Source organism: Bemisia tabaci, chromosome 7 (assembly GCF_918797505.1).
Source record: "Bemisia tabaci chromosome 7, PGI_BMITA_v3".
Classification (NCBI taxonomy): Eukaryota; Metazoa; Arthropoda; class Insecta; order Hemiptera; family Aleyrodidae; genus Bemisia; species Bemisia tabaci.
The window spans coordinates 10,400,988-10,689,345 of record NC_092799.1 but is presented as its reverse complement, the minus strand read 5'-3'; the positions used below and the strand labels follow the sequence as shown (position 1 = coordinate 10,689,345).

General features: G+C 39.2%; 10 protein-coding genes across 18 annotated transcripts in view; 4 read left to right on the top strand and 6 right to left on the bottom strand.

The window, feature by feature from the left end:
* Positions 1-5,581, top strand: part of LOC109035308 (uncharacterized) — a 13,596-nt gene extending 8,015 nt beyond the window's left edge. Inside the window, exons 4-5 of the mRNA XM_019048889.2 lie at positions 1,532-1,654; positions 3,599-5,581. Of these exons, the coding sequence (XP_018904434.1) occupies positions 1,532-1,637 (106 nt within the window). The 3' untranslated portion in view covers positions 1,638-1,654; positions 3,599-5,581. The remainder of the gene's footprint in view (positions 1-1,531; positions 1,655-3,598) is intronic.
* A 1,463-nt stretch (positions 5,582-7,044) lies between these two features.
* Positions 7,045-10,946, bottom strand: LOC109035307 (N-alpha-acetyltransferase 30). The gene is made up of 4 exons (XM_019048888.2): positions 10,112-10,946; positions 8,888-9,011; positions 8,241-8,296; positions 7,045-7,589 (listed from the first exon to the last, which is right to left on the bottom strand). Exons 1-4 carry the CDS (start codon positions 10,718-10,720, stop codon positions 7,452-7,454), a joined length of 927 nt encoding a protein of 308 aa, XP_018904433.2. The 5' UTR covers positions 10,721-10,946; the 3' UTR covers positions 7,045-7,451.
* A 135-nt stretch (positions 10,947-11,081) lies between these two features.
* Positions 11,082-26,619, top strand: lark (RNA-binding protein lark). 3 transcript variants are annotated; one of them, XM_019048904.2, is made up of 7 exons: positions 11,082-11,223; positions 13,094-13,267; positions 14,750-14,986; positions 16,475-16,789; positions 18,933-19,225; positions 20,550-20,600; positions 25,210-26,619. In XM_019048904.2, exons 2-7 carry the CDS (start codon positions 13,121-13,123, stop codon positions 25,256-25,258), a joined length of 1,092 nt encoding a protein of 363 aa, XP_018904449.1. In that variant the 5' UTR covers positions 11,082-11,223; positions 13,094-13,120; the 3' UTR covers positions 25,259-26,619. The 3 variants fall into 3 exon arrangements, with proteins under 3 accessions (XP_018904449.1, XP_018904447.1, XP_018904453.1); XM_019048902.2 differs by having other exon boundaries at positions 11,083-11,223; positions 20,547-20,600; XM_019048908.2 differs by lacking the exon at positions 20,550-20,600 and having other exon boundaries at positions 11,083-11,223.
* A 139-nt stretch (positions 26,620-26,758) lies between these two features.
* LOC109035318 (synaptotagmin-15) lies at positions 26,759-45,862 on the top strand. Of its 2 annotated transcripts, none has more exons than XM_019048901.2 (11): positions 26,759-27,927; positions 30,229-30,412; positions 33,662-33,807; positions 34,229-34,341; positions 35,301-35,482; positions 36,080-36,208; positions 36,607-36,845; positions 37,883-38,083; positions 38,801-38,930; positions 44,162-44,273; positions 45,503-45,862. In XM_019048901.2, exons 3-11 carry the CDS (start codon positions 33,668-33,670, stop codon positions 45,820-45,822), a joined length of 1,566 nt encoding a protein of 521 aa, XP_018904446.2. In that variant the 5' UTR covers positions 26,759-27,927; positions 30,229-30,412; positions 33,662-33,667; the 3' UTR covers positions 45,823-45,862. The 2 variants fall into 2 exon arrangements, with proteins under 2 accessions (XP_018904446.2, XP_018904445.2); XM_019048900.2 differs by lacking the exons at positions 26,759-27,927; positions 30,229-30,412 and adding exons at positions 31,677-32,071; positions 32,843-33,098.
* A 2,834-nt stretch (positions 45,863-48,696) lies between these two features.
* On the bottom strand, positions 48,697-62,309 carry RpL3 (ribosomal protein L3). The gene is made up of 8 exons (XM_019048949.2): positions 62,153-62,309; positions 60,155-60,350; positions 57,835-58,003; positions 56,946-57,081; positions 52,028-52,217; positions 50,922-51,124; positions 49,738-49,893; positions 48,697-48,938 (listed from the first exon to the last, which is right to left on the bottom strand). Exons 1-8 carry the CDS (start codon positions 62,153-62,155, stop codon positions 48,747-48,749), a joined length of 1,245 nt encoding a protein of 414 aa, XP_018904494.1. The 5' UTR covers positions 62,156-62,309; the 3' UTR covers positions 48,697-48,746.
* A 4,347-nt stretch (positions 62,310-66,656) lies between these two features.
* Positions 66,657-265,380, bottom strand: Marcal1 (SWI/SNF-related matrix-associated actin-dependent regulator of chromatin subfamily A-like protein 1). Its single transcript, XM_019048946.2, has 14 exons — positions 265,368-265,380; positions 82,586-82,647; positions 81,889-82,381; positions 81,048-81,163; positions 80,034-80,140; positions 79,308-79,442; positions 77,410-77,587; positions 76,645-76,811; positions 75,470-75,631; positions 74,674-74,835; positions 73,206-73,313; positions 72,296-72,470; positions 70,168-70,365; positions 66,657-69,015 (listed from the first exon to the last, which is right to left on the bottom strand). The coding sequence occupies exons 3-14, from the start codon at positions 82,373-82,375 to the stop codon at positions 68,881-68,883; spliced, it is 2,130 nt and encodes a 709-aa protein (XP_018904491.2). The 5' UTR covers positions 82,376-82,381; positions 82,586-82,647; positions 265,368-265,380; the 3' UTR covers positions 66,657-68,880.
* bonsai (28S ribosomal protein S15, mitochondrial) lies at positions 82,787-88,746 on the top strand. Its single transcript, XM_019048945.2, has 4 exons — positions 82,787-83,234; positions 84,938-85,071; positions 87,058-87,253; positions 88,329-88,746. Exons 1-4 carry the CDS (start codon positions 82,969-82,971, stop codon positions 88,648-88,650), a joined length of 918 nt encoding a protein of 305 aa, XP_018904490.1. The 5' UTR covers positions 82,787-82,968; the 3' UTR covers positions 88,651-88,746.
* LOC109035346 (tryptophan--tRNA ligase, mitochondrial) lies at positions 91,141-99,604 on the bottom strand. Its single transcript, XM_019048944.2, has 7 exons — positions 99,322-99,604; positions 98,180-98,341; positions 97,589-97,687; positions 95,980-96,143; positions 95,248-95,372; positions 93,449-93,716; positions 91,141-92,560 (listed from the first exon to the last, which is right to left on the bottom strand). The coding sequence occupies exons 1-7, from the start codon at positions 99,415-99,417 to the stop codon at positions 92,380-92,382; spliced, it is 1,095 nt and encodes a 364-aa protein (XP_018904489.2). The 5' UTR covers positions 99,418-99,604; the 3' UTR covers positions 91,141-92,379.
* LOC109035372 (prostatic acid phosphatase) lies at positions 135,240-146,892 on the bottom strand. 3 transcript variants are annotated; one of them, XM_072302862.1, is made up of 10 exons: positions 146,425-146,892; positions 145,662-145,760; positions 143,645-143,884; positions 143,048-143,224; positions 142,274-142,377; positions 142,116-142,132; positions 141,479-141,693; positions 136,891-139,059; positions 135,990-136,169; positions 135,240-135,486 (listed from the first exon to the last, which is right to left on the bottom strand). In XM_072302862.1, exons 1-8 carry the CDS (start codon positions 146,557-146,559, stop codon positions 138,886-138,888), a joined length of 1,161 nt encoding a protein of 386 aa, XP_072158963.1. In that variant the 5' UTR covers positions 146,560-146,892; the 3' UTR covers positions 135,240-135,486; positions 135,990-136,169; positions 136,891-138,885. The 3 variants fall into 3 exon arrangements, with proteins under 3 accessions (XP_072158963.1, XP_018904524.2, XP_072158964.1); XM_019048979.2 differs by having other exon boundaries at positions 136,895-139,059; XM_072302863.1 differs by lacking the exons at positions 142,116-142,132; positions 142,274-142,377 and having other exon boundaries at positions 143,089-143,224; positions 146,425-146,884.
* On the bottom strand, positions 149,535-160,093 carry LOC109035371 (testicular acid phosphatase homolog). Of its 4 annotated transcripts, none has more exons than XM_019048976.2 (7): positions 159,700-160,088; positions 157,675-157,773; positions 155,500-155,739; positions 154,490-154,669; positions 153,702-153,813; positions 151,732-151,946; positions 149,535-149,903 (listed from the first exon to the last, which is right to left on the bottom strand). In XM_019048976.2, exons 1-7 carry the CDS (start codon positions 159,832-159,834, stop codon positions 149,724-149,726), a joined length of 1,161 nt encoding a protein of 386 aa, XP_018904521.2. In that variant the 5' UTR covers positions 159,835-160,088; the 3' UTR covers positions 149,535-149,723. The 4 variants fall into 4 exon arrangements, with proteins under 4 accessions (XP_018904521.2, XP_018904520.2, XP_072158498.1 ...); XM_019048975.2 differs by having other exon boundaries at positions 153,702-153,816; positions 159,700-160,083; XM_072302397.1 differs by lacking the exon at positions 155,500-155,739 and having other exon boundaries at positions 153,702-153,816; positions 159,700-160,093.
* Positions 265,381-288,358: the final 22,978 nt, after the last annotated feature.

Here is a 288,358-nt window from a genome sequence, read left to right as displayed (position 1 = left end):
CACAGATTTACGATTGATCTATTTCTTATAGAAGACTCATTCCAAGAATTCCTTGAGCCAATTAAAATCTGCTCCGGATTGCAAAACAACATGGAGATTTTATGCCCTTTAAATTAGACTTGGATGCAGTAGGGTCTACAAGTGTAAAACAGTTTTCAGCCGTCAAAGTTATATGCATGTGCAGAAGGCTCCTAGTACTTAACCACTAGTGGCACACGCGCTGATCATGGACTGAACCTCTCAACAAAATTCTTGAACTGAGTCTATTCTTACCAGGCTTTAGTGAACGAGTGATTAAGAATGGAATACTTATAACAGTTGCAGATGGCACAGCTGCACAAAATTTTGCTGTGCTCCTACCAAGTTGCTCTCTGTAGAAGTATCAACGATTTACTCCGAATGAAGTAGAACATTATAAACTTCATCATTCCCAGATCGAGCAAGTATGGAAACTTTTCAGAGAATGCAATTATTTTAACTAATGCTGGTAAAGATTCTTCAGCAGAAAATATCCAAGACCATTTCTTTAAATAGTAGAAATCATCCTTTGTTTCTGCCAAACTTCATGAATGCAGCAGTCTTGGGAAATCAAACACAGAACAATGAAAGACTGCTTTGCAGAGGTATCATTCTTTCAAAATTCAAATTGATGAATGTTAAACTTTCGGAACACATTAGATCTGGATTAAAGCTCTCTGCTACCCTTTTCAGTGCAAGAGCTTTGGGAGCATGAAAGCATCCAGTTTGTGCACATGGAAATTCAACGACGCTGAAAGAATATCTTTTACTCCTTCTGTCGACCACTGTAATCATATGAGCCCTCAAATTTCCACCGACCAATCATTAATTGATAAGTTTTTATTCGACTACCCACTCCCTCAAAAAATTCTAAAATGACAACATAATAATGTTTTATTCTGTTCTCTTTAAATGCATCCCCTTAATCTGAAATTTTTGGCACCGATGTATGGATCTGTTATTGAGAAACTTGTATAATTCAGAATCTTCTCTCTATAATATCTTCGTTTCAGCCTTCAATTGATTAATATTATCTCAGGAATGGTTTTATCTTCTTCACTCATAATTCCTAATGAAAACCTTGATTCTTTGCATGATAACACTTAAAACCATTTTACTGTGAAGCACGGATGATGATAATTAAGGATTACAACATTATACAACTTCATTACTATTCAAACTTCGAATTTATACAAACGTCGTACGTCGATAAATTTTACGTCGCTGCGTTGATATATCTGCGTTCTGCGATTAATTTAAATCAAGTTTTCTTCGTTATTGCGTTCATTTCTGTTAGTAAATTTCTGCCACGTCTAATTACTTCGAAGTATAACTCGCCATTTTTTCATGAACAGACTTGTTCATTCTTCGTCTTTTTGCAAAAAAAATGCATCGTTGATTTTGCACTCCGTGTTTCACCGCAATGGTTTTCACCTAGTTTGGCTCATTATCCTAGTGAAACTTTTCTGCGTTATCGTAAATTGAAAATACGACGATTGAACAATGATTACAGCTCCGGGCGTGACTCCTACGGCGGAAACAGTTATGGAGGCGACGGTGGTTTTGGCCGATCAAGTTCTTACTCACGCAGCGGCTACGGCGGTGGTGCCCCATATTAAAAGACACCAGTTTACAGGTACTTGCGAGTTCTAATCTACGTTCATTTGAGTGGTGTATGACCACCGATTATCTGACTGGGTATCAAGGTGATGAAAACAGGGTGTCTAGTGGAGAGGAAAAATACATTTTCTAACTTAAAGAAGACTTCGTATCTCAGCCACTACAAGCGCACTTTTTTTTCACATGTATACCTACCTATATTCTGTCGTTTTTTTCAAAATTAGGCTATTAATCAAGCTTCAGAATTCTACACATAATTTATTACATGCAATCTTCTAAAGTATTTACCAATTCAAATGCAAGAATTTCGTCAAGAGAAATAAATTGAAATTCCGTCAGTTGAAGTTGTGCAGATTGAATGCCATGAAGTACTAATGAATAGACACCATCAGCGAACAAATAAAATCAAACTAGACACCATGTGAACATCAAACTTAGTCACTAATTATCGACAAGCATGATGATCAATTGAGAATCATGGGAAGTCAAACCTGTGGAAGTTTTACAAAAGTTCCACGTGTAACTAATACTGCTCGTGTGCCTCAGTAAAGAGTGGTATCGGCCTTAGATTAACATGTTTAGTGGATGCATCGACAATTTTATTTTGGCTGTGTTCTCTGTGTGGTTTCACCTTGGTATTGCCTCTTCAGTAAGCTATTCCATTCTAATTGGACCATTTTTTCTGCAAAGGGGGGGGGGGGGGGTTATTTGAGCACTAATGCACCAATTCATGAATATTCAAGAGTTATTATTTCAAAGAATACTTGACTGCAGCCTCTTTCTCATAAATCAAGCACTGAAATATTCATCTTTATCAAGTATGACTAAGTTCCTTTCAGAATTCTGAATAGTCTCCTTTCTACGTAGAAAATTCAGCTCTGAAATATTCTTCAATGTTTCTCTTGTGAAGTTTTTTACAGAGGTTTCATATCTATATCTGACTCCAATTACTTCGGTTCACATCCTTGTAAAGGAATGGGAAATTCATTTCATTACAATCCAACCTTTTTTTATTTAAATTCTATCCACCCATTTCAGGCGCTATAAAAATCTCCTCGCCAGAAAAGCAAGGCATCCAGTTTCATATCATTTTCATCAAGCAATGATTTTCCATAAAAACTTTCGCTTTTACACTCATCTCCCCATCCATTTGCTTTCAAAGCACTGTTGATTGCAGAGTTTATCTACAGTTCGGAAACCACTTAACATTCCTCCTTCCGGCGCTTAAAAACTTGTGCATTAGTGTTTGGACTGAGCCTCGTCAATCCTGAACTATGCATAGTAAATCCCCTATCTATTGACAAACTCAGCTTTTGATTCATCATCTAACAGGCGTTCCCATTAATTTTCATGTCGTATGAATTTTTCACTTTTGGAAGTTCCTCTCAATTTAGATTTAAATTTCACCCAGCCAATCTTTTGCGACCAAAGTTATCCAATTTTGAAATTGCTCTGGTTTGCAAGCAAAGCCTTTGAAACTAAATGCCTGTGTACAGAAATATTTGAATTATTGCAGCTAGAGACATTTTCAAGTGTATGTCCAGATGCATTTAAGTACCTTAGCTTAATTACTCTAGTATGGTTTTACCTTAATATGTCTAATTGGTTTGTGTATATTATTCTTGATGGCCGTTGAAATTATATAGCTTTAAGTTCTGTAGCGCCTAAAACTTTTTTTATCGTCCAAGCAGAAGCTTCAAATGCAAATCAGACACTTGATGTTGAGGCGTTGAGTTTTTCCCCCTTTACAAGGAGAATCCACTCTCATCAAAATTTAAAATACTCCCCATTACATGGTATTTTGACGTTCAACGTAAAGAAGAACATTATTTCCAAAGAGAAAACGGTATGTCAACTTACTCATGTTTCCTGATCCAACTGTATAATAATTTTAATGTCATCTTCTTGCTGGAATCTTGCAAACTCATTTAGTTTTGTTTTCACCACGTTTGTTTTACAGTATTACGTAAGTCTTCGCCGCAATGACGCTGAGATGTTTCAGCCATGCTTCAGCCCTCACGAAAACTCATTAGGCAGTCGCCGTACATCGTATCAGAAAATCTCTCATTTCTTGTGGGGCTGGCTACAATATTTTTAAACTATTTTAAGCTTAACTTAGGTTCCTTTCTGAATCGCCCTCAATGATTTTATTTGCTAGTTTTCAACTGCTTCTCTCATTTTTATGACAAAATGTTCTTGCACTATTAACACTGGAAAGTCATTTTGCTAATGATTACCAACTTCTTTTGACTGACAAATCTCTCCTGATTAATGAAGAAGAGATTCATTTGCCGGAATGAATTAAAGAAAATATGTCTCCCAATTGCTCTGTGTCTTCCCCTACCTAGTTGTGATATCGTCAGTCTAAAGTTGTCGTTAATTATTCGTGAAGTGATCCTCCCATTTTTTGTGTATCTTAGCTGTACTTAACCTTCACCAAGGCTCAGAGTTAAAAGACTCACTCAGCACTGATGTAACCTCTGGTGACATATTCATGTTCACCATTTTCCTCTCCAGTGTACTCATGGAATTTATCTAAGAGAATTTCGAAGAAGAGACTGTTAGCACTGAAACATAGTTAGGATGTTCCCTCCTGGACCTCTTTTTTTTACTCAATATTTATACCTCATGTACTCTCTGAATGTTTTTGTTCCCTAGTATTCACGGTTTCCGAGTCCAGCTGACCTGGTTCATTATCTTCTACCATCCACATTTTGTACGTTCATCATTGGTTTAATTTCTTTTTATTTTCTTCTCAGTAGTTGATGTATTGTATCAAATTCTTTTTTTCCTTCGATCCCTGTAACAGATTAATGATAGCCCGAGGGAAACACAAGCCCAGCGGTATTAGCTTCTGTCTTAGTCATTACTCATTTGCAAGAAGCTTAAATGACTTGTGCCAACCGTGTGTTTAGTTTATTAAGGATATCGCATAATGACTGCAACATGGAATCTTCAGTTTTGTCATTGATAGTATTTAAAAGCATCTTCAAGCAAATTACTCAAACAGTTGCGGCCAATGAATGTTGGTAACTAAATCATTTTGCAATGTCCTAGATATCATGGTGCATACCTCATGCTTTAATTCTATCCTTCTTGGGTTGATTTTTGAGATGTTTTGTGATGACTCCTTCCTTAAATCTTGCCTTTGATTTTTGTCAAATTTTGACTCCAAGAGGTCTTCGGTAGCTGTCTGATAAGCCTCCTTAACAATCAAGTGACTTTTTGGCATGGTATCATTCTAGATATTTCCAGCAACTGTTAATTCTGCACTATCGTCCCGGTCCTGAAGTTTTGGACTCCGGTATGTTTCAAAAAAATTCAAAACTCTTTTCAGGAACTCTTAATCAGATGTTTTTCATTTTCTCATGCGTTTTTTGTTTCAAAATTTTGCCCTTCATTGTAACTTGAGTGTTACTGTTGGATCTTGGTGGTTGCTCATCTAGCTAGGAAAATGTAATATTCCATCGCAATTTGAATTTATCAAATGAAGTATCTAGAATGCTATCGATTTAGTTGTGGACAGATGCTAGGAGGTTTATTAATTTCTCAAAGATAAACTTTAATTCATGCAGCGCTGACTCAAGACCCAAGAAGTTTCATTTTTTAGTGGTTGTCACTTAATTTTTGCAATGAGATTATATTATTCATAAGTCAATAAGTTTTTTGTTGACAATAAGAATGTGAATATTTATCAATTCTGAGAGCCATCAAGAGAATGCAATGTTTCTATTTTCTCAAAATTTCGTCTCTCATGACGTTCAAACTTTTTTCACTGGCTAGACAAATACATGTAGACTCTTATACCTATTTATTTTTTCCTTATGTAGTCTTTGTTCTGTTTCCTAAGTTTTTTTTACCGTTTTTATAATTGAATTAAAACATTCTTTGATTGTAGAAAAATTTGACCTCTCTTCTCAATAATAAAACCATCCATTTACAATTTGTTTCGCTTTATTTAGATTTTTGATCAGCATAAATGAATCAGATCGATATCATCTAACACATCTTTCAGTATTTTACTTACAATAGAAAGACCAAATTCTTACTCAACAAAGAAGTGTAGAGGTGTCGTCAGCTAAGTTGACGGTTGTTTACTTTTGGTTTGCAGGCGTTTTTGAGTCACTACTATCCACATGAAAACTTCTGACTCTTAGAAGCAAGAACACAAGATTAGAAAAGTTTTCAAACCTTGTAATACTTTAATTTTTAGCCACACAGAAATCACAACCACAAAAAAGTCGCAAATCATAACTGATAAGTATTTTTTTCACGATACGATCATGAGACTGATGTTTTCAGTGTGGAAGCGTGTAGAAGCGTGTGTAGTAGCGAACGCCGCTTTGTTCAGAGGCCCAAATTCGTCGTTGGCGCTTGCAAACTGAAAGTAAACAACTGTCAACTTAGCTGATGACACCTCTAACCAAAATCAGTCCAAAAACACCAGCCTTTGCCTAATTTTATCATGTGTCTATGTTTTAATATGGAAACTCAGCAATACTGGGACTTGAAATTTTGTGCGTATTCACCTCATGATCGAAGGCAAATTCACAGGAAGTATTAGTAATTTAGTTTTCTGCTTTAATAAATAGATCAGTAGAGGAAATTAAGCAATGAGAATTGCCGTGGGCTGATTCTAATTCATTTTTCCATTTACTGCTCCCCACAGTGTGTAGACATTGTCATCTTCAATACTGACAATCTTTCTTAATTTGCATAAAATCTTGAACTCGTTAGATTCTTGCCTTGAGTGGCCCAAAAAGGTGATTTTCGCTTCGAAGAACGTCAAAATAGTTTTTTTCTAATCCTTACACACAACATGCGTTTTCCGTGTTAAAATTTGTTTGCAAATAGATCATTTCTCAAGTTTTGGACTTGTTGATCTCAGAATCGTCTAATTCCAATTACTTCCTTAACTTTGTTGAATAACCACATCACCCTCTAACGATCCTGTGTTACAGTGTTGCAATTTTTCGGGAAAGTTAAATTTCACGTGAATTACATTATAAATTTCAGAAAAATATGGAAGGCATCGAAAAATAATTTTTGAAATTAAATGCAAAATAATTAAATGAAAGGCAACTCATTTTTAGCTTATGGTGTTTTGTACTGTGCCTTGCAAACCTAGCCCCTGAAACTGTGTTTCATATTTTTCATAGCTTCGCAATATTTCATGAAATATTTTACTGAATTTACCAATTTTACATATTTTTCATTTTACTTGAGCAACCTTATTCTTATATCCTCCTTCGATTTTATTTCAAGTTGATCAGAGAGTGAGTTTACTCATTATTGCTCAAGTTCAATAATTTGCCAAAAGTAAAGTCAGTGTTGATGTCCTGACGAAATTAGCCCAGAGAGCACCGACAACTACTTATTGTTATTAAGAAATAAAAATGGCCAAAATCCAGGGTGACACAACGAACATTTATTTCCACACCCTCTCTTCTTGAAATCAATACTTATAATTAAATTAAGGTAAAATGACTTAGAGTTTTTACAACAGAATTTTTCCTCTCTTGCTAGAAATACAAGAGAGGAGTTCTCATTTAATTCCAACGTCAAGGAAATCAAGTTAATAATTTTCAGAGGATTAAAAACAACCTAAGATTGTAATTGAAAAATAGATTACAATAATGTACAGTTCGTTCTCCCCTCAGGGAGGTAAAAATAAAATTAAATAAAATTTTGGTAAAAAAAAATAGTTTTTAGGGGGTGTTAGCAAAAAAAGAGGATTTCCTACACAAAAAAGAAAAAAAAAACAGATGAAGAGGGAAAAAAATAAATAGAGAAAGCAGGTAAGTAAGCAACATTCATCTGAGCCAGAGTTTCAATCGAAGGGCGTCTACACCATTTAAATAATATCGAAATAACCGCTTGTCCCGGACAAATCCAAGATTTTCATACAACCTTAAGGCAGATTGATTGGTTATTTCCGTTTCTAGAACAACCTGGAAGAGCACAAAAAAAAACTGATGAGAACAACATAGTGCATAAATCCACCCTTCCTAAAAGTAAACAAAAGTACAAAGCCACCCTCCCAGCTTGCTGATCGGCTGAAGAGCATTAAGTTTGATTTACTAGAACACCAGCGAAGTAGATTTACAAGCAGTGTAAAAGACAAAAATCTTGAGAAGTATTCTTGAATGACTCATATTTTAAGAACAGGCTGCTCCAAGAAAAATTTTCAAAAGATCAACATCAATTTCTGACATTTTCAACACTAAAAAGTACATTTTTTTAAAGCTTCGTTTCAACCGTTCCTTAACAAAGGAATGTATCTCAATTGCGCTGTTCCAGTATTTCTTACGAACATTCTATAAAAAACCAAATTTTTTGTAGCAATACTGAAACAGCTTAATAGAGATCCGTTTCTTTGTGCAGGAGATGACGGTTTTCAAAACATGCTGTGCTTTTTTGATAACATGGCAGATGTTATTGAAGCCTTTCAAATGGAGTAGACGATTATAATGGCTGCTTCGATCAATTTTCTAACGGCTTGATTACTCCTCAGTAAGAGAGGTCCATGCAGATATCTTCTAGTTTCTGTGCTACTCTGAGTCACAAGTACTGTAGTTATTGTAAAGAAACAGGGACTTTACCTCATCCGCCATATCGGCAACCATTGCTTTGATAGCTTTCAATACCAAATTGGAACCTGAAAACAGGACAAGTTGAGCAAATCAATATATTTGTCTCCTGCAAATCATTACAAACTGAAGAATATTTCAAGCAATAATAACACTAAAATACTGCCAGGTTTCTGTATCTTTATCGGCATTCATTCTCCGAGGGAAAATCAGTAAATCAATAGCTAAAGAGGTGAAATACGTGTCCTGGAGTGGGATGCAAAAATCCGCTAATTATTTTTTTTTTTTTTTTTTTTTTTTTTAAAGGAAACCTAACAAGGAATTTTTACACAAATTTTCGGTGAATTTTCTTCTCTCATTTTTCAAAAAGAAAATATCAGCAGTTGTTTAGTTCAGACCTTGTCCAGTGTTCCATTCTGTAATTAGGGAGACTAACCAAAAATTCAATAAGTTCTGAATCTAAATTGTATGCACAATGGAAGGATATTCTACTTTCTAGGTTTCTACATCACCAATGAAATTCCAAGTTTTCTTTTTTTCTGTTCCATTCCTTGGTCCAAGTTTGAGACTAAAATGGTGAAAAAGTTCCAAATAATGTAAGTAATCCAGACTCATTAGAGCAATGGAAGAAAAGATTCTGTAAAATCAGCTGTACTTACCTATTTTTCTTTTTCTATATTTTTCATCAACAGCTAACATAGCAATATAGCCTCTTTTAACCACTTTCCGATGCATGTCTAATTTACAAACTATTGCTCCGACACATTCTGTTTTGTGCATTGCCTGCAAAAAAACAATGAAAAATTGAGGGTATGAAATAAAGAATTTTGAATCACATTCCTGGTATGATACTCCCTACACAGTGTCTATTAAAACAGGCAAGCCAAAAATCAGCTCTTTTACGGTCCTTTTTCAGTACATTTCCAAAAAATTCAGGGCTTACCTCCTAGACTGAAAAATTTAGGGCTTTTTCAGTAAGTATCTCCATTTGATGAAATTCGAAAAATTTCAAAAATTTGAATTTCTCGCTCGAATTGCGACGAAATTCCGGTCCTTCTTTAGGAATTTCTACACTTTTTCAGTACTTCCGGACCACCCTTAAAAAATCAGCTTTATTTTCGGACTTTCTGAAAATTCCGGAATAGTGGATACCCTGCCCTGAACACAAAGTTACCAAACCAAAATTCACAGGAAATGAATCTTTTAAGATTTCATGCAAACTCAAAATAAGCACTGCTCATCATATAAAATAAGTTTTGTCCATACTTATAGTTTACATAAACATAAGTTAGAACAAATACAGGGGAACTTGAGGCGAAAAAGTAGGCAATCACATAACTCGGTTTGCGACATCGCAGACTTCCTGCCATACTTTATTTTTTAAACGGAAAACTACTCAATGGCAATTCTTTAAAACTGTCATGATTTCTCTTCTCTATGCGAAAAAAATTCTGCAAAAACTTCAAGAAATAATGTCAATTTGTTATCCTTTAAAAAAATAACATTGAGGCGGAGATTTTCAGACACCGCAAACGAGTTATGTGATTGCCGACTTACACCATCGATATGATATTATTACCATGCCACTCAAATAATCTTCTTCCCCACTTAATGTACTTACTGAAAATTGAGTCATTGTTGAGCTGGAAGGAGCAATACTAAAAGACTGAGTTATTAGAAAATTGCTTACACCAGCTCAGAATTTCATACCTCCGAAACACTTTACTATTTAATAATAAATTAAAAATACCATCTCTGGTATTACTTTCAAGCATTCTTGTTTGAAGAGCCAAGCTACGACTACCTGAAAGCACTCTCTACTTTTCAAAAATGCAAGAGTTGTATACTCCTAAATAATAGGAATGCATTTCATGAGTACTCACCAGAAAGCAGAGGTTGGGCCAATTATGAATAAAATATCTATAGGTGTAGATAGAATAGGGTTCGGACAGGTCTTTTTGGATTAATCGCATGATGTCCGGCATTTGCAGCTCCGACTCATAGAGAACATATCTAATGTCTGAAGAGTCATCCGATACTTCTTTCACTTCAACTGGGCAGCCATCTGAAATGCCCCTAAGAACTTCCACACAGTTTTCTGATTCTACGTTATTGTGATTTTCTTCACAATTACAAACAGATGCATGCATGGTGTCTTCTGCATCTTCTGAACAAGATTGGTATTGACTAGATTTTTCTACATTAATATCATCCATTGGATGGCTTGAACTACTCCTGTGTTTTTCATCAGGTACACAATTAATTGCATGAGCTACACCGTTATGACTTGCATGCGCCTGCGATGTGTGCTTCTTACTTTTGACCGAATCATCCTGAACAGTCAAATTTCTTAGGTCCTCTGCCAAAGTGGGATTAGGGTGGATATTGTTAGGGAAATTTTCTGGCACCTGAGAAAGTTTTCCAGGTGTTATCCCTATTGAAATCACATTTTTACCTATCTCCTCATGATTTGAAACATGAACACTGTCCATTTTAACTTAGGAACAAACCGAACAGCACATTTAAGAGTACAAAAAACTAAGAATTAATACTTTGTACACACTTGAGCGAGCGCAACTTTTTAAAATGCATCCTAAGTAGTTGGTCGAATATTTTAATTAAAATATTGCAATGAAATTGGGCTCGACACAAAAATTATGTGAGAAAATTGGGATAAAAAAGAAAGAAATTGGAGAGAGATAACACATAACCTCCTAAAGCTTCCGAGTTCTAATTTCCGTAGTACTCCAATGCATCATGGGATTAAAAATCAGCTGATGACAATGTTGCCGCTAACTTTAAGAATACTATTATTTCTTTTATTAATTAATTATTTTGTCTTATAAATTTGGCAACGGTGCGAACTATAAAATTTCTTTCGCCGCCATATTCAGCCCCCGCGATCGCCGCCATTGTGACATTTTATTCGGCGTTTCTGCGCGTCTCTTTTGTTTGTCGCTCGTAGATCCTAGATATTACATCGATTTCATTTTTGGTAAGTGTTTTAAACCTTGTCTGAAGGCGGCCTTGACTTTTGCGACTATTATTAAGTTTGATTTTCATCATTATCAGCAAACTCTTGTCATTTTTTCTTCGGGGAAGCAACTCTAACCTAGCGTCCTAACAGGCCATTTTGCGGCATCCGAGTGGTCTTCCAGTGAACTTTGCCCTTACGACTGTCCCACGTTGCTGTTTATAGTTCAATTCTCGTCGTTTCTCTGAGTCTCTCGAAGCAAATCCTCGTTTTACCTCTCTACCGCTTCATTGTGTTTCTAGGTATCTATTTCCTCACGATGTGCAACAAACTTCATGAGGGTGCATGCATCTCCGTTGGCATCATTCCACTTGGCCCAGTCCTTTTCCTATCCTCATTTCTCTCCTGGCTCGTTGGAGTGGCAGAATCATTCTCCAGAGCTTTTGATTACTTTCAAGCAGTGTCAGCGAAGGATATCGCCTGTAGGCTGTCCTTAGCAGGTCACTGACCTTTGAGGGGATGTTGAAAGGTTTGCCCCATCTCATGAATTTTGAAGTTAAAGATTCATGCTTCCTAAGTAATACTCATATCCCAACAAATTTTCCAACTTCAGAGTGTAACCCCAAAACTGTTGGACGTCTTTACTTCCATCTTTCATCGATTTGAAACGGAAGTTAGTGCCTCTCATGTTATTTCTGATAGGAATCACATTGATGTTCATGTCATGGAAACAAGGCTCACAGAGACCTGTTTACTCACTTAGCATGGAAACCATGCTCTAGGTTACATGCTGACTCACTGTAGAAGCAGGGTTCCAAGTGGCTCATAAATTTCCGTCAATGACTCAATAACTAAGGGTATCCAGGGGAACCCTGAAAGCAAGAGATCTGTTCAGACATGTTATTGTTGATAATGTTAAACTTCTGTCTGCCTTAACAGCCAATTGCTAATCCATGGGTTTTCCCCGTGCTTGTGGAGAGGTTTCTCAAGTTTGGAAATACCCCAAACTAGGGGAGCTTCATGCATTTTCCACAGATCAGTGTTCATAGAAAGTGTCGCTTGTGTGATCCTGACCATTTTGACAGGTTACCTCTAACTGTTGTAAGTGAAGAGTAACACTTGTGCATTTCTTGTGTGGATTGAATTGTGAAAATTTCCATTTCTTCTGTTACAGCAAGCGCTTTCAGCCTTCCTCCTCTCCCGTGTTTTCATTGTGTTAATTTTCTCATTGAGTTTGGTGATCGTAATCACTGCGCCTAGACAGGGGTAGATTCATTTTTCCTAAAAACTGGACGTATTTCTGCCTAACGGAACCATAGACAGGTGGGAGAGAAGGTGTTTGATTGTCAGTCGAGGACCATAAGAATGTATGGGAATTATGAAGCGTCAGAGGCAATAAAACCAGCGCCGTGGTGGCCCCTTTGGATTATGAACTCGAGAGCCGTGTCCACAATGCTCTTGTCACATGCCCATGGTTTATGAGTGCTGCATTCAGTTGGCACTTACTTAGTTCTGTTTGAAAGAATGTAAAATCCCATTTTTCCATTTCTCCTAATGGAATCATGCCCACTTTTACATCGTTGCCTATTTAGCTTTCTAGAGCACACCCCACATTTCCCACTTGTCTACAGTTCCGCTCGGCAGAAACATGACCAGTACATTCTCTTGAAGTCATATCACTTTAATAACTTTACGTAGAACTGGGGTAAGAAAAGAATAGATGAAAGACTTATCAGTCTGAATGCATCAATCATCAGTTCGCCGATTGGTTAGCTTGAAATATCTGTTAAATGGTGCAATTTGTAGTTGTGACATTTGTCTTTTCTTCTCTTTCCCCTGTTCTACCAAAGTTTTTATCAGAAATTTAACTTATCTCCCTTGTTATTCTCAGGAAATTGGACAAAGTTAATCAACCAAAATGCCGGGATTTTCATCGCATGCTGGCACCTTCAAGATTTTTGTCGGAAATCTATCTGACAAAACAACTGGAGCCGACCTGAAGCCTCTGTTTGAAGAGTTTGGAAAAGTTGTAGAATGCGATGTCGTCAAGAACTTCGGATTTGTGGTAAGACTCAACTTCTCACCATTTGCTTAATTTACTCTCTCATCAATAATTTTGCAGCTGAATGAAGTTAGTACTGGGCTCATAACAGTCTTTCATCATCTTATTGAAAATTCAGTTATTGACAGCACAAGAAGTGCCAGCTAAAGCTCTGAACTGAAGCTTTTAAAAACTGTCACTTCGGTTACCAATCAGAATCCGGCCCTACATTAAAGTTTGCACTGTCATCCAAGTAATTTTCCAAATATCCTGAGTTCAGTGTTCTACTGAAAAAGTGAATTCAGCAACTGCAAACCCAAGCTATTAAGGCAGAGAATTTTATTAGTACCTGGAGACTTCCTGAAGTATGATTGAAGTTGTTTTCATTTCTGTTTACTTATTCACATACTTGTTTCTACTTTCAAACTTAGTTGTTCACTGAAAAGTTTTATATTCTTCTAGAAGCCCCAATTTCAATTTTTTTTATTTTTCTACCCTTCAGCCCCCCCCCCCCCCCCCCCCCCTTTCAGCTCAGACCCAGGAACTCGGTGTCTCTGGGTCAATATTTTAAAGAGTTTCCACTGTTCTTAATACAGGAAGAACTCAGGGAAAACTCAAAGAATTGAGGTTAACTGGAGACTCTACAGGAAAAAAGTTTCATTCCGAAAAGCTGAGTGAAAAGAGGTACTTATTTGGGAAAAGAGTTCAAAACAGGAAGCTGCCTGTTTTCTTGTGGGTCATTTCAGGGCAAATCAGACGAGTGATTTGACCTTACCCCTTCAGAATTATATGATTTTTGCTATCCACAGTTTTAAGTACTTGCTCATCCTGAAGATAATTAGCTTGTTCAAAATTGTTCCATGTCAGGTGTTTTTAGACATCAAAGAATTACTCTCTCTTTATCTGATTCCATGAAGCGGTCAATCATTTTCATGAAGTGACCTGTGAAGTAAGCTTTTGAAAAGTGTATCCATTTTAACAATAGTACTAAGTTAAGCCCAAAAATCTGTAGATTAATTGAGGCACTGGATGCGATAAGAGCACTTCTAGATTGCGGTGTTTCAGAATCTCAGTTGCTAATTAATCACTTGGAATAGAATTCAATGGGTGATTTTTCCAGAATTCTTTCCATAAGAAATTGTAGAATCATAAGAAATATTAAGTAAAATTTTTAGTGAAATGGATGCATTCACTTTACTCACAATGAATGAAATATTAGAGGAGACTCTGAAACATTGCCACCAAGAAGTGGCCTTTTTGCATCCATTGCCTCAATTTTGTGTGAAAGTAAAGTTGGACTAGATTTCTACGAGCCAATGTTAGCTTTTTAAGTCAACAGTAACTGTAGTTTGGGGTATTTTTTTAGTAGAGAGTTATTTTCTACAAAAATTGCAGGGAAAATGAGGGAAGAACACAGGGACTTAGAAAGTTGAAAATAGTAGAAACCCTGCTAGTCACAGAAACTATGAATCTTACCAGTTTTTAATATGAATTTTTCTATCGCAGCATATGGAAAAGAAAGAGGAAGGAGAGGACGCTATCAGAGGTATCAATGGCCGCATGCTCCATGGCTCAACAATCAAGGTCGAGGCTGCAACCTCTCGCAAGGGACCCAACACCCCAACAACAAAAATCTTTGTTGGTAATCTCTCTGACAACACGAAAGCCCCAGAAGTACGCGCTCTGTTTGAGCCTTATGGAACAGTAGTAGAATGTGATATTGTCCGAAACTTTGGCTTTGTTGTAAGTATAATACTACCAACCATTTTCTAGACTAGACTAGTGGCTTGAGGGGAGCTTTGACTGCTAAATCAAGATCAGATTAGATCTCTGATCAGAGATGCAGCTAAGTGAGTAGGTTATTTAGGTGGAAGAGCCTTAAAAATCATGACGGGCACATAGAAAGTCTTTAAAATCCTCTCCTTGGCATGCAAACTGCATAGTTCTTGACAAGCTTTTTTCAAAGTCCCATTTTAAGTAATGATGTTTGTTTCCAGCAATCAAGTTTGCCCAGATAGAGTTCAAGAAAACCGAACTTAATTAAATTAACAATCTTGCAAACTTTCCTTACCTTCATATGATTACAATTGATCTAAGCCTTACGTTTTTGCAAAATAAAGTCATGAAGAGGAATTGTGTACTTAAAAACGATTGAAATCACACAAGGAGAAAAAATCTGCTAGATTGTTTGTTTATGTTGGTAAGATTTTCCTTCAAGCCTTTATTTGCAAACTTCGTTGCCAGTAACAAAGAAAAACTGATTTAATGTCTGAATGTCAATATCGAGATTTTAGCACCACCACATACTGTAGCTAGTGCAAATAAGTTTACTGCAAATCAAGCAGGAAAGTCCTGAAAATTGACTGAGCAAGACAGAAACCGCTCCGAAGTCGAAATATGACAATCAACATTTTTTAACAAAATCTGCAGCATTATGTTCCTTACAAAATTTTACTTAAGGAACAGAACTTGAATCTCAGTGATCATCATCTGTTGGCTCAACATCATTTGAATTTTGCAAGTTGATGGTCCAAGTGAAAACATATGTTTTTACCTCTGCAGTGTTATGAGTCTTTGCTTGTGTTCTGTTTTCTTTTTTTTTTTACGAGAAAACTAACTGTCAGATTAAATTGAAATATCACTTGAATTTTTTTTGTTCTTTCTGTAACTATCACAGCAAATTGAAGGAAACATATTAACTAGTTTTCCTTGCGAAAGATGAAACTTAATTGGAGGTTTTTGAAAGTTGCAATTAAAGTAACACTTTTTTCTTATTTAGCCTCTGATGTGTTGTGCATGTCATTGCCTTTGGCAGCAATTATTGAAAATGAAAATAATTTGAATCACTAAATACAAAAAGGGCACATGTCCAGAAAACCAAATTGTTCAGGAGACACAAGAAACTGTTTATTTTGTGGTAGATATTTTTTGGAAAGTCGTTATGTTTAAGAAAACCGGCGCGGGGCGAAGCGGAGCGGCGGTTTTTTTAAACATGACGACTTTCCAAAAAATATCTACAACGAAATAAACAGTTTTTTGTGTCTCCTGAACAATTTGGTTTTCTGGACATGTGCCCTTTTTGTATTTAGTGATTCATTTGTGGCACTGGAAAGTCCTTGTATTTTCTGTTTAAAGTCCTTGAAAACTTCAGAAGTCTCAATTTTTTTTTAATTTGACTGCGTAAGCCCTGCTTCAGCTGATTATCTAACTTATTTTCCCATTAATTTGCAGCATATTGATGCCCACGATCTCGACAAAATGTTGAAAGAATTAAACGATCTAGAAGTGGATGGCTCGCAAATTAAAGTCCAAGTATCAACAAGTCGAGTTCGCCAGCGACCAGGCATGGGAGACCCAGAACGCTGTTACAGATGCGGTCGTGACGGACACTGGTCCAAGGAGTGCCCCAAGGGAGTCCGTGGAGGACCGATGGACCGCTACAGCGGCAGGTTGAGCGACCCCCGAGGAATGTTCGGGCGTGACCCATACCCACCTCCACCACCTCCGCAGTTCTTAAGAGACCGCATGATTTCTCTTGGACCCAAAGTAAGTTCATCTCTGAGCAAACTTAACTTATTAATCAAGTTTGATTCGAACAACACCATTTTAATATTAGTTTTGAAGTATAACCAAGGTGATGTAATAATCGTTTTTTATTAATTTACTTAGGACCTTTCAGCATTTCGCCATCTTCAGAGTACAGTCATTAATACATAAATATATCACAGTTATTACACTTTCGTCCTAAACTTATTAACACACATCAAGGCACATTATACAAATCAATAATCATTGATCATAAATCAATAATCATTTGATTTGTATAATGTGCCTTGATGTGTGTTATTAAGTTTAAGACGAAAGTGTAATAACTGTGATATATTTATGTATTAATGACTGTACTCTGAAGATGGCGAAATGCTGAAAGGTCCTAAGTAAATTAATAAAAAACGAACATTACATCACCTCGGTTATACTTCAAAACTAATATAAACTTAACTCAGCGATTCAAGTTTGAGTCTTGAGTTTCCGATAAGTCCTGAAATAGTACAGATTTTTTAAGGGCTGTCGGGAAGTACTGAAAAACCGTGGAAATTCCGCAAGAAGGTTCAGAATTGTTTTAAATTTTTTGTCATTTTTGTCACGATTTCAAATTTCTGAAATTTTTAGAATTTTGTCAAATGGAGGTACTGAAAAAGTACAGAATTTTTCTGTTGGAGGAGGTACTGAATTTCCTGAGAATGAACTGAAAAAGTACTGTGCAAGTACTTATTTTTGACCAGCCTGTTTTAGTAGACACCCTGATGAGTCTCCTTCAAATCTTAAGTTTTTCCTGTTTCATTTAATCCTTATTTTTGTCTCTGAACCATCACTACCTCTATGGAATTCAAAAAGTTTCTCCGACGAAGAGCAATATTACTGCTTTGGAAATTCTTAGTCTCCATTAGTTGGGCAACAACCGAGTTGAATTTTTTTCCCCTCTCTTTTTTAGGCAAACTCTAACAGAAGTTGGACAGGTCGATTGGGGAGGAGGGGGGAATTTAACCTGTAAAATCTTGACAATTTGAAGTTTAAGACCAACAATAATACCAAGATTTTTCTTCAGCTCTCGTTTGTTCAGAAAGTTCCTGGGTGCAGTTATGAAACAAAGCTTTTTCCAAATTTCAGTCTCTATGTTGAGACTGGAAAAAATTTAAGTATGATATCCGGCCTAGTGGCCTCGCAGTTCTTTTGAAAAATTCATCTTGGCTCAACTCTATCCCTAACCTGACATTTTTGCATTTGTCTGCAACTTCTCTTTTGAACAGGAGGACTTCATTATCCTGAGTCGCCAAGCAACAGACCCTATTTTACGACCCTAGTTTTAGCACACCAAGTGCAGGGTTGCCAGTCAGGGAACACCGGGAAATGAAAGGGAAGCTTAAAAAGTCTGAGAAAACCTGGAAATGTCATGGAAAAATTGTCGAGTCATTGTAATTTCTGTTCTAGAATGGGGTTCTCAACAACAAATTTTGCCTGAAAACTATATTATTAGGCATGTTTTTTTAAGCATCTGACATATCCTCAATTGTCAGGACATTTACTAAAATGTGACCGAGAAATCCGGGAAATGTCAGGGAATTTCATACTCTAAATTCTGTGGCAACCCTACAAATGTGCTAGCACTGCCCTGCTGAGAGAGAACAAATTTCAAAGGAAAACAGACGTAAATTATCTGTAGTTTTATTTTAAAAATTTTTTATGCTCAACCAAATTAAGCAGAAATAAAAACGGATTGGTTCATGGGTGGGAAACACAATTGAAAGTTGGACCTGTCCTTGAAATACTATGTATTTAAGTCAATGCCATACCTAGTGGATTTTCTCTATAAGCTTCTTCTTCGTACGCATTCTCTCTATCCACAACAGGCCGGCATGAGCAAAATCAAAGAAAAATTTCAGGGCCTCAAGTTTTTAAGTAGAGAGACCGTTATGTTGAACTGGGGAGCATAAAGACTGATCAACCTGAAAAGCATTAATCAACAGTTAGTCCATTGGTTTGCACATTGATTTCTGAATGGTGCTGTTTTTTGTTGTGACTTTTTTCCAGTCTTTTTTTCTCTCCAGCTCCACCATTTCTTATCACTGTGCAAACCCTTGTGTGCTTCAATTAATACGTGTTTTTCTAATTCTTAAATTTGATCTTTCAGGACATCTATGACCGTTACTACGACAGACTCGACCGCGACAGGCTAGACCGTGATCGCTATGAACGTCCAATCAGCCAAAGCCCGTACGACGACTTCGAGAGGAGACTTCCCCCTCTGCGAGACCTTGGTCCCATCAGAGGCCGTGACTTCCCTCCCCCACCTCCCCTACCATCGCGCAGCCGAGAGTCCTTCTCATCTCTGGTCAGCTCTCGCTCGTCATCATTGCGTGACTCGTACGGTGACATCTTCAGCCGCAGATCTCCTCCATCCTCAAGCATGTCTTCCAGATACAGGTTAGTTCATTTCACTCCTTGATCAAACTTAAATTCTTGTCTTACGTTTGTTTTTTACTGTGTAAATATAGGTTGCGCAGCTGAAGCGTTTTCAGTATTAAACTATTCTCCTGTGATACAGTAGAAGCCTTCTTCGGTCGAGTGCTCAGAAATTTGTTTAAACAGAAGCTCAGTATCCGGCACCACAATTTTTTTTTTCGTGTGAGTCTCAGCTTGATCTAGGGTTCAGTGCTCTTAGTTGCACTCAGAATTGCGAATAAAGAAGAATAATCTTCAATGCAAAATTGCTATTTCTGCAAATTAAATTATTGATTCTTGAAGAAAAGAGGTCCATATGTTTCTGTCATTTGCAGTGGAATAACGCAACAATTTTTCATTTTACGTCTTCAAATTTTTTTTGTAGCTAATCATCGGGAAATTTACATCATTTTGCTCGGGGAAAATCTGGTAAATTCAGTTAATCCCCATCATCATCCCCCCCCCCCCACCCAGGTCTGTACATACCTTGCAAAACTTTCGAAAGACACAATAAACTTGCCTTAATTGACTTGTTCTAACTCTGCTGGCCAAAAAGAGAGCTAATTAAGTCACATTGGCCATCAAAAATGAACTCGCAACTCTTATTATTCATTAGAATTACTGTATGAAGATTTTCTAACCGTCCCCCAAAAATCCGATTTAGCAGGATAGTATGTTTCTCGGATTATCGTCTCAGTTGGATGTGCCAGATTTTCCCCCACTTCAAGGCGGTCTGACGTGAAAGGCTTCTCCTGTATTTACTGTACTTAGAATTTATTTTGGGTGCACCGAGACGGAAAACATTCTGACGTGTTTCCATTGATATTTTTAAAAATGAATGAACCACATGTATGACATCAAGATCATAATTCTCTCAATCTTGAATAGGTACAACTTCAACTCCATTTTTCTATCTTAATTCTTCTAAAGTAATTAGGGAGCTGGAAATTTACAAATTTAACTGTGTATTTTCAGTGAAAAACTTAACACTTATTAGGGGTATGGAAGCCTCTTATGTGCCTTTCTGGAATATAAGTGGACAGTTTATCATCCGCGTGAACTATCAGTTTTGCTTATTGTCGTCGGGTTTCTGGAGGATGCTGTTCGATTTCGTCACCCAATATTTAGTCTGAAACTTAGGCCAGTATATTTTTAAATAAAGTCCAATCGCTAGGAAAGAGTTCTGGAATTTTTCTGAAGGATTATAGTAGATGCCCTGTATTTTCGACCTAAAACTAGATCTTCCCCCAGAACTTTTTTCTGTGTCTGTTGTTTCAATTCTGGATTGATGTTTTATTCCCAGCAGTTCCAGAGGAATGTATGATGACTATACCAGAGATACCTATGACAGTCACAGGTAAGACATTTGTCTGCCTTAATTTTTTGGCTTTGTTTTTTTCGCTTCCTCGGTTTTCTCTTCTCGTGCCTCTGAGGGTAGTGAAATATATGTTCGCAAAGCTATTGCAACTAGCAGTGCTGCAGGAAATGATATCGGAAGTAGAATTAGCAGCCTAATCCTCAATGAGCAGAATTGAACAGGGGATTTTCTGTGTATAAGCCTACTTATTCTCCTTCCGTGATGATGCACCAGACACCACCCCCTCCCCTTCAAAGACTCCTTGGAAAGGATGTTAAGTTCTTCAAGTGGATTAGGGCTGTTTTGAAAAATCGTGAAGCAGAGAAGTGCAACAGAGTAACAAGAAACTAAGTAGGAAATTTTGTAGTGAGAGCATCTAAAACTATAATACACGCGACAGTTCAAAGGCATTGTCACAGGAATTTATAAAGAAAATAAGAAAATTTAAGTAGGTCATAAGTGACACAAAATCATTTGCCTTTTTTCCTTAGTATTATATTGAGGCAGTTGCGGTGACACACTGATTCCTTCCTTGAGCTGCCTATTATTCAGCTCATTTAAGCATTAAATAGAATCCCCAGCACACTCCTCCTTTTTTTCCAATTTAAACGTCCAATGAATCAGTTTAGCTCATCAGGAGAATCATTCCTGAAAAATCGTCTCCCAGTTTAAAGGTTGAGAAAAGCATCAAACACCTCAATATTCCTGTCGAATTTGTTGATAAATCATACTCGGTTTATTGTTTAAAACCGCCAAATACGGGTTTGAATCGCGCGCTTGTGTCTTCGACCTGTTTTTGGAGAATGACGTGAATACGAACAGCATCAAATAGAACGAATTTATCCACAAAGGTAGTTTGGACAAAAAGCCCAGAGGTCCAAGTCTTTAAATGGACTGAATATTACTTTTCTAAAATCCCTTTGTAGAAGGATCCTCTTTGCAAACTGGCGTTCACACTAAGTTAATTTTAGCCAATTCCCAAATCGTAGTTCTTTTTCCCTTCATTCTCTTTCCCCTAATCGTTGTTATTTTGTTTTGGAGTTACAACCAGCCCCCTGTACGCACCCTACCATTGAAAAATCGTCTGTTAGTAAGACTTCTAAATCTGTCAGCTACAGCACCTAGTGAAAACCAATTTTTTTTTATCTCAGTTTTGAATGCCTTTTTTCTCAAAGAGGCAATGAAATAAAAAGTGAAGTAATTAATTGCTATCAGTGAAAGATCAGTTGTAAACTGATCTCCGATTTATTAATGACAAAGTATTATGAATGCTCAGCATGAATTCACATCATAGGCTATGTTTTTTGGTCAGATTAGAGCTATCAGAGATTGCCAGAATGATGTGGCCATCAAGTCAATCTTTTAAGAAAAAAAAAATTGGCTGAACTGACTCATTATGTTAAGTCGTAACAGCTTTTAGGTTTCACAGCTTTTCCAACTGCAACAAGTGGCCAGCTCCCTATTACTCCCTTGAAAATACATCCGGGTTGCTTGGGTTGTTCCTGTACTCGGTCGTAGTCAACTGGGAATGAGACGTGTTTTTTAAGTAGTTCTAAGGACCTCTCAGAATGTGGGTCTCAAAATAAGTGTACGCCTTCCCCTGAGCTCTCCATAATTGCCTTTAAAATCAGTACCACATATTCCATAACCATACATGGATTATTAAAAGGTGTCAAGATCTTCAGAATATCAAATTTTCAGTAAACTCCGAATTCCCAGTTGGCTATGGTATCAGTCAGATTGTTGTCATTCACACAAATGATCTTACTCTCTAAAAGCACTTGACATAGCCTATCAAGTCCTTGTGACAGAGGACACCCCACAATTTTTCTCTCCCTTTCTCTCTTTCTCTCTCTCTTTGAAATACAAAGATTGAAAGTCAATTCTAATCTCACCAGGGTAAAAGCTGTCAAATTATTTTCTTCTCCTCCCTTCGAGAAATTTCAGATAAAAAAATCAACCTTTCTAGTCTTTGTCCATAACTCATAAGAAACGCAAGCCTCTCTAGAATAAAGTTAACATTGGAGAGATCAAACTAAATTTTTAAAACTAGACATTGTATTAACTTTTCATGGAACTTCATCAATCACTCTTTTTACTCAATATGTGAACTAAGAACATAGTCTCTTCCTCTTCGCATTTTTTCCCCTCACCAAGACTTAAAATGTGTATTTCTAGTCATCTCCCAGCGCATTTTAAATCCTGATCAATTCATTGCTTTCATTTTTGGGAGATAATGAAACTATGTAATAGTTCTATTGTAATATTTTTGAGCATTGACCTTTTGAGAATAGTGTAACAAAATGGTTTTATTTCATTTAAGAGCATTTTGCTTCTTGAGCCTATTTTCATCTTGCGAAATAATTCATGAAATAAGTCTGTTAAAAAGGTGCTTTATGAATCTTCATCTCTTTTTCTTCAATTATATACTAGTTTAATTGGACTTATTTTTGCAAGTGGAAACTACTATTTCTGACTCAACCATAAAAGCACTTATCTGCATAAGGAAACTACTAGCATATATGTTGTTTCTTTAATTAGCCAGATAGTGTAGCTCCTTATTGCAAAATGAAGTCCAATTTCTCTTGCCATTAACTCATACTCGATCTAATCCCTGGGAAAAAGCGATAGCATGATGAGGAATACCCTCGTGTGTCCTGGTTTTATTAGTCGTGTCCTCTATGTTGTGTTGTGTGATGAAAGATTTCTCAATGTTTTTCGCATCAACGGATATGTAGTTTCATGGTTTTACCATTATCTTTGGCTGTTCTTCTCAAGTTTGGACAAATTCAGTGGGAGTATAGCGTATCCTCGAATTTCACTGCAAAACACAAGTATGGCCCCCTTCCATTTAAACAGTGAAATCCTCAATCAATAAGATAGTAAATTCCAGTAACCAGTGATGAAGCCCTGTATGTGTAGAAGTTTCCTCCTGTCGCCTAGAAGTCTAGCGGTCCATTGATTGCGCTTTGCGATTTCTAATTTTCGAGAAAATTTGATGTAGATTATAGATTTTTCTCAGGTGCTCCTGTATACAAAGTGGGATCTGCAGCCTGTAAAATAGAATGCGAAAACAATTTCAAAGTAGGACTATTGTTGAAAAACCACTTTCCCATTCTATTTCTCCCCTTAAGTAGCCTTTTTTTTTTTGTTTGAATTTTTTGAATGATTAATTTTTATTTCTTAGTGCTTTAATGGTTTTACTATCCAAAATCGTAAAAGGTTTTTTCATTTATTAATTTTTTTAAAATTAAAACTGCATGTTAGTGGAATAGACATCTACGTCCTGTGTACATCTGATAATTCTTAAATTTAGGTAATTGATTCTAATGAAAGTCATTGATTTACTTTGAAATATTACTCACAAGTGCACGCAAGAAGGAACCTCCATGTGGGAACCTTGAGTAGTTTTATAGTTAAATTTACGCGTAAATGAAGATCTCAAGATGTCTTCATTGTCTTTTGATATAATCCTCAAGAATCGTATTCTCATCCGAAATTTCCAAATGAACAGAGGAAATTAACAGAGGAGTCTCTCTTCAAGTTTAAAACACGCTCTCAGTGATCGGTATTAACGTTGTTCGTCCAGGGCGTTTCTCTGGCTTTTACGTACCGTACTCTCGACTTCGTTTGCCGTGATCGGACGCTCAGACTTATCCGTGTTTTCAAACCTCCGTAAACCTGAAATTATTTTTACGGTTATCATATTTTTGTCATTATACTGTGTCTGTCCAATGTGAGCCTTCTCACCGATTTACAAATCAGGGTTGCCATCTTGTCCAAGATAGAAGTTGTTTTTCCTCCAAGAAAAATGTAAAAAAACCGGTTTCGATGTCATTTTTAACCATTCAGGTCCAAGGGACTCTCTTGCACTGAGGCAAATTTCCTAGGAAAGCAATTTTTTTTTATAATAGGTTGATAAGTTAACCTGGAGTATAGGAAACATTTGAGTATCTCTATAAATGTGTTACAAGCTGTCCAATTCAATTTAGTGCTCACAGAGGGTATAAACTTGTATCATTTTAAATTTTTAACCTTCAATAGGGCAGATTGAAAATTCAAGTAAGCTCCAAATAACGTTTGTTTGAGCCTCAAACTCGAAAAGCTGCTATGAGCCAGTTTCATCTGACATTTCTGGGTCATTCCGATGCCCAACTTTTTGTTTACCTGTCCTCTGAGCCGCGGTACCAATGTCTCAGTTTTTAGGTTTTTAGCCTAGAGGTCCCTTTTCCTGTAGATGGTTATGTTTGGCCCATGGAGTCCTTTATTTCTCGGAGTAAATATTTATGGTTTAATTTTATAACTGGTTTTTTGTTCAAGGTCAGTTCGTAGTACGGTGAGACCCCGGTTTATCTGATCGCAGATCGACGGATTGATTTTCTGGTCCCTTCAAGGGCCTCAATCTAATTCGAATGAACAGATATCGCGATTTAACGAATCAATTTGTGAGTCCTGTGAAATCGGATAAATCGAGGTTGCACTGTAGGTTACTGCTGTTTGAAAAACCCTGCCCCCTTATGGTCGGTCGCAGGAGCAACCCTGATTTGTTCTTCGCGTCCTCTCTTCATTCTCTGATTTTAACTAATTGTTTTAAATTGTGTTTTTATAGAGTTGGTCTGCGTGGACCTTCGCCGCCGCGCCGATACGCTCCTTACTAAGCCGTTCGGTCGTGGTCGAGTCGTGTGCATCGTGCGCTAATTAACAGAACGGGACGCAACCTCTTCGTTTTCAGCCACAAGAAACTCGACTGCTTACCTACTCATCGTCCGGTTTCAAAGTTCAATCATGCAATCTATACAGAAAGTTACGCGCTTCCTGTATTTGAACTCTCTTCAATATATTTTCGATTTAACTCAGATTTCTTAATTTTTCAGTTTTATTTTATGTAATTTCTCATGTTAGTTAGAGAAGAGCGGAACGTTCATATAAGGTTTCAGCGTTGCAGTTCGCGATAGCTTTTTCCATTACTTAACCTCTTGATAAGTTACGAACAGTTTCGCCTTAGATTCTCACGCAGATTTATGCAAAACAGCATTGTTAGGCTGAAAGGTTTGGTTTTTTCTTCCTCAAAGATTCCTTGTAAATGTTCGTGTTGGAAATTATTTTATATTTGACAACCTAATTGACAACCTAATTTGTGCGTAAGTTAGTTTAAGTATCTCTCTCTTAACTTCCCCTTCCCCCCTTATCACTTCTCCTATCCTCCCTTCCCGTCAGATAATTAATTTATTATTCCTCCCTGTGGCATCTTTAACCTGAGATTGGTTTAAATTTGTTTTAAAAGACTCAACTTAAGTTATTTTCCTAAATCTTTATCACGATCACGAATCGTAAATTATCATAATCCTCATATTTTAAACAAGAAATTTGTGCATAAGAACCACGAAATGCCACGTCTGCTTTTTTGTTTTTCTTTTTTTATATTATTACTTAAGGTCAGTCGTGAGCCTTTGTAAGGCTGATCGTTATTTTCAAGGAAGTTTCAATTTTTCTTGTCAAACAGTACTGACTCAATCATTGGCTTTAACTGTCTTACATATTTTTGACCTCATCTTGTCTTATATCCTTGATCTGTCCTTCCTCTCCTTCCTCAAGAATTTCGTTTTCCTTCACAAAATTATTGGATCAGTCATGTAGATATGTAGAAAAGATAGATAGGCGTCATGGATGTAGGTTTCAGGTAGTTGAGTTCCTGTGATTTAATGAAAAGACAAGTTTGTAATTGAGAAAACGTTATGTAACCCTGTCATACTCCATTTTTCAAAGAAAGGGAAAGAAATTCGTACACTCTCCATTCAGACTTTTTTGTCAGTTACGAAATAACCATTTAAAATCCAGTTTTTATTTTGCTTTTTTTATTTTTCCAGTAGTGTATCCCTGTTTGTCTTTGTGTCTTTTTCTTGCTAACTGAGGGTTTAAGAGGATTCAAACAGAATTCTCCCCTTAGCTCTGTATGTTGTATTCGTGGTAACAAAGAATAAATAGAACAATATTTCCAAATAAATATTTGATAACAGGATCCCTTTTTTTCGTTTTTTTTTTTATTTTTATTGCTCCTCATCTCAGATCCATGCAGTTTTTCTCCTAAGACTTGAAAGGCGCATGTAATATCATATTCTTTATTTTTGTATTTATTCATTTATTGGTTTTGATCTTGAAGTATCTCTTGATGCGGTAATTTTTCAAAATATTGGACGGAGTAGTTAAAATAGACTGAGAAAAAAGTATGCATTATTTTCTCCTTCAATTTAATTAATGCAAAATAATCTTTTTAAAACTCATAAGGATTTGGAACAATGAAAGGTCATTTATCATGAAATTAAATTGCGGGTTTCACACCTCTAGTTCCATGTGAAATAACCTGCATCTAATTTGTTGTTGTCAGGTATGTCTCCAATAGCAGAATAGGGTTTTTAATTTTGGTAAAGATCGCTGAAAATAAAACCACTTAACTTTCGAAAAGGTCAGAGAGGTAAACCTCTGTCTTTATCCTAGCTGATCTTGCAATTAATTTAATTTTTATCAAAATTTGTTGGTCTTAAGTCAGTTGAAAAATGATAGGATAAATATCTGTGAATTTCCTTGGCACGAATTCCAGTGACTGATCTTCTTTCAACCCCTGACTTCATTGGTTTCCTGTCATAAACGCTGGTGCCTTCCATAAAAAAAGAAGTCTAAGGGTCTCTCTGATCGTCTGTTACTAAATTTTTCAGCTCTTAAGACCTATCACAATGTCTAATCACTGGAAAGCTACCCTTTGCAATCTCTAAATCTTTCCTCAAAGCTAATCGAGAGACATTGAGCGCTTAAATGAAGCTTAATTTGAGAATATCCCTCTTTGACCTTGGAATAAAATTCTTGAATCCGTAGCGTCCTGTCAAGATTCTTGGGTATTGTTCTGATCAGAAGTAGAATATTCGACCTCAGTTTCTCATTCACCTCCGATCAAGATCTTCCAATACTCGTTTTGCACGTTTCATTAACTTCGGACACGATAACAGCAATCAATCAGCAGAGAAGTTCAGTCAGCTCTGCTGATGTCAATCACGGTATGATGGGTTGTTTTTAGTTAGGCAACGAAGAATTGAAGTCCGGAACTCATCAGCAGTCGACCGAATTTTTTTAGCTCGTAGATCGCATACTGATTCGGTGCGCTAGCCGTTTCTAGAACCGTTCGATCGTGAGCCGAAAACACCGAAATCCGCCAACGTCTTAGCCGCCGCTTCTGAAAAAATCCGGATTATCATCGGAACTCAACCGGATTCATGTTAAGAAGTTACGTGTTGCCGACGGTCGTCGAAACGGAAAGCGTGAAAACGGAGATAAGGTAAATTTAGCCCATTATTTTTCATCCTCGTCTTACTCTGTAAGTCAACATCCAATGCGTTTGTTCGCCCTTTTTCTCTACCTCAGAGAATTTAGGGTGGATCAAGTTCGTGCATTGACTGTCAAGGGTAAGCATTTTTAAAGTAGCCATAATACCCTAAGATGGCTTTTTTTTTGTTGTCACTTCATCACAGGTAATTTCCCCGCAAGTATTCGATTTTTTTACCAATCAGGATTTGCATTTCAGCCATCCAAATTGTATCAATTTTTCCAACTTAGAAAGTTTCCATCTGTAACCGGGGTTTTTTCATGGTCACAAGACATTTACTTCTTTTGTTTTTTGACTTGTCTTGTATTTTGTTTCATAACTTTATCAGGTATCATGTTTATCGCTCTAACTTTTAGCTGTCTTTCATTTTAAAAATATTCCAGTCAACTCTCAAAATCCTGGTTTTCATTTTTAATTCATAGGGCTAAGTTTAAAAATAAATTTTTTATTGGTGTTCTGTTGGAGGCACAGTTTTTCCATGCAATTTTTGTCACTTGCTCTTCACTTTATCTTCACTGGTTCAAGCACTGTTTGATAATCAAAGTGGAACTTGCACATTCACTGAGCATTGAACAAACTGAATTAATTAACTGAGGTAGTTAGTTTGGTCATGGTATTTTATTTTTTAAAATGAAAACCTCGAAAAGGTCCTCGGATTCTAATTTCAATTTCTGTTTCCCCCACATATTCACCAATACAAAATCATGAAGGTGCATCCGATTGTTTGAATAATTGCCCAATATACATAATCGTATTTTTCTATACGCAGAAAGATTATTTCAAATTAGCTTTTTTGAATTTTTTCTTTATAATTTCTGGATCAGATTAATCATTTACATTTTTAAAGTGCTATTTTAGCTACTTGAATGGGTGGTTCTAAAGGCACTCTTTGACTCATTTAGTGCAATTTTTATTTTATGTTTGTAAACAGCTAAGTGTTCCACTTTGATTATCTTACTCCTCTGGAAATGTATCTTGCTTCATATCATCATAAAGCTGATGTGTTAGATGTTACTTACAGAGCTTATTGTTAGAGTGACATGGGTGTAAGTGTATTGGGATTTTGTGGCATTGTAATAATTAGTATTTTTTCATGTCAATATTTCACTCGAAGTTTCCTCAAATTACTCACTTTTTAATTTTTTACTATCACTTCCCAAGTTTATGGCAAATGTTTTGGTATTCCAGAAAGAAAAGGTTATCTTAAAGGTTTTCTGTTTGTTGAAAAAAGGACACTCTATTTTGCTGAGAATTGTCTGCAATCTGAGTTGCCAGGCAATTCCTGAAAATGCAAGATCTTTTTGAGATTTTAAGCAAAGAAAATGACTTTTCAAGCTGAATTCTGTGTTGTAAAACCAATGCAATTGTCTACTTTATGGTGAGAGTCTACCTCTATGTCCTGTCAAACTCTCCACGCACAGATACAGAGCAAACACATTAGCAATGTTGCCAATTAGTTTGAAGTGAGAGTAGAGGCGGAGAGTTAGACTGGATTTATAGGTGACTCTCACCCTTAAGTAGGGGATCCCCTCTTAGAGAGCTGTTTTAAGCTCTGGATTTTTTTTTTTTTTTTTTTTTTTTTTCCCCCTCCAGAGAAGATATGGGAATTATCATGTTTCTTGCAAAATTTTACATGATAAAAATCTTGTTTTATGCACACTCCTGCAGCATGCAAGAGCTCCATTATCTAAAACAAAATGCTGGATAGTCTGAAATTTGAAAGACTTAAAAATTTTCACTATACTGATCATTTTACCTTGCATTTATTGATGATAGAACCACTACCATTGTGCATAACTCGTGGTAACGGAGAAAGGAGGATGAGATGCTATCTGTTGATGATCCCCTTTTGGAGCATGTTATCTTCATGTCCTCTCAATCGGTCAGACCTAGATAACTTCTGATTGAGAGCCCCCATTGTCCTCCATATGTTGCCTGATTTGTCCTAGTCTCAAATGCATCGGGTCTGTAGATAATTTTGTTGCCTCTCACTGAGAAATAAGTACTTAATTGCGATTAATTAAACCCAATCAAACCCTTTTCAGTACCGTATTGTTTATCATCATAATCGAAATAAGCATGTAAAATGAAATTTAAAATTTTGCTTGCAGCTGTGCCAACTTCACTGTACCTACAATATACCATAGGTGGAAAAATGTAATATACGGAATCGAATTTCAAAGAGTAGAATAAAAATTCTGCAACTGATTGGCTGTGGGCACGTAAATTATTGGCTTATTGAAATTTTTTCAGGCTGATCTGTGCTGCCGAGTACTGGATCTCTTTGCTATTGTCATTGGATTCGTTTTTATCGACGTACATGTTGAAATCGTGAGCATCATCTCGTCTTTACAAGCCTTCTGCACCCAGATAACCGGTTTATCAAAAGAACTGTGGGGGAAGAACAAGGACTAATGCTGTGGATGTCAAACATACGGTAAGTGTATCATAATTATCTAATTTCCTATGACTGAGTTATCTTAAGGACACTAGGATACAAGTATCTGGGCCCCTTTTTCTAAAGTTTCTTTCCATCAGCCCCATTAAAGGATTTCCTGGGTGGTATTTTCCAGAGAATTTGCAGCTTGAATTAGTTACCCCAGAAAAACTTAATCGGACAATGTAGTTGCACCTAGCAAGTACACTTTTGCAATCTAAGGAACAACTGGGATTGTTTCAGCTCCCATCTCCATGTTCTTCTGATGTATGTGTCTAACTTTATTTTGGGATGTACCATATTGCTTTGAAAACACCATGCTTTTCACAGTTGGAAATTGAGTTACACCCCTTCATCAAGGGGGCAACTTTTTCTAGCACCTTACGTAAATTTCCAGTCTTATTGTCAGACCTTTTCCCTCCCTAAGAACTCACGGTAATTCCCTGTCTGACAAGTTCTTGAAAAGTCAGAGGAAACTTGAGGAAGACAGGTAGTAATGTCCAACTCTGGAAAGACAAAACTTTGCTGTGGAACCTTAACATTTTTCTCTCAAGGCATTGCTTGTTTTTTTTTTTTATTTTCAAAAGACATGGCACCTACATTTTTTTGTAAAAAATATGTTAATTAGAGATCGAGAGAAAAAAAAATTAGGTAAATGGACCTAGAAAATTTTTGTTCAAAAACTGGCAGGTCAGAGAATTTTAAAATCCAGTAAAAATGGTTTCACTGTCAATAAATGACTCCTCAGTATGTCTCCCAAGAGCTCAAATACGTCAAAAATCGTACAGAAATCAAATTTAATATATCTGTGTTAAGTGACTCTTCAGTTTTTTATTTGCCATCTTTCCAAATTACCATCAGTCAGATAGCTCAAGCTCATCTTCATTTTAGGAGCTCTGTATGTAGCAAAATATCACTCCGTACTCAGGAAATATCTCAAGGTGTAGTTTCTCTTTTTCTAATGATTGTGCTTAGAAGTTTGTCTTTTTTCTAGTGGGGAGGGGGAAGAGTGTCTCATCCCTGAGAACTGAATAGAAGCCACGAACTTTGAAAGTTAGTCCAGATTTTTGCACACAGCTTTTAAATTGTATCCTTTGTAGATATAAAATCCCCCCCCCCCTCTTCCTTTACATTTTGCCCAATGTTTGTATTTAAATCTTCAACTTTGAAAACCGTTTGCTGACAATAATGGTCGGATACCCTCCACCACACCCTCCCCCCCCCCCTCCTCTGCAAGATTTTGATCCTCCCACCAATTAAATGTCATTGACAGACTCGCACATCAATTTTCTGATCTCCCGGCACAGGTTTGGTGTATCAATATTTGTCTGTAGTCCGTGTTTGCACAAGGTGTTCCGAGGTTTTTCATGGTCGACCCAGTAACTCTGCTTTTCCACGCAAATCCAGTACCGCTTTTCATATAGATCAAATTTGAGTTTTTCATCACCGTAAAAATCATTGATTATGAAGCATCTGCCTATTCAGTTTCATGTCCTTGAAGTTTCTGATACAGTCACCCTCCTGAACATCTTGAAGTGTAGTTTATGATGTCAGATGAATTGACATCCCTGTGTTTCTTTGTGAAAGTTTTCTCGACAATTATACCTCATATCGTTGAGTTTGCCTGTATATTTCCTTAGCATTGCTGTCTTCAAGAAGGTCTCATTGTTTCTTACCGCCTTGACTGTTTTCCTAACAGGGTCTATCATGGCAAGGATTTGCATTGCCCTAACTTTCTTAATAATTTTTTTTTCCTAACCTGAAGAAATATCTAAAACTGTATATCTGCAATCAGAGAATTTGCTAATGAAGTTCAGATAGGGTAAAGGCAAAACGTTACAAGTTGGCCCAAACTTGCTGGCTTTGAAATGTCAATTCAGAGTTTTTTTAAAAAAAAAAAAAAAAAAAAAAAAAAAAACAGGAAATGTAATCAAGGTGAAAAGATCATGGAAAACTTTGAAAATCAGGGGGAAAATTCATGAAACTTGGTGGTATTTTAGAAACTTACAGAAGTAATTAGGCACCGACTCTAAGTGCCAGCTACCTAACTGATTTAAGTTCTGTATTTTGTGTTTTCCATTCCTGAAAATATAAGAAAAAAACACAAGGAATTCTGAAAGTGAACCCTTGTAATTATCAGAATTTTAAGAGAAAGAAAGAAAGAAAAAACCTCTATATTGATCAGTATTTTAAATCGGCATATTAAAGTTCGAAACCCTTTTTGTAGCTACGAAATCTGTTTCATATTAGTTACTTAATTCTACTCACTTAAAATTTAGAAATTTCTTTGTGTTTGATATATGGTACTCTTTACAATGCACTCATAGTAGTTTGTACTACTGCAGCATCAAATGCCCTGTTCAGAAAAAAAAGAACAAAAAAGAAAAAAAAGCAACATTTTTGTAATTACCCTCAGAAAATATCCTACAGGTGGAAAATGATTTGTTCCCATGTGACTAAGTGAATGAGATAGAAGAACAAAGCTCAAACTACTCCCCACATTTGACCAGTGCACGATTGTGAGGGAGAGAGGTGAAAGGAAGCCTGGGTCTAATTATCTGGTGATAAAACAAAGTTTACTGTTGACACAAGTGAGTGGAACACCTGTTCTGCTGGCTGAAAATTGTCATTGACTTGCCTCTTCCTCTCTCCACTGGAAAACATGTTGGATTTCGCGGCACCTTTCGTAAGTTTCTCCTTTGTGCCCTTGTTTTTTGTTTTTGTTTGTTGCGCACTTCTGGCAGTGAAGTTCTCGGCCATGAAAAACTTTTTTTTTTTAGAATGTCGAGTCTTTCCCTGAAGCGGCTCAAGTATCAACCTGATGCATTTTGAATTCACAATGAATGAGCCAATTGCATGATTTATCAGGAAAATTTACATATATTAGCATTTAAAACACCTAATGGTATTTTTATGAGGTACGCTTGGTGGATGTTACTTTTTTCCAGGTAACTCCCCCCCCCCCTCCCCAACCACCTTTCTCTTGAAGATCATAGGAAAATTCAATAAGTTTAACCATAACAGGGTTGCCAATTGGCTTAATTTCAGAATTAAGTGAAATTTAAGGTTAAACTTTAAAATATTCTTAATTTGTGATTTTTGTTAAAATTCTGTTATCTTCGTGCAGTTTCTACTTTTAAAAATGCGAGCATGGTAAGTTACAGGATAAGTTCATTGGTCTTGTACAAAACTGTTTACTCATTAAAGTTTTGATTCTCCACATAATGAGTATTTTATCTCTCATTTCAGGTAATAATGTGGCGATGCTTCGAGTATTGCTGCCCGTGTTTTGCCTCAAAACCTTACGATGAGCAAAATGTGAAGTCAGGCCTTTTACCAAACATCACCGCTGCCTCACATGATTCAGATCTGTACACAGTTCACAAAATTTCAAGGTAAACAATGCATGATAATTCGTTCAATAATCATTAGAAACAAAGTAATAGTTTAGAAACACTTTCCTGAAAAGACTGCCTGAGAAAAATTAACTTTAAACTTGAAGATTTCTCAGACACATTTGCTTATTAATTTACCCTCATGCACACTAACATGTGAAACATAGAATGGGTTTGACGATGGAACAACAAATTTGCCTCAGAACTATTTCAAATATGTATTTTTTAACCATCTGGTATATCTTTAATTGTCAGGGAATTTTACCATAATTTTACCTTAAGAGAAATCAGGGAATTCAATTTTCTAAATTTTGTCGCAACCCAATTGTAGCACTTCTGCTAATCTTTGTTGTAGTTAATGTTTCTTTTAATTTTTTTCTGCTCAGGATCAAATTTCTGTATGAATTCTGTTTCTTTACAGTTTTGGAAGAGACACATCTCAAGATGCCCATTCAGCCACAAGCTCAGTATGCGATGAAACAGAGTTGCAGTCAGCGCAGATTGCTTCTTTAGGCATCAGCAAACTTAAATCAGGTATGAACGGAAGGCTACTGTTTTACAGTTACGTTGTATGAACTAAGATTGCTGACTTTGAAATGTAAACATCGGGAGGTTTTTTTTGTTATCCTGAAAATTTAACTTTCGAGGTACTGAAAGATGCCAGATATATGCACGTGCACACATACATGTACTCATACATGTGAGCTTATGCTCAAATGGCTAGTTTTCAGCAATGAAGAACCATGCGTTTCGGGAACGGAGGATTCCACTTGCTAATTGGTCGGCTTTACTTTCTTTGGGGAGCCGTGTAGATTTGTTGCACTTAGTTCCTGTCTGTGATTCAGTTGAGCTCTTTTTCCACTTTGGCAGTCACAAGGTCTTTTACAGGAATGTAACTCGGCCTTTCTTTAGTAAAGTTATCTGATAAAACCAGTAAGTTCCTAAGATCGTTTCGGAGGAGAGGAAAAACTAACCAAAATTTGACCAATTGCAAGCCAGCAGTCTTAGAAAGATGATGCTTAAAGATTAATTCAGCTGATCGCCAAATGCAATTTCCCCTACCTGGCTGCATCATCAGAGCTTGCCTCTAATATTGTTTCAAACAGGTCCCATTTTTAGCATTTTTAAGATGGTTTCTTCGCCATTTAGAGCTGAAAAAAGGGTTTCACTGACCCTTTAATAGGAAGGTACCACCCGTTAAAATATACAAAATAAAGTACTATTTTGTGATCAAATACCTCCTCCCCAAATACTAGAATGAGTTGAAATGAAAACCAAATTTTCATGCATGGTTGCCATCTCCTCATTGTGGCGCTCACATCAAGATAACAATTTCTCAGCTCTAGACAAAAGGGTAGCATCACCAATGGTTGTAGACACTGCTAAACACCACTGAAAGGACAAGACAAGTTCAATGCAATATGTCTGCTCACTAATGTGCTGAAATCAATTTTCCTCCCTTTTTTCACATGATTTTTTCCTGTTCCTGAAAGGTGGCGGAGAAGGGGACACGGACGGCGATACCCCTCCAGCCAAACAGAAAGGAAAATGGGGCAAGGCTGTCACTAAACTCCATGGACGGGTCAATCGTAAACCGAATAAGAATCAACCTGCTTCCTTGGCCAACATCAGTATGATGATGGTCCCACCCATGATAGCTTCCACACCAGACCTTGTAAGTTTTATTTTATTTATTTATTATTCATTTTTTTTTTCCAAAAAACAACTCGCCACCTCAGTACATTTCTAAGCTGACCTGGTTTACAATAGACTACCAAAAAAGATGAATCTTTCAGCAGCATGCGACTTGCTGCCTGGTTGTTAAAATTTCCTCTCCAAACACATTGAACTTGAAAGGGTTTACAGCAGTCTGGAAAACCAGATAAATCAGGGAGTGTCAGGGAAATGGCGATGATCAGGAAAATTTCAGAGAATTTCTGACACATCTAATTATCGAAGTCAAGCGAAAGGCAGCTTATTTTTAAGATAAAAAGATCAATGGAAATTTGTTTCCAAGGTCAGGGAAAGTCAGGAAATTAGAAAATTTTGGAATCAGGGAATTTAAAGATGAAGAAATTATGGCAATCCTGATTTAAAAAGAAGAAGAAAAATGCAAAATCCACTTGCAAGTGAAAAATTATAGTTCGAAGATAAAATTAGAACTCAATTTCTGTAGATCTCTTTTGATAAATTTCACACCCACAATATCATTGATAATTACCCCCTCTCTCATTTCACTACATGTGGATTAAAATATAATTTCTTTCTTCAGGCAATAACCTGCGAAAAAGATGACCTGAACTCTCCAAATGGACAGCCAAATCCTCAAAACTGTGTTGATGACCTAGGCTTACTGCTTTCCCCTGTAACGACAGCATGGTTCCGGTCTCAAAGCTTTCAGGTAAGTCAAATTTTTTCATTGTAATCGATGCTAACCGGGCTTTTGTGGAAGTAAAAGGAAAGAAGTCTCTCAGTTCATGGATGTTCTGTTTTTGATGTTGAGTCCTAAGATAGATGGTGAGCCCAAGCTTTTTCAGATCGATTCATTTTTATAGATTTCAAGGGGGAGATATTCACTCATCGTATGTTATGAAAGAATAAAATAAACGTATGATCCTGAGAAAGGAGCACCTCTATAAAAATGAGGCCAAGACTGAGAAGAAATATTAGCTTTATGTGATCCTAACAATAGAAATTGAGCATTTTTTATACCTCTACTAATATTGACTTTTAAATTTCTGAAGTAAAATCAAGAGTGTGGATATTTTAAATAATTTCCCTTTGAACTAATTTTTTTAGAGCGTTTGCAACCCTTCAGAAGAAAACGCTGAATCTGATGACAACGTCGATAAAGAAAAGAGTCAAATAGCCAAGCAATACGGGCTGGACGCATCTTTGTATAACTGCTCTCAGTTGTCCAAGTCCAGTGAAGCTATCAATCGAGCATGGAAGTCTATGGGTGATATTCCAACACACGAGCGGTTCATCGAGTTAGCATATGGAACAGTGTGCTTCACAGCCCAGTTTAGAGACAAGAAGTAAGCACTTTTTTTCTAGATCAAAAATCTTGCACCCATTAATAAATTGCATGGTCCTTATCTGGCATCGAATTCAGGCTTTTCAATCCTCCATAGTTAATTTTGCCGCATTTTCTGTCTTGAATTTGAATAGAATTTTCCTCTACAAATTGGAGAAAAGTGAAAGACTTACTGAATCTTTCACCTGGGGATTCAGGACTACTATTCCTCAACTTGCAGATGGTACTCTTATCTTATCCTAGCAAACGTAAGCTCTTTCTAAGGGAACTTACGCTTCACAAAATGCATATTGACTGAGGACCAGGCACTACTCCTTATCTTGCCTTTCCCTCCAATTTGCGGAAGTGCCCCTTATGTATGTAAATTGAAAATACTGCATTTATTTCTCTTATTCTATTTTTCTCAATGAATGTATCTAGGGACAGGAAACATGGTTCCACGAAAACAAATATTCCTCTCCCTGATACAGCAACAATGTTTCTCTGTTTTTTTGTGAAACCTAAAACTTATGGTAGGAGGAAATTTATGGGATGAATACAATTTTTTTATTTTTGAAGTGTTCCTACAAATATGTGAACATGAATTGTCAGTAATGGTAAAAAGTGATGGAAGAAACATCAGTATTTAGCATGTGAGACAGGTGACTCAGCAGAAGGACGCAGGAGTGCTGAAAAACTCCACATTTTTATCACAGTTATTCTGCCGATTGCTGTAGTGTATGAAGAATTTGCAAATCTAACCTCAAAATTACAAACATGGCAAAGTTTTCTCTTTGTCCTGTAAAACAGTCAGTTTGCAAATAGGCAGTATTGTTATGGAGCCATCGATATCCTCTATACATCCCCCCAGAATGGTGTGGACCTTTCTGCTGCCAGCGAGTTTTTAAACTGCAGTTTCTCCTGGGTTTAACATAAAATTTGTGTAGAAGTCTGATTTGCTCTGTAATCCTGTATTGTTTTTCAATGCAAGAATTTTTGGCTTTGTTTTCACCTTCTGTTTTTTTTTTTTTTTTTTTTTTTTTTTTTTTTTTTTTTCAGATTTGTCATTCATATCATTAAATTAGTGGGTCTAGCGCCGAAAGGGAAAGCTCTCCTGGAGTATCCAACTGTCATCAAATTAACAATTCTTCCTCTAGAAAAACAGGCAAAGCAGAGTAAAACACTTCCTTCAAGTTCTAATCCTGAAGTGAACCAAGATTTCAGCTTTCATGCCCGGGACATCAGCAACAAAATTTTGAGGTATGTTTTTACCGCCTCTCTTTTTGATCTCTTTGATTGCCCATCACAGATGTGTCAGCCTTATTAGAGTTTTCCTAACATACTTTGGCAAGGATAAGAATTTACTAAGTACATAGTAAATCCGTAAAAGTAGAGCCGTGCACGGTTAAAAATGAGCACTCAGAGGAATTGGATTCTTTTCGTCAATCCTATCTTCCCAGCCTGGAAGGAAAAAAAAGCTCTCCTCATCATCAATCAGATGTTCCATCATTTCTGCCAGATATTGCGTGTAATATGCTGATAAATTGGACTGCATTTTGCAAATTGACACTAAAATCTTTGGCTCAGTTTAAACTCAAAACGACGTATTTGTACCATTAGTTCCCAATTGCGAAATCTAGTCCAATCCATCTTCGGGCTTTAGGCCCTGTCTTTCTGAGATTGGCTCCCCGAAAGTCTTATTTTTAAAAGCTCATAGCGCTCAGGAGGCCACAAGAAACATCGTATCCAATAATATGAAAATTCAACTCGTTCCACATTTCCAGGTACTCCACGTGCACCTAGTCCTTTCATGAACTACAAGCTGTCAAAAAATCGAGAGTTACCTGAAAAATTCTATTTTCTGATTTCTGTTTCATGCAATAGTTTTATCGCCAAAGCAAAGAGATTCTTTAAAAACAACTTCTGCATATTAAATTTTGCATCTGTCGCTTAATTTTGATTGTAATCTGTCAACAGGATATCAGTGTTTGATGTGGAGAGGCAAGGAAAGTACAGTGCAGTAGGCCATGCTTTATTCTACTTAGAGGATGTCAAGTCGGTGAAGAAAATTCAATCATACGAGATGAAACTTTTTCGACAATCTCTTGTAAGTTAATTTCTGTAGTTCAATGTCATTGTATCTGAATAGAAGGACGTGAATGGTTGTGTCCTGAGGGATGACTTTCAGATATGCCTGACATATGAATGAGGCAGTTCGGCTGGTGAGGGATTGGCTTAAAAGCTATTGCACTATAGGTAAAATTTCACCAGAAAAACGATGAGCACAATAAAAAGTTTTGAAAAAAATTGCTAAGGGGAGAAAATGCGATTTTAAAATCGTGCCCCTCAAAAACGTTATTTGAATCCGGGCCGTGGCGCGAACGCCGATTTTTGACGTCACACCTCAGGTGACCACCCTTGGTTTATTCCGAGTTGGTCCGAACAATATGGCTGCTGCCCGGTTTGCTTATTTAGCGAAAGTTTCTATCTGTATATTGTGATTTAGTGGTAAAATTTGACGAGAAATTTGTTGAAACATTTGGTTTCGTCCAAAATTAACTCTTTCTTGATGAAAAAAGGCGTTAAAGTTCGCGAAATTTATTCACCGGGCGACCGCGAGTGAGCATCGGCTATCGGAAACGACGGGCTCGTAAACAAACGAAGATTGATAACAGGAAGGATCCAAACAACTCGGAATCTTTTGATTTTCTTTACCTTTAAACCATTTCTGACTTCTACAAAGCATCTGAAAATCAGTTTTATCGTATTTTACAATCTGGAGCTAGAGTCTATCGGCTCATTGTGATGTGTATTCAGAGTATTCTGAAACAGAAAGTCAGTTGTCATAAGTTCACACCCAGACATTCTTTTCTTGGATCATTCGCTTTTCATTTTCGCCTCAAATCAAGTGTTTTGTAGTTTCCTTATCTGAAGTATGTGGTTTTGAATTCATACAAGAGTTTGAAGTTCATCTGTTTTAGCATTAAAGCCTATTGAGCCCTCAAACTTTACCGATATGATTACAGTTCAAGGTTCCTCTGGTCCGTACCAAGTGATTAGGTACACATCAAAGATGTGTCCTATGGTTCTTCAAATTAACAGTTCAGAAGTAAATTAGAGACTACAGTAACTTAATCCACTCCTGCCCTTTCCTTCAGTGTTTGTTCGTGTCTGTTCTTTATGCGTTACCACTCTAGTGCATACACCGGTAATGTAGGTTAGATAGGTATTATCGCATATTTTCTACTAGCAGTACCTTCTCTTAAGCGTTCTAATTTAGCAAAGAAATTCCACCAGTTGCAGAAAATTGTGTGCGTAATGAATAAGTGAATATGAATACCTCCTTTTGGTGACTCAAAGTTTCTCAGATCCGTCCTAAGGAGGTTTCGCATGTAGGTGCATGATCAGTTTTGCCAGATGAAATTACTGCTCTAGCAGCTTCAAATTTATACTTTGATCTCTGATTCACTAATAAATGACACTTTATGGTGTCATTTATATTTAATCAGTTCAAAGCTAATGCGACAATAAATCATCAAAGGTCCGATTGAGGAAGAAATTTTCCGGTGAGTGCCACGGCTGAATCAACATTCCAACTAGACTTGCGAAGGTATCAACCAGGAAATGATCATCTGTCTGGAAGTGAAATTTTTTTCATTGCATCATACAGTTTAACAGGTAAGATAATTATAATTACTGAGGTACTATCAGGTTAAATACACAAGTTTAGTGTAACATTTAGATTTAAGTATGTTTAACTTTGTGGATAATGATTAATGAAAAAGCGTGGAAAAGTAGTGGCATGGCTAATCTGAGAAAGTACTTACCTAGATTCACTAAGTTTTAGTCTGATTGCTTCTCTTGATGTCCTAATGGAAAAATTATTCGACAAAATTTCTGAAATGTGTGCGATATTTATATCTTCTATATGCCGAAAATTTTGTGAGTATGTAGAGCGTTAAGTCAACTTGTTTTCCATTTAAAATCTAAACTGAAAGTAGAAGTTTAGAACACCGTAGTCAATACGTAATTGAGGCACTGGATGCAAAAAGGCCCTTTCTCGGTTGCAGTGTTTGAGAGTCACCTCTAATATTTCATTCTTTGAAAGGAAAGTGAATGCATCAAGTGAACTAGTTGACTCTCAATCAGAAATACCATGAATAGTAGGATAATCATCTCATAATTGTCTCTTATATATGAAAATAAAAACTCTGAAAGTTATCTGAGAAAGCACTTGAGATCGATTTCCATATTCTTAGATGAAGCCTGCGTTTAAAATCACAATATTTCAAATTTTCCATAGTGCTTAAGGCCTGCAGCACAACCTTATCTTTCAAGGCAGGAAAAACACCATGGAACCTCCATCATTGCCAACTTCCAGCTTAAGACTTTCAGATTACTTCATCCGTGTCTCAGTGGAGAGAAGCTGTAGGATTAACTCATTCCCTAAGAAAGGGGAAATCTAAGAAATGAAAGAGCCTTAATAGAATTATCACTTACCATATAGGTATCACTTCCTCATGAGTCTGTTTGGGTTGATACCTTCGCAAGTCTAGTTGGAATGTTGATTCAGCCGTGGCACTCACCGGAAAATTTCTTCCTCAATCGGACCTTTGATGATTTATTGTCGCATTAGCTTTGAACTGATTAAATATAAATGACACCATAAAGTGTCATTTATTAGTGAATCAGAGATCAAAGTATAAATTTGAAGCTGCTAGAGCAGTAATTTCATCTGGCAAAACTGATCATGCACCTACATGCGAAACCTCCTTAAGACGGATCTGAGAAACTTTGAGTCACCAAAAGGAGGTATTCATATTCACTTATTCATTACGCACACAATTTTCTGCAACTGGTGGAATTTCTTTGCTAAATTAGAACGCTTAAGAGAAGGTACTGCTAGTAGAAAATATGCGATAATACCTATCTAACCTACATTACCGGTGTATGCACTAGAGTGGTAACGCATAAAGAACAGACACGAACAAACACTGAAGGAAAGGGCAGGAGTGGATTAAGTTACTGTAGTCTCTAATTTACTTCTGAACTGTTAATTTGAAGAACCATAGGACACATCTTTGATGTGTACCTAATCACTTGGTACGGACCAGAGGAACCTTGAACTGTAATCATATCGGTAAAGTTTGAGGGCTCAATAGGCTTTAATGCTAAAACAGATGAACTTCAAACTCTTGTATGAATTCAAAACCACATACTTCAGATAAGGAAACTACAAAACACTTGATTTGAGGCGAAAATGAAAAGCGAATGATCCAAGAAAAGAATGTCTGGGTGTGAACTTATGACAACTGACTTTCTGTTTCAGAATACTCTGAATACACATCACAATGAGCCGATAGACTCTAGCTCCAGATTGTAAAATACGATAAAACTGATTTTCAGATGCTTTGTAGAAGTCAGAAATGGTTTAAAGGTAAAGAAAATCAAAAGATTCCGAGTTGTTTGGATCCTTCCTGTTATCAATCTTCGTTTGTTTACGAGCCCGTCGTTTCCGATAGCCGATGCTCACTCGCGGTCGCCCGGTGAATAAATTTCGCGAACTTTAACGCCTTTTTTCATCAAGAAAGAGTTAATTTTGGACGAAACCAAATGTTTCAACAAATTTCTCGTCAAATTTTACCACTAAATCACAATATACAGCTAGAAACTTTCGCTAAATAGACGCTATTAGTGCAACGTCACAGGAAAGCGATATCTATCGATTTTTTCACATTGGTAGCATTGAAAGAGGTTATGCCAATGTTATTGTTTGGATCCAATTCGATATAATGGAGAATCCCTATGATGACGTCGCCACTAATAGCGTCTATAAACAAACCGGGCAGCAGCCATATTGTTCGGACTAACTCGGAATAAACCAAGGGTCGTCACCACCTGAGGTGTGACGTCAGTTCTCAGCCCGCGCGATTCAAACAGCGTTTCAGAGACCTTCAATTTTTGGCATTTTTGAAGTAAGATTTCTCAGGCCAGAGGGCTCAAAAAAAATCTGAAAAAAATTCTGTATACTCATTTCACCAAGGACTTTCATAATATGTAATAAAAAAATTCAGCCGAACTGGCTCATTGCCCTATGAATTCTTTTAGTGTCTGCATCACTGTGAAAACTTGCTTCTAAGCATGGCTACCAAAAACTACAGCAAAGTTCTTACTGGTAATCGTGGCTCTGCTTGCTGTGGGTGCGCATATACGAAATCAGTGGTAGTTCCTGCACCTTATCTCTATGGGACGTTCCACAGGATTTTTCCCAAGTTCAAATTGCAGGAATACAACTTCTGGGCCTTTTTCCCGTTAACAACAAAATTTTTTCTTCTTTTTAAGTCCTTCCTGGGACTCCACAATGACTCGCAGTTGGCACTGTGATTAGTATTGACTAACTCAATAATTGGACCGCGTTAAGCAGAAAGGAACCAAGCCACATCAGCTATTGCCAAATTTAACCAGACGATTTAATTTTTTCCATGAAAACAGTTGTGCGGATTTTCGTGCAAATTTCAGTGAATTTTCTGCACAGTACAAAGCAAATTCCCTGAAATTTTCAAAGGAATCCGCACAAACCTTCTTTTGTAAAAAATTAAATTGCCTCGTTAAATTTGGCAATAGCTGATGTGGCTTGGTTCCTTTCTGTTAAACTCGGTCCAATTTTCCCAACTTTGCAAGTGAGATTTTTCCCTGGGACAAATCCCATGAAACATCCTGTGGAGACAAGGCCTATGGTTAGTGTTACCCGAGTGCCTACAAGGCTGGGCAAAGTAGATGAGGTAAGGGTAGAAATCTTAGCCACCAAGTGCTGGGCACCTGCAGGATTTTTTTTCAGCTTTTCTCATAATTCCGCATGTTGAGAATTCTTTTGATTGTTTGAGAAAAGTCATGGAAAATGATCTCTCTAATCAAAGAAGAGAGCTTTAAGGTCAACTTGAAACTCGGATCGCAAAATTTTTCTTTTTTCATCCTTCTTGGTACTTAGATTGATGGAAAAAGGTACACAGTTTTTTCCAGAGATGCAAAATATGCTCAAAAATGTGAAAAGGAAATTTAAAATATTGAAGGAGAGGCTATGTTAAAGGGTCAGAGGTAAAATATTAAAGGAAACAAGACAAAAAAGCTCCTCTTTTTTGAAATTCCAGGGAAGTTTTGTTGAAGGTCAACAAAAAAGATATGGAAAGCCTGCGGGCAGGCACTTAAAAACATGGATGCCTTAAAGATTCTGCACCCCTAATTTTTTTCAACTGATAGAACACCCCTCACATTTTTGATCATCGTTTCCATCCCTCAATCAAGTCTTTAAATCAGTCAATGTTTTTGTTATTTTTACAGCCAAACGTCATTCCTGGATGTCTATTTGTAAGCTTGGAGTACAGCAGCAGCTCCAAATCGTTGAACGTCTTTGTAGAGCAAGCAAGCAAACTGGAAGCAACTTTGGCCGCTGGTAAGTCCGCCTTCTAGCTATATCTTAGTCATAGTGAAGGACTTCAGCTGAAAGGGTGAATGAGTATTTCAACAGCCTGATAGTTGAAAATTTATCCGGCTTTGCCAGCAATATTAGGCAATACATAGTCCTATCTAACTCATTGATTTCCATAGTTTTTTTTATCCTGACATAAATATTAACTATCAGGCCACAGTCAGAGGTGTCATCAGCTAAGTTGACGGTTGTTTACTTTCAGTTTGCAAGCGCCAACGACGAATTTGGGCCTCTAAACAAAGCGGCGTTCGCTACTATCTACACTGAAAACATCAGTCTCATGATCGTATCGTAAAAAAACTACTTATTAGTTATGATTTGCGACTTTTTTGTGGTTGTGATTTCTGTGTGGCTAAAAATTAAAGTGTTGTAAGGTTTGAAAGTATAAAAAAACTTATCTAAGCTTGTGTTCTTGCTTCTGAGAGAGTCAGATGTTTTCATGTGGATAGTAGTGACGCGAAAACGCCTGCAAACCGAAAGTAAACAACCGTCAACTTAGCTGATGACACTTTTAAGAAATGTAGAAATGAGGAGACCAATTTGTAGGGAATACAAAGTAGATCGTGTCAACAGGTCTGAAATGAAGACTTGTCAAAGAATTTTATCAGATCAGGAAATCTGATGAAAAATTGAAATCTGAAGAAACATCAATGCTGTCCAGATGATCAAACTGAGTCTCAGTCCAGTTTTTTGTCTTTTTACTGGAGTGAGCTGTAAGTGCATTTTTGTATGAGCCATGATTAGCACATGCTCTTATTGTGTTTCAAGGCTCCTCCTAGACCACACTTACGGCTCTCTTGCATAAAACAGCAGTCCGAGGTTTATCGCTCTAAGTAACACTCTGATTAGTGAATAGAGGAATAATTATCAATGATGAATTGTATTTCTAGCGCATATGGAATGATCAACCCTTGAAATAGAAGGTCCGCATGTCTCTGTCATTTCCAGTGAAACAAGCGCATAAAATTTACAGCCTAGGAGCTATGCATGCAAATTGCCAATGCCCTCAGTCAAGGGATTTTGGTGAAGTAGGTCAGGGAAAAGTTGGAGAATTTTCTCTCACAGAGTCTGTTAACACCCTGGTTTAGCTTCCTTCAGTCTAAAATACCGATGTTTCAATCAACCTTCTCTCTATTTAAGATTGTTTTTCTCCTGCAGTTTCACTTATTTTTCATTCGCTTATTTTTTTCCAGGGAAGTGCCGCCTGTACGTCAAACTGTTATTTTTGCAAGGAAACAAGAGAATGAAGGAGTTGGAGTCACCTCCTGTACTGATGCAAAATTTGGAAGCCAAACTGAATTATACGGACTCGATTAAAATTGATGAAAATCACATCAAAGATAGCTCTTTAGTAATCGCTCTCAAGTACAAAGGAATGTTCCACGACAAAAATGTTGGAAGAGTTATTTTTGGCCCTTACTTTTACTCAGAATTCGGCCACAAGTTGACGCCTTGGGGCAGGCTTTTTCTTAAAAATGAACAAATTAAATATTCTTTTCGTATGTATCTATAAAAAGTTATTTATCAAATATATATTTTAAATTTTTTAAAAATATTTGTTGCTTCTTTCTCCAGGAAAGAAAAGAAATTCCTTCTAAGATTAAGTGAGCCTCAAAGTGAAAAGAGCAACTGGATTGCATTTTGCAAAAAGGAAGTAAGAACATTCCAATGTTGCTAAGATCCTGCAATTTTTTTTACATTGCAAATATGTACTGATCAGCTAGTAAAGTTTTATCCATACGCCCAATAAACTGTAAATTCAAGATGGAAGCTCCCGTCATATCTTTTTGCATGATTTCAGTAATTTTATTGCAACCATGTAAGTTGCACAATCCTAGCAACAATGGAATGTTCTTGATTCCTTTTTGCAAAATGCAATCCATATCACTCTCTTCTACTGTTTGCCCCACCCCACTCACTACCATCTCTGGTATAATTAACTCTTTAATTATCTCCTAAACTGTTTGTCATAAAGCAAAATGAACAAATTTCTCAGCTCCTCAGTGCTTCTGGGACAACTCTAGAACCCCCTTCTCCCATAGAAATTGCATTCAGCAAAAAGGAACCAGCGCAATTATAGTGTTTTCAAAATTGTGCAACTTCTTTTCTTTTAAAACTACGTAATACATGTACGCTATTAAAGTTTACGCATTAATTTTAATTTAAAATTGATAACTTTATGGTGGGACGCAAAAGCTATCCACTATTCTGGGACATTTTTTAGATAAACATGAAGAAGCTACATAACAATATTGTAATCGCGCTGGCTCCTTTTTGCTAAATGCGATCTTTAGGGTTGGGGGCCTTCTAGGCCCAATTTAAATTTTCAAGATTTTGCTGCTGGTCAATTTTCCATCATGATGAAAATGGATGGGTTTTCAAAACAGAAAAATGTCATTATCTCCTAAACAGTCAGTCGTAGAGAAAAAAGAACATATTTTACCAGCCCTCCTGACAATCTGGAGCTACTTTTGAGTTCTCTTCAGGCCTATGGGGTTGGGGGCTTAGTAGGCTCGATTTAAATTTTGAAAATTTTGGCTCAGCCAGATTTTTCATTATGATGAAAATGGACGGATTTTTTAACAGAAAAATGTGAATATCTCCTGAACCGTTGGTCACAGAGAAAAATGCAAGATGGATAGAAAATGATGGCTGCATTTTGTACCCTCTGATCGTCACACGGCATTGGGTACATCCTGATTGCATGGCAAAGCCATGTACCCCAGCCTTTTAAAAGGCGGCTCAACTCGAAATGCAACCACCTTTCTTTATCCACCTTGAGCAAAATGGACAGGATGTTCCAGATTTGGAATTCTTTTGCAGGTCCATGGGGTTGGGGGCCCTCAGGCCCAGTTTTATTTTCAAGATTTAGGCGCTGGTCGGTTTTTCATTGTAATGAAAATGGACAGACTTCCAACATAAAAAAATGAGAATATCTCGGCCTTCAATGCACCACCAGGCAATGCTTCAACTGAATCATCATACGAATTGCAATTCCCATGAAAGGAACCAACTGGACCAAGAAACCAAAATTGAATTTCTATGTGTCTATGATTCTGCAACTTCATAACCTTACGAATTTAATCCACCAAAGCAAGTTCTATCTTTTCCACTAATAATCTTGTAAATTCAAGGCAACAGTTGCCATTTTCAAATTTCAATTGTTTTTTTACGCATGATTTCATGGTGAAAGAATGTGAGTTATGAAGCCTAGCAAAACTGGTATGCTCTTGTTTCCTTTTAGAGCAAAATGCTAACCGCATAACTTACTTTTTCACCAAAATGAAGTAAGTTAGCTCATGCACTTACAATCAGTTATTAGTGAGGACAAAAATCTACCGCCCTCAAGTAGCACACTTGTCCAATTTTTCATTCTTACAGATGAATTTTCTAAAATGAAGCCTGAATGTGCAATTTGTACAGGCGCATCAATCCTCTTTTTCAAAATCTCTCTTTTGTCAGATTTGAACTCCAGAGGGGAGGGGCAAGTGTCTCTAACACTGTTAAAGGACAAATAAAATCTTAAAATTTCATGCAAAATATTCGATGTTGCGGAAAGTTGTGAAAGATAATGATGCAGGGTACAAAGTTATTTTTCATTTGGTAACTCCCGATTTATAAAAACTACGACACCCTGATTTCATAATTTCTTTAGATCCTAATGTTAGTCCTGAATTTTGACGGATGTATCTTAGCAAAAATAGCTCAATTAAAGAATCCTATCAGTCAGCTGACTTTTCTCAGATCCCGATTTTGAGATCGCTTCACACTCAAATCCTGATGGCAGACACCCCTGTGATAAATACTCATCGGAGATACAATGAATAAAGTTAAATGAAATGCAAATGGTAAATGCTTTGTGATGTTACATATCAAGCCCCTGAAAATAAGTCTCATGTTCCTCACAGCTTCAAGAATCATGGAATGTTTGGTGGAAAGAACCTCACACAGGCTTAATGGCTCCCAGTAAATTTTGATAAAACTGATATAGGTTGATATGAATCCATTAATAGCACAGAGCTAAAATATTGGCTCATTCTAATGAGTAAAAGCAAGAAAATATTTCTTAACCTCATTAAAATTCTCTGAAAAACCAGGCGGCAATACTAAGGGCCTTCCTCTTTGACCAAATAAGTTTACTGGCAAGATGATAAAAAGTAAGAAAACTCTCAGACATCAATGGTGAGAATCAACTGTAAAAGTGAATTTTGGTCAGTGAGTGTATCTTGGTTCAGTAGCACGAGAAAAGTAAGATTAGAAAGTTAAAATTATTTTCGTGCCTCAAGGGAAACTTGTTCCGCTTTGACAAATGCTTTCTTCCTTGAACACTCAATCACAAAAATTCACAGTAGGTACAAAGAGATGTTGAAAGGAACAAGAGAGAATGTAAAAAAAGAAAAAGTCAATTTATTATACAAAAGTATAACCAATAATAGTCTAGGGTTTCTTGGCCGCAGCGGCAGCAGCAGCCATTTCTTCTTCGCGAAGACGGTCTTTCTTGAGAGGTCCAATGAAGGCCTTCTTGTCGGCAGTTGTCTGGAAGCGACCGAAACCAATCTTTGATGAGGTATCGATGAACTTGAGGGTGATCTTCTCCATCGGTTCGCTCCTGTGCTTGCGAGACAATGACTGGAAAACAAAGACGATACCATCAAAGATGATGTTGATGACAAGAAGAATCGCTTAGATCTAATGAATTCTGTGAAGGGTAGCGTGCATTTAAAATGAGAATTTACAGTGAAAGGGAGTTGTTAACTCAGATAATCACATTTATAATCAGTGGTCATTGGCCTGGACACCGAAAAATGAGATATCATCATTGCAAACGTCCGTTTGAAATTGACTCGGCAGATTACATAGAATAAGAAAAGTTCAATAATTTCTCCAACAAAGGATTTTAATTCCTTCCTTTTGTATGGAAAACACGAGTAATTAAAGTGTGTAGAACAATGCAAGGTCGCCATATTTCATGATCTTTGAATTCCAAAAGTTCTCTAACTCTCTTTCCTTTCTCAAGACTCCAAAACTTTCTATTCCCCTGACTTGCCCCAATTTTTGAACAAAAGAAGGTTTTTTTCGATAATTCCTTAGCGTTGGCTGATAATCCATGATTTGAGATAAATCTTTCAACATCTTCCACACATTTCTAAAACTTCTGACAATATTGTACAAGAAATTGCACGGTTTCATTCTTTAAGGAATTTGACTTCCCTGCTTCGATAAAGATTTTCATAGATCTGATAAATTCCGAATAATTGCAAGTCCGATGGGAGTTGAGCCTCAGGCCTATCATAGTGAAAACATCATAGAGATCAAATTCGCTCAAAAAGTTCATCCTTGGCTCAAACTCTCATGGACAAATACAAATTGTGTCTGTTGAAAAGAGGAAGAAAGGTAAGAATAGGGAAACAGAAATTCCGTGGCTTACCTTACGAAGAGCTAGAGGTCGTTTGATGGCTCCAGGAACTCCACCTTTCACCATTACGAAATCTTGGTTGACCTCACCGTAGTGGGGGAAACCTCCCATTGGAGTGATGGTCTTCTCCGTCAGATCGTAGTCAGTTGAGGCATTGTTCTTAACGACCTGCGAAAAAAAAGTAAAGTAAGTTAAATCCTGAAAAATGAATTTCCCAAAGACATATGAGCCATATGCATTCTAATAAGTATCACTGTATCAGTCACAATGAAACTGCAGTACAATCTATCAATACGGCAGAAACGAGGTGAAGAATTGATTTAACAGCAAAAAAACGCTTTACAAGACAAATAGATCAATGTAAAGAGCTGGGTGCTGTATTAGTTGCAATATTTATTGAATTATAATACAACCAACACAATGTACCCCTTAGACTTCAAAGAAAGTATCATATTTATTGAATTATAATACTACCAACACAATGTACCCCTTCGACTTCAAAGGAAGGAACACTGAAGGGAAAAATGGCGAAGGATTGGAGGGCGAGTGTGAAAAAAGCTTTTCACTCAGATCATGAATCAGTAGTCTCATTCATGTAGGTAGACTACAAATCGGCATGCATTGCCATTCTTTCAAAACATGAATCTGTGCTAAATTTCCTGGAGTTCCAGACATGACAGTTTAATTCTATCAGTCAGCCAATTCTTGGTCACGAATTCAAATTTTTAATTCTCTAGCATTTCCTGATGTTGTATTATAATGTCCAGATTGTGATAGCTTCTCTTTTAATCTGATGATCCTAAGATTCAATTGCGTCAATAGGTCATTCAAAATGTGATACACAATGGCGGCTCAATTGCAGTGACACTAAACTCTAGAGGAAGAAATTCCCAGGTTTTGGAGTAGATCCCTGGAGGCTTTTCATTCTTTGATGAGACACACCATTTAATTTCCAGCTCTAGACACCAGTGGCATCCCGTGCTTTACAATATATCGATTGATCTGCCACTTAAAAACCTGTAGAATAGGATCCATAAACAGGATGTTCCTAACGAATACCTAATAATCGATTCTTCACCGTGGCTTCTAATGAGGAAATATCGAAAATCAATCATTCACACCTTACCACTGCATGAGACCATATTTGAGAATTCATATCATAGTAATAAACATTGGAGGGTTAGGGATAATCTCACCTTTCCGTCAACTGTGTGGACACCCTTGCCCAATCGGTAGATCTTCCTGTTGATTTGGGTACGATGATGGTAACCCTTTTGACCAGCACGGGCAACAGTGAACTGGACACGACTCGGATGCCATGCTCCAATACAAGCAACTTTACGCAGACCCTTGTGCGTCTTCCTGGGGAGTTTCTTTGTATGCCAACGGGATGTCACACCTGAAAAGGAGGAGAAAATGATTTGAAATATAAAAACCTCGATTGCTAGAAAGTCACCGATTCGGCAAACAATTGATGGCTGCTTCAGTAAGAACTTATTACTGAGAAATATTTATCATCGACAGAATGTCATTTAAAGAATGATTGACATGATCATCAGAAGGAAGGCAGCAACGATGAATTCTGCATTTGCATATCAGATTGCACACATCGCATGTTTTCATCATAAGAACAAGTCAATCACTGAGAAACTATTTGTGGCTAAAGCCACTGAAAAAGTCTGCTTTGCACTCATTCAGACTTCTTAAGCTGATAGAATCTTTTAAAGTTTCATGTTGCATTTCAGCCCGCCCTAGTCATATCATCACGAAGTCGATAAAGACTGTCAGTAACAGTTGTACACTTAACTAAATCATCATGAATGCAACATTCAGTTACTGATAAAAAAAAAAAAAAGCTCAATATACATTACATGGTTACTTCAGTCAAACCAATGACTAAGGAAGCAGTCTCCTCAAGTACTAAATTCATGACTACAATTCAGCTTCTGATCAACCAGGAAATAATAAGAAATGAGAAGCAGGAGAAATAGGCGAGGGAGCAACTCTTAACTTAATCAATTATTTTGAACCAAGAGGATTATAAAGAAAATAAATACTTAAAAATCATCATAAAAGCAAAAAAAATGTGTGAGAACATAATCAGACATCTCAGTCCGCCCTAGTTTGACTTCAAAACAACAGTTCAGATTCAACCGTAAACTTATGATCAACTAGAATCATCATAGATGTCATACACTACATTACTCACATCAAGAGCTAAGTTAGGTAAGTTTCCTAAATGATGGAATTCATAGTAGATAATATATGAAATTTCAAAGAAGACATCCGGAGTATCTCTTACCTTTGAATCCTTTACCCTTGGTTACACCAATAACGTCAATCACTTCATCTTGCCCGAAAACCTGGGCAACAGGGTAAGGCTTCTCAAGAAGATCGTAAGCCCATTCAACTTTCTCATGGATTGAGTTTCCTCCGTTGACCTGGATCTCCATGATGTGACCCTTCTTCTGCCTCTTTTTCAAGAGCTTCATCTGTGGATTAGAAAACGAATTAAGTGAGGATAAGAGGATAAAAGGATCAAATCAAGGGATAAAGCAGACAAATATGGTTTAAATTGCACAAAAGGCTAACTGTAACCGACGTGGTATTTCCCCCATGTCACCGTTCAATGAACTACAGAGCGAAATGGGATACGCCTTTCCTCTGCACACAACCCGAAGGCAGGGCTGAGTTGATATACGATGTTATGGCCAACACTGCTTTGGAGAAGCAATGCTATCACCATTAAGAGCCTTGGCAGCCATCCCGAAGGACAGCCACGGACTCAATCATCGAAATGAGATAACTCAAATTGTCAGCAGTTTTTCCGTTCGACATTACTAACAAGAGATCTCTGATGAGAGTGAGAACACAACAAGCCAGATCAATGGCTGCAAAATAGGAGCGTTCAAAATGAATTATAACTTTAAAAAAACTGATGTGATACATAGTATCAACGATAGGTTCACAGCTTTCACAGGTTCTGGTTGGTGCAACTGCTAGCTATTAAAAAAAACCTATTAGCCCAGGCAATAGAGGATAGAATAGGGGTTTACCTTGCAAAATTTAGGTGAAATCAGGTTATGATTGATTCCTATGTAATTTTTTACGCTGAATCCGAATTTTTGGTTTCCCAACAAATTTTCCTTGTGCTAACTCCGGAAAATCGGAAAAACCGCGAAAAATCACGTTTTTCCGCGGTTTTCCCGAGATATCTCTGTTCCAGTGCGATATATCGAGAAAATAGTTATTTCCAAAAATAAAGCTGATAAAATTTCCTATAAAAATGATCTGAACGTTTTTTTCATACGTCCATTAGGTAGAGTGCTGGAGCCGTGGAAAGCTCTAAACATTCGTAAAATCGCGATTTTCCACGGCTTTTCGCTATTTGAGTGCAATAAATTTGTTCTTTCGCAAAATTTCAGGATAGTCTAACCTTAAAAATTAATGCTGCTTACTTTTAAGACAAAAATGATGCCAATTTTTTCATTATAGGTCCATTGGGAGCGGTTTTTAAAGCCGTGAAAAGCTCGAAAATCGCGATTTTCCAGCATATTTTCGTAACAAATCCGTTCCTGTACAAAAAACTCATTTAAAGTGACTTCAAAATTCAATCTTATAAAATTGTCAACGTACATACGTAGAATTTGCTCCCATGGCGCGCCCTGGTGCTCTGCGACATCCAAACGCCAGGTGTGTTTATCTACGTAAAGGTTAGTAGACAACGAACGACGTAATAAAATAGTGCAATTTTCAACCTACTGAAATGATGTTGGAATTTCCTTGTATATCTAAAGAAACAACGGATATGGATGGATGGAATGATGTTGTAATAGTGCAATCCTGCATTACTTACGCTTTCGACGAATCCATATTGTAAATAATGCAAAAAGTTAAAATTTAACGAATGTACTACTACAATTACTGGAATGATAGATTTGACTCTAGATAGACTTTAGATTTGCGGCATATTTTCGTTACACATCCGTTCTTGGGCCAAAAACTCAGCTAATGGAGACTTCAAGATTTAATCCTATAAAATTTTCAACACATAATATGACGTGAAAAGCTTTTAGCATGGGTCAAAAAGTGCCATATAGAGAATTATGGGTAGCTGGGAGAATTATGCGAAAAATTGTGATTTTCCACTTTTAAGCCGCGAATTAATCATCTTGTGTAAAAATATGGGGCTAAAAATATACCTCAAAAATTTAAAATTCAATGTGATGATGTTTTCGGTGGATTAAATTGCACAATTATGTGTCGAAATTTTAATGGTACATGTGAGAATGCACTCGATGAGGACTTATCCGTGGAACTTGTCGTAGATGATCCTGATGATTTATGGAATATACTCCTGAATCTTTCACAGAAAGAACAGCGGACGACCGAAGAGATGAAAGAAGTTCGGAGACGTTTGCAGGTATTAATTTCACTCAATTTTTTATTTTTATTTGAATTGATAGAAATGGCCAGTGATGCTAAAAAAAATGTACTCATTGACTTCATATACCGCAGAAATTCAAATCACGGTTTCTTCCACTTCGGTTTTATCAGTGATGTAAATGAAGCGACTCTAAGTAATTGAGAAAACGAGAATGAGAGTAATCACGCACGCGCCCGTGAACTACTCATAATTTTGGGAGGCTTGTACTATGGATGTAGAATTTTAAATCATCATTTTAAATTAATATCCTTGATTTCAGCAATCATGACATTACTCTATTAATTGCATAAGTGTCACATTATTTCCAAATAATTGTAGCGTCATTATGAACCAACCATCAATGGATAAATACTCATCGACAACAAAAATAAGATCCTGAAATGCCAAGGAAGCGAAAAATCGCGATTGTATGTGCGAACCGTATCAATGCAGGTTGCTTTTATCATTGTTCTCCACTCAGATTAATACCAAAAGATTTTCCTAGGCATACGTTTATCTTATTCTAGTAAACGATGTTGCAAAAGCTCATACGAGCAATTCAAATTCAGATAAATCCATACCAGAAGTTCCTGTTCTCCGATTTAGACGATGTCGTGCTGAAGTCGTAAAATACTGCAAAAATGGCAATGACGACAACGCAGGTGAGAATTTTCCCATCAATTTTACAATAGATTTTCCATGAGTTGATTAAGCAGAGAAAATTTACATTATAGTAGGCAAAAATTAACATTCTCAAATAGCAGAAAAGAAAGAAAAAAACACCGATAACACCTATAACAATTCAACAATTACGTTCCTCTTGCCATTTTAAACCATGACCCAATTTTATAACTTAGTAGCTCTTTCACCGATAGAAAATATGTTAGGTTATGCCATTATACCCGTGCTTCTCAGTTCTCATTATGATTTCAGATCCTCAGGACATTCAGTCAGCAGAGTGCCTGACCATGCATCTGAATTATACTTCTTGACATTGAACATATTTACTATCATAGTTCTTATCTAATTATTACGATACTATTATAGTTGTTTTCGCATAATTGAAAACTTGTATCAATACATTCTTTAAATTTCAACTTTTTGCATTATTTAGGCTTTCGACAAATCCATATCCGTTGTTTCTTCAGATATACAAGGAAATTTCAACATCATTTCAGTAGGTTGAAAATTGCACTATTTTATTACGTCGTTCGTTGTCTACTAACCTTTACGTAGATAAGCACACCTGGCGTTTGGATGTCGCAGAGCACCAGGGCGCGCCATGGGAGCAAATTCTACGTATGTACGTTGACAATTTTATAAGATTGAATTTTGAAGTCACTTTAAATGAGTTTTTTGTACAGGAACGGATTTGTTACGAAAATATGCTGGAAAATCGCGATTTTCGAGCTTTTCACGGCTTTAAAACCGCTCCCAATGGACCTATAATGAAAAAATTGGCATCATTTTTGTCTTAAAAGTAAGCAGCATTAATTTTTAAGGTTAGACTATCCTGAAATTTTGCGAAAGAACAAATTTATTGCACTCAAATAGCGAAAAGCCGTGGAAAATCGCGATTTTACGAATGTTTAGAGCTTTCCACGGCTCCAGCACTCTACCTAATGGACGTATGAAAAAAACGTTCAGATCATTTTTATAGGAAATTTTATCAGCTTTATTTTTGGAAATAACTATTTTCTCGATATATCGCACTGGAACAGAGATATCTCAGGAAAACCGCGGAAAAACGTGATTTTTCGCGGTTTTTCCGATTTTCCGGAGTTAGCACAAGGAAAATTTGTTGGGAAACCAAAAATTCGGATTCAGCGTAAAAAATTACATAGGAATCAATCATAACCTGATTTCACCTAAATTTTGCAAGGTAAAATCCTTTATTGCCTGGACTATATAGCCGACAGAAACAAGACAGGCAGCAACTACAAATCCTCGCAAGTCTTTGAAACACAAGGATTGGAAGGTAGTGAAGGTGACAAGCCACATTCCAGAAAAATGCTGTTCCAAGTCTGATGGAAAATAATCCTTCAGTCATGCATTTAAAATACAACGTAGCATGAAGAATGAATAACACATATTTTGGAACTATCATCATTCCATCACTACAAATGAAAGGTATAAAACATTAATTCAATTGAGGGCTAGGGTGAACTGTAACCGACGTGGTATTTCCCTCTTGTCACTGCTCAATGAGCTAAAGAGCGAAATGGGATACGCCTTTCCTCTGCACACTACTCGAGAGTAGGGCTGAGTTGCTATACAACATTTTGGCCGACACTGCTACAAAAAAACAATGCCATCACCAATAAGAGCCTCGCAGCCGTCCCGAAGGACAGCCGCTAGCTCAATTGTCGATTTGCTATTGAAACAAATGTTCAGTGGTAAAATTAATGCGACACTGTAAAATATCATTGTATTTGGTGAAAGAAACTCATTTAAAATCAAAGATAATGGAGCGCTGAGACTGAAAAGGTTGAAGACTGTAACTGACGTGGTATTTCCCTCTTGTCACTGTTCAATGAACTAAAGAGCGAAATGGGATACGCCTGTCCTCTGCACACAACCCGAAGGTAGGGCTGAGTTATTCTTTGATGTTATGGCCAACACTATTATGGAACAGTAGTGTTATCACCATTAAGAGAACTTGCAGCTATCCCGAGGGACGGCCGCAGTCTCAAACCATCAATGAATTTTTCAACCTGCAGCATCGTAGAATGACACTTCTGAGTTATTTCACTGAAACTGAAAAACGAGGGTTCACAATTAACAAGATAGTTACCTGTGTGTGAGCAATGACTCGGACGACCTGGCATCTGCTCCCGATCCTCCACAAGTCTTTGCGGATTTCTTCACGACCTTGCTTGCTCAACCACTTCTTGGGCGCTTTGGTGAAGGCCTTCTTCTTGGAGCGACACCTGGATTAACAAGCAACAAAATAGGGAGGGTCTCATCTTAGAAAGAGCGGAGACACGCTGCCCTACGTTCATTCTGCACACAGAGTATCGCCATTAAGCAACACTATGAGCATGCTTCATAAACTCAAAAGTTACTCTCTTCATAATGAGCGGAGAGTGACACACATGAGAAAACATCAGCAAGGAAGAATTAGTCCATGAAATGTTAAATCAGTGGATACAAAAGAAAAAGAAAACAATTTAGGCGTTGATAATAGCATTCGTCAGCAGCCAAAACATCTAAAGCAACTCAGGGCTGAGCAGGAGTAACAGAGGAATAAAGATAAATACGAACTGAGTTGTAGTTGAAATTTCTTTGCATTTGCTATCAGGTTTTGACAAAATGTAGTCAAATTTAAAATGAAAGAGACTCTAATGTCATCATATTACAAATAATTAGGAACTGAAAGGAACTACACATAGGTAACCAATGGGAATTACAGTGCTATTGACTGATATTATTTCCACATTGGGACAAGAGTTTCAGTAAGGATCCTATGTTCTTCATCAGAGAGATTTAAGCTTTGGACAGCAATGTGCAAGTTAAGACCTTGAGGAAAATCGTCAAGACAAAATTTACTACTCTTTGCTAGAGCTCCATAATAAGATCTGGCAACTTTTAGAGAGCGTACATGCTTGACCACATGTGACCATTTTCTGTGTAACGATACTGAGAAATCGATGGGGATCCAAGACGATGTAATAACAACTTACCAGTTCTTGTACAGACGACGCTTGAAGTCTTCAGCAAGATGTTCAGCCCACACAGTCTTGTACGCCCTCAAACCACTTGGAGTCATGATGTAACCTATGATACCAACGATGAACATTGGGGGAGTTTCTATGATGGTCACAGCTTCTAAAATTTCTTTCTTGTGTAATTCTGAAAAGAGAACAGTAAAGTTACTAAAATATCTACCTCAAACTGCACTACAATAGTCACTGAGAGGGTTAAAATAGATCTGTTCACCCAAGTTTGAATTCTGGGGATAAATTCCGAGTAAAAATTAAAAAGTTAAGCACCTTGCAAGAGATACTTAACATGAGACAAGAGAATTTCTAGTTAAGTGATGTTCAATGGTCATTCTTAAAAATCAGCATCAATTGTTGGTGCAGTTGGCACATACTGATCACTGACAAACGCTATTAAATAGTGGCAATGTCATTACAGAGATTCGCTATTATATCAAATTGGATCCATACGATAACATTGGCATAATCTCTATTAATGCTACCAATGCGAAAACATTAGTGTATATTGCTTTTCTGTGACATGGCGCTAATAGTGTCTTCGACTCTCTTGTTGAAAGTGTCAACACAAAAGATGAGCGCATGAAGCATTTCATTTAATTTCGGTGTCGTAGAACTTGGCGTGACTTTAAGGCTACGGATGCCATGAAGCCAAAGCAGATTTCTACTTTGCTGTAACAGTCTGGAAACGGTACGCAGAATAAAAAGCATCAGCGAACAGCTGTAGACTGTAGACTCAGAGTTTTACTTCATGAAGACCTATGTTTAGCATTACAACATACGAACTTATTTAAATTAAGGCTAAGATGCAACTTCAGAAACTTCAATTCCTACACATGATAAATAGTGATAGTGTTCAAAGTTAAATTTAGCCGTCTTTTATTTCGTCTACAGGATTCTTCGCGGACCGCGGACGATCGGTGATTTTCGTAGATACTTCAGAGAGCCAATCACAGCGAGGTAGGTGTTAACAGCGCGGACCGCTGGAGGGCGCCACTGCATTTTGTTTATGTGTACCTGATTCTGATAATACTGGGTGGGAAGCTTGCCATAGCCATAGTGAAGCATCTAATAATAAAAACTTTCTTAGGAGTGCTCGATAAAAATTTTCGAAAACGAAATATGATGAGAAATTTGGGCATAAATGCCAACACATTTCAAATGACAACCAATAAATGAATAAAACCGTAATTATTGTATAGTTATAAAATCCTGAATTGTTTCAACAGATATGAAAGTTCGACGATCATGGGTCAAAATTGGTCAAAATACAAATAGAGACTAAATAGGATTGACAAATGACAAAATAGAAGGGCACGTGAAGAAGACAGAAGAAGATGATATTGTCGAGAGGTTAGGGTTTCGTCCGCGGTCTACGGTCTGCGAACTCCAGACCTCGCAGACGGCCGCGGACCGCAAACGTCTGCAGGTGTCCGCATCCAGGCGAATTCTTGTGTCCGCTTCGCATCCTCGAAATTAAGCCCCGCCCACTCCAAGTCATCCGCAAAATAATAAAAGACGATTGCAGACGCCTGCGGACCGCGAAGTGTCCGCTGCAGACGAAATAAAAGACGGCTTTTATAAGCTTCACCAGAGCAAAATAAACAAGTTCTCACAATGGTTCCTGTTCCTACTATCTTAACAGATTAAGGTGGGTACTGAGGAGTGATTGCCTTAAAGTTAAATTTATGAGGTTTCACAAGAACATAATAAACAAGTTCTCACAATGGTTCCTGTTCCTACAGTCACAACAAATTAAGTTGGGTACTGAGATTTGAGAGAACTAAGGGCTGTATCATACACGGCGTGACTTAAAAAGCATGATAGAGCTGAAAAGCCATAGCGAAGTGCTGAATTATTGTTGCAGCTAGGAAACGGCAGACTGATAAGAATTCATCAGAATGCAGCTGATGCTGCAATGTACAAATTGCAAAATAAGATCTCATGAGTTGTGAAGGGGCGTGACTACTTGAGGTAGAAATGAGATAAAATTTGCAATGAGAAACCACTACTTCCTTCAGTTTAGGAAGCGACATATGTACACTTATTCCTGATAAATGATTTATGGAATGCACCGAAGATGTTGGTTTGTTGCCACTTGCCACAATCCTAAGTACAAATTTAATGAAACATTTAGTCTCCAGTGAATGACTTGGACGATCTACTTCCGAAACTGAGAGGAAAATGAGAACAATAATGCAAAAATTCAAGTGAATAATGGGGTGATTATGAGAAATGGTTCATTAATTAAGATAGGGTGACATTTCATGGTATGGATACTTACTTGAACCAGGTCTGTCTGCTTCTCGTACGATGTGAGTCATACCGGCTTTGTATCCTAAGAAAGCTGTAAGATGGCATGGCCTTTCTTTCAAGAAATCCTTGGGGAAAGCCTTTACCTTACCACGATGACGCTTGCACCTCTTGCGGGGGTAGAACGACATGGACCCATGCCGGGGTGCATGGTATTTTCTGTGAGACTGGAACAATCACACAAGACAAAGCCATTACTAATTTACACTGATATATACTGGGCAGAGCGAAAGAAAATGCTTCACAACATGTATTAGAGTACACGTCGTGACGGGTAAAGTATTGTGGTCACATTTCATACCCTCTTAACATCACACGGCAGCGGGTACATCCTGATTGCATGGCAACGCATGTACCCTCTACACATCACAGCCTTTAGAATGACGGCTCAACTCGAACTGCGACCACCTTCCTATATCCGCCTTAAGTCGCGTCTAACAAGTCACATTGACACTATCACAGAGGATCACCAAATATTGGTCTAACGTAAGAGTACACGCAAGAATCAAGATGGCGGGTCTTTAGTCATAGTCAGTGCAGGCATAAACTTACAGAGCACCAACTCAAGGTAAGTAAAAGTGGAGTCATTTTAGAATGCTTCACTAGGGTGGGAAAATTTCAAACTTAAGGGAATCTGTAGTGGGTGCAGGGATCATTGGCGTATAATACAATCTAGTCCGCGCATTGGGAAATTTTGGCGCAACAATAGGCAAACCAGCAAGTGTACCGGCAATATGTACCGAGACAATGGAAATGCCAGAGCCGTTGCCTGATAACGGTACACTTAGTTCGTGCATCCAGATGTATCAACTAAGCTGAAGGCGCATCTTCACCCTGATTTACCCTGCTAGCTGTCTTAATTCCCCTGCCTAAAGTCAGGCCTAGTGCACGGTCTAAATGATATTATACATCAATGGTTGGGATCCAAGAACTCTCTTACAAATGGACTACCGTTTACAATTTGAAACTATAATTTCAAGCCTGATTTAAAAACAATGTATATGCCAATAGTTCCCCTAAGCACAAAAGTGTTTTCCCAGAAGAGCCAGAAATTATAGTTCCAAATTGCAAAATGCAGTCCAAATGTGATTGTCCCATGTGCGTGAAACCCAGCGTGCGAAAGTAAGATCTCTAGAAGACTAGCAGCACATGGCTGGCTTAGGAATTGAAACTGCGATTGGCCTTCGTTCTGGCAATTAGAGTGGCTGCTGACAATTATTGGTGATACAAATGACGTCAAAGATTGAATGGAGCCAACAACAGGAGTGGTCACCAGCGTTGGCGGAACTTCCTAAGGGCCTATTTCCCTCGCTAGAAAGTAAGCCACGGAACAGGTAGCTAATGCTCAATTGCCTCACAAAAAATTCAGCCTTGGCTTGCTTAATGGAATACTGAGTAGGAGAGAAAGATGCGATGCTTAACAAACCGGCACTGCCACCCACAGGACAGACCGCATGGTTCACGCCAGGCACGAGCCAACAGCTCTTCAGCCTGTGCAGTGATGTAAAAGAGAGACGATTAACTATTTAGCAGAATGAAGCGCGTGCACAAGCAGGGGAGCCTCATTGAAGATATTTAGTACGAGAACGAGTTGGGTTTGACCATAGATAGGATATGGAGTAGGCCACTTCCTAAGAAGCCTAATGGGTGCCATGAGAGTTGAAGGCCACAGTGAATTGCTGAGGACAATTTTGAAAGTAAATCGAGAGCGAGAACTGCCGAGTGGCTATAAAGTGAACGAGGCCAAAGTGATGGAAACTATAATACCAGATTAAAAAGTAACAAGACGGAGAATTGAAAGTTTTGAACGAGTTAAAGATAGACACGTGGAAGGCCTAAGCCTAGGCTAAAGCATCGACGGCATGTGAGCTGCGGTGAAAAAATGTACGTAAAAACGAATGTGAGATTGGAATGAGAGAAAGCACAGATGATTAGACTAACGCAAAGGTTGATTTCCGTAAAAACTCACCATTATGCACTAAAAGATGATTAACTTCACTCAATTCGCGAACATCCAGTGCCGCATGGACGTTCCTGCACGGGCGACACGAGAAGAATGCAAAATGGCGGCGATGAAAGCGGAGCCATGCGGAGCGCCAACAGCGAGCGCGGCGCGGACCAATCAGAGGTCTCCGCGCAGTGAGTGGGGGTTCCAAATTTCATTCGCCAATGAGAGGCTTGCTTCATCGCGGGCAAATTTAAAATAGCGCTCCTGCAAATCCTGTGCCACCTGTGCGCATTTTTTCCACCGAGCCACGTGGTTTTAGTTTTACTAAAAATTGCATAGTTTAAACCTCTACAAATTCGCGGTCATTATTCGATCCTAATTCATGAGTTAATATTGGATTGGTTGTGACTGGGGGGGGGGGGGGGGATTTTTAAACGTTGTTTAATTAAAACCGTGATCTCTCATAGTTATTCTTTAAAATGAGGTCTAAATTGAGCCTTACAAAGACGACGAAAAAATCTAAGCAAAGCCAATTTCGAGAATTTGACTCACTCTCTCTATTTCTCGATGAAAGAATTATAGATGAATTATAGGGTATCGTCATCTGTACTGCAATTTAGTCAAGCTATGATTTTCCAGACTGGTTGAATATTGCTTTATCTTGTCCATCAGAAAATACCTACAATATAAGGCGAAAACATTTTTCTCTGCTTCCTAAATCGGGGAAAATTACCTTTCAGCAGTTTCTGGCTAAGAACGTAGTAAGTACAGTTCAAATCACCCGAATTTTAGAACCTACTCGAGTATGTGGCATGAGATTGAATTAAAATCGTATCTTTGTCCATCATGCATGTTCGAGTATGAAGTACAGGAGAAGTTCCTACACACAGTCTGCTTCTTCTTCTGCATGTCTCTATCCCATTGAGTGTAGAAACTCGCAAGCCCTAATTTTCTGAATTGAGGGGGTTTGGAAGACAAGGCGCATAAGTGCAGTTTCTGAAAAAATTGAGATATTAGGTAATGATGCTAAGTTTAGTGAAACTAGTCTTAATGCATGTGCTGTGAAAAATTCGCTCCCAAATTCCAAAAAGTCAGTTTGAACTTTCTTTTCGCCATAAGGATCCATGTAATTTCGTAACTTCAAACATGTATACCTACTTATTTCTCGAAATAGCAAAAACTGCACTTATGCACCTTGTCCTCCAAGCCCCTCAATTACAATCTAACCCTCCTCCTGAGGTAAAATTGATTTTCTTTTGACGATCGGTTTTCGTCTAATTTTCTATACATCTCTTTTTACTTCTTTTTGTCGAGGAGGCAAGGTAATTTTCAATTCACGTGATTAAGAATGGAAGACATCGGACTTCATAGAACATGTATCAATAGTATTGCTAAAACATATATTTTCTTACTTTAATTCCTCGAATCCAAACTATATGTGTGATAACTTTATTGAATTTTTTCAGGACTCATCAAAAAAGTTGAGGAAAAATCGTACATATAACTACACACCCAACAAATCGAAAATGTATCATTTTAATGTATAATTTTGTATCATTGCTGGGAAACGAACCAAAATTTGTAAGAACCACAAACGCGCGTATGCCAATAATTGGCCCACATTAATCTGATAAAAAATACTTGAGAAGGTTAATTACAATTAGCATGAACAAGTATGAATTTAATTTTGTAGCCTAAAAATCCCAGTTTCGTAAAGTTTCAACCGACTCTAGTACGTGGATCACATTTTGCAATTAAGGACCACTATTTATCTGGCTCACTTTAGAAAAAAACATACCTAAATGACATTTGGTTTCCCTATACAGAAAGGTGCTTTTACAGAGGAGCCAGAGAATGTGGTTACTTACTGCAAAATGTAATCCAAATTTCATAAAACCTCTGGAAATAAAATCGGTTAATAAACATTTTTTCAAAAATTCATAATACTCCTTTAATTTCATAAAGTGGAACAAAATCCAAAAACAGCGCACGGGAATTTTTTTTTTAAAAAAAGAAATCATTCAATTTCACGGGACTTCTCATCCAATTATTTATCTCTACCAGGTATTGCCTAGTTTCATTAGACCGACTCTTGTAGCAGAACCATAGAAGGAAAAGATAAAGATTATGTACGAAAGTTAATTTTTTTTATATAATGCATGCATACAAAAGTGTTAAAAGTGAACATTTTTAAGTAACCATTATATAAAAAAAAGTCATAATTTTCGTGAACCTTTCGAAAACGTACTAAAAAATCTTCTAATTCGCAAAAAGCTCACGAAAATTATGACCTTTTTTTATAATAGTTACATAAAAATTTTCACCTTTAACACTTTCTATGCATGCGATATATAAAAAAATTGTTTAAAAAAAATTACCGTATACAGCTTTTATCATTTTTCATATATTATGGTCAGGTCTGAACTTTGATTTTTTTTATTTTTATAAAAGCGTTACACGTTCTTTATAAAAAAGTACCATTTGGATGACAGATATGTTTTTTTTTATACTTTTTTTAGAAAAACAAAAATTTGTTCTGCTACTAGGGGAGGTTTTTAGCGGAAATTTGACAACCTCCGTCGGTATAAACTGCATTTCTTCGCGAGCGGAGCATGCACCGCGCGGTTTCCCCGTAGATCTCGTGCAGGTAATTCCCGTTCAACGTGGAGATGAATGGGAATAGTTGGCGGCAACCCAACAATAGCGAGTCGCATTGAGGAGGAAGGGAAAACCGTGGAAGATCGCTTTCAAATACTCCGATACTCGGAATTTCGGCGGGATGGACCGGGCGTGAAAGATTCCAATTCAAAGGTCGATGAGATACTGGCACCAGACTTTCGTTTCGTACCTGCTTAAGATGGCTTAAGTGGATCGCATTTAGCAAGGAAAAACCACCGCAATATTACAATGTTTTCAAAATTTTGCAACTTCTCATTTTCTTTTAAAATTACTCATTATATCGTCACCTTCGGCCAAAGTATCACAAGCGCAATGCGACGTTTAAAAATTTCCGCCGCCGTTATACTCTTTTACAGAGAAAGTGTTCACCGAAACTGTCCGAAAATTTTACTGAAAACTCTATGTGCTGCCGATAAAATTCAGTAAAACTTTTGAACAGATATTCAACCAACAATACTTCTCTGTAAAAAAATTAAAACGGCGGAAATTTGTAAACGTTGCATGGCGCTTGTGATACTTTGGCCGGAAGGGTCTAGGAATGATATCCTGCGAGGAGATGGACGAACGTTGATTCTATTTTGAAAACTATCATTCCAATGCCTTGCGATTGACATGAAAGGCCAACAAATCAGAGCTTCGGGGACACCACTACGGATGGACGAATATCGAATTCGATTGTGATTATTCGAATATTCGAAACTGATTATTGCGATTATTTGATGTAAGATGCTCAGGATTGGATAGGTACCAATGCCATAGCAGGTACTCCGTTCAGGGGGCGTGGCGAGCTTTGCGATGTATCGATTGATTTAACCTATGGAAAAAGATCGATAAATAGAGAGCTCGCAACAAACACCTTGATAATCGATTCTTTACCATAGCTTGTAACGGAAAAATATCGATATTCGTTCATCACGCGATCACGCCTCGGCACCCAAGTAGCATTTTCCAATGTAAAAGTTGCAACAAGTTGAAACGATGTTGGTATGAGTTGCAAAAAAATTGCAACTTTCGGTCAACTTTTGGTCGATGAGTACCGATTTTCGGCGATCTAATCGGAAGACAAAGTTGGAACCTGCTGAGATTGCAAAATTGCTGAACCAAAGTTGTTTGAAATCTAAAGATAGGCGACCAGCAATACTTTGGAGTTGAGACAAGTTTCAACTTAATTGCAACAATGATAGCTCCTTCCGGGGAGAGAGTAGGCAATCTGCACATCAATCTGTTAGTTGCAAGAATCAAACGATTTTGTTGCAAGTTGTTGCAACCTCTGCTACTTGGGCACTGATCCGTTTTCGCACCGGCTACTGGCTCATGGTGCAGCGAAGCCAAGAGCCTTGCAAGAGCCGGTCATCGCCATGCAGTGATTTTTCTTCTCTATGCGAAGAAAATTCTGAAAAAACTTCAAGGAATGATGTCAATTTGTTCTCCTTTATAAAAATAACAAAAAGGCGGAGATTTTCAGACACTGCAAACGAGTTATGTGATTGCCGACCTACACTGTCGATATACGATTTTAATTTTGTCCCATTGCACAATTTTAGGGTCGTTATTAGAAATATGAATGGTAGCGGTTTTCCTGTGACGCGATTCAATTTTTGTATTGATGTTTCTGCTACACTGCTACTCAATAAACTGTTAGCACTTCTGAGTTCAGAATTTTGGGACAATTCATTGATTGCTTACTAATAGTGAAAAAGAAAAAAATTTTCAAATAAACCAACATTGAAAAGAAAAGGTGTATAGTGTTTTTTTTTAAAAACAGCTCACGAAGACTCATAAAATCGTTAGTTGACACTAAATAATTAAGGCTATTTCAGACAGTCATTTGAAAGGAGTAAACAGATGAAATTTGAAGAAAAATAATTTATGAAACATGAACAACAGATTATGCAATTTTATAGAGGTATACTGGTATTATAAGATTTGTAATAGTCGAGCATGAACAAAGAGATTGAAAGTATTCAACAGTACAAAATAAATAGGAGAAAACAAAAATATTTCGTAATAAAACGTTCTGAGCACAAAATTGGCAAATATAACTAGCAGTCAAGAAGAATCAGACTGAGTTCAGCAGAAGGACCCAACCGACATCAACTTGGGTCAGCGAAAGGTCAAATTTCATTTTTCCATACAAATGTTTGTGAAAGCTAGACACATTTCAACCTTCATTTTCAAACTTCAGTTTTAGATGTACATGGATTATTTGGAAAAAGAGACGAAATAAAGAGTAAAAAGAGAACGAGAGAGAAAAAAGAAAATAAATGGGGGAGAAGGAAAAAAGAGAAGAAAAAAAGGAAAAGAAGGGACGTAAAAATAGGTGAGGAGAGCAGAAAAAAAATAAAGGAAATGCACAGCTACTTAAGTTTAAAAACGAAACTCTGCTCAATTTTTTCCTAAGTACGGTTGTTTCTTTCTGCTGAGCTATGCCCAAACATACATTTAATAATTTAAGGTTGTTTGCTAACACTATACTAAAACTAAGTACAAAAAGTATGGTTAACTAAGGCGTGTATACTATATTAAGGGCACAAATACCTGCAGACTGAAATTTTCTAACTGAGGAGGAGCGTCATTATTGAAACATTTATACCAATTGTTGATTGCTGTGGTTCAGCCTGTGGATTACTGAGACAGGAGCATTACAGTGAAAGAATAATTTGACTCGGTTTGAAGAAGTTAACAGACCAACTCACTCAACTTTGAAAAAAATGATATTTCTTGTGTCCTATTTGTCATGGTTTTCAGCACTCGCTTCCCCAATCACGGGTGACTTTATATTTGAGGGTGGCTCCATCCATAAACCACTCTTAAATTTGACAAAATCGGAAAAAAAGCCAGTTTAAGGTAAGAAGTAGGTCCCATTTGAATCCATGCAAAATGTGTTTAACTTCTGGTGAAGAAACTTAAAAACCTAAAAGCTTGAAATTTTGCAGGTATGCAAGTATGACCATTGGATACAGCTGAAACTAGAAATATGAAAATATGTTTGCAAGGGAGTTCTTTCTTGAAAATTGAAAACTTGAAATTTTTCTGAGCCATATTTCGCATAAAAAAGTTTTATGTCTACACTTACAACTCTAGTTCCACTTATAGCCCTAATTTCAAGGCAAAATTAAAAAAAAAAGTTTAATAAGATAGAACTTTTAGTTCTAAAAAGACATGCAGAAGATGGTAAAAAACACTTTTTTTCAAATTCGACGAAAAGGCGAGAGAGAAAAAAAAAGGCGAGAGAAAAAAAACAAAAGAAAACCAAAAACAAAAACATACCCAAATCAACTTTGCACGGAAGCTCGTCATTTTTGAAGAAGAATAATTAGAAGAGTGATTTACTGAAGTATAAAATGTTATGGATAATTTTGAAGCTGGGAGCCTCCTCTATAAACACAGTTAAAAAAAGAAAAAATAAATTTTATTATTTGGGACCTACTTCTTACTTCAACACTTCCCGTCTTCTCATAGAAATTGATTCCATCCAAAAATTAGAGTAAAGTTGATAAATATCTTCCAAGAACCAATTTGTAAGTTATAAGTATAAGGCCCTCATACAAACTAGGCATCAAAAAGTATAGTTTTCCAGACAGAATTTAGTAGTCTAGAACTCCTCTCAACATACCTTCAAACGTCATTATTGTTACTATCTCCTCTTGATGACGTGAACGAATGATTATAAAATTAAGGTAGATTCACAAGAGAAAGAAAGCTTCCAGACCCCCTCCTCGACAATATTTAAATTATTCAACCTTTTTGTTTCTTTTTCATAAAGGTACGTACATTTCATTGATCAAAAAAGTTAGCTTAAAATTCTTTTTAGAGAGATCTCTCGTCTACTGAGTTTCATACTGATTCAGTTCAAGAAGAGTGATTATCAAGCGTGCAGCAATGACCATCCTATCCATTTTTTACAGCCTTACTGAACAAACAATGAGAATTCAGAAACTTTAAGGAGTTTGGATGATTCAATTATTCAAAGTGGACCTGAGAACGTTGATTGTGAGTCAAAGACAAGAATTTTCGAGGAGCCTTCCCGAGTTAAAGCAAAATTTAAATTTATCACAGAAACAGAGAGTTCATTCCCACTTAGGGCGTTTCTCAGGAATAATAGCGTTTTCTACATTATCCAGGGTACTTGCAAGCAGCGCATCCTCATCATTTTCCCCGTTCAGATCTTCAAAATAATCGTCGATAGTTGGCTGAAGATTTGCCTGCAAATAAAAGAAGATTCTCAAAGTTTTTTTACTTTCACAGAAATTCACTAAAAATATACTTATCTAATTTCGATGTGTGTCTTTCCTGTAAATGTTTTTCAATAACAACTTAGAATGGTTTAATCACTGGCACTGAAGCAAGTTAAACATTTAAAATAAACATTTTGATGGCTAAAATGCGACAACGTACCTCCATTGCAGTGTTTCAAAATCTCCACTCATAGTTTATTTTTTCAGAGACGAACAAGTCGAATTTGTAGCTTGAAAGGTATACAGAATATTCTACTAACAGGGATGACAAATTCAGGAAGTTTTCAAGAAATTACGTTGACTAGTTTTCCAAAGAAAAAATAAAGTTACTGAAATTTCATTCTGTAAAAAAAAAAATGTTTACTTCTCTTTCCAATAAGTGATAAAAAAAGGAGAAATAATTTTGCAGCCCACCGCCTCTGTTTTCAATGGGCCTGTCGCAAACTTTTGCTAGAGCAAAAATAAGAGTCGTTACTCATAGAAAGTGTCTTAAAAATCACGATGAGCGCATTGGCAAAGTCTGAAATGCACTCCTTACTTCACTATTTGCATAAGAAATTTGCGTTTATTCGAGCTATCCGCCTCAAAACGATACCACGGCACAGGTGAACATTTTGCTAGAGGAGTCATTCCATCCATCCCCTGCTCACGAGGATACTACGCAATATTCAACATAGCCGACACTAGTCCGCCAAAACACATGTGACGGGATGATGATTCTAACCACCTGATAACAATTGGCATGTTTACATTAAAATTTTTCTTGCATTGTTAGATATCCGCCTTGATTGACCTCGTGCTCTCATCAACTTATGCGCAGAAGCGTCAGCCATGTTGAGCAGGGATTGAATGGGACGACTCCTTAAACGAAATATTCACCTGTGCCACCAAGTATCCTTTTTGAAGCAGGAATCATAAAAAAAAGCAAATTTCTTACGCAGACAGTGAAGGTAGGAGTGCATTTCAGAGTTTGCAGATGTGCTCAAATTGATTTTTGAGACATTATCTGTAAGGAACATCTCTCATTTTGGTTCTGGCAAAAGTTTGCAACAGGCCCATTAATTTCTTAACCTCAATGGATAAACCTACTCAATGAATAAGATGAACTAAGAGGCTTACCGATGATGCATTGACCGCCGTTGTATCTGCCGTGGAGAATGTGTCTTTGCTCAATCCTGCTTGATTGAGAATATTTAATTTTTTTTCCACCAGCGGCCACAGATAATCGTCCGCTGTGCCTTTAGCAATGAGATACTGCACGACAACACTGCTTTCTTGGCCAATACGATGGGCTCGATCTTCAGCTTGGCACAAAATCTGTGGGTTAAAATTTTGAATAAATTATGATAACTTGTTCAATTGGATAGAGGACTTAAACAGTCCGGTCCCCCTGTTGAAAATTTTTCAAGAGAGATAAATAAGGTGAAAATAGTCAAAAATGGTAAAATGAAGAATTTGCTGAAAAATAAAAATGAGAGATGAGTTTTATTTGTGAATGAAAACCACTGAGTAAGCTTAGCACTATAACATCCCCCATTCCTAAATTGAACAACTATTGGAAGAGTTAAGACAGGATTTATGATCTGATCTGATCTGTTAAACTGCTCTGTTAAAATAAGCAATTATGGTTTAAGACATCACACAGAAGTAAATTTCTGTCTTCTTGAATCTATGTTTCTCCAAATTTTAAATTCAGAAAAATTGTAAAAAATACTCTCGCCTCAGCTTATTGAGGCAGCATATAAATTCTCTTGCGAAAATTTGCCATTAAGTTGTAACAGTGCAAGCAGGCAAAACATGTCAAATCAAAAAATCTAGATTTTGTGATAAAGTTGACAATTAAATTATATTTTTTTTCTTTTAATAATTTATCTATTCAAATTTTTGATCTCATTCTGTAAGTTCAAAACAAACAGCAACCTTCCACATTGTGTTAATTTTAAGACAGTTGCTATTTGTCACTTTTTGGCAAAGATCCCTAAAAAAAACTGGGAACTTTTCTTCAGATTCTTTCAGAGGGAAATTAGTCTCTGCATCCTTGCAACAATAATAACTTTCTAGCAGTTTTGCAATCAAGTCATGTCCATGCTGTGTTAGTGCATTTTTATCACCAAAAAAGGATTTCATCCATATCTAAAAGGTTCTCATCGGGAACTTCAAACTTCCTTCTTTCCTGAAAACTTAATTGGGTTTTTCTCATATCAATATTTTCCAGCTCTGGGCCTTCCATCCCTATTACCTCATTTAACCTCAAAGTTCTTACAATTAATTTTGCGCCCAAATTTTTGCACTTTTTTCATGCAAGGAGTGAAGAAAGCTTCCTTGCTGTAAGCAGCACAGAGGCGATATCCTGTAAGAAATTTTTCTTTGAAGGACTTTGGTTAGCATTTTGGACTTTGACCTGGATTTTAATGCTTAAAATCTGACTCACTGGAATGAAAAGTAGGTATGAAAAAGACAATAAAACACCTTGGGAAATACTTTGGCACTCAACTTGTTAAATGGTTGAATCGCAAATCCCCCTTTCTTGCAGGAACTGTATCTCTACACAGCAGCTTGTTGCGAATCATAACAATGGGCCTGTCGCATACTTTTGCTAGAGCAAAAATAAGAGTTGTTTCTTATAGATAATGCCTCAAAAATCACGATGAGCGCATCGGCAAAGTCTGAAATGCACTCATAACTTCACAATCTGCGTAAGAAATTTGCGTTTTTTTAAGCTTCCCGCTTCAAAAACGATACTACGGCACAGGTGAACATTTTGTTAGAGGAGTCGCTCCATCGTCGGCGATATTCATCATGGCCGACGCTTGCGCGCAGTTCCGCGCGTAATTCGAGGAGAGTTCAAGGTCAATCAATTCGGGCGTGGAAAACATGAACGTTAAAACACGCCGATTGTTATCTGGTCTAATCCAGTTCAGGTATTATCTCGTCCCATCACACGTGTTTTGGCGGATTGGCGTCGGCCATGATAAGTATTGCCGACGATGGAACGACTCCTCTTACAAAATGTTCACCTGTGCCGTAGTATCGCTTTTGAAGCGGGAAGCTCAAAAAACCGCAAATTTCTTACGCAGACTGTGAAGTTATGAGTGCATTTCAGACTTTGCCGATGCGCTCATCGTGATTTTTGAGGCATTATCTATAAGAAACAACTCTTATTTTTGCTCTAGCAAAAGTTTGCAACAGGCCCATTAGCATTTTACCGTCATTTGCAAAAAACATATAAAATAATTTGGAAACTTACACCTGGATTCCAAAAAAGTTCTGCAAATACAACTAGGTTTGCAGCTGTCAGCGTCAAACCTGTGCTAGCAGCTGTAATTGAGAGAACTGCGACCCGGAATTTATCGTCAAATTGGAACTGGTCACACACATCTTTCCTTTCGTCTGAGGACACACCGCCATCAATTCGGATGTAGCTGCAAAGGAAAAAATAGGAAGATTTTTCACTGGTCTTCAAGAGTTCCACAAAGAAAAAGGAGTAGTAACTGCGCTAAAGTTGAAGCAGTATGCACTGTGCGATAAAATTAAAATCAATATTTATCTATTTGCCTTGAAATTAGTAAAAATTTCACTATTTTAAATGCAGATTTACAAATATTGAAGGTTCCAAAAAATTAATGAAAACTGAAAGATTTCACTTTGATACAACGTCCAGTTTTCCTTTTTTCAGATTTCTACACTGATCCATTTCAGCCGTTACCTAGCAGTATTTTCTAGTAGTTTTATGTGGCCATGCAGTAAGCATATTACATTCTCTTTTTGCCTTTTAGCTCTGAGAAGTAGCTGAAATTTCCCAGAGAAAGGGTAAAGTTAATAATATGTCTTGAAGATAGCACTGAGTAACTTTTGGTCATCTGAAACAGTGCTCCTCAGAAATTTACATCTCTTTGAGGAATGATAAATCTCCTCTAAAATTTTTTATTGCTTCATTCATGTGACAGGAAATTAAATTGAGGAAAACTGTACTCTCTGTTTTTTATGAATACATTACATCGAAGTGATTATTTTGAAATTCTTGACGTAAAGAGCAGTTTTCAGTGTTGTGAAAAAAATAAGGGTAAATATGTGCTTCAGAAAAGCAAAAGACGGTTTATCTTTCATTTTTTTTATTTTCTGCGTGTATGTGGAAGTTTTGAAAGTAAGTAACTCACTAAGTTTTCTTCTCTTCTAACAGTTCGCTGATTGCATCCAGCACATCTGTGTGATGGGCAAAAATCAGAAATTTGCTCCCTATCTCCAAAAGATCAGAAACATAATTCCTGAAATTACGAAACAAAATATTTAGCCAGTGGTTTCTGAAAAGGGGTTCTGAAAAGCCAATGGTTTCTGTTTGAGGTGTTATCCCAAACAAAAATAAATAGGGAAGAGGTACCACAAAGTTATAATAAATACAAATTTTGCAGCTTTTTTCTTGCTTGAAAAATTTCAGCAATTATTTACATATTTGTGATTTTTTATTTTCTTTTATGTACTTGTGTACTAGGACTGTCCCAAAAGGTCTGAGACTGGTACTGTAGCTTCTGATCAGGGAGCAAAAAAGCTGGTTTTCATTGCGTTTGATGAAAAAACCAATTTTTGTCAAAGTTGCAAAGTTAAATTAAGAGGAATAGGTTAATAAGAGGAAATTGACCCCTCACAGTTTTAAACAAAAGTTTTTTCCCCGGAAAAAGCTCTTCAAACACAATTTTCTGAACTTTACAGACTGAATAAACTTGGCATCACTGTTCATGTGTTGTCAAACTTTTTACATAACAATAGCAACAAGCTTTGCATTGTCGCACAACATACTGACTTGCACACAAAGTTCTGCCACTTGGATATTCGCAAGCGAAAGCTTTCGGTTTGGTGCGGTCAGTGCTTTTAACTTGAATTTGATTGAGTGTTTTGGTCACCATGAAAAACTGTTTCTTCCCTAGTTCTTCATCCTTTCCTACACAAAAACACAGAATCTTTGGGTGAAAAGCACTGAGCAAACCAAAATCACACCAAGTTACAACACCAGTCTCTGTTATGAGAGAAACTTTGAATAAAAGGTTAATTATCTTTATTCAAAGCCCCATTTAATAAATTTCTTAAAATTGGTTACGATGAGAAATTCTCCTCTTAAACTTGTATTAGCCTCCTAGATGAGTGATAATTCGTATAAAGAAAATTGCATTCTTCCTAGATATTTTCAGGGACACTCGATTTAGCCAAAAAAAAAAAATTGTCTTAAAATTCCCAGAAAAAAAATACCGATTGTTCGGAAAATACCTGTAGTATTAGATGATATTTGGCAATTTTCAAATGTTCATGCGGTGTTCTTACTTAGCACAGCAGTACCTTAACTGAATCGTATTAGCAGGAGGAAATCAACACAATTAAAATGTTGTAAAAATCATGCATCTTTGTCTTTGTCTAAAAAATGCGTAGTATGGCAAATACTTTTAGTTTTCCTATTGAAAAATTGTTAATTTTAGGGGGGAAGCAATCAAGGAAATTTTATTACTGTACATATATTTATTGTCTTCTAAAACAAAGAAGTTGCACGATTTTGGAAACAATGTAGTTATGTTGATTCTCTTCTGCTAAATGTAATCCGATTATTCACGAGCTGATTGTATCAAGATGAGTACATACTTAATTGCCGTTAGTTTACATTTTCCAGTCTCCGAGAAATAGGTGAGTAGGCAGCTCCTTTTCTCACACCCTTTCAGATCTTCCGAACTCAACCTTTGAGAGAGGGCGTTCATTGCTGATGTGTCTTTCTTTACCATTTCTGAGGGGAGAAGCACTACTTTTCTGGAAATGGAGAATGAGAATAATTTTAGGACAAGATAGGAGACATTGCTTAGCAGTACTATGACATTACTTCGCTTACACGGTGACATATGGGCAAGGAAACTACAAGAACACATTTCTTGATTGCTTAATTTCAACATTTTCTCTCTCACTACATTTGTTTTTGGCTGAGTGTTACTGGAAATTCTTGTAAGAAATTTGCCAAGCATATTCTTGGGAGCGCAACGAATGATTACACAAAATTTGGTGTGTTAACGATGGTCGGTGATTTTTCTAAAAAGTAAAATGAGACAGGAAAATGGCAACTTTATAAGTTGAGATCCATGGATGGTAACGTGATTTCACACTCCAATATAACCTCAAGGGAGGAAAGAAAGTAAACTAAGGAAATTGCCACCCCTTGCTTGTCCTCCTTCTATCTGTGAAAGTAAACATTTTTCATGTTTGATAAACAATATCATAAGATGCTACTGTTGTTCAAGATGCTTAATATTGCAAAAAAAAAAAGAAAAAAAAAATTGATGCACGAATAATTTTTTATTACTGTCACAATTCTTGCTTGAGCAAGCAGACTGCTTTGTAGATCTCGATGTAACCATTTTAGATACATCTCGCTTTGGAGGTAAATACATACCGAATCTTAGCTGGGAGTTGAGTAAGAACATCGGACTTCAATCGTCTAATTAGGAATTTTTCTCGTAAAACAAGATTTAACTCCTCCATATTCGAGCAGCCGCTGAAATCCCAACCAAATCTGCCTTGATGTCCATTGCAATATCTGACTCCAAAGTCTTTCCTAGAATCAAAGAAACATTTTAATAAAATCATTTGCTTTCAAGTATTTACATTAAATGAAATTTTACAGTTTCTTACCTCAGTTCAATCAACTTTTGGATGAAAATCACTAAATTTAACGTGACACGCTCAAACACATAGCAAACAAATTTTAAGAGAAGGGGGATCAAATGGTAAGCATCATTGAAAATCGTAGATAATGATACTTTTTGAGGGGAAAAATTGTAGCTTGAGGAAGAGCAATCCAAACCTCCTGAACTTCATGACTTTTGAAGGATGAGAAAACTCGGTGTTTGAATAGATCTAATTTTTTTTATTTGCTGATCAATGATCTGAAATCATCAAAACATGATTCTATAACTAGCACAACTGACATATTCTTTAAATACTGCAGGAAATTCTACCGTCTCATTTAATAACCAATAATATTTTTTGTTGATTCATTCTTTTCTGTTGTGAGGAGGGCATTTGTATCCTTGATTGCTCCTACGGACACAAATAGTGTGGACACACACAATACCAGGGGGCTGATTATTAAAATTGATGGATAAAGCAATAGACAAAGAAGATAAATGGAAAAATGAATGATCCTATAGGTTAAACTGGGTGGTCGTTGTGGACCAAAAAAATGATGGACTAACTATAGGGTCTCTCCTGGGTTGTCGTAGTCTATCACTTAGGTACCTTCTTTGCCCATTGCAAACATCCGTTTCCACAGATAGGATCTCTCCATTTTCTCTGTTTTCTTTGCCTATCAATTCCAATGCTCAGCCCGTAGAAATGGAAAGGTGAATTTCCGCAAAACAAGTATTTAAGAAAACTATTTTAATCCTGGAGGCATTGGCTTATGATCTTCTTTTTTCAATAGAAATTCATTCAGTTTTTTTTTGTTTTTTTTTTTCTTTCTTCTTTTTTTCTTTGTTTTTTTTGCACCTAAATACTTTTTCCTCATCTAGAGCCTGAGATACTGTACCAAAAAATGGAAATAAAAATAAATACAACAAAATAACTCACATGCCGACCCATTTGGGCGATATCGCCCGCAACTGGTTGTACAACTCCATCGGCCTGGATAATGCAGGTGTCCCACTCAGTAAAATACATCTTTTAGCATTTTCTATTAACTTAGAACCAGATTTGGCCCTGGCACTCTTGGCGTTTTTCAGTAAATGACTCTCATCCTAGAAGCAAATCAGAAGGTTTAAAGTAAAAAAAAAAAGCTGGATAAACAAGAGGATTAGCTTTAGAACAGGACAGAAACAGGCATGTTTTCAGTTTTCAGAGAAGCTAATATTGTAATTCTAGATAAGTTAGGAGCGAAAACTATTTTTACACTATTGTACCAAACTACAAAGGAACTAACTTTGCACAAAAACTATCTAAACGCTCGTTACCTATTCTTTAGGATGTTAGAGATGGCTTTAGGTCAAAAATTCAATCCAAGATGTTTTGATCTCACTTGACTAAGATTGTATTTCTGAGGGTCTTTTTTCCTGGGACATTTAAAATACTTACAGATGACTAAAAACCAAAACCACACATCTCCAGGGTGGTGTTTTAAAATTTCCGCTCCAATTTCATTGGAACAGGCCGACTTTATGGTCTGAAATTTAGATAGAATATTCTACTGACAGAAAGAAAAAATTGAGGCAATTTTCAATGAATTACATTGAATAGTTTTGCAAAGAAAAAGTAGAGAATGACATAAAGTCTGCAACGTTACCAACAGAGGTGCATGGTTTCGCATTTTGGCCATTGATGTGCAAATAAAAAATTTACCATTATAATGACTCCAAATTTATAAGACAAGAGTAGAGCTTCCATTCTGCTCATGAGATCGTAGGAAATAATGACAACTAGAGGGTTTATAACTTCATCCTTACTACTAGTGAATACATGAATTCTGACGGTTGGGACTTTGGGTAGATGAGTGATTATTTCTTGCTCCCACTGGTACCTGAAAGAGTAATTTAAAAAGAAAATAAGAGAAAAATGTTTAAGAAAAATTTTAGGGGCACGATATTTGCAGAAACAAGTTTAACCCATTGACTTACAATGACGGCTCCCAGCCGTCATCGCAGCGCTGGGCCAGCTCTGAGATGACGGCTCAGAGCCGTCCGCTGATTGTTTGCGTTATTTCGGCAATTCTCCGGTAGATTGCGTTCTCATCAATGTTTATATGAGTAGTGTGGCCACCCTATGACTTATTTTGTACGGTAATTTCTTGTTTTGTTACGGTATTTTCATATTACTGTGCGTTTGCACATGAAATAACCTCAAAATTTTCTGATTTTCGCTGATCTTGCGATTTTTGCGATTTTGACAGCTTTAAACCACATAAAAAAATCATTGTGTTCAAAGTTTTCACCATTTTTCTCAAACGTTGTATTGTGAATGCTTATTTTGTCAATTTTCACCCTTTGAGAAATAATTTCTGGATTATTTTGAAGTGTTCAAAGTTGCATTGATCTTGCGAACATTAAGTCAAATTCTAGGGGCACGATATTTCATAAGTCAATGGTTTAAACAATGCAATACTTAAATCTATTTATACTTGTTCAAAGCTCAAGAATATTCTTTTAGAAGAATTTAAAGGGAGAGAACTTATTTAGTCACTCTGTCATTAGAGATATCTCTGATCAAAGGCTGAACTCGGTTCCCTCGACATTTAAGAATAGTTCTTCCCCCTGATTTTCCTTTTGTTCTCAACTTTCCAGAATATTGATTTTTAAAATAAATTGTTTGTAATTTATAAAATAATTAATTAATTCTAGATCAATTAGGATTTTTACTGTCCGTTTATTAGGTCGAAATTCTTCTGTTTGACTGTGATCTCTGGAAGGAGGTCTTGCCTGGCAGCCTTTTCTAAATTTAATCGGCAGGGAAAGAGGAACAATTACTCCCTGTCACTAACTGAAAAAACTACCAAGTTTTGAAAAATCATATTGCTTTTTAAGTCCCTTTTCTTCATTACAAGTAAGCTTGAAATTCTAAGTTTCAATTTATCATAGAAAAGGAACTGTCACAGGCAGCAGGCGTTTTTTACTTACCTGTCTGCACTTTCACAAAATTTTGCAAGAACAACAATAACCTTTACTAAAACTACAAAGCTCAAAAAAAGCTCTTAAATTTGAGGCGATACTGATTGAGATAAACTGACACCTATGAGAGAGTTCACGTCTAAATTCAGTTAATCTTTGATGATGATACTCAAGATGCTGCGAAGCAGACATTAGTTAATATAATGATTATATGTAGTCTCTATATATTAATTTTAATCCATGAGTTAGAGTCCAACGACCCATCTATTCAAGTTACCTTAAGTCCTGGAAATACTATTAACTATGTACCACTATCGTAAAAACACTTGATACTTAGTAGTTGTGTTCTGACTAAAAGTTAAAAAAAAAGAAGAAATAGGGCTAAATACATTGACAAGGTTGCCACTTTGGGTGGTAACTTCCAAATTTCAAGGTTATTTTCACTCCTCTGGTCATAGTAACTTTCCTGTGGTAGTATCAGACTTCATCTGTGCATGAAACTACAAAATTTCACATGGGAATAGATGGCTTCAACAAAAATCCCTGCTGCAGGCAACGATTCCATTAGTAGGCAAAATATGCTAAAAACTTGGGCATGCTTTCAGTTACAAGAAGTGTGAATTTAAGTTTCTCTACCTCATACTAGATGGACAGACAATGAGGAGAGGCCAATCAGAATGGTAATAATCGGCAATACCCAGAGCTTGAATGGTCTTACCGAGACCCATATCATCAGCAATTATACATCTTCCTTGCTTGGAAATTCCAAACCTGTAATTAGATTAGATTGTCACAAGAATATTACAGTCAAAAACAACGAAATTGAAATCTTGATGAAAATAAAATTGACTTTAAAAATATTAAACTTTTTTATACCCAGCACCAGTTTTCATGGCAGCTCACAAGGAAAAGTCAGGAGGAAATAAATATGTTGGTAGTATTGCTTTCAGAAGTGTTTTACTAACATTGTGAGAAACACACACACACCTATACTTGCACTCTAACACAGAAAACCTTCCAAAAGTGTCATGCCATGCTTAATGGATGATCTTTTTATGTTTGTGGTATCAAAACATAGTTTTGAATAAAATCTAGCCAAAGATTGAATCTAGTTTGTTAGACAATAAAAATTATCGGATTAACAATTGTCACAACCTCTTTTGACAAAATAATTAAAGTAATGGACCACTAGACAAGGTATAAATTTAAGCATTCTGATATATTTTCTCTTCAAAATTTCACTGAGAACATATTCGAATACGAAAATTACAAAAACTAACTCCTAATCAAGATATTATTATTTTTAAATGGCACCGATATAAAAAAAAAGTGATAATAAATAAAAAATGAAAGTTTACTTACTTCACACCATCTCGCTGGAAAGCATACAATGAGTCAAGAAGTTTTGGTTCGATACGAGACAGATCTATGTTCATTTCTGAGTATTTCTTTTCTGGATTGCGAAATATCTGGACCAAAAATGGAATTTTGAGAAATTAGAGGCAGTGCGTAAACTCATTTTGAAACTAAAAGGGATCTCTTCAAAATCAAAGAATGCCAATAAGTGCGAGCCGATATAATAAAAATTTAACACCGTAGAGACTTGTAGCTACAAGAATATTTTGGAAGCATCAGTTTTTCAAAGATTCCATCTGATAATAAAGAAATAAAAAATATTGCAAACGTTAAAATTTTGCTACAAATTTCTGAGAGTAATGTTAAGTGCTCAGCAATTTTGTCAGTAAATGATCTTCCGTCAAAAATAAAGTGACTCTTCAAATATGTGGACCCTGTATTATTCTTCAGAGAAGCAAGAAAGCTCCTACTCAGAGAGGCCTTCTGTAGTGATGATGAATTCCTGGGGGAAAATTATATAAACCATAATTACTAACAATATAAACTATTAATAATTAAAATGCTTTAATGGGTCATTATCACCCACTACTTTTAATTCATTTTCTGAAAATACGGAGTGAATTAAGCTCCTGGAAATAATGTTTCCAGTTTATTTTAAACTCAAAATGGCGAAAAATCCGTGTTTTACAAGTGCTGAAAATGGGACATGTTTGAAATAATATTTTTGGCAGGCACTGATGACGTAGCCAGGTAGGGGAAACGGCGTTTGCTGATTGGCTCAACTCATATTCAAACATGGCCTTGCTGCGTCAACTCAACTAAGTATCAGCTTTTGATTCTCCGTTTATCCTTTTACTTAGAGATAATTTCTTGGATTTTTCAAAGAACTTTTTGGGTTTTTTACAAAATTTTACACAAGAGAAACTGTACTACAACGCTACTAAAGTTCCTTGCCACTGATTAATAATAGCTTAGATTGCTTAAGTAGGAAAATATTATTAGAGGCATTGAATTTATTACCCGTAGGACATAATTCGGTATTGCACCAATGGTAACATCAGGTTTAAATTTGTCAAGACCTTTTCGGAAACATTCATATTGTGACAAGGGAAAACTCCATACGGTATTTTTGACATCTGAAAATTAGATGGAAACAAATGTTATACTAAGTGGTGCACTGACAGGTTAAATGCAAGATAGTGCATTGAACCTCGTTTAGCAGTTGCTGCTGACTAATGTATTTGCTAAAAATCAGTTCTCCGGCTTCTCCGACTGATTAACAGATAAGTTCTTTGAGAATTAGCTATTTGACATTGTTTGTCCAATGATGAGCTACTTTATCTAACTTTACAGACTAGGATAGGAATTAATCACTCAAGTCACTATATTTAGGTTTGATTTTCTGGTTCTGTTCTACTATTATTTCTTCTTTGTTCCTCTAATATGCTAAAATGTCTTCTTAGAATATTGATAGTTTTCAGAGCTATTCTAACAGGGGATCATCTCCGCTAAAAATAAGAGATAATAGTCAGTCAATTAAAGCTTTCAATGTTTTTCCGAGTGAATTTCATAGCTCTGAAGCTCTTCCACCTAGCTTTGATATCACATTATTTGTCGGCCTCCTATGGTGTAGTGGTTGTAGCGCCAGCTCTGTGATCAGGAGGTCCCGGGTTCGATTCCCGGCCAGGCAACCCGAGTTTGATGGTCTCAAACAATGGTTGCCTGGGACTGGTTGTAGGGATGGAGGATGGACAGGACTAAACGCAAGGATTAGCCCTCATGGGCTATTGGAAGTACCTAGTAAAAAAAAATTATTAAGTGTAACATTTAAATCATACCTAAAAATGATGAAAATACTTGCCATAATTTTTCCCAGGGATAGATTTAAAATAATCGATAAGGTCGGATTTGTACCCGACCTTCACACTGAATCGGTCTGGTGCTGATAACCAGCAAGTGCCAGTGATCGCTCTGGGGGAGCTCACTGCAGAGGGCCAATTTGTCTGACTTTTATCACTATTGGTTCTTTCGTTGGAGAAAGCATTTTTACTTGAAGTAGCGTTGGTCTGAGAGCTCTGAGATGAGGTAAACCAAGTCTTTGGATTCTTGTAGTCTCTGGAATTGTTTGCCGATGATACTGGAGACTTGACGTCAGGCCTGGTAGGGTTGTTATTGACACTGTGATTCAGGGGAGAGAATATACCCTTGCTTGGGCCTCCACTGGCTGGGCTGGGTCTGACTGGAGTGCTGCTATGAGGGATATTAACACCTGCTGCTTTCAATCTATTCAGAGCTTTCAGACGATTCTCTTCAATTCGTTTCTTCTGCTCCTCTGTTAAAGATGACATGTCTGCCTATAGGACAAAACAAACAAAGGTTGCAATTAAAAGCACGACTAGTTAAAGCGCTACAAGTTCTGAATATGCGCAAGTATGGATGTGCTCTCTTCCCATGCGCATGCAGGATGGACCAAGATTCAAGCGGAGTGTCAAAGAGTTTATTCCAACTCCAAGCTACGTTAAAAATTACGGATGATCCACGAAAAAATTGCTACTTACTTATTCATAAAAGTTGGGGATATAAAGGAACATATCATGTAATTCATTGACGGAGCACTTTTCCACCTTTCTATGGATGAATACCTTTCCCAATTTTCAAATTGCGCGTCAAAACAAAAACAATGTGGAGGTCCAATCCGGAGTCTCAACAGTCACCGTTTTATTTTGAGGTTATGGCCCAAGTCCATTCCAAGATTTTTAACTAATTTTATTTTCCTGTAATTTCACTACTTTTACTTTAATCAGCCGGGAATCGTTTTAGTCGTGTATTGTGAACTGCAAAAAGTTTCAGAATGAATTGTGACAATCAAGAATCGTTTTCACCCCAGTTATAGATTTACCTCACTCGAGCCTCACTTTGTCAATATCGTCGCACTAATAAAATGTCTTGCACAGTTAAACTGAAAAATATGAATCGACTCACACCACTGTTACTTTCTAAGAAAAGCCCATCAATTTGGTTTGATCGTGGCCTAAAAATTTCTGCAGTATTCGGCAGTCAATTGAGTGATGAATTTCCAATCAAATGGACGCGTCCAGAGAAGTTAAAATTCTACGATCCAAGGGTGACCGGTGATTTAAAACCTCTGCCTCCACTACCTTTGGACAAATTGCCCAAAGCTTATGAAGATCTCGAAGAAATGAAAGAGTAAGTTACCATTTAAGTCGTGAAAGAAGGCCATAGCATGTGGTAAATAGCCCTGTGAGTACGAAATGTGACTCCCTGTGCTATATTGACCCTCTCTGTTTACGAGTATTATTACGAAACTTCAAAGTTTTCACAAAATTGCTTATTACACCTCAGGATTAGGTTCAGAGTGAAGTTTTTAACATGAATTTATTGTAACCAGATTTAAATCAAATTTTGATTTTTTTAAATTTTTTTTTGTAATTAAAGCATTTTAAATGAATTTTCTCCCAGTCAGAAACACTCAGAGCTGGTAAGTACAGCAATCCAAATTCGTAAAATTAATTGATTTTGGTATTTTTTTTATTAGAAAATCTTTACTGCCTATCAAAAGGAACAAATGTAGTGGCCTCTCTGTTTCCTCTGCCGATGCTTAGGGGTGTTAAAACACCGCAGAATTTGTCAGGTATCCAGAGTTGCTCTAAAATGGATCGGAGTAAAGGGCTTTATTTATCTAAACCACTGAGGTTTGCCATGAACTGCCTTACTTTTTTATCCTGTGCCTGGATTGTTGACTTTTTATTAAACAGCTTTGATCGATAGGTAGCATTGATAAGATATGGATTTAACGACCAGGATCATTGGATAACGATTCAACAATTGAGCCGCTGGTCCAGTGCAATCAATATGTTCCTGGAATGTGTGGATTCCTCATCTGAGGTGATCGTCGAGTGGTTATGTGCAATCCACTGTCGATAATCCAATCCATCTTGCTCCATTGATCATAAGGAAAATCCCAGGGAACATGTCTTGCTCATGATCTCTCAGCCATGCTGAGGTTGACAAGTAAGCTAAATAGATCCGCAGTAGGTCACAGTACATGTGTCTGCGCACAGACTGGATGGTATCAAGTGATCATTTGCCTGATAAAGAACTGCTAGCATAAAGTTGCCATTCATTCGATACTCAAAGGAAGGTTCTTTTTTTTAACCAATTTCAATTAGCCTATCGGCTAATCCCACGCTTATAACCCCAGCCCCAGGTGACCATTGCCTGAGACCATCAAACTCAGATCACCTGGCCGGGAATCGAACCTGGGACCTCTTGGTCATAAGGCCAGCGCTACATCGATTCGATCTGTCTGGTACCTGGGTTTAATAAATACAATCCAACATTCCTATCAAGAAAGAAATTGGGCGGATTAAGTTGTTTCCTCTATCATTCCCATCAACCTTTTGAGGCTATTAGGTAGAATTGTTACAAATTCATTTTGAGGGCTAAAGTGCTAAACGAAGCATCTCCATCGCAATGTTTCAAAATTTCTGCTCCTATTTTATTTTTTCAAGGAGAAACAAGCCAACTTTCTAGCTTGAGATCTATGAAGAATACTTGCCACCAGAGAAGAAAAATTAAGGAACTTTTCAAGAAAATACGTGACAAAATTTCCTAAGAAAAAATGAACTGTGACAGAAAGTCTGCTACTTACGTCCCAAACAAAATACAAGGTTTTGCACTTTAGCCATTGACATGGCATAAGCTGGAAATATCCTTGTAAAATGTAGCCCAAAAGCTAGAAAGATCCTCTAAAACTTAATGCTGAAACAGCCGTTAGTTTTCTCTCCAAGAAATGAAGTGAAAGCGAGGTAAGAAAACACTACTGCTGCTTTGAGGTCGATTTCCTGTATCCTAAGATATTAACATGTCTTTTTATTCTCTCCTTCCAGTGCTCATCCTTTGGTGAAACTAGTATTTTCTTGTGGGCATCAAGGTAGAAGAGTTGCTGCAGCAGAAGTGAAAGAAGAGATGCTGAACTCAGTCAAAGCTCATGAATTTGACACAACATCAATGGAGGCTAAAAGTAAGTTTCAATTTATGTTTGATATCCAAGTGAAAGCATATTGACCCTGAAACTGCGGAAACGCATATTGAGTGCTCAGGAACATTACTTTTTTACTGACAATGGAAATGTTGCATGTGTGAGAAAGCGATTTGACAATTGATTCTTATGCAAAAGTTCGCAAGAAACACGATGGTGCCACTGGTTTTCTCGGAAATCAACTTCCAAGCTCAAAAGAAGCTCTCAAGTCGAGGCCAAAATGGAGGGGATATCCCACGCTATCCTGAGAGTCCACCTCTACATCAAGACAAACTCTCCATGCAAAGATAAGGGGCAAATACGTTAGCAGGGTTACAGTGTTTTCAGTTCTAGAGTCCCCAAATAAAGTGGCAGCTCTGTCAATGTATTTGCTCCCTATCTTTGCATGGAGAGTTTGTCTTGATGTAGACATGGACTCTCAGGATAGCATGGGTTATTCCCTCCATTACAGCCTCGACTTTGAGAGCGTTTTTTGTGCTTGGGAGTTAATTGCAGAGAAAATCAGTCGGACCGTCGTGTTTCTTGTGAACTTTTAAAAAAGAATCAATAGTCAAATCGCAAATTCCTCGCACATGCAACATCTCCATTTTGACGAAAATGAGTTAGCGACTTTTCCGCATTCTTCAGTAAGATATATGCAACCTGATGTTCTTAGTTTTTTCCAACTCCTCATGAGAGTGCTGTAAAGAAGCTGAAATGGATGAAAAAATTGGAAATCTAACCATAAAATTACAAAAATGGGGAAGTATCCTCTTTGTCCTGCAAAATCGTCAGGTTGCAGGTAAGCGGTATTGTTCCTCAGCCATCAATATCTCGTTCGCAGTGTTTCAAAATTTCTGATCCTAGGTATTTTCTCTAGCAGAGGAAACTGAGCCAACACTGTTGCTTGAAATGCTCAGTGAATATTTATCATTCAGAAAAGAAATCAGGGAAGTTTTTGAAAAATGGCACAAAGTATTTTTCATTTAAAAAATACATCATGACAGGAAGTGTGCATCATCGCAAACCAAGATATCGACGGTGAAACTACCAAACCACGTATCTCGTTTGCGGTGTTTAAAAATCTACGCTCGCATTTTATTTTTTTGAAGTAGACCAAATTAATATCATTCCTTGAAATTTTCACAGAATTTTCTTCGCACGATGAGGAAAAATCACAAAAATTTTCAAGACTGGACGTTACGTAGTTTTTCATTTAAAAAATAAAGTATGACAGGAAGTCTACGACGTCGCAAACCGAGATACGTGGTTTGGTAGTTTCACCGTCGATATGTGCTTTTGCTGTTTCATTGTCGATAAAGAAAGCTAAAGTAGAAGAATCAAGATATCTCCAGTCCCAGTCCTAGAGCATTATGCATATCGATGGCTTAAACGCAAAACCATGCATCTCCATTGCTCTGTTTCTAGATTTCTGCTCCCTTTTTAGTTTTTTGAAGAGAAGCAAGCCAATTTAGTAGCTTGAAATTTTTACAGGATCTTCTGTTAACAGAGAAGAAAAGTCAAGGAAGTTTTCAAGAAATTATGTCATCCAGTTTTCCATAGAAAAAAATGAAAAAATAAAGTATGACAGGAAGTCTGGAATTGTACAAATGGAGATATGTGGTTTCGCACTTTGGCCATTGATATTTCAAATCATATCAGTTTCCAAAATAACCACCTCCTAGTGTTTAAAACAAGATCGAGACCAACATGTCAATACAAAATTTGTGTTAGTTTTCTTTAAATAAATAAAACACAATTGGAAATTTTAAAACATTGCAATGAAGGTACACATTTTCCAACTTTAGCCATCGATATATCATATGGCCCTCCTGTTGTGATTGAAAATTGTGGTATCTCCTTTCATTCTGCAGTCATTAAAATTTCACGCACTTACTATTTCCCAAACCAATCCCATTCTGAAGAAGATTTCCTCAAAGCATCACCTGAGCATTTACTAATCTTCAGCAATTCCTGTTCTCTTTTCAGTTGCTCGATTGACGTTCGCTATTCGCAACATTCAAGATCACTTGTACAAATATGGCAACAACCCTATAGTGAGAAAAGTTGGTAATCATGCCATTAACAAAAGGAAAGAATACCTTTGCAAGCTAAGGGAATATGATTATAAAAAGTTTGAGTGGCTGTTAGAAAAATTAGATCTCGAATTCAAACCTCATCCCTTGTAAGTATTTGCCACTATAGTTGTTATCATCTTTAGTTGCATTAGTAATTAGTGGGTGAGCGGTGTAACAATTCTGCAGAGTATCTGACAGTTGATCTCCATATATAACGTCATGAAAGAACCAAAAAGCTCCCTGTAAAGTTTAAAGAGGACTTTTAAAGGAAAAAAAAACCTGATCAAAATCTGAGCAACCCGAGACCTGCTGCTATGATGACATAACTAAGCCATGTTTTCGGCTGGGCTTCAGCCAATCAGCGAATCCGGATTCTCTGGCTTACCTACGTCATAATAGACTGCCAAATATATCGTTCTAAATGGGTCCGTATTTTGGCGTTGTCAAAATCTATATTCTCCATTATTGTAGGTAAGTTAAAAAATCCAACAAAATTACCAAGAGCTCAACTTATTCAGCACTTTAAGAATTAAAGTCTACCGAAAGTCAACTGACAAAATGAAGACCTGCTTTTTAGGCAAGATTTGAACACATAAGTACATGGTTTTTTGTGGGTTTTTTTTTTTTTTTTTTTTTTTTTTTTTTTGTCAATTTACAGTTTGGCTAGAAAATTGACCAAGTTAATGCCTTTTATTTACAAACAGAGCCTGAGATGACATTTTTTCAGTCCGTTTCGGTAGTTTCGACTATCCGACCTTTTCATTATCCATTGCCAAATGGACCGCATTTAACAGAAAGGAACCAAGCCACATCAGCTATTGCCAATTTTATCTGGGCAATTTAATTCTTATGAGGAAACGTTTGTGCAGATACCTTTGAAGATGTTAAGGAATTTGCTTTGTACTATGGAGAAAATTCACTGAAATTTGCATGAAAATCCGCACAACTGTTTTCATGTAAAAAATTAAATTTGGCAACAGCTGATGTGGCTTGGTTCCATTCTGTTTAACGCGGTCCAAATGACTGTATTTTTCAAAATTGATCCTCAAGTGGGTGGAAATGGTCCTCGATGGGATAGGTTTTTTGTTTGATTTTTCTTTGTTTGTTAATGCTTTGCATGAATGATCTGATGTTCAGTGCCAATTCTAATGATTTTCTAACTAATACTTATATTTCTTGCAGGGATGAATTGAGGGAAGGAGGGACAGGATACATCAGGATTGAAAGGAAAGAATCAATTAGAAAGTTGACAACTTTGCATTGCGAAGATATCCTGAAGAAAAAGTGGCTCGACTACGAAGAGCAATTGGAAAATGAAAAGCGAGACTTCCTTAAGAGGAAAGTGGACACACTGAAATGGGCCCGGCAGGAGCAGATAGATTGTAAAATGGAGCCAACCATCAGTGAAGAAGATATAAAGAATGCCGAGATTCAACTGGAGGAGTTCCTGAAGGAATGGTATGCAAAAGAAGCGCTAAAACCTGTTCCCAAAGTTCGAAAGTAGGCTATTGTAAATCATTGGCACCAAGCTGCACGTTTTTGTTACTTATTTTCTAAGTTTTTATTGAAAGAATTAAACATGTATCTTTTGAATTTACAATACTATCTTTTTATTTTAGCCTCCAATTAAATTGAGGAAAAAGTATTGGGAACAACTTACACTGAGCGACTTTTTATGAAGTACAAGGATTAAAAAAGAATCAATATGATGTATATACATTTTAACCATGATTATTTAAGGTATTAATTCATGCCAAAGTTTTTCAAACCGCTAGGGTTCATCTTCAGGGCAAAAATTTACGAACAAAAAACCAAACAAACACAAAACAAATGCTTTGGCATGAATTAATACCTTAAATAAAAATTGTTAAAATGTCTAACATATTGGTTCTTTTTTAATCCTTGCATTTAGTTATGCTACTCGAACCATTATGTTTTTTCTTATGAAGTAGGCTGTGCTAAAAATTAGGGTTTAAGTTCCTTTCTCCTTGTTTCTATCACATAGGTCTGAACTCCTATGTATGACATTATGCAGTCCTTAATTCCCTTCTAAAAATATAAAATCATCTAAAAAAAAACTACTATACCTTGCTAATTTGGATTGCATTTGACAGGAGAGAACCAGCTCGATTATCGTGTTTTCAAAATTTTACAACTTGTTCTCCCCTTTGAAAAGTACCGAATACGAGTAGGTACAGTATTAAAATGAACTCGATTATTTTCCTATAAAATTAAAAAATTTTCAGCAGGAAGACAAAAAACTATTTGCTATTCTGCAAAATGTTTTAGATGAAGATATCTCACAATTGTTACACCACTATAAACAGGCTTGTTCCCATATCCTAAAAGCAATCCATTTATCGTCGCGACCATAAGCTCACAAAAATGCCAAGAAATGAGAAACAAAAAAATAAAATCTACAAGTGAGGTGCTCTGAGTAATACCTTCTTTTTCAAAGGAAAAATAATGAAATGCATTGGCAAAACCTATTATATTGTTATGGTATTAATGGAATTTGAATTATGGTTTAAAATTAAAGTAGAGTGAGAAAAAACCTTCGGAAGCATGGCATAGGACAGAGGTAGATTTCCTGTTACCAGTCACATGAGTGATCCCCGTTCCTTTTGGAGACTGATGTAATTTACGAATATGTAGTTTATGAATAAAAAGTTGCAGTAATTTGAATTTCAGTGAATTGAATGATTAATACTTGAAGAAAAAAGGTTCACTTGTTTTTCTCACTCGCGATGAAACCAATGCCAAAAATTGTTTATTTTTAGTTCTACACATACAAATAGTTGTTGAGAAAAGTCATGGGGTTTTTATCATTTTTGCTGGGGAAAACCTGGAAAATTTAAGGAATCCTCTTCCAATTGTGTTGACACTGACAAGGGGAGCTTCCCAAGTGTAACCGGAATTTCGAGTTGAAATTTCGCATGAAGATACTAGAGTGCATATTAGGATGCCGTATTTTTCGTTTTTCGAATGGGGTCGGGAAAGCCTCAAAAAAAGGGCTAAAGATGCGAAAAAACGCGCGCGCTAGCGGAACAGGTAAACATAATGATTAGAGGCTTGTATCCTTAGCAGTACAGCATGGCCCAAACGGTAGCTGCGCTCGCCTCGGCAGGCGGGAGAGGTCCGAGGCTCCGGTTCCTGATTACCGCTCGTAATTTTATTTTACTATATGCTTGTTTATTTTTCACTTACTTTATTTGACATTCGGCTCCGCAACCGACTGACGAGGTGGACTCACGTTAGTGACTGAAGATTTTTTACATATGCTGTGATTATAAAAACTCGTAGTTTCTTCTTGGGATTGATAAGTTATATATATTGAATGAACGAAAACACTCTAAAATCACCAAATTTCGTTGCAAGATGACTTTCCGGAGTATCAGTCGAATCAGTTATCTTTATCTGCCGGATATCCGGCAGTCAGCTTGGGCAACGAAATTTGGTGAGTTTTAGAGTGTTTTGTTCATTCACTTATATATAACGTTTCAATCCAAGAGAAACTTCGAGTTTTTATCAGCATATGTAAAAAAATCTTCAGTCACTACGTGATTCTACCTCCGTACGTCGGTTTCGCGGAGCGAATGGTGCAAAATAAAGTAAGTGAAAAAATAAACAAGCATATAGTAAAATAAAAATTACCGAGCGGTAATCAGGAACCGATCCTCGGACCTCCGCCTGCGAGGCTGAGCGCGTTACCGTTTGGCCATGCGGTACTGATAAGGATCATAGAGCCTCTATCACCTACGTTTTACCTTGTTCCGCTAAGCTGCGCGCGTTTTTTCGCGATCTTTAGCCCTTTTTTTGAGGGCTTTCCCGACCCCCATTCGAAAACGAAAAAAATACGGCATCCAAAAATATCTTAGTATTCTTCATGGAAATTTCAACTCGAAATTCCGGTTACACTTGGGAAGCTCCCCTTTGTGCTGAGTATAAAGTTATCTTGTTTTATCATCTGTTTTGTGACAAACAATACAATAAATTGCAAGAAAACATTAGCGAAGAGATTTTACTCATGAAGCAGATGTTGACAAAAATGAATCTAATTTCAGTATGTTTCTGGAATACATTAATTTTCTTGATAAAAATTCACTATTGAACCTTCCATCAGAAAAGTCACCCCTCATTTCTTTAATGATAGTTATTGGTTCCTTTGAGAGTTACAATTGAATTATTTTATCCTCCGCAAAATTTTATGACGAACTATCATACTTGAACTTTTTCCAAGCAAAAATTCTTACGACTAAATCTGCTGCAGTTTACTTGAGCAAAATGTCCTGAATTTATAGTTTCAACCAAGTTGGGTAAATAATTATCGGGGTATTGATGTTAGTTACTTTAAAATTTCATGTGCATACATAAAAGCCGTTTTCACAGCGCTCTTTGGTGCTCTGCGACACTCAGCTGCCAAAGTGCCCTATCATCCCAAAGGCGAAATTTCATGTACCAGTCTTAAAAAAGGAAGAAAAAAAATCGTGATACAAAGATGTTATGCCCTTGGTTCAGGGAATTTTGTTTCCCAGGATCTCTTTTACATAGTAAGTTGGTAGATTTTTTTTTTTTTTTTTAAAGCCATTATGTCTCTTGTGACTTTCAGACGTCAACTTTTCTTGCACCATCACTAAAATTAAATAGGAGTTACAGCCTTAAGTTTAGAGTAAGAAGTTCATGGATGATGCAAGGCACCACAAACTCATCAAACCAAAATTTTATTAGCATAGTGATCTGAGTCTGAATATGTACAAGAGTATGAAAAAGAATTTCCTAGACAGAAGAGGAAAAACAGTCCGAGAATTTTCGGTACTCGCTAATTTTGCGAGAACTTAATAATATCCTTAAAATGAGAGACATTTTCGGAATATCTCGGGCAAAATACTTTCATCTTTGACAGCACTTAAAAGTGATTGAAAAGAATCGACAATTGAGTCTAACAGTTCAATACCTTCAATACCTCTTCCAGAAACACCTTCCCTCACTCTCTCTTAAAACATTAAATGTTTCAAATTTTTTCCTTCTTTAGAATGTACATTTTAGATCTAAAAGGTTATTTTAGTGGATAAAATGAGGAGTATAATTATTTTTATCAAATGGCAAGGACAGAAAAAATATTTTAGAAAAAAAGGAGATGGCTGAATATGGAACAAACAAATTCATTTGTCCTCAAGTGTCTGTCTAACCTTCTGAGTGACTTAGGATTTTATATCCCTCTCTGAGAGCATGACTAACTAAATCCGACTTTTTTCTTGATTTCTAACCAATTCGGCTTAGCTATTGTCATTGCCTTTGTAGCACCTTCCGACAGAATTTTATGAATGTATTCAGGCGAGTTTTGCAACCTTTCTATTTCTTCTCGTATGGGACTTAATTTTTCTATTAGAACGTCCGCAAGCGAATCTTTTAGTCTGCAACAGATTTCGACAAATACTAAATTAAAAGACAAGATACAAGAACAAAAATAGGAAAAAACACACACACACATAAAAAGTGCCTTATTTCAGATAGGCAGAGGCATAGAAAAAAATGTGAAACTGAATCGAAAAAATATTGGAAAAGTTGGAAAACTTGTATGCAGAAACAACTCAACAAAGACAGAATTCTTCTTAAGGTGATTCGTCAAGCTGAAGTGACATGGTCGAACTGGCATGCAATGCATCGCGTCAATTAGGTCAAAAGTCTCAGCAGATTTTGAATTTTTAGCAAAAAAAGAAGGACAATAACCCCTGTGCATGAGCCTAAAGAATCACTCTAAACACAGAAATCGGCAAAATTAAGAAGAATGAAGGCAGAATAGTGTTTGGAAAAAAACCTCACATTCGATTCAGCTATCGATTTCTGTATCGAATGTGAGGTTTTTTTCCAAACACTATTCTGCAATCATTTCTTTGAATTTTGCCAATTTTTGGGTTTAGAATGATTCTTTAGGCTCATGTGCAGGGGCTGTTGTCCTTTTTTTGTTAAAAATTCAAAATATGCCAAGATTTTCTACCTAATCGGTGCAATATATATATCGCAGACCAGTTCTACCACGTCACTTGAGCTTGACGAATCACCTTAAAAATTACATCAATTTTGGAAAATTTAACATATAAATCAGATGCATAGTTTGGAATATCCTAATTTTGTGCATTATATGCTTTCAAACTCTTCAATAAATAAACAGATCCTTATACAGCCTCCTTCACAAACTTGTTGCTTTAGGTTTCATCAAGGCTCTATAATAAATCGTACAAAAAGATCCTTGCTAAAAATATTATGATAATAATAAGGAAGAAGAGAGAAAAAATTCTTACACCAAAGTGTCTTTGTTCGCAAAATTATCACAGGTTTCTTGAATTGAAAGGCCAGTGCAAGATGAGTGGATCTGAATCATATTTGACACTCCAGGTCTTGTGGCAGGCTCATAAAATATTTCAGAAGTGCAATCTGTGACAGCTTTGCGACACTTTTTTCGTATTTCATCAGGTGAATCTGTGATGTCTATTCTACTCTTTGGATCAGGACTAGATTTTGCCATTTTTTTGGCTGGATCGCGGAGGCTTTTTATGCTACTGCCTAGACCTGGAACATAGGATCAATCATGGAAATGAGTTGATATGTTGATGAGTTACATGGAAAATGAGATGATTACTTTGGCAACGAAAAGATTTCAGAATCATGGACGCAGAATCCAGCACACTTTTTCAATAGACTGAGTATCGACATTCAGGTATAGGCCAGGTATAGGGGAATAATGGTGCATTAAAGCCGTTGTATGCTTGTGGAGGATCCTCAACTCACAGTTGATCAAATTACTATTCGTTTGCTTCTCACACTCAAATTGTTCCGAGTACTTCACCAGATCAGGTAAACCATGGCTGAAGCTCTAAATTGTATGCCGAGACTTTGAACTCATTTTTTCTGGGAAGTTACCTAGCGCATGAAAAGTAGATAAGTTTGGAGGAATGGAGGGTGAAGGAGATCCATGATGTCTCTGCAAGGCGTGAAGCAAATTTATGAGACAATAGCTTGATAGAAAACTGGGAGTATGAGCGTTTTACAGCCAGATTCACACAGTTCAACTTTCGACAAAAGTGGACGAAGCGTCCAATGGAAAGTTGAATACAACAAAATTAGATTCAACTGCTGTTTCCGAGTGATATTGTCACACGGAATTCTGGTACCTCTGTCAGCTTCCAGTTTGCAAAGATACAGCGTCGACTAAAGTTGATTGTTTCAGTTTCAACTTTCTGTTCAAATTTTCATCCGCAAGTTGTGTTCTCATTTCAGGATAACTTGATCCAACTTTTTATTTGACAAAAGAGGCAGAAAAGTTGAATGAAAATTTGAACCATATGAATTAGGCTTAACACTGATTTGACTTCAGCTATGCTCTTGAGGAAAGAAAATAGGTAAAATTATTTTAAAATCCACCCTAGTTAATGCATAAGTTGTGAGCAGTTCTGTGAACTATAGTTATTGAAGAGCATATTTTTCTTGTTGTTTTTCTCAAATTTTCTCATTAATTAAGTAACATATCTAATTTTACACAGACAATGGATTTGTTGCGTGTGTAAGGAATTTGCGACTTGACCATTGGTTCTTATTTAAAAGTTCACAAGAAACACAATGGTCGTACTGATTTTCTCTGCAATTAACTCCCAAGCACAAAAAACGCTCTCAAAGTTGAGGCTGTAATGGAGGGGATATCCCATGCTATCCTGAGAGTCCATGTCTACATCAAGACAAACTCTCCATGCAAAGATAAGGAGCAAATACATTGACAGAGCGGTCACTTTATTTGGGGACTCTAAAACTGAAAACATGGCAACCCTGCTAATGTATTTGCTCCTTATCTTTGCATGGAGTTTGTCTTGATGTAGAGGTGGACTCTCAGGATAGCGTGGGATATCCCCTCCATTTTGGCCTCGACTTGAGGGCTTTTTCTGAGCTTGGGAGTTGATTTCAGAGAAAACCAGTGGCACCATCGTGTTTCTTGCGAACTTTTTACATAAGAATCAATAGTCAAATCGCAAATTCCTCATGCATGCAACATCTCCAATGGTCATCAAATTCCAATTATCTAAAGATTAGATATTAAAAATTACTTTACCTTCGATCATCAAGGCTTGGGGCCGAGGAAAAGTGTTCCCATATTTTTTGTTGAAGTGATTGACTAGGTGACAGGCTAAATTAATGTTTTGAAGTTGGTCGTTACCTACAGGCACATGTGTTGCTCTGAACAACAATAGAAAGAAATGAAAGACAATGAACTCGATGGATTATATCTCTAGTTGAGGGCCACAGAAACTTCTTTGCGTTTCCACTAATTGGAAAAATCAGGGGAAAATAAAGCAACAACTCAATTGCTTGTAGCTTAGTTTGCAAATTTAAAAACTTTCTATCTTGGGCCTGGTATTAATATCATAAACAATTTTCTTACACAATTAAACTCCTTGGGCGCTGAGTGTTTCGAGAATTCAAATAACTGGATTTTCCAAAATTGTTAGTCATATTTCTTGGGCTCTGCACTACTGATATTGAATGTAAATGTCGCAGGCAAATAGTCAAATTATTGGATACTGAGGCAGACCGTCAAATTCTGATAATTCATGAAGTTTAATACGTTTTTCTCGGAAAACTCTCGAATTGTCGACGTTTAGAAAGTAGAATTTATCAAAAGTGCAAAATTTCTTTGTATTTTTCTTGCCGAATGGCCTAAATATATTTTAACTACCTATCAAAATATGAAAAATTCTGTATTTTATGGCAAGCTATAGATTTTCAGATAAATGTTGGTTCAGAACTAAAGATTAACACAGACATGGTTACATTTCACACTCACTTGTACAAGAGAATGTCAGCAGCTTGAAGCGTAGGATAGGCGAACAGCCCTGCAGGAATTTCTTGGAGGGCCTCTGTTTTTTCCTTGAAGTGAGGTAGCTGAGCTAATCTAGACATAGTTGAATTGCAAATGAATATCCAACCAAGCATAGCATGATATGGTACCTAAAAAAAAATTTGGAGATTGATAGCAATGTGGGAAAATACATTATTACAAACAACATGACGAGCAGAAAGGGACAAAGATCATATGAAATTTTGTTTTTGTTGATAATTTTTCGCAAGGAATTCAACAGGTTTTATATTTATACAGTTTAAAACCAAAGAAAGACAACTGACGAATTTCAACTAAAGGTTGAATGAATCTTCAACGGAGATAAGAAAACTTGTGTTCTTCCTTTCTGTATCAATGGCCGAAGCACCAAAGAACGTACCTCCATTTGGGACCTTGCAGACTTTCTGTTATACTTTATTTTTTCTTTGGAAAACTAGACAGCGTATTTTCATCAAAAGTACCTTCATCTTTCTTTTCCGTTAAAGAAATATCCTGTATCAATTTAAACCTAGGAAGTTGGCTTGTTTCTCTGTGAAAAAATAAAAAACCAGCAGAAATTTTGAAACATGACAATGGAGATACTTGATTTCGAACTTAGGCTATCGAAGTGTTTTTCGAATTTTTTATTCTGTAACAAAGGAGAATTACCTTCTATGTTTAGAGTAGTGAGATTTAAATGACCGGGGCAAACCAATAATGTTTCAAATTTTCATTGCTAGCTAACTCAGAATAGGTATCTACTGAGACTGAGACATCATAATCTACAATTCTTGTTTTTTCATTAATTTTTCTTTACTTTTCTTTTATTCTCAAAAAAAGTTATCTTTTCAGAGGTTCCTAGAAATCCTTGCTTTCATTGCCTTTTTCTTACTTTTCCTAACTTGACACAAATTTTGAACTCTAACAAGAACAGATAATTACAAATGATAATGAAATTTGGATCAGGAAGAAGGACATGCATCTGAGGAAATAAATTGAGTCTAACTGAAAATATACAGAAATGTCATAAAATATGTGTAAAAATTGTATGACTCCAAGACTTTTTCTCCAAGTTTATTGCGAAAATATTTAATTTCTGTGCTTAAAAATAAAATATCCGTAAGCTTTCTGTACATCTATACTGACTTTTCCAAGTCTGCGCTTTTATAGTGTGGCCATGCATTCTTGATTTATGTGTATTTTTTCCGAGCAGTGGTGCAGTGAACACCCTGCAACTGTTTTTTTTTTTTCATTTAATACAGCAGCTCTCAATTGTCACAGCAGCTTTTGAAGTTTTGAAAAGACAGGTAACATTTGAGCAACTCAGAAATTTCCCAAGATAAGGGGTGAAAAGCTGCACAAGAATCTAAAATAAATATGTTGAAGAGGAAGAAAAACTTATGAGTGAAAAATTTCAAAATTTAAAATCGTTAATTATGAAATGATGCAAGTGAGTTCCTATTCGTTCTAGACATATTTAACGAAAATATTTTGTTATGTTTGGTGATGCAGAGTAAGAAATGCTTGAAAGATTTTAAAAATTATTTTGAACGGGTGAAAGGGAATACTTTCTGACCTGAGACTGCTGAAACAGAATGCTTTTTGATGGATCAATACCACATGCGATTAATGTGGATGCCATTTTGAGGATGCTTTCTTTCAGTTCTTCTGGTTTCTGGAAAATGAAAAATTAATTTTTGACCATTACAGACAATGTAGTCTCCACCAAATGGAGACACTAATGAAATTGGTGTTGAATGAAAACATGAAATATCCAACATAGTTCCTTACAAAGTGAAGAGAGCCAAGAAAAATAAAGTCTCAGAAATTAAAGGTACACATTTCTGGGAAAGCTCCTTACCGCCATCAAACAGATTTTAAGAGGTAGAAATTGTTCAAGAATCCTAAGTTTCTAATTTGTGAATGTAAGACTTTTAACAATTTGCATCAAATGTGTGTTTTTCAAACACAGAACAGATACCCAATTGAATTGATACGCAAAAGTTGCAACTGCACATTCTTTGGTTTTATCTTCATTCCTTAATTTTTCAAACATTTTCAAAAATCGACGCTGCTATATTAAGTACATTTTAGATATGAGGACCACTGTTCTTTGACAGATAAAAGGACTAAATTGATCTTGATTTCTTGCGCCGTGACATCTTACCTTAGGAACCGTTATTGCATGAAGATCGACGATACAGTAAATACCGTTTTTGCCTTCATTTTGAAATTCAACCCATTTCTTCACAGCTCCAAAATAGTTTCCAATGTGTAAAGTACCAGTTGGCTGGACTCCTGAGAAGATCAAGTCTTTCCACTTTTTACTCTGGGGAGAAAAAGATAACATTAGTGGGTGATTTCACGATGACAGGAATAATCATGTTACCATGGGTTATGAACAACATAGAGCAAGACGATACAGTATATATAATGTAGGATATATTGAAAAGAATGATGACCCTTTGTTCATACAAAAAACTTGACTGGTTACCGTTATATTTAGACCGAAAAACTCTGGTCAGTTACGCTTTGCCAACTGTGGGTTTGAAGAAGATGAGTGATTTTTTGTTCGAGTGTTGATGCTACTACACTTTTAGGAGCATTTCCTTGCGTAAATTTATAGAGATCACACCCATAGAGATTAAATAAGGCGTTTTTCAGCAATTTTCCAAGTTATGAGCGAAATCTGAAATCTCGTCTGTCCTCAGAGTTCAAAACAAATTTTGGCAGTCTCACAACTTAGTTAAAAACACCTTTGATAATGCTCATGAACGGGTGGAGCGAGCCCACCAAAATTTTTTATCGGGAGAAAGGAACTTACTTAAGTCTTAGCAAGATGATATTTACTTGATATTAGAGGTGTCGTCAGCTAAGTTGGCAGTTGTTTACTTTCGGTTTGCAAGCGCCAACAACAAATTAGGGACTCTAAACAAAGCCGACTATCCACATTGAAAACATCAGTCTCATGATCATATCGTAAAAAAACTACTTTTCAGTTATGATTTGCGACTTTTTTGTGGTTGTGATTTCTGTGTGGCTAAAAATTAAAGTGTTACAGGGTTTGAAAGTATTAAAAAACTTATCTAAGCTTGTGTTCTTGCTTCTGAGAGTCTGATGTTTTCATGGGGATAGTAGTGACGCAAAAACGCCTGCAAACCGAAAGTATACAACCGTCAACTTAGCTGTCGACACCTCTAATGGGATGTTTACAGGAATCTGACAAGCCCTATCCATTGAGAAAGAGCTCAAATGATTTATGGTAAGCTTTGCTGCACTCATAGTACCTTTTAAAAAAAGTGGACTTACTTCCTCCGATGAATAAGATCTCCATAGTTCTCTAAAATGAAACTCAGTTGAGCAGGAGGAAACCCAGCGAGGAGTCCTACGAAGGACTGACACCATGATTGGGAGCTGACTGTAGAGTACTCAGTGTGTAAATGACACCGAATGGCCACCTGAGATGATGGTAAACTGGTGCTGGAGACAAACTGGTACACGTTATCATAACTTCATACTGCTGATTGACAAAGATTTATTGACTGGAAACAGACAAAACAGTACATTTTATGACATAACCTCAAATCTTGCATGCTCTTGTAAACATTGGTGTTCGGTGCTTGGTGGCACGCCAACAACGGCGCGCTTTTTAATTTTTGGCGCGTACTTTTGAAATTGCGCGCACGTGGTAGAAGTTGCGACGCGACAATGAGGCACGTTTTATTTTTATAAAAAAAAAAAAAAAAGAACTCGCAATGCACAGTTCAATAATTTGGCACCTTGATATTTGGACGATAGTTCTAAAATCCCCAATAACAGCTACACGGAAAGAAATTAAATGTTGATTTAGCGTTTATACTGTTAAAAAGATATCCGACAAGTTTCAAATGCTGATTTTACATTTTGACAAATACTAACCTAACTACGCATACGCATACGCTACAAAACATACAAATTAAAATGTTATGTTGGCATTTTTGTATTGTAAAATCAGCATTTGAAACTTGTCGGACATCTTTTCAACAGTATAAATGCTAAATCAACATTTAATTTTTTTCCGTGTATGGATCCTGGAATAATTTTGTGAGAGCTGCTAAAGCTTGCTATGTCCACATGAGTACATTGTGCTCTCAGATTTACTTTGAAGTAGGTAAGTCGGCAATCACATATCTCGGTTTGCGACGTCGCAGACTTCCTGTCATACTTTATGTTTTAAACGGAAAACTACTCAACGGCAATTCTTCAAAACTGCCGTGATTTTTCTTCTCTGTGCGAAGAAAATTCTGCAAAAACTTCAAGAAATGATGGCAATTTGTTCTCCTTTAAAAAAATAACATGCTGGCGGAAATTTTCAGACACCGCAAACGATTTATATGATTGCCAACTTACACCGTCGATATGTATTTTTCGGATAATTAATATTCGTGCAGCCCTCCGGCAGGGTTGTTGCCTATGCAGTGAAATTGAAGGCGAACTTTAGATGGATGATGCCTATCAATAAGTTAGTTCATTGTTAATCGGTTCAATATAAGCTTATGGAGCGAATGAAACTGTTTGCAAACAGATACCGACGGCGTAAGTCCGCAATCACATATCTCGTTTGAGGTGTCTGAAAATCTCCGCCTCCATGTTATTTTTTTAAAGGAGAACAAATTGACATCGTTCCTTGAAGTCCATTAATATTGTTATCGATAGAGAGCTGCATTTTATGATATTTTTATGGGAGATTCTCGATAAGATTTTCACACCAAAGATCGCCTAAGTTGCACGGAAACCTTCCTGAGCAAGCTTATTTGTGTGTGTAATTCATTTTTTAATTGCTTTCCATTTTTTATTAATATCTCAATCGAACTACGGAAACGCAACGGTCGCAACACTTTGTTCGGTTAAAAAAAAGAATATGAAAAGAAAAAAGAGAGGAAGAATTCCTAAGCACAAACCAATTGCCCAGGAGAGAAAAAATTTCCTCTTGAGTAGTTGTTTCCGAGAGAAATGTTTTCTCTCCCGAGCAACTAGTTTATGACTGGGAGAGGAGTGTATCCGTTCCTGAGCACTAACTAGTTCCTCAAAAGAGAAAATGTTTCTCTCCTTTGCACCGACTAGTTGCGTAGGAGAGAAAAAATTTCTGTCCTTTGCACTAACTAGTTGCTCAGAAAAGAAACAATTTCTCTCCTTGCACCGATTAGTTGCTTAGGAGAGAATTAATTTCTCTCCTTTGCACTTACTAGTTGCTCAGGAGAGAAGACATTTCTCTAGGTTTCCTCTTCTAATCGTGGACTAGTTGCACCTCGTACCCAGGTTCCTACCAAGGAGCCATCCTTTTCCAAAGCACAAACTAGTTGCACGCACAACACATACTAATTTTGCTCGTGCTATCACTGTTACGTTTGTTGCATATGCAGAAAAATTGAAGGCAAATTTCCATGCGGCGAAATTGAAGAGGATATTCAAATGGACGATATCCACTAAGAAACAGAATCTAACATCATTCATTGGCTTAGTCGGCACATGTAGTGAAATAATTATGTTTTCGATTACCTTACTATTCGTGCAACCCGATAGATTCGATACTTATATTTTTTTCCACATTTTTTCTCTTCTCTTTTTCCCAATCTTTATTCTTTCTTCTCATTTACCGCCCTTTTAGTGATGGCGACTGGCGCAGCCGATCCTCACGCGCTACCCCTAATCTGTTGTGCTAAAGAAAAACGCCGTATGAACCGCTGGGCGTTGCTAAATTTCGATTGTTAAATCACGAATTCCCTGATAAACTTATGAATACTTTTCTTCCAATTTTGCAGATAATATTGTTCAGAATTTCACCGAAAGTTCCTGAAAATTTCAAGGAAAAATATCCGTAATTTTCCCCAAAAATAAACATTTTACTGAAGGAAACTTGGCAACTCTCGAATACTCATACGGCGTTCTTCCTTAGCACGGCTGTAATGCGACCCTGCATATCGATGGCTGACGTTCGAAACCACGCACCTCCATTGCGACGTTTCAAAATCTCTGCTCTGCAAAAATCAATGAAGTTTTCAAGAAATTAAGTTGACTATTTTCAAATGGAAAAATAAATTATGACAGGAGGTCTACAACTTTGCAAACGAATAGGCACATGGTTTCGCACTTAGGCTATCGATGTCACAGTTCTTTTTATCTTATAGCTTTTTCTGCATGGATCCATTATAAATGGATGTTTTAAAATCGAGAGGAAGTAAGTGCACGGGGTTTACGTGTTGTGGAATTCATTTCAGCATAAAAACGTCCAAATCATTGTTCGTAAAGTTCAGCCAAACCGTCGAAACTCGCGGAACTCGTTCGACGGATTTGCGCATATCGTCACCTTCCGGCCAAAGTATCACAAGTGTCATGCGACGTTTCAAAATTTCCGCCGCTATTTTATTTTATTACAGAGAAATTGTTGGTTGAATATGTTTGAAAATATCACTGAATTTTATCGGCAGCACAAAGAAAATTCAGTGAAATTTTCGGACAGCTTCGTTGAAAAATTTCTACGTAAAAAAATAAAAAGGTGGCGGAAATTTTGAAATGTCACATGCCGCTTGTGATACTTTTGGCCGGAAGGTTCTCTTTTTCACGCGTAATTTCTCGACTTTGAAAAGTTATCAAGATTAGGAACCCACTTAACCTGATGAACCCAAGCTTGAAAATAGCCTCGAGGTGTCGTTAACGTTTAATTTTTAATTGTCAGTCAATTAGTAAGTATTTTTGGTAAAATCTTTAACATTAAAGACAAAGATAATTAATTTAATCATTTTATCGGTATAATTGACATACTTTCGTTTAGTTATTTGTCTTTTACTCTACTTTTTCAGATAATCTTGTTCGCAGTGTCATCTGAAGCTCCTGAAACTTTCAAAGCAAAATTTTCATTTATAACTTTCCTACGAAATGAACACTTCATCGAAGGAAATTTGGCAACTCTGAAATTCTCATACGACGTTCTTCCTTGGCAAGGCAGTCGTTTCTCCATTCTCACTCATTTGAAGGTCCGTCTGGGTCGAGCCAGACGAGAAGAAATTGGCACGAAAGCGACCAGGGCCGGATTAAGGGGGTGGTCACATGGGCCGCGGCCCATGGCGGCAAATCTAGGGGGCGGCAAATTTTGCAATTTTTTTAAATGTAGGTATAAAAAAAATTGGATTTAGAAAAAAATTACAAACGAGAAAAGGCTACAAAATCTCTCATTTCCTGAGAGTATAGTAATTTCTAATTTTGTCGTCTTTCGGTGATACAAGAGACAGCACCTTTAATTAGTCGAGTTAAGAGAGAAATCAAACACATAATTTGTCCTGGAACGACGCGACTTAGGTAGAAATGATGACGAGGACTTGAGATGAAAAAGAGAAGCCCTAAGCGCGGCAGTCGGCATGTAACACATATTAGCGCCTACAAGACTACACGAATACTTCACGCATTGCATCAAACACAGTGCGGTTATTGTGGTCAGCGTGAAACGGATAGCGCCTACAAGACTGCACGAATACTTCACGCATTGCGCCAAACATAGTGCGGTCAGCGTGAGACGCAAAGCGCCTACAAGACTGCGTAAATACTTCACGCATTGCGCCAAACACGGTGCGGTCGGCGCGGCGGCAGAAGTTAAAATCATTAAACCAAATTTTGTGTTTGTTCTTTCATCATTTTTTCGTTCATTTCTTATGAATGGAAGGCCTTGTCCATTAGAGATAGGTTTACGAAACTTGACTTTCGCGCGAAGTTCCGTGACCTTTTGCTAGTAGTGTTGACAGGGCTTTCCCAAAAAATGTGTTCAACACGAGTAAAGGCGACTTATGCACCTCTCCCCGGCTGGCACGTTCACTTGATGGCTTTTATTGATGTTTCAAAACGAATGAGAAGGGGCGGCAAAATATAGGCGGCCCATGGGCGGCAAGTAGGTGAATCCGGCCCTGACGTTCTTCCTTGGCAAGTCAGTAGTTTCTCCACTCTTACTCATTTTATCACTGTTAAAGTTAGTCTCCGGAAACATGGCCCGTCTGGGTCGAGCTAGACGAGAAGGAATTGGCACAAAAGCGACAATACTGCCGCAAGTTTACCCTGCGAGGTGGGTGAAATGCGATTTTCTAGGTTTGAGCCGGGGCACAATGGATCGCGTCAATGGGAGAGGTCGGACAAAATTTGGAAACTTTAAACGCTTATAACTCCGTTTATACAAATCTTTGAGGTTCTAAAAGTGGTTCCATTGGTTTTCTCGTGATCTTCTCCGCAGTGGAGATGCTGCATGTGTGAGGAATTTGCGATTTGACTGTTGTTTCTTATGTAAAAGTTCGCGAGAAACACGATGGTGCCACTAGTTTTCTCTGAAATTAACTTCCAAGCTCAAAAAAGCTCTCAAGTTGAGGCCAAAATGGAGGGTGTATCCCACGCTATCCTGAGAGTCCACCTCTAGGTGCATCAAAACAAACTCTCCATGCAAAGATATAGGAAGCAAATACATTGACAGAGCTGCCACTTTATTTGGGGACTCTAGAACTGAAAACACGACAACCCTGCTAATGTATTTGCTCCCGATCTTTGCATGGAGAGTTTGTCTTGATGTAGAGGTGGACTCTCAGGATAGCGTGAGATATCCCCTCCATTTTGGCCTCAACTTCAGAGCTTTTTTTGAGCTTGGAAGTTGATTTCAGAGAAAACCAGTGGGACCATCGTGTTTCTCGCGAACTTTTACATTATGTATCAATAGTCAAATCGCAAATTCCTCACATATGCAACATCTCCATTATATTAGAACCCTTTGAAATTTAAAATGTGACAAAATCAACATTAAAATTTGCAGTTTTAGTATAAAATGTCATGTCCGAGCTGTCTCATGGACTCGATCCACTGTGCGGGGGCGGACTTGGGACCCTCGAGCACTCAGCGGTGCCGAGGACGCGGTCATTAACCCTTGGGGTGGGTTCGCCGTTCGGCGAAGAGTTATGGGTGTTTTTTGCAAATCGACGCGCCGAGGGATGAACGGGGCTGCAATAAAGCCTCGAAAGTGATCTCAGTGTGTACAGCCAAGATTTAATAATAGTTTTGTGCGGAAATAGGCTACATATGCAGCATTTATGTACGTGCCCATAGCTTAGGTTCGGCGGGCGGAGCGAAGGGATGAAGGAAGAAGGTAAAAGATAAGATTAAGCTCCAGGGAGCCGCTGGATGCTAAGGGGGCGGAGAGGGATAAAGAGCTTAAAACATCTTCGAGCTTTAAGACCGTCTCGCAATGGAGATAAGCTGACGGGCTTATGTGCTTCATACATGGAGGTATTAACCCCCTGCACTCCTCCCCCGTTCACTCATCTCTAACGGCCATTTTGCTTTATGTCCTTCCCCCACCCCCTCCGCCTCATCCCCTGTCCGGGGCTCGCTTCGTTTCATGCATGCTTCGCCGCGGTGCGACGGTGGCGCCGCGGCGCGGAGGGCCCGGACAACTCCTGTGTCTTATCCTCATCAGCGATTCATCTTAAATTGAATACTCAAGGAGTGTTCCGCTCGCACGGAACCGAAAGTCTTGGGCCTCCGCTGCCTTGCTGAAGTAACAACCGCTCAACTCAAGGCGGCATCCTGTTGGGACTCTGCGGTTTTTACTTTGTTTCGCGGTAGTGCGACACTCTGACAGTCGGATTGTCTTCGAATGCTCCACCTGTCTCGACAAATTGCCATGCCGAGGCTGTTCCGGAGTTCCGACGTGTCTCCTGGGGCCCTCGCCTAGTTGTGTAACAAGAGATACTTTTGAACGGTATAGTTCCAACGTAGCTGAACGTCTTTACGTGGGTTCGGTGATCCAGGGGGTCACATTCAGGAAACCCTGCACAGCTGCACTGAAAAAAATAATATGCTGTTTTAGCATCTAGGATGCGCAGTTGAATTTGCATTCACAGGATGTAAAGTTAACTGCGGGGGCAGTAAAGGCAGCATCTTGGGATCACCAGACACATTTTTGACATCCTAGATGCTAAAACAGCATATTATTTTTTTCAGTGAGGGGATGGCAAGGGGAAGAGGGGAAGTTCAGGGAAACCGGAGAGGTCAGGAAAAAAATTGCGTTTACGTAAATATGGCAAATCGCTACATGGCAAAGTTTACGTCCACATTTTTCGAGTTAAAGCTTGGCTGCGCTAATGCTAGCCTTAAATAAGATGCACTTCAAAAGCTTATTAAAGTAATGGTGATCAACATTTTGGATGACCAATGGCAGATCCGATGAGTCGGCAATATAGTTTTCCAGGGCCGGATTTACCTACTTGCCGCCCATGGGCCGCTAGTATTTTTCCGCCCCCTTTCTCATTCGTTTTGAAACATCAATGAAAACCATCAAATGAACGTGCCAGCAGGGGAGGAGTGCATAAGACGCGTTTACTGGTGTTGAACACATTTTTTGGGAAAGTCCTGTCAACACGTCTAGCAAAAGTTCACGGAACTTTGCGGGAAAGTTAAGTTTCGTAAACCTATCTCTGTGTGGACGAGGCCTTCCATTCATAAGAAATGAACGAAAAAATGATGAAAGAACAAACATAAATGTGGATTAATGATTTTAACTTCCGCCGCCGCGCCTCGCAGACCGCACTGTGTTTGATGCAATGCGTGAAGTATTCACGTAGTCTTGATACACAGTCGTCTTTCGGTGATACAATTGTATCACCGAAAGACGACAAAATTAGAAATTACTATACTCTCAGAAAATGAGAGATTTTGTTTGTAATTTTTTTCTAAATCCGATTTTTTTTATACCTACATTTAAAAAAAATGCAAAATTTGCCGCCACCTAGATTTGCCGCCATGGGCCGCGGTCCATGTGGCCACCCCCTTAATCCGGCCCTGGACACATGCATCAGGATGCTTAATTCGTTCCTTGTTAACTCGTCTATTCTTGCGTTGACAACTGCGTTTAAAACAACAACGATGTCGGGTGGTAAAATCGCCTTCAATCTGTCATGACGCAATTTTAGATACTTCGAGCTGTTAGGTGCACACTACACAGTCATACTGCCGTGCTAAGGAAGAACGCCGTATGAACATTCGAGCGTTGCCAAATTTCTTCCGATAAAATATTTATTTTAGAGGAATGTTATGAATATTTTTCCTTGAAATTTTCAGGAACTTCAGATGAAATACGAACAAAATTATCGGAAAAGTCGGAAGGACACTATTCATAAGTTTACCAGGAAATCCGTGCTCTATCAAAGTAAATGTGGCAACGCCTGATGGTTCATACGGCGTTTTTCCTTAGCATGGCAGCATAGTCATCGCAATAGATCGTATTCGATACATCAAACGGGTGAGATTGTATTGATATCGATTGGTTCAAAACATAAACATAGCCTCAAAAGTAAATTCAGAAATCTGAGAGAACGGATCTTTTGAAACAGATGTTTTATTCTTTTGAGTACCAAATGCCAATGCAAAGTGAAATTGTCAGGAAATTTCTCATTTTCAGCTTTTCCAATTAAAATCCTTACAGTTTGGTTTGAGGTTATGTTCTATTGTTTTGAACCAAACGATACATCGAACCGTTATCGAATACGGTCTATTTTTATACTGCGAACTGCGAAGTGCGAGGTGCGAACTCACGATGATGACGCTACATACAAAGCGTTCGTGGCATGCAGCTGGGGTCAGAGAATTGCATAATTTTCACAGATTGTATTTCAGTATTGGATCCGCGCTTTAACAATAACATTACAAAAAATCAAGCAACATCTTATCGTCACCTACCGGCCAAAGTATCAAAAGCGCCATGCGACGTTTAACACTTTCCACCGTCATTTTATTTTTGTACAGAGAAATTTTTTAACGAAGCTGTCCGAAAATTTCACTGACTTTTCTTAGAGTACCTTTATAGACAGAGTATGGCCATTCGTATCTTTTTACTACAGGAAAACTGTTCCGCTAACCGTATGGGGGACTGTATTGTCACAGGTTTAGCAATCCTGCGGACCCCAGCTGGTAGCCCCTGCCTCAAAGGGGGTGGGTAGACAGGGCTCTTAGCTGTAGTGAAAGCAACCTGTCTAGGAGAGGTAACTCCGAAATCAAACCCTGGTCCTCCAGGTTGGGGGTTGGGGCATCGGGCTGACTCCCCGATCCTCGGAAAAAATGTACAATGTCAAAAAACCCAATAACATATGCCTCGGTAACCATGGAAACAAACGGACTCTTCGACTTAGATTACGGAAAACGACCCTCGCTTTTGGTACTTGGAATGTGCAAGGCATTTCCAAGAAACTGACGGAAGTGGTATCGGAGATAAAGAACAACGGGATCGACGTGGCGGTAATAACGGAAACGAAGAAAAAAGGCCACGGATCAGAGAGCCTTGGGGACTATGATTTATTCTACAGTGGAGTGCCAAAACATCAGCGTGCACAGCAGGGTGTCGCAATTCTGATCCGCAAAAAATTTCGAAAAAATATTAAGAACTGGGAAGCCATCAACGCTCGCATGATTAAGATGAACCTAACTATGCACGGTCACAGAGTCACTGTTTTGGGGGTATACGGGGTCAATGATGATGCTACCATCGCACTTAAGGATCAGTTTTTTGAAGAACTGGACGAGGAGGTAGTGAAGGTAGGACCTGGGAGAGAAGTCCTTGTGTTGGGAGATCTAAATGGAAGAACGGGATCCCGGGTTAACAGTAAAATCGTTGGCCCGTTCGGTGAAGTTACAGTGAACGACAACGGAAGCCGCATTATCGACGTTTGCGAGCAGAGGGAATTAAAAGTATTGAACGGGTTCTACCAACACAAGGATATTCACAAATATACTTGGGTCCAACCTACCCGCGGCTTAAGATCCATCATTGACTACGTGCTCGTTAAACAGGTAACAAACCTGAAGATCCAGCAGGTGAGGGTATGTAGAGGACTCTCCTGCGGTAGTGACCACTATTTCCTCAGAGCGGATGTAGCCTTTCCCGCTCGTGTGTCGCAGAACGATCAAGGCGACAATCAACAACCGGAGCGACAACGCGTACATCAAGTTCAGTACAACATCGATAGCCTAAAGCACCCGAGTGTCAAGGCTCTGTACGCAAAGCGCCTGGATGAAAAGTTAGGAGATGCATGCGATGGCAGTACGGAAGAGCGGTATGAATTCATTAAGAATTGCGTTCACTCGGCGGCAGCGGAGGCCCTGGGGGTTTCTGATCAAAAAAATGATAACAGAAAACCGTACTGGTGGGATGCGGAGGTAGAGGAGGAAATAAATGTGAAAAGGAATAGGTATCATCAGTTTCTCTCTTCCCAAAAGTTGGATGATAAAATCATGTACAGACAGGCTCAAGCAAGAGTCCGTCGGGTAATCACTCGGAAGAAAAATGAGGCTTGGGAAGAAAGCTGCATGAAGATAAATACCTACCTTGGAGGCCGGAAAAGTACGGAAGGCTGGAAAGTGATCAAAGGGTTGCGACGGAATAAAATGCGCGACATCATATCTCCGATACCAATTGACAAGATGGAGGACTATTTTAAAGATTTATTAACGGAGAGGCGACCCGAGTTTCAAGGCGGAGTCATAAGCACTAAAGAAGATTCCAACGTGGAGATCCAGCTCCAAGATGTAGTGAAGGCTGTGAGGGAGTTGAAAACTCGCAGAGCTCCTGGACCTGGGGGTATACCGGCGGAGTTGATAAAATGTGGTACCGGTAAACTATTTGAACATCTGAGGAAACTTATGCAAGACTGTTTGCATGGTTCCGAAATACCAAAGGATTGGAAGGAATCTTGGATTACTCCCAGTCATAAGAAAGGTAGTAAGCAAGATTGCGACAACTACAGAGGTATATCGGTCACAGGAACCTTGAGCAAGGTCTACGGTAAAATTCTCAAGGCAAAGGTCGAAGAGGTTTGGAGCGGCCAGGAAGCCGAAGAACAGGCTGGTTTTAGAGCCGGTAGGTCTACCGTCGACCATTTGTTCACCATTACCCAGGTCATCGAGAAGAAAAGGGCGGTCAGCCAGGAGCTGCACTTGGTGTTTGTGGATCTTCAGAAAGCTTATGACAGCGTGCCGTTAGTGAAGCTTTGGGAAGCCTTGGAAAAAAGGGGTTTTAGCAAAGGACTTGTGGGGGCAATTAAATCATTTTATAACGGGACGATAGCAAAAATTAAATGTCGTGGAGAGTTGTCCGGAGGTTTTTTCGTCACAAAAGGGCTAAAACAAGGCTGTTGTTTGTCACCAACACTATTTAAGGTATACCTAGAGCACGTTTTAGAGGAATGGAAAAAGAAGGTTGCAGGAATGGGCGTTCCACTCCTTGATGGGCAGACCCTTTATACTCTATGCTTTGCCGATGACCAGATCGTTGTAGCTCAAGATGAGGAAGATGCAGATTACATGACGCGGAAGTTGGTCGAAGAATATCGGAAATGGGGCATGGACGTTAGTGTGTCCAAGACAGAGAAGCTGGTCGTGGGAGCAGCGCATCAACGGCAAAGCATAGAGCTTGAGGATGGACGGCGCATCGAAGAGTGTGACGAGTATAAGTATCTCGGTGTTTGGCTCGATCAGGATGGAAGGATGGATAGAGCAATTAAGGACAGGATCATCCAGGGCAGGAGAGCCATCGCGATGCTGAACGGGGTGCTCTGGGATCAGAGCATCTCAAAGGCAAACAAGCACCGGATATATGACGCCATCGTTAAAAGTATCGTGCTCTATGGTAGTGAAGTGTGGCCTTTGACGAAAAGAACGCAAGAAATGTTGAGGGCAACTGAAATGGATTTTTGGCGGCGATCTGCCGGCATTTCGAGACGGGACCGTGTCCGTAATGAGAGAATTCGCCAGGTGATGAAGGTTGAGAAAGATATCGTGCACGACGTCATGTCCAGGCAGTTATGCTGGTATGGACATGTGCAAAGAATGTCGGAGGAGAGGTTGCCCAAACAAGTTTTGGATTGGGTACCACCTGGGAAGAGGCGACGGGGACGTCCCGTAAAGGGTTGGCGGCAGGGCGTTGACAAAGAGATGTTGCGGTGTCAGTTGCCCGATAACCTCTGGGAAGACAGGCATATGTGGCGCTTGGGTGTCGTAGAACGCCAGAGTGCGTTATAAAGCGACTTTATATATATATATATAAACTGTTCCGCTTTTTGATTGATCAGCGAGTTTTTAGGCTTCATGATGCTCTTAGGGCCGTAAATAAACAAACAAGATGGCGACTCACCGTAACATCGATAAGAAGCTAAATTTGACAAAAATTTCAATTATACGGCAGTAACAATTTAAACTAGCATATCTACGAATAACACACGAAAAAAACACGAAAACATTGTTAAATCGCCTTTTACCTTTATCACAGGAGGATGTAAGATGTGCATAACCTCAATCTTGCTTGCTGATAACAGCCATCTTCTTTGTTTATTTACGGCCCTAAGAGCATCGTGTCAGCCTATTCGCTCGCGACCAAAGAAAAACCGGAACAGAAATGACAATACTCTGTCTATAAAGGTACTCTAACTTTTCTATGTGCTACCGATAATATTCAGTGAAATTTTCAAACAGGTTCAAGCAACAATTTCTTTCTAAAAAAATAGAATGGCGGCGGAAAGATATAAACTTCGCATGATGCTTGTGATACTTTGGCCGGAAGGCCAAAGTTTCGAGCCGATATTTACACTAGATTTTGGTTACTAGAATTTCTTACCGTGTTGTTCATCTTCAAAAAAATGAACTTCCAGGAACTTCCTCGGGAATTTCCCCACTTTGATCCTTTCGATCGGAAGTGGGAACCAATACGGAAATGACCGTCTTCGGAAAAGGTAACCGATTCGGCCACTTGGGAACCAATCCGGCAACCCCCTTCGATCCAGCCCCTCGGCCCAATTTGGCAAGGCAGCAAGGAACTGGAAACCGAGGAATTCGTATAATAACCTTCTGTCTGAAATCCTGGGTGAGGGTGGGGGGTGCGGGAGGAGGATAAAAGCCCTGGCCGGAACGGAGGATCGGGAAGTCGGGATGGGGGTCCGGGCCCGCGAAGGGATGTTTCGGCTTTCGGCTCGGAGGGCAAGGGTAGTAAATTGATGCCCCCGAGGGATTCCTTAAGATACGGCAAAGTGCGCTCCCGGCCCTGGCTCCCGCCCTTAGTTTTATCTCCACACATGCACCCCCTACCCCCGCCCACCACGGAGTGAAAACTGTCATGGCCACCTTATCCCGGAGGTTCCCGGAGGTGCCCGCGGTGCCCGGGCTGGGCCGGGGAGTGGAATTAATTATTCAAACCTTCCGCGTCGAGTCGAGCCCCTCGAAAGTTTCCCGTTTCGAGCCGATCCTCATGCTCGTGCCGATGGAAAGAAAACCGAATTTTAAGATTTGCTTTTGTTGCGCCCTCACCCTCGCCACCCTCGCCGAGTCCGCAGCTTGCCGGGCTCCTATTGGTCGGGGTCTGAGCTTCGGGGGAAAGCTTTCTCCTGCTTTTCCGTGTGGTCGTTCCCATCATTCGCGCTTTAGCTCATGCCACCCAGCCTGTTTTATTATCTGGACGTATTCCTGCCGAACGGAATCGGAGGCAGGTGGGAAGTAAACAATAGGAACTGTACGATGTCTGACTTGGTTTGTAGGAACAGCGTGTATACCATTGGTTTTCTTTTGCACGTGGGTGTTTTTACATGAGCCAGAAATTGTAGCCTCCAATTTCAAAATGGACGTATATTTATGCTAAATTTATGGTATAGATACGGATGGGAAAGAAGGAAAGGAGCAAAATGTTTTCCCTCCTGGGCAACTAGTCGTGGCAAAAGAGAGAAATGTTTTCTCTTCTCCTAAGCACAAACTAGTTGCTCGGGTGATAAAAATTTCTCTCCGTGACAACCACTCAAAGCAGAGGAGAGAAATTTTTTCTCTCCTGGGCAACTGGTCGGTGCAAAGGAGAGAAGTGTTTTCTCTCCTAAGCATCTAATTAGTGCTGAGGAACGGATACATTCCTCTCCTAAGCACAAACTAGTTGCTTGGGAGAGAAAACTTTTCTTTCAAAAACAACTACTCAATGCAGAGGAGAGAATTTTCTCTCCCCCGGGCAACTAGTTTGGGCTTAGGAATTCCTCTCCTCCTTTTTCCTCTCATACTCTCTTTTCAACCGAACAGTTTGCCTTCTACTGCGTCTGCAGCAATTGTTGTTACGAACATGTTGTGCGTGCTGATTTCAGTTCATTACATACTTGACTCTCTGAAGGCGTTTTATGTGTGCAAGTGGCGCAGTCTGTCGGAGAACCAACGAAGGAAGGATTGAGATTCAATCTGACTTCTGTTGTTCTCCAACAGGGTGCTCTGCTCTCGCATATAATACGCCTTCAGAGAGTCAAGTATGTAATGAACTGAAATCAGCACGCACAACATATTCGTAACAACAATTGCTGCAGACGCAGCAGAAGGCGCATTGTTCAGTTTAAGAAAAAGATTAAGATTGATAGTCTGCATGTAACGAGAGGTTGGGTATATGTATTCGATTGACATGAATCGAACGAGAATAAAAAAGTGAATCAATCAACACCGATTCAAAGTAACATTTGGATAAACAAAATCGCTACTAATTCGCCTTCAAAGGCGATGCAATCCAACACCACGCAAAAATTAATTAAGTTGCATCCAATGATTTTCTATACCTACTCTGAATGTTCCTACGTTTTCTGAGCACCTCTTACTTACATTTGAGGAATTATCAATCAATTGACAGGCACACACTGCCTTGCTGAGTAGACCCGTCGTATGAACATCCAAAAGTAGTCAAATCTGTTGATAAAGTACTATTTTTAGGAAAGTTATGCACATTTTTATTTGAAAGTTTCAGATGATGCAGATTTCTGAAAAATTGGACATGACAGTTGGACTCAATTTTGCAGTTCGGAACCATGCAATTTCTGGTTCATCTAAAAAACCACCTATGTGCACAGGAAAACCGACGGCAGATACGTTATTTCCAATTGTTGAGCCAGAAAGTTTAGTTCCTAATCACAAAATGTAGTCCGGTCCAATTTTTCCGTCACGCGACGACTAAACAATTAAGAGCTAGTCTGCAGTCGGCATAGCCGTCACATCGGCGGTAGTGTACCTTTATAGACAGAGTATGGCCATTCGTATCTTTTTACTACAGAAAAACTGTGCCGTTTTTTGATTGGTCAACGAGTTTTTAGGCTTCATGATTTCATGATGCTCTTACGGCCGTAAATAAACAAACAAGATGGCGGCTCACCGTAACACCGATAAGAAGTTAAATTCGACAAAAATTTCAATTATACGGCAGTAACAATTTAAACTAGCATATCTACGAATAACGCATGAGAACATTGTTAAATCGCCTTTCACCTTTATCACAGGAGGATGCAAGATGTGCATAACCTCAATCTTGTTTGCTGATAACAGTCATCTTGTTTGTTTATTTACGGCCGTAAGAACATCGTGTCAGTCTATTTTCACGCGACCAATGAAAAACCGGAACAGAAATGGCCATACTCTGTCTATAAAGGTACTCTAATCGGCGGCGAACGTTTAAAATTCGCGGGCGGTGAAAGTTGAAAGTTCCGCGGGAAAAAAGAGTCGGTATTTTCCCACGCTCGGCTAATTATTACGGCGACGCTAAATGCCGCCGAGAGAAAGTAAAAGAATCCACAAGCTGCAACAAGTTGCTCAAGTTGTTAAATTGACGTTAAGATTTGATTTAAAATATGCAGATTCCCTCGCATCTTCTTTTAATCAACTTTATTTCTCCTCACTCATTTTATTTCCCCTCCAGGTTCCGCCGAGCCCCGCCCCCCTCCTCCTCCCCCGTCGTCTACGCTGACTTTTTTCCCTTCCCCCCCCCCCCTTTACTGGGTCCTTTCACCATTAGCATTATTTTTTTAATGTTACCCACTTATGAATATTTATCCCCATCACACCCCCACCCCTCTTCCTCTCTCTTGCAAGTCTATTTCAGTCGCAGTCTTGTTGCTTCGCATTTATTTGTTAGTTCCTCCTGATGACATGATTTGAGAACATAATGCACTGAAAAAAAATTCTCGGCGTTATTACCAAGGCCCGTTGGTAGCTTTACCATCTCATTTTTTTTACTAATTATTGGTAATTTTACCAAGATAGACTGGCAAGCTTACCTAAAAACCGGTATTTTTACTGTTTTTTTCACGTAAGAATACCTTTTTTATTGGTAATCAATTCCCGGTAACTTTACCATTTTATCTCGATAATTCCACCACAGTCGATTAAAAATATTGGCGTTTTTACCAAGGTCCAGTAAAATTACCGAGAAAGTTCAATAATTTTACCGAGATTTCCCGGTAAAATTACCAATTCCATTGATGGTAATTTTACCAAGAAAAAACTGGGATCAAATAGAACCCTGAATTCTTGGTAATTTTACCCTTTTATACACCGTTAATACACCGATATTTTTCTTTTCAGTGTGCTAAGGAAAAACGCCATATGAACATTCGAGAGTTGCAAAATTTCCTTCAATAAAACGTTTATTTATGAATACTTTTCCTTGAAATTTTCAGGAACCTTAGATCAAAATACAAACAATATTCGCTGAAAAATTGGAAGGAAAATATTCATAAGTTTACATCAAACGAAGAGGTTGGACAAATTATGGACGGAATTGCACAGATACATTTTTGTAAAAATTGAATTGCTTGCGTCAATTTTGCAACTTTAGAAAAAAATATGACCAATTCGTAGGACATGTATGATTTGATATCCATACCTCAATATAGAAATTTTGGTGGTTAGAAGCCGCATTTCCTTAGGGTGATCATAAGCCGACGGCTAAAGTGTAAAACCACGTTTTCCGTTTACGACGCTGCAAACTTTCTGTCTCATTTAATTTTTTCTTTGAAAAACTAGTCATCATAATTGCTTGAAAACTCCTTTAATTTTTCCTCCGTGTCAGCAGAATACGCTATGTAGATTTCAAGCCATAAAGTTTGTTTATCTCTCTCCAAAAAAATAAAATACGTGGAGAGATTTTTAAACACCGCAATAGAGATACGTTATTGTCTCGCACTTCGGCCATCGAAATACTACTTCTTCTCCCCAAAACTAGAGTCCCTTTATACTGAGAGTCAAGACAACACCCCTCATTGAGTCACAAACGGGAATAAAGATTACAGGAATTGAACGTTTTTCGTAATCTTTGATCGGCCCATTCTCAAACTCCTTTCTGCGTTCCTTCTCTCATTCCGTTTGTTCCTTGCCGAACCCATAATTCCCTGGTCCATTCCAGAGTATAATCTTTGCAATCGGTGAAAATGTAATCTTTATTCCCGTTTGTGACACTGCGAAGGCCTAAAATACGGGAACCAATCAGAAATGGATTCACATTGTCTCGACTCTCAGTATAAAGGGACTCTACCCGAAGCCCGCGCCGACCGACGAAAGGTCTTGCTTGTTGCCGTGCGGGAGTTTCGAAGGGGCCAGATGAACTATCGAAGTGAGAGAATCCGTCATTCTACCCTCCGCTAAGCACATTTAAAAGCACCGAACTGCAATGGAAACCGAATGCAGATACGTAGTTGCTGCAACGAACGCTTTCTCTCCGCATGACTTCCTGTTGAACCGGAACGGGGGCAGCCGGAAAGTGGGTTGGTTCCTTTGAACTTCAAAGGAGGGAGTCCCCGCCCGAGGAAAGGGCGCATTCAGGAAAGAAATACTTAAAATAAAAATAAATAATTGTCTAACGAACCAAAATTAGAGGCCCTCAACGCGTCGCTCCTCTGACGTAAGGGCGTATCTCAGTTTCAACGTGAGCCCTGCTTGCCGTATAACTCCATGCTTTATATACGGAAATAAAGATACGTCTTTACGTCAGAGAAGCGACGAATGGAGCGCGGATCGGCGCAAAGCAAGAGGTCCACGCATGGCCGCACGGGCACGCTCTCAGGTCACAGTTCGAGGAAGAACAGCGTAACTCTAATCGCAACTACGGGTAGATACGCGGTTTGGCCATGTAAGGGGGGGGGGGGGCAGGAGCTCGATAAGTGGCTTCGAAGAATTTCCCCCCGGAGAGGCAAGGCGGTAGCTTCACCTACAATACTCTGTTTCTTTTCATTTTTCCTTCCCCCCTCCTTCTTTTTTTCCACGATTCGACCCCTGCAAAGATCGCTTCCAGAAAGGCCGATGGAATATAATATTTGCGTATCTCTTCGACCTTCCTTCATGGTGGAACCGGGACTCAATGGATCGAGTAGATCGGAGAGGTTGGACATGAAGTTTTTGACCAAAAATGCAAATTTTGACGTTTATCCCGTCACATTTTCAATTTCAACGGGTGTCTGGGGCAGAAAATTTCACGAGAAAATCAATGGAGCCACTTTTGCAACCTCAAAGTTTTGTATACCTAAACGGAGTTATGAGCTTTTAAAGTTTCCAAATTTTGTCCAACCTCTTACATTGACTTGGTCCTTTGTGCGTGGTGGGAGGCTGGTCTCCGAGGAATCTACTTGGCTCTTCACAGAAAATGGAAGAAAGTTTTCGATATAAGTGTGTGACATTCCTATCGTCTTCGAGATTGTATTTTTGGACATTTTTCGGTCGGAATAGCTCATCTTCGGCCCTGAGACCTCTCGCTTTTAAGCATATTCCTGAGGTGAGATCGGAGTACAATTTGCCTTTTACTGCGTCTGCAGCAATTGTTGTTACGAACGTGTTGTGCAAGCAGATTTCAGCTCATTACATACTCGACTCCTTGAAGGCGTTTTATGTGTGCAAGTGGCGCAGTCTGTCGGAGAGCCAACGAAGGAAGGATTGAGATTCAATCTGACTTCTGTTGTTCTCCAACAGGGTGCTCTGCTCTCGCACATAAAACGCCTTCAGAGAGTCAAGTATGTAATGAACTGAAATCAGCACGCACAACATATTCGTAACAACAATTGCTGCAGACGCAGCAGAAGGCGAATTGTTCAGTTCAAAAAAAAGATTATGATACGTAGTCTGCATGTAACGAGAGGCAGGGTTATGTAAGGCTATGTAAGCGTATTCCTGAGGTGAGATCGGAGTACAATTTCAATGCGTGGGATCTAATTGTGTCGGAGGAGCAAGAAGATGAAGGAATGGTTTTTTTTAGCACGAATACGTCCAATTACCTGAGTCTAATACTGCCATGCTATGAAAGAACGCCATATGAACCTTCAGGCGTTGCCAAGTTTCCTTCCATAAAAACCGAAATTACTGGGAAAATTGTGAATGTTATCCTCTCAAATTTTCAGACAATTTTGTACACAAAAAATCCAAAATACCTAAAAATTTCAAGGAAAAATATGCATGAATTTTGTCAAAAAACAGGTTTTATCAAGGGAGATTTGACAACTCCCGAATGTCCATACGGCGTTTTTCCTTAGCAGCACGGCAGAATACAGGTGTAGACATACACCTCAACCTTTCGATGCTGGAATATGGGGGGGGGGGGAGTTGAATGTGAGGGTCACCGGTCCGAAGCCTGAATTTTACGTGTAACGCGCCAAATTTAGGGCACCGATGGGGATCGAAGCTCAGCAGTTATCAGCTTGCCAGAACTATTCGAATGTAGAAACAAATCTGTATGAAAATAACTCGAATCTAAGACATTGCAGATAAAATAACAACTTAATTTGGGGAAAGGCTGCGAAAGGGGAACGAATCAAAAGAGAAGCCCGGAACATTTCGTGATAGTCACAATTTCATTATCAACCGGAAACAAAAATTAAATAAAAATGAGTCGTCGATTCGCTGTTTTTGCGAGACCGAGACTGAATGACGAACGAGAAATTTCAGATGTCGAACGATGACTTGTGACTCCCATATTCAGCTGTCAAATTCAGCGTGTGATTCCGGCATCAGTTGATTTTGAACTGCTAGGACGTTATAAACACGTGCTTCCTGAAATAATGATGAGGAAATGGAAGTTGATAGTTTGGTTTATGAGGTGCTTAAAGAATACCGTGCTAAGAAAAAACGCGTATGGACATTCGAGAGTCGCCGAATATCTCTCGATAAAACATGCATTTTTGAGGAAAGTTATTCATATTTCTCCTTTAAATATTCAGATATTTTACATCAAATTGCGGACAAACTTATCGGAAAAAATTGAAGAAAAATGTTCGAAATTATCCCAGAAAATTCGGTTTTTATTGAAGTAAATCTGGCAGCGTTTAAAGACTCATATGACGTTTTTCCTCAACACGGAAGAAATGCGAGCCTCTCATTCAGGAAAAACGCCGTATGACCCTTCCGGCGTTGCCATATTTCCTTTCATAACCAACGAATTTGCTGGGCAAATCTTGGATATTTGTCTTCCAATTTGTCAGACAATTTTGTTCCCAATTTAATCTAAAATATCGGCAAATTTGAAGGAAAAATAAACATAACTTTCTTCAAAAATACATATTATATTTGGGGAAATTGGGCAACTTTCGAATGTTCACACGGCGTTTTTCCTCAGGAAAGCAGCATTTTGGTGGCGCGGAAAATTGGCAACCCTGGCGCAGGACGCGGACAAACGGGACTCGGGCGGCCAAGGCGAGGGGACAAGGAAAGCGGAGAAAGCGATTCCACTGCAGGTTGTCCAGACAGCGGCTTGGCGGGGGAGATGACGAGGGGGTGGGGGGTGGGGGTGGGCCAGAGCTGAACGACCCTCGGAGTTTTATCGAGCGTTCGGAACAAGTTTTATCTGCAGAAATTTATTAGAGCGGAGGAAAAGGGGCCGAAGGAGGGGCGGACACTGAACACTGGCGGGCACGTGGGAACGTGGAGCGAGTCCCCCAACGTGACATCTCGATTAGGCTAAGCTGGGTCCGGGGTCGACCGGGGGTCAGAAGTTGCGCGCGCAGTGTCCTGTCCATCCCTCCGCGGAGCGCCGGGCATCATTGATTTGTGCCGGGACCACCGCGAGGGACAAGGGATATAAGAGGGACATAAGTGTGACAAAGGAACGGGGCGCCCCGTGAATAAGAATGGGGATTTTCCTCCACGTCCAATTTTCCCTCCTCGCTTTCTCCGAGCTTCTCCCTCGCTTCGGAGCTTTCGCCCCCACCCCCCGCTCTCCCCCTTGTTTGGCTTCGTCCCCTCGTGGCAGCCCTGCTCTGTCCCTTTCCCTGTTCCTGTTGAGAAAGTTCCGTCTCAGCGTTTAGGGGACCCGAATGCCCCGGCCGGAGCTTCTTCACTTCGCCTGGGATCCCCACGGTGGAACTGGAAATGCGCTTTCCGGCCTTTCCGCCCTCTTGATGGAAGGGGAGAGTAGGGAAGCAAAAAAAAAAAAAAAAAAGAAATAAGTAGACAAAAAAAGGTCGTTTGATATTTTTGAGGAGTAAAATAGTCCTCTCTTTTAGCAGAAAAAAATAGGAAAGTAGCAGGAATTTGTTTTTAAGTGGAAAAAGACAAAGAAGAGTCGAAAAAATTGACAAATTTAAATACACATAGGTTAGAAAGTTTACAGAATTGGATCATATTAAGCAAAAAGGTACCAGCGCGATTACAGTGCTTTCAACATTGTGCAACTCCTTTTTTTCTTTTAAAAATAATAAATATATATGTACAGTAGTATAAGTTACACAATTATTTTCCTTTAAAATTTACAATTTCCCGGTGGGGAGCAAAAACTATTTGCTATTCTGCGAGAGAGATTTTAGATAATTATGAAGAAACAACATTTTAAAAACACTGTAATCGCGCTGGTTCCCTTTTCGTAAATGCGATCTAATTTGTTTGCGGATTAAAACATATTCAACCTATGGTTGGAAAAGGGGCCGTGATCCACAAAAATTCAACACTGAATTCTTGAACCCAGTGTCCAGAGGAGTATTGGACGACACCTTTGGCATTCCCAAATATACGAAGTGAGAAATAAACAATCAATAAATGTTTGTAGTATCCAACATTAATCATTTGAAACGAAATAAATTTTCTCTCGTCGATCAATTTGATTTACGGTGATCTACTGTTTTCGTGAGCGGGAATTTTGAAATTATTGATTGTAATTCAATCTTTGAAGGAATACTGATTTCTCATTCATTAGTTGAGTCTGGACGCGTGAAATATTGACCCGAGGAAACAAATCTGGTGGTACTTTGATGGGTCTTACCGACTGCCTCTTCTGGGGGAGTAATGGGGCCGGTATGTGCGAGCTTTAAATGTAGGCCGGTCTCCAAATACATCCTTAAAAAAGAATCAGACATAAAATGAAAAAAAAGAGAGAGAACAGAATCGAGCGTCAACACGTTGCTGAAGATATGAGAGATGTAGGTAAGCGGGCCTCTTTTTCCTGCCCAATCTGAGCGACAGCTAATTGGCATGCAGCAAAGAGCGGATCATCGCGAGTTCGCGCCTCGCGCCCTTCCGCCTTCAATTTTGCAGACGCAACACGGACATTCATCAAGCACGAATAGTTGTATCTCTGCGCCGTCATTAACGCGCATCCATTTCCTTGCTCAGTTTCCATATTTTGTTCGTTCTGTTTGTCTCACTTGGAATGGCGCTTCAAGGGCCACCTGAACAACACAGTTGAAGGTAGTTGAGACATAATCGGGCCTCACTCCGTAACTTTTCTCCCGAATTTGAGCGAAGTCAATGGCAGCATTGAGCGATGCATTGCGCGATCACGCCTCATACCATCTCGCCTTCTATTTTCCGAGCCGCCTCATACCATCGCGCCTTCAATTTTCAGACGCAACACGAATCATCAGTACGAATAGTTGTATCTCTACGCCGTCATTAACGCGCATCCATTTCCTTGCTCAATTTCCATATTTTGTTCGTTCTGTTTGTCTCACTTGTAATGGCGCTTCAAGGGCCACCTGAACAACACAGTTGAAGGTAGTTGAGACATAATCGGGCCTCATTTCGTAACTTTTCTCCCGAATTTGAGCGAAGTCAATGGCAGCATTGAGCGATGCATTGCGCGTTCACGCCTCATACCATCGCGCCTTCATTTTCCAGACGCAACACGGACATCCATCAAGTACGAATAGTTGTATCTCTACGCCGTCGTCGTCGCCTGTCCTTCTCCCCGCTCAATTTCCATATTCTATTTGTTCACAGTTCTCTTATTTGTAATGGTGCTTCAAGGCCTGCAAAAACTCGCTTAGCAAAGTGTTCACGGCAACATCCTGTCATCATTAGGCGAATTATATTTGATTTATTCTAAACAAGTTCTTCAGTTAGGAGTATACCTTTCAGCTTTTCCCGATTTGCTCCTCGTGATTTTTGAGTTTTCTCTAAAAAATATCCGACTCTTTTTTTTTGTTCTAGCAAATGTTTGCATTTGTGCAACTCTTGCCCTATCTAGCGGCTCATTGCAAGTAAACACAAAAAATAATAGAGTTTAAAAATCGATGGCTAAAGTGCGAAACCACGCATGTCCGTTTGCGACGTTGCGGACATCCTGTCATACTTTTTTTTCCTTTCTTTGCAAATCTATTCGACGTAATTTCTCGAAAACTTCCTTGATTCTTCTTCTCTCTTAGCAGAATGTTCTCCATAAATTTCAAGCTTTAAAGTTTCCTCATTTCCCTTTTAAAAAAAAGAAAATTGGAGCGGACATTTTGAAATACCGCCATGGAGATACTCGGTTTCGCACTTCAGCTATCGAAACCCCGCCTTCATAATCTAAGCAATGTAATGAAGCGAGGCAAAGTTAAAATAGGCATAAAGTTGCAATGAAATCGCGATTTTATCGATGGCGATTTCTCGCAGAATTATCGAACAAAAAATCGAGATAAATTGAGATAAAATTTCAATTTTATCGAACGAGATTCCACAGAGATAAAATTGCGACAAGATTGAGGATAATCGCTCAGATGTTGATGATCCCAGCGATTTTTCCGCCAAAAAATCGTAAAATATCGCGACTGAAAAAATCACGATACTTTGGTAGCAGTATGGGGTCTCTTAAATACATATCGACGGTGAAAGTCAGCAGTCACACACTCTCTCACAACTCAGTTTGCGACGCCGCAGTCTTCCTGTCATACTTCATTTTTTAAACGGAAAACTACTCAACGGCAATTCTTTAAAACTGCCATGATTTTTCTTCTCTGTGCACGGAAAATTCTGCATAAACTTCAAAGAATGATGTCAATTTGTTCTTCTTTTAAAAAATAACATAGAGGCATAGATTTTCAGACACTACAAACGAGATATCGACCGTGTAAGTCGGCAAACACATAACTCGTTTGCGGTGTCTGAAAATCTCCGCCTCTATGTTATTTTTTAAAAGAGAACAAATTGACATCATTTCTTGAAGTTTTTGCAGAATTTTCTTCGCATAGAGAAGAAAAATCATGGCAGTTTTAAAGAATTGCCGTTGAGTAGTTTTCCGTTTAAAAAATAAAGTAGGTATGACAGTAAGTCTACGACGTCGCAAACCGAGTTATGTGATTGCCGACTTTTACCGTCGGTATGTTTTTGCGGACTTACGCCGTCGATATTATATCTCTGATGCAAGAATTGAAATATGTAGGATTCCGTAGTTTTAACGCCAAAATCCGAAATCCACTTTCCACGGAAACAAGGCAACCGAGCTACGTTCGGCCCGCCGCGCCGTGCCGTTGGGCGCCCGCTATTTATTTTTTATCGGCGCTTGAACCCTTCATGCCTTCAGTAGGAGTTTAAACGAGATGTAAGTCCTTTCCCCATTCCCGGGAACTGGAACTCTCCAAACAATATTGATTTTCCTCCCGAAACGTGTGGTTTCGTCTTTGCCGGCCACGAGGAGCGCCTGCCCCCGCTTTCGTATGCAACCCGCATAGCCGCCAGTGTTTCCCGGCGTCCCCTCCACACGCTCGCCGATGCCCCGCTGCCAAAACGACGGATCTGCGCGGGGTTCTTGATGAAGATACGCGGTTCTTCGCTCGGGGCTCTCGAGGAGCTTATTCTGCATGCGGATAGAATTCGCGATTGAGCCCTCGAACATGTCTTCCTGACTTCAAAGACAAAAACACGGGATGTGAGAGAAAAATTCCTGATGCTGCTGCGGGGGTACGGAACCGATATTTTTGACGTGGGGACTGTAACGATCAGGTTTTGTCTGCAATTGATTTTTTTAAAATTTTTTTTATTTTTTTTTAAACAAACAAAAGTTGCAAATGGACCGAGTTTATCAGAAAGGAACCAACGTACATTTTCGAAAAATTTGAGTTGAGAATGTTTTTCAGTTCCACCAACTATGTATTTTTTCCTGCCAAAAACTGAAAGTCGAAAAGCAGAAATTAGTTTGTGAAAAGAGGAGTTAAAGTTTATTTTCTACGGTAAGCCGTATGCAGGAATAAAACTTCAACCCTCTTTTTCTTAGTTTCAACTTAAAGTTGGTTGGTTCCTCTCTAATGAACTCGGTCCAGATAGATAGATAGATAGATAGATAGATAGATGTAAGTATTAAAATATCAATTAATTGATGTAACAGTGTAGAGAAAAGCGGGACATTATCTCGCACTGGAGCAAAATGTTATTAGTAGAGAAATTGGACTGCATTTGCAATTAGGAACTGCAATTTCAGGCTTATCCATAAAATCACCTCCCTTTATAGGGAAACTTGTGGCAATAATGCTGATTCTAATATGAGCCAGAAATAGTTACTAATTGCAAAGTGCAATCCAGCTAATGTTTATTTGAGTCAAATAAGTGAAAGGATTATTTAAATTATCTCTAGATGCGTAATTTTAAGTAAAGTAGGTGGGATTTTGGTAGTGCACCGGCGATTTCCTCAGTTTACAAGAGGGTAGACTTACAAACTGATGTTTCATGACAGATGCATCTTATCACATTAAAATCTACCATAAAAATATTTATGTACACATCTCCTAAATTTGTGACAATGTGAGGTCTTGAAAATCACAATGTTATGGTGTTTTCCAGAAGAATAGTTTCGATTTCTCCCATGTCTTTCATTGTGAGCATTGCACGCATCATTAAAGTCTTTCCTGAGTACACACATAGATCTCCTATTTTAGGATTCGCCGTATCCAGACTTTAAGAACTTTGAAAGATTACGATTGATATGATTTCTTTCCACTCACAATATTATTTACGTCTCATTTGAAATGCTTAACTCATATCGTGCAGCAGCATATTAGTGTGAAGGGGTATTTCAGTGTAGGCGTCTAAAAATGTTGCTTTAATCCTGCTTTTCCAAGAGGAAATATATAAAGTGTCGATTATCTAATACTGCTCCTCGTATATTTTGTGACAAATAAACGGAAATTGTGAGCCTTTCCAAAAAACTAATCTCCGTAATATCGGTGGCCAAAGTGCAAAACCGCGTTTCTTTATTGTGATAAATAAAAATTTCTACTTTATTTTTTCGAAGAGTAACCGGCTAACTTTACGGCTTGAAATTTATACCGAATATTCTACTTATAGAGAAGGAAAATCGAAGAGGATTAAAAAAAATTACCTTTACTACTTTTTTAAAGAAAAGAAAAAGTATGAAAGGTTTAAGGGGGTGGCCGTATGGGCCGCGGCCCATGGCGGTAAATCAAGGGGGCGGCAAATTTTGAAATTTTTTTTTAAAAAATCGAATTTTGAAGAAAAAATTATAAACGAGAAAAGGCGACAAAATCTCTCATTTCCTGAGAGTATAGTAATTTCTAATTTCGTTGTCTTTTAGTTATTAAAATGACAGCACCTTTCATTAATCGAGTTAAGAGAGAAACCAAACACGCAATTTGGACCGCGTTAAACAGAAAGGAACCAAGCCACATCAGCTATTGCCAAATTTAACAGGGAAATTTAATTTTTTACGAGAGAACGTCTGTGCAGATTCCTTTGAAAATTTTAAGGAATTTGCCTTGTATTACGGAGAAAATTCACTGAAATTTGCACAAAAATCTGCACAACCGTTTTCATGTAAAAAATTAAATTGCCCGATTAAATTTGGCAATAGCTGATGTGGCTTGGTTCCTTTCTGTTTAACGCGGTCCATTTGGCCTGGAACGGCGCGACTTAGAAACAAACGCGATGACGAGGACTTGAGATGAAAAGGAGAAGCCCTCGGCGCGGCGGTCGGCATGTAACACATATTAGCGCCTACAAGACTGCACGAATACTTCACGCCTTGCATCAAACACAGTGCGGTCACTGCGGTCAGCGTGAAACGGATAGCGCCTACAAGAATGCATGAATACTTCACGCATTGCGCCAAAGACAGTGCGGTCAGCGTGAAACGCTTAGCACCTACAAGACTGCGCGAATACTTCACGCATTGCGTCAAACACAGTGCAGTCTGCGCGGCGCGACGGCGGAAGTTGAAATCATTAAACTGCATCTATGTTTGTTCTTTCATAATTGGTTCGTTCATTTCTTATGAATGGAAGGCCTTGTCCACACAGAGATAGGTTTACGGAACTTAACTTTCGCGCAAAGTTCCGTGAACTTTTGCTAGTAGTGTTAACAGGGCTTTCCCAAAAAATATGTCCAACACGAGTAAACGATTCTTATGCACCCCTCCCTCGCTGGCTCGCTTACTTGATGGTTTTTATTGGTATTTCAAAACGAATGAGAAGGGGCGGCAAAATACAGGCGGCCCATGGGTGGCAAGTAGGTAAATCCGGCCCTGATGAAAGGATGTCTGAAATGTTGCAAACAGAGATACGTGGTTTAACATTTCTGCCATCGATATGTGCTTTCCGTGGTACCAATTTGACATCACGATGGGACCAACTCGGTAACATACCTACTGATTTGATAAAGATCGAACTGCAGCCTGATTGTTGAAATTTTGTATTTGTCTATCAAGCACGACAAGACAAGGTGAAGAGAGCTATATGATTGCCGATTGGTTGGTCTTGGGGGTCGCCGTCGTCCCGAGACCGACCAATCACATAGCTCCATCTCACCTTAGTCTTGTCGTGTCCGATAGACAAATACCAAAGTTCAACAATCGGGCTGCTGATCAAGTTAATACCATATTGCTACCGTGTTCACGACACATTGACACCAATATTGTCTGCAATAGACAGTGTTGACAACAATACGATTTAAACATGCAACGAATCTGATCGTTTTTAGCAGAGTAGTGTCGATCCCTTCAGTTTCACTCGAGGATAATAGACATTTTGCAACGTGGAAAACTAAGATATATGTTTTAATATTTGGGCTGTAGCCTTGAGCCGTTGATATGCATATTCAAGCTACTCAGAGCGAGCGCCTAACAAGACGCGGAGTATTCTGCCGTGCTAAGGAAGAACGCCGTATGAACATTCGAGCGTCGCCAAATTTCCTCCAATAAAATGTTTCTTTTTGAGGAATGTTATGAATATTTCTCCTTCAAATTTTCAGGAACTTCAGATGAGATTACGAACAAAATTATCGAAAAAGTCGGAAGGACACTATTCATAAGTTTACCTTGAAATCCGTGTTTTATCAAAGGAAATGTGGCAACGCCTGAAGGTTCATACGGCGTTTTTCCTTAGCATGGCAGTATTCCATAAAGTTAAAAATAAGCACCGCCTCCTTTGTACCCTATCATTTTTGAGAGTCAGAAACGGGCCCTTCACCATAGCTCCTGCCACTTGATTTCGCGCGTCCCGAGCGGGTTATCAGATCGCCCGGGCTGTCCATGCGTGGATCTTAAGCACTCTCCGCCTGTAATTTGTGTGAATGCAAATTCAATTAACGAAGTGTCGCGCGGGGTGTATCTGATCCGGGGGACGGATCCGTTTTTAAAACGGGCGCCTTTCAAAATTCAAAGTGCCGATCTTATCGCCGCGGAAAGTGGATCGTTGAAGAGGTGATCATGCGCGCTCTCAGGAGCCGCACAGAGTTGCCAGTTTTTGAGATTATATCTTCGATTTTGATTGTCCACGTGAAAAGGATCTCGGGGGCCATCCCAAAAGTACGTAACGCTCTAGGGGGAGGGGAGTCGAAGAGAGCGTTACGCCATTTGGTTTTGAGTGTGAAAGGATAGGGACCTACGTCACAAAAGCGATACAAGGGAGAGGGGGGGGGGGTCAAAATTACCAAAAAAGTGCGTTTTCTAATGTATGGATGACCCCCTATCAAGGTAAAAACTGCACACTCCCAGGCTAAATGGAGATGTTGCATGTGTGAGGGATTTGCGATTTAACTGTTGCTTCTTATGTAAAAGTTCGCAAGAAACACGATGGTGCCATTGGTTTTCCCTGAAATCATCTCCCAAGCTCAAAAAAAGCTCTCAAAGTGAGGTCAAAATGGAGGGGATATCCCGCCCTACCCTGAGAGTCCACCTCTACATCAAAACAATCTCTCCATGCAAAGATAGGGAGCAAATACATTGGCAGGGCTGCCACTTTATTTGGGGACTCCAAAACTGAAAACATAGCAACCCTGCTAATGTATTTGCTCCCTATCTTTGCATGGAGAGTTTGTTTTGATGTAGAGGTGGACTCTCAGGATAGCGTGGGATATCCCCTCCATTTTGGCCTCACTTTGAGGGCTTTTTTTGAGCTTGGGAGATGATTTCAGAGAAAACCAGTGGCACCGTCATGTTTCTCGCGAACTTTTACATAAGAATCAATGGTCAAATCTCAAATCCCTCACACATGCAACATCTCCATTGGTTACCAAACGATAAATTCCATTCATTCATATCTCCGAACCTTTGGCAACGCTGGATTTTCCGTATTCAGATCGGAGCGAGCGTAGGTAGGTAGCCGAAATTAGTGATCCCTTTGAGCCCGTGGAGGCTTGATCAGATAAGGCCCGGGGCAGGCCGTATTTCGAGGGGATTAGCGGTGTTTTGCGAGCCAATGAAAACGCCTTTCTCGGTAGACGGAGGAGCGCTGAAAAGGTTTAAGTTTGAACCCTTTTGGATAGAACTCGGGGTGTGAAGTCTTCTATAGGTGCAGGAGCTTCCGTTTGATTCTTAAAGCCATATTCACAGTCGTTCCTGACATTGGCGGATCCTGGAAATTGGCAGCATTGTTCCTCTCAATTTAAACCTATGAAAATGTATCGATTCTTGGAGGGGCCAGGTGCTCCGACAAGAATCGATTTTTTAACATGGGTTTAAATGGAGGGAATCCGGCGTTGCCAAATTGCTGGATCTGCGTCCGCTGGATTTCCGCAGCCCCTTTCTTTAAAAGGTTAAAAATTGTCTATGTTATGCTTATAAGGAATTTTTAAGGAAGCCTTCGACATAGCATTGCCAATGGACAATATTTACCAACGCCCAGTAAAATTTAACATCATAGGTTCGGAAAGGAATCTTAGTACGGGATTACAATAATGATTTGCTCCCTCACTGGGTATAATATAAATCAGTCCATATGGAACACGGTATAGTTCTGTTCGCATATCCGAACAATAAAATATCTTTTTAAAATTTTGGTAGGTATCGTCTATCTGAGGTCACCTTCAATATTGCCGCTTAGGTAACACACCTACTGCCTAGCGTGAATCAAAAAACAAAATTTAATCTTGCTCCATAAACATTGATAGTATCAATAGACCAAACGTAATCCATGTGAAGTTCGCCTTCAATTTTGTTTCATAGGCAATCACACCTACTGCGGAGCGCGAATAGTTATCTAAACAGAATAAAATTAATATCTAGCTCTATAAATTTTGGTAGAATCAATAGAAAGGTCTGAGGTTTGCCTTCAATTTTCCCGAATAGGCAGCAAATATACCACGGTGTGCGAATACTTATCGATTCGAAAATACGTATTTACTATTTATATGGCTCTGTATGCTCCGACTGCCTTTATTTATGCCTTAAGGTGATTCGTCACGGTTTTTTTCGTGGCCGATCTGGCGTGCAAAGTATCGCATCGCTTAAAATAGAAATTTTGGCAGATTTTGAATTTTCAGCCAAAAAAGAACGTTAACCCCTGCATGAGCCTAAAGAATCATTTCAACCCAAAAATTGGCAAAATTCCGAGAAATGAAATCAGGATCCTTTTGGAAAAATCCTCACATTCGATACAGAAATCGACAACTGTATCAAATGCGAGGTTTTTTTCCCCCAAGAAGGACCAATTTTTGGTTCAAAATGATTCTTTACGTTCATGCGCGGGGACCATAGTCCTTTTTTGGCTAATAATTCAAAATCTGCCAAGATTTTTTGCTTAATCGATGCTGTATATCGCACGCTAGTTTGACCACGCCAGAAACCGTGACGAATCATCTTAATATTCTCGAATTGCGACTTACTTTTTTTCCCAATGTGCAAAACTCTTACATTCACCCAAGATCTACACTGCCGTGCTAAGGAAAAACGCCGTATAAGTATTCGAAAGTTGCCAAATTTCTCCGGATAAAAAATGTGTTTCTCAGGAAAGTTACGTACATTTTCCCGTGAAATTTTCAGATATGTTGGATCAAACTGGGAACTAAATTATCTGAAAAATTCGAAGAAAAATATTCAACATTTTTGAAGTAAATGGAGATGTTGCATGTGTGAGGAATTTGCGATTTGACTATTGATTCTTATGTAAAAGTTTGCAAGAAACACGATGGTGCCACTGGTTTTGCTTTGAAATCAACTCCCAAGCTCAAAAAAAGCTCTGAAGTTGAGCCCAAAATGGAGGGGATATCCCACCCTACCCTGAGAGTCCTCCTCTATACATCAAGACAAACTCTCCATGCAAAGATTGGGTGCAAATACCTTCGCAGGGTTGCCGTGTTTTCAGTTTTGGAGTCCCCAAATGAAGTGGCAGCCCTGTCAATGTATTTGCTCCCTATCTTTGCATGGAGAGTTTGTCTTGATGTAGAGGTGGACTCTCAGGGTAGGGTGGGATATCCCCTCCATTTTGGCCTCAACTTGAGAGCTTTTTGTGAGCTTGGGAGTTGATTTCAGAGAAAACCAGTGGGACCATCGTGTTTCTCGCGAACTTTTACATAAGAATCAATAGTCAAATCGCAAATTCCTCACATATGCAACATCTCCATTCGGTTTCTAGTAGAGGAAATGTAGCAACGTTTAAAGGCTCATATGGCGTTTATCCTCAGGACGGCAGTACAGAGATTCTCGTTGAAATTATTCGACCGAGCGCTTCATCGGCGCACTTGGGGAGATACTAAACTCGGCTCAAAGAGACTAGAAAATGCAACGTAAACAAGTGTTTTGGGCGGGCGACGGGGGCGGGGGGCGGTGGCGGCGGGGTTAAAATATGGAGGGAACTGTTAGCGTCACTGATGAGCTTTCGCGACTGCTATTGACGTCGGCTAATGAAGGCCTCACGTATGCTCGCGGCGAAGGGCCAACTCCCCGAGAAACACGAGACTGCTTGCTCCAAACCACACGTCGCCGGCAAGAAAAAGCGGGCAAAAGTTCAGCCCGGAGATCCGCTTTGATTGGCGCAACTCCTCCCAAGTTCCGACCCGGTGGCGGGCTTGCCGCGCCGCGTCGCCGAGTCTCCCGCACTCAGTTATTGAGTCCCTTTATACCGAAAGTTATGACATGAGGGATCCATTCGGACTGCGATAATCAGAAAGGAGCCGAGTCACATCAGTTACCGCCAAATTTAATCGGGCAATTAATTTTTTACATGAAAACAGTTGTGCGGATTTTTGTGCAAATTTCGGTGAATTTTCTGCGTAGGACGGAGCAAATTCCTTAAAATTGTCGAAGGGATCCGAATAAACGTTCGATTGTAAAAAATTAAATTGCCCTATTACATTTGGCAATAGCTAATTCGGCTCGGTTCCTTTCTGATATGGTCTAGTTACACGATCAAATTGAGCCATCAAATTGAAGCTCTGATTGGTGGAAAAAGACCTGAGGTGAGGATGCGACCAATGAGAGGCCCAATTTGATGGCTCAATTTGATCGTGTAACTGGACCTATAGAAGCAGCTCATGTATGATCGGATTCCAGAGAGGGAGGGTGAGGAAGGGGGGGGGGGTCAACAAGTCGGTCAAAATGGTTTATACGCCATACTGCAAGGGCCTCCATGGGGAGGAAGTATATGTAGAACAGAATATGAGGAAGTCAAAATAAAATTGACTGACCCTAAGATTGACCTTCACTCAATACCGTTGAACTAGCGGTGAACTATTAATGTATTTGTTATAGAAATGGACGTTACAACCTGGAAGCCGTGTAGGAAGAGCAACACGTAGTTGGAGGCAACACATTTGCACACACAGTGTTCCTTTCAGCGCAAATGTGCCCTTTTTGACCTGGGAAAGCTAATTTCAGTCCTAATTTTCAAGACAACGCGGCATGGCATCAGCGGTCGACCCGCCGAATCAGCTAATTAGGACGGGAGACAAACCGCTAATTAACGACTCGTCTTGCCGGGATTTTTCCATCTGTTTATTTTTTCGCGGGCGCTTTCCTCTTTCCCCTTTTCTCTTCCTCCTTCTACCTTTTCCGCGGAGCCTCGCACGGAAGACGGGGCAAATAAAGGCGCGCAACTGCATCAAACGAAATTTCGGAGTCACCGCTGATTCAATTAAGAAACTACGAGCTTCGGTTCATGCATGTTGCGCCTTCACCTCCCGCGAATACCACACGCCATACTTCGATCAAGACTATCGTTTTGGCAGCATTTGAATGTGTTGAACCGTAGGAAATCAGGCGTTGGGAACGAATATCAAGATCTAGACTGCCGTGCTAAGGAAGAACGCCGTATGAACATCCGGGAGTCGCCAAATTTCCTCGCGGAAAAAATGAATTTTTGAGGAAAGTTTTGAATATTTTTCCGTGAAATTTTCGGCAGTTTAAGATAAAATTAGGAACAAAATTCTCAATAAAACTGGACGGAAAATATTTTGTAAAATCTAACGAAAATTCGTGATTAGTCAAAGGAAAGTTGGCTACGTCTAAAGGCTCATACGGCGTTTTTCTTTAGCACGGCAATAGAGCCGTATTTGTAGTCGCTTATTAACTCCAAGGCTCCCCTCTGACATAAGAAGTACTTTAAGTCATAAGAAGTGTCATCTGTGTAAACTTCATTTTGCAATATGGGACGACTATTTCGAGCTCAAATTAGAAACAGCGTATGTGCCGCTGCTTCCCATACGCAGACAGATGCGCTTTTAGGGATGAGTTACACAGAATTGCCCGTAAGAACAATGAAACGTTGCCAAATTTTTTCTGATAAGATACGATTTTTGAGAAACATTGTGAATTTTTCTCTTTGAATTTTGCATTGAATATTTTTTTCAATTCAGAGTAAAATATCTGGAAATTGCGAGAAAAACCTTCATTACTTCCTTCCAAAAAAAAAAAAATATTGTGACAGCAGAAATTTGGTAATTTTCGAATGTTCCCGCGAAGTTTTTCCTCAGTGCGGCAACGTACGATGATGCCTTTTAAACTTGAGGAGATTTGATGTACTCAACTACTGTATGGGTGTGTAAGTACTTGTGATGAAGTATGTTGTGCAATGCGATGTTCGATTTGATGGTTCCTACTTAATTTCGCTTATCATTAAGAGTAAAGACTCCAAACAAATTTGTGGGATTAGCTTGTAAAGTTTGAGCAATAGTTGGAAAGTGAAAAACGGTATTTTTACTAGACAGCGTGATGGATACCCATTGATATTTTGGATTACGTGGCATTAACCAGTTAAGTCATGCTGTACTAACGTGAAAATGGTAATCGTATGAAAGAGAATTGTGCTAATCGTTTTTTAGACTTCAAATGTTTACAGAGGAAAAACGTAGAGCGGTCCTTGAGGATAGGTCTGTATCTTATGTAACATGAAATTTGAGAGTACCTACCAGTATTGCCATGTCAAGTAAGCACGTCATATGAACGATGAAATTTGCCACTTTTCTCTGATAAAATTCGACTTTTCTATGGATACATTGTGAATTTTTCCCTTTTAATTTTTCAACCAGTATTCGTTCAATATAATGTAAGATATCTTCATAGGTAATAAATTTTTTGTCTGGTGGAATTTGGCAATTTTGGAATGCTAATGCAACATTTTTCCAAAGCACGGCAGCTTACGATTATCTCGTTTCAAACTTACGGTGGGTCCGATGTACTCAACTACTGTATTGTCCTAATGATAAATAGTACTTCTTAGGCCAATGTTCAAGTTCAAGGTTCCTCCTTAACTTTTTCGCTTATCATCAAGAGTGAAGACCCACCCTGAGCAAATTTGGGCGATTTATCTCTTAGATTCTGAGCAATAGTTGTGAAGTGGATGAACCGATTTTGATGCTAAACCGATGCTAAGATAGCACGCTGGATACTCACTAATTTTTGGAGTACATGGCACTTACCAGTCTGTCCATGCTGTGTTCACGTGCATATTCGACTCGTATTAGATTGAACTCCGCCAATCATTTTCAAAAGGCAAACTTCAAGGAGTAGGTACCTATGTTCCGCACCGAAAATTGACAAGTTTGACTCGTTAGAGTGAAACTGTACCATGAGTATGCATTTTCTTAATGAATTCTTCTACATGATCTCAATACATTTTTTCCTCAGGAAATGTTTCAAATAATGTGGGTTTAATGAATTTTGAGATTGGAATTTTCGTTCCGTATTTTTCACAGGCAGATATTCTTTGAAGTCAGTTAGGAATCGGCTACTTTTGAGCAGCATGCGTGTTAAACAATAGTTCACATAGACATAGTTTCATTGGCGAAGAACTTCAATAGCTGCAACCTCGGCTTGGAGCGCCCTCAAACCTGGATGATACTCTCCGCTTCGTCAGGCAGTTAGTTTAGTTGCCTATCCGAACCGAATCCAGGAAGGGTCACTGATTGCAGTGAATACACTCGGAAGTATGCTAGCTGGTTCTAATCTTTTTTCTTTACTCTTGAATTGAAATTGTTTTACTCAATACAAATAGATTGCAATTTGTCGACGATTGCTAAATTGCTGCGATGTACACGAAGATAAGATAACATATGAGTATGCGATATTATTATACACGGCGTCAGTAAAAAACCTAGTATTAATTTAAACATTTTAAATTAAAAAACGATAAATTACCGGAAGTATAATGAGAAAATCCTTTTCACAATCTCACTTTTCATTGCCATTTTATATTCATAAGAATCAAAAGTATTTCACGAGAAACCCGTTCCCTCAGATTATTCAATTGACTTTTGAGGCTATGTTTATATGTTGAACCAATCGATATTGATACGATCTCGCCTATTTGATGAATTGAATATGACCCATTGATGTAGAAAATTTGCATTTAAACAAATTTTCTTACATTTTCAAATCTTCAAGTTTAATACTTCGAAAAACTATTGTATGGGGGTGCAGCTATAGATGTAGGTGATCAGCCCCTCTCTCCACGTGCAGGATTATCAGGAATATTCGCTCTGAATGCTTGCAAAAGTTAAAACATGACAGAGAAGATTGGTAAAATTTTATTTTTTACAAGGTCTTTACTTTAGCGTTTGTCGAAATGTATAAATAATGAGAAGGGGGTCTAACGATGATCACTCGTCTTATTTTGCCCAGTTATTGGTGGTGTTGGCGCGTTTATTCCACACGGTATTGACAACTTCCATTCGATCTCGTGTTTTTAACGCTGGATCTATGAATTTCTTGGTCAGCTCATCTAAAAGTGCATTTATGTCTTCCATTGAGATGGGCATCTATAGAGCAAGAGAATAGATTTACGGTAAGTATATTGAGTATCATATTAAGTATAAAAAAGGATAGACGCCTCTCTCATTATTGACCTAATTGCCCTCGAAAGAAAAGAGGGAATTGGAAAAAAATTTAAGTGCGAAAAAGATTGTGCTTTTTCAAAATTTATCACAAAAATGTATGATAGATGCAATGGTACCTAAACTACATGTCATAAGAATGATGCAAAAATTGTGGTCCCTGTATAATAGCCCTCAATTCTAAAAGTTGTTTTTTTCATCCTTTTATTTTTATTTTATTACCTACTATTATTATTTGTACTATAAATGTCCAGCTTTGGGATCAATTTTACAGAGAAACGGTGTTATTATTGGGTCCCTCTTATCTTTAGATAAGAATCGATGGTTTGATGTTTAATTCCTGACCCATGTCGGAGCTCCGTCCAACACGGGCTGGTGATAAATTGAAATTCTTCCTAATAATTAATCAATGTAAATGACTGTCAAACCTTTCGTTCCTTTAGATTTTCAGTGAAATAGGCAACCACCTCTGTGGCACCTTGAGCCTTTGCCATCCGTAAATACAATGTGTCACCGTAGGTTATTATCTCATAATTGCTCATCGAGTTCAAATCGCGATCCATATCAAGAAAGTCCACGTCCGAAATCTTCGCCCGCCCTTCTGATAGCTGAAGACAAAGTTACCAGAGCAATCGAGTCATTCAAATTCCTTGATTTTTTATCAGAACACTGACTAAAATGGAGAGGATAGAAAAATACTCAACCATAATACATTTTTAACCTGTGTATTATTGTAACGCATTAGCTTTTGGGTAAATTTTCCTGGATTGTATGATAATTTTACCGTTGTTAGCCACTGTCTGGAAAATTTTACCCCATTTTTGAGAAAAAAAGGAATGACTTGTCTTTGATTCAATTTTTTCCTAATTAGTATGAACTCTCTGAAAATACTTATTTCATCGCGCACTGACATAAGTTCCTCACCCAGATCCGTACTTATTTGTACGTAAATGTTCTTGCGCTTTTTTCTTGATGAACTTTTAGGTCGATTTTTAATATCAGAACTTCCCATTAACTTTTTGTAATTGATTGGTCAGCAGACATTAAAAGGTCTAGTTCCACCATCAAAGGAGTCAACAGCCACAAAATATTCTCACAAAATGATACAATTGTTTTTAAATAGTGACAACAGTGCAGTGTTCACAATGACCTAACTTATCGCAACACGATATCAGATTTTTTAAGAATCGATTTCGAGGATAGTTTCAAATGAAATGATATTAAATTTGATAGAGTCAGCTTGATCTTACGGAGAGAAACAAGAAACAGTTAATTACACTGTAAAGTCATTTATCCCTGAAAAATGTAGCTTAATTGGCAGTTACCTACCTACCTCGACGCCGAGAGCAGCAAATAGGCAGAAGAGGAAAATGGACCACAAAGGGCCCATATTTTGGAAAATTCAATACAAAAGTTCAGAATTTGATATTTCATTGAATGAGGACTGAACCATCGGTCACATCACCACTGCCAGCCTTCAGAATAATTCTTAGAGTAGCGACGTTCGTAAAGACTTATTACTGCTCGAAATGATGCTTATCGCGTTAGAAATCACATGTCATGGAGACGTCGTTAGTTGCTTCAATTTCAATCGAACCAATGAAAACTTCAATACATTTGAACTTCAAAGCTCGTAAAGGCATGATTTAAACATTCGATTAATCGATTGATTTGCCGTTTAAACCTATGGAAATGGATCGATGGACAAGGTATTTGCAACGAACACCTGAATAACGACGGTGAAACTACCAAACCACGTATCTCGTTTGCGGTGTTTAAAAATCTACGCTCACATTTTATTTTTTTGAAGTAGACCAAATCAATATCATTCCTTGAAATTTTCACAGAATTTTCTCCGCATGAAGAGGAAAAATCACAGAAATTTTCAAGACTGGATGTTGAGTAGTTTTTCATTTAAAAAATAAAGTATGACAGGAAGTCTGCGACGTCGCAAACCGAGATACGTGGTTTGGGAGTTTCACCGTCGATAATCGATTGTTAATTTACTCTAATTTTTCAAGGCAATTCTAGGTTTTTACTTTTATAAGAACTTGTTTCGTTTCGTGAAGTACTTATTTGGTTAATTAGGCATACGAATAATAAATAATTCTCCATGATGTACGGCACGAAAATTAAGAAAAAGTGTTCTGCCTTCGCGATTGGTTTTCCGGCCATTTTTAGTGTCTGTGCTGGATTCTTTCTCCTCAAGCGTAGTCCTAAAGCGGAAATAACTTTGCGCTGAGTAAATTAAAATAAGAAGTACTTTAAGCCATAAGAAGTCTATGTGAACTTCATTTTGCAATATGGGACTACTATTTCGAGCTGAATCTAGAAACAAGGTATGTGCCGCTGGTTCCCATATGCAGACAGATGCTTTAATGGAGGAGTTAGACATACTGGCTCCTTATTGCAAAATTTAGCTCTGTACGTTTAGGGTCGCACTTATAAATTTTCACCCCCTTCCTTTAAGGAGGTTCCACTTAATTTCAGCCGAGATAAACTAAGATTTACAGAAGCTTTTAAATAACAAAGGTTGCCGGCCAGGTTGGCCTAGTGGTCAGCGCGTCTGACTCTAGGTCAATAGGTCCCGGGTTCGAATCCCGGTGGTGGCGTCTAATTTTCACGGAATTGACGAGTAGATCTGCTACAGATTCTCCTCGGCCCTAATCCCTGAAAATTAGAAAAGCCTGGAGCATGGAGCCTGATGTCTACGGACACTAAACATTGTCTAAAGTTGGCTGAAGGTGCAATAGACACGAAGCCATTAAACCAGCAGAAAAAAAAAAAAAAAAAAAAAAATAACAAAGGTTCACAAAAAGTACGATTGTTGCGAATCTCGAGTGTAGTTCAACAGTTTTACTTTGGGAATAGATCTTGCAAGGTACCACAATGCTTTGCCACCATAAAAAATGCAAAATTCAACGGAGAAACTTCTAATAGTTTGATAAACTTTATGATCGTATGGATTTAGCTTAGATTTGGAAAAATCCACATAATTTGTAGTCGATATTTCCTATATTTCGTGCAGGACAGAATTGTTTCTAATACTTCGCAAAGATCTAATTTAAAACTCTTTCATTGAATTAATGGGAGGATTTAAAAAAGTGTCATTTTATATATATTTTCTATTTTATAAAAAAATTGACACATAGCAGGTAAGGATATGTTCACAGAAAAACTTAAAATTATCGTTTACCCACTCCATTTTTTTCTTTATGAAGTCACTCAGTCTCCTTCTGCTGAACCCAGCTGAAAGGAGCTTCGATTCATCGATTCGAAATTTCTTATCTATATTCGAGATCAGAAATACGAAATAAGAGCTCATTACTGCTCATTAGGGATCTGGCAAGCTGCGTCAAAATCAGTGAAGATGCTGGACTGCAGCGCAGAGGAGAAAGTGTCGAAGTCACACATGTCATCTTCAGGAGAATAATTTTGGCAAGCGACAGTCTTTAAAACCAACAAATCCTCGTCCTTTGGATGTTTTTTGTATAATATCTGCAATTGATGAAATCATAGTTTATCTTAAGAGAAAGTTCTGAAAAATCAGCGCATGATTTTCACCAAGTGCAATACTACAAATTACTGCCCCGAGCAAACTCTGAAACTAACTATTACCAGGGCCGGATTTACCTACTTGCCGCCCATGGGCCGCCTGTATTTTTCCGCCCCCTTCTCATTTGTTTTGAGACATCAATAGATCGTATTCGACAGTGGTTCGATGTATCGTTTGGTTCAAAAAAATAGAACATAACCTCAAAAAAAATTTTAGGATTTAATTTAGAATAGCTGAAAATGAGAAATTTCTGACAATTTCACTTTTCATTGCCATTTAGTACTCGAGAGAACAAAAATTCGATCACATAAAGGCCCGTTACCTCAAATTTCTAAATTGACTTTTGAGGCTGTGGTTACATATTGAGTCAATCGATATCAATATAATCTCACCTGAGTGATCCGTCGAATACGATCTAAAAAAAACCATCAAGTGAACGTGCCGGTGGGGGAAGGGTGTATGAGACGCGTTTACTCGTGTTGGGCACATTTTTTGTGAAAGCCCTGTCATCACTAACATGAGTTCAGTTCCGTAAACCCATCCTTGTTTGGATAAGGCCTTCCACTTATAGAAAACGAACGAAAAAATTATGAAAGAACAAACATAAATGTGGTTAAAAATTTTAACTTCCACCGCCGCGCCGACCGCACTGTATTGGCGCAATGCGTGAAGTATTCATGCAGTCTTGTAGGCGCTATGCGTTTCAAGCCGACTGATGCTGACCACAATGTATTTGACGCAATGCGTGAAGTATTCATGCAGTCTTGTAGGCGCTATGCGTTTTATGCCGACCGCCGCGCGCGCCGCTCCGTTCCAGATCAACTTGCGTGTTTGCTTTCTCTCTTAACTCGAATAATTAAAGATGATGTCTCTTGTATAACCGAAAGACGACAAAATTAGAAACTACTGTACTTTTACTCTCAGGAAATGAGAGATTTTGTCGTCTTTTCTCGTTTGTAATTTATTTCTGAATCCGACTTTTTTCTCTTTTTTTGATTCCTCAATTAAAAAGAATTGCAAAATTTGCCGCCTCCTATATTTTGCCGCCATGGGCCGCGGCCCATGTGGTCATGCCCTTAATCCGGCCCTGACTATTACTTCTATTAAAGTTTTGTTAAAAATGATTACGAACTCTTATTAGAAACTCCTCTCCCGCCAAAATGACTGTATCTGCATATGGTAGTAATCTGTTTACGGTAGTGAGGGATCTGCCTCTTGACTGCTAAGTTGTTCAACTCATGATTGGTTTAATGCGCTCCCAGAGATATGCTTCGCGACGATGGAAAACTTGGGTTATTACATGGTTCGAAAATGGGTCCAGTGGAAATTTCAGCTAAGGCAAAACTAGAGCAAGTAAACGTAAAAGTAAAGGAAAAGTAAGATCTGATTTTCTTAGACGAATCGAGAATCACGATAAGCCCAATCGAAAGCCTGACGTCCACTTTTTACCACACAATCAGTAAGAAATTAACTCAGTTTTTTAGCTTCCTACCTCAAAAAGCATATTATGACGAAAGGCATGTTTTGATGTACAGATGAGTCTTTTTGGCGTCATAGCTTCACGCGCATAGAGAAAGAAGGACGTGGTCGCATTTCGGACATCTTTATTATGTGGTCGATGACGTAGGTTGGTACGGACGGTTTTTATCTTCGATTTTCTTGTATAAATGGTGTCGTTATGGTAAAAAGCCATTCTACATGAAGTGCTTGAAATTATATTTTTGAGTTGAAATAAGCAAAAAAGAAGAAACAAAAACACACGAAAAGGTCCGTTTGTCATACTTCGAATTTTGCTCAAATATCGACTTAGTATTGTATCGACCTACGTCACGGGGTGAACAAATCCTCAAACTGCGATCCCCTCCGTTATTTTCTCTATGCTTAACGCGCTACTCGAAATGGCTGATTCTATGAGACCTAGGCTTAGAGTACCTGTATAGCGAGAGTATGGACAGATCGCATCATGGAGGGCTTAGGGCCCAAAAGTGCAGCCACCCTTCTAACCAACTTCTAACGCACAAAATTTCACTGCCAGTCTGTAGATTCCAATTCTAACGAAGATGGCTAAGAAAGTACATAAATGAGCGTTCTTCCACAAAAATGAGTAAATTTATGCAAAAACTAAGTCAAATACGTGCTTTATAAACGATGGCTCGTAACGATTGTATTAATAAATCGCTCTGGATAATTGAAATTCATAAGTTGGCTGCATTTCTGGGCCCTAACTTTATTCGCGGAGGCATCGGTGAAGGCCTGATGGATGTTCGGAGTTTCACATCTGTCTATACTCTCGCTATACAGGTACTCTACCTAGGCTTTCAAACAAAAAACATTCGAAAACTTTATAGAATGACGTATTACCTTCACTCGATATTTGCCGTTGATTTCGTGCAGTTCAATCAACAATGCTGCTCCGTTCAAAGGCTGATCGGTGATTTCCTGACTGATATTCGCGTTCTGCCAAAAGCTAATTAAGGTAAAATCATGTCCCGAATACACATTTAGCCGTCTCGAAAATTTCGCCTCTGAATCTGTTTTTTGTTTCATTTTCGATAAAACATCTTTTATCAAATTTCCTGCAAAAATATATCGGAATATGAGTGAATCAAGATAGCAAAAAACTAATCCTTGTGAATTTTTTTTAAAGACATGTGATATGTTAGCGAGTCTGAAAATTAAGAACCGCGCGAACATCAAATTTTAAGAAAAAAAAACCAGAAATAAAAATTCAAGTAAAACTCGTTGTATGTAGCCCGAAATCGTTGTTTTATCGTGTCAAGTATTAACTATAAATTCTTCTTTAAAACTCAATGAAATCAAATTAATGTCGGGAGGATACTTTTCATGAAAAAAAGTATTTTGTGTGACAATTTTTGATTAACTACAATACTCCTTATACTTTATACTGTAAAAGTGATAAGTTGCATCTTACCGTACCATTTTATACAATAATTTTACTCTATGATTTTTTACTGTATGATTGTCCTCACGCGCGTACCTGATTGTAGCTTAATTGGACTACATTTTGCAATTTGGAACTATAAATTCTGGCTCATCTGAAAAAACACTTATGTGCATAGGGAAACTAATGGTACATACGTTGTTTTTAAACCGGGCCAGAATTTATAGTTCCAAATTGCAAAATGCAGTCCAATTAGGGTAGTTGACGAAGATCTGATGTAGTCTACTTCTCTGTACCACTTCCATTTATCCGGATCATGATTTCGGGCCCACTCTGGTGGAGGAAAATCTTGGTATTGCTAAAAAAATGGGAAAGCGTTAAAGTTAAAGTGCCGTTGTATTTTAGTGCCCAAAGCGTGACCTTTCAAGTTCAAAGGCTCATACGGTTAATTGACGGTTAAAATCCCAAACTACGTATCTCGTTTGCGGTGTTTAAAAATCTCCGCTCCTCTTTCACTTTTTTAAGGGAGGACAAATGGTCTGAATTTTGCAATTTGGAACTATAAAATCTGGCTCATGTAAAAAAACACGTAAGTGCACAGGGAAACTAATGGCGCATACGTCGTTTTTAAACCGGGCTAGAATTTATAGTTCCAAATTGCAAAATGTAGTCTTAATCAACATCGCACTTCTTGAAGATTTTTCAGAATTTGTCTCGCACTCAGAAAAGAAATCACAAGAGTTTTTGAAAACTGACGTTGAGTAGTTCGTAGCCATTTTTTGGAATTAATAGATGCTTTTACGAGTGGATTCAATCACTATACGTTCCACCAGATTCTTTCTCCGGCCTTGATTTCATGGAATAAAGTGATCTTATTCTAGAAATCCTATCCTAAAAATCTCTGAGAGTTATTTCCTTTCTACCGACAATAAAAATGAGTGAGGTCTGTTCTTTCGCCCTCCTTAGAAAGTGTGTTTTACATGTTAATTACTTTTGCAGATTCACGATTGATATTAAGATATACATACCATACTCGAAACATGTTCAAATAAGTTTGAAATTTGGTTACTTGTAATCACAACACCAGTTTTTTGCGATAGATAGGAGAGAAATTCCTCATTTTCCTCGACGATCTCTTTAAGTCTCTGCAGTCTCTTTCGTCTCTCTTCCATTAGTAACGGGCAATGGCTGGTGACTTTTATCAGCTGTAAAAGAAAAAAAATTGGTTTAAAAGATGAGGGGAAGTGAATTTTCAACTGCGCAAGATAACTGGGACGAAGGTGTAAATGAGTCATACTTTTAAAACGTTCTTATTAAGTTCTAATAGATAGTAGTTCTTAAAAATTAAACAAAGCTTGAAGTTTTTTTTCTTCTCGTATGCAATTTAGTATGTCCTGTGAAAAAAGTTGAATCAGAGATACTTTCGCGATATCACCCCTCTCTTCCGTTGTAGCCGATTGAATCGTCATATACTATGCCGTATATGCCGTATAGATGGAAATCTAGGAGCCGGTCTCAGATTTCTGGTAATAGTTACCAGATTTCCAGTAGATACGTGCAGCTAGATACCGATTACCAAGCTTTTTTTTGAGCAAGGAGGTACTCGAGTAGTCAGTAATACTCACTTTGTCACATTCAGGAGGTAAAGAATGAACAGGAACTGGTTGCCAGGGTAGATCAGGGTTCCATTTTTGAATTCCCTCCGGTGGATACAGCCCAGCCAGCAAGAGTTGAGCGCTCATTATGCACCGATCAACATCACTGGAGATCACCGCAATTCCAGCCGGTATGTATTTTGAGGAGAGGAATCCATCGTATCGATATCGCAAACTTCGTCCCAGTTCGAACATATTCTCTTTTCCTCTCTTTAACATAAACATAAAAATGACAAATAACAAGGCAATTTTTGGCTGAAGTTGGATTTCTCACTGCCTCTCAAAATTCACATGAAATGGTAGGCACTCGCCTTCTGTCCACTAATTTAGCTCAAATCTGGAACCTGAGAGACACGAGCGCCGCGCCGGGCGGAACTAGGAACGGCGCAGAGATACAACTATTCGTGCTTGATGGATGCACGTGTTGCATCTGTAAAATTGAAGGCGCGAGGCGTGAACTCTTAATACTCCGCTCTATGCTACCAATGAGGTCTCGCTTGGATTCAGGAGAAAAGTTAAAAGACGAGGCCCGATTACGTCGCTCCCATCTTCGGCTATGTTGACACTAGATTTTATTTTCTTTGTTGCAATTTGACGTCTCATCATTTGTTTTCGGATGTATTTGTAAACCTATATCTAAAGCTGGATCGAACGTTTTTTAGCAAGCCTTGGATCAATTTGACCCGACTTGGGCATCGAAGGGTTAATGGAGCTCTGAACTCTCCCTGCGGATGAGTACGTATCTATAGTATATGTATTTTATTGCACATCTTCTACACGGAGAAAAAAACTTCATGCGTAGGACCCGAATTTGAGGTCATATGGATCTCTGAAGTTTTCGGATCACGTATCTAAAAACTTGAGGTCCAGCTGCCGAAGTTCGGGTCAGACATCTGAAGTACTTCGATACATACCGAAGGGTTCGGGTCACACATCTGAAGCACTCCAGTACATACCGAAGTGCCTCGATGTCTGACCCGAACTTCGGCAGCTGGACCTTAAGTTCTTACATACTTGATCCGAAACCCTCAGAGATCCATATGACCTCAACTTCGGGTCCCACGGCCCACGCACGAAGTTTTTTTCTCCGTGTAAAATGGAAAAATAACTTCCTGCATGCACGTGAAAATCATGGCCTCCCCTTTCTCTTCTCCAGCACTATTTGTGTAATTAATGGCCTTTGATCAATTGAAGGGCTTGGAGGACAAGGCGCATAATGCAGTTTTGGAAAAAATTGAGATATTAATGATTTGCAGTATAACTAGTCTTAGTGTATATTCTGTGAAAAATTTGCTCCCCAATTGAAATTTTCAATATCAAAAATTGAGTTTGAGCTTTCTTTCCACCATAGGAATTCATGGGATTATGAAAAGTCAAACATGTACTTCTCAAAATAGGGAAAACTGCACTTAGGCGCCTTGTCCTTCAAGCCCCTCAATTTATTGAAGTCTGACATTTTTTTTTTTTTTTTTTTTTTTTTTTTTTTTTTTTTATTTTTTTTTTTTTTTTTTTTTTATGAATTAGACGATAGGATCAAGAGTCTTGTGACTTGAGTAGGGATATTCCGCGTTTTTCTGTAGTTTTTTGCAACTGTTTCCAACATTTTGAATGACTATTTCGCAGGCAACCCCACTGAAAAATGTCGGTGGTTACTATTTATCATGATCATATATGATATCTAGTTATGAGTACTTGGATTATATGAATGTTATTCATACACAAGGTCATGTTTATCAGCCGCCAGATAAGGACGACCAGCTACTACCTTTCTTGAGGATGGTTCACAATTATTAAGAATATAGTAGCCGCTGACATTATTTTCATCATGCGTGGATGTATTGTTGTAAAGATTATAGTTCATGAAAAAAATGAATGTTACTTTGAAATGTTTGACATCGCCAAAGGACGACTTAACTGAGTATTAGAAATTAAACCTAGCTTAAAGTCTAGTGAGCAATCTGCTCGGGTAAATGTTGTGTTGTCTCACCTGTAATAGAGCTCCTAGTCCCTCTGGCCAAAATATGGCGTCTTCATGCAATCCTGGCGGTAGCGGTTTATCAGGAGCTCTTTCACCATGTCGAAAAATCTACGATAGTATGGTTGATTATAAGTTATTAAAAAATTATTAAAAGATGCTGCTTCCATTTTTTGAAGGTACCTTTTTTCAATGATCAGACGCTGCTTCGTTGACCAAAAGTGGACTCTCATTGGTATTTAGACAAGGTTTGGATTAAAGCCCTACACGAATTATTTCTCTTCAAAATTCCCCGAGGAGAACGAATCACGCAACAAAAAGTCTGGAAGTTAACTCCTGAGCAAGATAAGATTGAGTAGAGCTGTAGGACAAACTGTGATAAAAGAACGGAAATGTTGTTAGTTTTAATATTAACGGTTTTAGTTTGGAGCCACGCACCTCCGCTCCGGTGTTTCAAAATTTCTGCTCATATTTTATTTTTTCGGAGAGTGACAAGCCAAATTAATGGCTTGAGGTTTACACAGAATATTATGCAAACAGAGAAGAAAAACCAAGGAAGTTTTCAAGGAATTATGTTGAGTAGCTTTCCGTCGAAAAATTAAAGCACGACAGGAAATCTGCAACATCGCAAACGGAGGTACGTGGTTTCGCACTTTTGCCACCGATATGTATGATAACACGTGAAATCAATTTTTTTATCACGCACTATGGATATAAGTCGCTCTAGCTTTTAATCAATTCGATTCCCCTGCGAATGAGCGGGATGTATACTTACGATGCTCACGAAGCGAAGACTTGGTTCAGCTTTATGGCTACGTTTAAAGAGAGCAAATCCAACACATACACTAAAAATAGCCAGGAAACCAACCACAAGAGCAGAACACTTTTTCTTAGTTTTCATGTAATGCATTTTGGAGGAATATTTATTTTTCCTTTACCTTGTAAGAATTTCATGCAATAAAACAAATTCTTACAAATGTAAATACACTTAGGCAATTACACTGAAAAATAAAGGCAAAGTGAAGGAGAAGAATAAAAACTATTTTCGTCACTGGAGGTAATACATTTAGGTCAACTGTTCTGCAGCTCTGAATGTCCACAGTGGAATACAAAAGAAAGCTGATACATCCTTAAATTTATCTTGTGTAAAATGAAATATTGGGGTACCACACCACTGTCTGTGTAAAACGCCACATTAACAATGAAGCGTTGCCAACTTTCCTCTGATAAAATAAAACTTTTACAGAAACGATTTGAATTTCTATTTTTGAATTTTTCACGAAGTATTTTTTTTTTTCAACTTGATGTCAAATATCTGAATATTAGGGGGACGAATTCATAACTTTTCACGGACATAAATTTTTTGTCAGAGGAAACTCGGCAATTCGCAAATGCTCTTACGACGTTTATTTTTAAGCGCAGTATCAAACGATTATCTCTTTGTAAACATGAGCTGGTAGGTCTGATGTACTTGACTATAAAATATGCGTTTGTACTTGTGATGAAGTATATCATCGGAGTCAATGATCACATCTGTGGTTCCTATCTATTATTTACTATCATTTAGATACTAAAGACTGTACTTGTGCGATTATCTCACAGTGTTTGAGGAAGAGTTAACATTTTTTGAAGGGAATGTAAGCTGCGTGTACCAAGTCAAATGAAATTTCGGGTGGAATTCGAATCCAGTTGATTGTGGTTTCCGGTCGGTCAGATTTCCAGGTGCCAGGTGACCAGCCCCCGGCTTCGGCTTCTTAGGGGCCAGGGGGGCGGCCCCCGGCTTTGGCTCCTTAGTTGCCAGGTGGGCGGCCCCTGGCTTTGGCTCCTTAGGGCCAGGTGGGCGGCTCTTCGGCTTTGGAACCTTAGGGGCCAGATGGGCGGCCCCCGGCATTCGTTCCTTAGGGGCCAGGTGGGCGGCCTCCGGGGGGTAAGGCCTTTTGGATGTCAGGGGGGGGGGGGGCACCTTGAGGGTTGAGATGCAGGTGGGTCACCTCCGGAGTTTTTACTCCCTAAGAATACCGAATGACATTGCTGTAATTTGTACCCCGTTATGCCTGTAGTCAATGATTCGCCTTCAAACGGCCGGCTATGCAAAATGACTGCCGTGACGCACGAATAGTGATATCAGAATTTTGCATTAAGTTTACGCATTGATTGAAGGCGCTCTTATGTATCCTTTGTGAGTGAGCTTGTACAATGATGTTGACCAAAAAGTTTATAATTTTGGGTTTAAAATCGAGTCGCATATTCGAAAAATGCCAAGGAATATTATTTTGAAAAAATAATAAGATTGTTCTTGGTCTCTACGTCTTATTTCAAAGAACAGAGCGCAGGCAGCTGGATCAGATTGTGTAGTTTAAGTCCCTTGGTTCGGTCATCGTATTCTGAAGCGAAACTGAAAGAGTCGCCGTTTACAAGATCGCAACTTACTCAAAAGCGGTTGTGAATTTAAAAAGTTTCGCACGGATAAAATGAGCTTTCTTTGATTAACTATGAATAATCAAAATTGAAGAAAAGGTACTTTGTCCACTATGGTCCATTAGGAAAGCGTAAAGCATGAATGGATGGAGCATCGATGAACAACTAAATCTTATCTGATAAGGAATTTTAAGTGTGAAACCCTTTTTTAGTCTTTAAATGATCCAAATTCACCAACAAGTTTAAAACACTAATTGCAAAAATGCGTATCTTCTGATAAGGTGTCGATTCTTTGTGCCAAAAACGCGAATCTCGGCATTGCTGCTGTATTTTCTAACAGTTCGGGAAATTATTGAAACTGCTGATGGGGTTTGAAAAAACATCTTATTCTTGCTATCCTCAAGAATTATTACCCTTCTACCGACAATAAAGAGGAATGCATACAGTTTTTTTACTCTCCTGGAAAATTGTGTTTTCCGAGATTCGCACTTCTGCACTTCCACCATCGATAAAGTGCTTTAGTATTGTTTAATTAACATTTGCACAGGCAGTAATTGTGATTGTTCAGTCAGTAATTTTTTTTCTCATTAATTTCTTCACAAACATTCTCAGGTATATATGTTGCAGGCAATTAGCAATCGCCGGCAAATTGCAATCTATTCGTGTTTATCAACAAATTAAATCGTTTTAAAGTGAAAAAACGAGATTGGAAGTAGGGATTATTATGCTTCGAATTCAAACATACGTTAGCGGTTAGCCCCTTCTTCTTGGATACGTGGTGCCAGCTAGCACACTCGCGAGTTCGTGAAATGTCATCAATAATCTGTGTTAGGTTCGGTTAAGCAACTAAACTAACTCCTTGGCAAAGCGGAGAGTATCGCTGGATTTGAAGGCGTTCCAAGCTGAGGTCGTGCCTTGAATTTCTCCGCTAAAGAAACCTTTACTATATCGATGTTATCGTAATTAAAATCTGACGAATTGACAAGTACGGAGTTTGCAAGTTGCCGGCGATTGCTGACTGCCTGCCGAAGTTTTCAAGGAATGACGTCGAGTCGTTTTCCGTGTAGAAAATGTAGTATGACATAAAGTCTTGAACGCCGCAAACCGAGTAACACATTTTTGGAGTTTCACCATCGATATGTCAGGCAGTTAACAATCGTGGCAGTCTGTGAGCAGCATGCGTGTTGAATAAATGCAATAATCTCCATCGGCTCACTAAAGATTTCGTCGGCTAAGAACTTCTGAAGCGCGAGCCCGGTTTTGAGCGCCTTCAAAACTGGGTGATACTGTCCGCTTTGTCAGGCAGTTAGTTTAGTTGCCTATCCGAACAAAATCCAACGAGGGTGACTGATTTCACTACACTCGAGAATGTGCTAGCTGGTACTTGGTATTCAAGAGGAAAAAGGAAATCGAGAAGTTTCAAAGCATTAAAGTATTAATAAATAATCGATTTATAAACTTAGCATCTAAAAAAAAGTTCTTTAGCTATATTTACATCAACAAATTAAATTAACAGAAAATATAAGTCGAAGAAGGCGAGAATTTCATAGAGGAATTCGTTAAACATGTTAAAACTTGTTTCTCCAATTATTATGCTATTGCTCGTTTTCTTTCCATTTGAAATGATTGAGATCTTTTGAGATGGGGATATAAACATCACGATAACTCATCAGGAATACGACACGCCTCGTCGAAATTGGTGATGATGTTGGATTGTAGCGCCGAAGAGAAATGGTCGAAATCGCACAGGTCATCGTCCATTGAGGAGTTATTTTGGCAGGCAACAGTCTTTAAAACCGTTAAATCCTCGTCATCGGCGTTGTTTTTATACAATATCTGTAATTGATGAGAGTAAAATTGGACTACATTTTGCAATTTGGAACTATAAATTCTGGCCTGGTTTAAAAACAACGTATTTTCCATTAGTTTCCCTATGCACATAAATGTTTTTTCAGACGAGCCAGAATTTATAGGTCCAAATTGCAAAATGCAGTCCAGTTCATTTCAAGAAAGAAACAAAAGAAATTAGCACATGCTACTCACTCAACGTTACCGCGCGAGAATCGACTATTTGCTTTAAGGTACGAAACCAGTGTAAAGTTTTAACATTTTCACGGCTGCTAATTTTTTTTTCGAATAAAACACCTTGAATTTGCTGTTTAATTTTCTTGATTTCAGTCGGTTTTAAAAAGAGAAGTGTCTTTCCTCAGGAAACGCTCAGCTTTTCATCCATACAAAAATAAGCTGTGAGGGAATTGTGAAACATCCCGGCACGTAAACTTAATTATGCAACTAATTTATTGATTATTGGTGTGAGCAAGTTTACCGCGGATATAGATATCAGGAAACTGGTCGTCTTCCGGACGAAGGGACGTAACTCCATTCCAAGGTTGCAAAACTGAACGAAACAATCCAATATTTCACATGAAAAAACCTGCGCAATTTTTATTGAGAATCTTCCTAATTTTTGTTCGAGATCAAAAGAATATAAGGGTAATCATCAGCCAGAAGTTCCTATGACTCTGATAAAAAAGCAATTTGCGCGAGATAATTTGGCAACATTGAAATATACTTACGTTCTTTTGTGAGGAAAACGATGAACTAAGTTATCCAAATGTATTGTTTATAATTAATTCATAAATTTAATGAGTAAAAATATGCAATACACAAATATTTGAGCACTAAAGTAATCACATAGCTATGCAGACAGGGCCGGATTTTCCTACTTGCCGCCCATGGGCCGCCTGTATTTTGCCGCCCCCTTCTTATTCGTGTTGAAACATCAAAACCATCAAGTGAACGTGCTAGCGGGGGAGGGGTGCATAAGACGCGTTTACTCGTGTTGAACACATTTTTTTGAGAAAGCCCTGTCAGCACTACTAGCAAAAGGTCACGGAACTTTGCGCGAAAGTCAAGTTTCGGAAACCTATCTCTAATGGACAAGGCCTTCCATTCATAAGAAATAAACAAAAAAATTATGAAAGAGCAAACACAAAATTTTGTTTAATGAGTTTAACTTCCGCCGCGCCGCGCCGACCGCACCGTGTTTGGCGCAATGCGTGAAGTATTCACGCAGTCTTGTAGGCGCTATGCGTTTCACGCTGACCGCACTTAATTGGCGCAATGCGTGAAGTATTCATGCATTCTTGTAGGAGTTATCCGTTTCACGCTGACCACAATAACCGCACCGTGTTTGATGCAATGCGTGAAGTATTCGTGCAGTCTTGTAGGCGCTGATATGTGTTACATGCTGATTGCCGCGCCGAGGGCTTCTCCTTTTCATCTCAAGTCCTCGTCATCATTTCTCCCTAAGTCGCGCCGTTCCAGGCCAAATTATGCGTTTGGTTTCTCCCTTAACTCGACTAATTAAAGGTGCTGTCTCTTGTATCACTGAAAGACGACAAAATTAGAAATTACTATACTCTCAGGAAATGAGAGATTTTGTAGCCTTTTCTCGTTTGTAATTTTTTTTTCTAAATCCGATTTTTTTTTATACCTACATTTAAAAAAATTGCAAAACTTGCTGCCCCCTAGATTTGCCGCCATCGGCCGCGGCCCATGTGGCCACCCCCTTAATCCGGCCCTGTATGCAGAAGCCATCCCGATGTACGCGAGAAGTACATAATTCTTGAAAATAGGATTTACAAATTTATCAACTACCTACCTTTACTAGATATTTGCCATTGATTTTGTGCAGCTCAATTAGCAGTGCCGCTCCATGTGAAGGCAAATCTGTGATTTCTTGGCTCACATTTAGTCCTCGCCAGAGGTGTATCAAATTAAGATCGTGCGCCGCGTATAATTGTAACCGTCTTGAAAAATCCGTCGCTGAATCAATTTTTCTCTTCATATTTGTCACGATTTCGTTTATCAAAACTCCTGTAATAATTAATAGGAAACAAGAAAATTGAATTATTAGACGTATTTTATGTGCGGAACATTTAAAGGACGAACAGCGCACTGATTTTTTAAAGTAGTCTGTTTTAGTATTCAGTCGGCCTCCTGTGGTGTAGTGGTTGTAGCGCTGGCCCTATGAGCAAGAGGTCCCGGGTTCGATTCCCGGCCAGGTGACCTGAGTCGGATGGTCTCCAGCAATGGTCACCTAGGGCTGGGGTGATGAGGGTGGGATTAACCGATAGGCCATTTGAAATTGGTTTTAAAAAAAAAGTATTGAGTTTGAATGCGGAGGGTCATTAAAGGCGAATATTCTCAAAAGGGAAGGTTTACAATTTTAATAATTCAAACGAGTAAAAAGAGAAAAAAAATGTTTGTTGTAAAATGAGAGAAGAAACTAAACTCTTAAGGTGATTCGATGGACGCCATATTTTGTGTCAGAACGGCATGCGATATATCGCATCAATTGGTTCCATTTTTTCAGCTACTCGTCATTTTTCTCCAATCTTGAGATCGCAATTCTGTTGTTAGGAGACTAAAGCACTCACTTACCAATTTTAACAAAGAAATTCAACGTAATAAAGGTGTGGTTTTTTCAGAGAGAAAACATCGCATTCGAGTGCAGTTTCAATAACAGTATCGAATGCGATATTTTCTCTCTAAAAAAACCACGCCTTTATTACGTTGAACTTCTTTGTTAGAATTGGTAAGTGAGTGCTTTAGTCTCCTGACAACAGAATTGCGATCTCAAAATTGGAGAAAAATGACAAGTAGCTGAAAAAACGGAACCAATTGATGCGATATATCGCATGCCGTTCTGACACAAAATATGGCGTCCATCGAATCACCTTAAAGCTGGGAGGACATATCGACGGTGAAAGTCGGCAATCACATAACTCGGTTTGCGACGTCGCAGACTTCCTGTCATACTTTATTTTTTAAACGGAAAACTACTCAACGGTAATTCTTTAAAACTGCCGTGATTTTTCTTCTATGTGCGAGGAAAATTCTGCAAAAACTTCAAGGAATCATGTCCATTTGTTCTCCTTTAAAAAAATAACATAGTTGCGGAGATTTTCAGACACCGCAAACGAGTTATGTGATTGCCGACTTGCACCGTCGATATGTGTATGAAAAGATGCTTTTGAAATTGGCATTTAAATTTTTTAAACAAAAATTACATGCGGTAAAAATAGGGAGGGAATTGAAAATGAGTGGTAAAATATGACCCACCTCGCCTTCTTTGCTAATGAACTAGGCTTGAATTTATTGTTTCAAAAAACGCCCAACAATTCGGAATAATTATTTTTTTTTAATTTTAGAGTTTTTCTGACGGCAAATGATGTAAATTAGACGAATAAATGTCGGTTTGCGAATTTTGTTGGACGAGTTTCTGCTGCTTAGGTTAAGATTGCTTCAGCAGTTGCTCAAATCTTTGGTCAACGGTCATCACCAGTGGCGTGGCGTGCTTTGGTATACATCGATTGTACCATTTAAACCTATGGAATAGGATCGATAAACAGGCTGTTCGCAACGAACACCTTAATAATCGATTCTGGACCACAGCTTCAAATGGAGGAAATATCGATAATCGACCATTCACGCCTCGCCAGGTGGACATGAGAGTTGAATTTCGACAGTGGGGAAGATTGCAGTACGGAGTCTTCAAAACATATTGTCTCTGCGTGACATAAGTGAATATTGTCAAGGGGCATAAATTGTTTTTGAAAAAAACAGTACCTGATTCAAGTTTGACTCTGTTGTCCGTTTTTGTAAAGCTGAAAAAGTACTCTGTCCTAATCCACTTGAATATCCTTTCATCATACCAGTCTGGTCGCGGCAATCCAAGGGCCTTCTAATTGCATGAGAAATTACAAAGTTATGTCGAAGCAAAAAAAAAAATTCCTTCAACGGGATTCTTTCAGAGAAACGTTCAAAAATTATAATTTCTTATGTAGGCTAGAACTATTTATGGAATGGTGAGAGGTGACAATGCGCTGCCAATGAAGATTGTTGCAGAAAATCTTACTTTCCTCGCTGTTCAGTCGAGAAAAATGTCAAACAAATACAAAAATCTGAGCAAAGAGGAAGGGTCAAAATAAACTTAATTCTCTCTCAGCTTCCTCAGCTTTAACGGGCAGTTGGGAAACTTCGGTTAGATTAGGTTAGGTTATGCTTCGGAATTTGAAAGTTGCCCTGGCCCCCTACCCTCTATGGGATGAAGGGATTAATGGCCACTCATCAAAAGTAATTTTTGAAAAAGGGCAAATAATAGTATCAACTAAAACTAGTCTTAACATATAATCCTTGAAAAATTCACAAATAAAATACAATTTTTGAGCACCCAAAAGCGAGTGAACCCCCCCCCCCCCCCCCGACCCCAATTAGGCTCTGCGTATTTTGAAACTTTAAACATTTTTTTTATGAAACAGCAAAAACTCCACTTAACACCTTGTCCCCCAAACCCCTCATATCCAGTGATTTTTTTTTCAAATCTAATAAATTAATTTTCAAAGCATTCTACGTACCACACCGCTCATATAATCACTCAAGCGCATTAACTGAATGAGATTGGTTAATGTGATGCCAGTTTTTTGTGAAAGGAACGCAAGATACTCCCCATTCTTCTGTGCATCTTCAGAGGCTCTGTCAATCCATTGCTTCCTCTCTCGTGACAATAACGGGCAATGTTTTTTCACGGCAATGATCTGCAAGATTAAGCGTTTGGAATAATGATTAACGAAACACTGATTTCCGCAGAACCTTAAAAATGTTGAGCACTGAACATGAACAGCCCTGATGATTCGAGATGTTTAGAAGAGAGTATTACGAGAATTTAGGCAAAAAGCACGCCCCAAAATGATGAACCGATCTTTTTCACAATGCTCATGTAACACTGCGTCCATGACATGGGACTACATCCCTAGTAGCAGAACCACAGGAGGAAAAGATAAATATTATGTAAGAAAGTTAAGTTTTTTTATATAATGCATGCATACAAAAGTGTTAAAAGTGAACATTTTTATGTAACCATTATAAAAAAAGTGTTATAATTTTCGTGAGCTTTTCGCGAACATACCAAAAATTCCTCTAATTCGCGAAAAGCTCACGAAAATGATGACCTATTTTTTTACATAATCTTTACGTAAAAATGTTCACTTGTCACTTTTTCGTATGCATGCATTATATAAAAAAATAAAAAATGTGTGTATAAAAAAAATTACCTTATCTAGCTTTTATCATTTTTCATATATTACGGTCAGGTCTGACCTTTGATTTTTTTTTATATAAGCGTTACACGTTTTTTATATAAAACGATCATTTAGATAACAGATATGTTTTTTTTATACTTTTTTTTAGAAAAACAAAAATTTGTTCTGCTACCAGGGATGCTCAATTGCTCATTGCTCACCCTTAAAGCGTTCGGCTGCTCATCACGTCCAGAATACCGGAATCCATACTCACTTTAATGAGGAGTAGTTTTCGTGTCAAATATGTCAATTCCCAGTAACGCTACAATGTTAATGCATCTACTTACGTCATCACATTCACGAGGTAAGGAATGAACAGGAACTGGTTGCCATAGGAGATCGGCGTTCCATTTTTGGATTCCTACCGGAGGATATAGCCCAGCCAATACAAGTTGCGCGCTCATTATACACCGATCAACATCACTTGATATGACCTTAAGTTCAGCCGGCGAGTAGTTCACAGAAAGGAACCCATCGTAACGCCGCCGCAAAAAACGCCCCAATTTGAACATATTCACTTTGCCAATCTACACCGAAACAGAAGATGATTGCTCCTAATCAAATTATTCACAATGGACCACTAGACAAGGTACGAATTTCAGCATTCTGATATATGTTTCGTAACTAAAATTTCACGTTGAACACGATGCGCAAACGAAAATTACCGCAATCAACTCCTTACAAGGATATTTAATGATTCTTGATGCGTGAATTCAAACCACCCGCCCATGAAAACTCAATGCTCCACGTGATTCACATTGCGCGCTGAACGTTATCATGACAGTTTCTGCGATATAAAAATCTGGCAACCTCAATCTTGACGCTTTGGCTCAGCTATAGCAAATTGTCAATACTTTGAACAACACGCACATGGTGGGAAATGAACATTGCTCGATTGAGAAGCTTGCTGAAACCGTTGTAGTGCGCGATTTGACTTACGTAGAGCTTTGAGTTTCTTGTCAGCGGGCAGTTCAAATTCATCGTAACCAATGTAAAATAAAAACTTAAATATCTTCATTAGGAGTTGGTTTCAGTCATTTTCGTTGTGTGAATCGTGTTCTACGTGAAATTTTGGTTAAGAAACATGTATCAGATCGCTTAAATTCCTACCTTGTCTAGTGATCCATTGTGAGCAGAAATTGATTTTCCTGGATATGGGTGGAGATTATTCCGCTGCCACTAACAATAATTTTCAGAATTTTCTTTCCCCGTCAAAAAAATGGCTTATTGGCTAATTTCTGAACGAAGCTGAACTTCTAAATATCCACACGACGAAGAATGGAAGTAAAATAATGTAATTAAAAAGTCCATAATAGTTTAACACAGCAAGTTCCAATAATTAGGATTTTTTTTCAAAATGAATTTGTAATAACGATTCTGAGCACACACGTCAGAACAATCATGACGCTGCTCGTAACGACCGACGCACAGTGGATCGAGTCAATTAAAGAGGTCGGTCATGAAATTTTCGACTACAACTGCAAATTTTTATGTTTATTTCGTCACATTTTAAATTTGCAGGTGTGCTAACGAAAGAAAATTTTACGAGGAAACCAATGGAGCCACTTTTAGATCCTCAAAATTTTGTATAAACGGAGTTATAAGCTTTCAAAGTTTCCAAATTTTGTCCGACCTTCCCTATTGACGCGATCCACTGTGCGACGTGATGAAAAGGCGAAAATCATTTTTCTAAACATGGGTGAGCGGAACTAGTATTTTTGTAACTGTGTGATCAATGTCTTGGTAAGAACAGCTTAAAATTGCCCCTCTGAGACGATTCAATGTTTCAATATCATCCCACACTGGAAAAAAACACATTAGATCTAGAGTCCAGACTCTTGAAAACATTGACAAGAAAAAGGACTCTTGATTCAATCAGATTCAAGCTTAAATCAAAAGGAAATCCGCTCAAATTAAGAGGCTTGGTTCTTGATTTAAACTTAAATCTGATTGAATCAAGAGTTTTTTTTCTTGTCGATGTTTTTAAGAATCTGGACTCTACATCCAATGTGTTTTTTTTCCAGTGCAGGGAGGCCCCCCGGATCCTCTTTTTGGAGCCGAGAACGTCCACTAGACCCTCTTTGATGAGGTACCCTTCCTGTTTCCCCAAAAATTTTATAGTCCCACTGATGTTTCCAACGAGGTATCGGCTTGACTTTTTGGTCCACATCTTGTCCGCGAAACCCACCTATCGGTGCATGATCGGCTGAATCCGCTGAGAACGGCGTGAGTGAAGACATGATTTTGATAACTCAGTTGTCGATTCCAGAGGTTCAGTTACACGATCAAATTGAGCCATCAAACTGAAGCTCTGATTGGTGGAAAAAGACCTGAGATGAGGATGCTACCAATGGGAGGCCCAATTTGATGGCTCAATTTGATCGTGTAGCTGGACCTTCGGGCGTATGGACGTTACATTCCTTAAAAAAATTAAATAAAAATTGTTGTTTTCGATGTCTCACCTGCAAAAGAGATCCCAGTCCCTCTGGCCAGAGAGAGAGGTCACTGTGCATCCCTTCGGGTAACCATACGACGGGGGCTCTTTCTCCATGTCGAAAAATCTAAGCGTTGAATCAGTAAAAAGTAAGAATTGTAATAATCAATAGTTGCTTCATTTTTAATCTATTTTAGGCATCTAGAGGTAAAATAATTTGAGATTAGAGGCTCTATATTAAAAAGCGAGTTTTGAAAAGTGCGCAATGACATCGTTAATTTTCTTGGCACCTTTTTGATATTAAGTTTTGCTGGATTTCAAACGCAGATCTAATTTTAAAAACTGTCTACTACATTCTTAATCCTTGAAAAATCTCCTTGATTAAGAAAAACAAAGGATTGCTTAGCTTGAATTCTGTATTTCACTAACTGTCAGAGAAAACGCAGGGAAATATGAACCGCGTTTAGCAGAAAAGAGCCAATCGACATAAGCCATTGCCAATTTTAACAGGACAATTTAATTTTTTACGAGAGAACGTTTGTGTGGATTCCTTTGAAAATTTGAGAGAATATGCTTCATACCATGTAGAAAGTTCACCGAAATTTGCACAAAAATCCGCACAACCGTTTTAATGTAAAAAATGAAATTGCCCAGTTAAATTTAGCAATTGCTGATGTAGCTTGGTTCCTTTCTGCTTAACGCGGTCCAATCGTGCACGATATCACATAGAGTAAATAGAGTCGTAATGTAAGTGGGAGTGTTGGCGCCACTTTTATGCATTTTCGAGGTCCCGAATTCCGTGACTCCTGAGTGACGCCGGGTCACTTTTTCGACACATAATCGATTGTTTTCGATACACGGGGGAGCGGCCATCCGATGTAAACAAAGAAGATAGATATTACTACGAATCCCACACCGCCATTTTAGATCGAACATGTATCGAAAAAGTGACCGAAGCTCGGCGCACACCGGGCTCGGAGCTCGTCGACCAGAACACGGCGCCAGCTCTCCCATTCATATTACGACTCTATATACTCTATGCGATATCATCACCACGCCGTTGGCATGGTATGGCATGTGCACAGGATGGCTGACACAGGACACTAGGTTGCCAGTGGCGCGGCGTGAATTGCGATGTATCGATTGTTTTGCCATTTAAACCTATGGTAAAGAATCGATTATTAAGGTGTTCGCTGCGAACATCTTATTTATCGATCCTTTTCCATAGGGTTAAAAGGCATAACAATCGATATATCGCAAAGCACGCCGCGCCACCGTAGGTTGCCAGGAAAGGTTTTGGAGTGGTTTTCTCCAAGGAGGTGTCGGGAAGGGCGTTCAGCTAAAGATGAATAGGAGGCATCCAAAAAGAGATGGAGGGATGCCAGCTTCCGGAAGATTTCTACAATGAAAGATTACTGTTGCGGCTAGGTGTCGCAGAGCGCGTGAGTGCGCTGTAAGAGCGACTATTACATACTTACGAAGGATGTTGTGCATGCATTTTAAATTCGTCCGTTTCGATGTTTTCATCGTACCTATTCTATGATTATGAGCAACTCAATCATCTGAATATTGTGCATGGTAGTTTCATAGGGCCTTCTCTCCACAAGACGCTCCATGGGATTTGCCCCAGGGAAAAATCTCACTTGCGAAATTGGGAGGAATATTGAGTCAGTCGATACTAATCACAGTGTCAAACAGAGTCCGCGGGTGGTTCTAAGAGCAACTGAGAGAGAAGTATAAGAAATTTTGCTGTTTTGTCTAACGGGGCAAAAGCCCAGAAGTTTCATTCCTATGATTCGCACTTGGGACAAATCAAATGGAATGTCCCATGGAGACAAGGCCTGAGTAGTGGAACTAAAATATTTTATTCCTCTTTAACTATAACTCGATGATTATTTTATAGTTTCACTCAATTTTTCTCTTACAATTTTCCTCTTCTTTCTTAATGATGACTCACTCAAATTGTAATACTTTTAATGAATATTACCGATTATTCACACCACGTAATGTTAAATCGGGGTTACAAAAATGCGTGGAAAAAATATTTACTTACAATACTAATAAACTGCAGAGAAGGTTCTGCTGTTGAACTAGGTTTAAGTAAATAGAATCCTGCAGAGAAGCACATAATAGACACCATTCCAATGACCAGAGCAGCACACCATTTTTGTCCCTTGTTGTATCGCATGATGGATTGGCTACTTAAAAAATACGCTGCAGTATAACAGTGCACTATGATAACTATTATATACGATCAGAAATGACTGTAATGTTGAGAACGAAAAAAAACTCAAACTATCTAAAATGAATAGCTTCTAATATTTTATATTCATTGAAAATGGTATTACGAGTGAGGTGCACTTGGCGAGCAAGATAATCTCTCTCTTATTTTTCCTCGTCCATTTCCTCATAGGTGCGTGAGGGAGGTTTGATAATGCTTAAAAGTGCACATAATCCAATAACTAATCTGTTAAAGTTCGAGGACCCAAATGCATAGAATAGGTTTGATTCCTTGTCAAGAGTTCTTATCGGTAGGGCAGAGGGGACTTGGTCAAATCACGTCAACAGCAAAAGTTGCAGACAGAGTGAAGTATGGATTAGCAGTTGCATTTAGATTTTTAAAAGCGTCAATTGGACCGCATTGAACAGAAAGGAACCAAGCCACATCAGCAATTGCCAAAGTTAATTGGGCAATTTAATTTTTTACATGAAAACGGTTGTGCGGATTTTCGTGCAAATTTCAGTAAATTTTTTGCAAACTACGAGGCAAATTCTTTCAAATTTTCAAAGGAATCCGCACAAACGTTCTTTCGTAAAAAATCAAATTGCTCATTTAAATTTGGCAATGGCTGATGTGGCTTGGTTCTTTCCTGTTAAACTCGGTCCAATTGGAAGAGTGTACTTCTTGATGTCGATCACCTATAAAGTAATGAGCAAGACTTCTGCACACGAGGTAAATTTAATTTGATTCGTAATATTTTGCAATTTGTACACTTAAATACATACTACACACATACATACTACATACATACTTTGTACTTTGGTTCTCGAGTTTTTTGTTTTAAACGAATAGCGTAAAACGGAGCAGATGGTTCACTTGAAGACTCACCCTCTTGAATGAAACTACCTAAATCTTGACTGCAACGCGTAGCCTTATTTAAGAAGCATGCAGACTTCGAACTACAACACAATGATCAAAAATAATTGACAAGTTCGACGTTTTAGACTAAAAATTTACCAGATGAAAGCATTTCTGCATGGAATTCTGCACTATGAGCGCAAAAATGTTTCCCTCGGGATATTTTTAGAAACTGTAGATTAAATGAATTTTGAGGGCGCAATGCAATGGCTCGTCCGTATGTGTCAAGTAGTTAGCAATCGTCAGAAATTTGTAAGTAGCATGCGTGTTTTTCAATAATTCGTATAGACATAATTAAGGCATCATGGGCAAAGAACTTCTAAAGCACGACCTCGGCTTGAAGCGCCTTCAAATCTGGATGACACTCTCCGCATCGTCAGGCAGTTAGTTTAGTTGCCTACACGAACCAAACCCAACCGAATTCCTTTGTACGCATTCGCGAGGTGCTATGATATTCAAGAGCGGAAAAACAAGATTGAAAAATGTCAAGGCATTGTGTAGCTATGCTTTAATAGATAATCAATTTTGTTTTAAAAAAAATCATATTTACAGTAATAAGTTAAAATATGACAAAACAAATCTAAGTAAATGCAAATCAAAGGGGCGAGATTTTCATGGAGGGATTCGATTAACACGTTAACTTTATCTTTTGATTATGTTATTATCTGAGTTCTTTTCATACAAAAAGATTGTGGTTTTTGAGATGAAGGAATGAAAAATCACGATCGTTCATCAGGAATGCGACATGCCTCGTCGAAATTGGTGATGATGCTGGATTGTAGCGCCGAAGAGAAATGGTCGAAATCACACAAGTCGTCGTCCATGGAGGAGTTATTTTGGCAGGCAACAGTCTTTGAACCCGTTAAATCCTTGTCATTGGTATTTTTTTTGTACAATATCTGGAATGGTGGGAGTGGAATTCATTTCAAGAAAGAATTTAAAAAATTAGCACACGCTGCCCACTCAACGCTACCGTTAGAGAATTGGCTTTTTGCATCCGGAAATGAAGTCATCGGAACGTTTTAAAATTCTCTCAAATACTACATTTTTGTTCGGATGAAACTCATTGATCACTCGTAAACCTGGGATGTTTAGCTTAACGACAGCATACAACTGACAAGAAACATTTTTAAGACATTAGTAACAATTGATAAATTTCTGCCATTTCCTTGGAATTTTGAAGGTAGAAAAAAATTGATTTTGAAAACTATTATTAATATCAGGGGCCTTTGGCCGCAACGCTGCCGACAACCAATGCGGAAGAAAACAACATTCGTAAAAAGTCGTAGAATAACCGTGTTAAAGTTATCTCGGAGATTAATGGATTCAAATACCGTCAATGTTTTATTTTTGATTAATGTTTGTAAAAGAATACACAACACACTGTTACTCTAATGAGTTTCCGCAAATTTTCCTAAGTGATTTAAAATAGGTGAAAAAAAATTTGACTTAAAACGCATAATATCCGAAATCTAAGCTCAGATTCGGCTTCCTCGTGAAAAATCGATGCAATTTCATGTATCATATGTCACCATATCATGAAGGAAAGAGATTAACGTAGGCGTGTAGATTCTAACATATTAGTCCGACGTGGCAACATGGGTGATTCGGAGTGGGTCAGCTGATGAGTAAGAAGAAGTTTGTTTTCTCGGAAACGGACGAACCAAATGCTTGACGCCGGCGCCTGGCGGCGTGGCTCAAACGTTTGAATTCTGTGCCTACTTCCGCATACCGGCCGGCTTTGATAGAATCTTTACGCCTACGATTACCCTCTTTTCTTTATGCTATGGTAACTTATGATACATGAAATAGCATCGATTTTTCACGAGGAAGCCGAATCTGAGCTTAAATTTTTGGTATGATGTGTTTCAAGTTGAATTTTCTGAAGTTGAAAATTTAAGACGGCGGACGTAGCCTAAATTGATACATCGGCTCCCATTCCATCGATTAAATTCGAATTTTTAGTCCAAGTTCGAAAATTCGAAAAACCAAGGTGGCGGGCTTGGCCTAAAACGCTATCTCGGTTCCTGCTCGTCGGATTTTCGTAAAACTTGGTGCCAAGGGGAGGGGGGGGGGAGGAAAGAAATTTTCAAACACTGCAATCGATATGTCGCAGGCAAATAGTAAAATTAGGCATTTTGTCAAATGCCTAGACAAATAGTCAAATACTAGGGGGTTATGCCCCCTGACCGCTACGCGGTCCAACCCCCTGAAGGCGCTCCGCGCCATCAATGGGCCGCTTCGCGGCCCTATTTTTACCTCCTATCTGTGTTAGTTTTATTTTTCCCCTCAAAAATTACGATATGAGGTATACTTCACTTTTAGAATGAAATAATTTTTGGTTTTGATGAATATTTTAGTTCGTTTTAATCCGTTTTTTTTTTTTTAAATCAGTGAAAAATTTAATATCGTCCGAGTTTCTGAATTGTTGAAATAAATGCCCTTTAATTATCATTAAAATCGAACAGAGTCAAGAATAATTAATTGCGCGAAGTCATATAGTTTTGCGGCGACTTTACCGTCGCCCGAGCCAGGGACGGGAAAAGGAGTACGCTCCACGAACATATTATTACACGCTTATCAGTCACACAAGGTGGGTTGAATATGAATTCTTGAAAATTGATCAACATACTTTCCCTAATCAGCCCATATCTGATTGCTTTCTTTGGTGACTCAATGTTGGTGAAGCGTAAAAAATTGACGGGGCAGAATACTAACAAAATAGTCTTCACAAGTCTTATATTAATATTAGTTATATTATGGTGTCTGCTGTTGTATGAATGTTTTGGTGTTAAGTCATCTTGTTTTATCAAGCTGTAGGATATTTCGATTTTTTTCAATGGAGTGGGAGAAAGGGCAATATTCCTCTTGTACATATCCCTAACTATTAATCTTGAACTTTCGGCCTGGTGCATGGTGGCTACGGAGGTAAGAGGAGAAGGGTCTGTGCCGATAATGATAAGACTTAGCGTCGGCGTGAGTAATTAAATTGGGCCATAGTTGCCGAATTTAAAGGAATAATTCGTCGATTTCCACGGTTGGTAGACCATAAAATAGCATATCTCTAGCACGAATCGACAGCTGAGACTGGGCTTTTAGCCGCGGGTAGTTACAAAGGGCGGTGATGAACATTCCAGCCAAGAGCTCGGTTTCTGTGGGGCGAGCGCTTCTTGCGCCCCATAAATAATTATGTCCTTTGGGGGCGCATGTGAGGATATTAATATGGGGGAGATTTATGCTCGATATTTAAAATCGGCCTCCGCCCATTTGCTGCACATGCGACCAGCCAAGTCATAAGGGTTGTTCCGCACTCGATGAGGGATCGCCCCTGAATTTTGTGCACTCTCAAAATATTTGGTCGTTGTGCTCAGGGCCGGATTTACGATTTTTGGCCCATGCGAACGTGCAGTCTGTAATGCAGGCCCCCCAAAACTGCCGTGCTAAGGAAGAACGCCATATGAACATTCGAAAGTTGCCAAATTTCCTTCAATAAAATGTTTGTTTTTGAGGAAAGTCATGAATATTTTTCCTTGACATTTTCAGGAACTTGAAAACAACATTATCTGAAAAACTGGAAGAAAATTTCTTATGAGTTTGCCAGGAAATTCGTGTTTTAGAAATGAAATTTTGGCAACGCCTGAATGTTCATACGGCGTTTTTACGAGAATCAAGCAACACAATTTTCGTCGAAGATTCGCTTAATATTTGCATGAGGTCAGATGAAAAATTGGTGAATATTCCAATCAGAAATGTTCAAAATTCTTCTGGTAAAAATACAATTTGCGCGGAAAATTCTGGCAACATTGAAATGTAGATACGTTCTTTCGTGAGAGAAACAACGAATTTAGGGTAAATTAATTAAAGTTCAAAGACGTTCGATTGTGTAGTTTTCTTCTAAAAACATAAAGCATGAGAGGAAACTCGGCAAAATGAGATGGGAGTTATGCCTAGGCTAATTCCGTTTAAATCCGTTTACTGGCCTATAATCGCGTCGTTCCATTGGCCATATTTTTAAAAGACAAATTTAAGGTTATCCGCCTGCATAAGGTCCAGCGTTTGCGTGTCATTGGTTCGACATTCAGTGCCACCTATGAACAATAAGAGTCCTAGACACCTAGACTTTTTGTTTTGAAAGCCCAGTGAAATCCTAAAACAGAAGTTTAGGTGAACGCGGCGCGGGTAAAAATTGCTCTGTATTCTACCGTGCTAAGGAAGAACGTCGTATGAACATTCGAGATTTGCCAAATTTCCTCGAAAAAAATGTTTAGTTTCAAGGAAAGTTACGAATATTTTTCTTTGAAATTTTCAGCAACTTTAGGTGCCTTTGCGAACAAAATTATCTGAAAAATTGGAGGGAAAATACTCATAAGTTTACTAGGAAATTCGTGTTTTATCAAAGGCAATTTTGCAACTCCTGAAGGTTCATAGGGCCTTGTCCACACGAACGCGGTTCGCGGAACTCAGTTCGAGGAACTTGTTCCCGGAACAAGTTTTTTGCTGAGCTGAAACTTATTCCTCCAAAACCGGGAATTTCCCCCGTGCTCCGAGCTTCTAAATATGTTTCTTTTGATGTGAATTTGCTTGTTTTTGTTTTTCACGTCCTTTACATGTGATCTTGACATTTATTTTTGCTACTTTGGCGGTCATAATAATCTATTATTTTGCAATAATTGTATAGTTTTATTGAAGTTCCGGTTCCAGTTCGGACGAACCCGTGTGGACAGCATGCCTCGTTTCAAGGAATAAGTTCCGGGAACTGAGCAAAGTTCGAGGAATAATTTACGCGAACTGCGCTCGTGTGGACAAGGCCTAAGACGTTTTTCTTTAGCACGGCAGTATTGCACTTGAATATCCTTTTCTCTCTAGCTGTGCTCGATATACTACGGAATGCAACACGCCCTTTACAAAGTTGGATGGCTGAGCAAAGGGCCATTTAGCACGAAAATTGCGGATAAAGCATGAAAGTCAACACTCCGATGGAGTGTGTTGGTCTGAACGACGAGATTAACTTTTATGCTTCCGCGGCACTATTAAGTTTCACCCTATGTTTGCGGTTGTTTAGATGCATAATTTTGTCTCTCCCCCGTTTAGCAAAGCCTTTATTTCCTCCGTCATCCAATAGGATGGCGAGAGGAAACAGTTAAAGCTGCGAACGCAATGGAATGTGCGAAAATGAAAATTAATGTACCCGAGAAAAATGAAGGTTTATCTGGGTGAGTTGCCATAGTAAAAGCTTTTAAAAATGTCTTCGATTTCCGTCAATTCTAATATAGATTTTAAACGGAATTGAGATTTGAGGGTTATGAGGCTACTTGTCACAATTTTTAGTTTTTTTTTTTTTTTTTTTTTTTTTTTTTTTTTTTTTTTTTTTTTGCTTTTTGTTATGACATCAAAAGTAAGAGCCCGGCGCCTCCATTGGTTAAAAATTCTTCAATAATCTTTTTTTCAGCAGGAAATCTGCGAACATTCAACTGTTAAAAAAGAGTTGAGTATGAAAAATGTAAGACGTGATGGCGTGAGTCGTGAACTCGCAATGCTCTGCTCTATGCTCCTAGTTTGAAGCACTATTACGAATAAGACAAACGCAAACAAACACAATATGGAAACAAAGCGAGGGAAAGGATGCGCGTTAACGACAACGCAGAGATACAACTATTCGAACTTGATGGACGTCCGTGCTGCATCTGAAAAATTGAAGGCGCGATGACGCGAAGCGAGAGATCTCAATTCTTTGCTATATGCTGTCAATGAAGTGTCGTTCAGATTCGGGAGAATAGTTATAAAAGAGGCCCGAACACATCTGCTACCTCCGGCTGTGTTACGCACGTGGTGCTTGAAGTACCATTACGAATAAGATAAACGCAAACTAACACAATAAAATAAAGCGAAATAAAGTGAGGGGAAGGATGCGCGTTAACGACGGCGCAGAGATACAACTATTCGTACTTGATGGACGTCCGGGCTGCATCTTAAAAATTGAAGGCACGATGACGCGAAGCATGAGCTCTCAATACTCTGCTACATGCTGTCAATGAGGTGTCGCTCAGATTTAGAAGAAAAGTTAAAAAAGAGGCCAGAATACGTCTTTCCTGTGTTCGGCGGTGTTGATACTCGTTCTTTCTTTTTTTTTTTCAGGTTCTTGTCTGATTCATTTTCAGGATGTAATTACTTCAATTTTTTACATTTTCTTTAATTTCAGATGTCCGTCGGTTACTTCAATACGTTCAATTTTGAAATTTTTACTCTGTATACGATTAATAAGCTTCGAACCTGAAAATACCGTAAACCTGTGCTGTTCTGCCTACATTTTCGGAACCCCTCTCCACGTAGGGGATACCCAACCAGGAAATATCACATGACGACCCTTTAACCAGCGAATGGTCTACGCCCTCAGATGCGAGCCAGTCCGACCCTGCGGAGCACATGTCCTTAATCATGATCTTTTAAACAAAAAATCATTAACTTCGCATCGGACGACTAAATAAGCAGAATACTAAGTTTTCGAATCGCCTGAAAATTCGAGACTTTCCAGTTACTGACATGTTCTCATAGTTTTGCTGTCACGTTACTCATTGTCTGAGATACGCTAAGCGCCTGCTGGCATGGATTGGGCTGCGAGGCGGTCAGGGGGTCGCTCAAGTTTTTGCACACTTATTGTCAAAGCAAAATTTGAAATAAAATTGTTGAATCAGTCGATAGTGCGAGTAGGTGAGGCTCCAGTGGCGTGACGTGAATTCGTCGCCTTCCTGACATAAGGGCGTAACTACACTCGAAGATGAGCCCTGTTGTCCATATAACTCAGTGCTTTCCCGGGCTCATCTCAAATTGTAGTTACGCCCTTTTGTCAGCCAAGCGACGAATTGCGATGTATCGATTGTTATGACATTTAAACCTATGGTGAAGAATCGATTATTAAGGTGTTCGCTGCGAACACCCTGTTTATCGATCCTTTTCCATAGGTTTAAATGGCATAACAATCGATATATCGCAATTCACGCCACGCCACTGTGAGGCTCCGACTCCTGCCAGGAACTCAAAAGGCGTCGAGGCATAAGTTCCCCTTCACGTTCGATTTGTGAGTGACCCCTTCGTCCCGTGTCCAGAGGTATCCGACCATTCACGTGGAATAATCGTGTCACTCTTGATCCCCGAACAGGTCCATCACGTGCTTAAAATCGGTCCTTGCAAACTGCTCCGCGAAAATCTGCCCGTCAAGACCAGTTTCACGGCTACCTACCCACAGAGAGCGCAATTTTGGATTTTATTTTATAAGGTCCAGTTACACGATGAAATTGAGCCATCAAATTGCGCCTCTCGTTGGTCGCATACTCACCTCAGCTGGTCTTTTTCCACCGATCAGAGCTTCAGTTTGATGGCTCAATTTGATCGTGTAACTGAACCTTTAGGAGTCTGCACTGTGAAATGAGTTGGGACATGCAATCTACACCGAGAAAACAGTGAAGTTGATCTAACGTTTTGGATGTGAAAAAAGTGCGCGAGAACTTATGAAATGCTGACTTACTCGCCACAGTCGTTACTTTAGCAATGCTTGGATGTAAAACTAACTACTGTGGTAGGTAAGTAGCATTTTTAAGTTCTCGCACACTCTTTTTACATACAGAATATTAATCAATTTCATTTTTTTTCCGGTGTATTTTGCGATTGAATATAGTCATGCGGTGTGAGACTATCTGCATGAGTTGTATTCGATAGTGGTTCGATGTATCGTTTGGTTCAAATATTCATAACCTCAAACAAAAATTTTAAGAGTCAAGTTAGAAAAGCTGAAAAAGAGGAAATTCCGATCAATTTCATTTTGAGTTGCCAAGTGGTACTCTTAATAAAAAAATCTACCACCAAAACCCGTTCCTACAGACTACTTGATTGACTCTTGAGGCTGTGCTTACATGTTGAACCAATCTATATCGATACATTCTCACCTGGTTCTAAAAAACCAAGTTTAACAGAAAGGAACCAAGCCACATCAGCTATTGCCAAGTTTAATGGCCAATTAAATGTTTTACGAGAGAATGTTTGTTCGGATTTCTTTGAAAATGTAAAGGAATTTACTTCGAACCATGAAGAATTTTCACGTGAAAAGCCGCAGAAAAAATTAATCCGCAAAATTAAATTGCCCAATTAAAGAGCTTGATTCAAAAACGGCTTTTTTCGCCCCCCCCCTTTTGGAAGTTCTTCAGACTTTGCCTATTGATTACTCATACTTGAGCGCTTCTTTTCCCAAATTTTCAGACCTCCAAACAATTTTTTTTTGGGGGGGGGGGAGCTAGGGGGGTGGAAGTCAAAACCTGTGAACCTCGATACCTCTTGAACAAAGAAAGATATCGAGGTCCGGTTTGGACGAAAAATCGTCTAAAATTGCATACTTTAATATTCTAAAGGTCAAAATCCCGATATCACATTTTTAAGTCAACATATGTGCTTTTTTCCAGTTTTTAGGCCTAGAAAATATCTTTTAAACGAAAAATTTACAAAGATCTCAATTTTTTATTTGAACCAAAACCAGTTTTTTTAAATTGTTCGTCTTTTTCCGCATCCAACGAGTGGTCCATTAAGCTGGGGAACCAAACGGTTCCGGAGTTATGATCGATTGAAGTTTCCGCTCAACGCGCGCCGACCGATTTTCGCGCTCAAAAAAGTCGGATTTGACTGTTATTAGATCAGATTGAATGTTCAAACTGAGCAAAATGCTTTATTAGGGACTCTTGAGGGTCGCTGAGTTCAGAAATTACCGATACTTCCAAAAAATTCACGTTTCTAAAATTGCAGCTTCGGACAGGACCACTGAGCGGCCGGTCGGAGCTCAGTGGGCCTCTAAAATAGCGCTGCGGAGCTGTAATTTTAAAAACGTGAATTTTTTGGAAGTTTCGGTAATTTCTGAACTCAGCGACCCTCAAGAGTCCCTAATAAAGCATTTTGCTCAGTTTGAACATTCAATCTGATCTAATAACAGTCAAATCCGACTTTTTTGAGCGCGAAAATCGGCCGGCGCGCGTTGAGCGGAAACTTCAATCGATCATAACTCCGGAACCGTTTGGTTCCCCAGCTTAATAGACCACTCGTTGGATGCGGAAAAAGACGAACAATTTAAAAAAACTGGTTTTGGTTCAAATAAAAAATTGAGATCTTTGTAAATTTTTCGTTTAAAAGATATTTTCTAGGCCTAAAAACTGGAAAAAAGCACATATGTTGACTTATAAATGTGATATCGGGATTTTGACCTTTAGAATCTTAAAGTATGCAATTTTAGACGATTTTTCGTCCAAACCGGACCTCGATATCTTTCTTTGTTCAAGAGATATCGAGGTTCACAGGTTTTGACTTCCACCCCCCCTAGCTCCCCCCCCCCCCAAAATTGTTTGGAGGTCTGAAAATTTGGGAAAAGAAGCGCTCAAGTATGAGTAATCAATAGGCAAAGTCTGAAGAACTTCCAGAGGGGGGGGGGGCGAAAAAAGCCGTTTTTGCATCAAGCTCTTTGGCAATGGCTGATGTGGCTTGGTTCCTTTCTGTTTAAAGCGGTCCAAATCGTGAACAAAATTGTCTAAAAAATTGAGGGAAAAATATTAAAAAATTTGCCGGTTTTGACTTTTATCGAACTAAACATGGCAACATCTGAAGGCTCATGCGGCGTTTTTCAATAGCACGGTAGCATTGATAGAATCCGATTTCAAACTGACCAATTCAATTGACGATTACCTGAAATTCAGGCGGACAGTTTTCATTCCCCCTCGGCAGGGACCGAGGGACGAGCCCAATTCTCCACCGCCCCAATCCGGAAGGATCGCCATTGGTCCAAATTTTTATTTTTCGATATTTTTTCCCGGGCGCACCCCTCGCCGGGGCTTTGTGAGAGCGAAATGGAGCAGCTGTGGGCAACTGACCATTTATATTTGTATCAATAAAAGGGTCGCTATTTGACAAGAGATTGACCCCTATCGAGCGTCCCTGCCCGCTTCCGCGTCGTGTGCCCCTCTCGAAATTAACAAGGAAATAAACAACTGAGTCCGGCAGGGATGACCCGTCCCTTGGTGCCTCGAGCGCGGCGCATAAATCACGGGTCCCTCCCGTGTGTTGACAGTAAGTTGCCCGAATGATATTTATGAGGATTTAAGATGTGCCACGGTGACCTCTGGCCTCTGCCGAATTTGCTCCGCGGATGAGTCGACGGAAGCCCTTACAGCCCCCTGAAAAACGTACTACATTTTTCAATTAGGAAATAAAATGTCTGGCTCACTCATATGAGGACTTATTCTCATTTGGAAACCAATAGGGCATGTGTTGTTTCTGAACTTAGCCAGAAATTATTGTTCTCAGTTGCAAAATGAAGTACAAATGGACGTATTTTTACCAAACAGACCTATGTGCAGGTGAGAAATATGGGGTGTGCTCTAGAAAGCTGCATAAGAAGCAGTGGCGTGGCGTATAAATGATCGATAATCGATATTTCCCCATTCTAAGGCATAGTGAAGAATCGATTATTAAGGTGTTCGTTGCGAACACCCTGTATGTCGATCTGTTTCCATAGGTTTAAATGGCAGATCAATGGATATATCGCAAAGCACGCCACTCCACTGCACTGATAAGAAGCAATGTAAAAGTGGGCGTGATTCCTTTTGAAGAATTAGAAAAGCGGGATTTTACATTCTATCAAACAGACCTATGTGCCAACTGAATGCGAGATTCATGAGCCGCAGGCATGGCGAGAGAGCCTTGTGGACAGGGCTCATGAGTTAAAGCGCCACGACGACCATCTCCCCCTCGCGCGTGTGCTCGATCATTGCCGCTGACGTCACTGGCGCTTTATTATTCTCTTCCACTCTTACGGTCAGAGAACTAACGAGCACACCCCGTATTTCTCACCTCCACATAGGTCTGTTTGGTAGAAATACGTCCAAATCATCTGTGACCATCCATGATCTAGGGTAAAGACGATGGGGGTCACAGGGATGAACGCAAACGTTGGCCAAAATTCATTAAGCGACTGAGTTTAGTTCTTGACTTCAGCAGAGCGTTTTTCTTCTTCACTGGAAAAAAACAGCTCGGATCCAGAGTCCAGACTCTTAAAAACATCGACAAGAAAAAATACTCTTGATTCAATCAGATTTAAGCTTAAATCAAGAACCAAGCCTCTTAATTTGAGCGGATTTCCTTTTGATTCAAGCTTAAATCTGATTGAATCAAGAGTCCTTTTTCTTGTCAATGTTTTCAAGAGTCTGGACTCTAGATCCAATGTGTTTTTTTCCCAGTGTTCGGTTTGCAACCCTGCCAATCTGGTCAAAAATTCGATCAAATCCACTCGTCAAAATTTGCCGCTCGCCTAATTTTTGGGACGTCCCCATCGATAGATAAAAGCGGTGACCTACGCCCCGATCTGACACACGGCGGAACTACCTTAATGATTAAGCTTCCTGAAGGGGGACGCCCGCTCCTCCCACTTTGAAAGCCGGAATTTAAACTCCGACGTATGGGGGGGGGGGGGAGGGAGCCGAGGGAGGGACGGCGGGCGAAAAGGTGTAGCGTTTGGTGGGTGGCAAAGAAAACGGGAGGGGACGGAATATAATTAGCGAGGGGCCCGGGCCGTGTGTGCTCCGGGGGGGGGGGGGGGCGGACGAGGATGTGGGGTCGAGAGGAGGAGGATGAGGGGCCCGATCCCGAATGAGCTTCCGCTCTGTTTTCCGAGCAGAGCAAATACTCCCATGCTAAAGAAAAACGCCGTATGAGCCTTCAGGCGTTGCCAAATTTCCTTCGATAAAATACGGATTCCCTGGTAATCTTATGACTATTTTCCTCCCAATTTTTCAGATAATTTAGTTCGCAATTTTACCTTCAAATTCTGAAAATTTGAAGGAAGAATATTCATAACTCTCCTGAAAAATAAACATTTTATCGGAGGAAATTCGGCAACTCTCGGATGTTCATACGGCGTTCTTCCTCAGCACGGCAGGATAGGCCGAACAGCTTCGTCAAGTTCGTTTATGTAGCCATTCAAATATTCGCCAAAGAGTTCCCGCCCCTCCTCCCCGAGCCTACCCCCTTTACCTTGAAACTTCAAAGTAGGGGGTGTAGTTTTCGTTCCTTTTGCTCTTGGATTCGAGGAGGGCTTCGTATCTTATGATCCCACATTATCTTATCGCATGATATGTTACTATAGTAAACCGATTTTTTCATGAACGGTGTTATCTTTGTTTTAATTGGACGTATTTCTAGCGAACAGATTTATGTGGAGGTGAGAAACATGGGGTGTGCGCCAATAATAATAATAAAGCGCCAATGACGTCAACGGAGATGGATGCCGTCGTGCAGCGCTAGCCTTGTAGGTCATTAACTCATGAGTCCTGTCCATAACGCTCTCGTGCCATGCCCGCGGCTCATATATCCCGCATTCAGTTGGCACATCGTTCTCTCTGCTGAATTTAAAATCCCGCTTTTCCAATTCTTCAAAAGGAATCACGCCCATTGACCACATTGTTTCTTATCCAGCTTTTCAGAGCTCACCCCATATTTCTCACCTGCACATAGTTCTCTTTGATAGAAATACGTCAAATTGGGCAACGAATTAGACAATCAGAAAACTTTATCGGGAAAGCCAGGATAACATCATCGGGAAATTCCGTTGATCACGTCAACATGGTTACTCTGATCACTTTTTTCTGCTGGTTTATTGACTTATATTCCGTAACGTTCATAATGCTCTATGGGAAGGGTGGTCGAGAGGAGCATCGCGCCATTTTGTTTTTACGCGTTTAAGGATACCTATATCAAAAAAAAACTTTACGAGGTTGATGGGAAGGGGTCGAAATGTCCGAATTCCATTACGTCTTTCTTTCATGCCGTGATTTAAGCCTTTCCAAGTCACTTTAATGCAAGAGAAAAACATGACTTTAAAGTTTTCCCACTAAAGTTTGGCAGCCATCTCCTCCTTCTCCATTTGCTTTACGACCTTTCCAACTTTCGAAGCAAACGTATGGACCACTGATCACCTTGGGTGACTTTTACCGCCCCCCTATCTCTCCTCTACCTCACCCCTTCTCCCCCCACGCCCCATTTTCTTGTTGCGTTACAAGTTAGACAAGGATAGTTGGCATCGCTCACCGTTCTATCCTTCTCTAGCCGACGATTCCAAAGGATGGAGGAGGTGTGTGAGAGAGAGAGGGTTGCACATACGCCGCTGATTGCCTGCAGCGACATACTTCCTTCGTTGAGCTCACCTTCCCGAAAAGCAAACAACTGTGTTTGGCAAGACCTGACGGAACCCCAGGAACAAGTTCAACTTTCCGCCGCTTCCGAAAATTCTCGCGCCAGGGTTGTCAGATTTTGGAAAAATAACCGTTTCCCAAATTTTAATCCAGATCCTAGTGCAGATATGACCACTTCGGAACCTAGAAGTGGCCGATGAAGTCGTATTTTAGGAGAACGCTGTTTGAACTTTTGGCCAAGCCGGCCAGGTTGGCTTAGCGGTCAGCGCGTCCGACTCTAGATCACTAGGTCCCGGGTTCGAATCCCGGTGGTGGCGACAAATTTTCACGGAACTGACGAGTAGATCTGCACAAACAGATTCTACCCTGCCTTAATCCCTGACAATTTGAAAGCCGGAGAACGGATGTGCTAAAATCCCCTGATGTCCACTGACAATAAAAAAATAACCTACACGTTAACCTCTTGTCCATAAATGGCTGTAGATTCCTAAACTGGATTAGAAGCCAAATAACCTGCAAAAAAAAAAAAAAAAAAAAAAAAAAATTATTGGTCATTCCCAAATTTCGAAGTTTCAGTCATCGCCAAATTTCGTTCCATGAAACTGAATTCTCTGGGAAAGGAGGGGTATAGATCGGGGCCGTTTTTAGACCCATCCTGGCTGATTCTTCAACTCTATGATTTTGTGCAAATTGAAGGTCAATATTTTACGGATTGCATCATGATTTGGTCATTTTGGTCTCTTTCCAGGTTTATTACTGACCTAAACATGGGCCTTAGGTTCAATTTTGTCGAAAATCCGCATTTTTCAGCATTCAATCGTAAACCCGCAAAATTTGCATCTCCTGCCCAGATCGGGCTTCAGACCGACGTTTAGGCCAGTATTAAATTTGCGGAAAGACCAAAAATGACAAAATCATCATGCATTCCGCAAAATACAGACATTCAATGCGCAAAAAATCGCTGAGTCGAGGAAATTCGAGGTGGGTCCAAAAACGACCCTTGCCGATATCCCTCCTTTGTGATTATTCTATCTCCCGTTTCTCAGCGAATTTAATTCGAAATCCCATGTAAATAAATCATTTGAAAATTTTGAGAATGAATTTACCTCGGAGATGACAAGACGAGTTGATTCATCACATGCAGGCCCATTCTCAGCAGCAAAAACAATTTAACTTAAATTGCGGAAAAATTAAGTTGCAACATGACCCAAACTGATGTCACCAGTTGTGAGTTTTTATCGCTGGCATTGAGCCGGTGATGAACTAAAATGCGTCACTTTCAATGACTTTAAAATGTATCCTTATTCACGAATTTTTGTTCTTCTCATTCTTTTGCGATCCAATTTGCGGGCTATGCAGATTAGCATATTTGCTGGCATGGATCCTAACGTTTACTCTAGGTAGACTGCTCCACCTTTCAAAGCTATATCTATTTCGCGTCTTCCGGTATCCATTGGTGTCATAACTCAAAAATATAGCCCATTTAAAATTAATTTACACGGAGTTGATATAAGGTACTGACGACTTGGCAACCCCGTCGGTGGTGTCCTAGCCAGTCTCCGTCACTGCCGGTGACTTGTGTATACTTTAGATAAGTATACAGTGTATGTATTTGATACATAGACGCGTACATTATGCGCAGGGAGCGAGGGCGTGTTCGTATTCAGGCCGGCAGCAATACATGTGCTAACCCCGTTTTCCCAGCGCCATCCCTTTGGATCCCGCACCGGATTTTCGAGCCGGCACAGTGAGCTGGAAAATCATGGTTTTTTGGTCAAAAATCAGAGGTCATAGTTCAGAGACCCGGAATAGAGCGCCTTGTAGAGAAGGTTCGGGGGCTTCATCGATTGGGGACGCTTAGGATCCAAACAAATGGACTACATTTTGCAATCAGGAACTACAATACCTAGCCCATCTGTAAAATCACTCATGTGTATAGGATAAATAATAGCGCATATAGACGATGTAAGTCGGCAATCACATAACTCGGTTTGCGACGCCGTCGACTTCCTGTCATACTTTATTTTTTAAACGGAAAACTATTAAACGGCAATTCCTTAAAACTGCCGTGATTTTTCTTCTTTGTGCGAAGAAAATTCTGCAAAAATTTTGAGGAATGATATCAATTTGTTTTCCTTTAAAAAATTAACATAGAGGTGGAGATTTTCAGACACCGAAAACGAGTTATGTGATTGCCGACTTACACCGTCGATACGTCGTTTCTAAAATGAGTCCGATAATGTATATCAAAATTTCAAAATGCAGGAAAAATGAGACAAGGTTTGCAGGAAAAGGTTGGAGGGACGGGATTGAAGCAGAAATGTTGAGGTGCTCAATCCCCCAAGATTTGTGGTTTGAAAGAGAGCAGTGGAGGTTAGGAGTCGTAGAGCGCGAGGGAGTGCTGTAAAGCGACTTGTATGTATGTAGGAAAAATGAAGGTGATTGATAGGAAAGAATTGGATTCAAACCTTTGATGATTATAATTCACTCCACAGGTTGTCAACCATGTAGAGGTCAATTCTGAATATCGACAGCGTAAGTCCACAATCACATATCTCGTTAGCGGTGTCTGAAAATCTCCGCCTCTATGATAATTTTTTCAAAGGAGAACAAATTGACATCATTCCTTGAAGTTTTTGCAAAAGTGTTTCCGCACAGAGAAGAAAAATCACGGCAGTTTTAAAGAATTGCCTTCGAGTAGTTTTCCGTTCAAAAAATAAAGTATGACTGGACGGAAAATAGAACCCCATGCCACTTGGGAAGTAATAGACTAACTAACAGCAAACCATGAGGGATTCCATAGTTCGTCCATCATCTCGTTTTTACCGATAGGATCCCTCCATTTCCGCGCCGTCATTCTTTGTCTATCGCTTTGTCTATCAATTTTAATAATCAGCGTGCTGTATCATAAATGAATGTGAAATTCTACAACAAGCAGACTCTTTGTTTACCAAAGGAGAGTTTTCCAAGTTAATCCCAACTTAATCTAATTCACTTAATCCATTCCTTTCTGACTAATTTCCCTGATACCACTATTCGAGCTCCGGTGTGTTGCGGAGTATCATCGCCATTTGAAGGCGTTTTGAGAAACGGAAGACAGAAATGTTCCGATACATATAAGGCGTTCTTGCACTTCATATCACGCAAGCTAGTCTCCGTGATACCGCCATTCGAGCTCTGGTGTGCTGCAAAGTATCATCGTCAATTGAATGATGCCAACTGTCCAATGCAAATTGTTTTTTCCGTAAAAGTGCAATTCGTAGATGCACAGTTTTAAAAATAAGAACAGCAGTAATACCGCAAAAATGCATATCTCGGTTGCGGTGTTTCGAAATCTCCGCTCTAATATTATTTTCTAAAAGGAGACCAAAACCAACATCATGGTTTGAAGTTTTCCCTGGGACAGATCCCATGAAACGTCCCGTGGAGACAAGGCTTAGTAGATCATTCTGATTTTCCTCATTTCATACATCAAAACCGCGTTTTGAAATGTTCCTAGCGTCAAATTGTATAATTTTTCCTCCAGTCTTTTAAATATTACCCATGTGCGACGGGCTTTTGAGATGTTTCAATAAAAACTGCTTTTCCCGGCCAGGCCGCACCAACACTGCTGCACTCTGAATTGCAAATATTGACTCGAGTCAAACTGGTAAATACTTTACTCAGATTATAAATTACGGAGGAGCTTTTCGTGTGCCTTGGGTGAGCCTCACCCCGTGGTCCCGAGTCGATACTCAAGAAACTTCGCATGTGAATAGGTAGATTTTAAGGCTGATGAGGACTGAACGTCAGTTCGAAGTTTCCAAGTTTTTCGAGAATTCTCAAACGTAGTTAAATGCGTGTGCGGATGCCGTCAGAAATGCGATGGTTACTCTCCAATTTAAAATTTCAACATATAAATTAGGTAGAGTTTTAGATAAACTTGTTCGGCTTACCTACAAATGACGCGTCTGGCGTTATAATCTTCTTTTACAAATAGATGATTTGGACGGAATTTTGCAATTTGGAACTATAAATTCTGGCTCTTCTGGAAAAACACTTATGTGCATAGAGAAACTAATGGCACATACGTTGTTTTTAAACTGGGCTAGAATTTATCGTTCCAAATTGCAAAATGTAGTTCATTTTATCTACGTCCCTGCGCCCTCATTTCCTTTCTGGTAAAATCCGTTAAATTCATGATGGACCGGTGGCGTGGCGTACTTTCCAAATTGCAAAGTGCAGTCCATTTCTCCTTAGCCTTGCATACCCATTCGTTGTTGTATTTTAATGTGTTTTTATTGCAGTACAAAACTTAAGTGCGAATTCTCCATTAAGCCGGACTTGGAGAGATCTATAAGCCCTGGAACTGGTCACTCAACCAAGCCGTCAAAGCCCAAACAGGAAGACACGGAGCTGGATGAACAAGTGGCCGCTGACCAGTTGAACGTACTCGTGCTAAAAAGATCTATGTGCGTAGGGATTTGCACGCAACATAGTTCCTTTTAGCATAAGTGCGCCCGGTTCAAAAGCCAGGGACTCGGGAGTGACCACCCGGGTCCGGCAACTTCACACTCTTCTAATTGAATAACAAAACAAAACCCGGACGCCGAGCCCTGGCCTGTTCCGGCGTGTCAGACAACTTGTCCGCTGTCCGAGCCTTCCTCCGCGATAATTTATTCTTAATTTATTAATTTATTGACTGCTTTTTAATCTCCCAATTGAGTCCCCCTCGACCCTTTGATTGAGACGTCTCGCTCATTGCGTTTTAATTATGTCGCAGGTGATAGATCGGACATCGGAGTCGAGGTCAGTCCCCGGGCCGCGCGCACTGAAAAAAAAAATCTCGGTGTATTTACTAAGAAAAGGGTAAAATTACCAAGAGTTCGGGGTTCTATTTGAGCCCAGCTTTTTCTTGGTTGCCATTAGTTCAGTAAATTTATGGACTTTACATGGCAATTTTGTCTTAAATTTACAGTTTTTAGCATGTAAAACAGAAAATGTTTATAGATGATCAGGTTTTCCTTCCAAGATAAAAGAAGTAGCGCAATGTCAGCAACATTCTAATGATCTTGGTTTCTTTTCGCAAAATGCTATCCATATGAAAACTCAAAACGTTAAAAAAATATGAGGAGCAGCAAAAAGGAGCCAGGAGCATTGCCATGTTGCTAAGATTGTGCAAATCCACCCTTAGCAATTAAACTATCGTAATTATGTAAGTTTATGAAATTTACATGGTAATTGGATGTATTTCTATCAAACGGAACTAAGCGCCAATTTGAGTTCCTTTTGAGGAATTTAGAATGCCGGATAGCGCGTTTTGTCAAACGGACCTAAGCGCCATGGAAAAGCATTGCGAGTATAGGACGGAATAAACCGGGCGCCCGATTCTGCCGCCAATCCAAGCCCTCCTCTACCTTCCTCTATGGCGCTTAGGTCCGTTTGATAAAAATACGTCCAATTCTTGTCTTAAATTTACAGTTTTTAGCATTTAAAACAGAAAATGTTTAAAGGTGATCAGGTTATCCTTCCAAGATAAAAGAGGTCGCGCAAAATTTTAATGATCTTGGTTTCTTCTTGCAAAATGAAAAATGAAAACTTAAAATGTTTAAAAAATACGAGGGTTAAAATGGAAAGTTCGTTGAAAATCTACTCGCTCCGAAGGACGAACGACCTCTCGAGGCGGAAGTGCGCGGGGCCGAATGTTTGCACACATGTCGAGGACAGTCGGGGTGGCGGATCCGGGCGCAGGTAGCCGCTGTCCAGGGCTCGGTCATCGCGGACAATGGGGTTCATTAGGGCGTCACGCCCAACGAGGCCCTCGCGCCCTCCAGCCTAACCCGTTGCGCCCTCGCCCTCGGTGACCCCTCCGTGATTTATGACTAATTTATTGTCGAAAGATTAACCGACGGGCTGACCGCTCGCCCGGCCCGCCGCGGGCTCTCCGGCCCATTCAGCTGTCACGGTGTCCGGGGCTCATCCATCAGGCCGCTCAACTTTCCGGCTCAAGCACAGGGCGCACGGCACGCTTTCATCGGCGTCAAGTTCAGAGGATTTCACCCATGATCTACCCTCGTAGTTCGGTAAGAAAAACCACATTGCATCGTTGTAATTTGACGCCGAAAACAGGAAAGGAGAATTTCAACAGAAAAATGGACCGCGCACTGAAAAAAAAAATCTCGGTGTACTTACTAAGGAAAGGGTAAAATTACCAAGAATTCAGGGTTCTATTTGATCCCAGTTTTTTCTTGGTAAAATTACCATTCATGGAATGGGTAATTTTACCGAGAAATCCCGGTAAAATTATTGAACTTTCTCGGTAATTTTACTGGACCTTGGTAAAAACGCCAATATTTTTCATCGACTGTGATAGAATTACCGAGATAAAATGGTAAAGTTATCGGGAATCGATAACCAATAAAAGTGGTGTTCTTACCTGAAAAAACAGTAAAAATACCTGTTTTTAGGTAAGCTTACCAGTCTATCTTGGTAAAATTACCAATAATTGGTAAAAAAAAGTGAGATGGTAAAAGTACCAACGGACCTTAGTAAAAACGCCGAGAATTTATTTTCAGTGGGATTTACCCATGATCTACCCTCTTAGTTCGGTAAGAAAAACCACATCGCATCGTTCAAATTTGACGCCGAAAACAGGAAAGGAGAATTTCAACGGAAAAATGGACCGCGTCAAGCAGAAAGGCAAGGCCTGGATACACGCTCGAATTTCCGTCGATTTCCGATCAAAATGATGACAAAAATGGTGGTCGATAGTTATTTAAATCGGTAGCCAGGGCCAGATAAAGGGGGTGGCCACATGAGCCGCGGTCCATGGCGGCAAATCTATAGGGGGCGGCAAATTTTGCAATTTTTTTAAATGTAGGTATAAAACAATTCGTATTTAGAAAAAAAATTACAAACGAGAGAAGGCGACATTATCTCTCATTTCCTGAGAGTATAATAATTTCTAATTTTGTCGTCTTTCAGGGATACAAGAGACAGCACCTTTAATTATTCACGTTAAGAGAGAAACCAAATAGTTAAAACACGCAATTTGGCCCGGAACGGCGCGACTTAGAGAGAAATGATGAAAAGGACTTGAGATGAAACGGAGAAGCCCTCGGCGCGGCGATCGGCATGTAACACATATTAGCGTCTACAAGACTGCACGAATACTTCACGCATTGCATCAAACATAGTGCAGTCATTGCGGTCAGCGTAAAATGGATAGCGCCTACAAGACTGCGTGAATACTTCACGCATTGCGCCAATCACAGTGCGTTCGGCAGCGGTCGGCGTGAAACTCGCAGCGCCTACAAGACTGTCGGAATACTTCACGCATTGCGCCAAACACAGTGCGGTCAGCGCGGTACGGCGGCGGAAGTTAAAATCATTAATCCACATTTATGTTTGTTCTTTCATAATTTTTTCGTTAATTTCTCATGAATGGAAGGCCTTGTCCACGCAGAGATAGGCTTACGAAACTTAACTTTCGCACAAAGTTCCGTGAACTTTTGCTAGTAGTGTTGACAGGGCTTTCGCAAAAAATGTGTCCAACACGAGTAAACGTGTCTTATGCACCTCTCCCCCGCCGGCACGTTCATTTGATGGTTTTTATTGATGTTTCAAAACGAATGAGAAGGGGGCGGCAAAATACAGGCGGCCCATGGGCGGCAAGTGGGTAAATCCGGCCCTGTTGGTAGCTAAAATTAATTAAAACAGCGTGTTGATTGAAATTAGCATGAGATAAGTACGGTTCTGTGGAAATCAGATTACGGATGAAACCCGAAATTCCAGCATCTACCGTCAAATTTTTGCAGGCCGTGAAAAATTGATGGTTGATAGTGCGCACCAGTCATAGTTATATTTATTAGTTTAATTTTGCTCAATAAAAATATAGACCTGAGATATACAAAGATGGAGAAAGATCGATTCAACTACAGTTTTGGCTTATATTTGTGTCTACAAAGAATTATGGTTGAACTTCCGACATTTTTAGCAGATTCTATTGAATTGTAAAGTCACCTCAACGAGAAAACAGGTACGCAGATCGAGCGAGTTCCTCAATTGAGGGTCAAATTAGCCAGAAATATGATTGAATTTATCGATTTTTTCTCGTTGCGTTTCCAGTAGTCCGAAAGTAATGCCGATGACCGAAGTTTGAAACCTCGTACCTATCTTCGTTTGCGCCATTGCAGACTTCTTGTCACACTGATAAAAAATCTCGGTGTACCTATTTACTAAGAAAAGGGTAAAATTACCAAGAATTCAGGGTTGTATTTGATCCCGGTTTTTATCTTGGTAAAATTACCATTTATGGAATTGGTGATTTTACCGAGAAATCTCGGTAAAATTATTGAACTTTCTCGGTAATTTTACTGGACCTTGGTAAAAACGCCAATATTTTTTATCGACTGTGGTAGAATTACCGAGATAAAATGGCAAAGTCACCGGGAATTGATTACCAAAGAAAGTGGTATTCTTACCTGAAAAAAATAGTAAAAATACCGGTTTTTAGGTAAGCTTACCAGTCTGTCTTGGTAAAATTACCAATAATTGGTAAAAAAGTGAGATGGTAAAGGTACCAACGGACTTTGGTAAAAACTCCGAGAAGTTTTTTTCAGTGCATGCTCTCCTCTTTGAAAAACTAGTCAACTTAAATTCTTGAGATTTTCCTCAAGTTTTCTTCTCTGTAAAAAAAATACCCAACCTTGATTTCAATTTATTCAGCTGCATGTTATACTTTTCGAAAAAAAATAAAATAGGAATGGAAATTCTAAAACAACGCGGTAGAGATACTCGGTTTCGCACATTGACTATCGACATTCAAATGACGTAGGATTTGAGGAGCGACCATCCATGGTTTTGAGTTCAATGGCTCCTTGCCTGGGCTCAAGCACCAAATGACAACATCCTAGACGGGTGCTAGGGACAAGGATTGCCAGATTGTACCTATAATTGTCTATTTTCCTCCAAGCTATGCAAAACCAACCATCTTTCGGGAGCCGCGTGGCAGAGGTGCGGAACAGGAACCACGACAAGAACTGGAGCGGAGATAAAAAGTGCTGTGATAGCGAAAAAAGCAGTAAGTGCATGCTGAGTTGAACCTCGAGACGCATAAAAGCATGTGCTAACCATGTCCCATATAAAAATGCGATTACTGCTCTCTTCGCTATCACGGCAGGAAAGTGGAACGTCGGCCTGGCAGGCCCATGTACGAAAATCCCTGTCGTCAGATTTTTACCTGAGCCTCGCTAATCTGCATAGACCCACTTCCACTGCCGTAGCCTCGTGTTACAAATGAAGGGTTACAGCTGACGGGACGAAGCGGAGGCCCGCGCAGGATATTTCGTCCCTGAGTTTCGTTCCTTCCTGCTTTTTTTACCGGCCCACCGCCGAATAACGGTCCCTTCCGCACAGTGAGGAATATTCTGTGTTGGAGGCACGAACGTTCCAAATTAACTAAGCTTATGATAAAACAAGCTGCATAATTTGGATTGCATTTTGCAAAAAGGAACCACTAGCATTGCAATAATGCTAAGATTGTGCAACTTCATCTTTTGCAATAAAATTGCGGAAATCGTGAAAAACTATGAAATTTAGATGGTAATGTTCGTCTTAAATTTACAGTTTTTAGCGAGTAAAATAGAAACTATTAATGGATAATCGGGTTTTTACTCCAAGACAAAAGAAGTTGCACAATCTTAGCAACATTGCAATGCTAGTGTTTCCTTTTTGCAAAATGCAATCCATTTCACCTTGGGGCCAAAATATCACAAATGACACGCGACGTTAACAAATTTTTGCCGCCATTTATTATTTTTTTTCAGAAATCGTTCAACGAAGCTGTCCGAAAATTTCAGTGAATTTTCTTTAGACTGCCGATAAAATTCTGCAAAATTTTCGAACAGATTCAACCAACAATTTCTCTGTAAAAAAATAAAATGGCGGCGGTTGGCGCTTGTGATATATTGGTCGGAAGGTGACGATGTTAAGTTAGCGGAAGAAATTAAAAGCCCGCCCCTCTGACATAATTACTCGATGCAAAAAATGAATGTTAAAGGTACATTCTACATTCCGCAAGTGAGGAACTAAGCCCTGTAAAGTTGAAATAGCGGGAAAAAGTCAAAAATTTACTTCTTCGACTAAACTCAATGCAACACATTAATGTTAAAACTACATTTCGGTTGTGAGGCCGTATAGGTGAATATACCAAAAAAGAAATTAAAAACTCACTTTTCCGACGAGGCTCAATGTAAAAAATGAATGTTAAAGCCACATTTCAGTATTAAGGAACTGAGATCTATAAAGTTGAAAAATGTATAAAGTTCATTAACGTCTATAAAGTTTTGATCGTAAACCTTCCGATGAATAATTTCTGGCCACGCCAAGTCACTGGAAAACCTTACACTTTCCACACTAGAGGGTAAATTTTGGCACTATTGCATTTGTACCCGTGTGCGTCGTGACACTTACGCATGTTTCAGGATATGTTCCAATACAGGGGCTCACTTCCTCATTGCTCGAAATTAGCATATTGGGCAACGGACGGACGGCCGGCGGCGGTGGCGCGAAATCCATCAGGCATCAAGTCATCTGTCGCGATTCGGCCATCGATGACACCGCTTGATTTCAATTTATTTATGCAAATCGCTCTCCGAATGCAGCCCCGATCGATGCACCGTCGATATTCGTTTCCGCACCCCCTAATTTACGATAATCGCCATTGGTGTTCTGAGGATGGGGTTTAATTAATGTACCCTCATTTTCTACGCTGCAGAGGGCTGCTGAGCATGACATAATGTTGCATTTTTATTTCCGGGATCTTCGTGGTGCATTGATTCAGGGCAGCTTAGTGATGAAAAGGAACCGAAGTAAACTTTTTAATATTCATGTGGTCTTTCCTGGCACATAGGCTAATTGGTAATTGCTATTTAGACTTATACTCGTATATGAGCTCTACCAAAGCAGATGATCTCCTCTAAAACCAAGTGCACTAAGACTTTTTCTGCATAAAGCGATCAATAATTGCATGGCAAAGACCATCTCGTGCGTGTGCATTTATATTTTCGTGTGTAAAATTTAGACAATTTTAAATAAAATAAAAGAGCCGACATTCCGAATGGCCGAAATAAGGACGCCCAACACCACGATATGACTGCGTGAGTCATGATATTTTTAAAAGTTCAACTGGCTCTGTTTTGCTTAGGCTTGTGAACCCTTTCCTCTATGCCCTCCCATTTTTGACATAAAGTCATCGTAATATTTTAATATCTTTCATTTGGCCTCTGTTGAAAGAGATATTAGAAGCTCATTAGGGTTTTGAGAGGTGTGGGTTTTGGAAATGGTTTTAAGGATTTAACTCAGGATTTTGGACAGTAACTTTACTTTTTCATGAGAATTATATACATGAGAAAAAATTGAGTCTTTATCAATTTTTTTGCACCATTGCACTACAAAAAACTGATAAATTTGTATCGATGTTTTTGAATTAGTTTTTTTGTCTATATTCTGCGTTTCTCCGATAGTACTGTTGAAGAGAGGAGAACCTTTAAATTAATATTAATGAAATTTACTTGACGTCTATTTTGTGGGATATCACTGCATTTCGGGAGGCGAATGATTATATTTTTAGCTTGGCGGCTCATCTATACACGGAAATGTTCTCGGTGGGATACCGAAGTTCAGAAAAAAACCAAAGCTCAATGGAAAGCATACTGTATTTACTCATTCGACAGCACCCGACCCATCGCAAAATGACTGACAGCTGACACGGGGATAGGGTCACTCGGGAGGCCACAATCGAATACCACTTGCATCAAAAACAAAGTCCGCGCCATCGCTTCATTCCGAATGCAAATACCAACTCCGGGGTTTCATAAATATTTAAACAAAACGGATGAAAGTCGCCCCTTTAGACCGCAGCCCCATTCCCGAAATTGTTTTCCCAAGCGTTGGAGGAAAGCCCACCAATTTCCGATACCCATCAAAATGTTGCCCTCCTCCGTCCAAACCGCGTAAGTCCTACAAGATCCCCGCGGAGATACGCGGTTTTGGCTCTGGGGGTTCGCCCCCGCTGCTTCGTTTATCTTCATTGGCTCGGGGTGCGGGGTGGGTATTGTCCGAATGTATTCGATGGAGGGCTCGGTTCGAGGGTTGATGATGGCCATTGGTGGTTGGACGAGGGTCGTTCGGAGACCCCTGGCTCTGGCTTGTGGCTACTTTTGGAGGGTGAGGGTCGGTCCCTCGGACCCTCCGCCAGAGTCGAGTGGCCCGCCTACGATGCTGCGTTTTTGGTAGGTGTTTGCGCAGCGGTGACCATTTTGCTCCAATTGTTGGTCGAAATGCTGCGAGGTTTCGCTGCAGCTGTTCGAGTACTATGAGAAGGGGGAAAATAAATCTAAAGTAACTTCATCATTTTCCTCACTGAAAAAAAATTCTCGGCGTTTTTACCACGGTCCGTTGGTACCTTTACCATCTCACTTTTTTTTACCAATTATTGGTAATTTTACCAAGTCAGACTGGTAAGCTTACCTAAAAACCGATATTTTTACTGTTTTTTTTTCAGGTAAGAATACCACTTTTATTGGTAATCAATTCCCGGTAACTTTGCCATTTTATCTCGGTAATTCTACCACAGTCGATAAAAAATATTGGCGTTTTTACCGAGGTCCAGTAAAATTACCGAGAAAGTTCAATAATTTTACCGAGATTTCTTGAATGCGTAAAATTAATTCTGTAAAATTACCAATTCCATAAATGGTAATTTTACCAAGAAAAAACTGGGATCAAATAGAACCCTGAATTCTTGGTAATTTTACCCTTTTCTTAGTAAATACACCGATATTTTTTTTCAGTGTAGGTGTTTGCGCGGCGGTGACCATTTTGCTCCAATTGTTGGTTGAAATGCCGCGAGGTTTCGCTGCAGCTGTTCGAGCACTATGAGAAGGGGGAAATTAAATCTACTGTAACTTCATCATTTTTCTTGGTGATCGATTTTTGTTGTGAATTTTAAGTTTTTTTACGAGTTTCTATGCACGGAATAAAAGGATCGCATCGTAAATGACTATCCGTACAGTATATAGGCTGTACCAGATGAATTTCTTGGATAAGTACCGGTACTGATACATTATAGGACCGTTATTTCGATGGTCAAAGTGTAAAATCGCGTATCAATATAGCAGTTTTCCAAAATTACTGCTCTTATTTTATTCTTTTGAGGAGAAACAAGGCGAGGAACAGGTGTCTGAAATTTGGTATGTTGAGGGGCTTGGACGACAAGGCACATAAGTGCAGTTTTTGCTATTTCGAGAAATACGTATTTGACGATTCGAAATCACACGGTTCCTTAAGGCGGAAAGGATGTTTGAGCTGACTTTTTGAAACTTAAAAATTAGAATTAGGGAGCAAATGTTTCACAGAATATGCATGAAGACCAGTTTTACTTGAAATCAGTAATTCCTCAATTTTCTCAAAAATTGCACTTATGCGTCTTGTCCTCAAAGCCCCTCAAAAACATTTTTTAAGTGAAATTTCTAAGAGCAGAATTGAGCACATGGATATGCTTTGTTTCTAAAGTGAACAATTAGTATTAGAAATACGGCAGAAGAACCTAACCTGTTATAATTAAAATAATTAATTAAATTAAATTATTATAATTGAATGAAATAATTAAGTTATACATTTTTAAATTGGAAATCCCGACGGATGACGTCAGAAGGCGACACATTTTCTCATTTTTCTACAAAATCCCACCTCGGAAAAAAATTATGAGAAATACAGCTATAATTAATACTAGTCGATAGATACCTGTAGATTGTATAAGGTAGTAGCGATAATTGTAATTTATCAATAAATTCTTCAAAAAAAAAAAAACAAAAAAAAGAAATACAGCGAAATTAGCTCAATGAAGCACTCTCAGATGCGGCAATAACATTGTAATGTACAAATTTTTCATCTTATACCTTTAAATCCGTAGTAATATTTTCTTAACCGAGAGAAAAATACGGAGGTTTTCAAGAAACTCAGACGCCTTTAATACCGATATAATTTTTTTTTTGGCGGGGAGGAAGGTTGAATTTTTGTTAAATATTTGCCTCTCCCAAACTGCCGTGCTAAGGAAAAACGACGTATGAGCCTTTAGGCGTTGCCAAATTTCCTTAGACAAATCGCTAATTCGTAGGAAAATTTGTGAATATTTTTCTTCCAATTTTCTGTTTCTAATTTGATCTAAATTCATAACTTTCCTAAAACATGAAACATTTTATCGGAGGAAATTCGGCAACATTAAATGTTCATACGACGTTCTTACTTAGCACGGCATGATGAACGGTAACATTTATTGTAAACAACCGAAAAAATGTTCGTGGCATTGATGAACGGTAACATTTTATTGTAAACAACCAAAAAATGTTCGTGGCAAACATTCAACGGAAGTCCCCCTTGATTATTCCCTAAGTATGCCCGATGAAGAACGAAGACCTGATAATGGGAGCGATAACAAAGTGGGAAACTTTCCGCACGGTGAAAGTATTTAACCTATGTTTCCATTCACTCGTAATTTAAGCAGTTTTCAACGGCGCGCCTCGGCGTTGAGCGAGCGTCTGGTGGGGAGAAAAAAGTAATGAGAATAATTTGTGAATGAATGCTCGAGCGAGACAGTCTCGGCTTCTCGCTCGCAGGAGCGAGAGAGACAGAGCGAAAGAGAGAATTACGCTAATGCACGATACAACGTAAACAAAAGATAGGGATTCACCCCCCGCCCCCTCCCTCCGACGGCGATGTCGCGCTGTCCCCTCTTTTTTTCCCCCATCACGACCTACCCCTACTACGTAATTTATTATGGGAAAACTTAGATGAGTGTCAAGTAATAGCGTTTCATTGCGCCTGTGATTCTTGCCGAGGAATTAATCTTTCTTAATTTAGCTCTCGTCTTCTTTTTTTCCGCGGGGCTCTTCCTTCTTTTTCTTCGTTCCGGTGCTTGAACTACTTACCGAGTTATTTTCGCTTTCTTCGGTGTTTTGTCGAGGCGCTCATTGCCGATTCGTCCTCAATGCGGTTGTGACAGCGATCGCATTCCACGCTCGGGTCTAAGTAGCCGTAATTTTCAATTGTGTTTTTTTACGTACACGTTGCCTTTTTTACGGAAACGTTGCGTTTCTTATGCGGCCAGTAAGCAATCGTCTGCAATTTGCAAGTAGCATCCAAGTTAACTCGCAAATAATAACTCGTCAAATCACGATAATTTGTATCGGTTTCATTGGTGGAAAACCTTCAAAAGCTCTTCGGCTTTAAGCGCCTTCAAATCCCGATGATACTTTCCGCTTTGCCGGGTGGTTAGTTTAGTTACCTATTTGAGCCAAACCCAACTAAGATTACTAATTTCACGAGTTATTTTCGCTTTCTTCGGTGTTTTGTCGAGGCGCTAATTGCCGATTCGTCCTCAATGCGGTTGTGACAGCATTCGCATTCCACGCTCCGGTCTAAGAGTCGTAATTTTTAATCGCGTTTTTTACGTGTGCGTTGCGTTTTTTACGCAGGCAGTCAGCAATCGTCGGCGATTTGCAAGAAGCATCCAAGTTAACTCGTCAAACCACAATAATGTTTTTCGGTTCATTGCTGAAGCTCTTCGGCTGGAAGCGCCTTCACTTCCCGATGATACTTTCCGCTTTGTCGGACAGTTAGTTCAGTTGCCTATCCGAACCAAATCCAACTAAGATCACTGATTTCATTACGCGTATTTGCTGGCGTGTCAGCCGAAATTATGCATTCAAGAAGATAAAAACTCCTGTTAGAATTTTAGTCATAACTATTGACGGTCGCTGTCATGTTCCTTTGCTTCTGAATTTGCACATAGTTATATCCATTCGGCACAAGAAGATTGCAATTTTCTGGCGATTGAAAATTGCCTCTGACGAACGCTACAGAAGCTATGTTCATTTGTCAAAGAAATTTTGAAGGGATATTTTGTTATTTTTAAGATACTTATTTAATATTAATCATAGGCACTTGAATAGGATACCAAAGTTAATTTTTGAGAAAACTTAAGAGCTTGAAGGAAACAAACTTTGAAAAAATCGCGAGAATGAGCTCAATAAAATTCTCTGCAAGCCATGGTCTTTGGAGAATACTCGACGCAAATCCTCGACCATTGACGCTTGGAGTATGTCGTTTGGCCTACCTCGAAAATTGAAGGAACAAAATACGATTCGAATAAGTTTTATATCTCCTCAATGTCAATCTTACTTTGCCTGAATTTCCGTTCAAAAATACCCCTGGTAATTCGATAGACTTGAGTGAAGAAGTCACAGCTGCATTGTGGTGTTTCAAAATTTCATCTCCTATTTTGATTTTTCGAAAGGAAACGAACAAACATTTTTGCTAAAAAAAGTCAAAACTTGCTCTCAAAGTTTTAAAGACCTCACCCTCACAAGGGTAAGGAAAATTGAAAGAATTCCCGAGTGGGAATATTGTTCGGTTGCCTCCCAACAACTTAAAATAAGGAATGAGATTTTGAAAAACCAAAATGTTGAGATATCGTAGACGATACGCGGTAAGGAATCTTGTCCTTTTAATCGAGGGCATTTTTTCCACCTCACTCCCAGAGATCTAAGCTCACCTCAGAGTGTGCAAAAGATTATCATTAGATTCAGAACCATGGTATGAACAAGGATCAAAGATCGCGCAAAAATTTGAACGATATCATTTATTTTTTCCTCGCAAAAAGTAATGAACCATTCCTCACAATTTTGATCATTGATCGTCATTAGACAAATCAGGACCTTGATCCCGAGTATTATTACCCTTTGAAAAAATGTCCTTCGATTTTCTAGAGGTCATTATTCCAAAAAAAAAAAAAAAAAACAGACGAAGTTTTCCAAAAACCATTCCTTCATTGAAGCCCGGTCATATTGAACGGAATGCGGTTGAAATCGTGCCGGACGGAGCTCCCATTCCACGTCCGTCAAAAGTTCCGGGAATCGGAACTTTTGTTCCAATTTCATTCACTCTATGACCGTCAAATGTTCCGGAACGATGTTTTCAAAAGTTAAGAGACAGTTCCGGAAAATTTCGAGCATTTCATTAGTTCCAGGAAAAAATTCCGGAAAATCTCAAAAGTTCCGAAATTCGAAACTAGTTCCGGGAAATGAGAGCACTGGTGCTGGAATCTCCGGGGGAACAACATCATATTTTCACCGTCGCCACGGAATCCGCCTCTGCAGCGTGGCTTGCAGCTCGGTTCGGTGCAGGGGCACCAATTAAAATCGGGGTTGGCTGGCGAGGGCAGGGCCGGCGGTTAGAACCACGTATCATCCATTACGCTCAGCCGGGGTGGCGGGCGTACAGGATACAGGATAAATTGAATATGGCGGAGGTTTCGGCGATGGGGAAAATTAAGGGAGGAACCCGGCCGTGGGAGGGGGGCGGAAGGGGCTAGAGGGATATTTTCGGGCGGCGTTTTGAGTGATGAGGAAAATGAGTGAGCCAGTGTTTAATAATTAAAACTATGGATATGGCAATTAAGCGGGCTCTAACTAATCGCCCAGCTCAGCTGCTACACCAGGTATGCCGCGCGCCGCACTGGTCGTGATTAATATGAACGATTATGTCATTTCCGGAACCTGACATGCCTCCATCCGCGGCTCCCCTTAATTGGTTGCTCTTCCTTTTCTCCCTTTCGGTTCCCACCCCCGCTGGCCGCCACCGGGGGCCGAAGGGGGTGAGAAATGGGGGCCAGGGGGTTGGGAATCCCTTATCTATGCGCCGTAGTATTGTGCCTGAAAGTGAGGAATTCGGCTGACAAAGCCAATATTTAACTTAGTGCTCGGCTCCGAGCACGGCTCATTATACACCTCCCCCATCCCCACATTTTTCTTCGCAACCCCTAACCGAAGAATTTCTCAAAGTCATATTGTTTCCAGCGAGCCGCGCTGCGTCTGATATGTCAGATATTTATTCCGAACGCCTCTAGTAATGTGATCCGTGTCAACTTTAATTGCGGATATTCCCCAGACCCCCCCCCCCCCAACCCCGGCCCTCCCCACTCTCCCTCCGGCTGCGCCGGCTTTTCTTTCTACCCCTCCCTATTATCTAGACTGTGTCAACCCCCGCTGCCCTCCTAGACACCCATAAACTCCTCCGCCGCGCGTAATTTGAGTTTTCCAATCGCGATTTCACTTTATGCATGCATACGTACGGGATTTTATTTGAAGACTCTTCTTTATTTTATTTTATCTCCCCCGCCCCCCGCCCCCCGCCCTCTCCCATTTCTCCGATCATTATTTCCCGAGCGCTCATTCGGGGACTACTGTTCTTTTTTCCGAGCCGCGCCGTGTGTGTCCTCTATTCTTTCCTTTTATTTTTTTTTCTTTTTGTTTTCTCTTTTCAGAGGGTTTCCCGTTTTACCTCTTCTCGTCTCGGGGTTCAAATTTCATTTCAAAGTTAAAGCCACCGGAGACGTTCTTCTTGCGCTGTTCCTTTTTTCCGGAGGAGTCCAATAGCTTCGGCGCGCTCTTGGAACTCCGTCTGGATTTTATTTTTTTTTTCTTTTCATTTGAAGCGCTAAATTTGAGGAGGTATTCCGCCGACGCGTCTGCTTTGTGGAACGATTTGAAGTAGCTCAACCGAGTGATATTCATACCACACTCAGACTCCATAACTGTCACTTTTTTACTAATTTTCCGTTTTATATCCTGTCTCCTATCCGCGTGCTCTGCTCCTGAGGAAGGGAATGTGTCCGGATCAGCGCGGCTTGACTGTTGGAATTGATAGAAACGATAGACAAAGAAGACATGCGGAGTATGGAGCGATCCTGTTGGTTGAAATGGGTGGTTCTTTTAGACTAAGGGAGAAAATGATGGACTAACTAAAGGGTCTCTCGTTAGTTAGTCTATTGCCTACCTACATTGTCGATTGCGACCACCCACCTCCATCGATAGGATCCCTCTATTTCATTTTCGTCCTCTTTGTCTATCCCTTTGTCAGCCAGTTTCAACAGTCATCCCGCTAGGGAGATGGACCTCATCTTCCGGAAGAAAATTTTCCGTAACATATTGCAAACACTTAAATCACGTTTTTCTACAAAATAAGAATTTTTATCCTAGAACTTCAGGACTGACATCTGCTTCAATGTTTCAGACTTTAGGGTCAAACTTCCGCCAAAATTTCTAGATGCTCTTCCTCCATAAATTAGTAACAAGTAAAGGGAAATTTTTTCCAAGGAAATACATGTTCACTTTTCACTGAACCAGTCAGGTATTATGGATGACCTCACTTTCAAAGGCTGGGTTTGAAGGACCAAGAATTTCGGGGAAAACTGAAACACAGACATATTGATTGTGGGCGATAATGCATATCGGTGGTGTAAGTCGGCAATCACATAACTCGTTTGCGGTGTCTGAAAATCTCCGCCTCTAAGTTATTTTTTTAAAGGAGAACAAATTGACATCATTCCTTGAAGTTTTCGTAGAATTTTCTTCGCACAGAGAAGAAAAATCACGGCAGTTTTAAAGAATTGCCGTTGAGTAGTATTCCGTTTAAAAAATTAAGTATGATAGGAAGTCTGCGACGTCGCAAACCGAGTTATGTGATTGCCGACTTACACCGTCGATATCCGATTCTGTACGCACGGATTTTGCAAATTGGCACGAAATGTAATGGAAAATCGATTTAAAAATTCGATTGAAGTAAATGATGAATTAAAGGGGTCGGAGCAGAATAAATAAGGCTTTATTTTTGTAATATACTCGCCACATTATTTATTATTCTTACACGCGTTCACGTTTTATCCTGGAAAATAAAGGGTATCAGGTTAATTAAGGGTAAGAACCCAACAGCTGCCCTGTAATCAACATGCATATATTGCAGCTATCTTAAGCTGACAGTCAATTGCTGTCATAAATGTCAGTAATTTAACTGACTTCTTTGCTCTATTAAGGCCTCGATAGACGATCAAATTCTCGAACCAATTCCGATCAAAGTGGCAGCAAAGTGTCGGGAGTCATCAGTCTTAAACTCATTAATTTGCTTCATTTTAAAATGAAAACTTGGCAGAAATGTTGCCTGTGGCAGGAAATGATGAATGGTGGCACTCCGTTCTGATCTTACTTTGAACAAAAAAGTGCGGCCCGTCAAAATTTGATGGTAGATGGTGACCACCAGTCATCAGCATGTCTACTTCGATCGGAATTGGTTCCGAATTTAATCGTCTATGCAGGGCTTAATAAATATTTTGCTGACAGAGAAGAAAAATCGAAGAAGTTTTCGAGAAGTTAGTTGACTGGTTTTTCAAAGGAAAATAAAAGATGACAGGAAGCCTGCGACGTCGCAAGCAGAGATACGTGGTTTCGAACTTTGGTCATCGATGCTGTAAACACTGCCAGATATTTTTCGCTAGCGATCGGATTTCCTGGCCAAACAGTCATCGAGATATGTAAAAGCGTACGAAGGAAAATACCTCTAATTGCGAGAGGGAGCCATCCACTAATAAGCTTAATCTTGCTTTAATTCCGCCAGCGCCTCCCAGCCCACCGGGGCACGGTGATGGTATTCTTGCTTTAATCTAAGACCAAGCTCCACTTCAAAGTCAAAAGTTCGGGGATCAGAAATTCAGGAACCGCAGCCCTGAGGCCCGGCCGCGGTGCGGGGGGCTGGAGGGAGAGGGTCAGACTCGGCAGAATTCGTAGCTCGGTTGATAAAAGAACGTAAGTGCACTTCGAGATGAGCTCGGGAAAGCGTTGAGTTATATGGACGACAGGGTTCGTCGCGGATGGCACTTACGTCCTTATGACAGGAGGTTGACGAATTATCCGAGAGCGAACGTGAGGAAACCTGCGAAAAGAGACGACACCCGCCACCGGTGTCGGAGCGGTGAAAAAATTCGACGGTTTCCTGGGTCGAGGGGTGTGAAATGTGTGCTTTAAAGGCGAGATGCGACAACGCTGTCGCGTTGAAACCGCCGCGAAATGAAACTTATTTCGTCGGTGGAGCATTGTTGTTAGATTTGTTTTGGAAAACTTTGGATTTCGATTTTTTCGACCCGGAAATTCGAACGGAAGTATTCGCTTTTTGAAAGTGTGAAATTTGACGAATTTCATGTTTGAGTGGGAACTACTGAGTGAACTGAACACGAGGGTATCCTTGGTCTCTAAGTTGCACAATAATTGGAGACGGTAGGACAAAGCGATCCAATCTGCCAAAATACATGTGTTTAAATAGGAAATGCCGCCAGATGACGTCACTCGACGATGAAATTTCTCAGTCCTAACTCTATTTTTATACCGTTTCCCACATCACGAAAAAAATTATTAAAAAAATCCGGGATTGACTCTTTATGCACTCTCAGACGAAGCAATAAAAAATTTTCGAACAAATTTTCCATTCTACTTCCTATAAATTTTAGTCAAAATGCCTCGAAATTCTGCGTTGTCGAGGCTGGTAAAATTGGAAAAATCCATTGAGCCAGGATAGGATCTAGTGTAGGAATTTTCAGTCAAAATGCCTCAAACTTCTGCGTTGTCGAGGCTGGTAAAATTGGAAAAATCCAATAGAGCCAATCAGCATGAGGAATAAGGATCTGGTGTAGGAAAAATTGGTATTCTCTTCTGGACAAACGTTATCTCGGTTTTCTCAAATAATTCACGACACTATTGACCGAAGACACTTGGTTAAAATTGAAAATATCCAATAGAGCCAATCAGCATGAGGCATATAGGATCTGGTGTAGGAAAAATTGGTATTCTCTTCTGGACAAACGTTATCTCGGTTTTCTCAAATAATTCACGACACTATTGACCGGAGACATTTGCTTAAAAAATATCGTCGCCATGTGAAAAATCAAGAGATAACGATAGAACAAGGCTCTCGAACTCACACGGCTCTTTGATACCACTATTCGTGCTTTATGGATGTGCTTGAAGTATCGTCCGAGTTGAAGGCGAAATGAGTCATCTGGTTTTGACTCGGACTTCAAATGTCACGAACTTTAACGTTGTCGAGGCCAGGAAAAATTGAAAAAAAATCCGAAAGAGCCAATCCGCACTAGTAGTAAGGACCCAGTCCAGGAAAAATTGGTAGTCTCACCGATTTTTTTTTATTTCTCAGTTTCAATCCGGCATCAGCGCGGGAGTCGGCTAAAACTACCGGGGAACCCGCGAAGCAAGTAAGTAAAACGGCGAAGTTGAGTTCACGTGAATGTAATTGTACTGGCGGGGTACTCAGAAACTCACGTGATTATACACCCAAAGAAACTCATTTAAGAGCCAGGACTTTGCTCCCCCCCCCCGTCCCCCTCCTACAACCCCCGACCCTTACAGTCCCCCAGACAGCACTGGAAGAGCCGCACGCGGGGATGGCTCATGTAAGTATGATCATGGTAATACCTCGTGGATAATTAGCGAAGTTCGTCCCGGTTTCAGCCCCTCCCCTCTCCCCCTCCCCCTCCCCCTCCCCCTCACCCCTCCCGCGAACGTGAATTTGGGGGACCGCCCTGGGGTCGCGGTTCCGCGATTCGCGGAAAAAAAGGGCGCCTTCCTTGAAACGCGAAGGCCCGCTTGCGCGGATGAGTAAACATGAAACGCAAACATTTTCAGTGCGGGGTAATAATGTACGCGAACCCCGGATGGATTCTAAGAAATTAACGGGTTCATACGTGAGCTCCTTGTAGCCTTGAAATAATATGCGTCCATTTTTAGATGCGCTCTCCAGTCTTAGCATTTCTGCGTGTTTCGGGGCTCAATTGAAAATGAAGACGGTTTGACTTTATTTTGAAATAAGGCGCAACTTTTTCGAGCTCATTTTAGAAAAATTGTATGTGGAATCTGATTCTATGCACAGATAGGTGTTTTTTCGTATACTGCCGTGCCAAGGAAGAACGTCATATGAGCCTTCAGGCTTTATAATATTTTCTTCAATAAAAATTGGATTGATTGGGATAATTGTGAAAATTTTTCTTCTTCGTGTTTCAGACGATTTTATCTGCAGATTAACCTAAAATATCTAAACGTTTCAATGAAAAATATGCATTAATTTTCTCAAATACATGTTTCTTGCAGGGAAATACAACAATTTTCCTAAGTTCATACAGCGTTCTTCCTCAGTGCAGCAGTATGAGCCGGAAACGAAAATTCCTTATTATAAATAGTGGACTAAAGGTTATGAATGCAGTCGGAAAATGCGCCTTCTTATTTCGAAGTTTGAATCCCCGACTGTATTTTTATATCAATTTTTTTTTAAAATGTAGGAGTCAAAATACTTAGCTGAAATATTTTATATTTATATTACTAATATCGTGAATAGTCGTCTCGTTTTGGTTGGGAAAACTTCGTCCTTAAGTGTGGCACAAAGTCAGAGCCAAGACCAGATGTCTCGTTTCGCCTTCAATTTTGATGATACTTCAAGCACACCCATTAAACACGAATAGTGGTATCAAAGCGCCGTGTGAGCCCGAGAGCCTCGCCTTATTCGGTTGTCATCTTGTCACCTTCCGCCCAAGCGCCATGCGACGTTTAAAAATTTCCGCCGCCATTTTATTTTTTTTACAGAGAAATCGTTCAACGAAGCTGTCCGAAAATTTCACCGAATGTTCTTTGTGCTACCGATAAAATTCGACGATTGTGATACTTTGGCCGGAAGGTGCGACAATCTCTTGCTTTTTTACATCTGAACGGTATTTTCTACGCAAAAGTCTAGGCTTGATAGTGTCGTGAAATTGAGAAAAACCAATATCAAGTTTGTCCAGATGTCGGGCGTAGTTCTTTTGTTTTGACAAAAAAGTTGTATTTTTGAGGATATGTACACAATGTGTGTATCATTTTACTGACGGTGGAATTTACTCGCTCAAGAAGTACCATTCCAAACTCGACAAAGGTCTTGAAGTTTAAAATAACATTCAATTGAATTATCTATTCGCAAGTTATTCGCAAACAGGACAGGGCAAAAAAAGCTCACCTTATGAATAAGGACAAATGAAGGAATATTATAATAAACATATGGAAAAGCTTGTAAAACTGGACGATTTCTCCTCGAAAAAAATTTATTATTTCAATGCTAAAACTAAAGCCAAAGGCAACAACCTTCCCAGAGAAATGATTTTAAAAACTTGTTTTTTTTTACTACTTTCCTGAGTTCTGACATTATTAAGTTATTTATAATAGCCATACAAACAATTCATTTGGAATGGAAAGTATTTTGGATTTAGGTGTCAATGTGTCGTAATTTAAAGGCTAGAGTTGTTCAGCATTGCTCTAAGATCGATTTGAAGTCCACACCAAAAATTTCCAGTCTTTCATGCTGAGCGTTTTTTAATAACCATATACTTTGTTATACGCGCACTTTTCAAAATCAATCATCATCTCTAAACTTTCAAAAATGTCTGCAAATTTGGACGACTTATTTCTGTGAGAACGAAACGACTATCTCCGACATCTGGACAGACTTCACCTGTAGGTTTTCTTAATTTCACGACACTATCGACCGAAGAAACTTGCTTAAAAAATATCGTCGTCATGTGAAAAATCCAGAGATGACGACAGAACAAGACTCTCGAACTAACACGGCTCTTTGATACCACTATACGTGCTTTATTGATGTACTTGAAGTATCGTCCAAGTTGAAGGCGAAATGAAACACCTGGTTTTGACTCGGTCTTAGTGCCGCGCTTAGGGACGGACGACCTCTCTCTATGAAAACGAGACAGATATCCCCGAGATTTGTCCCCTTATCGTAGAAATAGTCGGGCATTCTAATTTAAAGTTTCTTTTGCATCATTGGTTCTTACAAAACTCGACAACTTGACCCGTATTATTCTTCATAAAGAATCACAAACATGTCACTTTTCTCCTCTATCTATTCTACTCTTTACTTTCCGTCATTTGTAGCAAAGTTGCAATCATACTATGATTTTAAAAATCCTTATATGCCTGTCGCTTCAATTTAAGAAGCAGAAGTTATTGAAAAAAGCTGGTTCGTTTTGAGACAAGTTGCAATTTTATCACAAGGAATAGGAAATGTATTAACGATTCCCATTATTGCGTTAAAATAGTACAAACTCATGATGGATCAACTTCGTGCTGAGGGAAAATTTAAAAAGCGTTCGAAATTTGTTTTTAAAAACGTTTTACATTTTCAAAAAAGTATCCTTAAATGAGCCGACGAGAAAATTTGTTTTGCCTCTATAAGCTTTGCATTAATTGGATCGCGTTAAGCAGAAAGGAACCAAGCCACGTCAGGTATTGCCACATTTAATTAGGCAATTTAATTTTTTCTCATGAAAACGGTTGTGCGAAATGTTGCGCAAATTTCAGTGAATTCTCTGTATAGTACGAAGCCAATTCCTTAAAATTTTCAGAGAATCCGTACGAACGTTTTCTTGTAAAAAATTGTGTTGCCAAGTTATATTTGGCAATGGCTGATTCGGCTTGGTTTCTTTCTGCTGGCCACGGTTCAATTGTCACGACATAATAATCTACATTCAACGTCTTATAACATTTTACAGGACAATATTTATTCAATCTACGCTTATAATTATTGCACAAATTTCACAGTCTTATTTTTCATTTATTTTTTTCTTTCAGATTTGCCTCCGTATCCCGAAGATGTTTCGTCAAATTCCAGGGACAAAAGCTGAGAGAGCAACTTTGTCCGTCTTCAGTGCACTTCCTGAAACACAAAGAAAAAAATCAGCGCATTAATTCAATGAGCCACATAATTAAAATAAATTAAGCTCCTCAATTATCCTTTAATTGTAAGTTAAAAAGGTTTCTTTTTTCGAACAGTTATATCTCAAGCCAACAAACAGCCTCACCTCAGTAACTCTTGTTGATGTATTTTTTTAATATTTTCCGATCTCTTAAATATACTTATCACTTTCTTGTAACAGCATAATTATCTGCGAATCGTTATTAGGAAAAGTTTTATGTCAATTTTTAACGAAAAAAGGTAATGTCTTATATTGCAACACCATACAACTTGGTAATTTTGAAATATACATTTTTATGATAGAGTGGCTTGCACGGTTTGATTATTTATTTAATCAAATCTTAAACCCCACCTTAGTCTTAAAACTATAACTATTGAGTAAAATTTGAAATTTTTTTTATTTCTCCGGAGCCGACTCGATTTTATTTTTCTGATCTTGAGCATAAAATGCAACAAAAATATAAAATAAAATACATGAATAGGACCGTAAATCGAAAATTATTTTTAATGAAAAGCAAGAAAAAGAGCAACGTTAAAAGAAAAGTGAAAAACAGGTACGAGAGGAGAAAAAGAGAGGAGTGAAAAAAGAAGAAGGTGGGATAAAAAAGAGTGGACAGAATAAAACAAGAGAAAAAAGAATAACATGAGGAGGAAACACTAAAGACTAACAGAGAAAATTAAAGAGTGAATAATAAAACAGAAGGCAAAGAGAAGGAATCAGAAAATAAAGAATTACTTTAGGCGGTGCAACATTAAGAGACAGATAAGAGGGACTATCAACAGGCGCATCCTAACTCTGAGGTTACATCAACTGGAAACTGATAATGGGGGGGAAAAAAGTTTGAAGTTTTATGGTTGTTTACAGGAGGTTTCATGTAAATCTAAATTCTGTATTCTCAATATTACTACTGGTGATATTTAAGATTTAGGCATTTGCCGGTACACCCAAGCATCAGATGTCACTTATTTAACTTGTGGGTAACGTTCGGAAGTATCATCTCAAATTGAAGGCTAATCTAAGACGCACGGGCTCATGCAGAGAAAACATTATCTCAGTTAGCTGCAGACTTCATCTCGATGATCTTGTGCACTTACAGGCATGTGTTAAACTCGAGGATACGTTTGACTTTTATTTCTCATAGAATAAAAATGTGATATGTTTTAATTCTATGCACAGGACAATAATTATTGGTTATGTTTGCAGTCATGAAAACTGGAAGCCCTACTGGGTTCGGGGGTTTTATTTTAATTTTCTTGATTTTTTGAAAAACACGAATTTACGACATAAACATTATTTCAAGTTTATGCCCAAAAATATTGAAATTATTATTGCGGAGCTGAAAATTGAGTTTTCAAGTTCAATTGTTTTCTTTTGTTACCCTTTTTTCCTCTTTTTTCTCCTTTTTCCCTTTCTTTTGTTCCAAAGATTGCTGACCAAAATTTCAAATTTCTCATTTTTTTGGATAAATGTCCCTTATTTTTTCGGAAAGATTTCGATTCAGGGATCCAGTGCATGAACAAATTAGGTGCACTTTAAGGAACTTTTGAGGTTGCACAATTTTAAGGAAAGCAAGAACAAAAGTGAAGTGGCGTATACTTTTTTATGAAATATGTTTTCCTTCTCTCATAAGTGGATCATGGTAGTCATAACCGTCGCTCATTTGACGTAAGGGGGTATCTTAATATCCTTGTGGACTTTATTGTCCATGTATCTTCCTACTTTTCGGGGCTCATGTGCAAATAGAGATACGCCCTTGCGTAAGAGGAGAGACGATATCCTTAATTTATTACGTTTGACATTGAATTTTCATCAATTCGTTTTTATTTCCGACCTTAATTTAGTTATTTCAAAAATTCCACGTCACAGGTCCATGCTCTAGACCCCTCAATTAAAAAACGAATGGATGAGCATGGTAAAAAATCGAAAATTGACATTAGTCTAAGGAGAACAGCGAAAAAGAGGTGTAGAGAGGGAACAAATGCGAATAAGACGAATGAGAGGGGGGAAGCAAAACAAGGAGAAAAAAGGGAAACGGATGAATTAAAGGCTACGCAAAGGGCTTTAAAAAGCGAGGAGTGCAACACTCGAAGTGGAGGGCTCATTTTGATCAAAAATAATGATCAAAGTTAGCCGGGTAATATCGGTTCGGTCTCCTTGGAAATTTCCTCTAACAAGATATTTAATTCTCCCGCGCAAAATGTATTGATATTCGAGCGGGGCCGGGGTCCGTCCCGACTAATCTATTCACCGGGGGAGGGCACCGCCGCGCTGAGGGAAAACCCCGCAAGAACATTCAAACGTTGCCAAATTTCCTCCGACAAAATACGAATTTTTGTGGAAAGTCATGCATATTTTCCCTTGAAATTTTCAGATTAAATTGCCGACAAAATGGTCCAAAAAATTCGATGCAAAATATTGCCGATTTTCCACGAAAATTCGATGTTTATGGGAGGAGATTCGGCAACGCTCGAAGGTCCATACGGCGTTTTGCCCGAGCGCGGGCGGGTAGGTGAGGGTGGCGAGCCGGGCGCGCGGCTGGAGGACGAGAGGGAAGTGAATATATGGTCCTTCCCCTCGGTCGGGGGGTGGGATCTCGGAGGGTGGATGCGAGGTTTAATGGACCAATAGGAACACTTATTGATCATACAAACAGCACGCTCTGCATGTGTGTGAAGTATGATGTATAGACCACCCTTTCCGTGTTGTTCTATTGATTCATTTCTCTCCTCCGCTGTGTCCTCCTTCGTGCCGCCCCTCCCCCCTCCCCCCGCCCGCTTTATTGCTCTCCTCTTTCGCCTCTTCGGTCACTCCTTCCCACGTACGTCTTATCCACCCGGATTTTATGTACTTCCTCGCTCGGCCTTGCGCTCCCGTCTCCCGTCGCCCGTTCGAGAGCTTTTCACCGCTCAGTGAAATACTCTCGACGTAGACCGAGTCTTCGGAACTCGCGAAAATTTATGCCGTCTCGCCGGGCCCGGGATTTTCTGGTTCTTGAACTTTTTTCTCCGGCTCGGATGAAATTGGACGCGGAAACTGGATGGAGAGATCGGTCAGTCTTGGAAAACATTCAGTGTTTGAAACTCACAGGCGACAACTAGAGTACCTTTATAGGGAGAGTATGGACAACTTGATTTATGTAACTCTTAGGGCCCAAAAGGGAGACGATGTGAAAAATGAAAATCACTAGAAAAGTGTCGCTGCCAACCTCTGCATGTGGGAGATCGCTCAATATGTCTGACGGAGCATTACAAACAAGCGTCTTTGAGGATTGAAACTTTGAAACTGAGATAATGTAAGCGAAATCAAAGTTTTATACGTGCTCTTATAATGTTTGATCTGAGTAAATAGTTGAAATGTGGAAATTAGTACCATTGGATGATTCGAGTTCATAGGTTGGCTCCCCTTTTGGGCCCCAAGAGCTGCATGACCTGATCGAACCTAACTCCAAATTTTCGAGTTGTCCATACTCTCCCTATAGAGGGACTCTAGCGCCAACGCGTCGAGTGCGCCTGAGAAATCGGCCATGCTGCCTAAAGAATGAAGGCTCCGCGCCAACGTGGCCCCTCAAAATTGCCCCAAAAATATCCTAATTTTTCCGTTTGGTGATAATTTGAAATTTTGACGCACGGCGCCAGATTCTAACTTTTCACTATGCGCCTTGATTTATAGGCAAACAGTCAATTTGGCCCCTAAAAAATCTTCAATAGCCCCTAAAAGTCGAGCTTGATGGGCCGCATGGCTCCTGAAACTCAAAGATGAGTTTCGGACACCGAACGGAATGTATACGGGCGTATTTCCGAAACTGGATTTGTTTCACTTTTAAGACCAAATCCTTGGACCAAAAATTTTCCCCCAATCCAATCCACTCTGCCGTACAAAGGAAAAACTTCGTATGAACTTTCACGGATTGCCACATTTCCTTTGATATAATATGAATTTTCAAGGGAATCTGTGAATGTTTTCCCTCCTTTCCGAAGAAGTTTATTTGCGGTCAGACCTGGATAATCTGAAATTTCAAGAAAAAATATTCTCCCCGAATTTAAGAAGAAAATCTGGCAACTCTCGAATGTTCTTACGACGTTTCTCCGTAGCGCGGCAGAACTGATCCATTGAGCTCATCGTAATATTGAAACCAAAATCCAAAATTTGCAGCAGTGGATGCATGGATGCATTTTGGCAAACGCTTTACGACAAAATATATGACATGCAAGTTCAAATCTATAATGTCGCGTATTTTCCCGGATGGGATGACATGAAATTGTTTTCAAGAAAAAAATAATCATTATTGAAAATATGACCAACATCATTTCGACGGCGCAACGAAAAGTTAGTGCAGAGGATTGATGCATGTCAAGTGGACGTATTTCTGCCAAGCGGAACTGTGTGCATTATGACATGAGCCCTTCTATGCATATATTCTTTATGGGTCTCGGGGCTCATGTCTTAATGCACGTTTTTCCGTTTGGCAAAAATACGTCCGAATATAAAAGACCATTTGGAAAAATAGCACATCGATGGTAATTGAATGCGATTTATACGTATCTTGGTTGGCAGCGTTGCAAACTTCCTGTCGTATTTTATTTTCTTCGTCGAAAACTAATAAAAGTCATTTCTTGAACACTCCAGAGATTTTTTCCTACATGTGAAGAATATTTTGTGAAAATGTCTAACCATATTTACGTTTGGTCTCCTTTTGAAAAATAAATGGGGCGGAGATTGTGAAACACTGCAACTAAGATACGCATTTCTGCAGTTTCACCGGCGACATGCACTGAAAAAAAATCTCGGTGGATTTACTTAGAAAAGGGTAAAATTACCAAGAATTCAGGGTTCTATTTGATCCCAGTTTTTTTTGGTAAAATTACCATTTATGGAATTGGTAATTTTACCGAAAAATCTCGGTAAAATTATTGAACTTTCTCGGTAATTTTACTGGACCTTGGTAAAAACGCCAATATTTTTTTTCGACTGTGGTAGAATTACCGAGATAAAATGGCAAAGTTACCGGGAATTGATTACCAATAAAAGTGGTATTCTTACTTGAAAAAAACAGTGAAAAAGCTGGTTTTTAGGTAAGCTTACCAGTCTGTCTTGGTAAAATTACCAATTAATTGGCAAAAAAGTGAGATGGTAAAGGTACCAACGGACCTTGGTAAAAACGCCGAGAATTTTTTTTCAGTGTGTCCATCCTGTTTTGCTGAGATTGTACAACGTCACCCTTTTTTCAGTTCAGTAGAAAGATTTACTTAACTCTGGTCAGAATATATCGGGAAAATTACCTCCTAAAATTAGGATATTTTAGAGGGCAAACACACAAAATTTGACAGCTTTTGGATCCCTCTTGAAAAAACGCGTCGAAAGCTGCACAATCTTGCCATTAAACGTTGTATATTACTATACGCCTTTTTTTTAAGTATGTCTTCATGAACCGTCTCTTAAATAAGCCAAACATGGAACCTAGACTCAATAAAGTGATGTACGAGAAGAACGATATGAAGTAAAAAATTCTTTCTCTTTAAAAACTATCCGATTTAAGAATGAGCAACATTACATTCGATTAGTGGTTGTCAATATTTAGACCGTGGACTAGAAAAAGTTCGTCCAACATAGAGTCTTCATTTTTTATTCGTCGGAACTGTCTTAATGCCGAGAATGACATTCCAAACACGCAGAAAATCAAAATTCAAATCTTGGAAACCCGGAAAATTCTTGTGCGAAGCCAGTTTCCGTGTTTAAAGATCCAAAAAAGGAATAGAGTAAAAATGTTTACATCTGTACAAGAACAAGAAATTTGATGAAGGTCCACCCTGCAAAATAACTATAAAATGTATCTGAACCCTTGCTGTGACTGGTGTTCTTCTTTGAGGGCTCTTTTTATTATAGTTATTTCTGGTGTTATTTTTGGATTCGATCTAATGGATGATATATCCAGGGGACTGAGAAAACACTCAGAGAAAAATGCGTGTTCTTCATGACCTTTTTATTGTTCCCACATCTGCGATCTTAATGACTGCGCTCTAAGCGGCATTTCAGCGGACGAATTTAGAATCAGGCTTGTCTAATGTAAATATTGGAATTATTCATGAGCACGGGTAAATCGTAAGAAACGGAAAAATATGTTTACTGTCACTCCAGGATGAAAAATGTCTGTCTTTCCCATTCGGAAAACGCTGTTTGCTCGCGCTCTCTGCCGACAGTGTCAGACCGACTAAAATAAGCTTCATTTTCTCTTGTAATGGAGGCTTTTTATGGTTATGGAATTTGTTTTTTCCACCAGTTAAATGTGTCTGTTGTACGAATGAAACATAGCCAAGTAAGTGGACTCATGGAGGTAAAATCGTACAAAAATCAAGATGAGCACACCGAAATTACTCAAAATCCGCTGTTTGGTGCACCGCTCGTGAGACTATGGTAAAAATAACGTGTCTATGAGCACTTTTAATTAGTAGTTTCGTAGTTCAGGACACCCATGTAAGCCCACAGAAGGACGTAAGAAAGTACATAAGCTATTGAAGAAACTATCAAACTGTTGGAAAACCTTTTTCACGCATGACTTCAGTCGTTATAAAGCATTTGTTCTACATACTTTCAAATGAGACGGAAATAAACGCTTTAAAATTATTTGAATTTATGTTACATAAATCGATGGCCAAAGTGCGAAAACACGTATCTCCGTTTATCACGTTGATGCAGATTTCCTGTCTTATAATATTTTTTCTTTGGAAAAGTAGTTAACGTATTTCCTTGAAAACTTCAGGATTTCTCTACTCTGTCAGCAGAATTTTCTGTAAAAATTTCACGCTATAAAGATAGCTTATTTCTCTTATTGTTAGTGAAAATATAGCAAGAGCGTAAATTTTGAAGACCATACAATGAATATACGTAGTTTTGCACTTTGGCCATCGATGTTGATGATTGTTTTGAGTTTTTTTTAAATTATTAATTTATGTTGGGCTTTTTTACTGTGCTCTGGTTCATTCACTGCGCTCCTCTTAGTCGAATGTATTTATGCTAAAACGAACTATGTGCACAGGGTATGCATTTAACATGATTCTTTCAGCATATAAACACGTCCAATTTAACTTGGTGTCTTCCCTCTCATTGTCAGTGTAGATCAGCCGATTTCTTGGGGCGCCGATCTCATCGTCTGATGCAACTATACTTGCACTGTGGATGTGCGTGTTGCATACGTGACAAATGAAGGCAGAATGGCTCTCTATCGAGAGTGGATGCCCAGACAAGGTTAGATAATTATACGTTCTAGTGGCGAGGTGTGAATGATCAATTTTCGACGATTCCCCATATGAAGTTGTGGTAAAGAATCGATTATGAAAGTGTTCGTTCGAATAATTTCCCAGACGAAGGAACACAATTTCATTCTAAGGTTGCAAAATTAACTCAAATAATTCGATTATTTACAAGAATAAACCTGAGAAATTTTCATTGAAATTTTGTCGAATTTTTAAACAAGAAAAATCAGTGTAAGTTTCAGCTAGAATTTCCCAAGATTCTCATTGTAAAAAAAGCAACTAGCGCTAGTAAATTTGGCAACTTTAAAGTGTCGTTACGTTCTTTCGTCAAGGAAACGACGATAAGTCCATATATTTTTTGCGAGGATATTTGACGAGGTATGCCTTGTGATGCAAACATTTTTACGCTTTCAGAGGTCCATTAGTGAAACTTTAGGTGGCAACGCTGCTTTCATTCTTATCCGTGATCGGCTGAAAACTTTTCTGAATAAAGTAGGCTCAAAGGAGTAACAACCCTTGCCGAGATTTTCCTCAACCTCTTCTCAACCCCCCTCTCATCCCTCCACGGAGGGGGTCGGGATGAAGGCTCCAAGCTGGAGGGATAGACGGCCGAGGAAAAGTTGAAATTTCAATGACACTGACAATTTTTCAGAAGTTGGCTCTCACATACTTTCTACGAGGGTTTCTTGACAAATGGTCCTATTCTTTCTCCATCATCCCTTCCTATCCATGCCTATCTCTATTTGATATTCCTTTTTGGTTGCCTCCGTCTATGAATTTTTAAAATTTGATAGCTATTTTTTTGTGAAAATTGGTTAGCATCCTCTACCATCTTCAAAAGGGTCTTATATGGGAGCAACAACCGTAGTTGCTTTTCTGCCCCGGACGAGTCGAAAAGATGGAAACAAAAATTCGGAAAATGAAACAAGAGCAAGTCGAAGTAAGAGAAAACACTACAAAGTATTGTATTAAGTGTATAAAGTGTTTGATTATTTCAAGGGAAAAACTAATAACTCTTTGACTTGCAATTTCGTGACACTATTTTTAACGTACCTATAGACAATTCTCAGAAAGGTTTTTTTAAGCTAGTCTAAGTGAGCTATCTCGTCTATAAAGGCCTGGCAGAAGAAATTGAAGGGTGAAGAGGAAGGATAGATAAACGAGAGACAGAGCAACCATTTAGGCCTCTCCAAAGTGACACGATCTGAGACCATCAAACCTTGTCAGTTGTCACCGTGGACACCATTCAAACCCGGGACCTTTGAGTCAGTAGTCATTTGCGCTAACTACTGGACTAACCGAGGTCGGTTTCCAGAATGTTTCAAAGGAAGAAAGTAACACCTCCTCGTAAAATTTTTAAACGGAAAAATCGTGATATTGTGAAATTAAGTTGCGATTTTTTACGATTTTTTTTGGCGATAAAATCGCCAGGATCATCAACATCTAACCGACTGTCCTCAATCTTGTCGCGATTTTATCCCAACCAAATCGCGTTCAATAAAATCGAATTTCTATCTCAATTTATCGCTATTTTTCATTCGATAATATTGCGATAAATCGCTGTCGATAAAATCGCGACTCTATTGCAAATTCATGAGATAAAATCGCAATTTATCGCAATTTTTCATTCGATAATTGCGATCGACCGACGTCGATAAAATCGCGATACATTCTCCGATCTAATCGCAACTTACCGCGATCACGGCTACCCGGGTCGCGGGTTCAAGTTTTGATTTTTGGCCTCCGCGGCTTCAATCCCAACCGAGTGTGCGCGAGGCGGAGAACTTTCAAAGCTCCCTCACGAGGATTTCACTTTAAGGATCTTACTTTGAAGACCCTCTTCATTGTTCCGGAGTCCCTCCCGCGCCCGTAAAAGCGAAACTCCGCCTGGGAGAGGAAGCGAGAGTGGAGGAAGAACTGTTCTCCAGGCTGATAATACGGGAAATATTTTTTAGCTGCCGGTTATAAACGCGGGATCCGTCTGTAAAATCGCTACACTGATCCATTATTAGTAGAGTGGACGGGGGTGGGGTGGAGAAAGCTACACCGAGCGAAAACCGCGCAAGTACAATTGAAATTCTACGGGGATCAGCGGTTCGTGCCGGGCGCGGTGCGGTGCGATACGGGGGGAGGGGAGGGGGTTGAATCCGATTGCAGGGTGCAATGTGCAAGGTGCATCGTGGATGACGGCAATAAACCGTTGTTGAATAGGAGCGCTCGAAAAACACGGAAAAAGGGGCGGGGCGGGGGGGGGTGGGGCTACAAAATCTTATCAAAAGCAAAGACAAGGCTCCGTCTCCTGAAACTCATAAGGGTTTATGTAAGGAGATAGCCTCGGCACAGCGCTGTTAAGTTTACCGGAAAATAAGTTTTTAATATTTAGGTTTCGGTCATTGCAATGAAAAAAAATTCTTGGCGTTTTTACCAAGGTTCGTTGGTACCTTTACCATCTCACTTTTTTTTTTACCAATTATTGGTAATTTTACCAAGACAGACTGGTAAGCTTACCTAAAAACCGGTATTTTTACTGTTTTTTTCAGGTAAGAATACCACTTTTATTGGTAAGCAATTCCCGGTAACTTTGCCATTTTATCTCGGTAATTCTACCACAGTCGATAAAAAATATTGGCGTTTTTACCAAGATCCAGTAAAATTACCGAGAAAAATCAATAATTTTACCGAGATTTCTCGGTAAAATTACCAATTCCATAAATGGTAATTTTGCCAAGAAAAAACTGGGATCAAATAGAACCCTGAATTCTTGGTAATTTTACCCTTTTCTTAGTAAATACGCCGAGATTTTTTTTTGTCCCAATCGCGTACTTTACAACTCTGACGTGGTCCGGAAAGTGCCCTGGCACACCGGAAAAAAAGGATGCTATCATAACATTCTGGATGAAAGTGTGCGACAACTCAGAAAAGGCTGAGCTAACCGCCACGCAGCAGTTAGCTTTACATCTTCAGATTGCTGTAGTAACTAGTGTTGCGGTTAACTCAGCGTTTTGTGAGTTGTCGCACACTTTCATCCAGAATGTTAAAACGGCGTCAGGGCTGGATTGTGGGGGTGGCCACATGGGTCGCGGCCCATGGCGGCAAATCTAGGAGGCGGCAAATTTTTTCAAATGTAGGTATAAAAAAAATCGGATTTAGAAAAAAAATTACAAACGAAATCTCTCATTTCCTGAGAGTATAGTAATTTCTAATTTTGTGGTCTTTCGGTGATACAAGAGACAGCACCACAACACTTTTAATTAATCGAGTTAAGAGAGAGAGACCAAACACGCAATTTGGCCAGGAACGGCGCGACTTTGAGAGAAACGATGACGAGGACTTGAGATGAAAAGGAGAAGCCCTCGGCGCGGCGGTCGGCATGTGACACATATTAGCGCCTACATTCCTACAAGACTGCATGAATTTTTCACGCATTGCATCAAACACAGTGCGGTCACTGCGCTCAGCGTGAAACGGATAGCGCCTACAAGAATGCATGAATACTTCAAGCATTGCGCCAAACACAGAGCGGTCAGCGCGAAACGCATAGCGCCTACAAGACTGCGTGAATACTTCGCGCATTGCTCCAAACACGGTGCGGTCTGCGCGGCGCGGCGGTGGAAGTTAAAATCATTAAACCACATTTATGTTTGTTCTCTCATAATTTTTTCGTTCATTTCTTATGAATGGAAGGCCTTGTCCACGCAGAGATAGGTTTACGAAACTTAACGTTCGCGCAAAGTTCGTTGAATTTTTGCTAGTAGTGTTGAAAGGGCTTTCCCAAAAAATTTTTCCAACACGAGTAAACGCATCTTATGCACCCCACCCCCGCTGGCACGTTCACTTGATGGTTTTTATTGATGTTCAAAACGAATGAGAAGGGGGCGGCAAAATACAGGCGGCCCATGGGCGGCAAGTAGGTAAATCCGGCCCTGGACAGCGTCCCTTTTTTTCGGTGTAAAAGTGGAACACAATGACTTCGTCACGTTGACATCACAATGCTTTATGGAACAAATGGACGTACTCTTGCCAAACGGAACTAGAGACAGGTGGGAAAGAAGGGGTTTGCTCGTTAGTCAAGGGCCGTAAGAATGAATGGGAATTACAAAGCGCCAGTGACGTCTGCGGCGACGAAGCCACCCAAGCTTCTCTTGGGAGTCTTGAACTCATGAGTCCTGTCCACTATGCTTTTATCAAATATCCATGGCTCATGCGTGCCGCATTCAGTTGGCACATGGTTCCGTTTGATAGAATGTATAATCCTGCTTTTCCATTTCTCCAAAGGGAATCACGCTCACAGGAACATGGTTTCTTACGCAGCTTTCTAGAGCACACCCCATCTTTCCCACTCGTTTATAGTTCCGTTTGGCAGAAATACGCCCAAATCATGATGACATCAATCTGACATCACTCTGAACATTCAGACGCCAATATGACGTCACTATGAAGGCAAAACTTTCAGCGGACATCACGGCATTATCACACTGCTTCATGTAACACAATCAGAGTGATGTCACAATGTCCCACTTTTACGAGGGTGATATTTTAGTTTTTCTGGGTGGCGTCCATCAAATTGCGAATCATGTAATGATTACAAACTCTTAGAGTACCTATATTGAGAGAGTATGGCCACTGGTGTTACCACCTCTGATTGGCTCAGCCATCTTGGGCTGAATGGAGCCCTTAGGACCCAAAAATGGCGGACGCCATAAATTAATGTAATGCAAAATGACTCAAAATGTAGTTTTCATTGCTTATCGTAACGAGAAATTTACCTAAATGCACTTTTGCGACTTCTTTACATATTTTTAAGGCTAATCGTGTGCAATTTTTGAGAAAAATTGTCTTAGATGTTGTAAGGTTGGCAGCAAGTGCGGTTGGTGATAACCGTCAAAAGTTGGCGATGACCCCCCTCCCATCCACAAAAACCAAAACAAAGCACCGCCATTTTTGGGACCTAAGCCTCTCCATGAAGCCCAGTGATCATACTCTCACAATATAGGTACTCTAGTTATCCTCGCGTCGCTGAATTGCGCAATACTTTACAATATTTGGCAGCGCTGTTGCGTGAGGGGACGGCGGGAAAATTCGAAGTCGGTAAAAAGAGGAGAGCCTTTTTACGCTGCGCGGCGCTCTTTTGAAGACGTCGAAAACATTTGCACCTAAACGCAGGAGAGTAACGCTGCATTATCGCGTTTTATCGCTCCTACTCGAGGTTGCCAGATCGGGCTTATTGATATGCAGAAATTCACGCAATGCTGTATACCTGAGGTTGAATTGCGGCAATGTTGTCATTCATTTTCCACTAATTCAGTTCCCTTCTGTTTTGTTGAGGCTGCTCCTGATGAATTCACACTGCGAGTCGTTTGTGCCGCGCAAGAGGCGTCCTGATCTCCCTTTTCTGCGAACATGAAAACAAGAGTGATGAAAATCCGTGGCCTGGGTTTCGGGAGATTCTTTGAGCAGTTCAGTGACAGGATACACATCTTGTTGGATCTCTATGTCATCAGTGTTTTTGCTTCGTTCCGGAAGCTTCGAAAAACATGAGGGAAAATTGGACCGCATTTTGCAATTTGGAACTATAAATTCTGGCTCATCTGAAAAAAACACTTATGTGCATAGAGAAACTGATGGAACATACGTTGTTTTTAAACCGGGCCAGAATTATAGTTCTAAATTGCAAAATGCAGTCAAATTAGCTCAAGGTAGTTTTACAGCATTTTGGAGAATACTTTGGACTACATTTTGCCATAAGGAACCACAATTTCTGGCTCATTTTAGAAACAACATATGGACCGCGCTATGTAGAAAGGAACCAAGCTACATCAGCTTTTGCTAAATTTAATCGGACGAACTAATTTTTTACATGAAAACGGTTTGGCGGATCTTCCCGCAAATTTCAGTGAATTTTCTTCATGGTACGACGCAAATTCCTTAAAATGTTCAAAGGGATCCGCACAAACGTTCTCTCGTAAAAAATTGACTCGCCCAGTTAAATCTGGCAACAGCTGATGTGGCTTGGTTCCTTTCTGTTAAACGCGGTCCATAATATGCCATTGGTTTCCCTCTGCAGAAAGGTGATTTTTCGAAAGAGCCAGGGATAGTGGTTCCTTGCTGCAAAATGAAATCCATTTGATACTCGATAAATCCATCGATTATTCCTGGATTTTAGGACATTTCTCAGGAATTCTTGAATATACGATCATGCAATGCTGCGTGTAAATCAAGGCCCAAAAATGCCAAGAATTCCTTTAAATTCAAAAATTGAACTCTAATGAGGATCAGTGCAAGATTGAGAAGGAAGAGTGTTCAGCTGAGGTGGATGCATTGGCATACACTGAAAAAAAATTCTCGGCGTTTTTACCAAGGTCCGTTGGTACCTTTACCATATCACTTTTTTTACCAATTATTGGTAATTTTACCAAGACAGACTAGTCAGCTTACCTAAAAACCGGTATTTTTACTGTTTAATCAGGTAAGAATACCACTTTTATTGGTAATCAATTCCCGGTAACTTGGCCATTTTATCTCAGTAATTCTACCACAGTCGATAAAAAATATTGTCGTTTTTGCCAAGGTCCAGTAAAATTACCGAGAACGTTTAATAATTTTATCCGAGAGTGTTTTGTGAGGTGAGTTCGCAATATTTTTCATAATTGCTCTCTGACATAGTTAACTTTAGAAGAATAGATTAAAAGTGAGAAAATGTGCCGCCTTGTGTCATCTGATGACATTTTCAATTTAAACCCATGTATTTTAGAGGATTAGATTATTTTGAGATATCTTCTCCAATAATTGTTCAATGTACAACCAAATTCTGCCGTGCTAAGGAAGAACGTCGTATGAACATTCGAGAGTTGCCAAATTTTCCCGGATAAAAAATGCATTTCTGACGAAATTAATGCATATTTTTCCTTGAAATTTTAAGATATTTTAGATTAAATTGTGAACAAAATAGTCTGAAAAATCGGAAGAAAAATATTCCCGGAGAAATTCGTATTTTATCAGAGGAAATTTGGCAACGCCTGAAAGTTCATACGGCGTTCTTCCTTAGCACGGCAGAATTGTATCCTCGTGCTCACTTTCTGAATAGTTTAACTTAAATATGAAATCGACCGAATTTCATGCATCTGCAAATTCTTCATTGACCCATTTTCAATCGGTCCAGAAATCATCCCTTAAAATACTCGAAGTCTTCGGGGTCGGACCGCTAAGCAGCCAGGGAGCGAATCCTCCGCTGGTGCTTAATTAAAACAACCGTAACCTTTTCGGGTTCCGGACCCGTAACTCGCGGCAACCCGCGGTGCGCCCCTATTGTAGTGCCAAGCGGAACAGGGATCCGACGAATAATTTGGGCCCTGCGCCCTGCACCGCGCCAGAAAGCACCCCCCTGCTCCGATCGGCCCCCCCGGATTTCTAATTATGCTCCCTCGAAATCTGCGCTGGCAGCATCTCGCATTCTAAATCAGTGCATGCGAGGTTCCGGCGTGTTTATATTCTGTCACGTTGGCGCATCTGCTCGCCCAACTTCCTTACCCGGACTCGAACTGTCATGTCACGGAAGAGGGAAGTGACTTCTCTCCTGAGCCGCAGTTGATATGGACTCTTGTGCGCTTCGAGACTCAATTAAAATTGAGTTACAGCTTTTTCCACAACATGGACCCAAAAGTGCGCATGAAAAATTGCGGCGAGGTAGTTAAAAGTTGGCTTAAAATTGGCGTAAATTTAATAATTTGCCGTTTATAGGCGTGGATTGTTCAAACTGAATTAAACTGGAAGAAACCATTTGACGAAAAAATATGTTAGATATAGTTTTGAGTTTAATTCAACGATGTATAATATTTGGTGGTGACGCACGAAAAACGTCGAATACATGAAACGATAGGCGGGCAGGGAGGGGAACTGTTCATAATATTCTTGTCATTACCTCAATAACATGGGATCTTACGGGCGTTAATTTTTACAAAAAATAATTTGGCGTTTGAATTTTTATCGTAGACTCACTTGAGGAATGGCTAGGTTTCATATCTGGACACAGATTTTCACACAGTTGGTTCTGAATTTGAGAGGAATCTTTATTCAGCAACAGTCCCATAAGAAACTAGTCCTACTGTCGAAGTAGGCTAGCTACCTCACCTGGAATCGATGTGTGAATATTTTGATGATGATATCGATGAATTGGCTTTAGTGGCTCACGTAATACTGGAGCGGCCCCTAACATGTGATAGTTTTGAAAATATTTATTCAGGATTGCCACAGAAGTTGGAAGATGAAATTCTCTGACATTTTCCCGATTTCTCTGACACGTTTGAGTCAAATTCCCTGACAATTGAAGATATGCCGGATGATTAAATTGACATAATTTGAAATAGATTTCAAGCAAAATTTGTTGTTCAAAACGTCAAACCCATTCTTAATATCAAATAAAGGTGAATTCACAATTTTCCTTGACACTTCCAGATTTTCCCAAAATGTCCAGATTTTCCCTGATTTTTTTAAAATTCCTTTACATCTCCCGGTTTTCCCGCCGCGGTATTCCTTGACTGAGGCAACCCCGTACAATATTTTAAAACATTTTCGACAACATTTTGAGAATATCCTCGTTGTGATTTCCCAGAGGCGTGACGCGCCGCAGACGGAACGCACATTCGCGGCGGCGTCGACAACGCGCACGAAAATGGGCGAATGGGCCCAGCGAATGATCAATCATGCTTTCTGATCCATCAAACATTTGATGGATAACGCCCGCGGTATCATCAGCCACCACCACGCTAACGAATGTCTCGTTACCCAATGGGTATTATTGGCGCCGAGCCACCATCAGACCGCCTTTTTCGGCTCGACTTTGAACCACCCCCCCCCCCGTTTACTCCCTTTCCCTGATAAAAAATCCCCTCAGTCCCTCACCCACTCCTTACACTATCGCTTTTCGTTGGCTTCGACGGTGTTGGCCGGATGTTTGAATGCAGTCGTGTAATGATTGGATCGATGGATGTATTTCTATGAAACGGAACTATGTGCATAATTACGTGAGCCCTGTCATGCGTGTATACTTATGGGTCTCAGGGCTCATGTCTTAATGCACATAGTTTCGTTTGATAGAAATACGTCCCGATGTGATACGCGTTAAAGCGAAATCAGGCGATATGACGTAGAATGGATCGAGTTAATAGGAGAGGTCGGACAAAATTTGGAAACTTTAAACGCTCATAACTTTTATAGACACAACTTGGAGGTTCTAAAAGTGGTTCCGCTGGTTTTCTCGTGAAATTATCCTCTGGAAGCACCCCGTAAAGTTTAAAATGTGACGAAGTGAACATCAAAATATTGCAGTTTCAGTTGAAAATTTGATGTCCGACCTCTCCAATTGACTCGATCCACTGAGTGACGCCTTGAAACTTTCGTCTTTGAAACTTTCTCGCGTGGTTCGTTTGATTTTACGAAAAAAACTGAGCGATAGACCGTCTTGTTTCGAGAGCACATCCTCTAGATTCATAATATTAATTGTCTTACCATATTAAAAAAGATAAGTCGTTTTCTGTGTGTACTTCTACGTCGATTTGCTTTCTCATTGGTCGCTTGATTAACCAATCAGAGAACGTCATTGAAAAACCTCGGTAAATTTAAATTCCAAGGAACCGGGATAAAGCGACAAAAATCAGCATAAATCTTGATAAAACGGGATAAATTGGAATGGAATGGGATGGTTCGAGGTGAATCGGGCCTGGAAAGTATGACACAGGATAGATGGGGATGAAACGTGATGTATCGATAAATAAGACATGTATGTAACACCTCGTTGGCGAATTTACCCTCGTCCGGAGACAGGACAGTTTTTTGGCCCGTCCGTGGACAGGTACTGGTTGCCCCCGTTGCCCAGTCCTTGAACCAGCCAATGACTGAATTGGCCATTCTTAAAAAGGCTGAGGCGCCAGAAATGAAAACACGAAAAAACATTAGAAACTGTAATAATCTCCCTGTTTTAAATCGTAGATTATGCAAATCGATAGAAGATAATGCATTTGTGATTAAATGATTCATCGCTTTAATATTTCAGAGCTCTGAAATTTAGAGCAAATCGATTAAATTGTTCTTTACTACTTTTCTCATATTATAATTGCTGGTGCTCGAGACTTTTTTAGAATGATCGATTCAAATCAGCGATTATCTTGACCCACGAATTTTACACTGACTGTGAGATGGTTGTGACTGACGGCGCTTTGATACAATTATTCGTGTTCCACGGATGTGCGTGTTGCATGTTCAAAATTGAAGGCACTTTCGCTTTTCTCACTTCTCCAGGTAAGGCATAGCTCAGTGGCGTGGCGTGCTTCGATATATATCGATATTTCCCCATTGGCAGCTATGGTAAAGAATCGATTATTAAGGTGTTCGTTGTGAACACCCTGATAATCGATCCTTTTCCACAGGTTTAAATGGCAGATCAATCGATATATCGCAAAGCACGCCACGCCGCCGGCAGAGCTATCATTAATTGGATGTATTTCTATCAAACGGAACTATGTGCATTATTACGTGAGCCCTGTTATGCGTGTATACTTATGGGTCTCAGGGCGCATGTCTTAATGCACATAGTTCCGTTTGATAGAAATACGTCCAATTAAGCGTTCATACCACTACTTTGGTAATCATAATCTCCACTATTCCTCATCACACCGATTCCCAACATTAAAATGCACGAGTTACGCAGTTTTTTGGTCTGAGAACCGGCAGGATGTTTCTGCAACCCTTTCACGTCGGCAACGCCAGCAGGTTCACCCATAAAGCTCCCATTCATAAAAATTACTCGAAAGCTCGTGGCGATGTTTACCCATCGCAATTGGCAAGAACCGCATAACATCCACCTGCTTGTCGTTGGAGTTAGGGGCTTCCTGAGAGCGGTATCGCGGCGCACGCAAAGTCCCCGCGACACCTGTTAAAGGAGCTTCGTGCTACGGAAAAACGCCGTATTTTCATTCGCATGTTGCCAAATTTCCTTTGATAAAAAACGAATTTTCAAGGAAAATTGAAGCTTATTTTCTTTCAGTTTTGCGTAGCATTTTACTCGCAATAATATCTCTAAATCGTATAAAAATTTCGAAAGATGATAGTCATAACCTTCCGTAAATTTTAACTTTTATCGGGGGTGGTTTGGCAACACTAGAGTGCTTATACGGCGTTTTTTCTCAGCCTGGCAGAATGGGCCCGACGCGACGCCGCGCTGCAATGCTCGCTGAGGCGTGATGCATTCGACTTGTTATCCCGGCTCTAGATCTCTTCAACGCAGATATGCTCCGCCGTGTTACGGAAAAACGCCGTATGACCCTTCAAGCGTCGCCACATTTCCTCTGATAAAACTTGAATCTCCTCGTAAATGTATGAATATTTTTCTTCCAATTTCTCATATAATTTTGTTTGCAATTTTCTCTAAAGCTCCTGAAAATTTCAAAGAGAAATATTCATAACTTCCCTCAAAAATAAACCTTGTATCGAAGGAAATTTGGCAACTCTCGGATGTTCATACGGCGTTCTTCCTTAGCACGGCAGTGCTCCTAATGCCTCGCAAATATTTCTAATTTATCGCGCTCCTTACCCAGGCACGTAGGACCACTAACTGTTCCGTTGGATTTTATGGCTGTGCCGCTCTCTGTCTCAACCGCCACGAGCCAATTCAGAATTGATTAATTTCGTTGAGGAAAATTAGATTCATTACGACACAAAAACCATTAACTTGGTAGAGGCTAAAAAAAAAAAAAAAAAAAAAAAAAAAAAACACTCCGAAACACAAGAAATCCCAAAAAAGGTTTCGAATTTTCTTCGTTTTAGGGATTTTTTCCTTTCGAAAGAGGAAATGTGCACAATAGCAAAAAGGGTGAGATATGATGTAAAAATATTCAAATGAGAGTAGACGTGACTTAAAGGCAACAAGACATCGGCATTGCGCCTTCAATTAAGCAAGTAGTCAATACCAGCTACCTGGATGTCAACCTAGATGTGGCACGGAGCTGAAGCGTTGAGATTATTAATCACTGGAGCACTTGGCAATAATTAATGTGCTATTAATGTGCTACAATTATTGTCCGTTAATGTAAACACTGCGCAATATGATTTCTTTCTAAAATTACGAGGGAAACAAAGCGCACGACCTTTAATATCTAAATTAACGCCTAAACAAGATGTAAGCATTTTCAATTAATATTGATTAAACGGCAAGAAAACAAATGGCGTCCTTTCTTTAGTCTGATCGCCAATTCAGGGCCGAATTAAGGGGGTGGCCACACGGGCCGCGGCCAATGGCGGCAAATCTAGGGGGCGGCAAATTTTGCAATTTTTTTAAATGTTAGTATAAAAACAATCGGATTTAGAAAAAAAATTACAATCGAGAAAAGGCGACAAAATCTCTTATTTCCTGAGAATAAAGTAATTTCTAATTTTGTCCTCTTTCAGTGATACAAGAGACAGCACATTTAACGCAGAAACGCACACCTTCACGCATTGCATCAAACATAGTGCGATCAGCGTGAAACGGATAGCGCCTACAAGAACGCATGAATACTTCACGCATTGCACCAAACACACTGCGGTCAGCATGAAACGCATAACGCCTACATGACTGCGTGGATACTTCACGCATTGCGTCAAACACAGTGCGTTCAGCAGCGGTCGCCGTGAAACTCAGAGCGCCTACAAAACTGTTGGAATACCTCACGCATTGCGACATAGTGCAGTCTGCGCGGCGCGGCGGCGGAAGTTAAAATCATTAGACCACATTTATGTTTGTTCTTTCATAATTTTTTCTCTCATTTCTTAGGAATAGAAGGCCTTGTTCACACAGAGATAGGTTTTCGAAACTTAACTTTCGCGCAAAGTTTGGTAAATTTTTGCTAGTAGTGTTGACAGGGCTTTCCCAAAAAATGTGTTCACCACGAGTAAACGCGTCTCCACCCCCTCTGGCACGTTCATTTGATGGCTCTATTGATGTCTCAAAACGAATGAGAAGGGGCGGCAAAATATAGGCGGCCCACAATGGATCGAGTCGATAGGAGAGGTCGGCCAAAATTTGGAAACTTTATACGTTCATAACTCCTTTTATACAAAGTTTGGAGTTCTGAAAGTGGTTCCATCGGTTTTCTCGTAAAATTTTCTTCTACCAGCACCTTTCGAATTTTAAAATGTGACGAAATAAACATCAAAAATGGCAGTTTTAGTCACAAATTTAATGTCCGACCTCGCTAATTGACTCGATCCACCGTGCGGCCCATGGGCGGCAAGTAGGTAAATCCGGCCCTACGCCAATTGGACTACGTCTAGCAATTGGTCACTAGAATTTATGGATCGTCTACGAAACAACATATATACCATCATTTTCTTTATGCACATAAATGTTCTTACGTATGAGCTAGAAATTGTGGTTCCTAGTTGCAAAAAGTTGTTCCTTTGATCTGTGTTAAAATGTTGTTTCGGAGTGATCTCCAAACTTCCCGTTGATGGAATCGTTTCCGACATAACATTATACGGAGAACACTGCAGTGATAAGGAAACACGCAATATGAACATTCGAGAGTTGCCAGATTTTCTTCGATAAAAGGTTTATTTTTAAGAAAAGTCATGAATATTTTTCCTTTAAATTTTCAGGAGCTATAGGTGAAATTGCAAACAAAATCATCCAAAAAACTGAAAGGAAAATATTTTTAAGTTTACCAGAAAATGCGTGTTTTATCAAAGGAAATTTGGCAACGCCCGAGGGTTCATACGGCGTTTTTTCGCAGCAAGGCAGATCGCATGAGACTTCTTTTCTGGTCCTGACCTTGTCGATACCAACATATTACCGAATTTGTTTCCATGAAAGTTTTAAAATTTACCATTTTCCACAGTGCAATCTTCAAGCTTCGAAAAACCCGCCACCAAATGCGAAAGATCCCTCCATCTTCAACAACGAGGCTCCCTTCAGGAGGATCGGGTGATATTCGTTGGCGCGTTGGCAGGCTCCTCGAGGTAAACCCATCATCTGGCCTGAAACAGAGGTGATGCAGGGATGAATGGAGATGACGGAAGTCACGGCAAGGGTGAGAACCGTGGCAAAAACTTGAGAAGTTAATAGGCTTGTAACGATAAACAGATAGCGGGAGATAGTTCGTGGGCTATTGAGCAGCGCTGCATCCCGTTTTTTCATCGCGGCGCACCTAACAAGTCGGATCCCTGGATCCCTTTGCATGCGCCTGCATAATGAAAAAAGGATCCCGACCCTCACCCTGAGATCCCTCCGCCGAAAAAAGGGAAGGACGCATGAAAGGAGGAAGGAAAGATAAAAGAAAGGTGTTTGTTTGGCAACTAGTAGGTCGATCCGGTGTTATCCCATTGAGGCCCGGCCTTTGAGTTCACTATCGACAATAGTTTATCATTTTTAAATTATCTATCAGCTCAAGTGCACTTAATGCGCATTTCCACGTTTCGCACTTCCTATTTATCGAGTCAAAGCCTTGTCAGTTGTTACTCCTCTCGGTCGGCTGCGTTTATGACGCGTTTTGAATAAAATTTGGGACGAAGGTCCTCGTGTGTACGTGACAGATCGTCGTTGTCCCCACAGAAGAACGTAACTGCATTTGGACGTATTTCTACCAAACGGACCTATGTGGAGGTGAGAAATGTGGGGTGTGCTCGTTAGTTCTCTGGCCGTAAGAGTGCATGAGAATATTAAAGCGCCAGTGACGTCAGCGGCAATGATCGTTCGCCGGCACAACGAACAGGTCGTTGGAGGGACTCTTTAACTCATGAGCCCTGTCCACAAGGCTCTCTTGCCATGCCCGCGGCTCATGAATTCCGCATTCAGTTGCACATAAGTCTGTTTGATAGAATGCAATATCCCGCTTTTCCAATTCTTCAAAAGGAACCACGCCCACTTTTACATTGCTTCTTATGCAGCTTCGACGAGCACACCCCATAGTTCTCACCTCCACATAGGTCTGTTTGGTAGAAATACGTCCATTTCATCGTTGTCAAATTTCCCGTACAAATAGCATTTTTACTAGGAGAATCCAGTGCACCCATTTCCCGGGACTAGTTCCGAATTCCGGGATTTTCAAGATTTTCCTGAATTTTTCCCGGAACTTTTGAAATTCTCGAAATGTTCCGGATCTTTTGCATTTTCCGGAACTTTCGAAAAAATCTGAGAGGAACCCTGGAACTTTTGACGGTCATGGAGTGGGAGATATCGTAACAAACAAGTTCCGAATCCCGGAACTTTTGACGGACTATGAACGGGAGCCCTGCACTGAAAAAAAAATCTCGGTGTATTTACTAAGAAAAGGGTAATATTACCAAGAATTCAGGGTTCTATTTGATCCCAGTTTTTTCTTGGTAAAATTACCATTTATGGAATTGGTAATTTTACCGAGAAATCTCTGTAAAATTATTGAACTTTCTCTGTAATTTTAATGGACCTTGGTAAAAACGCCAATATTTTTTTTCGACTGTGGTAGAATTACCGAGATTAAATGGCAAAGTTACCGGGAATCGATTACCAATAAAAGTGGTATTCTTACCGAAAAAATAGTAAAAATACCGGTGTTTAGGTAAGCTTACCAGTCTGTCTTGGTAAAATTACCAATAATTGGTAAAAAAAAGTGAGATGGTACATAAAGGTACCAACGGACCGTGGTAAAAACGCCGAGAATTTTTTTTCAGTGCGGATCTTTTGCATTTTCCGGAACTTTCGAAAAAATCTAAGAGGAGCCCTGGAACTTTTGACGATCATGAAGTGGGAGATATCGTAACAAAAAAGTTCCGATTCCCGGAACTTTTGACGGACCATAAACGGAAGCCCTAGGAGAATCTTAAGCTATTCTAACTGAAAATTTCACTTCTTTTTCTTCTGATCCAATGCGAAAATCAGAAATTTTTTAACAAAAAGCGCACAGGTACGTTGGTGTGAAAATTTACATTATTCGAGTAAATTCTGCAACCTTGGTATGGAGTTACGTTCATTCGTCCTGGTCACGACGAGACTGTTTGGACCGTCGGTAGCGTGGCGTGGATAATCGATTATCGATATTTCCCCATTTAAAAATATGTTACAGAATCGATTATCAAGGCGTCCGTTGCGAACACCCTGTTCATCGATCCTTTTCCACAGGTTTAAATGGCAGATCAATCGATAAATCGCAAATCACGCCACGCCACCGTTTACAATGAGGAATGAACTCGCGTACAGATTGAACCGAGAAAAAGAGTTTTGCGCTTTTATTACTCCATGGAACTCTATCGATGGCCGAAGTGCGAAACCTCGTATCTATTTTTGCAACTTTTTAGACATTCTGTCATGCTTTTTTTCTTTGGAAAACAAGTCAACGTAATACTCTGAAAAACTTCCTCGATTTTCTCTCTCGGGTAGCAGGATATTCTCAGGAAATTTAAATTTTGAAAATTCCCACTCACGAAATGCAATTTTTACCATGGGACTGTCGGACATTAATTGGACGTATTTAAATCAAAGGAGCTACATGCATCCTGACATGAGCCATGAACTCCATAAGAATATATGTATGCCAGGGCTCATGCCCCCATAGTTAAAATTCCTTTCGCTTCAAATGTATCCGTTTCTAATTGCAGTATCACGAATTTTCCCTCTACGAATAATAAAAACGTGTGCCAAAGATGCATAATTTTTTTAACAATTTATTTTTTTTATTTTATTTTTTTATTGTTAAAAAATTATGCATCTTAGGCACACAATTTTACTACCCATAATTATAATTAGATGCAACATGCGGCTCAACAACTTTTCAAATTATCCCTCTGATTACAAGCAAAAACCAGAAAAATATTGGACTATATAACTGCTGTCATATTTCTGTAAAATATTGAATTGTGTGATTTGCTCGTGCATTTTAGAAATCGTCGTGTGAGGTTGCATTCGTTACCAAATTCCCTTTGATGCACCACGAATTTTCAGAAAAACTGTAAATATTTTTCTTACAGTTTTCTAAAGCTTTTATTCGCAATCTGATCTGATGTGTATGAAAATTTAAAGTGGATGAATGCATAACTTTCATCAAAAATAAATATTTCATTGGGGGAAATCTTTAAAAATTCAAATGTTCATACGGCGTTCCTCCTTAGGACAACATTGTCCTATGAAATTTGGCAACGCCTGACGTCACTGGGCCCCCCTCCCGCCCGAACGAAGGCGAGGTTAACGCGGCGTCAATTTCCCGCGACACGGCGGAACGCACTTACAAGATGGGCGAATTAAAAATAAAGGCCTCTAATTAGGATTCCGACGGGAACCCTTCTGTGAAGGGTTGTTATCTCGTAATTCTTTCACGCGTTTTTATTGACTGCCGCGGAAGGGTTGCAGTCGGGATTTTCGCCACAACCTTTTCACGCCGCACACGGACCCTACCAACGCGTCAACGGGATCAGCAAATCGATTGCTGAATCGATATAAATCACCGTGATCGATACATAACATTGCTAAAATAGGGTTTGGTCGATTAACATCCTTCAACAACAATTCAACAATCAGCTGTGGGCTGATTATTGGAATTGACAGACAAAACTATAGACAAAAAAGACATAGAAAGCATGAAGCTCACCTATTGGTTGAAACTGATCGTTCTTATAGACTAAGCGGGAAAATGGTGGTCTAACGGTAGTCTCTTGTCGGTTGCCGTTAGTTATTCCGTTACTTACCTCCTTTGTCCATTGCAACCATCCTTCAATAAGATCGCCCCATTTTCCCACTGATTTTATGTCTATCGCTTTGTCTATCAATTTCGGTAATCAGCCTGAAGGCGCTAAAGCTCACTTGAGATTTGAGCACGACTTTTTGTTTCCTGTCGCTGAACAATGCTTAAATATGATACAACAATTCGGCTTCGAATGCAGAGTGGGTGGTATCACCCGCAAGTGAAGGGAAACAAAAATTTTCTCAAACTGATCAATTCTACGCTTCAGCGCTACAAATCGCGTTTGATCATTTTGAAAAACTTGAAGTGACAGGATTTGCATGTATCTCGTAAAGGAAGCTGGAATTTCACTCACCTATCATCAACACCAAACAAATTCCATGACGAAACTTAAAACTCAAAGCACTGTTCTTGTTGTAAACCTTATGAGACTTAAATGCCTAATCAACTTACTTATTTGTGACCGTTTAAGAGAAAGGATATTAGTCACGTAAAAACTGTAAAATGCATTATTTATATTAGACCATGGAGGATTTGTTTACAAACATTTTGATGGACCGGTAAGAAAATAAACCAAAACGAAACAAAAAAAGAACCCTGAGTGATTTCAAACCAATCTGAGGTAATATGTTGGTCAGACGTTTACGGTTTTAAAAAACGTAATAGGAAGAAAAAGCTGTCAAGAGTTTCCATCTACTGGCAACTTAGCGCCCAAAGTTGGCATCTGAATGGACTAACCACCTTAGAGCATATTCTGCGGGACAGTAGACGGAGTTTTGTGTAAAAAGTCTCAACCGGACTTAAGATTCTTTTTCTCTTGAACGGTCACATGTTTGGGTTACACTGGCAATTCCGTGACTCATTTTATTAGACGAGTTCGATAGCAACTGTCAGTGAGGAGAGGGGTGCAAGGCTCACAAACGGAAATGATTAGAATTCAAACCTGCGAAGAAAAGAGAAGAGAGAGGAGGAGGAAGTCAAGAGAGCAGGGGAAGAGATAAAAATGGTAAATTCGAAATCAATGTACCATTACGGCGCCGATAATGAGAATTGGTAAACACAACTGTAGCGAAGCCCGAAAGGTTTAATTTTCGTTCGGGATAATGCGAAAGTGGAGGATTCGAAATATATGCATATGCGGAGTCGCGTTCGGGAGCCGAGAAGGGTCGCACGAAACAAAAAGGAGAAGGAAGAAAAGATAAAAAATAATGGCAAGGGGGACGCCCATTACACACGGGATGCGGTTAGCAGGAGCAGAAACCTAGTATTTTTTTTCATGAATGTAGGTACACTTTTTTTGTTCACCGTAGCGCGAAGGTTTTATAAACCTGTCTCCCGGTCTGAGGGTGAGAAAAAAATAACGCGCGGAGCAAAAAGAAAAAAAGCTGGTGTCAGTTCCTCCTGGGGACGAAAGGGTTGAAAAAAAAAATCATTTGAATAGATTTGTAAATGAAAGGGGATGTTTGTTAGTTGATAACTGGATGTTTTTTGTGTTCCTGTGGAATTGGATATTGACGCTTATAAAAAAGGAAGGGACGAGGACCCGAGGGGTGCCGGATCTCTCCTTTTCGGGGGTTGGCACCGGTGGAGACCCGCGAGATTCGGCGACCCTGTCGGATGGTAACGAAGCGGTGGATGCCTCAGGAGTCTATCCTCAGCATCCCTTATGCAAAAAGCCCAATTTTGTGCTCTGCCTCGCGAAGGGTCCTATTTTGCATGACCTTACCCCTTCCTCCTTGTCATCTGTCTCTGTTTTTTTTTTCAACCCCTACGTGAGCCAGACCGGAAATTTCCGAGAATCCGACGTGATGATGAATGCGGGATGTCACTTTTTTCTAATAAATCGGGAAGAGCCGCTCCGGGGAGAGTTGCCGACCATAAATATTGTATTAACAGGGCCGAAAAATATTTTCACGATCCATTTCGTGTTTACGCTTATCTACATTATATTAAAAGTTCTGCGACTGCCTCGGACGTCGGCCGGGGTGGCGCCTGATTTATCGCGTTGAAATCGAAAACTTGTGTAGAACGGAGTTTTGTTGCCGGATTTTGATATTTTTAGCAGTGGCGGGGCTTGAATAATCGATTATCGATATCTTCCCATTTGAAGCCATGGTAAAGAATCGATTATTATGGTGTTCGTGGCAAACGCCCTCTCTATCGATCCTTTTCCATAGGTTTAAATGGCAGATCAATGATGTATCGCAAAGCATGCCTTGCTACTTGATTTTTAGCTTTTTGTCTCGGGATATGTTGTAATTGGTTTAGAGAGGTCATAAATTTAACGCACGCGCGCATGGTCCGCTCCTATGGAGGCCATTTTGAGTCGGCTAAGAGCAGATGAGGGCATGAATTTCATTATTATAAAAATTCTATGAAAAAAAAAAAAAAAATATACATCGGAGGTTCTTGATAAGTAATTGAGGTTTTCGGTTGATATTTGTTTTCTACCCATTTCCCTCGCTAATTGACGTAAAGTTATAGTTTGTTGATGTGCTCAGCAATTGGGAAAAAATTATCACGAAAGTGATGCGTGGGCAAGGATCATTATTGTTGTTGGATTGTAATGTATGTATCATAAATCGATGTTGATAATGAAAGAAACACGTTTCTTGGTCCAGGAAGATGCCAACTTTTAAGAAGGAGGAGGGTTTTCAACAGAATTTCTGTCATACTTTTTACTCTTCTGCAGGACAACAAATTATCGTTACTGCATGAAATTTAGTAAAATTGCATACCCCTGAGTTGCAAATTCTACAGTGAAAAAATATTAAAAAATAATGCATGCGGAAAATTTAAAGTATTCATTGAGATAACCAGTTTCTCTCTAATTGTAATATCAAAGAGTCAAGGGTGTTTGTTGCTTATTTATCATTTTTCTGCTGATAAATTTGTAGTTGTTCATTTTTTTAGAAGCTTTTTGGTTAAAAAGAATTGTGGAAATTGAGGTCATGCGGGTTCTCTCAGCCTTACTTTTGATAAAATTGAGGATGTTTTTGACAAGTTTTTCTGACTTTTTATCAATTCTTTTGACGTCAACGGAAATTCGGAGCAGATACAAGTTAAAATTTTCTCTCTGTTTATCGAATCGTGTGACATCCGAGTTTTTTTTCCCTCAAACATTTTTTAGTTACATGGAAAAAAAGTATAAATACAGACATTCTGATTCACTGACGATTAGAAACCAAGACCTTTTTAAGGAGTCTCTCATCCTGCAGCATTGAAGTGCAAAATCTGTCAAATCTTACTTGTTCGTGTCATTTGTTCAGTGTCTCACCATCGTTCAAAATGACCTTTAGGATACTTCTGGTCTTAACATCTTTACTCTTCATCGTTGATGGCAAATTGGTAAGTTATTTTTAAAATAAAATATTGAAGCTGATATTACGAAAAAGACCCCCTTGGTCTTGAAAGAAAATAGAACACATTGATTTTGGTAAGTAGGTATCATCTAAGTGTTAATTATTGCTTTGTTTGATGATCATGAGCCCACATTTGAAGGGGCAGAGGTTTCATTTTGATGAAACCGAGATAATGACACCATCGAATGGTAATTTTAAATAATTAAATTCTAAATTAAGGTGATTCGATGGACGCCATATTTTGTGTCAGAACGGCATGCGATATATCGCATCAATTGGTTCCATATTTTCAGCTACTCGTCATTTTTCTCCTATTTTGAGATCGCACTTCAGTTGTCAGGAGTCTAAAGCACTCACTTACCAATTTTAACAAAGAAATTCAACGTAATAAAGGCGTGGTTTTTTCAGAGAGAAAACATCGCATTCGATACTGATATCGAAACTGCACTCGAATGCGATATTTTCTCTCTGAAAAAACCACGCCTTTATTACGTTGAATTTCTTTGTTAAAATTGGTAAGTGAGTGCTTTAGACTCCTGACAACAAAATTGCGATCTCAAAATAGGAGAAAAATGACGAGTAGCTGAAAATATGGAACCAATTGATGCGATATATCGCATGCCGTTCTGACACAAAATATGGCGTCCATCGAATCACCTTAATTCAAGGCTATTGCCAAAAACAACATTCATTTTTTAAGATAAGCATGAAGACTTTACACTTCTTGAAGAGTAAAAAAAAAAAATCTTCAAAATCTTGATTTTGAAAATTTTCAAATAATGGGCTCAAAACGAAACCAAATTTGAATGATCATTCTAGGAATATTCACCGAGCAAAAAATATATTGAATGTTTGCCAAGTATGTTTATACTTACGAGTCGCTTTTATAGCGCTCTCTGGCGCTGTACGACGCCTAATCACCACAAAACTTGGTTCTTTCACAGTTCATCCGAGAGTTTCCACTCCCTCATCTCATTTAAAACCCCCTGTCGCCACCCTTTTACTGGGCGTCCCATTCGTCTCTTCCCAAGAGTAACCCGATTCAAAGATCTTTTTTGGCAGCCTCTCTTCCGTCATCCTATTAACATGACCATAGCAGACAAGCTGTTTGGTCATGATGTTGAACACGATGAAATTTTCGATAATTAATTTTAACAATACATTAACATTGTTTAAAACAATGCATCATGAGAAATCTGCATCTGGGCGCCTTCCTGTCAAAGGATCTTTAAAATGAAAGGAAATCTTCTGGTATGGGTGTCCCCTTAGGTGATTTTGAAACTCTGTTCACTCTGTGCTCTGCTAATGACCAGGTGGTGATTGCTCAAGATCAAGATGACGCTGAGTACATGCTGCGTAAGTTAGTAGAGTATCGGAAGTGGGGTTTGGAAGTCAGTATATCCAAATCTGAGAAGATGACGTTTGGAGGTGATCAGCAAAGCATTGAGTTGTAGGGTGGGCAGCAGATCAGAGGCTGCGCGGAGTATACTGCCGTGCTAAGGAAGAACGCCGTATGAGCCTTCAGGCGCTGCCAAATTTCACTCGATAAAACACGAATTCCCTGGTGAGTTTGTAAATAAATTTTCTCAAATTTTTTAGCTAATTATCTTTGCAATTTCACCTAATGTTCCTGAAAATTTCAAGGAAGAAAATTCATAAATTTCCACAGAAATTATTATTTTATCAAAGGAGATTTGGCAACTCTCGAATGTTCATACGGCGTTCTTCCTTAGCATGGCAGTATAATACATAGGAGTGCGGCAGTTCGGTTGACCCAGGATGAAAGGACGGATTAAGCTATCAAGAAAAGAAATACATTAGCAAGGAGGGCTATCTTAGCGATGTTAAATGCAATCCTCGGCGATCAGCGGATTTCCAAAGAGGAAAAGAGGAGGATATACATTGCTGTGGTTAAAATTATATTAACATACGGATACGAAGTTTGGCAGCTGAAGAATCGGACACCGGATATTATGTTAAGAGCAACGGAGATGGATTTCTGGAGGAGGTCAGTAGGAATTTTTAGGAGAGATCGGGTCCGTAATGATAGAGTGCGTCGGATCATGGAAGTTCAAAACATTTGACATTGTTTCCAACAATTGATTTTGGTTTTAAGTGTAGATGCTAATCTGACCTGTAAACTGCCCCACAGGATTGTTCCAATCGCGGTGCTAATACAAAGGAAGCAGAATTTACAGTGGACTCAAAGATGAAAGACGTATACAAGTACGCGTTTTGTGAGTTTGAGGCACTCCCCGCTGAATTGAAGGATGAATATGCATTAGTTGGAAAAAGGTTGCATTCGCAAGAAATGTGGAGTCTAATTAGGAAAAGGACCACCAATACGGTAAGTATTCGACTTCACAGACCATGTCATTGACGCACACATATCTCGGCGTTAATTCGAATAACACATATAACTCGTGCCGTCGCGCCGCATTTTTACACAAGGCGCGCTCTCCCGGGAAGAATCGTGAACAATTTAGGAGGGAAAATTAAAAGTTAGTATATCATGGAATCTTCAAACAACAAAAAAATTGTTATTGTTTTAACATCTAACACCTAATCCGAAGGAAAACTGAGTAATCGTCCGCTTCTTTTTATCTTCATTCCATATTAATTCGTAATTCGACAGCGTAAGTCCGCAATCACATTATTATCTCGTTCACGGCGTCTGAAAATCTCCGCCTCGTCTATGTTATTTTTTTAAAAAGAGAACTAATTGACATCATTCCTTGAAATTCATACAGAATTTTCTTTGCAGAGAGAGGAAAAATCACGGCAGTTTTAAAAAATTGCCGTTGAGTAGTTTTCCGTTTAAAAAATAAAGTACGACGGGAAGTCTGTGACGTCGTAAACCGAGTCGATTGTGAACCGAGTTATGTGATTGCCGACTTAAGCCGTCAAATTGTTTTCCGGTTTTATTCTTAAGATTCGCTACCAATTGAAGTTTGTCAAAAAGAACTTTAGGCTACTTTTAAAGTGAGGGGAGTCTTATTTAGTCTATATTCAGTCAACATCCGCAAAGAATAGTTTGTATCAGTAATTCGCCAACCACGTATCTCGGAATTCAGTGTTGGACCTTAAGTAGTTCCACAAACACATAACTCGGTTTTTCGGTCATTTCTCCTGACAGACGAGAATATTATTCAAAATGATGATAGAGTCTTATAAAGTATCTTATCCTTGCTGTCTTCAACAATTATTTCCCCTCTACCCTCAAAAATGAGGAAAGAAGAGAGTTTTTTCCCTCCCCTGAAAAATCGCGTTTTCCGAGTTATGTGATTGCCGACTTACACCGTCGATATTCATAAAATATATTGGCTTCACAAATGTTGTAGCGTTATAGGTGAGTGGATCGATCAGTTTTCTAAATTATTGCCAGCAATTCTGATGAGCTTATCTCAAAGATGAAAGCAAATAATTTAAAAGTAAAACTATTTATTTACGGTATTTTGACAATCGCAATACTTTTAAACTACATGCCATTTGATGGCCGATGCTGATGCAGTTGCAAAAAATAAAACAAGCAGGAAAGTCCAACACGAGGTGTTAGATAAGCGCGGCATGATCATGAATAATCCTAATTTAACCGACGATTTATGAGAGAAAATGGAAATTTAATCGATGAGTGACAACTTGAACATATTAATAGAAGGAAGCTATGAAGTATATGGTGCCAAAAGGAAAACAAAAACATGTCCATGTAAATATGAGCTGCGAAGATAAAAATGTAAACATTCGTCGCATAAAATAAAATGATATCCCAAATAATAGATGTCAAGTAAAATTTATTGACATTAATTTAAATTTTCTCCTGTCTTCAACACTACTATCGGGAAAACGCAAGATATAGACAAAAATTTTTTAAAAAATCGATTCAAACTTATGTATATTTTTCGTAGTTCAAAGCAACTTCTGTCATCGCAGCTTGCGTTTGGTTGATTTACGGTCAGCCGCAAATAAAATGAACGTTAATTTGACCCTATGAGAGAGTTAAGGCACAACTCATAAACTACTTGAGACAACGAGACCAAGTTTAACAAAAATGAATATATCAATTTCAGAAGCTAAAACAGCAATTTTGGCCTCATCCGCCATCTTGGATTTGCGAATTTTGAAAATTAGACTGAAAATTCGAGTTTCTTGTCGAAAAATACCGCCTGGTACCTAGTTTTACGAAAATCGATGCAAAAGAAGCCGAGATAGCATTTTAGGTCACATACGCCATCTTGGATTTGCGAATTTTGAAAAAGAGACTGAAAATTCAAGTTTCTCGTCGAAAAATACTCTCTGGTAGCTGCAGTAGGAGCCGAGATACGGGGTGCAGGAATGACGTGTCGCCTTGAAGGAGGAGAAGAAGACGGAGAAGTCAACGATTAGGGTCTCGTGACGTCATAGCAATGATTGGTGGGTCGCTGGACGCTTGGTAACTTGCTGGTGAATCTTGGCCTTCACTGCCTGCCGAAATGACAGCCAATCGGAAACCCTGTCACGTGACCTCGCAGCTTGCACGTGTAACCGATAAGGAAATTTCGAACAGCGATCTGCTCTAACCAAATTGGTAGCTACGTAAATATTAGAGAGCTTTAGCAGGATATAAAGGGTCATGATTGCCTTTGTTCTCGGCATGAATTAAAAGATTGTTACCAGCACTCTAAACAGTCTCCACGTTTAATTATCACGATGAGAAAATACAACTACGTTACCGCCACGGAGAGGCTTTAAAAATAACCCCGGATGCAATGGGTCGTGCTTGGGGATGCCGCGGCTTCATGTATCAGCCGCGGATTTTCGCAACTAGACCATGAAGCACGGTATTTATGCTTACTGCGCTTGACAAGGGTTTGGTGCCAATAATGTTCGGACGACGGAGAGCGTGAACCGCACGAACCTTTTCAGTTTGTTGATGTCAAAATTCAGACGGTTCTGCATGCATCACTCGAAGCCTGGTGGCTTGCGTAATTTAAAGGGAGTGAGGAGTGAAGGCCTGTGTCAGCGTCAAGTATAATGGTTTCGTATTTTAATTTTTGGTGCTTCTCTTATACTGATAACTAATATTTTGCCTTCGTTTTCTTGTTCCAGTTACTGAAAATTGCAGACTTCGTAAAAGAACTGAGACGAGTATCGGAATTGAAAGGGCAGGTTGATGCCCAAAATCTGGAGCTCCTCAAGGCAAAAATCAGGGAAAAAGTCAGAGAACTATAAAAGTTCGTAGGAAAAACTATTACCGTGTAATAGGGGCGTTTGCTGACAGAATGGTCCATTTGTTGAATATTATATCTAATTATGCCTCATAAAAACGTAAAGCATAGAGTTCATGTAACGAAAATTGTTTTATTTTGACGTCACGGCTTTTCCCACCCACACGGAGAAAAAAACCTCGTGCGTGGGACCCGATGTTTAGGTCATATGGATCTCTGAAGTTTTCAGATTGAGCGTCTGAACACTTAAGGTCTAGCTGTCGAGGTTCGGATCACACATCCGAAATTTCAGTTCTTACATCTGAAGTACTTCGGAATTCCCATCCGAAAAACTTCGGTTCTCACATCTGAAGTACTTTTTTTTTTTTTTTTTTTTTTTTTTTTTTTTTTTTTTTTTTTTTAACACGTTTATTAAAACATATGCATTACACGTACTTTAAGGCCACCTGAAGTACTTCAGATGTAAGAAATGAAGTTTCAGATGTCTGACCTGAACTTCGGCAGCCAGACATCAAGTGTTCAGATACTCAATCCGAAAACTTCAGAGATCCATATGACCAAAACTTCGGGTCCCAAGCACGAAGTTTTTTTCTCCGTGCAATATCCTAACATAATATTGGGCAAGTCAATTGGAAGGCAATCAATATTTTGTGGAATTTTTTACTTCCTGTGTAAGTAGTTGCTCAAGTTAAGAATCAGTTACAGACTTTGACTTCGTCTAAACGGGCGGAAACTGTGCCCTGATTGGACATTCAGCGTTCCTGAATGTTCTGCAAGGATTTTTCAAATGTTGGCTGCAGGCAATTCTTTTCAAACTTTCAAATTTTTAAGAAAAAAAAAGGTTGAACCACTTACAAAAAATTATTTCAAAGAGGTGTTAGAGGGAAAACCTCAAAGATTTGTTTTTTTAAAACAGAAACAATCTGAAATTCTGAATTTAAACAGAATTTGAGCTCTAAAAAAGGAAAACATGGAAAAAACCGCAAGTTCAAAGAAGCCTGATTTTGGAGGAAAAATCAGGTATTTTGTTTAGTAACTTCAAATTTCCAATTGATTCAAATGAATTTAAATTAAGATTAAAAAAATGCACAGTTTATCTTCTTTAGCATACACTTCCCCATAAAATCAGCCGTTTAGCCGAAAAAATTTAGATTTCCCCCCTATTAGCCAGAAGAACCCTTTTACACCGAATAAAAGGTGCCGTAGTAACACCACCGGTGTTAAAAAAATGTACCACAACTCTTGGATGTTGTCATTAACACTCTGGTGTTCAAGTAACATCCTTAGTAACATCCTTAGGATGTTATTAACATCAGAGTGTTAATGACAACATCCAAGAGTTGTCGCACATTTTTTTAACCTCCTTTTTTTTCGGTGTACCGCACACCAATCCGGATACCAAATACCGAAAACCGGAATAATAATGAAGTGGTTTTTCGATACTGCTAACAAATGAGAACAGCAAGTAGCTATGGAGAGATTTTCGATCCTTCATCAATTCAATACGTTTCAACGACTAGCACACGGTTCCTTCACGAAAATTACAGGGAAGAATTATCTGCCAAGGAAGGGCGTCATATAGGAATATGCAGTATGCACCCCCAAAAAATCTCGACACTGCCTGATTTCCATTCATAAAAATTGTATGCATAATGAAATATTGAATATTTCTCATTGATATTTTCCTACATTTTCAATTAAATTTCAAATAGGTTCCCCGAAATTTCCGAAAAAGAAAATTCACAAGTTGTCAGTGAATTCGTGTTTTCTCGAAAAAATTTGGCAAGGTCCGAATTACATACGGCGCGGCGTTTTCACTCAGCCCAGTAGAACAGTCAGGTCGAATGCAAGAACGAGTGCCCCCTAGCCCCCTATCGAAAGCCCATACCGCCGTGCTAAGGAAGAACGCCGTATGAGCCTTCAGACGTTGCCAAGTTTCCTCCGATAAAAACCAAATTTGCTGGGAAAATTGGGAATATTATTTTCCAAAAATTTCATACAATTTTGAACGCTACTTAATCTAAAATATCTGAAAATGTCAAGGAAATATATGCATGAATGTTGTCAAAAATACATGCTTTACCAAGGGAAGTTTGGCAACTCTCGAATATTCATACGGCGTTTTTCCTTAGCATGGCAGCATGGGTAATCCTGCAGGTCATTATTTCCATTACCAGTTTGAATTTGAGATCCTTTTGGAGTTCGGTCCTTTCAAACGAGGACCGCATAACTCCGAATCAAAGCTGAAGTTCATATACGCGTTTTTTACTCTCAATTGTAGAGTCGTGCTCCACTATTCATTATTTTACTCTCATCCGCGTCCCTTACCTCTCCTTCCCCCACCCTCCTCCTCTCGTGATTCTTTAGCCCCTTAAAGTTTCCCTTCCACAGTCGCCGGGGTTTTTCGTCCTTTTTCTTTGCCTCAAGATTTTCTCCTTCCCCCGATATCCAATTATTCGAATCTACTTTTTTCTCGAATGATAAGCTTCGACTTTTGCACGAATTCAGGGATTTATTTACTCACTCATTGCCATCTGGTCGGGTATAAAAACTTTAGTCGCAAGAACCGAACTTCGGTTTTTATGAAACAGCAATATGTTTAATCTACATCCGAAGTTTGCAGTTATAGGTATGGAGCTTCCATAAGGAAAACTGTGTTAATTCTACAATTGGACTATAATTTGCAATTAAAAACTACTATTTCTGACTCATTTTTAAAAGCACCCATCTGCATGTAGAGAGACTTATGGTGTATATGGTGTTTCTAATAAGATCCGGAAATTTAAGTTCCTCATTGCAAAATGCAGTCCAATTAACATTGGGAATACGAGTAAACTTATGGCACATATGGACTAAATTCTGTATTGAGGAACCGTGCTAAGGAAGAACGCCGTATGAACATTCGAGAGTCGCCAAATGTCCCCGAATAAAACATGTATTTTTGAGTTTCTTTATGCATATTTTTCCTTGAAATTTTCAGATATTTTAGATTAAATTGTGTACAAAATTGTCTGGAAATTTTAGAAAAAATATTCACAATTTTCTCAGTAAATTTGGTTTTTATCGAAAGAAATTTGGCAACGTCTGAAGGCTCATATGGCGTTTTTCTTTAGCACGGCAGTATTTTTAGGGCACTCATAAAAGCACTTATGTATTTCAATACGAAAACTATGTTGTCTCCGACTTGATCCAGAAATAGTAGTCCCTAATTGTTAAATGTAGTCCATGTGTTGTTTCTAAAGTAAGCGGGAATAATAGTTCCTCGTTTTAAAATGTACTCCTCATAGATTCCATCACGCATTAAGAAGTCTCTTAGAGTTCTTGCCAATTTCTAGGGTGATCTCCTTAAACTTTTAGGCGGGGAGGGGGGGGGGGCTGCCAAAAGTCGTCTCCTTTAATCTGGGAGCACTCACAAGGGTTCAAGTCTCTATCTCAATTCGTTCAAAAGTTACAGAGGTGATACCTGGTGCTCGTCGTGTGGGACTTTAAGATCACCCTGTATGTAAAGGAAAACTAATGGAACATACGTCGTTTCCAAATTAAGCCAGAGGTTTCTGTTCTTTTTCACGCAATTCATTTCAAACGGACTACATTTTGAGGAATACATCAGGAATTCTAGACTCCGAGCACTAACGACCCCCGGTCATCCCCTCGAAAACAACGAGATTACGACCCGGCGAAGAAGCGTGCTGAGATGCGACCCGGACAAGTGGAACCAGTTTGACCCCGGTGTAGTACCTCTGAATAACAGATTGATTATCAGCTATGATGTAGCTTGTCATGTCCACTCAATTCCTCCGCGATTAACTGGTCAGCACCCTGACCCACCGCCGGACCAAGAACCACGCAACTCCGATCGGAACTCGTATGCAGATACGCGGTTTTAGGAGACGCGGCGCGGGGATGACCGGTTCGGGGTGTTAACGAAGCTAATTAAGCATAAATTATTCACGGGATCGCCGATCGACGGATTCCGGTTCGACGCCCCGCGACCCGACCGCACGCGACTCCCGTGTTACGCTTGCATCAATTATCATCGAATTATTACGCTATAAATCAGTGTCGTGGCGTGAATTGCGATATATCGATTGTTATGCCATTTAAACCTATGAAAAAAGATCGATTATCAGGGTGTTCGCAGCGAACACCTTAGCAATCGATTCTTTACCATAGCTTCAAATGGCGAGATAATCGATAATCGATTATTCACGCCACGCCACTGTTACGCTAAAAATCTTCGTGTCCCGCCGCGGGAGACCGGTCAGCTACCGATAGCGTCGAGTGGACCCCGTGATTGTTGGACGGGTCAGTTAATGTGCGCGTAAAATTCAGGTGGGTACCGAGCAACCTTACGATATTACCATCGTCCGCGGTTCTATCACGACATTGTGGAACCGAGAAACTCGCGTCAAAAATACCGTTGAGTTATTAAAAATGGATTGCACTTTGCAAAAAGGAACCAGAAGCATTGCAATGGTGCTAAGATTGTGCAACTCTATTCTTTGCAATAAAATTACTGAAACCATGAAAAAATATGAAATTTACATGATAATTTTTGTCTTAGCGAGTAAAATAGAAACTGTTAATGGATAATCAGGTTTTTCTTCCAAGACAAAAGAAAATGCACTATTTAGCAAAATTGCAGCGCTTCTGGTTCCTTTTTGCATAATGCAATCCAAATCAAGAGAGGACAGGAAGGGTCTTTGATACCACTATTGCGCTTTGGGGATGCGATTGAAGTATCATCAAAATTGCAGGCGAAATGAGACACAGGAATGCAGAAAGTTCTCGGCCTTGTTATTTTAAGTGCTTCTTTTTCCTCAGGAATTCCAAAAAGCTGGCGTTTTTTACGGCTCTGTAAGTGCACATTGACGCGGTTTTGCAAAAAACACGTAATTTTAACCGTGAATTGACAGAAAAGACGTGAGTTTTACAGCAGTTTTAAAAAAAACAAGTTGGTTTTTGCAATCGCTAGCGATAGCAATATTCGTCATGGGAACTTTTGCTTCTGGGATATGAAAATGTTAAGGTACAGTTCGTTTGTAGTATCTTCAGAATTGAAGGGGCTATGCAATTTTGTGTCGACATCTCTTTTTTAACATTTTTAATTTTTTTTCTTTGCATACAAGAAACTGTTATTTACCAATTATTTATTTTCGTTGGATTATGTATGGTTTTCGGAAGTTAACGCATTTAACTTTCAGTTTCGTTTTTTCGGCGTAAAGTATGATATTTTTACTCTACGCATATGCCCGAATACGCATCATAAGTGACCTATGTGCTTCCTAATTGCCATTTTTTTTCATTCAAATAGATGTAACTGAAATGTTAGATGTGTACTACCTATACTACTTTCATGTCATTGCTTTATTTATTTATTTATTTACTTTTTGCGTAGGTATAAATTGTTATTTTTTGCTGAATTTTGGAGAAAATATTGCTTTAAGAACGTGGAATGTAAATTAATTTTATTGGAAAAAGAAAATACCATCATTAATTTGGGCGAACAGAGAAAATATACATCAATATTTGGGTCAACATCTCCCTGATTATATAAAGGATGAATATATTAGTATTTCTGTATCAAAAAACTTAGCTTTTGTCTTTAGAGATACAATGATTCTAGTCCCAGTCAATTTGTTTTATTGAAAAAACAAAAAAACAAAAAATAAATAAAAAAAAAAACAACTGAAATGTTAGACATACTATTTTCATGTCTTTCTATTTGTATCAATAGGTACTTTTTGCTTAACTTACGAACGTTGAATGCAAATTAACTTTATTGAAAAAAGAAAATAACGTCATTAATTTGGGGGAACATGTGGCTGATTATATGAAGGAGGTATATTCCAGTATTTTTGTTTAAACATATTAATTCACGAGAAAATGTTCGTACATTTATCATCTAGTATTAATTATTTTTTAACATGTCGACCAAAGAGGGACAATATTCACGAAATCTAGTCAAACATGTGCCTATGCAGATGACATTGCCCTAATTGCGAGAACTAAAGAAAAATTAATAGAGATCTACAAAGAATTGGAAAAAAGAGCAAGAGATTTAGGACTAGTGGTAAATGTAATTAAAACCAAGTACATGATATTATCATCCTCAGAGTCAAGAAGAAAACCGCAAAACTTAATAATTGATGGCAAAGAATTTGAAGGAGTCAAAAAGTTCAAGTATCTGGGAAACCTAATCGATAATGAAGCCAGAACAACTACGTCAATTAAAGATAGAATACAAACAGGTAATGCAGCATATTATGCCAACTTGAAGCTAATCAAAAGCAGACTGATATCTCGGAAGACCAAGTTACAAATATATAAGACCCTTATTAGACCAATTGTTACATATGGCGGAGAAACATGGACTATGACAGAGAATGACAAGAGCATGCTGCGAAGATTTGAGAGAAAAATCATAAGAAGGATCTTTGGAGCCATCAAAGAAAATGGAGAATGGAGAATTCGAAACAACGGCGAAATCGACAAGATACTGGAACAAGAAGATATAGTTCGATTCATCAAATCGCAAAGAATTCAATGGCTAGGGCACGTTAGCAGAATGAAGGAGGAAAGAATGCCAAAGAGAATCATGAAAGCCAAAGTTCTATCGAAAAGAAAGAGAGGAAGGCCAGGGCTGAGATGGCAAGATGAAGTAGAGAAAGATCTTAGAGTAATGAACGTATCAGGATGGAAGGAAAAGACCATGGACAGAACAGGATGGAGGCGCGTTGTCTTGGAGGCCAAAGCCCACCCCGGGCTGTAGCGCCAGTAGTAATGTAAAAATTAATTATTTTTTGATGATTAGTCTAAAACATTCAATACAACCATTAAAAAGTAACACCCATCGTCGGGTATCGAACTCCCGATCGCCCATTGCCCGCACCTATTCAAAAATATGAGGCGGTTTAGTCAACTAGGCTATAACGGATCGGCGAGTGAGAGAGTAAAAATAGCATACAAAAGACTCGGGCAATGGGCGGGACTTATCACAAGAGACCTCGACGCTTTGTTGCTGAGAGAAATGACCTAAGCGCATTGCTGTAGGAGCCATGGTTCGCACTGTTTTCATGTCTCCCAGGGTTCATCTCAACATGCATTTGTCATCGCGGCAGTAAGCTGAGGCGATATTTGTTTATCCATGAATTAAATCAATCAATCGAGCTCTGATTTTGACTTCTTTGTCCGTAACGAGTCCTCCAGAACAATTTTCCACCTTGTACGATGGTTATTATTTCTTTACTTCTATTTTTCAAATTTGAGGTGGGATAATGGCGGCTTCTCAAGAGCACCGAGGTAGGCGATCTTTTGCACCAACGAACAGAAAACTGATGGCGAAAAATAACCAATCAGAACCTCCCAAAAAAAAGAATTTGCCCAAAATCGGAACTTCGTGGTTCTGCGCAGATTTACCAGTCAGACACGACATCTCAAGGTGGAAAAAAACTCGCTGAAAGCGAATTTTAGATCTCAACACAACTTGACGTAGAGACATGATTGGCTAAAAAATACAACGGTTTTTGATACATCGGAAAATCAACCAAAAATCGAAGACTGGGCGAAACGCTCAAGGTCGCAGAGGTATAGGGAATCCCATAGCGATAGCAACGGAACGATTGTAATATCATGGGGAACTCCGTTCCCATGACAAAACCGATTTTATCGGCTCTCTCATTTAAGAAAGAAAAATAAAATTCGGGGCCTTCTTACTTGTACACGCGACCGCTTGTGACCCACCCAGTCGCGTGCGCGAGAAGTTTTTTTGCACCTCAAATGAGGCACTTGGTCTTCACTCCGACTTTGTGCGGAAACGAAACGACTTGTGAACGACTTTGTGCGGTCTCTCTATCAAAACGAAAAAACTATTTACAACATTTCGGCAAACATCATCTTATTATTTTTTTCAATTTTACGCCAGCATCGAACCAAGAAACTTGCGTAAAAAATACCGTTGAGATATGAAAAATCAAGAGATGACGACGGAACAAGGGCCTAGAGCTCACACTGCTCTTTGATACCACTATTAGTGCTTTACGGATGCGCTTGAAGTATCATCAAAATTGAAGGCGAAATGAGACATCCGGTCTTGACTCAGACCTCGTGTCGAACTTATGGAGTATGGGCGACCCTTTTTTTTTTTTAAAACCAAACAACTCGGATTCCACTTTTTCTTCAGTAGCTAAAGTAATACTTGAGCGCCCCCCCCCCCCACCTCAGGATCCCTAGTCCATACTCTCTCACATAATTTTTCATTCAGTCATGAGACACGGCAAACCATTCTGAGACACGATTCCTCACAGCGCCTTTTGAATCAGACAGTAACAAATCAATAATCGCAAATCCTAATAACTACGTATTCACCAGGAATGAGTAATTAAAATTACTCCCCCTCTCTCGGATGCCTAAATTAACGTGAAACATGAAAAGAAGTACCGGATATAAAACTGCCTCGCCGAGCGAGAACCTCCTAACTCCGAGCAAAAAGCCGGTGTAGATACGCCGTTTTTCTCGGGGACGGCGGAAAAAGAGAGTAACAAGTTGCGGGAGGAAAATAAGGCATTCATCGGGGCACTCCATCCGAGAGGAGGCCTTAAAAAATCCTCGGTCGAGGGGGGTGGGGGGTGGGGGGAAACGGAGCCTTAATGTAGTTCAAGTGACGTAATGGATGTATTTACACACTTGTGGTCGGATGATGAGCATTTGCTAATGAGAAAGCATCATTATGAAACTGCCGTCTAAGTGTATTTCCAACGAGGGTGTTTTATTAGCGCCGGCTTCGATCTATTGAAATCGGAATTCGATATTTTTGAGGTTCGCGGAGATGAATGCGCTCGATGCATCGCGATATGCGTTCCGAGACCTGACTTCGTGCAAACGATGCTGCAGTACGAAATCATGGCGATTGCGGGGATTTTTGTTTGACAGTTGCCAAATTTTTGAGAAAATATCGCTGAATATACAGCGACATGTATTTTATTATGATACCATGCTCAGAAAAACTATGATTAAAAATTTGGTGTTCTATATGAAGTCTCTTTTAATTGCGGCCATGAGCGATGATATAATTATACAATCACCTTCGCACAATTATTATCATACTGACACCAACACTGATTATCAATATAAATAATTAAAAGATCGCGTGGAAAACACTTATTCTGATCATTTCAGTCATTGCTTTTCTCAGTCCACCCACCGGCGCCAGTTCAAAATCACGTACATACCAGTGGCGGCCTATTAAATTAATTTTTATTAAAATTTTTGTTGAGAAAATAATTTGTACTTCAAATGCATACATGGAAATGGTCAAAAATGCTGAGCCACCTCTATAAATGAAACAAACTTTACTTCTACCACTACTCATTTTTTACAAAAGAAAACCGACCTGTTACTTAAGTCTATAACTTTAAAAAGAACATTATTCGGAGGGTAAAAAAAAGCATCCAAAAATATTTAATTTTATGTTCCGAGTATTAGAGTCAGCAGCCCTGAAGAATCGCCAACGCCAAAAATGCTTTTGTTCGAGGCTCGATTGTTAAATTGATACCTAATGATCTTGATCGATAAAAAGCATTGCTAAGATAGGGCATTATCGATCTGATCGAATCATTCGATAACAATTCAACAATCGACCCGTAGAAGGTCTTATCCTCTTTCCGAACAACTTCTCATCCCCTTATCGAATTATTTATGTGCAACAATTTGGCAACAAGTATCTCACCATAAAGGGCTCTCGAAGGATGGTGGTTTCGCCAGTAAAATCGGCGAATCGCAGCATCCTTATTATCATCACTCCCGACTCATATAAGTTCAGACGAGTTCTCCACCGGAAAATATTCGCCCACTGCATAAAGTCGCCAGTAAAGCCATACATAAAATCTTCCGGCTTCGACTAATCCCGGGAAAGGATGAGCTGCCTGAACACGGTGTAAATGAGGCCTTAATGATGGATGCATCGGTGCTTTTACGCGGATGAATCTTCAGTGATTTTAATTTTATGGTAATCCGCTCTTCCGCGTTTAGCGGTCTTCCTGCGTTACGTTCGCCTATTAAAGAGGTCTTCCTGCGTAACGTTCGCCCATTAAAAACGCATGAAAGCTGTGAATTTTGCGGCATCTTCCCAGATGGAGTATACGGAATTGAGTACCCTGGACCTGCTTTTTTTTCTTTCTTTTTTTTTTTTTTAAAAAAAAAAAAAAAAAAAAAAAAAAAACTCCCAGAGAATTTTTTACTCTTTTGGAAACATTTGTTTCTTTTTTAATTTCTTAGTTTATTTCGAAATAAGCATATCCTTCAGACGTATGAAACGGTAAATTAATGCCCTCTCATAACATCTGTAAAACGTTTTCCATCTCTTCCAACTAGTCCATTATCACCTAATTACTCCATTGGTTTTTTTAAAACAAACTCCCACAGTATTTTTCATACCAATTTAGAAACGTTCGCTTGTTTCATTCCTTAGTTTATTTCGAAATAATCATATCCTTAAGATGTGTAAAGTGGCAAATCCATTCCTTTTCTCATCATCTGTGATACGTTTTTCATCTATTCCAACTACCCCATTATCACCTGAAAGACTCTCCATTGGTTTCTTTTAAAACAAACTCCCATAGTATTTTTTACTAATTTAGAAACATTCGCTTGTTTCATTCCTCAGTTTATTTCAAAATAATCATATCCCTGAGATGTATAAAAAGGTAAACTAATTCCTCTATATATCATCTGTAAAAAGTTTGTCATCTCTTCCAACTAGCCCATTATCACCTGAAAGACATTCCACTGGTCACTAAAATTGTGACGTCGGATTTTTGCTGAAAGCAATTTATTTGAACTATCTTTAAAGGAAGAAATAAGTAGACAAATTAAAGGGTTTTACCTGCTTAGAATGCGATGAGGAAGGTCATGAAATTGCTGGATCATGTTATATTTGACCAGTAAATGTAAGCGCTGAACCGCATTGCGCCATGGTATACCCAGTTAGTTCTAAAGCCCCTTTGTCGAATACTCTGTGTTACCTGAAATCACAATAATAAAAAGTTTAGAAATTTCAGCTTGTATACTTTTACTTCAACGTCAGGACAAACAATTTAGTTTTATGTATAAGATTTAGGTTACAGTCTCCAAAAAAAAACACTTAAAATTTGCAGCGTGTCATAAAACTTAGGATTTTTGTAAATTTTAACATTTAAGTATATGAAGAGCGTTTGAAAAGGAAGGAACGAAGAAAGCTCGTAAATTTGACGAGTTATTTTTTTTCAAAATATTGAAAACTCGTGAAATTTTCGTCATGAATTTGGAACATTTTGTAAAGTATCAAAATTTGACTATTTGCCTACACCGAAAACAAAGGATGCTGATTTAACGCACCCTGGACGAAAAAAAGTGTGCGACAAGTCACAAAACGCTTAGATAACCGCTACAGCGGTTACTTTAGTAATGCCAAGATGTAAAACTAACTATTGCGGTGGTTAATTCAGCGTTTTATGAGCTGTCGCACACTATTTTACATCCAGCATGTTAAAACAGCATCCTTTTTTACGGTGTAGGGATTTGAGAAAATGCCCGATTTGACTATTTACCTGTTGCAAGTGCTTCAGATACGTAATGGATATGTTGCATATGTGAGGAATTTGCGATTTGACTGTTGATTCTTAGTAAAAGTTCGCGAAAAACACGACGGTGCCACTGATTTCCTCTGAAATCAACTCCCAAGCTCAAAAAAATCTCTCAAGTTGAGGCCAAAATGGAGGGGATATCCCACGCTATCCTGAGAGTCCGCCCCTACATCAAGGCAAGCTCTCCATGCAAAGATAGGGAGCAAATACATTAGCAGGGTTGCCGTGTTTTCAGTTTTGGAGTCCTCAAATGAGGTGGCGGCCCTGTCAATGCATTTGCTCCCTATCTTTGCATGGAGAGTTTGTCTTGATGTAGAGGTGGACTCTCAGGATAGCGTGGGACATCCCCTCCATTTTGGCCTCAACTTGAGAGCTTTTTTCGAGCTTGGGAGTTGATTTCAGGGGAAACCAGTGGCACCATCGTGTTTTTCGCGAACTTTTACATAAGAATGAAGGGTCAAATCGCAAATTCCTCACACATGCAACATCTCCATTGCAATTGTAACTTCATCTACGAAGGGTCTCTATCGGCATCGTTGCGCTGATGCAAAGGGTCCCGGCTTTGATTTGGGGTAAGTTAGCTCCTGGTTCCCGGCGGGGCCCGGGGGTCGCGAGGGGGTGGGGGTGGGGGATGCATGTGTGATGGGAGCCTGATTGTGAGCTCGGGAGCGGAGTAATGAGGACGAGGTGAAATTTGACGAAGACAGGATGCGACGGGATCCCGGGGACGTTTTCGGAACTTATTTGCTCCCGTCGCGTTGCGCCGAGCCGGTGCCGGGGCTCCCTTTAAATTAAAGGCTCCTACCTCTCACTCAAACGAATAGCAGTGCACTCACGGCTTCTCCAGCGCTGCGGCCTTCCGCGACGTTGCGAAATACGCTCGTCCGAATTATTCGCCAGGAATGAGCGAGAATAATGGGAAATTTTCAGCGGGCTGCTTGTTGGAATTGATGGATAAAGCATTAGACAATACTACAAAAGGGATATGATGGGATCCTGTTTGGTGGAAGCGGATGGTTGCAATGGACAAAAATGAGGTAGGCAACAGGCTAACGGCAACCCACAAGAGACCCTATAGTTAGTCCATCATTTTTTCTCTTTAGTCTATAGAAACCACCCATTTCAACTGATAGGATCGCTCCATACTCCCTATGTATTTTTTGTCTATCGTTTCGTCTGTCAATGTCAATAATCAGCCCGCTAATTGGACATTCAAGGTCCCTGATTGTTCGATGAAGAAGGATTTTTCAAACATTGGCTAGAGGTGATCATTTTCAAATTTTATACTACCAATATTAATTGGGGCACTACAACAATGAATTTTTACAACAATTAAATGTCCAAGTTGGGACATAACCGCTACCTCTTTTTTGCGTGTACTCTGGTGTCGCTCAAATTTCATACCCTCAAAATTGAAGGCAAATCGGCCGCTCCTACTCGCTACAGCATGCGATCGCCATCCTCCCATATTAGCAACTAATTGTAAGTGCACCGGATTCTCTGAGATAACTATTCGTACTCTGGTGGCGCTCAAATTGCATATTCAAAATTGAAGGCTTATCAGACTATTCGGCTCGATACAGCATGCAGTTGTCCAGTACGGCCTCTTCCCTCTACAGGAAAAAGTTCAAAATTGTATTATCTTCTTGAAAAGAAGTGCCTCCGATGGCCTCACCAGATTCTATTGAATACTTACTAAAGTTAGGTTTCCGACTTTGAGGTACCTTTCATTCATCTCGGCGACTTAGAGTGGCAACTATGTTTGCTTGAAAGCTGAGAGTAACAAATATGGGAATGACAATGTGTTGGGAGATCTTAGAGACGAATTGCGTGTGACACGTAAGAGCGACGTATGCAAGGGCTCGCAAACAATGACACACCTAAATACTGCGCCAGGAAAATAAAATTTGAGAAATCATTTAGAATATGCAAGAGGGCGAGGTTGCTAAACGTTAGAAAAAACAGTCCTTTCTAATAACTGTAAAAAAGGAGCTGAGTTGTCGACTTTCATCGCGGCTTTTCGGAGAACCTAGAGTACCTTTATAGGGAGAGTATGGACAACTCGATTTATGTAGCTCTTGGGGCCCAAAAGGGCGACCAGGGCGACTGTCAACCTACACATTTTGAAATATTGATCAATAGTACCGACATCGTATTGTAAACAAGCGTTTTTAAGGATTAAGACTTTGAAATGGAGAATTTGTATGCGAACTCAAAGTTTTATTCGTACTTCTATCATTTTTTGATCAGTGTACCTAACTACCTACTCTCGCAATTTAAATTAGTACCACTGGATAATTCGAGTTCATAGGTTGGCTACCCTTTTGGGCCCCAAAAGCTACATGACCTGATCAAACCTAACCTCCAAATTTTCGAGTTGTCCATACTCTCCCAATAGAGATACTCCAGGAGAACCTCGCAATTTTCTGTAGCTCACAATAATGACGGTAGGCGAGAAATAAGTTTAAATTGAGGAATAACAGACTCGTCGCACACTGGATCGAGGCTTTAGAAGAAGTCGGACAACATCTGGAAACTTTAAAAGCTCATATTTTCGAAAATATGAAACAAAAAAATGGTTCCATTAGTTTTGTGGTAAAATTTCCTTTCAAGAGCACCCCTTGAAATTGAATTTCTGACGTAAAGCCATCAAATTTTCAAAATTATAGCCACACATTCCATGTCCGACCTCCTCTATTAGCTTGTTCCATTGTGCGTCGGTGGGACAAAGACATCGGAGGCTCGGAACTCGGAGGAGACAGGAAATGAAATCGACGTATGCTCGGGCCCGGAGAAAAAGTGAAGATGGAAAGGGCCACACGTCTGGCTTTGGCCTATTTCGGCTAAATTGCTCTGTTTGCTGCTTGTTAGCTCCAGTTTGCACCAGACGAAAAAGGAAAAGAAGCGAGAAAGCGGGGGGCGGAGAGAGAAGCGGCCATCACGCTCGCGCACTCGGTTATCACTTGTCTTTGAGGGGCCTCGATCCCGTCTTTTCTTTTGGTTATGCAATAATATTTGCGGAGTTGAGGATTTTGTTGGGGGCATCAACACGTCTTCAGAGTTTTGCCACTTTTCTTTTCATCCTTACGGTTTTTCCTTCGGTCCTCGACTTCATACACAGAGGAAAAAGGTAAGGACTGTTGGATGACGTGGACATTCCCAATTAATTGTGTTAGTACTCCAATAAATTAGATTAACAATCCGAATGTTGCAGTACTACCCCAACTTTAATTGCGGTGCTGCCACAATTAATTAGAAAGGTCCATATTATCCAATGAATTGGGATAGCACTACAATTTTAGAAAATAACCCCTCACACTTTTTTCCCTCGGGTATCTAATTGGACGGCTTCAACCAGAATGGTTAACATTATAAACATACATATTTCTGCTAACCGTCTTAGGAAAAGCTCTCCTGGTTTTCTCGAAAAAATGTGTTCTGTTTTTCTATCCTAAATATGACTTCTAGTAAATAACACTGGAAAGTTATAATGTTAGTAGGGAACATGGAAACTATTTTAGCTCTAAGACCTCTCAAATTTTCATCGACCATCCGTCAAGATTCCTAAAGATCCATCAGGCCGATTACCACAATAATATAACTGCATTTTGAAATTAGGAACTACAATTCCTGACTCGGCTCAGAAACTACGTATGTATAATCAGTTCGAGTTATGACCCACGTTTTTTTTCTTTTTCTTCTCTTTCTACGGGGCAGCCTACGATGAGGGCGCTGCACTCAAAAAGTGAACCATAAGTATACATCGACCTATTATCAGAGTTATCTTAGAATCCTTTTTGGGAAGTTAAAAGTGTTTTTCCAGCACGCGTCGCGAATCCCTAAGGTCAGGAAGTAATGTTCTTAGCGATATTGCACCCCAATTCCGGTCTCTCCCGGCGAGGGGATGATTAGTAATGACCCACGACGAGTTCTGAGTGGCTATTACGGAGGCAGCGCCACCTAGCGGACGAAATCGGCATCGCGCGGTCGGATCGGAGACCTGGAGCTGATAGAGTAGGCAATTTAGCCGGGAGTGTTGGCGAGGCGGACCGGGAGAGGTCACGGGCTATAAAGATAAATTATGAGATCCGCCATCCACCGCACCGAGCGAGCCGGGCAGAGGAACCGGAGGAATGGAAATTGGAATTGTGAATTCATTTAAATTCCCAGTGACAGGCTGGATACTCGCGGAAAAGCGGGAAGAGGGCGGGCGAGGCGGAGGGGGTGGGGGAATGTATTTGAGTTTTGGTGCGGGGTGGCTATCCCCCGAAGGAAAGCAAACAGGAATAAAATAAGAGGGTTAAACCCTTAGACTTAAGGAAAACGGTATAGCAGCGAGGAAGATAAATGGGATCTGGTACATCATGGGGTGGCCGATAAGCAGAACACATCCATTGCCATTTGCCCTGCCCGCCCCTCTCTCGCCGCCCCCACCGGTCGCGGAGGGGGTTGGGGGCTGGCGGTCCACCCGCCACCCACAGCCCATATCCGTACATACCGCGCCCGACTCCCTATCGACATTTTCGTCGTCGCTTCCCCAAACAAAGGATGATCCCGTAGGAAAAAGTGACTCGAAACACTAGCACCACCCCGCTCGGTAAAACCCCCGCACTACCGTAAAGTTCCCGAAGGGGTTGCGCGGTTTCACCGCGCACACCTATCTCGCCTTCGAAACCAATTTCGAAGTTTTAGCGTGGGGAAAGTTCCCCGAGCCACTCGCTGCGGCCTCGCCTTTTCAATAACGGAATCGAATATTTTCATCCCTCAAGGCCCGGGCGAGGGGCACATTTTGCCCGGTTTAAAATTCACCGCGGATAGTGTAGTTTGTTTTGTTTATGTAAATTATTTTCGTTTTATCCGGTCTGCGCCTTCGGGTCGCGCGGACGCAGCCCGCCTCGCACCCGGGCGCGTAATCGTATTAGGTCCCCGAGAGGCGGAGCTTTCGGGGCGGAATCAGCCGGCTGTTCATATTTACTCAGACTTGAAAAATCATTTTCCGATGAATATTTCATACTCGAGCGCACTCGGGGAGCCTTGATGGGGGGCTTAAAAGTTGGGCGACGAAAAGTGGATGTTACTGTCGGTTTGTTTTCGTAAATTTTCACACATTGACTCTCAAATTTCCGGATTTGAATGATTTTTCATGCCTTTCTTGTTTATGTTCATCGGAGTTGGAATCCTGAGCATTTTATGGTCGATCACTGAAAAAAGAAAAATGATAGATTTTACCATACTCTGACACAGTGATATGAGTATGGTAACGAACACCAGACTCTACGGTAGCATGCACCATATTGTGATAAGTATCACCTGATTTCTGGTGAATTCCTACCATAATTCTGGTTATTTTCCCTAGTATCACTGTGTAAAAATTCTAGTAGACTTATAGTAGATGTTACCATACTTTTTTTTTCAGTGATGAGGAGCAAGGACAGCATAAAAATATGAAATTCATTTCGCTAAGATTAAGGAGTCGCAAAACAAGAGAGAAATAATCATTTAAAAAACAATTCAGTTTGCGATATTTTGAGTCGAATGGACCCGAAAAGAATGTTTTGGTTAGGTCTCCATGTCGCATGGTTACTTTTAGTGTATATTGATCATCCCAAAGGTGGATCCAACACTTTTGGCAACACCGGATTTCCTCTATTTAAACCTATGCTAAATAATCGATTCTTGTCGGAGCACATGGTTCCTCCTACAAGAATCGATACATTTCCATGGGTTTAAATGGAGAAAAGACAAAGTTGCAAATTTGCTGGATCATCCAATCGATTGTGAGATATTATTACAGATAGATGAAAAAAGTACGGTAATATCTGCTACAAGTCTACTTGATTTTGCACACAGTGATATTATTTAGTGAAAGTAACCAGAATTATAGTAGTATTCACCAGAACTCTGATGACACTTACAAGAATATGGTACATGCTACCATTGAGTCTAGTGTTTATTACCATACTCGTATTGCTGCGTCTTAGTATGGGAAAATTTACCATTTTTTTTCTGTGAATCACCAATGGTGTCCTCAGAAGAAAATTGCTATCATAATACAATAAACCCAAATCTAAATGAAATGAAATTTGTATTTCAGCCTTGTGCTTTTTGTCATACTTTTTTTTGGATACTTTATCACCTCTTGTCATTATTTTAGGTCATGTAAATATGAGATTCTCCTAAAAATCTCATCATGGATCGGGACCTCATTTTCCGATCCTAACAGGATCCATCGCCGAGATTTGAACGTAGCGTGGTCTTGTAGTTCCCATTTTCTTTTTTAGGTTTCAGTAAATGATACGAGGGCGGGGATTGAAGAAGGTGTAATGGAGTGCTTCGATCTTAAACTGCAGCACATTGCAAAGTTGAATAACGAAATGATACTCTGCACAGGGTTATTTTACCGTAATAGCGAGAGATCCTGCAGCTCTCTCTCTCTCTCTCTCCCTCACGAATTTATGCTCAAATGCGTGTCTTGTTGAAATTCACACGTCCTCCTTCTCTTCTGAATTCCTACCTCAAGTCAACTAAAGGGAGCTCATTATTTTTTATCATTCAATTTTTCTTTTGTCAGTCTCATATTTTTGCATGCAGGTGTATGGAAAGACTATACAGGCTGAAAAGTGCTTCTTAGAACGATGGTAATACAGTCCTGATCAACTGTAGGTAATTTCATCAAATAAAATTTTAGTGGCAGACGCAAAAGACCTCAAGGACCTCTCCATTTTCTACCTTCAGGAAGAAAAAAGACGAATTGGTCTCTTTAGCTTGGATATTTTATTTCGAAATCATCATTTTCAGTATGCAATTTCTGCATGAGTTATTACCTCGTAATTATGTTTTAAGAATCTATAACAAAAGAAAAAAAATACAACGAACAAAAAAAAAATCATTGCAGTCATGCATTGATTGTTCTTTGAACTATTTTATTGAAATGTAAATTGGTATGTCCTTCGTCAAATATTTCCAAATTCAGCACTTTAAAGTGAAGTCAAGTTCAATTGCTGAAATTATCATACAATCGATGCCTCTTTTCACAACTTTTGATTGACGTACACGCGAAAAAGGCACTATGAAGTTTTGTCATATACTCTGGCTTGCGTAATTTTTCATAAAATATCACTTAAGTCTTGTGTTTGTTATAATTCTTATTAAACATTAAATATTGTGCAGCTCAATGAACAAAATTGACATTTGCAAACGCCTGAAACTGTAGGTACACAGTACTGAAGCGTATTTATTTGCTCAACAGTATAGTTGTTTTCCTTCAGTCGTGGATGATACCACACGCCCCACAGCAGAGGCCGAATAGTTGTATCATCGCGCCGAACATCGTTCAGCGCACACTAACGAAATTTCTTCTCGCGTTCTTGTTACTTAGTTGGTAGAATTATCCATGAGGAACGCTGAGGATCAATTGGATTATATTTTGCAATAAGGAACCACTATTTCTGGCCCATTTTAGAAACAACATACATGCCACTGGTTTCCGAATGTAGATATGAGCTTTTATGGGAGAGCCAGAAATAGTGGTTCCTTATTGCAACATGTAATCCAATTTACAGTTCGTTTTTTTCTCGACAGATGCGGTCCACCCGTAAAAAAATCGCAAAGATACCAAGTAATCACTTAGTTTCTGTTCGTGCATTAACTTAGCTATTTTTCCAACAAGCGCAAAGAAACATACCAAAAAAAAAAAAAAAAAAAAAAAAAAAAAAAAAAAAAAAAAAAAAAAAAAAAACTATATAAATATTCACATTTTGCCCAATGCGATTTTATAGCTAGTGAACACAAATAAAATCAAACTAACAATCGTTCAAATTAAAATGATGACACTTATAATGTCCTAATGTGCATATCGATGGCTAAAGACGTATCTCCGTTTGCAACGTCACAAATCTCTTCTCACGTTTCATTTAAGATAAACAATTATTGACAGTTTTTATGAAATTTTCTGATCGTTTTTCTATGTCATTAAAAAATATGCACCCAAAATTGTATGGATGGCTTGGATTTTTCTTCTTAAGAACGCAAAACAAAATTGAGGGTCTCTAAAAATGTGTGAAGGAAACACGCGTTTTTCAACTTCAGGAATCACTAGGTGACGTTTCGCAAATAAATTTCAAACGCCGGACTTCGTTCATCCACTAGTCAGCTTTTTTTTATTATATTTTAATGTATCAAAAACTGCTCTTTTGCAATATCTCTTAATGACAGAGAGCCTCAAAGCTCGGGTAGCCTAAAATTTGTAAGAACATATTCGGTGTTTTGAAAGCTATTTTCCCTGAGGAAAGATGCTACAGGGTTCGAGGAGCAATTCCAAGGATTCTGACGTCTTAGCTGGGTACATACATTGACATGGCTGCATCATTTATCAACCCCCCGATGTGAAGTTTCCTTGGGCACGAACAAAGTGCTCATTTTCCGAAACCCGGACTATCCATGATGAATGAAGACACCATAGCGCTTAGGCTCGCCACTGCGCTTTCGTTAACAGAAACAACGTAAGTCCAACAGTAACCTCGTTCAAATACGCGGTTTTAAGTACGGAGGAGGCTGCAAAGACTCGAGAGGATACAACGCGATCATGTTTCCCTGAATAGAGACGATTTTTACGGCCCCTTAATTCGGGGACGGAATTTATGGCGTGTCCTGTAATTTGCGATCCCCTCTACAACCCTTTGCCATAGTCATTATTCATTCATGCCCCGTTATCTCGCGTGCGAGACTTAGCCCTTTTGGCCCCCGGGATCGGTTTTATTCAAAAATTTGAGCTCATTTTGATGATGCTATTCAATCTCTAGGTTAAGGAAGGGTTTACAACGAGAGTATTAGATTCCACGTTAGAGGGATTTCATAAATTCGGGAGAGAAAATTTAATTTGTAACTACTCGAGCTATACCTATAAATTGGACAATCCGGCTCCATTAGCTTTATTGAAAGTAAATATTGATCGAGAAATAATTAAATATATGAATATAAATTAAGTTTTCTCCACATGTCACCCAGCAAAACCAATTCACGGAAAAATAAAATCTGAAGAAACGCAAATCTATTTGATCAATTCTATGATTTATACATTGTTCAAATGTTGAAATTTCAGCGGAATGTACAAAGATGGGAGTATTTGCGCGAAAAGTTAACCGGTGGAAGGAAGTTCCGAGTTTTTAAGTTATAAAGTTATTGCAACAACTTCTTTCGTTTTTTAAATAATATTTAGCCTCCTTCTGTTATACATTTTGGTTGAAACTCCTCTTGCGAATAGCCTGATTGGACTGTATTACGTAATGGAGAAGCTACTTTAGACCATTCATAAAAGCACCTAAGTGCATAAGGAATCTAATGACACATACTTGATTTCTGATGCGAACCAGAAATAGGGGTTCCTTTTCGTGTTACGCAATCAAGATGCTGTTTATTTTCAGTGCATTTGTCAAAGAATGCTTTTGTGCGGCCATCTTGTGATTTTCGTCACTTCCTCGAAATATTGTTCAATGTGACTCATAACAATATGCAGGAAAACTCATAAAAAACGGTAGGATTAAGACACCATAAAAACTGATCAAAATGTGCAGTAATATATAAAAAGTAATGATTTTGCTATCTAACGTTACCCTGTATATTTAATAAAATTAATTTAGTTTATTTCAATCATGTAGATGGATACATCAAATATTCTTGTAGTAGTTACGTTGCACTTAAATACAATGTCTTCCAAAAAAAAAATTAAAAATAAAAAACAATAAAAAAAAATAAAATAAAAAAAATACAATTTCCATTGATAATTTAACGGTAGGATAGTAGTGGCTGAAACTGGTTCCATTCGAATACCAGTGGCGCGATTATAAGGATGCTTTCATTTTCTCGTAACCCGACACGATCGGGTTCAATTGAGCCAACTCTGGAAGCAAAATTACGGCTGATGATCGCTACCGGCACTTTTCCAAAATAGCGAACATTGCCGCAGCTTGGTTGCGAGTCCATGCTGATAATTTGCCTGCGAAATAAAGTTCCGTAGAGTTAAATTCATATCATTTTTACGACATTGCAACACTGCAATCGAGGCGAAAATTTCTCGTCGTCGGGAAAATAACCTATCAGACTTCACCGGTGTTAGCGGTGCGGTGCAAGCCCAAAATAATTAAGACGACCTCTTCGTCGACGCCTCAAAAAAGCTCAATTTCACCCGTGAATGCAGTCGACTCGAGGAAAAACGTCACAGGAGCATCCGAAGGCTGCCAAATTTCTACTGTTAAAATATCTTTTTTCGACGATTGTTATGAATTTTTCCCCTTTAAAATGTTCAAATACTTCAGATAAAATAGCTGACCAAATTATTGGAAAAATTGGAGGGAAAATAGTAATAAATTAACCTCCAAAACTCGTTATCTATGAGAGAAACTTTAGCAAACGTCAAGGGGCTAATGCGACGTTCTGCATCAACATGGCATGAAATATTTTTATTCTTGCACGATCTGGCAGCGAGGGTGTGGTGAAAATAATCGCGGGCCCATTGTGGCTCGGGCCGGGAAATTCGGAAAATTAACCCGGGCGGGCTGGGCCGGATGACGGTGCGAGCGCGCGGATGTAGAGGGCGCTGGCTCCGCGAATGCAGGAGTGGGGCCTGTGTGTCTGTTGATTAAACTCGAATCTGGAAGTTTATTTGTGCGGTCGGAGATATAACCCAATAAGGCATCGCACAATAAAAGCTCATTACATATTCCTCGATAAAGATGGAAACCTGGCAAAAGCTAATTCGCCTAGCGCGCTAGAATGTATGTGTGTGTGCGCGCGGGGTTGCCGGGATCCTTTTTGGCTTTGAAATACTGTTGGTTGCACGCAAATCAATAGCAAAAGTTGTTTAACACGTATCCTGATTCGCGACAATGCTTATTCCACATAGCATTTTACTTTTTCTGAAGGAAAATCAACGGACGTTATTTCTGGTCATATTTACGGGTATAGAATTTTCACGAGCAGAGTGTTCTGTGTAAACTATGAATAGTGCGGCTTTTATTGGTTTATTAATAAAAAGTAAAAATAAAACAACAGGCAATTTTAAGACGTTGCAATGAAGATAAGTCTTACGTTACCCAATTTTCCCTCTTTAAGCTTTAATTTTTTTTTTTTTTTTTTTTTTTTTTTACCTTTGAGTATTCGCTTTGTTGAAAAAAGCAGAATCTCCAAGTCACCTCTTTCTTAGCGCGGGGTGCTTCATCATGATAAAAACTATGCGTAAGGGCACACAATAAATGGACTGCATTTTGCAATTTGGACCTATAAATTCTGGCTCATCTGAAAAAACACTTATGTGCATAGGAAAACTAATGGCACATACGTTGTTTTTAAACCGGGCCAGAATTTATAGATCCTAATTGCAAGATGCAGTCCAAATGCTCGCATTGTTAAATGTGGAAATCAATCGCGCAACTATTCGAACTCCGTAGTAGGTATGCGGTATCAAGCGAAAATGAAGGAAAATCTTAGCGTTTTGCATTTGCCAATTGCCTGTCACAAATTACTGCCGTTCATGAGTGTGCGGAATTTTTCATGTTGTCATCGAACACGCATTCTACTAAATGCACAACTGGCATAGGGCATACTACTGCCAAAAATGTAAGCGCTGAGCAGTTTAGTGGAAGAAGGGTGGATACCGCCGACATTTTACAATGATTTATTTTTTGACCAATTGCTCCGCTCCTATTAGTGTGAATCGGTAATATTCTAGATGGTAGTTAAAATCTTCACCCATTTAATCGAACAGAAATATTAAGAAAAGTCAAAGATGTGAAGTTTTTCAGTTTTCCTCAACTTTTGGTGCTTACGTCTGTTCAATCAAATCGGTGATTCCCAAAAACCAAAAAGACATCAAGATTAAAAAAAAAAAATTCTCGGCGGTAAATTCAAGAATCATCATACTTGAGCACATTTTCTTCCAGTGATTTTGGAGCTATGAAAGGTACGGGTAAACGTTCTGTAGCATATCTTTCTCGCATTTTCATTTCGGTGAAAAAGCGTTTTCGCAAATGACGGATTCGATTTTGGTTTTAACTAATGACTTTTGACAGGCTTCGAAAATGCACCTCTCTCCGATTCCTCAAACTTGCATGACGGCTCGGAGTGGGTGCATCGCGCCGAGAGTTGTAAGTTTTCGCGTGAAAGTGCTTCTCGCTATCGGCGCACGACTCGACCTGCGACTTTCCCTGGCGTCCTGCTTCGGAAAACATCCCGCTTACGACGCGGCTACACTCCGGCTCTTGCGCGAATTACATTCCTATTTCGTCCCAATGGAGGATTTGCACACAAAAATTTTATTGCTTCATCTGAGAGTGCTTAATGAGCTGAGTTCGCAGTATTTTTCATATTTTTTTTTCTGACATGGGACATTGTGGGAAAATACATGTAAAAGTGAGAAAATGTGCCGCCTTATGACGTCATCTGACGTCATTTTCCATTTAAACGCATGTATTTTAGCAGATTACGTTATTTTGTCACATTTTCTCAAATAATTGTCCAATTCAGAAACCGAGGATATCCTCGTACTCAGTTTTCCTTGTAGTATCATTTTAAAAATGAAATTCACAAAATTTAAGACCCCTGCAACTTCTCTATTCTTGCGGGCTCATAGTTGAAATCGATAGACAAAGACATAGACGAAGAAGACATAAGGAGTATGGAGTGATCCTTACCAAACCTAAACCAAAAGGTTTAAATGATTGGTTCCCATAGGCTGTGGGAGAAAATGATGGACTAACTGTAGGGTCTCGCGTAAAATTCAGGATTGAAAATCTGTCTGGAAATGGATCCCTACAAGGAAATACTATGATTTTCCACTGCATGAGGTAAAAATACAAATGAAAAAATTCTATGATTTTGACAAACTTTAAAGTACTGCGTACCTCGAAATTTACAAGGCTTGCTTTCGTATGTGTATTTTTTGTAGTGGGAAATCATAAGAATCTCTTGTATAGGCGGCATAAGGGGGGGGGGGCATAAGAGGCGTACCCTCTCCCCTGTTCCCTCGAAAAAAGGAGGAAGAAAACGGAGAGGAAGAAGGAAGAAGGGAGGAAAAAGAAGGAAGGAACGAAGGAAAGAAGAAGGAATGATGCTTATGTTCAGTAGTTATTCATGACGAAATTGGCTCAAACTGCATATTAGATGCTTTAAAATTTCGAAAATTTTCGGGAGGGGGGAGCGCCCCCCGACTCCCCTTACGCCCCCCGTTCGAAGTGTCTGGATCCGCCTATGATGCTGTGCAAGGATCCATTTCAAAAGTCAAACTTCTGAATTTCTGAGGTTGGTAAAAGTGTTTTTACCGATGAGTCCAAATTGTCGCTCCTCTGACGTAAAAGCGGACCTCTCTTTCCACATGAGCCCTGTTCCCCGCGTAACTCCATGTTTTCTAGGGCTCATGTGGAAATAGAGATACACCCTACGTTGGAGGAGCGGCGGAATTAGTAGTGTCAAAATGCAGTCCAGTTTTGTGCCATACGCTTCATTGACGACCCTCATTGGAAAAAAACACACATTGGATCTAGAGTCCAGACTCTTGAAAACATTGACAAGAAAAAATACTCTTGATTCAATCAGATTTAAGCTTATACCAAAAGGAAATCCGCTTAAATTAAGAGTCTTGGTTTTTGATTTAAGCTAGATTCTGCTCCTATCGATCATTTTTTTCAGTGCTCCTATCGATCGTGCACCCTCTCCCGAGATCAGTCCGAAATCCTGGCAAGCTCAAAGTTCCGGAAAGTTCGAGCTTTCGACTTCCAAGGCTGGCAACGACGGAATGAAGTGTTCGTCGACCTGGGACGGCGATGCGAGTATGTGAGTTCACCCAGGGTTGCCAAGTCTTCTTCAAAATCAGATATTTCTGCCTATCCAACCTGAGAATCCCTGACATTCGGGGGGCGATTCGGCCGCGAGGGGCCCCGAGGGCTCAGGTCCGGGACTCGCCCGCCACACGCGGCACGGGCTCGGGCACATCCCTTCATCCCTCCGCCAAGTGACTCGACAAAACATCTTGCTCCTCTCCCTCAGTCCCTCGTCCGTCTTAACTCGCGTCTTCCTCGTCACCGCCATTGCGACATCGTCCTCGAAATTCGAACTTTTCGCCGTTAGATCAAGGGTGATAAGATGTGCTTTGCGATCTATCGATTGTTCTCCCTTTTAAACCTATGGAAAAGGATCGATAAACACGGTAATCGCAACGAACACCTTTATAATCGATTCTTTGCCATAGCTTCAAATGGGGCAGTATTGGTAATCGATCATTCGCGGCTCACCACTGAACACTGAAAAAGAAGCTCGGTCGGATGAACCAAAGTTCGGTATTATATATTATCCCAACTGATTCAGTTTGTTAAACCATCTAATTCGGTTTGTCGAACCAAATTTTCGGTTCGTCAAACCGAACTTTCCATTCGTGTGACCGAACTTTCGGTTCGTGTAACGGAACTTTCAGTTCGTGTAACGGAACTTTCAGTTCGTGTAACGGAACTTTCGGTTCGTGTAACCGAACTTCAACGGTAAAGTGAACTGACGAACAAAGTCTGGTCATATGAGCCGAATGCTTGGTTACACGAACCGAAAGTTCGGTCTGATAAAACCAAATAATTGGGATGATATGGAACACCAAACGTTCGGTTCATATGACCAACATTTTTTTTCAGTGAAGGATGCGCAAATATTACAAAATGAAATTTTATGACAGCATATTTTATACTTAAATTTCGTTATTAAACTTTATGAAAGGAAACTATACGTACACGTGCACATTACTCTTATCATTTACATTTAAATATCACGATGAAGCTCTTTAAATGTTATCAGAGAGACTTGCTGAAATTTACTCATTATCGGTAGACTATGAAACGCTCATGAAAGAACAAGAATACTTAACATTTTAAATTTTTTCAATGTTCTTAGAGCCATCATGAATCGAATTTTAAAGTTCCCTATCGATATCCATCTCGTTTGTCGCTGGTTGCAAACTTAGCAGCTGAAAGTTTGATGAGATTGATTGAACTTTTTGAGCAAAAACACATGATCTCTAATGAAATTTATTTCGGATCTCTACATCATCGAACCCACTGTAACATAAGTTATTTTACGATACCATTTGGAAACCTTGTCCGCCACCCTTTTATCCAGGCCTCTCTTTCTCTCTCGCCACTGGCCCCTCTCCCCTCTCCCTCCATATTCATATGAACTACCCCCGCTCTCATCCCTTACCTCTCGTCTTCTTAGACACATCGGAGCTTTTACTCTCTCCCGTCTTTGGTTTGGATCAACCTGAATCCCTTCTCCCGTCCCCAATTTACTCTTTCTCTGTCTTCCACATTAATCTAAACACTTCCTCAATCTGAACCGTGGATCTACCTTAACCACCCGACCCCTCTCTCTCGCACATAAGTATTAATCTGTATTACCTCCCTTCCTTTTCTTCTCGTTCGTCTTATCTTATATCCTCTGTTCTGGTCTTTCTCTCCTTTCCTTTGACCCGCACTAACGTGGTGGTGATCTTGCGAATTAGGAATGAAGGGTTTCGTCCATTTTAATGCATATGAGATAGTCGATTTATCGATTTTTCTATTGATTACAAAACAAGGACCCTCCTTCACAAAACGTCGAGCTTGAGTAGTTAATATATATTAGAGCTTAAAAAAGTTCTTTCCGTGCTTTTTTGGCTAAAAACTAGAAAGAATGTCAATTTCAATCAAGGACCGTTCACAAAATACATAGAGCTCGGGGGGGGGGGGTGGGGGTGTTACGCCATTTTTTTTACATGTTCTAGGATTAGCGCTTACGTCAGCAAATTTTTGCGAGGGGCGGGCGGGTGTCAAAAAATCTGAAATTCAGCGCCACGTATTTTATGAGCAGTCCCTTAGAGTGATATAGCGGTTTGAAGTTCACAGTTGAAGCAACGTATATTCGAGAAAACCCCTTTTATTAAAATCCTCATTTAAAATTTCCAGGACAAAAAATTCTCCAATTCTTATACGACTATTTCTCCGTGTAGCGACGTTAAAAAATCGATAGTAATCGATTTAGCTTCACATATTTTATGAGCGCCCTCTTAGAGTCACGGCGATTCCACGTTTACAGTTCAAGCAACGTATTTTCGAGAAATTCTATATGTATTCCTTCTTATCTACTATGTCCAGAGGGCTGATCATTGACATTCATTGACAAAGCCGTGGATCAAGAGCAGAAAAGAAAAATTGAGAGATTCTATTGGTGGAAGTGGGTGGTTACAATAGACAAAGAAGGTAAGTAATAGACCAACCACTGCAACCTACAACAGTTTTTCAAACAGTTTCCTCCGAATGTAATTGGAGCCACCCGCTTCAACCAAAAGGATCGCTCTCTTTTCCGTATGTATTCTTTGGTTATAGCTTTGTCCATCAATTTCAATAATCAGTCCGTATGACATAAAACTCTCAACTTATTTCATGACTATTTCTCCGTGAAGCCCCGTTCCAACGTACATAAGGCGTTTTCACGTAGACTTGTATGCATTCTTTTCTCTCTCTAACTCTCGCCTTTCGACATTCACCTGAACCTTGCCCTTCCATCAGTCCCTTAAAGGAACTTTTCTCTTCCTCCCTCGAGCACTCAAAAATCCTTCTCTCTTTCTCTCACAATGCCGCACACAGGATCGAGTTAATATGAGAGGTCGGACAACATTTGGAAACTTTAAACCCTTATAACTCCGTTTATACAATACTTTGAGGTTCTAAAAGAGGCTCCTTTCGTTTCCTCGTGAAATTGTCCTTCATAACCACGTTTTTAAAATTTCAAATACGATGAAATAAACATCGAAATTCGCAGTTTTGGTCAAAAATTTCGCACTGAAAAAAATTCTCTGCGTTTTTACCAAGGTCCGTTGGTACCTTTACCACCCTACTTTTTTTTACCAAGTATTGGTAATTTTACCAAGACAGACTGGTAAGCTTACCTAAAAACCGATATTTTTACTGTTTTTTCAGGTAAGAATACCACTTTTATTGGTAATCAATTCCCGGTAACTTTGCCATTTTATCTCGGTAATTCCACCACAGTCGATAAAAAATATTGGCGTTTTTACCAAGGTCCAGTAAAATTACCGAGAAAGTTCCATAAATGGTAATTTTACCAAGAAAAAACTGCAGGGATCAAATAGAACCCTGAATTCTTGGTAATTTTACCTTTTTCTTAGTAAATACACTGAGATTTTTTTTTTCAGTGTCCGTTCATTCAAAACTTTGAGGTTCTAAAAGAGGCTCCACTCATTTCCTAGTGAAATCGTCCTTCATAACCACGTTTTGAAAATTTATAATACGACGAAATAAACATCAAAATTCGCAGTTCTAGTCAAAAATTTCAAGTGCGACCTCTCTAATTGCCTCGATCCACTGTGCGCCGCCTTTCCTTCTCTCCCGTCCACCCCGTGCCACCCCCTCTCACGCATACAGAGGTGGCACCCCCTCCACGTCTCCAGGGGTCCTCGTCAAGCACAGGTTCGGGGAGCATAGAGGGAAAGTTCGGCTCTGTCCTTGGCGCTTCGGGGGCCGGGAGGGTAGGCAACCCGCCGGCTGCGGCTGTCCTTCCGAGTTGACGTCCCGCCTCCTCCGCGCGCACCTTTGCCCTGTCACTCTTCATTACCCCCTCCCCTGATTAATATGAAAATTATTTCGAGTGGTTCCCGCGCGGGTCCTGCCTCGCCCCCCCCCCCCCCCCCAGAATTTGAGGTTGATCGATGCGCGGCCTCGCATACGTCGTTGAATCCGTCTTGACGCCATACAGTGGACCGAGTCAAAATTAGATGCCACGAGTTGAAATTTTACTCCGATCTTACCTCAGGAACATGCTCAAAAATCGTCGCCTCTCGGACGTAAGGGCGTATCTCAATTTCCTGGTGATCCCTGTCTTACATACAGGGTGTTTCAGACCACCCGTACCAGGCCTTTTTCTCGGTTGGTTTAGGTCGCACGAAGTCGGAGACCGCGGGGTTGAATAGGGAATTGACCCCAAGGAATCCGAATTTCCTGGTCCCGAAACCCCCCCACCTCCCCTTTGGGGTAAAGGGGGGGTCACGATGCTAAAAGTCACGGTTCCCGACCGAATTGCGGATAGATCGCATCAGAATTGAAAAGCACGGAAAATTTCACGTGAAATTGACCCCTAAAAATCCAAAATCGGACCATTCAAGGCCCAAAAGTGACCCCCTAAAGAGGGGGACAGTACCCCCCTTCATAATTTCTCTTCGGTCTCAAAATTGACGTAAATTCTCCAGAAAAAGACGGTTTCCCCGGTAATCGACCTCGAGAAATCCAAATTTCATGGTCCCGAAGCTCCTCTAGCCTCCCTTGGGGGGGGGGGGGTAAACGGGGGGGCCCAATTTTAAAAATCGGGGCTCCTTTCCGAATCGCAAATCGATTGCATCCAAATTGAGGAGCAGAACACATTTACATCTTAAGTGACTCCTAAGAGTTCTAATAAACCCCCTGAACGGCAGAAAGTAACTCCCTGAGGAGGGGGGCTTCGCTCCCCCCAAAAATTTCTCAAGATTCCTCTTTGGTCGCAAAATTAACGTCGATTCTCCAGAAAAAGACGGTTTCCTATGAAATCGACCCCGAGGAGCTCAAGGAACATGAAATTTCGAGTCCTCGGGGTCGATTTCATAGGAAACCGTCTTTTTCTGAAGAATCGACGTTAATTTTGCGACCAAAGAGGAATCTTGAGAAATTTTTGGGGGGAGCGAAGCCCCCCTCCTCAGGGAGTTACTTTCTGCCGTTCAGGGGTTTATTAGAACTCTTAGGAGTCACTTAAGATGTAAATGTGTTCTGCTCCTCAATTTGGATGCAATCGATTTGCGATTCGGAAAGGAGCCCCGATTTTTAAAATTGGGCCCCCCCGTTTACCCCCCCCCCCCCAAGGGAGGCTAGAGGAGCTTCGGGACCATGAAATTTGGATTTCTCGAGGTCGATTACCGGGGAAACCGTCTTTTTCTGGAGAATTTACGTCAATTTTGAGACCGAAGAGAAATTATGGAGGGGGGTACTGTCCCCCTCTTTAGGGGGTCACTTTTGGGCCTTGAATGGTCCGATTTTGGATTTTTAGGGGTCAATTTCACGTGAAATTTTCCGTGCTTTTCAATTCTGATGCGATCTATCCGCAATTCGGTCGGGAACCGTGACTTTTAGCATCGTGACCCCCCCTTTACCCCCAAAGGGAAGGTGGGGGGGTTTCGGGACCAGGAAATTCGGATTCCTTGGGGTCAATTCCCTATTCAACCCCGCGGTCTCCGACTTCGTACGACCTAAACCAACCGAGAAAAAGCCCTGGTACAGGTGGTCTGAAACACCCTGTATAAATTCATGCTTTCTGGGGCTCATTTGGAAATTTAGATAAACCCTTACGTCAGAGGTTTGACGAAATGGGAAGTCTCTCGGCCGATGGCGATGTTGAGCTATTCTGACCGAAAAATTTTGTAAAATACAATCTCGAAGATGATAGGAATGTCACACACTTATATCGCAAAACCCCCTCCATTTTCTGTAGAGAGCCAAGTAGATGCCTTAGAGACCTGCCCAGCCCCCCACCCCGCACAATATATCGAGTGAATATAAGAGGTCGGACAAAATTCAGAAACTTTAAAAGCTCCTAACTCCGCTTATACAACATTTTGAGGTTTTGAAAGTGAGTTCGTCGGATTCTGCGTGGAATTTTCTGCCAGAATCACCCCTTGAAATTTAAAACGTGACGAAATAGGCATCGAAATCTGCAGTTTTAGTCAAAAAGTTCATGTCCGTCTTCTCTGATTAGCTCGATCCACCGTGCGCCAGGGTGGTGCTCCTGACTCCCCCGGGAACAATTCCCCAACGCTACCGTCACACAGGGGATCGGGTCAGTTAGAGAGCTCGGACATTAATTTTTTCACCGAAACTGCAAATGTTGATGTTCATTTCTTCAAATTTTATAGTTGATGGGGTACGACTCTGACAGATTTCACGAGAAAACCAATGGAGCCACTTTTGAAACCTCGAAGTATTGTATAAACGGAGTTATAAGAGTTTGAAGTTTCCAAATTTTGTCTGACCCTTCCTATTGACTCGATCCACTGTGAGTCTTAGCGAAGAGAGCCGTAAGTGCAAAAATAAAGTTTTGAGAGAACGGGCTCAGTAGCGTCTGAGCGTAAGATTGTATTAAAAAAAGTCTTCGTTCTTTGTCTAATACCCACCAATCATCCGAAAGACACTCAGAAATCATTTCGATGATGATTAAAAATCGACGATTTTTTTTTCAATATTATGAAAAAGGATTTTTTTTTTATTTTCATGATAGGCTAGTGATAGGCAAGACATCCGTAAGTGTTATCTTCTACATGCTTTTGTGGTTGCACTTTGGGCAAACAACAAACAAAATTTCAGGTAAGGAATTGGTAGAAAAGGCGCCATTTTACTTGAAAATATTGCTCTCATTGACTCTCTGGTGGAATGATGCTCCTTACGGCTGTTATGTCTGAAACAACATCAATTTTTCCCCACTTACGGCTCTCGCGTATGTCTGTTTTAGTTAGTTCAGTGATTTCGTCCAAAAGAGATGAGATGAATTTTGAAAGAAAGTCGATTTTCATTCGATTCGATTCTGAGAGTTACGACACTTTGCCCCATCATGGAGATACGATGGATTGGAAATAGGAGTTCTGCTTTCTTCCTGAAAAATGGCTCAAAAATCGCGATGTTTGGGAAGGTATGGCATTAACTTGTCGCATTGGCAAGGCTGGTACTTTTGAGCCTTCCGCTTCAATGATGGGCCACTAGATAGGGTTTGGTCCTGGCTTCAATATCCGGGCCAAAATAGGCTCGGTGACTCATATTTTTTTCCCATTTCCCCACTCATACTGTGCGCCTTCTTATACTTAAGAACTGAGACAGCGCGATCCTCATATTCGCCTTCAATTACTCAAATATGCAATTTCATCTCCTAGGAGTTAATAGATTTGTATCATCCAAAAAATTAATACGGAATGCGGAGGCACCAAGTTTGTAAGGAACGTAACGCAGAGTTGATACTCACGTGAATCTAACGAGAGAAAAATAAGCAATATCAAAATGTTTCAAACCCAGTTGTAAAATTATCCCGCAATGAAAGACTCATCATTGTCTGTCATATTTCATGGGGCGTGGGATTTTCAAATTTCCCCCAGGCCGACTGAAAGTTTTTCTTGGCTTCAAGTATATTCTGAAAAATTCTCTAGAGCGCGTTTTGTACGAACTTGTTGTTTATAGAAATTTTTCCAAAATTGTATCGTGTTCAAATTTTAAAATTTTTCGCCACTGTTTATCTTTCCGCTTATTAGCGCAAGTGGATTCCTATTTTCAAATTATATTTTCCTGCAGAACCAGTGCTGGTCACATTAACTGTGCTCGATCACTGAAAAAAAAATTCTCGGCGTTTTTGCCACGGTCCGTTGGCACCTTTATCATCTCACTTTTTTTTTACCAATTATTGGTAATTTTACCAAGACAGACTGATAAGCTTAATTAAAAACCGGTATTTTTACTGTTTTTTCAGGTAAAAATACCACTTTTATTGGTAATCAACTCCCGATAACTTTGCCATTTTATCTCGGTAATTCTACCACAGTCGATAAAAAATATTGGCGTTTTTACCAAGGTCCAGTAAAATTACCGAGAAAGTCAATAATTTTACCGAGATTTTTCGGTAAAATTATCAATTCCATAAATGGTCATTTTACCGAGAAAAAACTGGGATCAAATAGAACTCTGAATTCTTGGTAATTTTACCCTTTTCTTAGTAAATACACCGAGATTTTTTTTCAGTGATTAATGTCACAGTCATGAAAAATTACCGCAACCAGATTGATTCAAAAGAATCTTCTTTCAGTAATTTTTTCTATTCATAATTGTTGCAGCCTCCATTCCGGGCATTCAAAGAAGCATCTGAAACAAAAGCCATGTCCAGCTGACGCGGGACGCTCCAAAGACCAGATTAATTAAACCGATTAAAATGAAATATTGCTCTCCCTGTCGGTGAAGCGGCCTTTTGCAGCCCTCAAGCAAGATACATAAATAAAGAGTTAAAACAATAGCCGTGTCCAGCTCATGAATAGGACATTTCGGACATTGGATTAATTAGATGAATAGAATCAAGTATTATTCCTCTAGATTGATGGCGGAGTTTACTCGAAAGTCACGGTAGCTCAGTGGGCGATATGATTACAAATCGCGACCAAATGCGTTCCTATCGTCGAACAATTATATTTCTAACTTATTTTCCCTCTAACGCAGCGTGTTTGTGGTGTGTGTGCAGGTAAACTAATGACAGTGTGAAATTTTGTCGTTCGCCTTCAAACGCTCGAATATGCAATTTCATCCTCAAGGGGCTGATATTTGCGTGTCATCAAATTCAATACGGTGGCATGCAGAGACATTAAGTTTGTAAGAAGCAGGAAGCAGAGTATATATTCAAGTGAATCTAAATGGGAAAAATGAAGCAAAGTTTTTTGAACGCAGTGGTAAATGTTTCCTGCGATGAAATACTCAACACTTTCCATTAAAGAAAAATAAGATGACTTTGATTAAAAATGCGCTTATCACAAATAATTACATCATGGACCAGGTTATTTCTCCAAAATGACATTTGATCTCTATCAGGTTTTACCATAATTGTTGACCGATATAAATGTTTTAAATTAAAAGATTCGCATCTTCAATTGCCTTTTACAAATATCCGCTCATGTTTTATTTATTTATTTTTTTTTCCAGAATAAAACTGAGCGACAGTTGTATTCTCCTGAAAATATTCGCAAATGTTCTTTATTTGTTTCAAAATATTCACAGAATATAATATGAAGGAAATGTTTTCTAGGAATCTTTTAAACAAATGAAACAAAATTCACGAATTTCAAAAGTTGCGATGGAAAGTCTTATTGTAATAAACTGGCAGTAAGGAAACTAACATTATTAAACTAATCAGAACTTTAAAATTGAAACAAAAAAAAATAATAAATTATTCTCATCACTTAATTGAGAATACTAAAAAAATGAGAAAATCCAGCCATCCTCAATCCACAAAGAAATGAATTTAATTGATTAATTGTGGTAATCTGTACAAATTTTAACTGATTAATATAAAACAAATATTAGACTTATAAGCCACCGGTAGGCATATGAATGGTGTTAATTCGACGTATTGTTCCAAAGTGGAATCATAAAAGGGATCGCATTTAGCAAAATAGGAACCAGCGCGATTGCAGTGTTGTAAAAATGTTGCTTCTTCATATCTATCAAAAAAATCTCCTAGAATGGCGAATATTTTTTGCTTCCCACCAAAAAATCGTTAATTTTAAAGAAAAATAATAGTATAATAATTTTAATACTGTGCATATTTTGAACATTTGTAAAAGAAAAGAGGAATTTGAACGATTTTGAAAACACTGTAATCGCGCTGGTTTCTTTTCGCTGAATGCGATCCAAATGCAAATGAAATGTGCATATGGATTAAATCGACAGGAGCAATGTGCACAAAATTTGCATGCTTCATGGTTCTTTTTTATTTAATTCATTTATAGATGGTTCTGTTTGGCATTAATACCTCCGATTGAAGGTTTTAAGTTGAAAAACCTAAGTTTGCGTCACGAAGTCCACCGTGCGCGGAACCAAAAGCGGCCATTTTTCGTCCCCGTTCCCGCGAAAAGTAGGCGCTTTTTCAGGGTCCATAACGGTCAATCCTCGCGCGTCCCTGCAAAGAGTCATTAGCGCCGGCGTCATGTGGAACCGAAAAACAAAGGGCCGAGGGCGACGCCAGCTGGGGCCTTTGTTTCAAGGCAAGGGATCGGAATCGACCTGAAAAGGCTCCGTGTTGATAGACGGAGCTTTTTTGTGTCCCTCCTCGCCTCGGGGAGAGCTGAAATCCCTGACCACGGGATACCTCGCTTTTGACTCGGAGTCAACGTCAGAACACGTTTGACGAATTACTATTGGCGTTGATTGACAAATCTATGCAGTTTTCGGTGACCAACCGCTGTTTTCCGACGGATCATTGTTTTTTGTAGATTTTGGTCGTAATTTACTCCTTTTGTTATAATACAAGTCGGTCCACATCATTTGGATATATTTGACTTTTGACTTTGCGTAGTGATCCTTTGATCCCTCGAAACCCTCTCCTTCTACTCGTATCGATTTGCGGTTGAGTTTAATAAAACATCGCACGTTACCTTGACAAGTCTCAGCAGTATGAATGTATGACCTCAATTCCGGCTCTTTCGTTCATTCATTCTGCCGTGCTAAGTAAAAACGCCGTATGAACATTAGGGAGTTGCCAAATGTCCTCCGATAATATATTTATTTTTGAGGAGCATTATCAATATTGGTCCTTGAAATTTTCAGACTTTTTGGATCAAATTGCAAACAAACTTCCAGAGAAATTAGAAGACAAATATTCACAAATTCACTTGAAAATTTTTGATTTGTCGAGGGAAATTTGGCAACGCCTGAAGGCTCATGTGGCGTTTGGCTCATTGGAAGCATTGCGTGCATTGTTTACACTTCGGAAATTGCAGGGAGGGGAAAGAGAACTGCTCAATTGAGAAGCCTGCCATAACCTTTGTTGTAGTCCGCGATAGATTTTTAAAAAAAAATTCTAGTTTTCTTGTACGAGCGAGAAATTCAAATTTTTCATAACGTATGTTAAATAAGAAAGGTGATATATTGGTTTGAGGTCGATTTCAGAAAGTTTCGTTGCTTATATTTTGTTGTATGCGAAATTTTGATAAGGATGCACTTATCAAAATGCTGAAAATCGTAATTTTTCCGCATGCTCAATGATGCAATGGCGCGGCGGTGCAATGAAAAAAAAAAGACCGAGAGACTTAAACGCACTGCCAAGAAAAACAAACATTCGGACTGCATTGTTTGTGCAGGCATGAAATAAAAACAAAGTCAAAATTAAAGTTCATTTGAGTATTTCCACACACCATTCCTGCAAAGATTCGAAATAAGGAGGGTAGAGGGCTATCACGGCACAAGTACATCCCGCGCCAGACTGGAGCGATCGATTTGCCTTCAATTTCGAGTTTATGCAATTTGAGCGCCACCAGAGTGCGAATAGTTATCTCAGAGAATCGAGTGCACTTATAGGATAGCGCAGGATAGCGCATCACGTACACAATTGTCTACACTTTAAGGTGATTCGATGGACGCCATATTTTGTGTCAGAACGGCATGCGATATATCGCATCAATTGGTTCCATTGTTTCAGCTACTCGTCATTTGTCTCCAATTTTGAGATCGCAATTCGGTTGTCAGGAGACTAAAGCACTCACTTGCCAATTTTAACAAAGAAATTCAACGTAATAAAGGCGTGGTTTTTTCAGAGAGAAAATATCGCATTCGAGTGCAGTTTCGATATCAGTATCGAATGCGATGTTTTCTCCCTGAAAAAACCACGCCTTTACTACGTTGAATTTCTTTGTTAAAATTGGTAAGTGAGAGCTTTAGTCTCCTGACAACAGAATTGCGATCTCAAAATTCGAGAAAAACGACGAGTAGCTGAAAAAATGGAACCAATTGATGCGATATATCGCATGCCGTTCTGACACAAAATATGGCGTCCATCGAATCACCTTAAGTCAGTTTTGCAACCTTTGGATAGAGTTACGTTCCTTTAGAGTCCCTTTATACTGAGAGTCAAGACTCGTGGAGTGACAAACGGGAATAAAGATTACAGAAATTGAACGTTTTTCATAATCTTTGATCGGCCCATTCTCAAATTCCTTTCTCCGTTCCTTCTCTCATTCCGTTTGTTCCTTGCCGAACCCGTAATTCCCTAGTCCATTCCAGATTATAATCTTTGCAATCGGTGAAAATGTAATCTTTATTCCCGTTCGTGACACTGTGGAGGCCTAAAATATGGCAACCAATCAGAAATGGATTCACATTGTCTTGACTCTCAGTATGAAGGGACTCTACGTTCTTGCACTCAGGAAACAACGTGAAGTGAGGAGTGACGCGTGAAGCTCTCAAGCTCTCAACCTGGCGGCCCCGGAAGAAGCCGCACGGGTGAAGGGCTGAAGGGGTCTCGACCGCGGATTAGAGCCCGGACGATTGATTCGTGGAGGAGCCGGTGAAGGGTTGTTGAAGGGAGGCGGGTCTCGGTCGGCGAGGGGCGGGCAGGGCGGCAGGGCGGCGCGGCGGCGGGGTCAAGCGCGATGACCGTTGCCCCGGCTATTTGTTTGCATGTTAGATTAACCGGGTAATGGCCCGAGATGAGGTCACAGGGCACGTTCGTGGCCACGGGTCATCCTCGAGATTTATGACTCGGCCACTCGCCCCGGACAGGACGAGTGATTGCTCTTTAATTGAGCAGAGTCAAAATCGTTTTCTATCCCATTACACTCTGTCAATGCTTGGATTCCACGTGATGAAGCTATACTATTTCTCCGACTCTAATAATACTCGCAGTAAAAATTTGAAAATCGCAAAGTCCCTTAGTGGATGCCTTTAAAAATAAAGAAAAATGAGAAAGGCACTACATAGACAGGGAAAAATACGGTATTTGATACATCTAACAGGTGAGATTGTATATCGATATATCGATTGGTTCAACACGCCCCGGACAGGACGAGTGATTGCTCTTTAATTGAGCCGAGTCAAAATCGTTTTCTGTCCCATTACACTCTGTCAATGCTTGGATTCCACGTGATGAAGCTATACTATTTTTCCGACTCTAATAATACTCGCAGTAAAAATTTGAACATCGCAAAGTCCCTTAGTGATGCCTTTAAAAATAAAGAAAACTGAGAAAGGCACTACATGGACAGGGAAAATACGGTATTTGATACATCCAACAGGTGAGATTGTACATCGATATATCGATTGGTTCAACACGTAAAAATAGTCTCAAAAGTCAATTGATTAATCTGAGGGAACGGGTTTGCCTGTGATAAATTTTTGATTCTTATGAGTATAAAATGGTAATGAAAAGTGACATTTTCAGGAATTTTCTCATTTAACATTTTTCTTTGAGGTTATGTTCTACTGTTTTAAACCAAACGATACATCGAACCACTATCGAATATGATTTAGACTATTTTTCCGTCTCTGACTTTACTTGCAGTAAAAAAGCTGCAAGCTTGCATGTACAAGTAAGCTGTTATCGCAAATCCCCTTAGTGTCATTACCTTTAAAAATAAAAGAAAAATGAGAGAAACATTTCATGGACATTGGGAAAAATACGGTTATTCAACACCCCACCCAAAAAATAAATCCAGAAATTAAAAATACAAATATGTGCGACAACTCTTGAATTTTGTTATGAACACTCTGGCTGTTAAAGTAACATCCTAGTTACGTTGGAGTAACAACCGTAGCGTTCACATCAACATTTAAGAGTTGTCGCACGTATTGTTAACATCCGGGATGTTACTTCAGCAACTTTTTGCTTTCGGTGTGCGGTCACACAGGAAATTGCAGGAGAAGAATCGTGGATTCTGGTAAATTTATTAATAAAATAGGTGGTAAAATAGTGCTGAGCCCCTTTTTTTTTAAAGTATGTATCTCGTTTATTCATAAATATGGTCAGCATTCCTGTACACAGCATACAGGAGAAGTTAGGAATGGATTTTTTTTTTCAGCTAACATGTTATGTGTGTTTGAATGGGCCTCTAAACACGGTATGAACTGAAGCACTCCGCAACATGTTCCCTCTTCTAAATTTTATGAGGGAATCGAATCTCACAAGGAGAAGTCTCGAAATCTAAACACGATATGAGTGTTTACAATTGACATTGGATTAATGACACAACTTCAAATGACGTTATTCTTATAATCTAACTTCCACTTTATCGGTGCTGAAAGTGAATCTGTTAGTTTATCTGATCTCAATACCATACATCCGAAATTTTTTCATCAAATCCCTCCGCATCTTAAACAACATATTCCCCAAATTCAATTTATTTTTTCCTCGTCGTCTTCCATTTCTTCTACACTTTTATTGATCTCTCTCTTCTAAGTATTTATGATTATGTACTGTATGAAGGCACCTATAAATAAATTTAACAATCAACCGACAATAATATTTAAAAGAAGAAAGTAAAAATTAAAGCGCTGGGTGCAGAAAAGGCATTTCTTGGTTGCAGTGTCTCAAAATCCCCGCTAACGTTTCATCCATTATCATTAAAACAAATATATCGACGGTGAAACTACCAAACCAGGTATCTCGGTTTGCGACGTCGCAGACTTCCTGTCATACTTTATTTTTTAAATGAAAAACTACTTAACATCCAGTCTTGAAAATTTCTGTGATTTTTCCTCTTCGTGCGGAGAAAATTCTGTGAAAATTTCAAGGAATGATATTGATTTGGTCTACTTCAAAAAAATAAAATGCGAGCGTAGATTTTTAAACACCGCCAACGAGATACGTGGTTTGGTAGTTTCACCGTCGTTATGTACTTTGTTCTAACTTTTATTGAATATTCTTAATTCTTCATGATTTTAAACAGCTGAAAACGTTCAATCTCAGAAAATTCACCCAATAGTCTCCTCTCTACAATAATAATAAGCACGAGGGATTTCGAAACACTGCAACAAGGAATGCCCTTATTTCTACACCCAATTTAATGGAAGTTGAAGCGTTTTTGCTGTAATCGGCGGGGCAACATTCCCAACCAACAGCTCAATCCGTGGAAAATCGGGGGTTGTTTTCCTGGCGCAAGCCGGCAACGGGGGTTGGTGGAAAGTTTCCCTGGCCGGCCACGTTGCGTCGCGACGCGGCGAGGGTGAGTCTCGGTCCGGAACAAGTGCTGGAACTCGGTTCGGGGGTGTGCGTCGGGGGGGGGGGGGGGCGTCGTCGGACGCCATTACGGATAGCTTAGTCGCAGATGGACGAGCTAGGGCCGTGCAGGGCGGGCGTCTCCATTACGATAACACTTTCGCTCCCTCCGCCACCCGCGTCCCTTCATCCCTTATCCCTTATCGCGGGGGTCGCCATGACGCCTCGGCCTCGCCGCATAGCGCCGGCCGATGGCTTTCCTGGCCCGGGGTTATCTCGGCGGGAGTGATGGCCTCCCCTCCCCTCCCCTCCTCCGTCCCTTTCATGATTATTTTATACGCCGTTCCGAGGGAAGAGGGAAGAAAGGGATCGTGCTCATGGCTGCCCGTAAAGCTCGGCGAGCTTTAAGGGCCTTTTTTGATCACGTTTTTGAGTCGTTTTTCAGTAATGAGCCCTTTGCAGTAATGAGGGAAATGAGTTTTCGTTTGGACGTAGTAATGCTGAAAGGAGGTATGTACAAACGAATTGAATCAAAAGGCTATATCGTCGCCCTGCTCACATAAGGACGTAACTGCACTTCATAACAAACCCTTTAGTCCCTTAAATTCAATGCTTCTACATAGGCAAATCTTTAAGTGTAAGCGATAGTTACGCTCTTTTATCAACCAAGCAACGATGATGGATTTAACTGGAATCAACCTATTTGCTTTTTTTGTCGCCTTATTTTCTCTCTTTCTCTCTCTCTCTCTCTTTTCTTACAAGGTGACCTATAGACTATAGGCTATAGTGATCAATGCCTTTCTTTTTTTGGTGAATTTATGATTAGCTAGGGCCCCCTAAACACTTCAAGATCTAATCATCCATCGTTGGAGGAAATTTATGAGACTGAAAATCCTTTTTGGGTACTTTTTGTGAGCCAAATGTGCGAGAGGTGAAATTTTAGTACTTAGAAAAAATTGTGAAAACATACTCAAAAGATCTTTTGTAGTTTTTACCTCTTGAAATGTTTGAAAAATTCGTTTTTCAAGTTAATGAAATACTCGGAAATACTCAAAATTAGTTGCTTTCTTAGTAATCTCGACAGATTTGGAGGATATTTTGGAAGATACTTAATGGCAGTTGTCACCACTAAACCCAAATAACTAGTACTTGTTAATAAATTTGCATTTTTTACTGCACTTGAATGTTCCCTCCAGATCAGAAACATTTTGGCTCTAAAATGAAGCGACAAAAAAAAAGTCAGATCTCTTTTTCGGATTCTTATAGCGGATGAAAAAAAGGTCTGAAGTAGCTTTCAATCCAAACTCAGAGGCTGTGTACATTACAGACATTTTTGACGTTTTTTCAATGTTGAATTTATTTTATTACTCAATTATTTTTCAAGACGAGTGACTGACCTTCTTGTAATGATATGGTAATATCCGTTGTGGAAGTGCCCCGGCGAAACTTCGGGCGTAAATTATCCCATAGAAAGAGTAAATTTTAAAAAGAGGAAATCGTCTAGTAGACATCTAGAAGCTGAGGAAACCTGTGATAAATTTTCACTGGGAATTTCTCGACTGGAAGATGTTTTTATTTGATTTTTTCAACGTCACTCGAATCCGTTGCTCGCAGAGTCGCAACTCCCCACGGATGTTTTGCAAATATACACGTGGCAGGGATGCGAAATTTTCCGGATGCACGGCATTCTTCCACACAGGTCAACATAGACACCGCGCAAATTGGCAGTCATGTACTCGAGCACGCTGACGAAGTATACCCTCCGGCGTATATAGTTGGCACGACCCAAAAACAATTTCTTGGCTTCGGAAGTCACCACGGCCCTTATGACTGCCTTCATATGCAAAAGCACTCTCATTTGCTCGAACGTTGCCGGGTTGTGGCCGTTTTTGTTTATTTTGGACTCGTGGCTGTTGAGAATATTACACTTTATTCAGATGATTTGACAACGGTGTTTTGAACATGATTTTCTATGGAGTATCAGCAGCCAAACACGATTATGAATCAATGTGCGTGTAGCATCGGACTCGATATTGGTGTCATGCAACGCTATTCAATGCAAAAAAAAAAAACCCCAAATAATTAGATTACATTTTGCAATAAGGAACCACTATCTCTGGCTCCTCCATAAAAGCACCTTTCTGCATAGGGAAACCAATGGCGCATATGTTGTTTCTAAAATGAGCCAGGCAAAAGTTTGAACAGAACTGCAAACTATACTAACTACTAAATCTAAGACGTAACATGAGTGTAAATATTTTGATTTAACATTCTCTTATCTTATTTTTGTACCATTGAATTTTGGCTTATACGATTTAGCTGTAAATTTCATGTTTTATTTTGTTTTAAAAAAATGGCGTAAAATTTTGATAATCTAATTATATGGGGCAACCCTTAGAAAAGGTATATTTTAACATAGTATAAGCACTGTCCTCCCTCCCCACAATAGGATAATTGATTAATTTGACATTTTTCTATTTGTATGATTTTGAACTTTTTAGATCTAGTGATTTCTAGACTTTTCGAGATTTACGATCCACATAGACTTTTTTATAATCTTAGACATAATTGGTTTCCTGCTTTTTTGCATATAATTCTTGTAAAAAATTGAATTGTTCCAGTTAATCTAGCAAAAGAATGAAGGTATTTTTCGTTGATAGGAACGATTAGTTGTAACAGTCGTTAATTTTCCGTAATAGAATTGGAACATTTTTCAAGCGAGCTGACAATTGTCACACTGTGTATGCTGATTCTTCTCTTCTTCTACACTTGCTCTCTGCTGCGCCTCCGTAAGTTTACATCACCTCTTCGTTTTCCTTTAAATTCTAGAATTCAATAATCAAGAGGGTGAGGCCTTCACAAATTAGAGAACAAATAACCCTCAAGGCAGGAAGCAAAAAATCATTTGCCGAAGCAAACGAACTCCCTTTTAGACTTTGTAACACCCAGTTATTTTCAAATTCGATCAAATTGTCGAAAACAGCCGAAAAAACACACCCACGCAGAGGGAGGTTATAGAACATCGGAATCAACCCCCATTTTTTCGCGCAGTTTCCAATTATCCGTACAGAGAGACTCTCCTGAATGACTGGGCTACCATGCTAAGAATAAACACCGTTTGAACGACCGGACGTTGCCAAATCTCATCCAATGAAACGGACTTTGTCGGAAAAGTGTGAGTTATTTTCCCAATTTTTTTTTTTTAAGAATTTAACTAGCGATAGAGACCAACTTAAAGAGAGAGAAACTCAGTCATATCTGAATAGCACCGAGAAAAAAAGCTTTGAAGTTATATTCCTCCATAAGACCTATTGTCAGAGATGAATTCCTCCTATGTTATTATACTAGAGATAATTTTCCTCGATTACAAATTTTTAACTTTGTTAGTTTAGCCACTCTGCGCTCTGAATAAGAAAAATCAGAATTTAAAATGACTTTCTATCGAAGCCGCGATTCCGAAATCAGCCAACCGCCATAACTCTGGCTGGGCTCTCAATTATTTGAGCGTGTTTCTATCCCTAGATGATCGCAATACTCCTCCAAATAATAACTCAATGTTGAATATTCTCCGGTCAAGATTCTTTTTTCTTTAAATTAGCGATTCATCAGGAGAAATGTTGCAAATTTCGTTGCAAAGTGGCTAAAAAAACGTTAAGATACATCGGTTCGGTTCGACGGCGGAACGAGGGTTTTCACGCGCGTCAAAAACTAATTCCAGGTGACACGTCGCGCTTCAACTTGAGACCGAATTTTTGTCCGAGGGTCGGAACCCCCCCCTCCTTTCACCCTTCTTTCTCCCGGCACCCGCGCCCTCTCGTGGGAGTAATTAATAATTAGAGCTTAACCTCAACATTTTGGAAGTTGAGTGAACGCTGGAGCAGACGTTTAAGATTATCGAGAGGGGGGAAGGAGGGGGGAGCTCGTCGGTTGTTGGAGGTGACGTGACGGTGCGGCAGGGGGGAGAGGAGGGGGAACAGGGGGTGGTTTTGTCGGAGCCAGGGATGCTGGATTCTTAATCGCTGTTTGATTATTTTAATGAATTTTGTCTGCGCGCCGAGGAACAAAGGCGCAGTGTCGGTTTATCAAGCTGTCATAATGTCAATTGAATCGCGCGATAGTGCGCGACGGCAGCGCGCGCCGCGGCGCTACGTCGCACTTCGTCTTCGGGGGATGATGTGAGTCTCGCCGTTTTGAGCTTTCGAAGCTGCGGCGCGTTAATAGCGCAAGTTTCGTCGGTGTGGGGATGATGCGAAAAATTGACGTTGAAGGCTGATAATTTACGCTGGAGGATGGGTCTGCCATAACGGCAGCTACAGCGGAGAGGAAGGGTTGTTTTTATTTGATGCCGCTCAAAAATCGCGATGAGCCCGTTGACGAAGTCTGTAAGTCACCCTCACCCTTAAAATCTGCGTCATAAATCAATGAAACTTTAAACTTTTCCAATGAGCTTTTTAAGATAGTATCGTATCGTTTTTTTGGAATTTGGGATGATGCGAAGATTTGTATATAGGTCCGTGGGGTGGTTTACTCTCCAAACGAGGATAAACGAGGTCACGTACAATTTCGGGAAAAGGCAACCCTTCTACTCCCATAAAAAAGGGTCTTTTTGTGCCCTTTTTTGGGAGAACTAATGGATTTTTTTCCAAAGAACGAATTTACACGAAACCTTACGATCAGGCAATCTTCTGGTGAAATTTTCAGCTCGAGTTCAAAAGTCTTTTGGGCAACACAGCACTGCAGAATTTGCCCGTTCTACATTTGAAAATTCTGATGATTTGAAGTCCCTTAGTTCCTCTATTTTTATTTTTTGAGGTATATTAACATCAACTGATGATACCATACCTCAGTAAAGTAAAACGAGATCAACTTCAGAGGTGGTTTTTTCTTTCACTTTTTTCTTTACCGATAAACTTCCAAATATTGGCATTCATCAATGGTAAAACATGCAAATTTTACAACCTTGCATTGTTAAAACAAGCCATGAACTCAAGCTATAACTCACAGTGGAGGATGGTCTCGTCAGAAGGTTTAGTTTAGACTAAATTCGACGAAATATCTTCAAAAAAGGAGCACTTTTTCGACAGGCTCTTTGATTCCCCTCTGCTGAACGCTGTCCAAATTCAAAATAGCTCCAGTGCCGAAGACACGTTATCGAACCCCTGTTGTGGAGGGTGGCTCTCCAAACAGGCACGACCCTTCCCTGTGACCATAAAACTCATGAAATTCCGCCTATGGCCGGCGATAAGTGAAAGTCGAGGGAAAGCGGGGGCAAAAATTGAAAATTAAATTCACGCCATAGTTGGCAGGGCGACAGCTGAGGAGCAGTACCCAGTACCCACGCTGCGTGTCATGAATATTATGAGCCCCTCCAGCAGGGGGGGGGGGGGTGGCGGCTTCCTTCGGTAGCGACCCCCTGATCCTCCAGCCTCTCGGCTCTTGTTCTAAAAAACGCCGTATGAACATTCGGCTGTTGCCAAATTTCCTTTGGTGTAATATTCATTTTTATGGAAATTTATGAATATTTGTCTGCGAAATTGTCAGGTACTTTAGATGTAAACTAGGGGATATAAATTACAAAAAAGTAATTTTACATAAGTTTTATCAACTAAAGTTGATAAATGTAAGCGTTAACTTGTGAAATTAGAAAAATGTATTCAATTTATGAAGTTGGTCGAAGATTTAGTAAAAGATAACGTTAATTTGTCAAGGTAAAATCAGATTCTGTGAATCTAATATTTAAAGATAGATAGATTGATGCCCCCCGGCCGTTACGCAGCCCAACCTCCAGCGCTCTAAGGCTCGCTCCACGAGCCACAGCGGTGAGTTCATTTAAGTAGAGCGGGCTCATCTAGGTACGATCACCTATGAATAGTCAAAAAATCGGGAAAATCAACCCAAAAGATTATTCGAACGAACTGATACAACAAAATGAATACTTACGCTGTTTTAATGAGAGAATTCGCAACTTAATCATGTAATTTAAAAAAAGACCGGATCTATTTTTTTTTTAAATCTGATTAGAGTGGGCTCATCTAAGGACGATATCATTTGTCGATAGTCGCAAAAATCATGGAAATAGACCCTGTGGAACAACAGAGCGAATTGTGACAAAAATGTAAAGAGGTTGTTCCAAAAACGCCGATTTTGGCCCCCCCTTGGATTCGGCCCAAACTTTGCTCAGATGTTGTACTAAGTATCCCCGACGCTTGGGCAAAATTTCAGCCCCCTCGGATAATTAGGGGGGAGGGGGCAGGGGAGCAAAGTTGCAATTTTTTTAAAACTTTAAAAATCGATATCTCGCGAACGGTTTGAGTGTAAGTGTTGCGGTTTGCGCTAAAAAACGTTAAAAAATATTATCTTCAAGAATATTAATGCTGTTTGCAAGGTTGCGTAATTTATCGCGGTCATAAATCGATTTTTTCGATTTTGAAGGTTCGACTTTTTTTCGTTTTTCGTCTCTCCTCTCCAGGCGATCGTTGCTACGTGAATGAAAACCGGTTGAGGTGATTCTCCATAAAATTTTGCATCTGCTAAACTTTGTTTGACCTTGGGGAAACGATTCGTTCGTGAGTTATAGCGAATTTTCTGCGCGTTACCGGTTACGCGCGGGCGGCATATCGGCGGCGCTCCATCCCGCACGGGCGAGGCAGAGGTTGTTTCACCGCTAGGGCCTTATATTCATGCTGTAGGCTGTAATTATCGATATTTTCTCCTCCCCCCACCCTTCCCCTCCAATAAATATTGTTTTAATACTTCGTTATACAGGGTGTCCCAGACCATCCGTAACAGGTCTTTTTCTCGGTTGGTTTAGGTAGTACGAAGTGGGGGACCGCGGGGTTATATAGGGAATTGACCCCAAGGAATCCGAATTTCACGGTCCCGAAACCCCCCATGCCCCCCCCTTGGGAGGTAGGTGCCCCCCTTGGGGTCATGATCCCAAAAGTCGGGAGACATTGTGCCTCCCCCTTTTACGCCCCGAGGGTGGCTAGGGGGGCCTCGGGACCATAAAAATCGGATTCCTTGGGGTCGATTACCCGGGAAATCATCTTTTTCCGGAGAATCTACGTCAATTTTTGACCAAAGGGAAATTATGGAGGAGGCCGATGTCCCCGTTTTGAAGAGATCATTTTTGGGCGCAAATTGACGTAGATTCTCCGGAAAAAGATGATTTCCCGGGTAATCGACCCCAAGGAATCCGATTTTTATGGTCCCGAGGCCCCCCTAGCCACCCTCGGGGCGTAAAAGGGGGAGGCACAATGTCTCCCGACTTTTGGGATCATGACCCCAAGGGGGGCACCTACCTCCCAAGGGGGGGGCATGGGGGGTTTCGGGACCGTGAAATTCGGATTCCTTGGGGTCAATTCCCTATATAACCCCGCGGTCCCCCACTTCGTACTACCTAAACCAACCGAGAAAAAGACCTGTTACGGATGGTCTGGGACACCCTGTATAACGAAGTATTAAAACAATATTTATTGGAGGGGAAGGGTGGGGGGAGGAGAAAATATCGATAATTACAGCCTACAGCATGAATATAAGGCCCTAGCGGTGAAACAACCTCTGCCTCGCCCGTGCGGGATGGAGCGCCGCCGATATGCCGCCCGCGCGTAACCGGTAACGCGCAGAAAAATCGCTATAACTCACGAACGAATCGTTTCCCCAAGGTCAAACAAAGTGTAGCAGATGCAGAATTTCATGGAGAATCACCTCAACCGGTTTTCATTCACGTAGCAACGATCGCCTGGAGAGGAGAGACGAAAAACGAAAAAAAGTCGAACCTTCAAAATCGAAAAAATCGATTTATGACCGCGATAAATTACGCAACCTTGCAAACAGCATTAATATTCTTGTAGAGAATATTTTTTAACGTTTTTTAGCGCAAACCGCAACACTTACACTCAAACCGTTCGCGAGATATCGATTTTTAAAGTTTTAAAAAAATTGCAACTTTGCTCCCCTGCCCCCTCCCCCCTAATTATCCGAGGGGGCTGAAATTTTGCCCAAGCGTCGGGGATACTTAGTACAACATCTGAGCAAAGTTTGGGCCGAATCCAAGGGGGGGCCAAAATCGGCGTTTTTGGAACAACCTCTTTAGGGCGCCGGAGAGCTTATAACAATGATTGCAACTGAAATATTTGAACATTGAGCAAAAAGTATTGGATCTAGAATCTAGACTCTTCAAAAATTTGGTACGAAAAATAATCGGATTCTTGCTTGAATCAAAAGGAAATCCGCTTAAATTAAGATTAACTCTCCAATCAAGCAAAAATCCGATTGAATCGAGCATATTTTTTTAGTCAAATACTTTAAGAGCCTAAACTCTGGATCGTAGAGACTTTGTTTTCCAGTGGGGAGAAGAATACTGCCGTGCTAAGGAAAAACGCCATATGAACTTTCAAATGTTGCCGAGTCTCTTTCGATTTGTTGTGTATTTTTGAGGGTAGTTGTGAGTTGTGAATATCATCTCTTAAAATCTTCAGATATTTCAAATAAAAGTGCGACTAAAATTCTTTGTAAAATCGAGAGACACATATTCGCAAATTCCCCTAAAAATCCGTGATTCGTCGAAAGTAATTTGGCAACATCTAAGGGCTCATACGGCGTTCTTCCTTAGCACGGCAGAATATGGGCACGTTTCCCCGGAACAGTATTTGCGCTAAAAAAAATTTTTCTGCGTTTTTACCAAGGTCCGTTGGTACCTTTATCATCTCACTTTTTTTACCAATTCTTTGTAATTTTACCAAGACAGACTGGTAAGCTTACCTAAATACCGGTATTTTTACTGTTATTTCAGGTAAGAATACCACTTTTATTGGTACTCAATTCTCGGTAACTTTGCCATTATTTCTCGGTGACTCTACCACAGTCGAAAAAAAATATTGGCGTTTTTACCAAGGTCCAGTAAAATTACCGAGAGAGTTTAATAATTTTACCGAGATTTCTCGGTAAAATTACCAATTCTATAAATGGTAACTTTACCAAGAAAACATTGGGATCAAATAGAACTCTGAATTGTTGGTAATTTTACCCTTTTCTCAGTAAATACACCGAGATTTTTTTTTCAGTGTGATCTGAGGAAATTCGGCAATGCTTGGAGGCTCATACGGCGTTTTTCCCGAATACGTCAGTGTTGTGCGCCAGTTTTCCAAAACAGACCCGTCGTTGTTGGAATTTATGTTTTGCCTCCTCCCCGGGAAAAATAAAAATTGACGACTTCATCCCTTATTTTCCCTTGTTTCTTGGCGGAGGGCTCTCGGCTCTCGCCTTTGCCGCGGAGGGCTGCATGCTTCTCACGTAAACTAATGGGATTTAAACTTTTCCCGATCATCCCCTCGAATGCGCCCCCTCTGTTTCGACTTTTTTTCTCCGTTTTTTGGAGTTTCCCTCATTTTCCCCTCCTCTACCCCCGCGATAACCCTTCCTTGCGATCCGGTTGTATTCCATTAATATCCTTATCTTTTTTCATTGTCGCGATTTTCGGCTGTCTTATTGTCTTTGCTCTCATCATTGTTATTGTCTCCATGTTTTTCTTTATGTTTTGCACTGTGCACTGTCTTGTGAGGAAAAAACGCCGTACACTGAAAAAAAATTCTCGGCGTTTTTACGAAGGTCCGTTGGTACCTTTGACATCACACTTTTTTACCAATTATTGGTAATTTTACCAAGACAAACTGGTAAGCTTACCTAAAACCCTGTATTTTTACTGTTTTTTCCAGGTAAGAATACCAATTTTATTGGTAATCAATTCCCGGTAACTTTGCCATTTTATCTCGGTAATACTACCACAGTCGATAAAAAATATTGGCGTTTTTACTAAGGGCCAATAAAATTACCAGGAAAGTTCAATAATTTTACCGAGATTTCTCAGTAAAATTACCAATTCCATAAATGGTAATTTTACTAAGAAAAAACTGGGATCAAATAGAAACCTGAATTCTTGGTAATTTCACCCTTTTCTTGGTAAATATACCGAATTTTTTTTTCAGTGTATGAACATTCGAGAGCTGCCAGATTTCCTCGGATGAAACGTTTATTTTGTAGAAAATGTATGAGTATGTTTCCTTGAAATTTTCAGATATTTTAGAATAAATGGCGAGCAAAATTGTCTGACAATGTTGAGGAAAAATATTCACAGTTTGCCAAGTAAATTGTTTTTCTATTGCAGGAAATATGGCAACGTCTGAAGGCTCGTACGGCGTTCTTACTTAGCACTGCAGTGCGCAGCTGAGATATTTCTCCTCTTTTTCGCAATGTATCGGTCTGTATCCATGCTGCTGTATTTGTTGTCAGTCCCAAGTAGCATTTTTCAATGGAAAAATCGCGATATTTTGAAATTAAATTGCGATTTTTTTCACGATTTTTTGGCTTCGAAATCGCACAGACCATCAGAATCTGAGCGGTTATCCTCCACCTCATTGCAATTTTATCTCTATAAAATCGTGTTTGATAAAATCGAAATCTTGTGTCGAATGTTTAACGATTTTTTGTTCCATAAAATTGCGATGAATTTTTGTCAATGAAATTACGATTTTATTTGCAGTTGTAGTGATGAATTTTCAATTTAGAGCAATTTCTTGTCCTGAATTATTGCTTTAAATCGATGTCGATAGAATTGCGATATATTCTCCGATCGGATCGCAATCACTGCTACTCGGGGTATACTTTTTTATCCTTAAATAGTTTCTTTGAGCAATGATAAGTATTTTTCTCAAGGGCATAAAAAAACCATCTTTTCGTGGTTCTCTTTCTCATATTCCGAACACACCTCCTCCTTTTCAAATGTATTTTGAAATCGGATGGTCCAATATGTAATCCTGCCACTTGAAATCCGTGAAACATGGAGCTGATTCCATTTTTATTATGCTAATGAGGTATTTTAGGCTGAAGATACAAAATTAAAGGAAATAACTTGCGAATATGATCGCCATAAGTATATTATGAAAAACATACTTCTCCTCATAAAAAAATCAACAAAAGTTTACCTTTGCTTACGGTTTCTTGAAAACTATAGAAAATGCACTTGGTTCATGCAGTGGTTTCCGATTATTGCGTGTACAAAAAATCCAGGTGTGAGATGATATTTTGAAAAACACTCCCAATCATTATTTTATTAATATTCATGTGCGCAAAGTTGGGTTAAAGTAATTTACTGTTGGTTTAAAGTTGACATTTAGTTTTAAGTGAATGGTAATGACTGAGTCAATCATTTCTTCCGTTTTTAAAAGTCACCAACTATTGTATCCAGAAAGGGAATCTTATTTTAAGTTGGAATAATTATATAGACCTTACTTTTCACTTATTTTACATGTATAAGTAATGTTTAATGTTATTTTGATCCTTGTCTTCTTAATTAAAAACAATAGGGTTTAAGTAAAAAAATTTAAATTGTATTTCATTGAAAATATTCTTACAATGACTTCCCGCAATCTTATCATCAAATACCTATATATTTTGCCACATCTGTAAATTTTTGGGAAAGAACATAGCGTTTCAACTTCCACTGCACAAATTCTGAAATTCTGCAACATCTTGTACGAATCGCAATTTTTATGATCTCGAGAAAATCTTTTCAAAGCTACTTTCAAATCCCTAATATTCCAATGCGCAGACAAAATTTATTTCATATTTTTCAACACCGAATTCAATGAGCTGATCATAGACTTCTCAATCACATATACAGATTGCTCAATATAGTAACTATATTTGTCGATCTCATACGGATTATCTCAAATGAATCAAACAAAGGCAAGAATTTGGCAGCAAAGTTTCTTAAGTTAAGATATTCCGTAAGAGAAATTGGGAGAGAAAAAATTAGATAGGATGAATGATCAGACGAGGTTTCAATTAATATTATGGTCCCGCATTTTGTCATAAACATTTATTTCATGGTATTATATGAGCAGTTCATAAATTACATGAGATATTTAGATAGAGTTACCCATCCACCAGTTTCTGATGAGTAATTAATTTTACTTAGGTGAGAGACTTTTTTAACTTTCTCACTATGAGTATAATCTGCAGATAAGTATGTGGCTGGAGGGAGAGTAAAAAAATTGAAAATTGTAGGAAAATTAAACAAATTGCAGCCTTTGTAGTTTTTCAAATAAGAATCATTCTTTCTATCATAGTTGTGATTTTCGTGACATCTTTTCAACTATCATTTAGTAGTTTGAACGTTAACAATTTTAATTTGATTTGTATAGTTTCTAGTATACGATTTTTTAAAATTCTTCATAATTTTTATTTTTTGTCTTGCGTAATTTTTAATTAAAACACACATGAAACGCACATGAGGTAATGTTTTCCCCTGGCTTTACATTGATACTTTCAAAATGTCAATTAGGTTTGAAAAGTCACGAAAAGCAAACTACAGACTGAGTCATTTCTGTATATCATGCCTTCCTACTCTTTACTTAATGATAAGTAAACTATACTTCATACCTTTGATGGAAAGCAGGCTTTTGTATGTTGAAAAACGAGCGAAAGAAAATGATTGCGCGTTGACCTTAATATCGTTGATGTAAAGACAACACATTTTTTATGAGTTTCAACTATCCCTTTATCGAATTTGTAAACAATTATTTTTTAAAAACAAGTTTGAATAGATCGCAATTACTGGTTTTTTCATATTCTCTCAAGGACAGATTAAGAAATTTACGTAAAAAATAAATTAAATGACTTTTTTCCAAAAAAGAAAAAGGAAAAAAGGGGTTACCTATGTCAATAGCATCATCAATAAATGGTATAGTTAATAGTCATTCAGAGTAAAGCCCGTCTCTCGAAATGCTTCGTGCTGAAACTGAATCCTAAGGTTTAAATTTCCCCCCCAGTATTCGAGTTTAAAATTAATTTTTATTATTAGATTTATGGACAGGGAAACTCTCAAATCACGTATCTCGTTCACGGTGTTAAAAATTCTCTGCTCCCATTTTTTTGGGAATGAGAACGAATCAACATCATTCCTTCCAGTTTTTTAGACTTCTCCTCACACAGAATAGAAAAATCACTGAATTTTTCAAGAATTGACGTTGAGTAGTTTTAATTTAAAAAATATGATATGACAGGAAGTCTGCAACGTCACAAACCGAGATACGTGGTTTGGTAGTTTCATCGTCGTTTTGCAACTTTTTGACATTAAACGTGTATTTTCTTCGGAACGCAATAATGTCATTAAACTTCCTTATCACCCTAACAACTCGTAAAAGAACATAAAAAATCAGAGAAGAAGTAGGCATTTATTTCAATTTAAAATAGAGCATCAACTTACGGTGCAATCATGTGTACTCCGTTTGTTTAGTCCCGTACCAAAATTTTTGACGTCAAGCATAACTATGAATTAACCTGCAACACGGCAAATCACCTCAACACCAGCGCACCGCGGAACACAATTAAAATACCATGAAAACACCAGGAAAATTAAGTTTTAATCGCCGAAAAAGAGCTCGTTCGAAGTTCGAGAGTGCACTGAGTTAAGGTTGAGCCGTGAGGTTAAACTATGCAACGCATAGACACCTTTTTGTAATACAGTAATAATAAAAAGGAGGAACAGACTCAACCCTTCTATTTTGCCTATGAATGGAGCCGAGTCAAAGGCTCAAAGGGTTGCGTTCCGCCATCCTTTGTCGAAAAAAATACTACCGGGTTTATTATTTATTCCGAAAAGAGTTCCCGACCCTCCTGAAATATGACATTTCGAGGCCGTTTCGTCGTGTTTTGTGGGCTTGTTCATTCTGCAATTAGGATACCACGCACTTGTGAGGTACAGCCCAATTCTTTGACGAGCCACCCCTGAAAATACTTTGTTTTTGACAAACTCGTCATGGATTGATCTTCACTATCTGTCTGCTCGTTTCTTTAAAATTTACATAATTTGTTTAAAAAAAAAAAAAAAAAAAAAAAAAAAAAAAAAAAAAAAAAAAATTATAACTGACTGATAAACAATTATTAAGGAATATATTCTTGAGGCTACATCTCTTTTTACTACATCAAATTTGCTTGGTATTATTGTTACAACCAATGAAAATAATTATAGTTCAAAAGGTGGACTCGCTTAGAAGTGAAATCCTTCGAAGTTTATATTAATGATGATGATAAGGGCTTCTTTTATAAATGAGTACTTATAAAACCGAAAATATTGTTTTTTGTTCGTTCCATCGCAGCAATTCCATATCGACGGTGAAACTACAAGACCACGTATCTCGCCTTGCGACGTCGCAGACTTCCTGTCATGCTTTATTTTTTGGATAGAAAACTACTCGACGTCAATTCTTGAAACTTTCCGTGAGTTTTTTTCTTTGAGTGACGAAAAAGCTGTGAAAACTTTGAAGAATGATATTGTTTTGTTTTCCTCTACGAAAATAAAACGGGAGCAGAGATTTTTAAACACCGCAAACGAGATACGTGGTCTGGTAGTTTCACCGCCAGTATTTTTCATCAGTGGCGTGGCATGCTTTACGATATATCGATTGTTATGCCATTTAAACCTATGGAAAAGAATCGATAAACAGGGTGTTCGCAGCGGACACCTTGATAATCGATTCTTTACAATAGGTTTAAATGGTAAAACAATCTATACATCGCAATTCACGCCACGCCAGTGTTTTTCATAGATGTAGATGAGCCACGCGAGAAAATTAAGATGCGAGGTATGCCTAGCATCTTCTCCTCGTCCTTCTATTATGCACGTTAAGTATTTTGACGTAAAATCCCGTGGTACCCTCTCTCAACAGCATTTTCCAGGTTACAGTAACAGTTTCTTGGAAATTCGTTAAGCGTGAGTCTTACAGGCACTAACGA

What these genes read in the sequence shown, in the direction of transcription:
- LOC109035307 (XM_019048888.2), bottom strand. Translation starts at nt 10,720, where the DNA reads ATGGACAGTGTTCATGTTTCAAATCATGAGGAGATAGGTAAAAATGTG. An exon ending in GGCCCAACCTCTGCTTTCTG is followed by an intron (nt 9,012 to 10,111) that starts GTGAGTACTCAT and finishes GTTTTTTTGCAG; the next exon opens with GCAATGCACAAAACAGAATG. An exon ending in ATATAGAAAAAGAAAAATAG is followed by an intron (nt 8,297 to 8,887) that starts GTAAGTACAGCT and finishes TCCTGTTTTCAG; the next exon opens with GTTCCAATTTGGTATTGAAA.
- lark (XM_019048902.2), top strand. Translation starts at nt 13,121, where the DNA reads ATGCCGGGATTTTCATCGCATGCTGGCACCTTCAAGATTTTTGTCGGA. An exon ending in TGATTTCTCTTGGACCCAAA is followed by an intron (nt 16,790 to 18,932) that starts GTAAGTTCATCT and finishes TTGATCTTTCAG; the next exon opens with GACATCTATGACCGTTACTA. An exon ending in AGCATGTCTTCCAGATACAG is followed by an intron (nt 19,226 to 20,546) that starts GTTAGTTCATTT and finishes TTTTATTCCCAG; the next exon opens with CAGTTCCAGAGGAATGTATG.
- LOC109035318 (XM_019048900.2), top strand. Translation starts at nt 33,075, where the DNA reads ATGTTGGATTTCGCGGCACCTTTC. An exon ending in ACAGTTCACAAAATTTCAAG is followed by an intron (nt 33,808 to 34,228) that starts GTAAACAATGCA and finishes GTTTCTTTACAG; the next exon opens with TTTTGGAAGAGACACATCTC. An exon ending in TCCGGTCTCAAAGCTTTCAG is followed by an intron (nt 36,209 to 36,606) that starts GTAAGTCAAATT and finishes TAATTTTTTTAG; the next exon opens with AGCGTTTGCAACCCTTCAGA.
- RpL3 (XM_019048949.2), bottom strand. An exon ending in CGTCGTCTGTACAAGAACTG is followed by an intron (nt 57,082 to 57,834) that starts GTAAGTTGTTAT and finishes TTGTTAATCCAG; the next exon opens with GTGTCGCTCCAAGAAGAAGG. An exon ending in GACCTCTAGCTCTTCGTAAG is followed by an intron (nt 48,939 to 49,737) that starts GTAAGCCACGGA and finishes TTTGTTTTCCAG; the next exon opens with TCATTGTCTCGCAAGCACAG.
- Marcal1 (XM_019048946.2), bottom strand. Translation starts at nt 82,375, where the DNA reads ATGTCATCTTTAACAGAGGAGCAGAAGAAACGAATTGAAGAGAATCGT. An exon ending in TTCCAGCGAGATGGTGTGAA is followed by an intron (nt 79,443 to 80,033) that starts GTAAGTAAACTT and finishes ATCTAATTACAG; the next exon opens with GTTTGGAATTTCCAAGCAAG. An exon ending in TCGCCCAAATGGGTCGGCAT is followed by an intron (nt 75,632 to 76,644) that starts GTGAGTTATTTT and finishes CTTTGATTCTAG; the next exon opens with GAAAGACTTTGGAGTCAGAT.
- bonsai (XM_019048945.2), top strand. Translation starts at nt 82,969, where the DNA reads ATGTCTTGCACAGTTAAACTGAAAAATATGAATCGACTCACACCACTG. An exon ending in GATCTCGAAGAAATGAAAGA is followed by an intron (nt 83,235 to 84,937) that starts GTAAGTTACCAT and finishes CTCTCCTTCCAG; the next exon opens with TGCTCATCCTTTGGTGAAAC. An exon ending in GAATTCAAACCTCATCCCTT is followed by an intron (nt 87,254 to 88,328) that starts GTAAGTATTTGC and finishes TATTTCTTGCAG; the next exon opens with GGATGAATTGAGGGAAGGAG.
- LOC109035346 (XM_019048944.2), bottom strand. Translation starts at nt 99,417, where the DNA reads ATGGTGTCAGTCCTTCGTAGGACTCCTCGCTGGGTTTCCTCCTGCTCA. An exon ending in ATGCAATAACGGTTCCTAAG is followed by an intron (nt 97,688 to 98,179) that starts GTAAGATGTCAC and finishes TTCATTTTCCAG; the next exon opens with AAACCAGAAGAACTGAAAGA. An exon ending in GCTGACATTCTCTTGTACAA is followed by an intron (nt 95,373 to 95,979) that starts GTGAGTGTGAAA and finishes ATTGTTGTTCAG; the next exon opens with AGCAACACATGTGCCTGTAG.
- LOC109035372 (XM_072302862.1), bottom strand. Translation starts at nt 146,559, where the DNA reads ATGCATTACATGAAAACTAAGAAAAAGTGTTCTGCTCTTGTGGTTGGT. An exon ending in GTCTTCGCTTCGTGAGCATC is followed by an intron (nt 145,761 to 146,424) that starts GTAAGTATACAT and finishes ATACTATCGTAG; the next exon opens with ATTTTTCGACATGGTGAAAG. An exon ending in TACCTCCTGAATGTGACAAA is followed by an intron (nt 143,225 to 143,644) that starts GTGAGTATTACT and finishes TTTCTTTTACAG; the next exon opens with CTGATAAAAGTCACCAGCCA.
- LOC109035371 (XM_019048975.2), bottom strand. Translation starts at nt 159,834, where the DNA reads ATGCGATACAACAAGGGACAAAAATGGTGTGCTGCTCTGGTCATTGGA. An exon ending in GTGATTATATGAGCGGTGTG is followed by an intron (nt 153,817 to 154,489) that starts GTACGTAGAATG and finishes TCATGCAATTAG; the next exon opens with AAGGCCCTTGGATTGCCGCG. An exon ending in CAGAGTCAAACTTGAATCAG is followed by an intron (nt 151,947 to 153,701) that starts GTACTGTTTTTT and finishes TAATTATTACAG; the next exon opens with GAGTTTTGATAAACGAAATC.